General features: G+C 42.8%; 7 protein-coding genes and 1 long non-coding RNA gene across 17 annotated transcripts; 6 read left to right on the top strand and 2 right to left on the bottom strand.

Annotated features, from left to right (window-relative positions):
• Positions 1–2,676: 2,676 nt before the first annotated feature.
• On the bottom strand, positions 2,677–10,057 carry HMGN1 (high mobility group nucleosome binding domain 1). The gene is made up of 6 exons (XM_068155269.1): positions 9,900–10,057; positions 9,400–9,432; positions 9,258–9,287; positions 9,080–9,130; positions 5,997–6,128; positions 2,677–3,553 (listed from the first exon to the last, which is right to left on the bottom strand). The coding sequence occupies exons 1-6, from the start codon at positions 9,912–9,914 to the stop codon at positions 3,506–3,508; spliced, it is 309 nt and encodes a 102-aa protein (XP_068011370.1). The 5' UTR covers positions 9,915–10,057; the 3' UTR covers positions 2,677–3,505.
• A 294-nt stretch (positions 10,058–10,351) lies between these two features.
• GET1 (guided entry of tail-anchored proteins factor 1) lies at positions 10,352–18,527 on the top strand. Of its 2 annotated transcripts, none has more exons than XM_068155267.1 (5): positions 10,352–10,609; positions 12,678–12,843; positions 14,269–14,336; positions 15,178–15,292; positions 16,930–18,527. In XM_068155267.1, the coding sequence occupies exons 1-5, from the start codon at positions 10,520–10,522 to the stop codon at positions 17,001–17,003; spliced, it is 513 nt and encodes a 170-aa protein (XP_068011368.1). In that variant the 5' UTR covers positions 10,352–10,519; the 3' UTR covers positions 17,004–18,527. The 2 variants fall into 2 exon arrangements, with proteins under 2 accessions (XP_068011368.1, XP_068011369.1); XM_068155268.1 differs by lacking the exon at positions 10,352–10,609 and adding an exon at positions 10,710–10,728.
• Positions 18,519–43,994, bottom strand: LCA5L (lebercilin LCA5 like). Its single transcript, XM_068155264.1, is given in 6 exon segments — positions 18,519–19,539; positions 22,643–22,752; positions 26,648–26,741; positions 29,905–30,042; positions 31,545–32,063; positions 43,914–43,994. Coding segments are annotated over 6 exon segments (894 nt in total). The 5' UTR covers positions 43,929–43,994; the 3' UTR covers positions 18,519–19,521.
• On the top strand, positions 19,269–40,161 carry LOC137449588 (uncharacterized). 2 transcript variants are annotated; one of them, XR_010989425.1, is made up of 3 exons: positions 19,269–19,597; positions 21,002–21,079; positions 39,268–40,161. It is a non-coding gene; the product is annotated as an uncharacterized lncRNA (long non-coding RNA). The 2 variants fall into 2 exon arrangements; XR_010989426.1 differs by lacking the exon at positions 39,268–40,161 and adding an exon at positions 23,888–24,321.
• Positions 43,995–46,550: 2,556 nt separating the features above from the next.
• SH3BGR (SH3 domain binding glutamate rich protein) lies at positions 46,551–80,564 on the top strand. The gene is made up of 7 exons (XM_068155266.1): positions 46,551–46,791; positions 55,166–55,351; positions 63,600–63,680; positions 70,626–70,739; positions 77,141–77,170; positions 79,105–79,281; positions 80,050–80,564. Exons 1-6 carry the CDS (start codon positions 46,747–46,749, stop codon positions 79,237–79,239), a joined length of 591 nt encoding a protein of 196 aa, XP_068011367.1. The 5' UTR covers positions 46,551–46,746; the 3' UTR covers positions 79,240–79,281; positions 80,050–80,564.
• A 20,790-nt stretch (positions 80,565–101,354) lies between these two features.
• Positions 101,355–122,545, top strand: B3GALT5 (beta-1,3-galactosyltransferase 5). Of its 4 annotated transcripts, none has more exons than XM_068155261.1 (5): positions 101,355–101,561; positions 108,067–108,217; positions 117,111–117,192; positions 118,527–118,700; positions 119,136–122,545. In XM_068155261.1, the coding sequence occupies exons 4-5, from the start codon at positions 118,608–118,610 to the stop codon at positions 120,090–120,092; spliced, it is 1,050 nt and encodes a 349-aa protein (XP_068011362.1). In that variant the 5' UTR covers positions 101,355–101,561; positions 108,067–108,217; positions 117,111–117,192; positions 118,527–118,607; the 3' UTR covers positions 120,093–122,545. The 4 variants fall into 4 exon arrangements, with proteins under 4 accessions (XP_068011362.1, XP_068011363.1, XP_068011361.1 ...); XM_068155260.1 differs by lacking the exon at positions 101,355–101,561 and adding an exon at positions 101,744–101,842; XM_068155262.1 differs by lacking the exon at positions 108,067–108,217.
• Positions 122,546–138,639: 16,094 nt separating this feature from the next.
• Positions 138,640–175,828, top strand: IGSF5 (immunoglobulin superfamily member 5). Of its 5 annotated transcripts, none has more exons than XM_068155259.1 (9): positions 138,640–139,191; positions 140,839–141,041; positions 151,065–151,352; positions 152,485–152,793; positions 159,128–159,259; positions 159,735–159,759; positions 162,771–162,883; positions 164,725–164,801; positions 175,104–175,828. In XM_068155259.1, the coding sequence occupies exons 2-9, from the start codon at positions 140,984–140,986 to the stop codon at positions 175,170–175,172; spliced, it is 1,071 nt and encodes a 356-aa protein (XP_068011360.1). In that variant the 5' UTR covers positions 138,640–139,191; positions 140,839–140,983; the 3' UTR covers positions 175,173–175,828. The 5 variants fall into 5 exon arrangements, with proteins under 5 accessions (XP_068011360.1, XP_068011358.1, XP_068011357.1 ...); XM_068155257.1 differs by having other exon boundaries at positions 138,641–139,069; positions 140,905–141,041; positions 151,065–151,385; XM_068155256.1 differs by having other exon boundaries at positions 138,641–139,069; positions 151,065–151,385.
• A 24,644-nt stretch (positions 175,829–200,472) lies between these two features.
• Positions 200,473–257,899, top strand: PCP4 (Purkinje cell protein 4). Its single transcript, XM_068155253.1, has 3 exons — positions 200,473–200,580; positions 222,364–222,415; positions 257,063–257,899. The coding sequence occupies exons 1-3, from the start codon at positions 200,572–200,574 to the stop codon at positions 257,188–257,190; spliced, it is 189 nt and encodes a 62-aa protein (XP_068011354.1). The 5' UTR covers positions 200,473–200,571; the 3' UTR covers positions 257,191–257,899.
• Positions 257,900–272,320: the final 14,421 nt, after the last annotated feature.

Raw genomic sequence — 272,320 nt, 5'->3', positions numbered from 1 at the left:
CATTTTATGACAAAGAGCTTTTGTACCCCTCAGATACAAGCTTAGCAGCAGGCACTTTCCCCAGACCCATCCCTGAAGGCAGACTGCTGCTTCCTGCCCTTCAGCACCTCCTGCCTGGTTAATGCCGCTTTTCAGGTCAGGTAGAAGAAACAAACAGGTATCCTGTCCCTTAAAAACCACTGTAAGAGATTTGTGAGTTTATGTTTCCTCTATTGTCATAAGCTTCAGCTGCATCATTCCTGAAGGCCACCTGTGTTCCTGTAGATTTCACTGCCAAACAAACCAGCACTCATTAGCTACGCGCAGATGCACTTTAGCATCCTGGAGATGTTGATGTTTTGAAGAGCTGTGATGACAGTTGATGCTACAAAATTAATTCCACAAAGCTGCAGCATGAACTTGTATGAAACAGCACTCTCTTAGGCAGGACCACCACCAGCAGCATACAAATATGAATGAGTTAACTTCAGAGAAACATGCTTTGTTCTCTTCATATTTTGAAATTGTTATGTGTGCATTCCTGCAGTGCTGTATACAAATCTCTATTAGCTGTTACTCCATTCCTTAGCTGAGCAGAGCAAATATATCTGGTGTTGTACAGGTAAGAATGATTTTTCTCTATCATGCCCATGGAAATTCTTGTCAATCAAGTTTAAATGCCCTCCACTCCAGTTCTGCACAGGTGGAATTAACATCTAGTGCAAATACACATAATTCCCCATTTTCCCAGCAGACAAACTGGTAGGGTTTTTATGGTTACATGTCACCATTTCATGCTTTGTGGAGAAAGGCAATGTATACAGCAGAATCAATCAAAATTCACAGCTGATTCACCTACTTATTAAAATAGGCATAAGCCTCTTTCGTCCTTCCCTTCAAGCGTGCTGTGTCCTGCTCAAAGCTGATCTAGGGCTCCTGATGCAACTACTGCTGTCCTTTCCTTCTTCCAGCATGAAAATTCCTGTCCTATAAGAGAAGTTGCCACTGATTTACCCTTACTGAGTCCTTTCAATTCTGTAATAAGTAACTCTTTGTCCCCAACAGTAAATATTAGGGAGCAGTTACCGGAAAATAAACAGTGGATAATATTAAGAGATGATGTTGAAAGTCAACAGGATCTCAATACTGGAGACTCAAAACACACAGAATATGGGCAATCAATAAAATGAGGTACGAAGGGCTATTTTGGGCTATTTACCTGCAAGTTTATTAGTCATTTAACTGGTGGCTTTGACTTGCTAAACCCAGAAAGAATGTCATGTAGCTAATGTCACACTGCTACCAAGTTAAACCAATAAATAAGGTAACTAGAAGGGATTTGGGGGGGAACAGCAGGGGCTTAGAAAAAGTGGTACACATTTACAGCTTTGGAATATCCAAGAACTTGAAGCCAAAGCTGTTGTCAAAGACAGATGTGCTGTGCTGGGAATGTTGCTGTGGTGGAAATAGACCAGAAGCTTACTGTGCTCCAGTGTTGGAGGACATCCTACAGTAAGCTAAATATTTCTTAATTATTGAAGAAGTAAAAATAGTAAAAGGCTTTCTCAAATGAAAGCATTGTTTAAGAAAATGAGAGGTGAAACTGAAGTGTTAAAAGTAACTATGACAATTTCCAAAACACACCAGAAACATACAGGAAGTAGACACTGTACTTGCAGGTGTTACTTAAGATCATCAACAAGTTCTCAGTGAAGTAGGAAAAAAAACAAATGTTACTTTTTGGTCTTGAGTCCTCCCACACCAAGGTTGACAGCTGACTGGCATCAAATAAACTGGTAAGATAAAACCATGCTACTACCTGCTGCAATTCAGCAAAATTGCATGAAATGGAAAAACAGCCAACAAGCCAAAACAATGCTGCACTCTGGGAGAGATGAAGTAATGCTGTAATAGATGTAAGTGTTTGTTTTAAGCTTAAGTAATATACACTTAACATGCCTCACTTCTGATGAAAGGCTGTTAAAACAAGATTGATTTAATTTTCACAAATATAGCAAGGAAGAACAGGACAGGTTTGTGCTACATGAGTTATCTCTGTGCACAAGTATGTCTGTAAATGTGCACCCTGCATCTGCATCTGGTCACAGCATGGTGAGCTCATCTTACAGTTGCTCATCATCAGCAACAGCCAAGTTTGCTGCTGCTTCTCTCCCTGTTCCTGCCCAGGCTGTTCCACAGCCCATCCTCTATAGGTTCCATTGCACAGGCTGAGCTACCTGGGCAGATTCACAGCGTAGGTTCATCCCTCCCCAGACATCTGAAGCTTCATTGATTTTAAGACAGCATTTGGGAAAATTCCAGTAAGGTTCCAACGTAACAGCAACACCATCTGATCAGTTACCATTGAAGAGGACTGCTTTGTGCATCTTCTTTAAAGCACTTCTTTACACAGGAGTCTACATATGCAGACTCTTAGGTAAAAAGATGAGAACACCTGATGCTTACTGATTATTGACTTTCCTGTTGTTAAGGTAACAAGAAGCAGCACTAGGCTGCTTCTTTCAAACTGCAAGTCCAGATTAAGACTGCAACTAGTTTTCTACTTGCTACTCACTCCCTGCATTACCACCTATCTCTGGCTAAGCACATTTTTAACAATGTTATGAACATGTTTAAGAATCAAGAACTACACCACTGCAAGTTGTCATACTCAATGCAGAAGCTACAGAAACAGCCTTTCATAATCAAGATTTATTTGGTGATCACAGACACTATGAACAATTTTACAGTTGCTTTTATTCACTTTTTTTAATCTAAAAACTGTAATTCTAGGGTTTTTTTTCTGAGACCATTTCAAATATTTTTAATTTCATTTTTATAGACAAGCTGTCCTTTAAAATTGGACGTGAAGTTCCAGTGTCTCAAATACTGACAGAATAAGTTACGCCTGCCAAGCAGAAACTCTTACTTAGTCAGTATTTAGACTGGAAACTTTCAGTCTATCTTTTTTGCATCACAGCTACAAAGTTGTTGGAAAAAATAAAGCTGCAACTACCAAAATTAACTTTTAGTCACAGATATAGGTCACTCAGCAACAAATCCAACACTAGGGAGCAGTTTTATTAGATAAGCATTTCTACTGATGGTACAACCATAGATAAATAACCACAATGTTAAGACATTCTCAACACATCATTGTGAATTCCAAAGTCAAATCTGCATTATGCTTAATTTAATAGGATACAAAAACTGTCCCTCACAGTCTGTGGAATCAGAAGCCTAGTCAAGGCTTCACAGCCATCCTCTCCTTAATGTAACATGCCATTAATTTCTGGTTTCATAGAAAACAGACAACCAGTACATGATTTTACCACTTAAAAAAAGCATTTACACTTATCTAAATATGTAAAAAAATGGGTTGAGTTGCGACTCTCTCCTTCTTAAAAATGTGTTTTCTAGAACTACTAAAAAACTTGCATTTACAAAATAGTTGATAAAAATATTCCTCTGAATTGTACAAGAAGAAAGGTATAAGGACCACCAATTAAAGACTTAGTACCAGATGTTACTCAGACTTTGCTTCTTTCTCTACTGCTGCATCAGATGCTGGGGTCTGAAAAGAAGACAAAAATCAGAACACTTCAGTGCAGGAAGTTTCTAAGCGACTCAGCTTCTTAGTTTGTAGTACTTTTAATGCACAAGTTAGCTAACCTGATACACACAACAACTAGGACTTGTTTCTACATACTGTGCTTTACAGTCTTAATAAACTGGTGTCATAATCTGCTTGTTTCTCTTGGATACTGACTATGCTGTCTTGAAAAGGCTTCTATCTCCTCAGATGCTTCAGCATGAATTTCGGAATGTTGCTGTTGTTACTACTCAATACACACTGCAGAAGATTCTGTTTTTAACAAAGCCCATTTCAATAATTACTGTCTTTGCGACAGGAAAAGGCGAGTTGCTAAGCTGAGACCTCTGCATACAGGGTGTTTAGGAAAGCCACGAATAGATACACTGCATGCATTTAAATTTCAGTGCAGCACTGTTAATATACTCTGAAATCCTGTCATGTTTTAAGGTAAGGAAGATTTCAAAACAGTATTGCATTAAACATAACTTTGTAAAAACACATTCAATGAAGCTGAACTGTAGACCAGCTGTTTTCAAGACAAGTCTCTCTATGCTGTGCCTCAACTTCCCAACAAGTTCATACAAACTTCATTGATTAAAATTGCAACTCCATTCAGATCAGAAAATGTAGATTATTAAAATGTAATGTAGATTAAAAAAATGATTGTAACAGGTATGAACATAAGAATTGTATTTCATTATTCCAAACGTTTTGCAGCATCACCAGCAGGATAGATAGTTTAATCACAGCAGTACCTGCAAAGGAACCTAACATCCCTTCTAGTCTTTACTGCCACCTGGGGGAAGCTTTTGAAGGATGAAGCATGGAAGCTATTTCCATTCCCATTCTCTTTGACTACTACCAGACGTCTTCACTGGCCTGTCACCAGGTAGGTCGTGGATTAACAACAGCACTGGTGATGCTATTGTCCTGACTGAAATACAGTAACGTCCAACAGGGCAGACTATACACCTCTGCCTCTTCTAGACTTAGGTGTTCTATTAAACCTGCAGCTTTGGCTGATGAGACCTGCAAGTCATTATCTGTTCCTTGTAAATTTACATCATCTCTACACTAGTGTACTGAACAGACTCCAGTTGAGAAATACTGCCACATTTAACTTGTGCTGGTATTGCTGAAGTACTACATGCACAAATTAAAAGACCAAATTATACAATAGCAACACAGAGCCAGAGCTACACAGAATGCTAAGCAAGGTAAAGGATTCCTAGAACTTTTTCACAAAGAGCACATTGTAAGCTTGCAAATGAACACCTGCTATCCCAAAGTAAGCTGTTTTGTGCATCAAAAGTATCATTCTGTACCTTCCTCCTGCACCAAAATCCATAATTTTCCTAAAACTAAAATACTCCTTTCCTCTAGTTGGAAGACCTATCTCCATACTGATAGATCAGTGCAACAGAATTCAGACACACCTTTTCCTATCTTTAAAAACCCCCTAATTCTCAATCCAAGTAGACAGGAAGCATGAATTATTTCAATTTAAAAAAATCACCTAAGTGATCTGCAAACTCCACTGAACTAATTCAAATGAGATAAGCAATATTGCAGAAACCAGAGACTAATTCTAAGCCTGTTACCACCTCAAAACTTGTGTTTTGTCCAGCTGTTAACGGTTGCCTTAATTAAGAGGCACTGCTTCTCTCCCTGCAGGTCTTGTCCTAAATTTAAAACTGAATTATGTCCACATTCCAGAAAAAGAGTACAGTGTGGAGTTAAGGTGATTAGTGACTCAAAAATCCCCAGCAACGTGGCCATTTTAACACAGTATTACAGCCATGACTGATCTGGCACGTTCGTTTCTTCAGCAACGACATCCATCTTGCACTCTCTTCCATCCCTGAACCAACTTCTTCCTTCTACCTGCAGTGTCTGTATCTGTGACTTCTATAAATGTTATCTCAGCTTTGGTTAAATCATTTCAACTTTGGCTTTTCAGTGAAAACTGCTCCAGTCCCAGGAAAAATAATACTGCACTTGTCAAAAAACTTTCCTATCATGAAGTAACCTCTCTGCCAGCAACAGTAAACTAAAATCCAGACCAAAGCTCCAAAGACAGACCCCCTTGATCCTCCCAACCCTCCTAGCGCAATATCCCCTCCACGCACTTTGTGTGGATTATTTAGACAAGATCACAAAGAAAACAGCCCTGTGCTGAAGGACATTATCCTGTGTCACAGCTTTGATAAAAGTCTCACCTTTTTCCTTATTTCAGAACTGTTATTGCATCAGTTCAACTGGTTTTGGGGCAACTTGAATTTTCCAGGTAGTTACTAATGTTTCAATAGCTTACATCTTTCTTTTGGCAGAAATAGATTCTAGTCTAAGAACTGTGTACATTTGTGATACAGTACAGTGAGTTATTTAGCTCCTTTGCACCAGAGAATACAGACAACTTTACCTCCTCAGTTTTAGCTTCCCCATTTTCTGCAGGCAAGTTGTCCTTTGTCTGTTCTTGGTTTGTCTCTTCTGTCTGTTTTCCTTTAGGCCCCTTTCTCCCTTTTGATGGAGCTTTCTTGTCCTCAGATTTATCCTACAATGAAGTACATTTCCAGTAAGTAAATTCCTGTGACCTACTAGATAAACTCTAAAAGTAAGGAAAACAACACAAACCCAAGACTTGCTGAACAGCAAGAACTGCTATCAACCACCAGTGAGCCAATACATAGTTCAGCTGCCAACAAAGTTTTCCGAACTATTATATAAATGAGCAATTAGTTTCAGATAGCCAGTAAAATGAGAACCAAACTGCAATGAGAAGGTAATAGGTTCCAGTGGTCAGACAGAACAATTTGTAATGCATGTTTCAACTTAGCGGGGCATAAAAAATAGCAATGAAGTCCTTTCACTTTGTAAATACAAAGAACTTCAAGCCGTCTTTTTCCTCTTAGTAATACTGATAGGTGGGGAATTCAGTACCCTAACCTAAATAAATACATCACAGAAAAGTATCATTTTCAGTGCTCCTTTGTATCTCAGTCACATGCTCTGTACCTACAATTGTTTTTAAATAGGTATGGAATAAGTATTTTTTCATGAGCTGCTTTCATAAACATTCAATACATCCTTCCAGACATTCCTTACAGCAACTAAACACTAAAAAGTCTGCCTGTCCTCCAGCTGATCCCACTACTTACAAAAATAGTACTATCAATTCAGAATTACATAAATGCCTTGGTTTTGGCATCCTCTGTCAGACATTATGATACTAACAAAAATATTCAATAAATGACAAACACTTTTTCTCAGCAGGTACAATGTAAACAGCAAGAGAACACAATGCATTTGCAACATACACCTCTAAGCAGAGGACCACTGCACTGACCTACCTTAAAATGCATCTGATCTCATTAAAAATCATGTATGTATTTCATAAACATGTTCTTCAAATTGTGTCCTGATTTGTAGTCTCTGATCTAAAACTTACTCAAAGAAATAAAGTTCCCATTTTTGCCTATCTTAGGTATTGTAGACGTGTATCTAGAAATCTTTTGGTTACAAGTACCATCCATAGTATCTTCACTCTGAGCTTTCTTCCTTAGAAAAACCATGTTGCTCCTTACTTCACACATGCAACTTTTTAATAGCTATCCGAATACATTTCCTGGTTTGCATGAATGCTCACATGAACAGTGTCTTCATGAAAGTATGCTTTTGTCACCCAACTGCAACTATGAAGCAAAATTTCTAAGTGTTTTAGACCACTGGATACAAACACAGTAAGTCACCTTGCTCACACAAGAAAAGCAAGATTCGAAAATGAAATGAATAGCATTTTAAAACCCCCAATGCTGTACCATATCGTGTCATGTAACTAAATAACCAATGTGCACAAACTTCACAGCTTCTTTGCTCTTACTCTAGAATAAAACAGTTTTTCACCCCTCAAAAGTACAGAGTAAATAGTTGAAGCATGCTAATGGGAAAAAAATAATCCTTTTTCTTATAAAGGCTAAACTCTATAAGACATGTTCAGGTAACAGAGTTTCACAACACGTAGACTTCTGTGTTCTGATTGTCGACAACTTATTTTTCTTCATGAATATTTATCTTTTAAAACCCCACTGAGTGACTCCATAACAAACAAACTCCTCCCAAACAGAAATAACACTGTCAGACAAGTTTAAAAAGTTACAAACCCCATCCTTTGGTGCATCAAATACAGAAAAAACACTGGCATGTAAAAGTGAAATATTTCTGCAACCTACCTAAAGAAAGTCCAGAGAATGGTAAAATGAGACAATACTGAAGCTGGAGAAGTACAATGCAATCAGAGCAAAAGGCATTTTTACATTAACAATGAGAAATGAGAAACAAAATATTGTAGCGACAGTGTAAGTTTTAGAACAGAGAGGACTAAAAGTAAAACAAGTCACATGCTTATTTGAATTACCAAATAGCAGTAGCAATTAAAAAAACCCCAACTGGTCACATATTCACATTACAGCCTTATGCAAGACTCAATATTCTAAGATGATGCTTCTTTGTGATGTACTTGGTCCACAGGACTATGCTCCTAGCTGTGCAATGTCAAAATGTTTCTTTCTATAAGTAAAGCAGTTTTAGGAAGCAAGACTGCATCATGTGTGTCAGTCAGCATCAATCAGCATCATGAAGAATTAGATGGATCAAAGACACTACAAAAAGAGAATCACAACTGAAATAGAATTGCAAAGTTTCCACAAATTGCGTAGGTTTACAGCTCTGAGAACGAGAATGCACTGATATTGAAAACCATTTGAATGGAAGTGCATTACTGGTAAATAACTGTTTAGTTAGATTAATAAAACGGAAACATCAAAAAATCTGTGAAGTTCTAGACTAGTGTATTTATAGTGCTCTTAATCTAGCATTAAGAAGTTTATAAGCAAAAAGGAACACTTAAAAATACATATACCAGCAAGTCAACAGGTACACAGCCCCTTTTGTTTCTCCCAAGAAACAAAGACTTTTACACCTCAATTACTGTCACTGTGAAAGGTATAGTGAAAAACCAAAGACGATACTAAATGCTTACTTATACACAGAAAGACCTGAAAGCTACTCTGCACAAATAGAAACTCAGCCCTTTCTCAATGGCTGTCCAAATTAATTCAAGTTATTTTTTCCTGCCCTAACACACTGCTTTAAGTTATATTGTACCATCTTGGTTACAATGATAAAATACCATCTTACGTACAGCTGCTTCAACGTTCAGGTAGTTCTGGTCAGTACCAAACCACCGTCTAACACCTACGAATCAGCATCCTCACTTCCTACACAATGCTTTGAATGCTTAACAAAGATCTACTCAGCGGTGGAATGCACCTGCAGAAGTATTTACAGTAGGCAGAAGCATCTGAAATGGACACTTCACCTATGCAACAGCTCCTTGAGTAAAACGCTGTGACACCGTGGATTGAATATACAAAATGGGCTGCAAGCAGGCATTTACAAACGAACTCGGCCACCTCGTCTCCCTCCCCTCCTGCCAGTGACTCTCACCTTTGCCGCTGTTTTTTTTTGTTTCGGCTCTGCTTTGGCAGGAGCAGGTTTCTAAGAAAAAAGAACAAGTAACGGAGAGAGATTTAGCCTGGGTAATTCACTTTTTGACGCAGGATGACCCTCCCATCCCTTCCCGCCTCGTTCAGCAGAAGACCCCTCCTCTCACAACTCTACTTACGGCGGACAGTCGCGCCGATCGCCTCTTCGGCTAGACAGGGAAAAGAGAGAGAAACGGCGTCATTGAACGGGCGGGCATGCCAGGATCGGCCAAAGGCGGGCCCCACATGGCCGCCCGCCGCCGCCCTTCCCTTGTCACTTACCTCCTCCGGGGCCTCCCCGTCCGCTACCGTCACCTGCCAACACAAACAGCGCGCGTCAGGCGGCGCAAGCGCCTGGAGTCGCGGCGGGGCGGGAAGGAGGAAGGGCAGACACGTGACGCCGCCGCTCGCCCGTCCCCCCGCCCGCCCCTTCCCGCCGCCGCCGCTGCATTCGGATTTAGAGCCCTGGAGGCGAAGCGTCCGGCGAGACCTCACGGAACCTTCCAGACGACACCGCCGCCGCCTGCCCGTGCCCGCTCCCCCCACCCCCTAGCAGGCTCCCCGTCAGGCAGTACGGAGGTGGTTAACAAAAAGATGCCGGCCCCAGCCAGCCTTCTCGGTCGCCGCACCAGTGTCCGCGGAGCGGCCGCTTCCCTCCGAATTCCAATCCCAGCGCGGTCGACCGCCCTCTTTCCCTCAACCTCCCCTGCAGTGGTGGCGCGGGGCCGCCGCGGGTAGTGCGAGTCCCCATCGGGAGCTCGGCTCTCTCCCATTCGCTTCACCTTTCTCTTCGGCATGGCGAAGTTGTGCAGCGGCGGCTCTCGGCCGCGATCCCAGGTGCTGCGGCGGCTTTTCACCCGACTGCTGCGTACGCTGGGTGCCTCACGGCGAGCGGCTGCCTGCTAGCCAGCCTCACTGCGTAGGATAACCGCCCCCCCCCCCCCCACACCCCCCCTCTCATCCCAGCAGCGCCAGCGGCACCGCAACAGGATCCAGCCGGATTGGAGGGGGGTGGGGGGGTGGTAGTGGGAGGGGGCGATGGCAGGGGGACGCTCCCCGTCCTCCGGCGGCCACCGGCCCCGCCCGCTTGAGGGGCGCCACCGCGAGGCGGGAGCCACCGTCGCCAGCGGCCCCACTGCGCGCGCGCGCACTGGCACTCCCGTCTTGCGCGAGGCGGGATCTCTCACCTAACCACCACCTCCCCCAGCAAGGGGAAGGGGAGGGGGCGGCCTCTTGATTGGTCAGCCGCCGTCACATGGCCGCACCTGTCCCCGGTTTCCCTCACGCGGGCGCCTGCCCGCTCTCCTGTCTCCTCACGCGTGAGGGGTCGCCGCCCCGACGTGGTGCTGCCCGCGCGGGAGTGCCGAAGAGGGACGGGCGAGAGGGGGCGTAGCCGCGCGGCATGGCGGAGAGCGGCGCCTGGCTGCTGGTGCTGAGCTCGGTCTTCCTCTGCAATGCTCTCAAGATACTGCTACCCTCTTGTTCCTCCATTGTAAGTGACGTCACTGCGCCAGACACGCCCCCCTGCCAGCCCGGGGAGGGGGGCGACAGTGGCTGGTAGTGAATCGTGGCAGTGGTCGAGCGCCCTTTGCCATTCTCGCATTTTCCCTGGTAGTTAAGGGCCTGGTCTAGCCCAGCTTTTCATCCCTGGACTCTGAGACAAACTGTGGTGGGCAGGCTGGGCGCTTGGGTGTTTGAGGAGGGGGGGAGGCGGCGAGGCAGGGGGGCCCTTTCGCCGCCCCCAGTGTTTGCAGAGGTGGCGTCACGGCCGCCTGGCAGCTGAGAGATGAGGTGAGGCGGGGCAGTGGAGGTAGAGCGGTGCCGCTTCAGGGGGCTTCCAGGGTCCCGCTGTACCCGTAACGCATCCCGTGCTGTTACTAGCAGGGCCTGTTCCTGCGCCTTGCTTTCGAAGAAAAGCTTGAGAGGCTGAGGGTGGGAAGAACTGGGCATTGTGAAACCCAACAGTGACAGTGGGTGACTCCAGCAGCCTCGATTAAGAGCGTCTGTGATGCAGAGTTCTGAGTAATGAGTTACCAGTGTTCTTGATGATGCTTCTGAGGTTCCTGCACTTGGGGATACTGCAGAAGAATAAAGGAGAGCTCTGCTCAGTCTTCCATGTTTTCAACAGCCACCATCGTTGTTGAGAAGGGAGGTTAGTGGGTACAGAGATTAAGAAGTTGGGCATCAGAGGAGTAAACCTTATATCAGAGTTATTAATCAGGATGCCCACAGCTCTGATGTGAAATGTTTCTGTGGAAACACAGATGACAGAATAATGAAATAGTAAACCCTGTGGCTGCCAAGGAAGCTCACGTGAGAGATGCTACAACGCCTGCCTTCCATCTAAACAACTTCGCTGCCACACAGATCAGTGTGCATTGCTTGATAATGGACAAAAATATTTTAAAATACAAATTACTCTTAGCAATTTGGAAAGGTGAATTCTGTGTGATTGCAGAGAAGTGAAAATCGCTGCTCAGTGTTCTGTGGTTCGTGACAATACTGTAATTTCTTATTGATTGCAGTACTGAGAATATTTGTGGGGGGAAAAAGCTAAAGATCTGCTAAGGAACAGCAAGAAGAAGATGATATATTCTTTGTATTTTTATTTCTGTGGTAGAAGGAATTGATGAACTAAAACACAGGTGGTTCCTCATGAAAGGAAAGAATGAAGGGAAGAAAATGTTTGCTAACACACCTCTTTATGTCTCTGTCAGGAGGAAATAATTGTAGCCAAGAAAACAATAAGTTGTTGTAAGAAAGCCACATTTAAATGCATGCATGAGATGTAAGAAAAATAACTAATGCAAATTTGTGTTGCTGGTTTTGAGGCAGGGCTAAGGTACTATCCTTAGAGGGCTCACCAGCTCTCGGCCAGTGTGGCATTTCATGTGTTTCTTAACAGCCTGGACTAGGTTCTAGAAGAGTGATTCCTGACTGGTGAGTTGTACTTCATTGGTGATGTCTAAAATTGGACCTCAGTGAATAAAACTTTCTGTGTTAGTTTAGACCCCTGCTGAAGCTGCTAGTGCTGGAACTGGCAAAGTACAGGGCCTTGCTGGAACTGGAAAGAGCAGTGATAAGAAGGGGTGTTTCCTTGTTCCTTCCTCTCCTGCACATACCAGGCACTTGTCACCCAAGCAGTGCATGATTAGAACTGCAAGGAGGGAGGACAGCAGATCGACTCAGGATGTGGCAGTAGGCAGCGCTTGGGAGGTTTGAGAGGTCTCAGAAGGCAGCATCACTGGGAGTGAGGAAATGAAAGCAAAAGCAGAGAAGGATAAGGCTGTTAACCATAGTAAGTGAAGCTGACCATCACTGCCCTGCAGGGAGGGTAAAACCCTCTTTGGTTTGCTTCAGTCAGAGTGAGGGTGAAAATTCTTTGACTTTTAGAGCACATTGCAGATGTTAAAGCCAAGGTTTTCATGTGTCTTAATGAAAGGACCTTTTTTAATGGGAGAATTTTGATTATGGAAGCCAGAGATCATACTTCATGCGTATGGAAAATAAAGTCTGTGAGTTTCTGGATAAATAACTGATACTATGTCTTTACTTCTTAGATATCCAGATTGTTACAAAAGGACGCAGAGCAGGAATCCCAAATGAGAGCTGAAATTCAGAATATGAAGCAAGAACTCTCAACCATTAGTATGATGGATGAGTTTGCTAGATATGCCCGCCTGGAAAGAAAGATTAACAAAATGACTGACAAGCTTAAAACTCACGGTAGAGTGCAATCAATGTTTATTCCCTCTTCTGTGTTCTGAAAAACATTTTGTAAGGAGGGCTTTCAATTTTAAGTATATTTCTCCATCAACTGTTTTCCTCTCCCTTTTATCTGCTTTGTGTGTGTGTTTGTTTCTGTCTTTCTTATTAAAACTTTTCTAAGAGCTCAGTTGTACATTGTTCTGCACACACTGATAAGAGAGTGATTTAGATTAAAAAAAAAGAAAAGAAGGAATTTCCTGGGCTTCAGTGTGTAATTATGTATCCTTTCTCAGTGATTCTTATCACTGAATCCTGTTTTTAGTAAGTTGAGGAAGTCTTCTGCTGTGTATCCTTGCTGCAAAAGGATGCATTGCTCGGTTGGGGCTATTTGGTTGGTGTATTACAAAATGCTGGACAGCAAGTTTTGGCCTATAAGGTATCAGATGAGATCTTTTGTGTCATTTTGCTATCTTGTCTGATCTTATGCAGCAGCTTTTGCCATAAAGCTGTAATGCTTTACCTCAATTTGGATTTTATAGTAGTATCTATTGTCTTATGGTAGAAAGTACATGTAAACCTTTGGCACCAATGCTTTTACTCCTGTCTTTGCCCAAACTTACTAACTGATCCTAACAGTATAGGAGACTGCACTCCTTTGTGCACAATGGGTGCATGCTTATAGGCTCCTTGCTTGGAGAATGGGAAATATTTACAATTAGCAGGTTTAGATTGCTTTTAGTAGTATAATTCTTAACCCAATCATTTCAATTGATTGTTTTTAGTAGTGTAATTCTTAACCCAATCGTTTCAACTGATTGTTTTTAGTAGCATAATTCTTAACCCAATAATTTCAATTAAACTGGATTTGTGTAGTTTACTTGGCAACTAATAACATTGTTTTAGGCAACTTAGGCGACTGTTATGTTGGAACATGCGCTGTCCTGACGGCCTTCTTTATATTGTCTGAGGTACGGCGACAAGGAAAACTGGCATGAGAAGTTTTGATACTGAACCTGACCACAATTCGTTCAGTGAAAGAATAGTCTTAACTGCGTCCATAAGTAAGGCAAAAAGTGCATCTGCTAAAGCCATCGTTCTCTCCTTTTAGAAAAGGGAAAAATTTACTTTATGCTTTGTCTAAATCAGTAACCACAGTGACTGTTCTTGTTTGGGAACAGTGCTCTTGATTATGTGTGAAATTTCTGTCTGGGAGATCAGCATTTTGCAAGTTTTCTGAGTAGAGTTCACAAGGCACTGAAGTGATATAACCTAGCACTCTCTTGTAGCAGGGTACTTTCAATATAGCTATGAGTCATTTGAAAAGAGGTTTTTAAATAGTGTAATGTCTTTATTTGAAGGGTGAAATATTAATAAGTGCTTAGTTTTATGTAGGTATAACTCATGAATATAAATAATAGAGGGTATTTTTTTTCTTTTTAACAGTGAAAGCACGCACTGCCCAATTAGCCAAAATAAAGTGGGTTATAAATATTGTATTCTACATCTTACAAGTAAGTAAATATTTAATTGTGAGTACAAATTACTAAACCAAATCCTCAGAAGTGTTACAATTCTCTCCTGCATTTAATGCTTGATGATTAGTCACACAGGTGTTTGACATTCCAATTCTAGTGCATGCCAAACTGAAAGAGATTCTTGAAATAGAAGGGAGAGATGTTGCTGACAAGGTCTGGTAGTTGTGGATGGAAGGAGTTCTGTGTTTCATTTTAGCTCTGTTGCTGGTTTTGAGATGACAAGATAGGAGTTTGTCTTAGCTCTTTAATCAGAGTTTGTTTGTTTCTATATGGCACTAGACCCAAGAATGCTCTGATACATGTAAATACTTTTCACTTATGTTTTCAAAAACAAAATATGCCTTTGCTGAGGATTCAAATCTCCACTTACAGCTGTCACACACTTCCCCATGGTGCCTCATCAGATTGTCTCTGTAGCTCAGACTTGATGCCAAACAATTATCTGTTAATCAGGATGACAGTGGTCAATGTGAAGATGTCCTTAGGCTAATGTTAAAGTGAGTTGGATTCCTAGCAGGCAAAGATTATGACTAAAAACAGTTATCAGAATTTAGCTAATATGTTTTTCCATGCTAGATTGGAACCAGGTCTCAGAAATAAGCAGTATTTTCCAGCATCTCATTGCTGCCTTTTAGCATTGTGTATTCATTTAAGGTCATACTGATTAAAAAATACTGTTGACTTGCTTAAGAACAGTGTAAAATGACAAAGGAACTATTCTCTTTAATTGGAGTTTGTTATTTATTGTTTCAGAGTAGTGATGGCTGTGTGCTTTGATGTGTATTATTATCCAAGCTAATAAAAATTTCTATTCTAGGCTGCTTTGATGATCTCTCTGATTTGGAAGTACTATTCTGAGCCCGTTACAGTGCTTCCAAGCAAATGGCTTGCTCCGCTGGAGCGCTTGGTAGCTTTTCCTACTGGGGTGGCAGGTAAGGACTGAACATGGGAAAAATAGGTTTCCCCAGCCCATGCAGATGCTAACACTGTGGTAATAAAGAGAAAACCTAGTTTAAAAGCACCGCTTCTGTATTTTCCTCCCACCTCATTAGCACAAGGATGAGTTTCAGACGTGGCATTAGCTGTTTCATGGGTATCCCATTCTTGTTTATTTAACTGACCATGAAATGGGCAATTGGTCATTTTTATTTCTTCTCAAACAGGGCAGCTTTGTCTTTATCTGTATGGAACAGACCCTGGTGAAGATTTCAAATCAGAAATCTTTTATCTTAAGGAGTACACTGAAATAGTAGAATTAGTTTTAAAAGTGGGCAAATACTCCATAGGTCTGTATTGCTTAAAGGTGTTTCCTACAAATTGCTAAGATTTTGTAATATTGTAATTTCAGAATGATGTAAGTAGGCTTTTTCTTGGCATTTTGTCTCATCTGCTCCCACCCCTTTTCAGATCACACTTCTGTTGCATTTTTACCTATTTAAATCCTTTCTTGTTTGGGCAGCTTAACTAATTGATGATATTTTGTTATAATATCATATTGCTTATGGTAGAAACAATATCCCAGGCTGTTTGAGTGAAAAGTGAGCTGGCTCTGTGGTAACAGGGCAATGTGGTGTGACAGTCTACTTCCAAGCTAAAATGCTGCTGGTCAATCTTTGTTAGGTTTAAGTCTTAATTGCCTTAGAAGGAATTCCAAAGTATGTTGTTGGAATTGTATGTTGTGTCTTTAATAGCTGTCAGGAGAATGGGTTGTATCCAGCATGCTTCCTGGGCGAGAGAAGAGTCTCTGCTTCTATGCAGAGTAGGAGAATAGTGTTTGGAAGAGGCTTATTTAGGTAGCATTTGAAGGGATTGAAAAAGATTTGTATCCCTGTCTGCCTTCTTTTTTCGTCTTGGCTGATAATCACAGTAAAGTGGTCACTTTAGAGTTCTAGGTGATAAAAAAATGTCCCCACATCACCAAAAATGTAGTTTCTTTTGTGGTGCTATGTAGTCTGCAGTAGGAAAGTGCCAAGTGTTAATGGCCTGGGCACCCCCTCTGTTCCATCACAGCACTACAAATTTCTGTGCTGCTAGTTGAAATGGTAGGACCCTTTCAGCAGCAGTGGCACAAAGCATCTGGGTCCCTAGCAAAGGTCTTTCTTGATATGACTCTGTGGGGAGCAAGGGGAAAAGAGTGAAGTATGGATTTAATACTTTTTAAAAGACTGATCTGAATTTCAGAGGAAACTTGCTTTTTACCTCTCTTAAACCTTGAATTTAGATTCTAACAAAGTATACTGTTACTTGCCAAACCTTTAGTGTCAGCACCTTAGACATTTCCTGTTAGATACATAGCAAATGTTTTTAGCTGTGGGTTCTGTATGCTGTGCTTTAGCTCATACTCATTTATTTGGTACTCTTCCCTGGACAGTCTTCAGATTTTCTTGGTTCTGGTGTAGGGTTAGTTGCCATCCCTTGAATAGAGAGCTTTGTATATAAAAAGATGTTTTGTTCTTGCTCACCTCACAACTTTAAGGGGCTTTTTACACTTGCAAAGTTGTTTTCAGACACACGAGTGCTTCAGAGTTATTGGTGCAATGACTTAAATCGTGTTCTAAATCTCTTTCAGGTGGTGTTGGCATTACATGTTGGCTTGTGGTTTGTAATAAGGTTGTAGCTATCATGCTGCACCCTTTCAGCTGAAGGAAACCCAGTAGTCCAGAGAGTCCTCAACTACGTTTTAATTGTCACTACTTTTCTTTCCCCCCACCCCTCCTTTTTATTAATGTACAGTTGCCTTTCGTGATCTTGGTTACTTCAGTCAGTATTCCTTTGGATTCATTTGCCACTTTGGTGGTCAGTTTTTGAAGAACAGCATTGCTGTTTGTAGAACCTCATTTTGTGTCTATTTTGACAAGGATGAGCACTGATTGAAAGCAAAACTCTGAGACTTTATTGTGACATGTATTTACCACAATCTAGAAGTGTTGGATTTTTATTTTTGAGAGGGAAATACACTGGCATTAGGAATTAATTAGGGAGCTTTGCTGTTTCTTTGCTGTATGATGTTAGTTTCACCCAAAAGTGAGATTATACTTACGGACAAGTGGAGGCAGGTGGTTTGGGTGTCTTAGGGTAAAAAAGATTGAGGCTCCTCCTTGTTATTTTTTTTACACTATAATTGGTGCATTCCTGGTATGTCTTAGATAATGTTGTTATGTACATGGAATCAACTTTTTATCTCTTATGTAAGAAACTCACTCAGTTGCCAAATACAAGACAGCTGGATACTTTTTCCTCCCTGATTTTTAAGATTAATTGAACTCTTGAATTTTTTCCTACTTTTATTGACAACTGACCTTTCCTTTCTTGACATTTTCCTTGCTTCCCAAACTGAGTGAGGATCAATTTCCTTCCATGTTTTGGAAGGAGAGGTCTGGTCAACTTTCTCAAGCTCCATGTTAATAAAAAGAAAGTAGAAGACAGTGATGTTCCTTCAGAGGGCTACATTTCTAAGGGCTTTAGCATACATTAATGACAGTCCAGGGTATTTCAAAACAGCTATGTAAATGTAAATAAGCAAATGAGTGATTTAAATGCCTAAAGTTGAAACAGAATAGTAGCAAGCAGGAGGAGAAGGAGAAAAAACATGGTTTGGAGTAAATGCTGCTTGCTGTGTTTTAGGTACAGGGAGCAGCCACAGTGCTTTGAATTTAAAGGACAGAAATCTTCCTAGTACTGTACCTGTGGAACAGGACAAAGTTGCATTGTCTTCTGTGATCTGCAGCCTTGTGATTGGTGCCCCATCAGGCAAATGGGTGGGTTTATAAAGTTACTATTCCAGATGTCCTTGGGGTTTTTGACATTAGTCTAAACAAATCTCTAGTGGATGCCTTTACCTCTTCTGTTGGGCTTTTACCATTCTTGTTCAGCTTCCAATTCTGCAGTGGAATGCGTCTTTTATTTCGCATCCTTTGCCACCATTCAGCAAGGAAGGGTCTAGGGCCCCTCCATAGGTAGCACTGCATGTAGAAATAATTTCAAAATCCTGGGTATGTAAACACAAAATGTTTTATTTTGTTTTTCAATATTAATTAAAAAAAGGTTTTATATAATGGACCAACATGCAACCCAAAATAGCTGCACTATATGTAATAATAATAATAATATGTTGTAACTGAATGCTATGTGTAATTTTGGTTTTATTCAATAAAGCATTTCAACCCACTTCAGGTTTTCTAACCCATTTTTCAATGTTCATTAGTTTCCCTAAGAAAAAAAACCGAACTCAAGACTAAACTCAAATCAACCACACCCTCCCTTCATGTTCTTGCATGAGGAGATGCTGTTGGAACATAATTTAACATCTTCACAGTGGAGTTTGCTGTTTATCCACACTTAGCTTGGGGACACCAAATATGCAGATTGCTCCAGTCAAAACATTTGGGTGAGACAAAGAAAAAAGGCTTTTGGTCACCTAGCCAGTACCAAAGTACCAACAGGAATGTTGGATTATGTATGAAAGTAGGAATGCTGGATTATGTATGCTTGTTTGCTCTTAGCTTTGGACCAGTAGCAAAGGCACCGTAGAAGTAGTAGTTCATAGAGGAGTGCACAAAGTCATGCTTTGCAACCTGTCCCCTGTACAGCTTAGGCACTAAAAAAAAAACCCACCTTTGAAATTTGAAAAATAGATAAGCCACAAGTAGGTTCAGCTCTCAATGTCTTAATCACCATGAAAAGCTTTTGCAGTATTATGTTTCTGAAGCTGTTTTTGTTTGTAATACACACAACTTTCCTGAACTTCACATCATTTTAAGCAAGCATTTCATCAATTACTGCGAGGAACAAAACATAATCTTTGTACCCTTGCTTACATAACCTTAAATGCAGGGTTTTTTAAAGGCTTTTTGAGAACTGGCTATGCCTGACTTCTCCAAAACAATAGTTTGCTCTTGCACATTCATCTTTGGATGTCAGCTTTGGAAGCTACCAGGCAAACTGCTTTGATAAATTCTAACAGTGGAAAAGAATGAAGCTTTAGAGCTTTATAATGCCAGTGAAAACAATGTAGTAGCAAATTGTTTTTATTATGTGTGACTTCTGGAAGCTGTTTCAGGAGTGAAGAAAATAAATTATTTTCTTTTACTGCATTGTTGGTACTAACCCAATGATGAATCTTACGCAAGTAGGTTCCTCGCTTCAGCTAGCTAAGAAATAATCAGCTCCAAATTTCAAACTGCAGAGAGAATGCAAAAAGCTGAACATTACAACACAAGGACTAACCTGGACAACTGGTAGGTAACAAGTAAAAGAGTCATCATTGTTGAGGCACTTTTGGAAAGCTGCAATGTGTGCACAAACCAGGAACAGGATAATGTTTTGTTGTGACAACTGATTTGACTATGATTTTGGGAAAACAAATCCTCAGTAAGTTTTTATATGCATTTACTAAAGGCAAGACCATTGGGTTTTTTAAAAGAATGTTTTAAATGCTCTGTAATTCTAGAGTAAAACACTGATAACTATCTAAGCTAATTTGTGTATTCTCATGAGGCTATTTGTAACAATTTCATTGGTGTTAGATCCTTTACATTATGAACTAGTAGTAGCCGTGGTTTGAAATTTGGCTTGTGTAATCCCACATCCTTTCACTTCTCTTTCTTCATTTCTTTCATGTTAGAACTTGAATGAGTATCTCTTCAAGCACAGCCTGATCCAAAGAATTCTTTAGTCAGACTTCTTTCAGCAAATGCCGTACGGGTACAGCCTTCCATTTCAGTGGAGCTGTCCTCCTGCCTCGCTTTGGTAACTTTACCAAAAGATGGTTCATATAGCCCAAAGGAGATTTTCACTCTGGAGTCAGCTGTTTTGCTGCAGTCCTGAGCTGCATGTCTGTAGTTGCAGAGACTTCCTTTTCGTGATTTTGGACACAATGTAAAAAGCCTGTGATGCAAATTCTCAGTGGCTTCTAAGAATGTGTATTTTGTCTTCACTCTAATGGGTATTTTGTCTCTTGGGTCTAAAGTCGCACATTTACTCCCTGCTTTCTCCCTGTTATGTAGCTGTTCATCTGGACTTTTTCCTTCTTTTTCATATTTTTCTACTGCATCTTCCTCCTGGTTGTTCTCTTTTACACTGCCCCTTAAAGGAGTTTGTCCATTCCTCACCAAGTTTTTCAGTTCCTGTTTAAGTAAATCTGTTTTTAACTTCTTCCATAAATTTCAAACCAGTGCATTCTCCCATCAGTAGTGTGTCCTCCCATAAGCGCTCTAAAATGAAATACTGTTAAGTTTTAGGAATGCCCTTAAATTGCCTAAGGACATAAAGAGTCATGAAGCATTAATAAGAGCAGGTTCTGCTTCCTTATTTCATGGCTTCAGTTGTTCCTATTGATGGTTATTTCCACCTTAAGCTTCATGACAATTTCATTTACTAACAAATATAACAGGACACAGCAAGATTTAAACAAGATCATCATGCTACTGAATGCAGCTAAATAGCTTTATTTTTACCTTTTTCATGATATTTATTAAATGAATTAGCATGCAAATATAGTCAGTAATGAGTAAATATAGGGCCAGAAAAGTCATGTACAATGCACAGAGAAACTACATGAGATCTGAACTCTAATTGTAATTTTCTTGCTTTTAAATGGAACTTAAAATATGTGTATGACTTTCTTTCCCTTGACAACACAGGTGTTTGTTGCATGGAGCAGAACATACTGTAACTCTCCAGCCTGTAAAAGAATTGACTCCACTCTTTAGTAGAAAAAGGTATGTGTGTACTGAATGCCTGCAGTAAATATATTTGTCTGCTGCAGGGGACAAGTTGTAATAGATCCTATGTTTTGGAGAGACACACAGAATATCTCCAAAATGAGAGAGAGCCCAAGCTTAAGGCAGAAGTATGAAGTTGCAATAACTAAAATAGCTAAATGAGACTTCAATAGCTAAGTCTAAGGCAGTGGGTGAAAGCCAGAAGAGAGCGAGAGCCTGACAGAGAGAGGAGAGCGATTTGCAGGCAGAATCAGAAGACGACCTGTGTTTTCTATCAGTTTAAAAGGGGATTTGAAGACAAATGGTGAGTTGGGTTATCTGGTGGGGTCTGGAACACTGCAGGCTGTAAAGGCGGAGTACAAAACCCAGGAGTTAACACGTTCCAGATTACTAGCTCTGTTACTGATCTCGTAAGTGATGTCAGCAGCCCATTTCACCTCTGTAAATGTGTGACCTTTAGGTCATGTAATGTTTCCCACCATTTCTGAAGTGTTTGGCATGATGGCCTTCAGATCTTAGTTCTTTCTACAAGTCTTAGTATAGTGAATATAACATGAATATTTTTTGAACGAAGTCAGATAGAGGAATAGATGCACTGACTCTTTTCCTATGCTCTATATCATTTCTTCAAAATAAAGATGTCCTCTGCAAGGAACTTTTGTATAAGAATACAGCTGATGGCCAAGATTTACATAAAATCTATTTCCAGTAATCATTGTAATGAGGAGATACTCCCAGCCCTTGAAGAAGCCCTTTTGCTTTCTCAGCAATAGATCCTAGGCCAGAATCTATTTTGACTTCAGCTATGATTAAGATTTACAACCAATAGTTTGAAATCAGTATTTGATTAGTGTAGAATTAAACTATTAAGCACATTTTTACACATAAAGCACCAGGTTTTTACCAGCATGTCCAGGAACTGCTTTTAGAGGTACAGCAGTATGGAGATGCCTTGTAGTGTAGAGTTGCTTTGCTGTCAGTGCACCTCCACCAGCAGCTGGATTTCAGTGACTCTTAATCTGTTGAACCAGTTCCTGTCGGTCAGGTGCCAGCTTGATGGCTGTCAGACCCTCGTAAATGACTGATGCCATCAGTTCACTCAGCTTAGGAAAAGGGTTTTGGAGAAAAATGTTAAAATACACCTCTACCTGCCCTGGTAAATGTTTCTGGCTCTGGTATTTTCTTCATTGATGATTTTTGTGTTCTACAATGGGCATCTGCATCATTTGATTTATCTCTTTGGTTCTTATCTTGTGAAGAGTTTTTCTCCTATAATTGGCAATTTAAGGTAAAAATAATGAAGGAACACTTGCTTAGTGACTTTGAAAAGCACACAGGCAGTGCTATGCTTACAAGAAGATTAGTAATTTCAATTACTATTATATTCTTATTTTGTATCACAAAGTTTGTCCTACATATTTCTGTAATATAATTACATTCACACACAATCCACATTGTAGATGAGGGATTGAGCCATTCAGGCATATCACTGAAATTCACAGAATAACATACAGTTTAGCTGAGAGTTTAAACAAGGGATTGAATACAGATACTTCATACCTTTGCTAGCTGAATTGCACTTCTTTCTGCTTCCCATGTTTGGTGCTGTGACAGCAGTAGTGATCTAAAACTGTGTTTATCTACTTGTACTGATCTGTTTATACTAAGACCTATTGAAAAAGGACAGTAATTTGTAATACAGTAGTTTCTGGAACTATATTGTTGGTATAAACAAAAGATATCTTTGATGACTGATAGTACTGGTATGTGGCCTAGGATTTAAACTTCTTTATTCCCCCCCCTTCCCCCTATATCTTAATGCCCTTTATTAAAGAAATTCTTTGTTCTGCCTGATAAATGCTGAAACTGGAACACAAACATACTTACTTGAACTTTTGCACATTTTATACTTAGGATCATAAAATGGTCTGGGTTGGAAAGGAACTCCAAAGGTCATCTAGCTCAAACCTCTCTGCAGTAAGCAGAGGCATCCTCAAATAGATCTGGTTGTCCAGAGCCCTGCCAAACATCACCTGGAATATCTCCAGGGATGGGGCCTCAACTACCTCCCTGGGCAGCCTGTTCCAGTGTTCCACTACCCTCATGGTAAAGAACTTGTTCCTAACATCTGATTTAAATCTGCTCTTCTCCAGTCTGAAGCCATTGCCCCTTGCCCTATCACTACAGGCTTTTGTAAATAGTTTCTCTCCATCTTTCTTGCAGGCCACCTTCAGGTAGTGGAAGGTCATTATTAGGTCTCCTTAGAGCCTCCTCCAGGCTGAACAACCCTAGCTCTGTCAGCCTGTCCTCGTAGCAGAGGTTCTCCAACCCCCTGATTGTTTTTGTGTCTCTCTGGACCAGCTCCATGTCTTACATCAGTACCTCATTAATACCCCTAAGTTTTAGATATACAAAATTCCTTTCAGCTAGAACATTCAAAGTCAGACAAATATGTTTATGCTCTAGAACCTACATGAGTTTAGTTTGTGTGGTAACATTCTGATGTAAATTTAAGAGATCTGGTGTGAGGCCTCAGTTCCCAGGTTCCTAAGTTTGGATCTTACAGAGTACAATAAAGGGTTTTGCTTTCATGCCCTCTGACTCTGTTACTCACCTGTCCCAAAGTTGAGTGCTTATATAAGGCTTTATGGAACCAGCCTCTTCTGAAGAAATGCTTAACACTGAAATGTCTGTGACCTTTGAAGTGAGATTCCAAGGGAGTGATTGAATGAGACATTTAAAGAAACAGTTGAATGGAGATGAGTTGGGGTAGGTGAGTATATTGTTCTTCTCTTCTATCTTTAGAATAATTATGCTGTGCGTGCAGTAGCTGAGAAAGTTGCTAGCTCAGCAGGAAGAATATGATCAATCTCAAGTCAACATTCAACCTTATTCTCGGGTATGATCTCTGAAGTCAGAGGAAGACTCTCCCTAAAAATGGTGATTTTCAAATATTTGCAGTTCTGTGTTAAAAAGGATGTTAATAAACAATTTGAGTATTACTCTTGAAGAAATAGCTGTGGTGATGGGGAGGGAATTAGCTTTCCCTTTAGAAAGGCAACCATAAGGAAGAGTCTTCAGCTTTTCAACCGAAATCAGCAGAGCATTCTTCAGATTGAGAACTAGGGGGAGCTGTATCTCTAGGTGAGCTGGTGTGATTGTCCCACAGCTGAGCAAACTGCTCTCATTAAAAGCTTATGAAATTAATGGCTTTGCTCAATAAATCACGTTTATTTATGTACATGGAGCTTTCTGATTACCTAAGCAAGTCTACCTGCAGCTGTCAGGAGTGTTCAAAAATGCTGCCTCACACTTCTGTTTTTACTTTCCTGCTGGGTAAAAATGTTGGGGAAACCAGAACAGGCAATAACTCTTGAAGAAATCGTTCTTTCTAAGCCTGTTATAGGAAAAGTGAAGTCGGTAGTGAAAAGGAAAAACAGTTTTCATTAATTCCAGTTCTAGATTTCTAAATCATCATCATGGCAGAGAATGAAACCTTTGCTGGCCAAAAATACCAAAAGATCAGACAAGTTTGCTTGGAACCTTTTCATTACAAAACACCAGGTCTCTCTCCAACTCCTGTATTTGGCTTAAAGAAAAGAAGAACTTAAATAATAAACAGTGCTTTAAGTACTGTAATTTCAATAACAATATTGTAGGAGTCCATAGGTGAGAAAAATACAATTAACAAAACCCCAAACAACAACCCAAACTCACAGCTGGTTATGTGACTTAACTAAAACTGGAATTCAGAATTTCATTTAAAAATCCTGTGTCTGGTTGGGAATTTGTGTTTCTTAATTTTACAGCTTGAATTACCAACCTTTCCCCTGTATGTTTATGATCCTGAGTAAGAGGCAAAAGACTACTTTCAATGTGGGGAAAGTACTTGAAATCTGTTTATTAGTTTCTGGTATGCAACAAAATTATTAGCAAATTTTAGACACCACATCTAAAGCATATGACAATTAGGTGTTTGTAAGAGCTTCAAGAAAACTATGTTATTCAATTTTTTTGGCCCTGATTAATGTAGTGAGCACATGGGTAACATCAAGCTGTGCCAGGGGAGGTTTAGGCTGGAGGTTAGGAAGAAGTTCTACAGAGAGAGTGATTGCCCATTGGAATGGGCTGCCTGGGGAGGTGGTGGAGTCACCATCATTGGAGGTGTTCAGGAGGAGACTTGATGGGGTGCTTGGTGCCATGGCTTAGTTGATTGGGTGGGTTGGATAATGGGTTGGACGTGATGATCTTGGAGGTCTCTTCCAACCTGATTTATTCTATTCTATAACAGTTCTTGGTTTGTATGACTTTGAGCTGATTTTAGCTATTGCTGCCTCTATTCAAGGGGTGGGATCCACTTGTCTGAACACAGGCACTTCCTGCCAGTTGAGATGCCCTCAAGTATTCAAGGTATCACATAAGGCTGACCAATGTTACATAGCACTGATGGGAAACCTGTGTGCTTCTGGAACAACGACTACAGGGCCAGGCAGAACGTGCTATCACATCTCAAATGGCACTGAATGCCTGTAACTAGGCAGCTGAATCTCACACAAGGCAGCTACTCTTGGAATGTTTGCTAGACAGGCTTGCATGTAACAGATATTTCTCTCCAATACTGGTCTGAGCATCCATGTGAAAGAAATGCTCTTTACTAAAGACTTTTTTTCTTCCTTGATAGAATTAACTCACCGTTGTTCTTTTCTATCGTTTTCTTACATTATTCTAAACAGCGTCAATTCAGTAGATGTTGAGTTGAGAGCATATACAGTAACTAGGTTATTACAACCTCTGGTTACCCATTTAAACTTACTTATGCTGAGAAAGGATTACCAAGGATGAAATTTCTTCTCTCAGCAGTATGATCATCAGACTGCACTTTGAAATTCCTAAACCTTGTGTCTGAAAACTTCCCCTCTCATTTCACCCCAGCAAAATACAAATTGCAAGAGCTTCAGTAAAGGATATTGAAACATCTCTGCTATTTTTAAGTTACAGGGTCTACTGACTTTGAAAATGAAAAAAAACAGTTTTTAAAGACCCAATGCATGATTTTTGTTCATATGAAAGCCCTTTGGGAGTCTGTACGAAACTAGGAACTTCCTACAGGAGGGTTGTTTGTGTGGTGCTATGAGTTAGGGGGCCATACTGTGGGAATTCTGAGGTGGCCATTTCTCCAGGTCAAGTCAAACAGAACAGCCTGAACAAAAATCAGTCTGCAAAAGCTTTGTGGACCGAGAACTTCACTTTGTTAAAAAACAAATAGGCAAAGAGCAACAAAGGCAAATAGTAATTTTGATTGGCAGTGCTACTTCAGTGTCACTGTTAGTATACTGAAGCTAAGTATGTTAAACACTACACATGATGAAAATTGGATTAAATACTATCAATAAGTTGAGTATTTGTAGTCATAAAACAGATGAGCAAAGAACCCCAATTACTCTTCTTTAAATGACACGTGACAGAATATTTTTGAGCCTATAAAGTACTATATTGGCTTTTATTTTGGAATATATGTCCCAGTTATAAAACAATGCAACATAATTAAAATGAATGTACACTTACTTTTTTCATGAGGTGCTGAATCACTTTCGTCCTTGGGGACTTTAAACATCCGATTCGCATAGATGTTTTTTACACTAAGTTGCCGATCCTTTTCCTAAGGAGAAACAAACGCCACTGAACGTCTAGAATGTGTTGGGTTACTTTTTACCAATTTAATTTTCTTGTCCTGGGAAAACATTGTCAGTGATCTTCCTTTGTGCCAGGCCATGTGGTAACTTTGTCATTTACATCAATAGGAATCTGTCATTTTCATTTGTGTGCCAAACAAAATTCTCCCTCTTGAAGGCTGAGAGCATATCTGTACACCTGCATGATCGTTTTCATAACACAATGGACAGAATAGAATAACCTTTATTAGAATAAACCAAACCAGGTTGGAAGAGACCTTCAAGATAATCGTGTCCAACCCATCAACCAATCCAACCCACCCAAACAGCTAACCCATGACACCAAGCACCCCATCAAGTCTCCTTCTGAACACCTTCAATGACGGTGACTCCACCACCTCCCCGGGCAACCCATTCCATAGCGCAATCACTCTTTCTGTATAGAACTTCTTCCTAACATCCAACCTGAACCTCCCCTGGCGCAGCCTGAGACTGTGTCCTCTTGTTCTGGTACTGGCTGCCTGGGAGAAGAGACCATCATCCGCCTGTCTACAACCTCCCTTCAGGTAGTTGTAGAGAGTGATAAGGTCACCCCTGTCTCCTCTTCTCCAGGCTAAGCAGCCCCAGCTCCCTCAGCCTCTCCTCATAGGGCTTGTGTTCCAAACCCCTCACCAACTTTGTTGCTCTTCTCTGGACTTGTTCCAGCAAGTCAACCTCCTTCCTAAACTGAGGGGCCCAGAACTGGACACAGTACTCGAGGTGTGGCCTAACCAGTGCAGTGTACAGGGGCAGAATGACCTCCCTGCTCCTGCTGGCCACACTGTTCTTGATGCAGGCCAGGATGCCATTGGCCCTCTTGGCTGCCTGGGCACACTGCAGGCTCATGTTAAGCCTACCATCAACCAGCACCCCCAGGTCCCTCTCTGCCTGGCTGCTCTCCAGCCACTCTGACCCATCAGAAGATGAAGCCTTCTCTAGTGATTCTGTTTCATTTGTTTTTCTGAGGATTTTTTCAGTCTAAGTACTTTTTTACTTTACTTGTATAAAAATGATTTGATTATTTCCTCAGCAGCCTTGGTTACAATGCTCTCGGTTCTGGTTTACAGCCTTGGGAGATGACACAAAGTTCACTTAAGGCACACTTAAAGTTTATTTTATTAGAGCCTTCTGTCTTCACTGAAATCTGTCTTAAACACAGCAAAGGGGTTTCAGTAACACTTTCACCATATCAGGTTTTAGTGTGAAGAATGGGAGCTGCATTTACTCTGGAGGTATGGATTGCCCTGAAAGTGTGCCTGAGTACCCTGAACAAGCCAGATGCCCAAATGTATGAACGTGCAAGAATAAGCTCTGTTCTGGCACAGAAGCTATGTTAATAAGCATGCCTGGTCTTCTTTGAGTTAAAACAATAGAAAGTCTTGTGAATCTAAATATCACATCAAGATAACTGGACACACAGAAAAATGTGTGGAAACACGTGAAACAAATATTTTAGAGAATTGTCAAGGTGAGAATTGTGTTTTAGAATAATTTGTATTTTGGAACAGTTTTATGTTAGTGTTCCTGGGGCTATAATTATTTCCATCTTCCAGATCGGCACATATAGATCAGATTCTTCAAGTTCTCCTCAGGGGACCTTCACAGAAAAATCACAGGAAACATTTTGTTGGAAGAGATCTCAAAGATCGGTAGTCCAACCCTCAAGCTAGCACTGAAGGGCCAACACTAAACTATGTCCCTAAGCACTAGGTCCACACGCTGCTTAAACACCTCCAGGGATGGTGACTCCACCACTCTCTGGGCAGACCATTCCAATGTTTAAGAACTCTCTCTGTGAAGAACTATTTCCTAGTATCCAGACTGAACCTCCCCTGGCACAGCTCGAAACCATTTCCTCTAGTCCTGTTGCTTGACACCAAGAAGAGGCTGCCCCCTCCTTGCTCCAAACTCCTTTCAGGTAGTTGTAGGGAGCGATGAGCTCTCCTTGCAGCCTCCTTTTCTCCAGACCGAACAACCCCAGCTCCCTCAGATGCTCCTTGTAGGCCATGTACTCGAGGCCCTTCACCAGCCTTATTGCCCTTCTCTGGACACGCTCCAGCACCTCAATGTCCTTCTTGTAGTGAGGGGCCCAGAACTGAACATAATGCTTAAGATGTGGCCCCACCAGGCCTCTGATACAGGGCCCAGGAAGTGCACTACACTGATTTGCTTTCCCAACAGCTCACTGGAATTTTGCAGCTGGCAGCCTGGCTGCTGCCAACTCTCAGGAGGAAAGTTTCTACAGCTGCTGCACAAGTAACAGGAACAAACAATGCCCCTGCACAGAAATTCAAATTTCTATGAATCCTCAGGATTTGCCTGTTCTGCCCTTCTCAGTCTCTGGGGAAAATTCCCTTAAAAACATCTTTCACAGACCTTTGTTTCTATTTAGAAAGAGAAAGCCCCTTAGTGCAATGAAAAGAGGGATCAGTCACTTTACACAGAAGTATATTTTAACTGTTACAATCACAGTTTATTAAAAAGCCACAAATGTTTTAATGTTTTCTGGAACATGTACTGTTTTTCTTGTTTACAGCTCATGTGACATACCATTCAGGGCAGTTTTGTTTCTGTTTCTATGGAGTTGTCACTTTTGAGTTTTCTTGTATGTTTGGTTTGCAGGCATTACAGTAAGTGTTAAACTGTACAGATTTGTCCCCCAAACATTTGTATAAAAACCAAGCTGGAATTTAAACAAACTGTGGAAACATTCCCATGAAGTCTTTTTGTTCAACTCCAGTTTTGCAGATTATAATATTTGGCTCATTTTGGTTTGAAAGTTTTTCTGTAAGGGAGCTCATTTGACATGTGAGTAGATGGACATATTGACCTAGATCTATCAGAATGGCAACAAGTTGGTGTGAATTGTTTGCTCAAACTGTGATACATTAATTTCTGTTCTGATTAGTTACTGAACTACCTCAAGCTTTCTACAAAGAGGCCCTACAATAATTTACCATTTGATATGACTTTTATTTTGGTAGACTATAGATTCAACTAGGAAATAAAAATTCCATTACTAAATAATATAAAAGGAGAAAAAGGAATAAGCAACATTAAATACTTGAATTTTTCTCTTAGGAACAGAAACCTATTTAAAAGCTTGAATACCTTGATTTTTTGGTGAAGAGAGTTAATTTCCATTTGCAAGTTCTTTGTAATTATCCCAGCTTCCACAGCTTTTTTGTTCTCATTTGCCAGCTGATGACTTCAGGTGCTATTGTTCAACTTCAGCTGCTTTTCTAAGCTCTTAAAAAAAAAAAGGCATGTTTTACCCTATGGATGTACTCAGTATGAGTGCTGAGAAATTCCTGTTCTTACCAGATTTTAACAAAAGCATGCTAATATAATGACAAGTAAGCTTCTAATGATTGTATTTTATTGCAAACAATACATAAAATTGTGATGAAGTCTCTGAAAAATTATTTTTCAAAAGAGCAAAAACTGGCCTTAAACCTAATTTTACTAAACATACACAGAATTTTCTTTGGCATTCTAACACAAAAACTAAGACTGTACATTACCTCTCTGATGTATTAATGACTACAATCATCTTTGAGATATGTTATGACAACCCTTCTGTTCACACTGAGATCTAGTAACTGCAGCAGCATAAGGCTGCCTAGTGTAAGCTAGGTAATTTATGGAGTACTTTATCAAGTGTTTTGTCATTAGAATCCAGTGCCATGCACTGAAATTATAGTTACTGAAACTGTAAAGTGAGCAGCCATTGCCACATGCTTTCTATAGCTTCTCACTAGATTTATGTAAATAGAATGTTTCCAAAAGGAATCTGAATTCAGCTGTTGACACTAATTTCTTTCATGCAATAAATGCATTTCAGATGTAGCTGTTCAGGTGGTGAAATGCCTCCAAGATTACCTGGCTCTTTATTTAATTGTATGCATAATCTCCCCATAGAAAATAGAAATTAATTCCTGGAGGACAGTGGAAATTTCAGTCTTCCAATTTTGTGTAAAAAATTGTATTCCTGTCTTTCTGTGGAAAGTTCAATATGAGTACAGAAGCATGAGATATTAAAATGAGCTGAATCATCTCCTCTTGAACTCCCACTAGGCATTTACTACAGTTGCATAAAAAACCCAACAGTAGAACCAACGCTAAAATCTAGGACACCTGACTATTGCTTAATTCAGGAGCTGCCCTGTAGCCAGCTGCAGTGAGTGACAGTAATTAGTGAACAGGAGCTGTAGGTATGTCCATAGTGCCCACCAACACCACATGAAAATGACAGTGCTAGTTCTGGATGAGACAGATTTGGTTGTTCAGAGAAGTAGTTCAGCAGCAGCCTAGCGGTCTCCAAGTATGACTAATCCTGTGCTTTGCCAGTATTAATTAGGGTCCATGCTGTTGTGGCCAGAGGGCCCCAGCAAGCCTGACCACCCCATGCAGCTGGCAGGCAGCAGCATAGGCCTTCTGCTGAAGGACACTCTCCAGCTATAGGCAACACTTCTGGCCTAGCAGGGATAAAGCATATGACTTAATTTCTAAAAGATCTTTATTGACAAACCTCATCTACACACACATTTCTGCCAGGTTTAAGATACTGAAAGGAGGTACTCCTACCACTCTTAGTACTTCACATTGAGGTCTGCACTGGGTTAAAAAGAATTTTCAGTGTTACAGGATTGTATCAGGATTCAACAAGAAGCAGCTAAAACCTTTCCACTGTTCTTGCACAGAAACCTCGTCTATTACTGTTTGTGAACACAATGATACACACATATTACCTGTATCCTCCCAGCATTCACTTCCATTTGTTCTGTAAGGACTGATAATCTGTGATGGAGTTCCTCTCTCTCTGCAAGAGTTTTGTCTTCTGAAAGCATACGTAAGTCCTGCAAAGCATCTTTGGCGCTTTGAAGCTCTGCTTCAACTTCTCTGAGCTTCCTGGATGTATTTCTCTCATTCTTCTGAGACGTCCTCAGGTGTTTCCTTAAAGCTGTTGCCTCATTAGAATGACATGCTAAAAGATCCAGCAGGTTACTTTCTGAGTTTTCATAGCTACGTACTGCTTTTGAGTGGCAACACTGAATCTCTTTCAAAATGTGATTTTCTACGCTTGATGCTTCTGATTTCTGTTGTAAATCAAATATTTCATTCTTCAGCTCTTTAATTTTGTAAACTCTTGCTGATGATATTTGCTGAGCTACTACATTTTTTTTCTGGGACATCATACTACTCTGCAGGCTTAATAATGAAGGATTCTGATGTGGTGTCTTCTCAGGTCGCAAGTCTTTTCCCCCATCCTGTGTTCAGACCAAAGTAAACTAGCATTAATAAATAGAAATCATTTGAGACACCAACATGACTCTTTACTGCTCATCCAAGCTACTTAACTGTGGTATAGTTGGCAAAATGCCCAGGACCTCTACTTAGACTTCGGTGCTCAAGTATTTCACAGACAAATCCACTAAAGATTTTCCGTCTCTGTGGCTGCACTGGGGAATAGCTAACTAGGTCTATAGGAGATCAAGGTTCCCTCCTTCCATTCCCTGAAGTCATTTGCATTTGAAACAGCCATCATGTTCACTTTCCATTAATAAAGGTAACTACACAGGTGGTGTCTTCTGAGGCAAACAGCAATAATATTCTGAGAAGTATGTTTCTGTTAACACACTGCTCCAATATCAATGGAAATAAACTTTCTCTCTGTAAATCATGTCGTTTACTAGTGCAGGCATGATCTGGAGAGCCAAATTCAAACCATCTGGAAAGATCCCCAAGAGGGAGGACCTATGCCTTGAATAGGGGTATGATAATAAAAACCCCAACATAGCAATCAGTAGATCTGCAAAACCAAGGTGATCTCAGTAGCACATGGTTATGTTTTTCTGCAGCTAGGATTTGTAACCAGCCTTCTAGAATTTTCAAGTCAGTTTTGAGCTGAACTCCATTTTTAAACATTACACACAGTTTTAGTATAGAAAAGTTATGCTGCTGTGTACAGTACAGCAACTTAAAAAATCTCTGTAGGCTAGCATTCCAAGTGTATTACTGCTGCCTGCCTTCCTTTATGGTCAGCCTTCTGAGTGAATTACTCTCGTTTTCCTTCACCGAAACAGCATTACAATTTTTAAACAGTCCAAGCTGTAAATCTGAGTGTATTCCCATCTTTCAGGCATATATTAAATTTCCCTGTAGCTCTCAAGACATTTCAGGCAGTATTTTGCAGAAGTTTATTATAATAATTTATGGATCACGTAACATTTTATGAATAAAATAGGCAAGGTCCTAACCTGAAAATGCACCAGAGGAAAAGGACAGATCTTTTCAGGGATATCTGTTGAATCTAGGCAGTGTGCTACACACAAACTCTCTGCAGGGGCAGGCCCAAACCAGAACACCCCACTGCAGGTGGGAAGCAACAACAAATCAGCAGTAAGAAAAGTAAAGCAGGACACCCTGAAGACTGCCAGAACACCATGGCCTCACTATGTCCACGACTTAAGCCAGAATACTGGAAAGCTATGGATAAAGTGTTATCTAGGAAGACTGAGGGGCATGGGGCAGTGGCTTCAGTGGGGAAAGGGGCTGTTTCTGCAACAGCAGGAACATCTGTTGCTCACAATCTCCTTGCCTGCTGGCAGCATTCCTGTTCTACATGGCTTCAGCCCAGCTTTGCTTCTGCTGTGACACTCGTGTGCCTGGTGTACAAGGCAACCAGTTAGAGGAAAGCATGAAGAGAGGCAGTTACATGATTCTGACTGTCCTTTGCTCTTTTTCCTGAAACACCTGCTTCACTCCACTCTTTCAGGATACAAACCAAATTGTCTTTGTTCTCACAGCCTTGCTGATAGAGGAGAGCAAAAAAGGGTAAATTGGCAGGATCTCAATCATACAAAGCCATGCAGGGAGAATAGACTTGAATTTGATGTGATAACAAAAGGAAAAGAAAGAAAGAATGTAGTCTGAGGAATCAGAAGGACGAGAGACTGTGATTTGGGCAGGACAGGGTGGATTCTTTACATATGTTTTAAATGAATTAAACCAGGTTGGACTTGATGATCTTTGAGGTTTCTTCCAACCTTGGTGATTCTGTGAAAAAGGACTATCATGGAGGTTCAAATAAACAGAGGAAATTACAGTGGTCAGTTGAGGTCAGGCAGGTTCAAGACCTTCTGCAGTGAGCAAAAGTGACAGGTGCTGTGCAAAAAAATCCCCAGAGGTAAAACCCAGAGCAAATGAAAAGTACTCAAGCATCATACCCATGCATTCACTGTTACACAATCCCACTTGCAGGAAGACCGTCCACAGATGTCGTCACACAAAATGAGAATGACAGCTACATGGCTGTTTTATTCTGTCAGAAAGGAATGAGAAGATGTAAAAGAAATGGGAAAGTACCTTCCTTTAAAATCTGACAAAAATCTATACATGTCTATCCGTGGTGAAAGGGTAGGCTACAATTGTATTCTTGGGAAACTGATCGTTTCAAGTAACCATAAACCAGCAAGAATAAGCACTTAGAATATCAAGCACAGCTAGTAGCCAATAAAGATTCTTCTGCTAAACAAAACTGTAAGATGTGGTTATTCTTTCTGGTATGACTTCTTGACAGCAGCATATAACTTACATAACAGAAGAGAGAATGTGTGGTTCCTCTCTTTGTGTGTGTGTGTGGGGGGTTGTTTATTTGCATCTTGTCGATCTGGTAGACCTAGATGAAATTTTGAAGCTTAGAAGAAAATGGGCATTGGTTTTGGACTCTTTCTTTTTTTTGATGTGGCATGGTGGGATTTCAGAAAGTAGAGGTCTAGATGTGGAAATGTGCAACACAGTAAGATTCTTCACTGTTAACATCTACATAAAGGGAATATATTTGTGCTCTGTGGTAATTTCATTGAAGCACAAAATTAATTTCACATGATACATTGAGACTACGCTGGCCAAAACATGGATTTTTTGTCAAAACTGGCACTTTTGTGGGACACTTTTTGAGTCACTCCCACAGGAAGGGCTCTTTTGGACACATCATGTGATGCATGGTCAAAACAGAAATCTCAGTGCATGTGGGAGAGCCATTTCCAAGTCCTCAGATTAAAACTGAGGAACAAAGACTGCAAAGGTGCTCCCACATCTCAAGTAATTATCCTAATTCTGGGGGTGCCAAGTATTGTGGGATAACATAATAGGGAATGGCTTCATCTAGGGCAAGTTCCACCTGACCAACCCAGTGGCTTTCTATGACAGTATAACCAAATCAGTGGAGAAGTCCAGACTTACTCTGGACTTTTGTAAAACCTTTGGTGCAGACCCTCACAATATCTTTCTCTCTAAACTGGAAAGATGTGGATTTGATGGATGGACTGTTCAGTGGATAAGGAATTGGTTGGATGATTGCCTATAAAGGGTAGTGGTCAACAGCTCTATGTCCAGATGGAGATGGGTGACAAGTGGTGTGCCTCAAGGGTCTGTATTGGGACCAGTGGTGTTCCATATATTCATCAGTGATAATGAGATTGAGTGCACCCTCAGCAAGTTTGCAGATGATACCAAGCTGAGTGGTGTGGTTGATTAGACTGAAGGATCTCATAAGGTTCAATAAGTCAAAGTGTAAGTTCCAGCATCTAGGTTGGGGCAATCCTCAATATCAGTACAGGCTGGGAGATGATGAAATTGAGAGCAGTCCTGCAGGAGAAGACTTAGGAGTACTGGGGAATGAGAAGCTAGACACGAGCCAATAATGCATGCTTGCAGCCCAGAAGACAAATCACATTCTGGGCTGCATCAAAAGAAGTGTGGCCAGTAGATAAAGAGAGGTGATTCTGCCACTCTAATCTGCTCTGGTGAGACCTCACTTGGAGTACTGTGTCAAGCTATTGGACTCCCAGCACAAGAGAAATACAGACCTGCTGGAGTGGGTCCTATATTTCAATATCTGAGGGGGACCTACAGGAAAGCTGGAGGAAGACTGTTTAGAAGGGCTTGTAGTGATAGGACAAGGGGCAATGGTTTTTAAACTGGGGCAGGGTAGATTTAGGTTGAATATTAGGAGTTCTTTACAATGAGAATGGTAATACACTGGAACAGACTGCCCAGCAATGTGGTTGAGGCCCCATTGCTAGAGTCATTCAAGGTCAGATTTGATGTGGTCCTGGACTGCCTGATATAATTGGAGGTGTCTCTGCTCATTGCAGTATTGGGTAAGATGACCTTTGAAGGTCTCTCCCCACAAGATGCAATCTGTGAATCTGCAAATCTCCCTCTCTCTTTTCCTCTTCCTAGAGTTTGAAACATGATTTACTATTTTTCTTCACCAAAAAACTGTTTTCCCTGTCTTCCCCATTACTGAGAAATGCCAAAGGAAGAGAACAGCTATATTTCTCAAGAGACTCTCATTTTGCTACCAGAAAAACAAAGTACTTTTTTTATCATCATGGGGGAAGCTACCTTGTCCCTTTTCCTTCTTTTCCTTTTTATTTTTCCCTGTGTTTTCTTCTCTTCAGTTCCTGTTATTTCTGAATGTTTGCTGCTTCTAGCTGTTTCAGAGCAAGTCACTGACAAAGACCTAAGAATAGTTAGCATAAGAATTTTTGCTTCTATATTTCTTGCTGCATCCCCCACAATCATTACCTGTGCTACAGCTGCTGTTTCTGATACTTCTGTGGTTTGGGAAATCTTTAGTACCCTTGGCTTTTGTGCCATGCTCCCATTTATTATAGCCTCTGTGACCGTTTGAGGCTGCGCCTTTAAGAAAAGGACAGTGCTGGGACACTCTGGCTGAATGTTATGGAATAATAACGAAAACAACCAGATATTCTAAACTAATTTCATTGGTAGATTGGTAGAAAGCAACTTTAAGTTTTAGTGCATGCTAGAATTTTTTCTCAGTTCGCTCCTTTCCCTCTCCTTTCCAGCTTGCCTGCTTCTGGGCTCCTAGCCAGAGCGACCTTGGATAAAGATAAGCACTAATACTGCATGCACTTTCAAGGCCTAACCAAATTTCATCCTTATTAATTACCTTTTTCTCTCTCTAACCCTCTTTGGGAAAAAAGGGAGGTAGGGGGAGAGAGGGGGGTACGGGGGGGAACCCTCCTCTGTCCGGAGGAGGGAATTTCGTTCCTGTATTCTTTTTTTCCCTTGCTGTATATTTCTGTACATATATTGTAAATACTGTGTATATTGTGTATATCTAACCTGCCTTTCCACATTGCTTGTAAAACATAGCATTCCTTCCGCTTCTCTGGCTGAGTTAGCTGTGGTTTTTTCCCTCTTTGTGGGGGAGAGAAAGCTAAAGCCACTAAAATATGGAAGAAACCATCATCTGAGTTCACTGTTGTGTTATGCTGGAAGCCTTGAAAGTTGACCTCCATAACCTATCAGGAATGAGTATGTTTGTGAGTTCTTTACAGTTGGCACAAAAAATACTAAAGAGTATTCAGCTATACTAAATGATGCTAAGAAACACAACATTACCGTTAAAAACCACCAAAAAGTCATTATTCTTTAACCCATTAAGAAAATTGTGTGGTCTTGTAGTAAGTGGACAAGTTTGTTTCCAGAACGAACTGCAATATGACATATACTAGCTTTTACCTCAGAATTTATTATGCTATTGGCATGTATTTCCTAAAGCTTTACAAGGTGCTACAATTTCAAAGTGAATAAATGCCACAATGTGTTTCCTGTAATGTATACATTTTCTCTAATGAAATGGGAAAGAAGTGTAATTGTATTTATGCTCAACACCTACTAAATGCTTTACAATATTAAGTTCAAGCCTCTAGAAACTATTTCTAACTGTATTTTTATAGTATTTTCAGCTTTCCAGTCATGCCATAAAAACATCATTTACTCCTGTTTTTCAGCCATTAGATCACAAACCAGATCACAACATTAGTTTGTGTACCAAAATAGAAAATACACTTAGGCTCCATGTTACATGTAGAGGATATGGCATTGCTTAAAATTACACAACAGTGTCCAGTTTAGACTGAAGTGAAGGTTACTGTAAGCTCTGGGCATGTGGTTTTCAAATCAGAATTGTTTGTGAGAACAAAAAAGCTTGCTAAAAATAAAGCCTCGCAAGGTACTACAAGTGTCTATACACAACTTCAGAAGGAACATAAGGGGAAAATTCAGTGTTTGTTGTTGAGAGCAATTTCTTCACAGCCTACCTGTACTGAACACATTTGTTTGCTTTTGAAAATGGTGCAAGATACTCCTCTCCAGGTCTAAGTACACATATAGCTTGGAAAACAACAATTCTAATGCGCTGTTGCTGTCAGAGCTGTGATTGTCTGATGGGATGATGATGTTACTTTGTTTGATCAGGGTGTAACATTGCTGCTTCCTCTGGAATTCCGTTTTCTCAATAGCCCAATTTTCCAAAAAAGTTAACTCTCCTAATTGTTTGTCTTTTAAAAGCCATATATTTATCATAAAATACAGAAGAAAGCCAACAGGATGATGAGTGGCATTAATAAGGGTATCACAGGCAGGGATAAAGATGTCATTCTCCCACTCAGCACTGGTCAGGCTGCACCTGTGTACTGTGTACAGTTTTGGCCCATGCTACACAAGAAGGATGTGGTTAGGCCGGAAAGATTCCAGAGAAAGGCCACAAGAGTGATCAGAGAACTGTAAGACCTGTCATGTGAAGGAAGGCTGAGAGAACTGGGTTTGTTCAGCCTGTAGAAGAGAAGGCTGAGGGGAGACATAACCATATACAAGTACATAAAGGGCAGCTGTCATGAGCAGGGAGACTTCCATTTTACAATGAGTGTGGCCGGTTGACGTTGCCCCCTTAAGAAAGGGAATATGGTGGACGGAAGTTGGTAAACGGAAAAGAATAATCTAAACTATTTCATTGGTAAAGTGGGAGGAAGCACCTTCTGAACTGGGAGTGAGCTGGGACTATCCTGGGCACTCCGGCACCCTATCTTCAGTCTTGCTTCCGCCTCTCCACGGTGCAGCAGCTCTCTGTCTGTGCTGGGCTTTCTGCCAAGGCTTCGGCCTTGAAGTCCAGATACAGGCCTGTATTAACTCCCTTCCAATTAACACGAACTGCTTCTAACTTTTTTTTCCTCTCTTTTCTTTCTCTTTCTATCCCATTCTGGGGAAAGGGGGGGAGAGAGGGGAGAGCGGAGGTGGGGAACCCCCTCTGCCGAGGGGGGTTACTCTCATTTCTGTGTTACTCTGTTGTATATCTTTGTATATATTGTAGATATTGTAAATTTGTAAATATTCCCCTGCATACCCTACATTGCTTTGTAAATATAGCTCCACTGCCTTGCTAATTCAGCTTGTGAGTTTTTTTTCCTTTCCCTTCAAGTTTCTTTCCCTTTGCCTTACAAGGGGGAAGGGAGGAGGCTTCTTGACCTTACCCTTCCACCCCACCACAAGGAGTCACATGGTAAAGACAAGGGGTAATGGGCACAAGTTGCTAGTGGGGGACATTCAGACTGGATGCCTGTGAGAGTCTAATAAGTTTGTCTCTCTCTATGTGAGTCAACAAAGATAAAGTGATAGCAGAGCCACTGGAAAGAAGGTGGAAAGAATCCTGTCCACCAATCCTGGATGCAAATCAGCTTGTGATTGCATCGTGATAACACGGGACTACAACAATGGACCCAAGGACCCAGCCATCACGCTTTCTGGGCAGGGTGGTTTCCGCCCATCAAGTACCTTGGGCAGGGTGATACGATGGTTTTCACCACCTGTGTAAAGGAATGTGGGAGGACTTGTCCGGATGGAGATGGGGTAGATGGAGATTCCCCCCTCCTCCAGCCAGGGTCTTGCCCAAACACACAGATTTCCTGCCACTGGAATTCCTGAGGGACAATATTTGACTACATACCTAAGGACTAAAAAACTGTATAAAAGACTTGAGCAACTACTGGTTTGTAGAGAGAAACAGAGGAGAGAAACAGAGGAGAAAAACGGGGAGAAAAACGGAGATGAAGGAAAACACAGGAGACGGGCCAGGCCGCTGAGAAGCCGGGACAATGCTGCTCCGGAGAAAAGAAGCTGCCCGGAGGACCACAGCTCCAGCCAAGCCTCAGCATCCTTTCTCTACAGACCCAGGCTGCCCAGAGGAGCCTCAGCACTGTTCCTGTATCAACCCAACATCTCCCCAGAGGACCACAGCTGTTCTCCAGCAAAAGCCTCACCACGGTTTCTCTACAAACCAAACATCTCCTGCAGCACCTTTCCTCCACAGACTTTAACTGTCCTGGGGGGGATGAGGGGTGTGGTAATATAATTCCTTTCCTCTTCTATCTCTCGTCCCTCTTTCTCTCTCTCTTTTCTCCCTTTCCCTTCTTATGTCCACTTTCTCTATTTTCTCCCTCTTCCTTTCTTATGTCCACTTTATTTATGTAATAAATAGTCTAGCTGTTGATACTTTGGCCTCGTTTGTGCCTTTAATTTCACAACACGGGAATATTTAAAAGAACTGTGTCTCCGGACCGAGACATCTAATGTCTCCGGACCTTGACAATGCCAGACAAAACTTTTCCACTATTTGAACTATTGACATTGGAATAAACTCACAAGTGAGGTAGTGGATTTCCTTACATTAGACAGCTTCAAGGCCCAGCTGGACAGGGTGCTGGACCATCTCACTTAGACGATATTCTTACCCTGAAAGGTTGGACTAGATGATCCTTGAGGTCCCTTCCAACCAGGTGTTCTGTGAATCTATGAATGATGACTAATTTTCCATGTCTTTGTGAACATCTGTTACACCTCATTTTTTTTGCCATACTGAAGCTACTGTAGATGAGAGCAGTTTACTTCATAGTCCTGGAAGCATTATTTAAGCACTGTGGTTCTAATAAAAATAATTCTAAGGAATTGATGTCTTGGAACATGGTTCAATCAGTTTCATTTTCTTCATATCACATGAAGACTACCCAGACCATAGGTTTAGAGGTGCAGAATTCTACCCAGCAGTAGGATAATTTGTATATTTGGGGGTGGGTCTAAAAAGGGGCATAGCAATTACATGGAAGACATTTTAAATGAGATTTTAATTGGGATGGATTTTAACAAGTAGCTTTCACTAAAAAAATCAGAAGGTCTTTTTAGAATATTCTAATTCCTTCGGTGCCACTTTGTTTTGTGCTGCCATTTTACTTTAAATGAAATTCAATTAAATTTCTTAAAGGGGAATCACCTAACTCTCAAATAAAATAAAAGAGTTTAATTTAGGGTTGCACAAAATGTTGTAGGTTGAATCAAAACAGTTTAATTGCTCTTCGTTCCTTATATAAGCAACTCTTCTTTGTGGAAGACTGAGGAATGCCCAGGGTCCTACTAAATCTGAGCCAGTGTAATAACCCCTAGGAGATGAGGTAAGGATTAGGCAAAGGAAAGCTTGGCACATAGCTATCTATTTCTTTTTAAATTTGATTTGGTACTGTTAATACTTTCTGTCCAAATTGCATTTAAAATACATTAGTGTCCTGATTTAAACTCATTTGGCAGCTGAGCCCCAGCAATCTGCTGACAACAGAGGGGTTTCTCTCTGCCCTGCCCCTCCCCAGTTACCCTCTGGGTGTGCAAGGAGGAAAAGGACCCAGGAGGCAGAGATGTTGGTTGAGATAAGGACAATTTACTACTCCATTGCATGGACATCAGATTACATGAAAGAAAACAGAGATACCAGAGCATGCAGCAGCAGGGGAATAGACAAAATGCAAACCACCTATGAAACTGAAAAGGGAAAAAGGGACAAGCCCCTGCCTGGAAGCCTGGGGATGGGGTGGAAATATCACATAAAACCTGGAACAGGAAAGTTTACAATCTATAGAACACAATTCCAGTCCCATAAACGCTGGCCAGCCCCTTCTGTCATGCAGTGAGCATGATGTTAGCATGGTGTAGAATAATGATCCAGTTCACACTGTGCCAGTGGGGTGGAGGGTGGGGGGTGTTGCCCTGTCCCTTGTCCCTTCTAGTGGGGCCAGTCAGCTTAAACCAATACATTCTCCACCCCTTATTCTATGTCATCTATGTCATTCTTGGCAGCAACAAACATCATACAACACACATAATTTGTTGTCTGTTCTCACTCAAAGTGAGATCACAGACACACAAAGTGAGATCACACAACAGACTTCTCCATCCTCCCGCATCACCCACCAGGTACACCAGGTCCCTGGGCAAAACCAATCCTGTGGCCGGGTTTGCCTTTACCTGAAGCAGGACTAACCCAGACCTTTCTCCCTAGAATATTCTTCCTGTGTACCAGGAGAAAGCTATCTCACTCTATAACATGTGGGCAGTTTGGATTGGGCAGGGTCAGCTCCATTAGTAGATCCTCTGGAGCTAACTAAGCTTGTGCTAAATGTGTTTTAAAGTTCCTTCTCCCACTGCTCTGAGGATGGTTTTTAGCAGGCTGCTGTAACATTTGACCTTCCCAGCAGCTGTTGTGTGAAAGGGGATGTGATAACACCCACTCAATGCCATGCTCCTGGGCCCAAGTGTCTATAAGGCTGTTTCAAAAATTAGTCCCACTGACTCAACTCTCTGGGGTGCCATGTCACCACCACGGGGCTTATTTTTCAAGGCCCAGGATGGTGTTCCAAGTGGTGGCAGGGGGCACTGAATGTGTTTCCAGCCATCCAGTGGTGGCTTCTATCATTGTAAGCACGTAGTGTTTGCCTTGATGGGTTTGTGGCAGTGGCATGTAATCAATTTGCCAGGCTTCCCCATATTTATATTTTAGCCATCACCCCCTGTACTACAGAGGCTTTACACTCTTGGCCTATTTGACTCACATTCATATGTGCAATAGTGTGGGGTCAGTCAGCTTAAAACAATACAATTAGCTGAAATTAAACTTAAAACTATTGCTTTGTTTTGATGAGAAGTCTGGGCTGAACCTCACCACCCTGCCTCAACAGAAGGTGTTGAGAAGTAAAGAAAATGGAAAAAAGAGAAGACAGAAAGTCAAAAGGCCCTTCAAGAAACAGAGAAATTAAAAGATGTTACTATAGATTTAAATTAAAAAAAAAAAAGCAGTAGCTGAAGGGAGGCAGAAATGAGCAAACAGTAAGAGAGTATATGGGGAAGGATGAGAGGCAGGAACAGAAACAATCAGGGCCAAATCTATCTGTCAAATATTAAAATGTCATTGCAGGCATCCAGAAACTGTAAAACTGTCACAGGGAACAATTAATTGTAATCTGTGTGCAAAACCAAAGTAAGTGAAGAGGGAGAACACTGAATTCCCAGCCCTGCATGGTGCAGTAGCCCACGGCCAAGCCCTGAGCCCCAGGGAAGAAAGCTAGGACCCATGTAGGAGGGTCAAAGGCGTACCTAGACCCCTCAAACCTGTCTCTGGGCTCCTCCACAGGCACCAAATAACTCCCTAGCGTGGTCCACGCAAGCCAGAGTTCCCCCACCACCCTCACAAGTGGTTTGTCAGGGTGCTCTCCCTGGCAGCCCCAGGCCAGGGCCTGATCGGCACCCGCAGGTCCTGGCACTCAGCCCCGCACCCAGCTGACATCACCCATCTCCACCCTCCCTGTCCAGAGCAGGACAGCAGCTCCTCACCAGGGGCACCTCCGGACAGGGGACAACAGAATGGTTTGGGTTAGAAGGGACCTTTCCCTGCAATAACCAGGGACATCGCAGATTACTCCAAGTCCTGCCCAGCCTGATCTTGAACGCTTCCAGGAAGGGGGCATCGACCAATTCTCCAGGCAGCCTGCTCTGGTGTTTAACTACCCGCATGGTACAAAGAATCTGTGAACCTAGTCCAAATCTACCTTTCTTGAGTTTAGAACCATTAACCCTTGTCCTGTCGCAACACGTCCTGCTAAAAAGATTTCCCCATATTTCTCATAGACTCCTCCTAGGTACTGGAAGGATGCAGCAACATCCCCCCAGAGCCTTCTATTCTCCATGCTAAATGACTCCAACAGTTTCAGTTTTTCCTCCTAGGAGATGTGTTCCAGTCCTCTTATCAGTTTTGTTCTCGGCCTCTGGACCTTCTCCAGCAGTCCCTGTCTTGTGCTGAGAGCTCCAGAGATGGATGCAGTGCTCCGGGGCGGGGGGGCCTCACCAGATCCCACCCTCTTCTCTGCCCTTTCAAGACAAATCCCTGTCCCTCCCCATCTCCGTCCTGCCCCGGCTTCACTGCCCACCTCGGCGTGCCCCATCCCGTCCCGGCCTCCCAGGAGTTTTTCCTGCCGCGACCGTCGCCCGCCGCCATTACCGGCCTCAGCCGTTACCGGGCGCGTCGCCGTTGCCGTGGGGACAGGCGGCAGCCGCGGTGCCGTCTGGGAGCTGTAGTCACAGCTTGCACGGCGGCATCATTCTCCCCTCCCCTCCCTTCCCTTCCCCTTCCCCTTCCCTTCCCTCCCTTCCCTCCCTTCCCTTCCCCTCCCCTCCCCTCCCCTCCTCTCCCCTCCCCTCCTCTCCTCTCCACTCCCCTCCCCTCTCCTCCCTTCCCTTCCCTTCCCTTCCCTTCCCTTCCCTTCCCTTCCCTTCCCTTCCCTTCCCTTCCCTTCCCTTCCCTTCCCTTCCCTTCCCTTCCCTTCCCTTCCCTTCCCTTCCCTTCCCTTCCCTTCCCTTCCCTTCCCTTCCCTTCCCTTCCCTTCCCTTCCCTTCCCTTCCCTTCCCCTTCCCTTCCCCTTCCCTTCCCCCACAGCCTGTGTGCATATCTATTGCCACACTCTCATTTCTGTTCCCACCCGGGTACAGAGTTTGGGAGTTTGACAAGGAGGTGTGCAGGCAGCGGGTCCCTCAGCACCATGAGATGCAGTGGAGGCACCTTTTGTCATGATATGTGACATGGTGTGTGCCCTGGGAATGCACAGGCTGAACCAAACAGGCTCCAAACTCATGGTGCAGGTTTAGACAAAACTTTTTTATGCTGAAAAAGGAAATAAAATCTCTTAGGAATGAAAGCAGGAGATGCAGTATTTTTCTTGAAGGCTGGGATCATGCCCTGAAGTCCTCACCTGTCAAGCCTGAGGTAGGCAGAGGCTTTGGGCTGTTTCCTGGTTTTCCCTGTGGAGTTCAGTTGCATTTCAGGTGCGAATTACAACAGCAGAGAGCATTAACTGGCAATTTCATCCCAGCCCTGACTGTGGGTGTTTGCAGTATTAATTATTATTAGTATCACTGTACTTGCAAGGCTTATCAGGATGCTTTCAAGCCAAAGGCCACTGTATCCTCTGTTGGTACTTCTTCACAGCACTAGTAACCAAATAAACTGATCTGGAGCCAGTATGTTCCAAATTAGCCAATCATTTCCACTGACTTTAATAGGGCTATATTTATAAACAAAATTTCTTGAGAAACAAGAATGTGTAATAACTTCCGGCAATAATTTATGGTTTTTGCACTAAGATTTTTTTTCCAGGGGGGTTGTTTGGGGTTTATTATTATTATTATTATTATTATTATTATTATTATTATTATTATCATCATCATCATCATCATCATTATTATCATTATTTAGAATTACTTGTTTTGCAGGAAAATACTCTGGAAATACTTGATTTTATCAGACTTTTCTTTTTGATGGACCTCCTATTGCCTCTCATAGGAAGAAAGAGATGACAGATGATGAGCCACAGTAAGCAGTGAAAATTACCCATACTGTTATTTTTAGGTTTTAGTATGTTTTTTCAGGATCCCTGTTCCATACATGGAATACTGCATTTCCAGGTTCACATAATGGCTTGCACAGACAAGAAAAACTTACTTTGAAGAGCATCTTTACCATTGTGCATCCTGTCCTGTCTAATCAATCTTGGAAGAAAGTATTATATTCCATTTTCAGTATTTTCAGTATTTGACACTGCTCTGTTTGATCTTAACGTTTGAAATGTTTGTAAGTACTTTCTGAAACCTATCCAAGTTTCACTTCTGGCATAGGGTCAGCTTTACTGTCCTTAGGGGCTTGTTGCTCACTTAGAACAGAAACAAACTTGGCCTTTAAAATTTTACAGTAATCTGTTACCATTTAACATTCCTAAAATACTTGTCATGCTCAGAGACCCCGTTAAGCAGGCAGCCACTGAATTATGGCCATCTCTGGAGCACAAGGCAACAACCAGATGGAAAAAGAGCGTCCTGGATAACACAGAAGAATGGGATATTTTTAGCAAATCTTTTGGAGTTCCTTGTACCTTGTGCCTTGGCAATTTTTACTGGTGATGCAAAAAAGCAGGAGAAAAGAATTAAAAAAATAGGTCCTGGATACAAAGAATTGGACAAATCACCCTCCTCAATACGAGAAAATGCTGGCACATTTATTTCAGAGAGGCCCCTGAGCTTTGCAGTGTGGATCATGATCTGAATTCTTTAAAGCTGAGAGTGTTTGTAACTTAGGCATATTTCCATATGGTCTCTGCTATAATTACTTCTGCATCTATGCTCCCCTTGCCCTCTCCTTCCTCCTTCCCCTTTTTTTAATATAAAATTTGCAGCTATGACTCTGGAGCCTCCTTGTAGTAGTCAGGGAGAAGCCACAAGCCCTTTTATGCAGGAGGTAGCTGTGACAGTGCCCATCCAACATTAAACACTACACGACAGCTTTGTGATTGCCCCCAGCACTAAGTTGCCTGTTCTCTGTCCCTTCTCACTTGTCCCTTCCCCCTCTCCCAAATATTTCTCCAGCCCTGTCTCATTGGTGCACTACTCTCCTTTGCCTTTTTTGGACTGGCACCCTGTCAATCTAATGCAATAAGGCCAGGGGCAGGTGCAAACCCCTTGCTATAGCTCCTCTTACTAACCAATCCTTGACTGGCCCCTCGTCCCAAAATACCTAAGAGCCAAGGGAGTGGGAAAGCCTGGGACCCTGGGGAGAGGGAGAGGCCAAAGCTGCTGGATTGCTGGGTAGCGGGGGGGCATCCGTTGAGGACCTGGGTTAGCCCAGGAGCTGTGGAACGCTTGGATTCCTCTTGGAACTCTGGTGACTTGTGGATAGCAGGCGTGCTCTGCTGATTCATTTTCGTTACTGTCAACATGGTGATCAAAGTCTTTGTAGCCACATCTTCAGGGTCTACAGCGGTAGGTGTTTCATTTAACATGCTTCTCTTTCTGCCGGGATCTGTCTAGTCTGTATTCCACATTTTGTTCTTGAAAACTACTCAAGATGTAGAGGATTCCTATTAATACAGACTGGCTTGCATGTGAGGTTTTACTACAGGTATAACCTTTACATATAGATGATCTGTCAGTTAATAGATTTACTTCTGTTTGAAATAGCACATGCAATATATATTCACTGAAGAAGGAAAAAGTGGCTGTTGTATTTGCACAAAAGTTAAGGTGGATTATTTACAGCAGAAATTAATGTATTTGTTTTAAAAAGAGACTTTAAGATGCTGCTTCTGCATCTGCAAAGCAGGAACTCTGTCTAAGAAAGAGCCTGGAGCCAAAGAAAGCTGAAAAAAGCCATGCAGAAAAAAACCTTTTCCCCATCCCCTTCCCTTTCCCTAGGTTTTTTGCTTGTTTCTTTTTCCTTCAGGTTATTTTTGTGTGTGTGTATGTGGGTCTCTTGAAATGCCACACTGATGATTTTTAGCATTGGTATCTACTGCTCTAGCTGTCAGCATAGTATATCAGCTGAAAGGAAGGGCATGTGAATAGTAGGGAGGTTGGAAGTCCGTGGGAGGTGGGAACCGGGAAAGGACTCTTTCCTTTTATATCCAGTTCCCAGATGAGCTCAGATTGCAGTTTTCCTTTGGCAGTCACTCACTCTCAGTGACACAGCTAAACAAACTGGCTAGTGTATGCACATAGCTGTAAGTACATCTCCATCTCTCTGACATCAGGTCTGTGTCTTTAAGAAGCTTTCAGAGTTTAAAGGCTAAAAACCCCATCCCTGTTCATGGGGCCATTGCCTTAAAAAAGAACCAGGGGCATTTGGTAAAATTCAAGTTGGAATATATCTAAGGAAGTTTGCAGCTCTCTCAGCAGCTTGTCTCCCCAGCCTATCACTAAGTCTGACACTCAAATTTTACTGTTGACACTATAGCTTTTCCTTTTCTATAAGAAATCTCAGATGCAACGGTAATTTGTAGTCTAGCAGTTACTGCTCAGTTAGCATTATAAATTGCCGTGTACTGTGCATTGGTGATCTTTTCACTCTATTAAGTCTCCTGTTTTGTCATCTTTGGTTGACCATATATGAGCTGTCCCTTTGCCCCACATGGTTTCATAGGAAAGTTGTGACTGTGACTGCATCCCCAGTGCAGACATTCCATATATGTTTGTTGGGGCCATCATCATCTTGTGTGCCTCGGGCACAAACTCGAAATAGAGGATTTGGGCTGTTCAGCAAGGCAGTTTTGAGAGTGTTTTGATTAAACACCAACATTCAGAGATCATTTATGCAATTAAGACTAAGATTATCATATATTTAGCACTAGCTGATCCCAGATCTTTCCTCTGCTATACACATTCCTTGTTTCTGCTCCAAGCTAGCAGCTCTAACACCTCTTGGAGTGCAGTGAAGGGAGGTGTATGCTACACTGAACACCAAGCAAAATGCAAGCTTTATCTAGTCATTTTGAACTGTTGAGCATTGATACTCTGGCTTATTACTGCCAGGAAAGATAGATAGTATCAGTGAACTGCAATAGGTTTTAAGCTTATTAATGCCATTTCACCTCATATGTTAGTGTCCTGGTTTCACTGGGGCACAGTCATAGGCTAGACTTGGTCTGCAGGCCATTAGCAGTTTTGAGTCAGCTGAGATAGCTGACCTGAATTGGCTCACAGGCATATCCCATATCATAGCTTCAGGTTCAATGTAAAGGGGGAAGTATACTGGGGACAGGGTGAGTCTTCTGCTTCTTGCTCCTTGCTTTCTGGTCTGTTATGACTATGCCATGCCCACTGGGCTGAGTATAGATTCATATACTTCATATTAGTATGGCTCTTTCATGAATTCTGTTTTCATTCCAACCTATGCTTTGTCTTTCCTGATTTCCCTTTCTCTTCTGGGTGATAGAGCAACTGCTGTAGTTTAGCCCCAGATACAAACTAAATGTAGATAGCAGCCCACAAAAGCTGTTGGCGAGATCCCAGACATGCTGGAAGGAAGAATATGGCATCTTATCAGTGAGGTAAGAATGCTAGGAGGCCTGACTGGATGGGCAAGGAGCTACTGGACACACTATTAAAAAGAAACTCTACAGGCAGTGGAGAGAAGGACAGGTAGAACGGGGGGAGATAAGGAAGCTGCCGGAGCAGCAAGAGTCCTGGTTAGGAAAGCCAAAACAGAGTTTGAATTGAATCTAGCCAGGGAGGTTAAAGGGAACACTAAGAACTTCTACAGGTATATGAATGGGAAGAAGAAGCCTAGGGAAGGTGTGGGCCCCCTCAGAAAGGAAACTGGTGACATGGCCACAAGTGAGGAGGAAAAGGCTGAGGTACTCAATAACTTCTTTACCTCAGTCTTCACTGCAAGGGCCTCCAGCCACACTCCTGATGTTATGGAAGACAAAGCCAGGGACGGGGAGGAAGAACTGCCCATGGTAAGTGCAGATCAGGTTGGTGATCACCTGAAGAACCTGAAAGTGTTCAAGTCCATGGGACCCGATGGGATACACCCACAGGTACTGAGAGAACTGGCAGATGAGGTTGCTAAACCCCTTTCTATTATATTTCAAAAGTCATGGCAGCCTGGGGCAGTCCCCACAGACTGGAAAAGGGGAAACATTGCCCCCATCTGCAAAAAGGGTAAGAAGGAGGAACCAGGGAACTCCAGGCCAGTCAGTCTCACCTCTGTGCCTGGAAAGATCGTGGAGCAGATCCTCCTGGAGTCACTACTGGCTCAGAAGAATAGTGAAGAGGTGATCGGGAACAGTCAGCATGGCTTTGTCAAGGGCAAATCCTGGCTGACCAACCTGGTGGCCTTCTATGAGCAGGTGACAAAATTAATAGATGAGGGGCGAGCAACTGATGTCATTTACCTGGACCTCAGCAAAGCCTTCGACACTGTCCCACACCACATCCTGGTCTCCAGGCTGGTGACACATGGGTGTGATGGGTGGACCACTGGATGGATAAGGAACTGGCTTGATGGCTGCACCCACAGAGTGGCTGTCCATGGCTCCATGTCCCAGTGGAGGCCAGTGACAAGCAGAGTCCCTCAGGGATCAGTCCTGGGACCAGGCTTGTTCAACATCTTTGTGGGTGCCATGGACAGTGGCATTGAGTGCACCCTCAGCAAGTTTGCTGATGACACCAAGCTGTGTGGTGCAGCAGACACGCTGGAGGGAAGGGAGGCCATCCAGAGGGACCTGGACAGGCTGGAGAGGTGGGCACAAGCCAACCTCATGAGGTTCAATAAGAGCAAGTGCAGGGTCCTGCATCTGGGTCGAGGCAATCCCAGGCACAAATACAGGCTGGGCAGTGACTGGCTGGAAAGCAGCCCTGAGGAGAGAGACTTGGGGGTGCTGGTGGACAAAAAGCTCAACAGGAGCTCTCAGTGTGCACTTGCAGCCTGCAAAGCCAATCAGATCCTGGGCTGCATCAGGAGAAGTGTGGCCAGCAGGGCAAGGGAGGGTGATTCTCCCCCTCTGCTCAGTTCTGGTGAGACCCCACCTGGAGTACTGCCTCCAGTTCTGGAGCCCCTATTACAAGAGGGATCTGGAGGTGCTGGAAGGTGTCCAGAGAAGGGCCACGAGGATGATCAGAGGGCTGGAGCACCTCTCCTGTGAGGACAGACTGAAGGAGTTGGGGCTGTTCAGTCTGGAGAAGAGAAGGCTCCAAGGTGACCTAATTGTGGCCTTCCAGTATCTGAAGGGGGCCTACAGGAAGGCTGGGGAGGGACTGCTCAGGATCTCAGGTAGTGATAGGACTAGGGGGAATGGAATAAAGCTGGAGGTGGGGAGATTGAGGCTGGAGGTGAGGAGGAAGTTCTTCCCCATGAGAGTGGTGAAGCCCTGGAATGGGCTGTCCAGGGAGGTGGTTGAGGCCCTGTCCCTGGAGGTGTTTAAGCCCAGGCTGGATGAGGCTGTGGCCAGGCTGATCTAGTGTGGGGTGTCCCTGCCCATGGCAGGGGGGTTGGAACTAGATGATCCTTGTGGTCCCTTCCAACCCTGACTGATACTATGATACTATGATACTATGACACTATGATCTTTAGACAGTGATTTGGCTATTTCCTTTTGTCTGGTGTGTTAGGTGTGTCATTGAATCACAGAATGTTAGGGGCTGGAAGGGACCTCGAAAGATCACGTAGTCCAAACCCCTGCCAGAGCGATGATCCCGGTAAGGGGGCTGGACTACTTGATGGGTCTGTGTTGCTGCAGTAATCTTCAGCAAGCAGCTTGTGTTCAGATTACTGATACATAGTTGCGATGCCAAACACAATATTCAGCAGGAGTACTTTTCCATGTGTACTAAAAGGGACAGAAGGTTGTCCTTTCTGTGAGCCTTTAATGAGTTTTGGTAAGTCTAAAAAAATTCATACAAGGAGACACCCAATATAAATCTAAAATCCTATTAAAAGCAATTTTTGTATCATCTTTTCCTGAGAAGAATGAATTTAATCCCTAAAGATCTTCAGCTGGAGGTTTATAAATTGTCCTAGTAGCACTGATGCTCTCTTTGATTTGGCTGATCTTCCACGAATGCATCTTGTTCACTTTGAATTTCAACATAAGATGAACTCATCTTCTTCTACTGTTAATCAACAGAGGATCATTGGTAAAGAACGAGTGATGTTTCTCTCCTATGTGCTGCGCAGTCACACCGCAACTGGCTATCGTGTTAATAAATACTTCTTAGAAGTGAATGCAGTGAACTCTAACATTCTGATGCTTGAATGATATAATTCAATATGTTGCTAGAACAAATTGCATTTTTTTACCTCAGTGACTCAGAAATGTATTTTAAATAACTCCAGCTTTAGCACCTTTCTGCTCCAAATTTAGCTGATATCGAACTATTCATTGGGGCAAGCAGAAGTGGAAACTACTTATCAATAGTGCTAAAAAGTACTAAATGTCTGTCTTGGAAAAAGCAGTAAAAATATATCATTTCATTCCTGGCTGCAGAGGTGTTTAGAAATGGGTAATATCCTGCAAGATTTTAAGGCACCATCTATGAATGATGGGAGAAAAGGGGTTCATGTCTTAAATAGAGGAACTCTTCCAATGTCATGTTTAGGGCCTCTCAAAAATCCTTTTATTCCCAATGGTTTTGGTGGCTTTTCTGCCTTCAAATCTGTAGGTCTCAGAAAGACTGAAGAAAATGTAGACTATCTGAATTACTTCCTCTAAAATACAGGATAGAGGGTTGTCACCTGTGACTGTGAATCTAGCCATATATAAAACCTGAGCTCAGTTCAATTTCAAGTCAAATCAGAGGTTAGAGTGTGAAAAATGGGACTAATTATTAGGAATATGTAGTCTGTGTAGTGTTAGAACCAGAAGATGCAGCAGTTCTGCCTACCAACATTAATGTTCCACTTGTAAGTTGTTAACTATTGTTTGGTTTTCCATAGGCAGTTGGATTGTGCTCTGGATTGTGAGGATATAGGTGATAAAATAATGCATCAGGTGAAAGTAATATTATCTGTAGCTTTTACACTATAGATACATAATATTTAAAACATTTTTTTCCTTATTTTAAGGGACCAGCAACTAGGGATGGTGGACTTTAAGCATTATTGAAAGGGAAAACAATATTGATGCAATAATACCCTGCTCACCACTACTTTCCAGGGAATCTATGCCCAAGTAATCTGAATTCTTCTTATGCCATCAGACACAAGTAAAGCACAAACAAGCTGCTTCGGTCTCATCCATCCTGGGAAAACCTTTGCATGTTCTCTGTGGTGTTATGTCCTGTTTGCTGCTTGCCCAGCTATCTGATGCCAGCCACATCAAAGGCTGTCTTAATGATTTCAGACTTATCATGTGTCCCAAGTCTTTTACTCTGCCTAAACCCTAGTGATCGTAAGCCTTAAGATGTGGTACATCTTCTGCCCAGCTTATTGTCATTATCATAGTAAGAAATGTCTTGTCTTTTCCTTATACAGGTGTAATTGCATGTCACTTTTTATTTTCCCTACATATTAACTTTTCACACAACCCTCTCCTAATTTTTGGTTTCAATCCTGGTTCTGTCTGAGCCTTCTGTGTGTTACATAGCTCAAGCTAAAGAAAAAATGTTTATCCGGGTTTAATTCTAAAAGTTTAAAATGAAACAGGTCAAAAGTTTAATGCTAAAAGCACAGCTACAGCTGTGCTCCTAGGCATAAGCAAGGGAGCACAGAATCTATAGCTCAGTTTCCATTACCTCCTCAGAGGAGATACTAGCTATTCCAGGAGCCTTATCTACTTCAGTGCCTCTGTCCAAAGAGACAAGCTGACACTGAAATTGCAGCTGACAGCACTTGAGGCCACTGGCTTTCGGAGCATGTGGTGAAACTCTTAGTACTGGGTCATGCAAATTTTATTATTTATACAAACACTATCCTGCCACTTGCTCCAGTGAAGTGTCCCTCAAGCAATCCTTTTTGCCTCCTCAATGTGTTCAGCAAATAACTGTGAAGCTAAACAGCCATTAAGAAAATGATGTCTATTCAAAAAGTGAAAAGAGAAATATGAATAAGCACCTTTGAGTGCTTTGAGATCTGTCATCTGTATGGCTTTTGAGCACTTTGGATTAGTGTTTCTATCCAGATTAGTTTGGTCTTGTTTTGTTTTCTTAATCTCACCATAAGCATCATATCACATCACATCACATTGCTGTCATCAAAATCTACAGTGTTTTATGTTTGTTATTTTTTATATGCAAGCATAGCTGTGTAGATAAAGAGATCCTTAAACAAGAAACAGAAATGTTATCCTTAATGATGACAATTCGTTCTTCCAATACAATAGGTTATCCCTCTACTTCAGGTTTTCAGGTTTGTAGATTATAGAAATACATAACCCTTGAAATATTTGTCATATGATTGTCTCAGACTCATTCACACTGGTTTAGTGTCCCTTTAAATTCAATTGTTCAGATGTTTGAATTCTGGAAGGCATGGTTTCAAATCCTATCACTGAATCAAAGAATCACAGAATACATCTGGGTAGAAGAGACCTCAAAGACCATCCAGTCCAATCCTTGACCCAGCACAGAAGGATCAACACTAAAAACTGGTCCCTAAGTACCAGGTCCACACACTGCTTAAACACTTCCAAGGATGGTGATCCACCACTCCCTGTGCAGACCATTCCAATGATTGATAAACCTCTCTGTGAAGAAATATTTCCTTACATCCAGCCTGAACCTCCCCTGGCAAAGCTTGAAAACATTTCCTCTAGTCCTGTCATTTGACACCAAGGAGAAGAGGATGCCCCCTCGCTCCAGCCTCCCTTCAGGTAGTTGTAGAGAGTGATGAGGTCTTCCCTCAGCCTCTTCTTCTCCGGACTGAACAAGCCCAGCTCCCTCAGATGCTCCTTGTTGGTCATGTGCTCCATGTTTTAGACTGGATGTTAGGAAAAATTTCTTTATGGAAAGAGTGGTCAGGCACTGTACCAGGCTGCCCAGGGAGGTGGTGGAGTCCCCATCCCTGGAGGTATTCAAGAAATATGTGGACTTGGCACTTTGGGACATAGTTCAATGGCCATGGTGATGTTAGGCCAATGATTGGATTTGATGATCTTAGAGGTATTTTCCAACCAAAACAATTCTATGATTCTACAGTGAGTAGTGCATCTTGAAAGTAAAGAGATAAGTTGGTTACAAGCTTGATGCCTTGATCTATACAGATCCACATCCTCAATCTATACAGAACTAGCATCAAAGGGAATAAGGGCTATGGTTGATTTTAGGTGGCGTAGAAGCTGTGTATAATATGCTTTATTTGTATATAATATGTTCCTCATTTTCCTGCTAGGACATCATTGTGTAATGTGGGAAATATTCAAACACAGGGTGTACTGGATTTTCATTGTGCTTTCACTCATATTTAATTATGCCTAGCATCAAAGAACAAGGACAGAGAGGAACAAGTGGCTCATGGAAAGCTAAATGTCATATGTAATGAGTAGGAAAAAGGATACTGTTACATGTTGAGGAGAATAGGTGCATTCTCAGACCTGTGCTGACTTCAGGCAGGATTAGTTTAAGTATCTGGATACCATACTCCTAGATCTAGAAACAGAGAAGGAGGCTTCCTGCTGAGCTTTGTTTCTTCAATGGAAGCATCACTACTTCCAGGGAGGAAAGAAAGAAGCTGAGAGGGGGAATTAATGACAGTGCTCTGGGTGCTGGAAACTGTTGAATCTCAGCTTCAAAAGGTTTTGTGGCTACTGGAGTAGTGTATCTAACTTGCCATACTTGCATTAGTTCTGCTTGTAATAGCAATTACTCTCAGAAAAAATTCTTTTGTAAAGAAGGAATTTTGTTTTTCTTCCTTCTTACACAGATCAAAAAGAAGCAGCAAGAAGTAGTGGGCTTTTTAGAAGCCAACAAGATCGACTTTCAGCAAATGGATATAGCAGGTGATGAAGACAACAGGAAATGGATGAGAGAGAATGTCCCGGGTGAAAAAAAGCCTCAAAATGGAATTCCTCTCCCTCCACAGATCTTCAATGAGGAGCGATACTGTGGGGTAAGAACCTGTTTGGAAATTTAAATACCAGCAGGGAGAATTGTTTCACAGAAAGTGACTCTTCTCCTTTACTAAGAAGTGTCAAACAAACTCCTTAAGATGATTTGAGATTCATGTTGAGAGAACATTTCTTAGAAAGCCTTTTTCAGGCCCAGAAAAGGAATGAAACAAAAGGTAATTTCTTTTTAAGAGAAAAATGCTCATGGAGGGAAAACTGACTAGAGAAACTTTGCTTAACAGACTGTATGGCTTGTCTCCTGCAGACCTAGAGCCCATGCAGGACCCAGAGCTCACTGCAAGGCATGGAATTGGCCACCTGTGATGAGCTCTGTATTTTCCTTTCACATTCTCCTACCTCTTGCTGTGTAACTCACTCACGAGTTGTCCCACTGTTGGCGCTCTGACAGCACTCTCACTTTCAGCTCCTGAAGACAAAAGACAATGCTGTCGAGGTGACACAATGGCTTCTTCACACAGTATCTCAGAATGACCAAATGTAGACTATAAGAACAGCTCAGCTGCACTTTCAGGGATAAATGCTCGGTTCTCTGGCTTGCCATATTGAGCTACACAGATTAAGTGGGGGTCATAGCAAGGCTATCTGCTATCTCTAGCTCTGTTGTACTTTCCTGCTTGAACTTTCAGTTAATCTTGCATAGTGATTATTGATATTTTCTTTGTTTGACACTGACTCATCTGGGTGCTCGGAAGCCAAGTAGGTGTCTGAGGCCCCAGCGTCTGTGAACAGGAATATTTTTTCCCCATTATATTATAGAAATAAATAGGAATTACAGTTGACAGGAATAGTTTTAGTATGCCATTTGAATTATTGAAATTATATTGCTTATTCAATAAATGTCCAACTCTACATAACAAAAAATGGCAACACTCATCAGATGCTTTTATATTTTCTTATGTGCATATAACAAGCTATTTCTCTTGAGTTTGTTCAAATCAGAGATAGATAATACTGTATCAGCATGAATATTAGGATAGTGAATCAAAAGACATATCTGAGACAGAGTTTGGTTGTTTGCTTTTTTGTTTTGGTTTGTTGTTTTTTTTTTTCCTCATAGTCTGGATAGAAATACATGGTCTGGAAACTGCTCTGATATGATAGCTGAAACGAACTTGCAAAGTACTCTGAAACGCAGGTCACATAGTGAGCCCAGTTTTAAGTTACGCCACAAATCCAGTGTGAGCTACTGCAAAGGTTGCTTTGAGAGAGAAGGGATTTACATGCCACTAAGTTTTCAGAATTAACTTCAGTGCTCTTAAGGCAAAAGGTGCCAGTATGACTGATGGACTGCAATTGTTTCCTTATTTTCTCATAGGAATCTTAAAAGAGAACTTGGTAGGTCAGAGTTCATGTGCATTTCAACATCCAGTCTGCACCAATGAAAAAAGTATAATTTGATATATCTTACTTTGGATTTTGTGACAGCCAATGCAGCAATAGGTATTTCTGACATTCCCTGGAGAATTGACACAGGGAATTAAAGAGTAATTGCCTTACAAAGTGTTGTGCCTGGTCACCCTTGCCCTTATATGGTAAATATACAGTCTTTGCTCCGTGTCTGACTCTATTTCAGGAAACCAAATTATCTATGTCTTGAAATAAATCTAAGTTAAGAAAGAGACATTTACAAACTAAATCAAATTTACAATTAATCTTAAAGTCTCCAGAATTCTATCTACCTGTCTCTCAAAGCTCATAGCTAACAATCCCAGTGAGTGCACAACAGAGATTCATTTATAGCATCATTATTTCCAGATAAATAAGGTAGTGAGATACTGTGACCGTTTGAGGCTCAAACCCACGACAGATCCATATCAGTACATTAGCCTTACCCTTCTTTTTAGAGGAAGATGCCTTAAGGGAGCTTGCACAGTGATTGTAAAGTGGGATTATGTGGGCTGGTTGAGAACATGGCCAGGGGCTGGCAGACTGGTGCAGAATTCCTCTGTGCCACATGGTCTTCTGTAACATGTCTACAGTATAAAGCTGGGGATTTGCATTTTACTTCCCTGCATAACCTGTGCAGCAGGTCCAGATTTATTGTTTCACACTCTTTAAAGCTTATATGATATATCTTAACTCTTCTCCTGTGTCCTACTTCCTTTGTTCTCAGCCACTTTATTAATAATAGGACTGAGAAATGGGAAGGTTTGTCTTAGCCGTGGACTCTAGTCCAGTATCCTGAATTCATGAATGTCCCATTAAAATACATTGCTCTTGTTGGTGAGGTCTTGAAGAGGCATCAGTCTTGAGGCATCTGAAGAAGCTTTGGATTTTCAGCCTGGGTATACGCAGCCAGATTGTACCCTTTTCCTGGTATGCTAAATCACCCTTTAGCTTAAACTGCTCTAGCCCAATGTATTTGTAAAGGGAAATGGGATGCTCTCTTATCCTCATTTTGCTATACTAAACAAGTCAAGTTCTTTACACTTTTTTTTTTCTTTCTTTTTTTTGGGTGAGATTATTTCTTTTTCTCCTTCCTACTATTTTTTTTTTCTTTCATCATTTCCAGATAGTCCTTTGGTTTGAGATCAATTAGTTACATTTAATTACTGTTTATTCCCCTTTCTGAGATCACTCTTTTCCCCTACTTCCCATCAGCCACCCTGTGTGCCTGGCTCCAATGCACACATGTGCATGTGTATACACATTAGCAGCATACCGGCCTGAGAGCACTGGCCATGGGAGATGAAATTTCAAGGTAAAAGATTTCCTTCCTCACTTTGAGAAAGGAGGATTTAGAGAGAGACATGACAACCTTCAGATATTTGAAGGGCTGCAGCAAAAAGGAATTTATTATTGGTCTGAGTTCAGTACTGACCCTGCTTTGAGCAAGAAGTTGAACTAGATGATCCCCTGAGGTCTTTTCCCTCCTGAATTATCCTGTGATTGTAAGACTTTGTAAAATGCATTCTGTTCCACACTCACTGGATGTGGGACAAGATGTAATGAGCAACAAATGCAGCAAAGAAATTGAAGTCAAACATCAGAAAAAAAACCGTGATTTTCAGGAGACTGTCTCATTATCTCATTAAAGGTCATTACCAATGGACTGGAGAAACACCTGTTAGAATAATGCCTTAGAGAAATGGTCCTTTGGGATCTTCTTTAATCCCCCCTTCTGCTGCTCAGTGACAGCGTAGGGGTGGGGCTAAGGAAAGAGGGGATATTGGGACAGGTGAAGAGGCTTCTTTTTAATGCTGGAATAGACTGACATAACGAGCAAGTAAAGGCAGTCCTGATGCTAATATTCTTTCCTGCTAATACATAAAAGTATCTGCATCTTCTGGCTGACCCTAAAGAGCTGCTTCACTTCCTAACTGATGTTGTAAAATGGAGGTTTCTTATGAATACATTTATGAAAATGCATCAACTGTGAGCAGCATTTCTGTGAGGTCAGAGAAGCTTAAGTCTGTCTTATAAGTGCCTGAATCTTATTTTCCTTGCAGAATTCTTGGTATTGCTACTTGAAGATGCTGATTAGAAATAGATTCATTTTGTATGCCTGGCTATAGCACCAATTTCAAGCATCATTCTAATCCAACAGCATTGGCAGTTATGTTTGTCTTTCTCTTTAGCTGGTTCTTTGCTCATGTCTAGACAGATGTCTGCATCTGTGTCACTTTCTAAATATATTGAGCACTCTGTTGCTCCTGTCTTTGCTTTTGCTTAACAACCCCCCTGGAAAACTGGAAAAGAAATGGAATGTAACCTTCTGGTTTTCTCTGAAAGCTGAAATATCTGCTTTCTCTGTAAACTGGAATATGTATAGTAAAATAACCATGGACATTTTGTTCGAAAAAGAATCTCTGAATTATTAGGTAAGACTTTTATCTGGTACTTCAGACAATTGCTAAACATGCAGAAATTATAGGGACCTCTGGAGGTCTGTAGTCTAGCCTGCTGCTTAAAGCAGGGATCACTTCAAGGATAATTTATACTGCTTGGGACTTTGGCCATGAAGTCACCAAGAAGAGTGTTCCCATGCCCTCTCTGTGTGCTGTGACCTGGTGCCATGCCACTCATGTAGGGAAAAACTTTCCTCTGATGTCCAATTGGAATTTGCTGTTTAACTGTCCAGCATTCCCACAGTGGCCATAGAAAGGACAATAGTGTAAAGTTCACAGTGGTGTGTATGTGTGAGAAACCCATGGAGGTGGGTTTTTTATAAAGAAAACATTTCACTGTGTTTTTCAGAGACTAATTCCAAAGACAAATGACACCACTGCTCTCTGCCTAGACCATTTACTTCTTCCCACAGAGATATGAAATTATTGCTTACCTGAAATAAATTGTTACTGCTCATTTTTCTCACTACCTGCCTTGACAACAGTTTTCTTTGGTCATTCAGTGAATGGAGATGTGAACAAGTTCTCATTAGGAGGGTAAGAGTGCAGATATACAATACAAAACTATGCCTTGATCACTGTAGTCATCATGGCTTTTACTCCATGCTAAATGCATAATAAGCTTGCTCCTCAGTGTAATCTTCCATTTACTACAGGGTGCCACATTTACTGTGGGATTCCACTGTACACTACCCGTTGGCAAGGAGTACCTGATAGGATGGTAGGTTATAACTTCTTCTGATAAGGAGTTCATCTGATCATTCTCGTGTTGTATTTGTGCTCTCAGGTGTGGTTATCCACAAAGCTACGTGTGTCTGGAGATTTCTATTACACTTGCTGTCTGCTGCTTTTCCGCTGGGGAGTAACTAACATGGCATACAAAATATCGAGGCCACTTCATGACCCATCCTTGTCATAGTGTTTTTGTTTTCCAGCCACAGTTTGCTTAGGCTGTTTCTTTGAGTGTGTGGTGTGCAGGAGCACACAAGTTTCCTGAGTTTACAGGGCCCCTCAAAGGCCCATGTCAAATTCCAGCCCTTTGAATTGCAGAAAATGCCTGTATTCCTGTTTGCTTCTAAGTTTGTGGGTTAGATCCCAGATGCTGGCTTTCTTAAACACTTAGGGCAGACCCGGGTGCCACAGTAATGTGAAAAGAGCAAAGAGAGAGTTTGAGAATTGGGTGGTCTGGAGCAGCAGCAGGTATTCTGTTCAGTCAGAGCAAAGTATGCTTTGGGGCTTCTCCCAGACAGGGCAATTGCCAGTGCTTGTATTAGGTCTGTATAAAAGCTAATCTGCCCCTTAGATAAATCAGTGAAATGGGCTGTCATTTATCCTGTCTGTTAAGCTGTGTCACCTCTTCCAAACTGGACTGAAATGTCATTGAGTCCAGTGTTATTGACATGAAGGGAAGGGAAGGGAAGGGAAGGGAAGGGAAGGGAAGGGAAGGGAAGGGAAGGGAAGGGAAGGGAAGGGAAGGGAAGGGAAGGGAAGGGAAGGGAAGGGAAGGGAAGGGAAGGGAAGGGAAGGGAGGGGAGGGGAGGGGAGGGGAGGGGAGGGGAGGGGAGGGGAAGGGAAGGGAAGGGAAGGGAAGGGAAGAGAAGAGAAGAGAAGAGAAGAGAAGAGAAGAGAAGAGAAGAGAAGAGAAGAGAAGAGAAGAGAAGAGAAGAGAAGAGAAGGGAAGGGAAGGGAAGGGAAGAGAAGAGAAGAGAAGAGAAGAGAAGAGAAGAGAAGAGAAGAGAAGAGAAGAGAAGAGAAGAGAAGAGAAGAGAAGAGAAGAGAAGAGAGAAGAGAAGAGAGAAGAGAAGAGAGAAGAGAAGAGAAGAGAAGAGAAGAGAAGAGAAGAGAAGAAGAGAAGAGAAGAGAAGAGAAGAGAAGAGAAGAGAAGAGAAGAGAAGAGAAGAGAGAGAAGAGAAGAGAAGAGAAGAGAAGAGAAGAGAAGAGAAGAGAAGAGAAGAGAAGAGAAGAGAAGAGAAGAGACGAGACGAGACGAGACGAGACCAGGCTGGAAAAGACCTTTGAGATCATCAAGTCCAATCCATCACCTAACACCATGTAATCAACTAAACCATGGCACCAAGTGCCTCATCCAGTCTCTTCTTAAACACCTCCAGTGATGGTGACTCTACCACCTCCCTAGGCAGCACATTCCAATGGTCAATCACTCCTTCTGTGAACAATTTCTTCCTAACATCCAGCCTAAACCTCCCCTGGTGCAGCTTGAGATTGTGTCCTCTTGTTCTGTTGCTGGTTGCCTGGGAGAAGAGACCAACCCCCACCTGGTTACAACCTCCCTTCAGGTAGTTGTAGACAGTATAGACAGCAATAAAGTCTCCTCTGAGCCTCCTCTTCTAAGGCATGCACTCCAGCCTTTCTCTAGGATTACCCTTGGCCAATAATTTATTCTCTGGAAATACTAAACCAGCCTAATAAATCAGCTCAGGTCCTAACCCAGCTTTACAAACAAGTCTCAAAGATGAGTCAGCACCTTGTTATTTACAGACTTCTATTTTTGGAGTTATCTGGGAGGAGAGAGAGGATAATAATATGGTGAAGGCAGTTGTCTGGGACTCTGCAGACATGCATTCAGTACTCTGTCCTACACAGAGCTACTGTGTGATAGTGGGCCAGTCACTCATAGCCAAAGTTTCTGCTGAGATTTGAGATGTTGATTTTTACCTGTGTAAAATGCGAGGCATTAACTTCTCAGTTACAAACTGGTGATAGCAGAGCTTCCTTAGTTGACAGGACCATTGTACAGACAAATATGCTGAAGACCATGAAAATTCCAAATGGTAGGATAGGACCATCCCTCACATCTTTTCAGTCATGTTAGGTCTGAAGACAAAACAGACACTGAATGTGATGATTTAACTATGGACAGTATTGGGCAGGTTATCCATGATAGTGAAACACGCACAGCAATCAAGCTAGGAGCAGGTCCTTCTAAAGCAAACTCATCAGAAGGTGAAATAGATCAATTTGCAGAGGTAAAAGCCATCCAGCTGGCCTTAACCATTGCTGAACAAGAAAAGTGGCCAGCACTGTATCTCTGTACTGACTCATGGATGGCAGCAAATGCTTCGTGAGGGTGGTTAAAAGAGTGGAAATGGTATAGTGCAGAGGTAAACCTATTTGGGCTGCTACCTTGTGGCAAGGCATCGCTACCTAGCTGAGAAACTAGTTGTAAAAGTCAGTCATGTAGATCCCCACACTCCCTCAAGTAAATGCTATGGCCCCAGGAGAGTACCACTGCTCCTGCCAGAAGTGGGTCCTTTGCGAGAAAACGCTGCTGCTGCTCTCTGGACCGGATTAAAGTGTGCTGCTTAGTGCTGGCACTTCCCTGAGGCAACTCGTATTTGGAGCTAAAAGAATTTAGATTATTTTCTTTCCTGCTCTGATACCCCACACAATGATGTCATCAAGGTACTACAGGTGTTCTGGAGCTCCACCTTTTCCAAGTGCAGTATGGATCAGTCCTTTGCAAATACTAGGACTATCTTTCCACTCCTGGGGAAGTTGATTGCAAGTGGACTGCGTACCTCTTCCTCAGCCACTTCTGTGACTTGTCACATGGGATTCCATGAAGTAGCTTTCCACTTTATGTACCTAAAAGTCTGGCTGCTGAGGAGTATCTAAACAACCAGCAAGTGGATCAGGCTGCTATAGTATTCCAAAAAGGATTAGACTTGGAACAGAAAGGTGAACTATTTTTAGCTTGATAGATCCACGGCTCTTCAGGACATCAAGGAAAAGATGCAACACACTGAGGGGCTTATGAACTTCTGTTTACATGTGGACAAGAGATTTTGGCTGTTACATGTATGCCAGAGGGAACAATAGAGTCCTTTGCTAAGTTTGTCTAAAGAAAAGCTGCATTTTCTAACCAGAGTGCCTTTTGTTTTATGACAAACAATTTCCTTTTCATCATTTTGGTTGTGCTATTATGTTGACTATTGACTTTTATTTCCCTTAAAGCTGCCCAGGGGTTTGAGTGCCTATTTTGTGTTCTCACAATAAGGTTTATTTTATCATTTAAATAGGAATGGCTTTGTTTTGGTGTGTACAGCTGGGGCACACTAAAATGAGATGCTTAATTTTATTTGATTCTGACATAGATGTGATATGATTAAAGTGTAAGTCTCTAGAGAGATTTGCCCATTTGTTCATTTTACCAGCCCATGTGAAACTCTCTTTATCTGAGTTTTCTTCCTGGACTTAGATAATGAAGGTGCTTGTACAAATGCACAGTCATTCTCATCAAAATAGAGAGATAGAGAAAGATATTCCTGGGTTAGTTTCTTCATCCTGTACTTTCTGTTTTATTTTTGTTAACAATTCTAAGTCTTTTTTTTTGTTGTTGTTGTTTTTTGTTCCATTTTAGGATTTTGAGTCCTTCTTCTCTGCTAAAGAAGAAAATGTTATTTATTCATTCCTGGGTCTTGCTCCTCCTCCAGGCACAAAGGTATGCAGTGTTGTCCTTTCTTGGGGGCCATATATTTCACTTAATAACAATGAAGATAGATAGTGACCCAGCGTGTCAGATAAGGGGTAGTGATGAGCATTGCATTAGATGGTGTTCTTAAGGGGAAAAAAAAGTGGCTGGTTCAGTAAACACTAAAAAATGCTTCTTACTTCCCTTCTCTCACAGCAGGCTTGTTACCCTGCCTTCAGCTGATTTGTTTTTGTACTCGTTTTTGTTGCTGTTGATACAAAAGAGTATTTTCTCACACCTAGGTTTTAAATAATGCAACATTTCCTGATGCTGTTTATAGGCTGCGTGTCAATTGCCTCTGACTAGATCAAACCTTGAGCAAACAGGGTTTGGACTAGTCACCAAGAGGGGCCAGGGTATGGATCTGTTCCATCCTCTGTGTGTTCTCTTCCTCTATGTACTGTATCTATCTAAGGTAACTTAAAAGTCTCACACCGGACTTCACAAGGTCCCTTTAGCAGCTCTACCCATTGTTCTCTATCTACTGTCTTTTGACAATTGTCAAATAGTATATTTCTGATAAAAGAAAAAAGATGTTTGGTGTTTTGGTTTGTGGGGTTTTTTTCTTCTTCTTTTGGAGGGGTTGCTTGGTTTGTTTTTTGTTTGGTGTGTTGTTTTTTTTTTCTGCTCTTTGTTTGTTCATTTGGGTTATTTTCCCTTCTTTTATCAGAAAGCTAAGTGTTTTATCTTTAACAGAGTCTTCTAATTGGAAATTTTATACCTGAGGGCATTACAGTTATCTTATCCTGAGACCATGTCAGATGATAATCAAATGTGGCAACATGTGGGTGGTTCAACAATAGAAATTAATCAAGAGAGTGTTGAGCTGGAGTAACAAGAGAACTCTGCTCCATTGTGGTGACATGGCTGAAGAACTGCCCTGGAGCATGAGATCTGCTTTCTGGTCCAACTCTTGTGGGTAGTAACTTGGAGTGAAACACTTGGAAAGGACTCTGGTTTTTGTCTTCTGTAAAAGCAGATTGAAAAAAGAGCCTTTGCTAAGTGCCTTGGAAGCTGCAGATGAAGAAATACCCAGGGGAGAGCCACAGTAGCTATAAATGTCTTTGACACTGAATCCCTATGTGATAAGGAGCAAGTGATTTAAACTTCCTGCTTTAGCTGTGCTGTCCTCCACCAAGGGAAATAGAAATTACTTGCCTGCCTCACAAGAGTCTTGTGAGAATTCATTTAATTAACATCCACAAAGCCATGAAAGGCTTAAAGAACTGCAGGTATTACATGTAATAATCATTATAAAAGATATGTGGAAAATCAATGATAAAAAGAAAATTGCATTTTTCCATCTTCCCACTTCATCTATTATCTGCTCCTTCATGCAGGGTGCTGTTAGACAGCATGTCTGTGAAGCAAACTAAGAAGTTTTCAGAATTCATTCACTCACAGCTTCCAGCAGAGGCTGTTACAGTTTCTACCTCATGACAACTTTGTAAATGTTGAAAATAATATGTGCTAGGCACATTAGCGTTGGTACTATTGGTAGCAAGCAGTTGTGGTTCACACTGACTGACTGCTCCGTTGGTGGTGCTGGTAGTGACTGCTTCAGTCCAGAAAGTGGAAATAAGTGAGAAAGCTTTTGAAACAAAAAAATATCCATGTGAAGAGTGGAAGTGTATTTACATTGTCTCCCTCCAAGAATCTCTTTCTGAATTTGAGAGAGGCATACACAAGGGTCTCAGCATGTATTGCAGAGATGTTTCTTCAGCATCTTCACTGCGTGACAGTCTGGCTGTGCTTTGTCATACAAATAGCCTTGCTGCACTGCTTTTGCTTTCCTCTCATTAGGCTGTCAGTTCCACCTTAGCAGTAAGTACAATAGATGACTCATGACATTGATTTTCAGCAGCATGAATCTGGACTAATAAGTCAGATACGGAAGAAATGTTGATTGTGACACATATGACAGTTTCCTACTAATCCTGTCCTAAATAATATTTTTTTTCTAAAATATGATGATAATTTATAAACAAAGCAATCTATAAAGCATGAAAACACGACAGAGCAATCACTAAGCAGCGAGCTTCCTAGTTTTTTACTTCATTGAGACATTGCAATGATTAATGTGAAGCTGGTACATGTTTCATAGTCTTGCCTCAGAAGACTTCCCCCCCGTTTTCCATCCTGCTTTCGTCTTATATTGCACCAGCAGTAGAGAAGCTCTGTAATGACCATCATGCTGTAGTTAAATTCACTGAGATGTCAGCCTACTGAGTGCAAAATGCATGTTTCAGTTCTGCAGATTCTCATTTTTATGTTCCTGGCTTCTCTCTGGATTAAGTGGCTACAATTTCTCACCAGACCTCTTTGTCCAGCATTTACACGGAACCATTGCATCTAGGTGTTGGAGCTTTGATGGTGCCAGAGCCTAGTGTGTAAGATGATCTGCACTTACAGGTTACTCTGATATGTCTAGGACTCACCAAAGTTGTTGTCATGAGGGTGCAGGTTGGCTGAATACACACAGATCCTTCTCAGATCTGCAGCACACATGCAAAGTAGTCTTTACAGATTTATTTAAGTATCCTCTTACTTACACAAAAGCTGTAACTGTTTCAGAAGGAGATAGCACATCAACATCAAAGTTAACCAAACTGGAAAACAGGCTGGGAAGCAGCTCCCTGTGTGGGTGCCTACCCTTCCCTGCAGCCAGCCTTCTCTGGCCTAATCCAGTTAGGTACCACTGTACACAGCCAGTTTCTGTGTCCATCACTGTGTTTCCAGATCTGATACAATGAAGTATTTAGCTGCCTGGATGGCATATAGAAACTTCTGCATGTAAAGGTCAAAGCTCTAAATGCTGTTTGCTTAGATCACTTTGTTTCCTATGTACTACACAACATTTTTATCCTTCAGGAGTGCTAAGTGTTCATAAAACTCAATGACACTGCAGGAAATTACAACATATTTTTGATATTTCAGAATGGGTGAATTAGCTCACATCATCTTCTCTGTCCTGTTGCCTCCTTATCACTAGTTATCATGTTTTCTAAAGCACCATTTACAAAGATGAGTAGCATCATCTTGTGTGCCTAAGTGAGGAAGCAGGCATAGTGTTTGTGTTAATAAGTTCTACAGTCAATTAATATGAAATACATTCTCACTTGAAGGAATAGCTTGTCTGGAATACTTCTAAACATGTTTCATGGCAGGCTAGGATTTAGAGGACCAGCTGTGCTTTATGACTGACTCAAAGATCATTCAAGATAGGATAGATTTCTGAATGATCCTACTTAATCTGGGGTTAGCCACATGAACACCGTGTACCAATAATGTGTGAGTGAACATCTGAGCTACCATAACATGTGAGTGAACATCTGAGCTAGGGTCAGGTGCGTCAGTCTCAGCTGCCCCCAAAGTTAGCTATGTTACTTTTTAAAGCCCCCACCACTTTTAGTCTCAGTCTGAGACTACTTTAAATATTCTTGAGAATGCTCTGAAATACTGGTAGTGTGTGAGCAGCCCATCAAAAGCTCCAGCTCTGCTGCTTGTTTTCTCAAATGACACAGGTGAATTGTTCTGTCAATGAGATGCCTATTATACTAAGATGACAAACAACACACTGTGTTGCTACACCTTCTGAGTATCTTATCAAGGGAATGAATAGCTTTTTATCTTCAAGGACATTCAGTTTTTTTGGAGAACTTTATTAACTGTTCTGGAATATTGCTTCCATTTCCCAGAAATCCAAAGAGCCCTTAGCTTGTAGCAAGATCGTTTAGGTCTGCAAGGGCTCTGTGACCTCAGTGAACTGATTTACTTGATCCGAGGGCTTGTTTCCAAATCTTGTATGTACTTGAATCCTTAATCATAGTATTCATGGCCTTAATTTCCATAATCCTGATATCCCAAAATCTTTAGGTACTTGGGCTTCAGTCTTTTATTTGAAGAAGAATTCTAAGAGTGCTGTGAATTACAAATTGAGAGTATGTGAGTTGCATTCAAATAGAAAATGACCTATCAGCCAATCTGTATAAGTGGTACTACATTTAAAATGAATTAAAAATGAAGTTTTGTGGGGTTTGTTCAGAGAGCTAGGATAATGGTGATATTCCAAACATCACAGCTCTCCATATAATCAACAAGGCTCTGTACACGTGCGTGTGTATGTGCATACATGTGTGTGTGTATGTGCACGCATGTGTGTTCTGGCTGATAAGAAGCTGCTTCTTGAGTTTAGTTCTTTCAGACGCAGTAAGTATATGACTCATCTGAGATAGTTTTATACAATAGGTTCATATGAATTAGAATGCTATCTTCAGTCTTCATGTATTTCATGTTTCTGCCAAAATACACCAAGGACACAGATTTTTAAGTTAAATGCTAATATATACACTGAACATAAATAAATAAATAAATAACCAATGTAGTTTTCATCTGCACTACCCTTTTCATTTCAGGAGCTACTACGAAATTGTTGTCTCTCAGGGAAATTACAATTTGCTTAAGAAAACAATGTACTGACACAGGGGAATTTAAATATGTGTTCATGTTACTACATATTTTAATCTTCCCATTTTTAGTTTTTGTGTGTGTGTGCTGGTGATGTATAAGAGAAATGAAGCCAATATACAGCCTCTGCTGCAATGCCAGCAGCAGCAGAACCCGCAGTTTTATGTGTCTCACTTGAAATGAGACAGCATTGCCAGAAAGTATGTAGTCTTTTCTCCCTTCTCCTTCTCCTGGCTCCTTCTGCTTACTCTGAGCTGCTCATTCCTCTCCTCAAGCATCCCCCACCACGCTGGCAAAAACATACATGCAGCTGTGTCACGGAGTGTGCAGATTGTGTGAGATGGAAATGTTTTTCTCTTTAAAGCTTGATCAGCCTCCTGGCTCCAGTTCATCAGGCAGCCCTGGAAAGTCTTTTGCTGCCAGGAGTGCAGGGGCAGTGCAGTGCTGAGGAGGACTGCAGGGAGGTTGATGCTTGCTGCAGACTGGGATTTTTGACTATTTTTTTTTTCCTCCCTGGAAAGGAAGAACAATTTATGAGCATCTGTGTCTGCTCTCTCTTCACAGCAAGCTCCTTCCATATGAAATGTATTTTCCTCGACTCAGGATAAAATTGACAAAAGGGCACCAAATCTTACTGACAGTGAAGTTTCAGGCATAATAAAAGAGAAAACCCTGCAGAAGTATTTTGCCCCTCTTCACTCTGCTGTGATAACCTGCTTCCAAACATTCCCAACCTCCTTTTCTCTGTTTTTTGTCCCCATCCAGCAGAGCATCTCTGCAGAAGGGCATGTCTTTTACTGTACACCACGTCATGGGACAAAATCCCTAAGTCAGCATTCACCCAAATCTGTTCTGGGACTGAAAAACCAGAGAGCTATGCCAGTGTCATGCTTCTTCAGGTTAAGTGTGCTGCCTTAAGAAATCATATTTGATAAAGAGGACACTCAAGGACTTGTAAAGCTTAATGGACTGGGGATCATGAGTAGGGGCTTTTGTTTAACTGTAGACACAAATGAAATTACAAAAGAGCAGAAAACCCCAAACCAGCCAGGGGGGTAAGTTGTAAGGCCTTGGTCACAGGGATGAAAAATGAACCTGTCTTCTATAAGGGACATGCTTCTCTGCCCATAGCATGTAGGACTTAAGATGGCATAGGACAGGACTCACCCTGAGCCAAATTTTCTCCTGCTGTAGGCAACCACACCAGATAACACCTCTGAGACATGGTCACATTTCTGAGGTCCTTTGTCCCCACTTCTCTACTAGAAAGATCTTACAAAATTTCACACACTTGGTTTGTACTCATCTGCATCTACCTCAGTGTCCTATCCCTCCCTGATGTCTACTCTGATCTATTTTTAGAGAGCCATCATCCCCTCATAGTGTGGCTTTCAATAGATTAATGAAGCTTTTTTGGTCACACTTTCATAAGATAGGCTCTCTACTCCCTCAAATATTTTTGTACCCTCCCTCTGCACCTGTTCCAGTCTGAATGTCTCTTTCTTGATCTTGAGTGACTAAAGTGGTACAGAGCAATCCAGAGGAGGTTTCACCTTGTCCTTATACAATAACATGAATATTCTCTTTCAGCTCCACCAGCTATACCTCACCTATACATCTGAGTGTCACACTTACTACCTCTTTCCCTGAGCCACCACTAGTGGCTCAGTTATTCTATGATTATTGAAATGCATCCATCTTTTTCTTCTTTGATGATCATAAACTAACAAGCTCCCAAAGTGCAGCAGAAACAAGTTTTTAATCTCTGTTCCAGAACTACCTGCCCCAAATAATGTGACTTTGCACTTCATGCATTATTCTATCCCATCTCTGTTGTTCCACTTGAGGCCATACAGGTCTTCTTTTATCTGACACTGTGTGTGGTCCAGTGTGACCTTTCACAGCTACCTAGATGAAGGTACAACAGAACTTAAAGAGCCTTCTAGGAGGTATTTGTTCACAGAGCTGAAATAAATAGTTTTGATAGATTGGGGTGTGAACTAAGGAACAGTTTCCTGATGATTTTAAACAAGAAAGTTGAGAGACTATGTATGAAATCCTTTATTACTTTTTTTTTTTTTGTAGCTTCTTGATGAAATTTAATTGGCATGCAGGATGGTGAAAAAGGCTTTTTTGTCTAAAGCTAGAATGTGCCACCAGGGCAAGCACAAGTTTCTATTCAACTTTCCACAGAAATCTACTGTGCTCTGAAGAGGAAGAAGTGCTGGAATTCATATTTTCCCTTCACAAATCCCATGCCTTTACCAACAGATCAATTTGCCAGCAAGTGTTCCCTTGACAGGAAAATGCCCCAAAAGCTATATTTTCATTTGAGCACTGAAGCAAAATGATGAATATACCTCCTGAAACTGTAATGTCAGAGTTTTATAGAAATGGATTGCTGACAATGTGCCCTGAAGCCAACAATGATTTCTCCTTTGATGCCAGGAAAGTGAGAAGTCTGATGCCACAGATGAAACTGAGGCACATGCAGAAGGCAAGGCAGATGAAGGGGCTCGTGAGGAGGATCAGTCTGCTCAGTCACCAACAGAAGATCAACAGGTATTTTTTACTTTTTCCTTTGGTGATGTGAGAGCTTTACCTGTGCTAAGAGCATGAAACATAAACCCATGTGCCCTCCTAGTGTGCTTCAGGGTGGGAAGATTGTTTGCAGAGTGATTTGGCTAATCCTTTGGATGCATTTTCTTTGACATTGTGAGCCAGCAGGTCCAGGGAGGTGATTCTCCCCCTCTGCTCCACTCTGGTGAGACCCCAGTTGGAGTGCTGCATCCAGTTCTGGAGCCCCTATTACAAGAGGGATCTGGAGGTGCTGGAAGGTGTCCAGAGAAGGGCCACGAGGATGATCAGAGGGCTGGAGCACCTCTCCTATGATGACAGACTGAGAGAGTTGGGTTTATTGAGTCTGGAGAAGAGAGGGCTCCAAGGCTCTTATTGTGGCCTTCCAGTATCTGAAGGGGGCCTACAAGAGAGCTGGTGAGGGACTTTTTAGGGTGTCATGTAGTGATAGGACTAGAGGGAATGGAAGAAAACTAGAAATGGGTAGATTCAGATTGGATGTTAGGAAGAAGTTGTTCCCCATGGGAGTGGTGAGACACTGGAACAGATTGCCCAGGGAGGTGGTGGAAGCCTCACCCCTGGAGGTTTTAAAGGCCAGGCTGGATGTGGCTCTGAGCTACCTGATCTAGTGTGGGGTGTCCCTGCCCATGGCGGGGGGGTTGGAACTAGATGATCCTTGAGGTCCCTTCCAACCCTAACAATTCTGTGATATGAATCATAAATCTGTGAATCTGTGAAATGAATCATAAACTGTGCTCTTAATTTTGAGCAACAGCAGTTGTCTTTATTTAATGTCCTCTTGCCACTTGTTAACATAAGCTTTTTTGTTTGTGTTTGTTTGGTTTTGATTTGGGATTTTTGTGGTTTGCCTTGTTTTGTTTTGTTGTTTTTTTCAATGCTCATTTGGAGCCTCTGCTGGTTTGAGTTTTACCCAGAGACCAGAAGAAAAGGAAAGCCCAAATGGGAACAGATTTAGATTCCCTCCCCTCCTCTTCCCCCAGTAAGGTAAAGCAAATTAGGCAAGAGGAAGGAAAGGTAAAAAAACCATGAAAGAAAGTGGTCTGGAATCAGTTTGGAAGTAAAGAAAGTAATTTTTAAACAATATATATATATATATCTATATATCTATATATCTATCTATCAGTAACAGGGGAGGTTATGAAGGTATAGAGTAAAGGGTAAATAGAAAAATATACAAATCCAGGCCTGGCTGGCATCAGATTCCCTTGATGTAAATGGGTTCAGTTCTTCTGAAAACATGGATGCACTATGGAGAGGAAAAGGCCTGACCATGTGGTGGAGATGCAGGAAGCAGCAGATGACCTCTTGAGCAGACAAGGCAAGGGGAAGAGAAAGAGCTCAACTGTGTCTCTCTTTACACAGGCTTGCTGAACAGCAGGGGGAATGGAATAGACCACCTTTGACTCAGGGGGGAACCCCTCCTCTTGGAGGGGGGGAAACCCCAAGTCTCTGGAAGGGAGAAGATCAAGTCTTTGTCTCCCTGACCAGGTTTTCTTTTGTCCACCTGGGGGCTTGGTTCTTTTCAACCCCCATCAAGGATGGGTGCAACCTAGCACAGAACACACTTACACAAAATAAATTAGGACTAGACATCTGAATTATATCTGGGGAAAAATAAATAACAATGCTGCTGTCAATGGCCAGCATCTGCAGTGCTCATAAAGCTAGTTGCTAACGTTGTTATGTATCAGCACTGACTGCTGCTGTAGCAAGCCAGGTGTGACAGTGGCTTCTCCAGGCCATGCAGAAACGCCAGGGCAGTGGAGAAATGGAGACTGTTCTTATCCTTTCTGCCTACATCATGGTCTGATATTACATGGGCAGATCTCACACTGCAGTGCTAAGGGTTCTTGGAAGAAACCATCTGAGTTCCTTTGATTCTGTTGCATAGTATCCTGCAGTTAGCTGCCATCAGTACAGTATTTGTGGCTGAAAGGTAGCTGGATCCCACAAAATAGGGACCATTCTGTTTTCTGCCAGTGTCTTTCTCAGAGAGGGGTTTATATTACTGAACAGGTTCTAGACCCAGAAGAGACCAAGCAGAAAGGGATCCTGTATCTGGAGATAGGGATTCAGCTGCTTTATTTCTCCTGCTGCTCTGACAGTTTGGCATTTAAGGATGGATTTAATTTGATGTTGCAGTGTCAGGTGACTCTCTTCCCCAAAAGGCCGACCTACTGCTGGATCAAGCACTTACACTTGTCAGTTGGTGTGGGGGTTTGTGTGTGTGTGGTTTGGAGATCAGGTGGTCCCAGTGGAATATCTGTCACAAATGCATCATCTCTTTCATTAAAGGCCAAAACAAAATGTTTTGTTTGGTTGGTTGGGTTTTTTTCATCTAGCTGCAATGCTTTCCAGAGAAAGCATGTCTCTGTAAGCCTTTCCTCATTATCCTTTTTCACAATGACTGACCCAGTCGTTAGTAGGGTGGAAATGCACCCTTTTACACAGCCTCATGCAAGTCTTCAGTACTGCAAGGTCCCATTTAGAATTTTAAAATGGCAATGAGGAGAGACAGTGCTTACTGGGAACTGAAATTTCTCCCTAAATGCTATCCAAGCACTTTTCCTGTCTCTGTGAATTTCTGTTGGCACGTTAGTGCCATCAAATACCTTTTTCCTTGGCTCTGAAGAGAAGCCCAGCATAAAACTGCAGTGCATCCCCTGGTTGAATTTGGTTGCTTGCTACTCTGGCTGGTAGTCTAATGACTTTCAGATGAGAAGAGAATGCTGGAATGTGTCTGCAAATGTGTCATGGAGCTGTACATGAGAGGTTTTGTAATGACATAATGCAGTACCACTCCTATACAACAAGCACCTTGCTCTGTTTCTCACAGAATGGATTAGGAGTAGTAGTATAGCAGAGGAGAGATCACTGGGCAAGGTACTGCGTTTGAAAAGATTGTTCTGTTGAGACCAGGGCATCAATTATGGTTAGTCTTACAAATCGCTCCCTTTCACCTCTCATGAGGTCTTACATAAGGAGGAGGAAGTCTCCCTGAAATCATTCAACTCTGATAACCACTTTCATCACACCAGGTGAATTTTAGCTCCTAAGGGAAGGATAAAAACCCCACTGTTTCTGTTCCTGTCTTACTTGGTTTTGGAGAAGGTGCTCACTACTGCAGGCAGCAAGGCACCAAGAGCACCTACCTGGGATACACAAAACCTGCACCCTGCTCCACCACTTGCTTCCCATAGGATAAATCACTTCAGTGGCATGGCATCTGTCTGCCTTGCTACAGTTTATCCCAGTTGCCACTTCTGCTGGGATATCACAAACCATTCTGTAGAAATACAGTTATTCACTACAGACAGCACAAAGAGGATGAGTTTAGATGAGAAAAATAACTTTGAGGCAGCTACAGTGAGAAGAATTCCTCCTTTGTTTTGGTATGCCATTTTCCCCTTATAAAAGACATCTGGGATAATAATTTCTTACCTGGCCAGGGTTTTATGAATTTAGGTGCATTTAAAGATGGTCAAATTCTCATTGGTGTATCTTCAGGGGATGTAAGGTCCTAAAGGACACATGTAGGATCAATGTACTATTTACAGGATCTCCCTTTCTTCTCTCATTCTTCAGCCCAGCATATCACGTTTGATTCCTTGACCACACTGAAGAGATGTTTTCCTTGTTCTCTCCCTACCCATGTCCTTTTTTCCTTCTATCTTGCTAAGGACTGGTCTCTCTGTACTGAGCTCTGAAAAGGTGACCTTTCTATTGGTGGCCCGCTTTGGTTTGCATCCAAACAGTTGCATCCTTTGAACAGTAGTCAGATTCCTTTTGAGCATCTACTTAATCTTTTGACAAAGCCTCCAATCAAAATGCCATAATTTAAACATCACAGCTTTATGTTCTGCATCTGAATTAACATACCAGTGAGGCTCTAGTGTTGGCATTTTGGTCTTGTTTAGCACTCAGTTTCAAACCAGCTTAAAAACAACTCTCAGCTGTAACCCAGCTGACTTTTCTCTGGTGACAGAGTCTTGGCAAGGTAAAGATAACCTCAGTCTTTGCTAAAGAGCATAAGATAGATTACAAAATAAATAAACTCTGACTCTCTCAATCGTGGAGCTTCATGGAGAGTCCCTGATTCCAGAAGGCTCCTCCAGAACTTCAATAGCAGGAATAGCAGACAATGGTCTATGTGGGTACATGTAGAGGCTGTACCCGCCCCCCCCCCGCCTCCGCATTGCCTTCTGCTGCCCTTGCTGGGAGATGCAGGAGTCCAGAAGCTCCAGATTTTTGTCTCAGGCTGGTATGACCCTGAGAAAACCTGTGTGAGACTGCAACCCTCTGAAAAACAAAACATAAAGTGACCATGCTTCCTTGAAGTCACAGAGAGAAGTGCAAAGTGAGACAGTGAGACTTAGCCTTGGCTTCAGCAGCTCCAGCCACTCATTTGCACAATCACCCAGGAAAGCCTGGAGCAGATGTTGAAATAGAAAGTCCCTTACAGAGATCCAGTAGTAAGTGACAGGAAGAGCTTTCAGCCTGGGTTGCCAAGGGACAGTTGCACTAGGGCAAAAAAGCTGGGGAGGGGTTTGGAGCACAAGCCCTATGAGGAGAGGCTGGGGTTGCCTAGCCTGGAGAAGAGGAGGCTTAGGGGAGACCATATTGCTGTCTACAACTACCTGAAGGGAGGTTGTAGCCAGGTGGGGTTTGTTCTCTTCTCCCAGGCAACCAGCAACAGAACAAGAGGACACAGTCTCAAGCTGTGCCAGGGGAGGTTTAGGCTGGATGTTAGGAAGAAATTCTTCACAGAAAGAGAGATTGGCCTCTGGGATGTGCTGCCCAGGGAGGTGGTGGAGTCACCATCACTGGAAGTGTTTATAAAGAGACTGGATGAGGCACTTCGTGCCGTGGTTTAGTTGATTATATGGCGTTGGGTTGGACTTGATGATCTCAAAGGTCTTTTCCAATGGTTGATTCTGTATTCTATATTCTTTAGATCATGAAAATATTTTTAACCTTAGCCCTGTCGCATACTTTCCTTCCCCAATCACTTCATCAAGCTTAACCTTGACTTCTTCCCAATCTTTTACTTTCATTTTTTTTCTTTCATTTCTAAACCTTATCCTCTAATGAAGAGGGTTGAGGAACCATGTTGGTTGGATAGAGGGTTTTCTTGCTTTGTCTGTCCCTTTGGTTTTGTATTTTTTGGAGGCAAAGACTGTGACCTCCCATGTGTATGGCACAGTGAGGGCTCTGCTGGTCACTAGAGGTGATAGCAATAATCATTTTACAGCTTTTGCTATCTTGTTTTAACTTTAGATTTTAAGTTGTGTCCCAGTACAAATTAGGCTCACTTCAGGGCAGAATTATTTGAGAAATATATTCCAAAATTGTATTATCATGCAAGTCTGTATCCTGTCTCCTCCAGGACATATCTAAACCCTGGCAAGAAATTCTTCATAGAGAAAGTGATTGCCCATTGGAATGGGCTGCCCGGGGAGGTGGTGGAGTCGCCATCACTGGAGGTGTTCAGGAGGAGACTTGATGGGGTGCTTGGTGCCATGGGTTAGCTGTTTAGGTGGTGTTGGATGATAGGTTGGACACAATGATCTTGAAGGTCTCTTCCAACCTGGTTTATTTTGTTCTAAGACAGCTTCCTTCCTTATCTCAACTCACTCATATCAACTGCCAATGCCTTCTGCATGGTACTATTCCATTTGCCCTTCTTCCTTGGGATTTTGGGTAAGATTAGCTCCTCTCTCCAGTAACCATCTTGGTATATAACATTAAATTCTCTTCACTGTACATTCATTTTCCTTCCATTACCCCTTCTCTCTTTTATCTCTCTTCCCTTCATCATTTTATCTCCATCTACAATCTAAAATAAGCTTGTATTATACTTTTTCTCCAGTACTGTTGAGCCAAGGCATCTGTTCCAGCCTACAACATTTAGCAGAATTGCAATTCAGATTCTGACTTATGATATGTAACATTGATCAGACTCTGTATAATTCTGATTTAGTTTTCATTTTTCAGATGAGAGAATTAAAAAGCAAAAGGAAAAAAGACAAACCAAAACTACAAATCAACCAGCAAACCCACCTGAGAAAGCAAACAGAACTCCAGTTTTAATGCTTTTTCTTGTTGATGAAACAGATTTGATTGGAAGTCACTGAGGAAAAGGGATCTGTAATCAATGATTTTGTAGCCCTTTTTCCAACTGAAAGCTTAGCTTAACTGTGTTTTGTGAGTTAATCTGCAGGATGTCATCTCAAAATAAATCCACCAAATTCCACAAGGTTTTCAGAAATTCATTGTTTCATTTCTGATGTGTTTTGCCTCTATGGCCTTTGATATTTTTTCTTTGATCCATCTTTTAAATGTTTTCTTTTGTATCTCCAATGTAGGAAAGCAAGGAAGAACAGGCAGCACCAAAGGTATCGTATTTATGGACATTTCACTTTTGCCTTTTGCTTGCATGCTTTTAATTCCTTTTCAGTCTCATTGCTTCACTCAAAAGCTAGTAAATATTCTGGTATTATATTCTGATAGAGTTATTGGTCTTATTGTAGTCTTATTGTTTGGGAGCAAAGGAAAGCCTTTAATCATTAAATGCTGTAAACAGAAGGGAAATTGTCTGTCACAGATTCTTTAATAAAATTTGCCAAGGACTCCCAAGACAACTACATGCTTGAAGATCACTAACTGACACCAGGCTGGTTGCATTTTCAGTGTTGTGAGTGTGCAAGAGTCATTCTGACAATTTAGGCAGTTCTGACTATAAAGGAAATATTTCCCTTGCCAGAATTTGTAAGACCCAGGAACAAATTCTTGTACAGTTTTTTGCTTTGCCCAGCATTGAAAGTTTATGCTTTCAATATTTCTTCAATGTTTCTAGCAAAACTGATTACTTTAGGCTATTTTCCACTACAAACCTGCAGTTAATAAGAGGACATGTTCACCTCTCCCTGCTTCCAAGCTGCAGAACGTGTCTATATAGATGTATATAGGGACACATGTTCACTGTCAGATAGGCTTTGTGAACCTGGCAGCTAAAATGGAGCTCCTGGACCCATGGACAAAGCATGGGGGCTTCTAGTGAGGTTGAAAAGGACTGTTAAGGTTGGTTGGTGCATCCTGCCACCACTAACTAATGCTTCAAGGAATAAAACCAGCTATTTTTTTCTCTTGAAGGTAATTGACTTGAATTTTGAGCACCAGTTGTTAATAACTGAAAGATTCTGATTGTTTGTGGGCTTGCCTGGCCCTGTTTCAGAGTGCTAATGAAAGACTTTTCCTGGGGGAAGATGCCAAAAGAAGCAATGTTCCTTTGGCACAAGGACTTCTAATCATGCTGACCTGTGTGGTTTTGCAGGGATGAGCTCTTAGTGCAATGTTTTTCCTTAATAACCAATGATTCCGGTTACAAAGAAGCTCATTCCCAAGTGGATGTTTAAACAGGATGTTCCTCTGGAGTCTCACTTGTGACACTTTTGCATGCATTATGTGTCTGAGGGGAAAACCTAAGGCCTATGCTGGTCATGTGCTACCTGCAGTCCTGACTGTCCTGACTGGAAACTATTTCTGTAGTCTTGGATTAGTTGATTATGCCAGGGAGAATCTCCCATAATTTTTGTAGGCTAAGTAGCATTTGAAGGTATGACATTTTGAGATAAAGCTTGTTTATGCACACAGAAGGAGTGCCTTCAAACAGACATTTACTAGAAGAAAAGGAATAGAGAAGCCTGCATTGCAGTTTTCAGTGGCTTTTCAGAGCACTAGACTTTACTATCTCTTAAAAGACAATAAACACAGATTGTTGTCTGTGTTAAATAAAAGCTAGCCTTCAGACAACCATTTATTTGGTTGATTGAAGCAAAGGGCTATTACCTTCAAACTGTGCCATGCTCTCCTATATAAAAGAGAGAAATAAGAGCTTTTGGAACAGAAACAAGGTTGACTTGAAATGACTTTTAGATTATTCAGGAGTCTAGAACCTGTGCCAGGAATCTTGACTTGTTTACTGCTCCAAGAAATCATCTATATGAAAATACTAAGCTTTTTCTCATATTTACACATGCTTCCTATTCCCATTTTGATCTTGAACATCTATTTACAGCTGAAGTATGTACTGTGTTCTAACCTCTCTAAGAAGAGGGCTTTATGTTCCATTGCTTGCCTGTCAGCTCCACAAAGCTAGAGCCCTGGCATGTAAAGATTAAAAGCTCTATACACTACTTGTCTGTTCTATTCTTAAAGCTCACATAATACTGCATTTACTAGGAACATAATGCCTGCAAAATCAGTTCTGCATTTCAAGACTACTTTTCCTTCCATTTCTACATGGTAACTACAACTTTCTGTAAAAAAGGATGAAGAAGAAGTAAAGCAAGAAGAGGGAGAAGAAAACCAAGAAGAAAAGCAAGAAGAGGGAGATGAAAACCAAGAAGAAAAACAAGAAGAGGGAGATGAAAAGCAAGAGGCAGAGGAGCAAGAAGAGTCTTAGTTCACTTCCCTATGACACATTCTTTCTTGAACAGGTTTTCAGGTAAATATTAAGATATCCATCACAGGTGCTGGTGTTCTTAAGGTAACAAAGACTTGACAATTGTGTACATATTGTCATTTGCAGTGATAGTGATGGAAAGAAGGTACCAAAATCATAAAAAGGATTATGCATTTTACATACAATGCCAAGTCAGAACTATTGCCCTTAGTGAGGATGGCTTCCCCCTTTCTGTGGCAGACTGTAAAATTACTCTGATTGCCTTAGAAACAAGGCCAGATATGACTTCAAAATGTCAACACAGGAGAGGCAGAAGTTGTGCTTGCACAGCTGTATAGTATCTAGCATTGTTTAAGTCTATGCAGCACGACTGCACGCTTAATTTTCAGGTTTTCATCTTACTAAAATTATCTCTTCTTCACTACACAGAAATAAAGATCAGTCACCTAGTAGGGAAACACTGTTAGACTATGAGAAAGTTGGAACTTCCAGCAGATTTTCCCTTGGGTGGTGGGACTCCCTTCTGGTTGCAGACACAGAATGTGATATGCTCATTCTAGAACTAGCAGGACTCTCAGCTAACTCTGTTTCTGAGGTAATTACAATAGATTTCACCAACCATATGCTGATGTGGAGACCCAATGCCTCAACAGGACAGAAAATTTGCCCCTTCTTTCACACTGCCTCTCCCAAATCCGGGTACCTGTGTTGCACGGAAATAATTCATCCCAGTGTTGTCCAGTGTTCAGATGTGTAAAAGCACAGAAGGAGTTCTAAGTTCTAATCTCATTTTTCTTATTTTTTGTTTAGGAAGCACAAACTGGAGAATCCCCATCAAAGAAAACTGAATCACTCTCTTAAGCAAACCTTCACTACCTTTCATGCCCATAGACTTAGGAACATAGGAATACAGAGCAGAACCAAGACACTGCTCTGTCCTCCTGTGGCCTTTATATATATTTGGTATTACAATTGCTTGTTAAAAAAAAATAAAGTAAGGGTCTTCTTGTATCTGATGTGATATTTCACTTGATTGTTCTATGTCAGAATAGTATTGTCCATGTCACAGTTTAGATTGTAAGCTCCTCAGGGCTGGAACCATGTCTTCCTCCATGTTTATACATGGCTAAGCACATTGCTGCTATTCAGCAGATCACTGCACTCACACAGGTGATGTATTCAGAGGAAAAGAAATTCAGCTCTGAAAACTGCAAAGAGACTTCAGTCCATATACAAGATATGTGGGCCATTTCTCTCTCAGCTGGCTTTTGAAAATGATTGAGATTTCCATTGTACAGCTGTTTAAATAAACACATTTTCTGTCATCTCTGTTCTTCATCTGCAAAAGCATTAACTGAAGCCCAGCAGGGTGTGATAAGATCTGTAAAGTTTTCTCCATGGTTATGGTTGTAGGTCATGTGAAGACCTTGTCTTATGTTCCTGCTGGTGTTTCTGGTATTGTGTATAAGACCCCAACCACAAAGATACTCAGTTGTCATTGAAGGAAAGAGAGGTCCCAGATGATTCTACTGAAGCCTTATCAGTCTTCAGTGATAAATTCATTTTCACTGGGCCGGGGAGGCAGGGAAAATTAACACAGATTCACAGATTGCATCTGTGGGTTGGGAAAGACTTTCAAAGGTCATCTTGTCCTATCCACCTGCAGTGAGCAGGGACACCTCCAACCAGATCAGGCTACCCAGGGCCACATCAAGTCTGATCTTGGATGTCTCCAGGGACAGGACATCAGCCTCACCCCTGGGCAATCTGTCCAGTATTTTATCATTCTCATTGTGAAGAACTTCCTCCTTATGTCTAACTTAAATCCACCCTGCTGCAGTTTAAAACCATTGCCCCTCATCCTATTGCTAGAAGCTCTTCTAAACAGTCCTTCCCCAGCCTTCATCTAGGTCCCCTTCAGATATTGATATGTAGTCTTCCTGGAGCTCTAACTTGCACCCTCTGCCCCTTGTCCTGTCATTGGACATGACAAAGAATAAGGCACCTGGCTCTGATCTCCTGACACAGCTGTTGCACAGAGTGAAATTAGCAGATCAGTTTAAAAGAGATTTTAAAAAAAACAGGTGGACCAGGAACTTGAGGTATTTGTTGCCACTGGATGTTGTGCAGACTTGGGGTATTTGTTGCCACTGGATGTTGTGCACACTTGAGGTGTTTGTTGCCACTGGATGTTGTGCAGACTTGAGGTATTTGTTGCCACTGGATGTTGTGCACACTTGAGGTGTTTGTTGCCACTGGATGTTGTGCAGACTTGAGGTATTTGTTGCCACTGGATGTTGTGCACACTTGAGGTATTTGTTGCCACTGGATGTTGTGCACACTTGGGGTATTTGTTGCCACTGGATGTTGTGCACACTTGAGGTATTTGTTGCCACTGGATGTTGTGCACACTTGGGGTATTTGTTGCCACTGGATGTTGTGCAGACTGACTGTCAACAAGCCCAAGAAAGTATTGGGCAATGATAGGAACAGGAGGCTCATAAAGTGGATACTACAGCTTTGGGATGTGTCCACCAATATGCCTAATCCAATGAATTGTGGGTATTGAGGACTGGAGGCAGGAGAAACTGAATACAGTGGTCTTGCTATCCCTAAATGGTATTGCCCATTTTTACTTTCAAAGCCTGAGTACCAGGTTAGGTGAGCCGCTGATTTAACCATCTCTTATGTCCCTGCAGATTATTACTCTTCCTGGGTAAAATGCTCTTCATCTTGTCAGCAGCTGAATTGGGGTGCCAGTTTTGAGCAAAAAGATTAGACTGGGACTGTAGTAAACAAAATGAAACAGAACTGTTAATCACCGTGGAAATGTGGTAAATTCAGATCAGTGACCAAGTGTTGTGCAACAGCTGGTGTGCTCCTGGTAGCCTTGACATATCCACAGGCTGCCTGAGTTTCACACAGCTGGTAAACAAGGGACTCCACTCTCCTCCGTGGTGATGTGCAAAGCAAACAGCCTGAGGACAGGCTTTGGCCTTCAAGCACCACACCTTACATATTAGGGTATTGCTTATTAAGGCAGAAATGTGGCAACCCTCTTCTTGAGAGGGTGCAATCTGGAAAGCCAGTCAGGCAGTGTGAGGAATGCTAAGCCTCCTGCACAGGACTGACTCACTTCCCTGGTCCTCAGCTGGTGACTGAGCTGGTTGTGAAAAAGCAAAGGGATACCGGGTCGTCGTACTCACAGTACAGCATTTGTGGTGTGTCCCTTGGGATGATGCTCTCTCGCATGTGCTGATCATCTTTCCTGCCAGATGGAGAGAAGGTTGTGAGTATGCAAAGGATAAACTGAAAGCTGCCTGCTGCTTGGTGATTTTAGCCATAATGTTAATTCTGCTTACATAAGCTTAATACGTTCTGCAGTAATTTAGTGTGACTAGGAAAAGAATTAAGTCTTTTCTGACTACAGCTGAAAGAAAATCAGTGGCACAAATACATGAGCAATTGAGTTAAATGCATTTGGAAGCATACTTGCTGCAATTTTACATCCTTTATATTTTACTGGGAGGAAGCAACTGCAGTTGGTTAACAGGATGTATCCAGCACCCAGCATTTCACATCCTTCAGGAAACTGTGGATGCAAAATCATTCCAGTGCACCCAAGTTAAACACAAACCAGCATGCTGCTCTCTGTGACAGTTGGGTACATAGAGTATTTTCTGTGGATGATTTATGCTAGAAACTTTGGGTATACTGGAACAAGGAAAAATTAGAAAGGCTTCCAGCTATGTCAGAGGATGGTGGTTGTTTGCACTTTAGAATGATTGATTGTCAAGTTTAACAGACTGCTAAGTGCCAAAGAAGCAACCACAAGTACCATCACAAACCAATTAAGTAGATAGGGTGAGCCAAGGTTCTTTTTTTTCTAGGAAAATAAATACTAGAAGATTCATTCTGTTGCTAGTAAAGTAAAGGCTTTTGGTAACAAGTCTAGAAGGCAACCTGGGCCGTTCTGTCTCTTGCATCAAAGCACTTCTAACCCATCCAATTATGTGAGAGGTTTTCCCTTAAGAAGACTCAAAGGGATGTTAAGAGAAATTAAACTCTTCAGTAGTTTTGCCAGTACAGTACTAGCATCCAGTGAGTGTCCCTGGTCACCTTTCTAGCCACCCTATCTGTTTACCTGCTTTCCAAATAGTAAGACTTGTTAACAGTTAATATCAGTGTTAAAAAAAGATGAGACCAGCTTTTGACAACTTCAGAAGGCTGGACATGCTTGACAAACCATCTGGGAAGTCCTCATGTTATGCTGTCCCCTCCTTGGTGCAGCAGAAGGGGAGCCCAGGGCAGGGGCAACCTCCTGGGGCCCATCAGATGGCTAGAGAGCAGCCCAAGAAAGCCTTCCTCCCACCGTGGGCACTAGGTACTGGCAGCTGCTAAGCACACTGCTTTCGGAGTCAGAGTGAAAACTGTCCTATTGCTGCTGTGAACAGTTGCAGATGGCTCTGGTCAGCAGCACTGGGTAGTTTAAGCTGGCTTGATGGTGGCCCAGGCTGGGCACTTGAGACTCATTCTCCTATTTGGACTTGGTTCTCGCACTGCAACTTCATGCTGTCTCTCCTGCAAAATCCACCTTGGAGGGTCATTGTGGCTGGAGAATCTGGGTAAGCACAGGAGGCGACTTCAAGAGAGACACCAGCACACAGTGGAGCCCAGAGCAAACAAAGGCAGGGGTGAGGGCAGATGTCAGTGCCAGAGCACTTGATTCCCAGCTGACTGCCCTTGTGGGGTGATGGCTGTAGAGCTGGTGGTAAAGCACAATGCTTTCTTCTCTGCTGACTTTAAGGACAGGATCATGGACAGATGCCATTTTTCTGTCAGCTCCAATTGCCAGACTTCTGGGGAGATTTATTTTAATTTGTGCTGTTCAAGCTTTACAAAGTTTGAGCAGTAAGGCTGGAAGAGAGTTTACATGGTTTCTCTTAATAGTGCCTTGCTGTGTTGGAGGAGCCTTTGTGTGCAAGCATGTGACAAAATCTGACCCCGAGCATCTAAGCACCACTTCCTGGTGGGGCAGAGCAGAAGCTGGAGGGGAGTGCAGAGCCATAGTGACATGCTGAGCAGGGGTGAAGCCTGCTGCTGCTGGCCTTAGCCTTCAAAATTGCATTGCCCTGATGAAATTAGCAGTCCCAGGACTTGCCAGGCACCACAAAGCACACAAGCTGGCTTTTCTTGCTACCCAGACTGTATTTTCCTTCACTACAGCATGGGAATATTTCTTTTTTCCTTTCTTCCTGTCTTTGTTTGGTTGGTTTTTTGGTTTTTGTTTTATATTTTATTTTGACAAAGATAAGTCCACTTCTGCAATGAGCTCCAAAACCCCTGAACCAAACCAAAACAAAAACCCACAGGTGCATCCTCTTCCAGCATCCCCCTGGCCAGTGAGCTGATAATCCTCCAACCAGCAGCTCCAGCTGATGTGCTGGGCACAGCCAACAGCAGGTAGAAAGTCTGTGTATGGGGATCACAGAATCACAGAATTAACCAGGTTGGAAAAGACCTTTGAGATCATCAAGTCCAACCTATCACCCAACACCATCTGAACAACTAAACCATGGCACCAAGTGCCTCAGCCAGTCGTATTTTAAACACTTCCAGGAATGGTGACTCCACCATGTCCCTGGGCAGCACATTCCAATGGCCAATCACTCTTTCTGTGAAGAATTTCTTCCTAACATCCAACCTGAACTGCAAAATTGTTTAAGAATCATAGAATTGTTGGGGTTGGAGGGGACCTCAAGGATCATCCACTTCCAACCCCCCTGCCATGGGCAGGGACACCCCACACTAGATCAGATTGCCCAGAGCCACATCCAGCCTGGCCTTAAAAACTGCCAGGGATGAGGCTTCTACCACCTTCCTGGGGCAAACTGTTCCAATGCCTCACCACCCTCATGGTGAAGAATTTCTTCCTAACATCCAATCTGAATCTATCCATTTCTATCATTACCTGACACCCTAGAAGTCCTTCACCTGCCCCATTTTCCCCCTTTTTCCCCTCAAATCCCAGAGCACCTGGGCTCTGTTGGAGTGTCCTCCCACCCCAGGTGTGGCCTCTTTGCCCTCACCACCCACTCCCCTATTTAGTTCCCCCCTGGGAAGGCAGAAGCTTAATGCTGAGCCCATCTGGGCTGGAGGATACTCCTCTCATCTCTGGTGAGTGCCCATGGTGCACGCTGGGTGGTGGTGACAACAAAGGCTGAGGGGTCTGGTGGCCCCCCCAGTTAGACAGGAAGGTTGATGATCCCTCCAGTATCATCCACAGGTGCTGGCTGGGCCTCCTTACTGGGGCTGAGCTTTTCTGTGTGGTATCTTGGCTGGTGGGGGTCTTGTCCCCAGGTCTGGGATGAGTGCAAAAATGGTGGTGGTGGTGCAGGAGCTCTTTAGTCATATGGTATTATGCTAATTACACTCTCTTTACCTGGAGGCCCCTTGAGTCTGCTCTCATCATTCAATAAACCTCTGTTTTTGTGTCACATAGACCATTTCTTCCCCTCACTGCTGCTTTTCAGAAAAAAGGAAAGGAGGGAGAAAAGCAGTAAAGCATATCTGGAAAATGCATTCACTTATCAGTCAACTCTGAACAGGAAGCCTTCAGGAAGAGGGGCAGGTTGGAAAGTGAGAATCACTTCTTATGAATCACAAGACAAATTTCATAAAGGACAGACAGGGAAAGACTTCATCTTCCCTATTGTGGTTGTGTTTCATGGTGGTAAATGCAGAGGAAAAAAAAGTTCAAGCTGTCTGGGAAATCTCAGTCACACTTCTCTACAGAAAGAATCACTGAGAAAGGGACATTGGGACAAGTGAATACCCATCCTTCATACAGAATCAACCAGGTTGGAAAAGATCTTTGAAACAATGGAGTCCAACCTATCACCCAACACCATCTGATCAACTAAACCATGGCACCAAGTGCCTCATCCAGTCTCTTCTTAATCACTTGCAGTGATGGCAACTCCACCACCTCCCTGGGCAGCACATTCTAATGGCTAATTACTCCTTCTGTGAAGGATCTCTACCTAACATCCAGCCTAAACCTCCCCTGGTGCAGCTTGAGACTGTGTCCTCTTGTTCTGTTGTGGGCTGCCTGGGAGAAGAGACCAGCCCCCACCTGGCTACAACCTCCCTTCAGGTAGTTGTAGAAGGCAATAAGGTCTCCCCCTGAGCCTCCTTTTCTCCAGGCTAAGCAACCCCAGCTCCCTCAGCCTCTCCTCACAGGGCTGTGCTCCAGACCCCTCCCCAGCTTTGTTGCCCTTCTCTGAACATGTTCCAGCAACTCAACATCTTTCCTAAACTGAGGGGCCCTGAACTGGACACAGTACTCGAGGTGTGGTGTAACTAGTGCTGAGTACAGGGGCAGAATGACTTCCCTGCTCCTGCTGGCCACACTATTCCTGATACAGGCCAGGATGCCATTGACTGTACACTGCTGGCTCATGTTCAGCCTACTGTCAGCCAGTACCCCCAGGCCGCTTTCTGCCTGGTTGCTCTCCAGCCCCTCTGATCCCAGCCTATAGCATGTCATGGGGATCTGGGGTGGCAGCTGGAAAGGGCTGGGCTACTGGTGGTGCTTCTCCTGGGCTTCTCAAAGTGGTGCATTTTACAGCTAACTTAGCAACAGCATCTCGGGTGTGAAATCTTGGCAGTAATTCAGTGATGTTTTCTACCCACTATGGGGTGGAAGGGAAGAAATGCACAGAAAGTGAGAAGGTAAAGTGGAGGCCAAGATCCCCTGTGGGTTAGGAAACCTCTTTTGGTTGCATGTGAACAGCTCCTGACAGGCAACAATGGAGCATGGTGCCCTAGAAGAGTTTTGACTTTCTGTGTGTTCCGGTACTTTTCCATAAGGATTACAGCATTGCTGGATTTTAATGATGTAGCATGCTGCACTAATACTGGCTACATCCAACTGAAATGGGTCTGATACTGGCATCCATGTGCTCCTAATCAGATTTTGATGAAAGCTGGCGGCAGTATAAGAAAATTATATTCAGCTTCTGGCCATCGTCGAGCTGGTTTCAGGGCAGCTGCTGGTGTGGCCCATTGTGAACAAATGCAGGAGATGGAGGAAGTTAGACCTCAGGGGCCCAGATGGATGAAATCTGGATGAGGAGCCACCCAGCTGTGCCAGCTGGAGTGGGGTGGGGGATGTATTGCCCGGTTGTTGCTGAAGGTTAAAAGGATGGCTCCACCTGATGCCTGGCACTGGGGGAGGGGAGCGTGGTGGGGAAGGAGGAGCAGCGCAGACACCTGTAGCACAGGCCTCCAAAGATGAGTCCTGAGGACTGTGTTTAACCAGCGACCCCAGCAGAGTATGTGTGTGCTGATGAAGGCTGGCACTAGTGAGGAGTTGGAGAGCCTTGCCAGCTTAGAGGCAAACGGGACAGTGGCCCAGAAAGAGGCAAAAGATCCTGAAGCACAGAAGCAAGATAAAATTCGGCAATACATAGTATCTGCATTATGTGCTTTGGGGGCAAATAATTTCTGCCACAAGCTAGGAGCCTGCCCTCCTAGGATTGGCACAGGAGAAAGGCTTGTGTGCACTTTGCAGCCATAGGGAGCTGTAATGTGATGCAGCAGGGGCACAGAGAAATGTGAGGAGTAGATGCAGTAAGAAGCTATTTTCAGAAGTGAAGGGAATACCAAGTAATGTTGCAAAGCACTGCCCTGGCATCTCCTTTGGGGCAGGTACTGTGTAATGTTTGAACCCCTGATCAAATAGGAGCAATTCACACTAAGAGATCAGGGAAAGTATCAAGTCTTGCACTGTCCAATTTACAAGAGGAGCCAATGGGACCATGGTTTGGTGTAGCCCAGCAAAATGCCCAAACTTCCAGATTTGGAATTCTCAGAAATGGTGGCTTTTGAGTGTTGGTTTGTACTTGGGAACAGAGAAAGCATAAAGCCAGAGAAGGAGCTTACCCCAGAAAAAGGGGAATTAGTGTCACTTCAGCAGATGCACACTGTGCACCATTCCTACATGTTGTGAGGAACCACCTGAAAAACAAAGCAAGGAGAGCCTATGACTGTATGACGTCCTATGCTGCACACACAGACCAGGCTGCCAGGCATGCTGGAGAACAGTACTGCAGCAAAATCTGGAAACATCTTTCACCTGAAGAGAGGAAGCAGCTGGTGAGCCAGGTTGTGACAGCTCCCCCTCACATTGCTGAGTGGCTTTTCCCTGTAATGACACAGCCAGGACTCCTCAGGACATTGCAAGGAAACTGGGAACTTCCCTTGGGGAACTGGGTTTCACTGGGAGAAATATCCTTCTAGGGATGCTTGTAATGTATTAGAGGTACCTGAAGAGAGTGAATTCAGCCAGTGCTATAGATGCTTGGCAAAGTATTCTCCACCCTTGTTCTCAGCAATGTGTTTTTAACCTGTAGTGATATTTGTGTGACTGTTACTATTCCTAATGTCAGCATCAACATCGTCTCTCAAGTGACTCATGCTGAAAACACAGGTGTTTTGCTATGTGATGTCTTAAGGGTACATGTTGAAGTCCTGTCTGCTCCTATTCAGACATCATGAGAGCCTGGCAGACACTTGATCCCTGTCAACATCAGCAGGTGGGACTCAGAAATGTGCTCTGAGATAATCCCCTGGGAGGTGACAAAGTGTCTTTGGGTTACAGACAGGCCCACCCCATAGTCAACCATGGAGTACATCTGAGTCCTAAAAGCTGGCAGCAGGGCTTACTGACATGCCACAGAGGAAGGTCAGAGACTTCTGAAGGGTGGCCTGTCAGGCTATATTTTTCACTTCCAGATTAGATGGCAAGATGATGGCAGAAACTCATCAACTGTTTCTTTCTTGCCTGGTGCCATCATTTGGTGAGGTGACACCTGGGCAGCAGGTCCTGCTCCAGAAGAAGGTGGTGCAGCTTCAGGGGCAACAGGGACCACGTCCCTTTCTCAGATTCCTTTGCTGACACAGCGAGTCCCTCTGAGTGTAAAGCCATCTTCTGCTCACTTCAAGAAGTCACAGAATGCCTTAGGCTGGAAGGGACACTTGAAGGCCGTCTCATCCAACCCCCACACACTGAGCATGTACATCTTTGACTAGACGAGGCTGTACAGGGCACCATCGAGTTTGACCTTGAATGTCTCCAGGGATGGGGCCTCCACATCTCTGCAAAACCCATTTTAGCATTTCACTATCCTCATTGTGAAGAACATCTTCCTTATGTCCAACCTACATCTACCCTGCTCGAGTTTAAAACTGCTGTCCCTAGTCCTTTCACTACAAGCCCTCCTAAACAGTCCTTCCCCAGCTTTCCTGTAGGTCTCATTCAGATATAGGAATGTATTTATAAGGTCTCCTTGTAGCCTTCTCTTCTCCAGGCTGAACAACCCCCACTATCTCTCTCTTCCTTCACAGGAGAGGTGCTCCAGCCCTCTGATCATCTTTGAACCTTCCTCTTGACCTGCTTCAGCAGGTCTGTGTCCTTCCTGTATTGAGAGTGTTGAGTCAATGGTACCTGCTGTAAACCAAGGTTTTATTCTTATCTTTTTGTTTGTTGTTTTCCTGAGGGGTCATGGGGTGTAATGAAAAGGAAGCCACTCATTCATCAGCTGTTCAAATTAGGCATTGTTGCAGGTGTGTGGATGGAAGGGAGCAGCCTTGGAAGTGCTGGTGCAACACAGCATCAAGAGATGATGTAACAGACAGATGGCTTCTTTCCTGAACATGGACTTGTCCCTTATGTTTGATTATGTCTTTTCCAAGCAAATAGCTTTTGCAGGATGGTACCAGGAGCTTGTGACTGCTTGCTTTCACACAACACTGCCTAAACCTCCAACTGGGATAATGGAAAATCCCATCCTACTGGCTTGCCAGTTAGGTTGCAGCTGAAGATGGCAGGCATCAGAGGGCAAGAGCCCAGCAGAAGAAATTGCCTGCGAACAGTTTACCCAGGGGAGTAGGAAGAGCCTTTTCTCTCCTTACACCAAAAAACCAGCTGCCTTTTATGGACAAAAACAATGACTCCAGCAATTCTTTTCATGAGTAGGCCAAATTCTTTTGTATGAGTCCTGTCCTTTGAAGAAGCCCCCCCAAAAAAAGGGTGGGGGGTGGGGGTGGAAAGCTGGTTTAATAACAACAAAGCTCAATGACCTCCTTAAATCTTGCCTGAAATTTTGCTGAAAGGCACTGTTACTTTCTTTCCTTTGTGTGCAGGGGCTCAAAGACACTGGAACACTGCTGTAAAGGGAACTTCTCACCCCCAAACTGGTGTGGGGTGGATTTTGCCTCCTGGGGCATTTTGAGCCTTTTGTGTGGCCAGAAAAGTGAGGGAAACACTGGGGCATGAGAGTTGCCAAACATAGTCCCACAGTGCTCCTGCAACTCAGCTGCACAAGAAGGCTGTCTGATGGGGATTTGGGGATTCCCTGAGCTCATCCAGAGGACCCGACCTGCCCTGCCTTGATGCCTGCCTGCTGCCTGCCCGTTACCCTCATGTAAATCTTTATCCCCCTGGATGCAAAATGGAACCCAGCATTGCTCAGTTACTGTGTTTATTGTCATTTCAGCCTGCAGGGTAGAGCTGCTGCTCTGTGTTTGTCCTGGTTCCAGTATTTAAAGATAAATTATGTCTGATGTTGGTCTGGTGCCTGTTACTGCGCTCTGATCCCATAAGTTGCTAGGGCTGCCCTGAGCCCTTGTCCTATCTTGATTTGGTGGCTGATTAACATCCTCTGAAAGCTTGCTGCCCAATGCATGATATTTTGGGGCAGGCAAAGGAAACAGGGAAGCACGCAATGTCCTTGTCTTTAACCTCACCTGGATGGGGAGAGACTGAAGCTCCATGGCTGCTGGCAGGGCAGAGAACAAAGGGGCCAGCAGGAGCAGGGAAGTCATTCTGCCCCTGTACTCTGCATTGGTTAGGCCACACCTTGAGTACTGTGTCCAGTTCTGGGCCCCTCAGTTTAAGAAGGACATCGAGACACTTGAATGTGTCCAGAGAAGGGCAACAAGGCTGGGGAGAGGCCTTGAGCACAGCCCTGTGAGGAGAGGCTGAGGGAGCTGGGGTTGTTTAGCCTGGAGAAGAAGAGCCTCAGGGATGACCTTATTGCCCTCTACAACTACCTGAATGGTGGTTGTAGCCGGGAAGGGGTTGGTCTCTTCTCCCAGGCAACCAGCACCAGAACAAGGGGGGACAGTCTCAAGCTGCGCCAGGGGAGGTTTAGGCTGGAGGTGAGGAGAAAGTTCTTCATCGAGCGAGTCGTTCGTTATTGGAATGTGCTGCCCAGGGAGGTGGTGGAGTCACCATCCCTGGAGGTGTTCAAGAGGGGATTGGATGTGGCACTTGGTGCCATGGTCTAGTCATGAGGTCTGTGGTGACAGGTTGGACTCGATGATCCTCGAGGTCTCTTCCAACCTTGGTGATACTGTGATATCTGCTGCTTGTAAAGTCCAGGGCTTTTTAGCTTGGCATTTGAGTGGGGTCTGCTCCGTATCACACTAGGTACCTATTCTATTTAGTACCTCTTAAATACACCCTGGTATGTGTGCCTTTTATCAAAGGCAGGTGCTGAGAGTGCCAGCCTAACATACAAAAATAAGGGCATGCCTTCAGAGAAAGAAGTGTTCCAGTGGCAGGTGAAGGGCAGATTGAGGACACTTGGCTTGAGGGGGTTCAGCACTGCAACTCCTGACAATCCCAGGGGTAGCTGCCTGCCACCATTTGGGAACAAGAAGAGTCTTATCCCCTGCTCCACAGGCTGGGTCTTCATCCATGAGTTCCCTTCCTCACAAGGAACAGAGAGAAACATTTGGAAGCTGTCCATACAGGAGATGTCAAGTCTGAATTAGATATCCAAGATCTTATGGGAAAGATGGACTGCTGGCTGCCAATATTTATTGTCATTTATCTGAAAAACGAACAAAACCCCAAAAGACACCCAAGAAATGAAGATTGAGGGGGATGGGGGGGCAAGGAAAGCCAAACCCAACCTGTAGATTTTTCAAACTATAAATATTTAAAAGGCATTGACAAATCTTTGTGGAGCCAGAAATTTGCTCGGTTTACTGAATCACTGCAAATAATACTGTTGGGTAACAGAAAATAGGGTAGTAGGCAGGGGGGTGGAGGACTGTACTCGCAAACAAAGTTCACCTGAAAAAACAATAATGATTTTCTTTCAGATGCTGATGTGGAAAGGTATTTTGGATTAGTTAGAGGGGTTTTAACCAAGACATATTCACTGAATGGAAGAAAACTTCATGGGATATTTTCTGCTGTGAAAACCACGTTTCACTTTAGGCAATTAATCATTAAACCAAGCAGAAGCACTTCAGAGGGATGATGTTACAAATGCCTTCATTTCTGTTGAGCTTTTAGGAGAACCTTTTTCTGAATTTGCAACCTCTTTGAGGGTAAAATTACATCAGATTTGCCTTGTGTCCCATGTGAGACCAACACCATGCCTCACAACAGCTTAGTTTGTTGTGTTCAGGTAGATTCAGAGCCTTCTGCTTCAGGAAAATAAAAAGCAATGGTGCAAGAGCCCTTCCTGCTGGTGGTGGTGTGCCCCAAATACTTCTTTAAAAATCGTGGGTACAGGCCAGTGCCACAGCCTGCATCAACCATGATGCAAATGTAATCATAGAATTATAGAGCTGTTTTCATTGGAAAAGATTTCTAAGGTTGCCAAGTCCAACCATCAACCTAACACAGCTATGGACGTTAAACCAGATCCCAAAGACCATATCCACAGGTTTCTTGAACACCTCCTGGGACAGTAACTCCACCACCTTCCTGGGCAGCCTGTTCCAATGCCTGGCCACTCTTTCAGGAAAGAAAGTTTCCTTAATATCCAACCTAAACCTCCCCTGGCACAATTTCAGGCCATTGCTGCTCTCACTATCACCTGATACTGAGGAGAAGAGACCAACCCCTACCTCAGTCCTATCTGGTTTACAACCTCATCCCTCCTGCAGAAACAAGACTCAAAGACAGATGCACTACACCAGCCCAGATGCAAGCAGATGGATCATCTGGTCCATATGCCTTCTGGATTTCTGTAATGATGCAGTTCTGTTGCTTTCAGCACCAGCCAAAAAATGGGTGAAAACTCTGAAGACTTAAAGTGAGCTTGGTTACATTTCTGTCGCATTGGTGCAATTCTGCTCACAGGTGTAGTATCATACAAGCTGATGAAATCAGGGTGCCCATCAAAATGGCAATGAGCAACCCCAGGCTTGAGTACTCATCAGAGTGAGCATTTAACAAAGCACCTGAACTTGTCTAAACCTTACATGCCTTTGCTGGTGCTACACAGGACTCCATAGGAGCAAGCAATCACCGCTGAGATATACAGATTCATCTCACCTCCCAGCCTGCTACTGACAGCTGTGTTTGTATGCTGGACCTCCCATTGCTCCTGACTGTGCATCTGCCAGCCTGGGTCCTGCTCAGCTGGGATGCATCCTTCCTGCAGGCATGTGCTGTCACACAGGGAGTTCCATCACCATCCCTTGGTCTGATCCTCACTGACCATGCTGAACTGGATCCTGGACTGAGTGCTCACTGTGAAATTTGGGTAGCTGACTCTGGATCTCTCCTTTGCTGATACTTCAGGGGAAGGCATCCTACAAGCTTTTTAGAAAGGTGCTGGAAGTGTTCTAGGAACTATTCTCCCTCTGAGAAATGCTGGTGTTCCTTTAAATTTGTTTGGTTTTAATTTGGAAGCTTTGATGCACTTAGTTTGAACTCAAATGGCTTGAAACTTTCTTGCTTTGCTCAAAAAAAGCTCTTGCTTTGTGCTAGATCAAAGATACACCCTTTGGACACCTTCCCTTTGGCCAGGGGCTCTCTCACCAGCCCAGAATACAAACATGTTGCTAATAGAGTTTTGAAAAATACACCATATTAAACCTAGCAGCTCAGAGTTACATTTTTCAGAGCCAAAGCTGAGTGAACGGTTTTCTGGCACTCCAACCAAGTACCATGAAAGCCTTCATCTCAGGCTATGCACCAGATAAGAGTGCTCTGATCAGTCAGCACTGAGAAAACTTTGGGAGGCAGGTAAGGCTGGAAGGGAAGGTGTGGAATTTATATTAAAAGTGATTTTCAATCATTATCCCCTGGGAACTACATCCTGGTCTGGGTGGTGTCCTTCCTCCAGGAGGCAAGGAGATGTGAGCTCTGCCTTGGCTCACCTCATCTGTAGCATGTCCCCATGGGGGCATTGCAGATGCTTTCCGTCCAACAAGGGGGTCCAGGCACCTGCTGCCCTGTGCTGTGTCAACAACAAGCATTTCAACAGTTGGGATCCATCCCCCTGACCTGAACAGCTCCTTGGTGACTCCACATCATGACTGCCTCACCACTTAGAAAACAACATGGTGCCAAGAAGGAAGAATAAAGACTAATGTTAGGCATCCAGCCCACATGTCTGCCTTCCTGCAAGGCTCTGGATTTTCCTGCAGAGTGGATATGCTCTGCAAGTTGTCTTTTGGCTACTCTTGCAAGAGGGGAAACAACAAGAGGCTCAGGATGGTACCACTGAGGATGGGGCCAGAAGGCAAGTGGCTAAGCCATACGCCCTACTGCAGGATGAATGCAAACCCATTGTGTCTGCCCCATCCATCCCCTGCCCCAAGTCTGTTCCCCCTAGGGCTGGGGAGCAGAAACCCTTTCCTGAAGGGAAATGAGGTCATGCAAGTTGGGGACAGCATTTATAGTTTTGCAGCTGTTGTGGCCCAGGGTCCTGCACCCACTGGTGTTTTTTGTTTTTCTCTCTTCAAAATGTGGGAGAAGACAAAGAGAGACAAATTCAAAGCCTTTGCATGCTTCCAGTTAACTGTGCAGTGGGCAGGGGCCAACTCCCCCCTTACTTTCCTTATTCCTGCAGGCCAAAGCACTGGAGCATATGATTTGATTATCATCACTGTTGTAAGGCATCAGTTAGTGCCTGCTGTGGGACAGCAGGCACTGGAGGGCTCAGGAGGTCACTGGTTCCTGGGGCAGATGTGATGAACCCGAATTTCTCCACCACTCCAGTCTCTTCTCCATGGTGATCTCCAGAGGCAATGAAGAGGAGGCTGTGCTATGCCTTTTCTGACGGCTCTGGAATTTCACAACCTGTGCTATTTATTTAAATAAGCCGTGTGTCTTAGAGCCTAAACAGTTTGAAGCCCAGCCAAAAGATGCTGTAGCAGGAGGAATGTGGGAAGGTCCAGTGGGTCTTGAGAGCACCAGTAGTAGACTTTTTTTACCAGAGTTACTCTGTTGGACACTGGTCTTATGGTTGAGGAGGGATGTGTAAGTGATGGGAAGAGTTAACACGACCTAAAGCTTGGGAAACAGCCTGGCAAACGGGGGTTGTAATCAGCTCAGATCACTCAGCCTAGCAAGCGGGGCACCGAGGAGTGAGCTGGCTGCTCTATGTAGGTCACCTTTGTAGGCCAAACCTTTGAGCCCTGGCCAGCCGTGAGGCCAGCAGAGATGCAGAGAGCTGGCAGCTGAATTCCACACCTCTGTGACTGGCAGCACTAGGTCCATCCTCAGAAGGCATGGAGGGCTGATCCATATGGAGCCAAGGTTTACCTTGTGCTTATGGAGTGACACAGCTTCAGTGTTTTCAGCAAGAAACCTGGGCAAGTTGGAAAGAGCCTGGGTGAAGTACAGAAGTACAACACTCTGTTAATGAAGGTTCCAGCTAACAAGTTCAGCAGGAAGGAAGCCTCCCATGCTGGCACACCATGGTCATCTTCAGGCAGCCTCGTGTGCAGTGCTGATGCAGAAGATGTGAGGCCCTTGTCTTCACTGCTCACAATTTAAAATGACTGTGGGGAAATTTATTTTTGGGAAGCTTATTCAGAAGAAACTGAAAAGACAGCTCAATGGCTCAATGGCAGTCTGTCTGCTGACAGAGGGACAAAGTAATCCCCTGGGAAGAATGCAAACGCTAGCCAACAAAAGCATAGCAAGAAATAAGGCAAAACACTCTTACAGTTTGGATGGTTAGCTATGCAGCCAGCTTATTAGAAACAAAAGATTTTTGCGTTGCTCACAAGCCAGGAATCAAGCTAACCCAGCCACAGCTGCATTGCTTCCTGCAGGTGCCAGCCGTGACTGGGGCTGTAGGTTTATTCCAGCAGGCACAGGCAGCATCCACCCACCGCACAGTGTCAGATATCTGAAGAAGAAGCAAACCAGACTGTTGCTATGAGCATGTTTCTGCTCCTATCCTTGGGAGACTGCACCATAAGCTGCAGCATCAGCTCTTCTCAGCAGATGGATTGCTCCAGACTCCATTAGTAATTAATCCTGGAAATAATAATGACCGTAATGACAAAAAGATGAGGACAGATAAGAGGTTTTACACAGGATGAAATGAAAGGACACAGCCCATAGGTCTCAGGTCTTGCATTGAACTAGTGCTGCTGGAACTGGATAAGAAGCAAATTTACAGCAGGAGGTGAAGACACTCCTCAACTCACTGAAGTTCTTCTCAGTTTGCAAGGCCTATTTGTAGTTTCTTCCAGAAATAATTAGACTGCAAGAGTCTGGCTTAGCTAGTAAAAAACCATTAGCAATGTACATTAAAGAAAATCAGAAGACTTTACTTTGTACCTCTGAATAAAATTTTATTCACCTATTATTAGCATGTTTTCTGACAAACAAAGGGTGTAAGCTGGTATTAGACCTGCATAAATAAAACTATTATTAAGAGCACTCTGTTTGTGAAGATCATTTAAAGGTTTTAAAGTCCAATTGGTGTGTTTATGCAGTTCCTTTAGCTAAGTTTTTAATGTCTTTTTACTGATTGGCTTCATTCATGTACACAAAGCTAGGGCATGAATGGCAATGGGAGATTTTTATCTTCATATGGGAAACTATTTGTCAAAGAGTTTTTTGCATGACTGATTCATTAGTGGCTTCTTGTTGGGACACAGTGTGCTACAGCTGAGGTTGACTGGCCAGGTGCAGTTTGCTGGGAAGCATACACGGCATGTGAATGAGTGTATAACAGAGTCATATTAGCAGTGTGCAGGCATTCTGGAATAGGAGTATCACTTTCTGTAGACTTTCTTTAAAACACACCTAATACTTCTTGTTTCTGGTGGTCAGTATTAAACTGGTGGTGTATTTTTTTGCTGCAGTGCTGAACTCAACCTTGCCAAGGGAGGAAACAGTCCCCTAGTTCCCTGACCCCCTCCCTGACTAAACCTGACCACATAAGGCTGCCCCCAAGAGCAGCTGTACCCATCAGTGTGCTGCAGAAGTGAATGGAAATGAGAGATGAAGACAGTCAAATTCAGCTTCCTTTGCTCATTAGGTGGTGGTTAAACAAACATGCCCAGATGAATAAAACACTAGTAAGTTTTGTTACAGCTTAAACCTCGCCTGCTGATTCATTTAAGCACAAGAGAGAAGCAGGTAGGGTACGATAAGAAAGAAACACAGGGCACAGGGTGGGTGCAGGTCAGCAGGAAAAATCCTTTTTTGCTCTGAGACACAGCCCCAGAGCATGGAGTGGTACAGGAGTCAGCTGTGGTGAAGAGTACACAACATTGGCTTCCTAGTTATTTTGTTAGCTGCTGATGCTGAGGTGTAGCTAAGCCTTGTCTGCACAAGTTCACAGAATCATCACAGAATGGTAAGAGTTGGAAAGGACCTTTAAAGATCACTGAGTTCAAGCCCCCTGCCAGAGCAGGATCCCCTAAAGCAGATCACATAAGAATTATTGCTGAACTTCATGTGTTTTTATATAATTAAGTAAACACTATTCCCACCTTCCCCCCTAGCAGGGGGATGTTACAGAGATAAAGCTTTGTGTGTAGTGAGGTATCTGGTGTGCTTGGTTTGCCAACAGAGTATGTAGTGTCTGCCAGAGAGATGGGTTTGAATCAGGAGATTTATAATGCTGTAAATCTGAGGGCAGAAAACATTTTGTTACTACACAAGTAGGGGGAAACCACTTTCCTCAGATTAATCTGCACTGCTAGTAATGCATTTTTAGCATAAACTGTGCCCACTGAGGAGGTGATGCTCTTATTTCAACAGAAGTCCTCTTCCTGCCTGAAATAAATCTGTGTACATTCATTGCAGAAAAATCTTAAGAACTTCTATAGGCAGATTTTATTTGATTTCTCATGACAGTGAATACCTTTGAAACTTCCACTGTAGTCAGGTAATAGAGCTGTTCAAACATCCCATACCTATATCAGTACGCAGCCTGTAAATCACTTACACTTTTGAGCTGCAAGTGCTTCTCTGCCTTCTCCTTCAGCTGTCTTATCAGCACACGCGTTCAGAAAAACCCAGAGACAGAGCTCCTGTTCACATCTTTTCATAGCACTACAGAATAAAATGCAGCAAACCTAAATGCAAACAAAGCAATGGCATCTTCTGATGGGTGTTCACAGTCTGACCTTATCTCTTCCTGCCTTACGCTTGAACAAGCTCATATGTGGAAATATTAACTGTCACTTAGGGAGGCCACGTCCAGCCAAAGGTACTTGTCAGGGGAGATGGCAGTACAGAGCCACCAATGCAATCAGTGTCTCAGGCTGCCAGTTCCCCTCAGGAAAGGAAGGACAAAGGAACAGTGCAGATGGGTGTGCTAGGGAGGCTGAGTTTGGAGGATGATTCTTGTTTGGAAGGCATAAATACCCCTTGGTTCAAGCTGAGTGTCCTGCTCTGTGAGCCCCACCTCCTTTTCAGCCAGCTGAGCAGGAAACACACTCTGTTTTTTCAATTTGGTCTAACCTCTTTTGATGACTAAGAGAACAGGAAGATTATAGTTTAAGTATATAATTTTCATTTGAAGTGACAGGTTAAAGCTATGTGCATTTAGATAAGGCTTAGATTATTTTAGTTCAATTACAACACTGATTTAGGCCCTGACTCACTCTTCTGAGGCCTGACTTCATGCAGATTTATGTTGACATAATTTTACTGCTAACAAAATAGAAGCATATGTTTACATTACTCTGCTTTAATGCCTTGCTAGCATAGGGATTGGGTTTACACTTCAAGTGCAATCTTGAATCAGAGGTATAGATCTTGCTGGGTTTTTTTGTTCCCCTGCAGAAAGGCTAGATATATCAGCATTTATTTTTCTTCCTCTTGTGCCCCTCCCAGACATTAACCTGCCTAATCTCAGAGCACAATGTGTGCTTTTCAGTATTCAGTCCTGCCAGAGACCAAATGCCCCCAAGTCTCCCTGAGTTTAATGACAGCTGGGCAGGCTAAGACCTGCAGGGAGGCAACTGCTAAAACTCACATATAGCAAGCTGGGAGCAGTAACCTTCCACTGGCATGGCTGAAGGGAGTGGCAACAGGTTTTCTACAATACAGTGATGCATTCCCACTTCAGCGTGCTCCTTAGCTAGGACTGCCCCAAGGGCAGCTGGTGAGCAGTGCCATGTGCAGCAGCTGTATAGGCGAAGGGTGTGAGCCTCGGCCCTCTTGTGGGTTCCCATTCTCCTTGGGGCAATGTCTCATGACCAGGTGGAGGGTGGGAAATTTGCTTGTAGAAAGCAAATCGTGTGCTCAGTATCTCCTGGACCTTGTAGATTGTGAAAAAAAAAAAAAAACACCCAAACAAAAACCCCCACATTATCAGTCTCCAAAAAGTAAAGGGTTTTTAAGAACTTGGAGCATGAAAGAGAATCATGCATGTAGAGGGAGGCACAAGCATTCTAGGTACCTTAGCTGCTGCTTCCTTTTTGGGGGAAAGTAAAGGTACCTGGGGTTGGTTTTGGTTTTTTTTGCCTTAAAAGGAAAAAAGGGGGGGAAGGAAAGTGCTTTTTGGATCAGTCTGCAGCAAATCTGGAAATGAAACAGAGCCTCTCCTCTTGTATTTCTTGTGCAAAGTTGAAGAAGTAAACACGTTGTTTTGGTTTTTTTTAATAATGTTTGCTTCACTACATCCATCCTTCTCTAGTCTTGGAGTGGAGGGGGAGGAGAAAGGGAGCTGACAGCAGCCTGTGGTGATTGATTTGTCTCTTGTTTTTTATGCTGTGCCAGAACAACCTACTTCGAAAATGACAATGACAAATCAAAGCAAATATTTCTTGCTAGAAATTCAAACTCTCTGCATTCTTAGCTGGTATTTTGCTATTACAGGGGCTGCTTTATCCATAACATTTATTTGGAAGTATTCTTTTCTGCTTGAGACTGCAGGCCTTAGGAGAGAAATCTTTCCCCCCAAAGCCATTTGTTTCAATAATTGTTGATGTATGAAATTGTCATTGTATGAAATTATCATTGATTGCTGTCACCACAGGACAGTTTGCATATATACAGAGGTAAAAATGCTGTGCTTTTCCCTTGCACCAAGAAGCATTGAAAGCGGTCTTGGAAAGGGTTGGGATGTCTCTCCTGAACTCTAACCAGCCCTAAAGCAAAGGCTTGGCTACGCCTTTGGCAGAGTGCTGTCTTGAACCTGAGCCGGTGCCCACACAGCAAAGGGTCAGAGGTTAAACAAACATTGGGGGCTGAGGAGGAGGGTGGTGAAGTGATGAGGCATAGAGTGGAGACTGAGAGCTGGGAGATGGGTGCATCCCTTCTGCTGCTGCCTGGTGGTGGTGGGTAGGGAGGTGTTTGCTCCCCTTTGCCCTTTTTCGACAGATTGCCATTCCTCATCAGGGAACATCTTGTGACTCTGAGGGTGCCTAAGTGCAGCCTTTTGGGCAGAAGGAGGTTTCTGTGCAAATCAAGGCAGTACTGTTCATAATTGAGAGCACAGAGATGAACTTTCCCAGGGTTGGGAAGGGCTGGCTCTGCTCTGACATGATTTCCAGATCGGACTGCATGGCTCCCGTGCCTGGGAAACCATTGCCTCCTCTCTCCCGTCCAAAACATCCAAAATAGAAACATTCACAGACAGCTTCTAACTTTTCCTTCCCTGCCTATGGATCTGTAGCTGTAGAGTCGGTCTGTACCAACGGGCGAAAGGGAGGAAGGCAGGGAAGGATTGAAGTCGGTCTGTTACCTGCCGGAGAGAGGGAGGGATTGAAAGGGTGAGTGAGGGAGGGAAGCAGGGGGGTGGGGGACAAGAGGGAGGGAAGAGGGAGAGAAGGAAAAGGCAGCTGGAGAGCTCCGTTACCGCATCGCTGCCATCTCTCACTTCTGTCTCCGGAGGCGCTGGCGATCATGTGCCGCCCGGCTGGGAATGGCAGGGCGGTGGCGGTGGCAGCGGCAGCGGCAGCGGAGTCTGCATCCGGCACCCCCTGCTAGGATGGGCGTCCCGCCCGCTCGCCGCAGCTCCCGGGCAACATGGCCAGAGCCGCCGCAGGATGCACTGCGGGCACCTGAGGTGACACTCCAGCTGCAGGTATGACCGTGGGCGGGGGGGGGTGGGGGTGGGAGTGTTCCCTTCGCCTACCGGCCGTGCCCTTGGACGCACGTCACCGACTTTCCCAAACTTGCCAACCTCTGCGGCTGGATTAGGAAAGTAAAATTAGGCGGCATGGCAGGGATTATCCTGCTTCGAAGACTGGGATCAAAGTTCGGACTTCCCTGTCTGGGAAAGTCACCCACTTGCGTAGAGCAGTGGGCACCCCACAGCACGTCAGGTTCAGTTTGCGGGCTCCAGACTGCAACACCCATCCTCTGGTAAGAGGGTTAGTAAGGGGAACTGCACTGATTTGATGGTAAGAAGGTAGCAATAAGTAATGTTGTTTACCAGAGGGTTTTTTAACATAGGAAACGTTGGGACAGTCCGTGTACCTGTCCCCTAGGATAATATTCTCCTTGCTGTCCTGCATGTTCGCTGAGGCATTGGATAAAATGCTTAAAAAGAAGATCCATAAAGATAAGCAATTTAAAGCCAGGTAGTTATTTACAAAAGATGTCAGTGTGAGGGCCCCACAGTGGGATTTGTCTTCCTCTTCTTTCTGCCTCAGCCCAGCTAATCATTCAGCATCTGGCACAAGTCTGGAGTGGTGAGGGGAGCCTCAGCGGCTGTTCCTGGGCTATGTCAGCCTGGGGTGGGAGCCGTATGGTGGCCAGGAGCACTATCCTCTAAAAGTAATAGACTGGCTTTTCAAAAGCCCCTTAAATGCAAAGACTTTGTTCTACTGTTGTATTGATAGAGGAATAAAAAAGCTCCTAACACTATAAATCAACTGTGCCAAGATGCAGCATGAGATGAAAGGGCACAGAGCAGCAAGAGCACTGGGCTCATCTACTCTGTGCAAGTACTGCCCCAGCTTAAACCAGAGGAAAAACCTAAACATCTGAAAGGTAGCATCCTGGCAAGTCCTCATCCTCCAGCGATATTGGCACAGCTGAGCAGCACTTTATTTATGAAAGATCTAAGAGTGACATTGGAATGTCTTTATTGGCAATTTTTCCTCATTTCAACACTTTTTTTTTGGGTACAATCTGCATAGCAAACTCTTCTGTGCAATGCTCATTTTCTTATTTCATCTATATTAGTATTTCTTCTGAGCGAGAAGAGCAAGACCATCACACTGCCTGAAGGATCAAAGTGTTTCCTTCCTTCCTTCCTTCCTTCCTTCCTTCCTTCCTTCCTTCCTTCCTTCCTTCCTTCCTTCCTTCCTTCCTTCCTTCCTTCCTTCCTTCCTTCCTTCCTTCCTTCCTTCCTTCCTTCCTTCCTTCCTTCCTTCCTTCCTTCCTTCCTTCCTTCCTTCCTTCCTTCCTTCCTTCCTTCCTTCCTTCCTTCCTTCCTTCCTTCCTTCCTTCCTTCCTTCCTTCCTTCCTTCCTTCCTTCCTTCCTTCCTTCCTTCCTTCCTTCCTTCCTTCCTTCCTTCCTTCCTTCCTTCCTTCCTTCCTTCCTTCCTTCCTTCCTTCCTTCCTTCCTTCCTTCCTTCCTTCCTTCCTTCCTTCCTTCCTTCCTTCCTTCCTCCCTCCCTCCCTCCCTCCCTCCCTCCCTCCCTCCCTCCCTCCCTCCCTCCCTCCCTTCCTTCCTTCCTTCCTTCCTTTGAAATTAAGATGAAAAATCCAATGTGTAGCACTACTTGTAAATGAAGGTGCAATAAATAATTTAAGGGACACCAAAACATACCTCCAATTTTTGAAGAATGGTGCTTCTACAGCCTACAGAGAACCAGGGGTTCTAGCATTTGGGTTCTAGAATTGATGGCAAGAGCTTAAGGAAGAATTTTTCTCATTGTCTTATTTGCTTATGAAGTTAAGAGGGTGGCTGTGAGTTGGACTTTATTCCTATTCAGACTGATGAACCACATGGGGCTTTAGTTACATGGGTTTATGATTGCTCTTATTTATCCCATAGTAGACAATTGCTTATATTTGGTGAGGTCTGGAGTTTGGAATATAGGAAGTGAAACAGTAATTGTCTTGTAACTGCTGGTTCATGAGACAGTCCTTATAAAAGTTAAATATGCTCACTATCATCAGTGATAAATGGAAGGTAGGGGTACTGTAGGATCAGAGTGAGCCTTCCATGATTGGAAGTGAGTCTATTAGCACTGAAGAGGAACCTGGAAAGGGAGATTTGGTAAAGAGCAGGTGAATGGAAGATAGAAAGGGAAGCCTTTTAGGCTGAATGGAAAGGAAAATAAATGTCTACCAAGATGAGAAAAGGTCCTTCTGGGACAACAAACAGGGTGTGCCCCAGAGGCACTGCTGTTCGCCCTGCCTGTGGGAGGATGTCCTTTTGCTGGCTGCTTGCCAGCAAAAAAGGATCCTTTGTGGAAGTGGACTATATCAAAACTGCCCACACATGGTCCTAAAAAGAACAAAAAGCACCTGCTCTGAGGGCTGGACTGCAATGACTGTCCGGGACAGTTTCTCTGTGCTGACAGTCTGAATGCTTAACAGCTCATATTGCAACACCCACTCCGACATCTTTTGCCTTCCTAGGAAAGGGATCTGGCCTGACTTAAGTAGTCAAGCTGACATTTTCTTAGGCTTTTTAGGGCCAGAATTCAAGAGAATTTGGAGGCAGCTTGTAAAAGCAAAATGAGATTTTAAAATAGAAGTAAGCTTTATTGACTTGGCTAAAGTCCCTGGAAATGCATTGCTTTTTGCCTTTTCATATGCAGCACTTCTTTCCTGTGTGACATTACGGGAGCAGCTCCACCTCCTGCCAAAGCTTTTGCTGGTTTTGAGAACATAACTGCATTTCGGTCTGAGGATGCTGTTTGGCTTTCCCAAACAAATGTCACAGACAAGTCCTCATAATTGGGCAGATGAGATCAAGGTGCATTAGGAAATGATTGCCCTTGGGTTTTAACGTTTGTTTTTAGTAAAGAGGAAGATGCAGCTTGTGGTTCAGAAGATCCTTGTGCCAGAAATACCTTCTCTGAGAATATATGCTCTCCATGTTCTTTATTCTACTTTAGGCACCAGCCACCTGAGTAGTCTCAGAGGCAGAACCCAGAGACCAATTCTGGTCTAGCCCTTTGCAGCCATTTTAGTAATGGGAATCTCCACACTTGGGGTGATACTTCCATATCTGAACTAGAAAGACTGTGTTTTAATGTGGATGAGACCTGCAAATGTTTGTTATTTCCTTTTTAACAATAAAGAAGCACTTTTCTAATGGGTGAAAGTTGTTTGCAAAACTCCTCCTGTGACTGTGACACAATGCTGGCATTGTGGTTAACCACCAGCAGACTACCCTCTGCAGGGCACAAAACGTGATTTGGAGGGAAAAATAGTGGAATTTTTCCTTTTGAAGAGATAAGGTTAAAGACTTAAGTGGACCAGATCATTCTTCTTAAGCTGTCATTGTCCTAGCATGATGGGAGTTCTGTGGCCTAGAGGTTTAACTTTAACTCTTACTCAGTTATTGAATTTTAACCAATTTGTGTGTGTGTGTGTGTGTTGGTCATGCTGCTAAAAACAATACAGGTATATGTATATATCTGTTTACGTCTGCATAATGCATATACACATGTAATTTCATTGGGATTAATATAATCTAGAATTTATCATATCACTGTAATAGTCTTTTTTTCCCTGGAGACACTCAAAATGAGGCTTGACAGGGCTCTGGGCAGCCTGGTCTAGTTGAGGAGGCTCCTGCTTACTGCAGAGGGGATTGGACTAGATGACCTTTGGAGGTCTCTTCCAGCCCAGCCTATTCTACAATTCTATGATTCTATGATTCTACTTTACCTGACCCTCATATCAGGATAGGTGAAGCATTACATGGTAGTACTTTTATATCTTTAACGACTACAGAAAAAACCCTTGATAAATAATTCAGGGTAGCTATGCACATGTGTGCATATACAGACATCATTTCATTGGGATTAATATAATCTAGAATTTAACATATCACTGTAATATTCTCTCTTCCCCTCCCCCCCAACTATTAAATTCAAAACTTGATTTGTTTCTGCTCTTTGTTGTTGTTGTTGTTTTTGTTTCAAACTTTTGGGGTTTGTTTCCTTTTGTTAAAACCCAAACTGGTAAATAAAACTATCCAAATCTTCTACAAAGAGGATTCAATTTGCTGTTAAAGTTACATGGTCAATCAGATAAATCAGTATTGGTAACACAATCTCCTCATGTTGAACACAGAAGATTTCACCTCAACATGAGGAGAAACTTTACGGTGAGGGTGATGGAGCACTGGAACAGGCTGCCCAGAGAAGTTGTGGAGTCTCCTTCTCTGGAGACTCAAAATCCACCTGGATGCATTCCTGTGTGGACTACCTTAAGTGATCTTGCTTTGATGGGAGGGGGGTTGGACCTAAGGATCTCTGGAGGTCCTTTCCAACCTGTAAGTACTGTGATACTGTAGGACCATAAATTAGGTACGACAGTAGGATTTGCAAACCAGTAATAATAACGCTCCTTTTCTGTCTGTTGTCTAACTGATCACTTAAGGTTTGGAAATGCAGATTCCTGCCATGGGTCTGTGGTGGTGGGTGAATGGTTCACCTGCTGCCTAGAGTCAGCTCCATTGCTGTAAACACTGTGGTCTTTCTGGAAAGCCAGAGGCTTATTTGAAGCATCGGAAGCACCCACTCCTCAGAGACCCACTCCCCTTGCACATCCATCATGAGAGACTAGGGGCAGCCCAGAGGTCCTTTGGGTGGAGCTGGGAAAGCTAATCCCATTCAGCAGCAGTGTGAAAAAAACAAAGCCAAAACCTTCAAAGACACAAAAACACACAGGGGAAAAAAAAAAAAAAGAGAGGGGAAAAAGAAGAAGGGAAAAAAAAAACCAAAAAAATGCAGAAAGAAGAAAGAAAAACATAAAAGGAAAAGGAGTTAGCTGGAAATGAAGTGCCTAGCAACTCAGTACTCCAAAGATGGAAACTGGCATGTATGAAGCAGAGGAACAATGTCTTGCTTTGTCTTGCTGATAATGAGAGACGATCATGAGAGCAGAGGCTGGTGTGTGCTAACAGGGGGGGAAATGGTTTTTCATAGTCTGGCAGTAGCAGCAGCAGAAAAAGTGTTTGCCTTGTCCTGTAGCCTTCCTGACAAGTCTTGACATTTGGTTTGGGTGGAGACATTGTTAATACATACTGTTGTAAAAGCCTCCTGCTGAAAAGTGGCATTTTAAAGTGCCAGGAATGAGACATTTAACCTCATCACCTTGGTGGCTGTTGATGTGCTGTTCCTTCAGTTGGAAACAGCACCACCTGCTCCAGAGGCTCTAATGGGACACTGTCACTGAACACACAGGGCAGTGCTGCCAGAGGACAAGGTAGAGTCATATGCCTTATTTCAATTAGTGGTTCACCAACACTGTTTTCAGTAGTCCTGCATATGCCCTGAGTGGGTGCTGCTGTTCCTGACAGTCTGGTAGACGTCAGGCAGCATCCTGCTCCTAGAGTAGGGGCACAGGCTAAAGCTTCTGGGCCAGAGGCACCTCATCTTCCCTCCCTGACTTCTGAGCTTGTGCTAAGGGGGAAACCTGACTCCCCACATTTACCTATATAAAGGGTGGGCTGGTCACTGCTCGATTCACTGCCTTGCCAGAGACATCATCTTTGGGCACTTGCATTTAGGGATAGTGCAATGTTTCCTGCTGTTTGACATTTTACTACTCTTGTGTGTTAGTCTCCATGTCCTCCAGAACTTCTGAGAAAACATTTTAGAGGCTTCATTCCAAGGAATATTAAAAGTTAGCAGGTGTTACTAATACTTATTCCCAGGCACATGTTATTTTTGATTATTAGGAAAGTAAAATGGGAGTATCACTGCCAGCTTTAACTGTGCAGTATGTCAGGTCATGATTCCTGTTTACACGCTTACATCATGCCTCTGCTTTTGGGTCTGCCTTGTTGCAGCTGCTTGTGTCTCTGCTTATGAACCAGGGACTCTTGCAGATGCTCAGAAGCTTTTTGTTTGTTTGTGGTTTATGTCATTCCCTAGCTGATGTTTGCAACCTCAATGCAAAGCCAATGCAAATTGCCCGCTGAACTCGGTGTCATGGCTGTATCTTTGCCACAGAAAAGTTAAGAAAACTTTCTTTATTTAAATGGCTGTTTTGAATCTGTTTCTCAGAGGGGCTCTAGACCTACTTACCTCTCTCTGCCTCGGGCCAGATTGCTTTTCCTGATCCATATGCCATATAGTCTTGATCTCTTGGTCCTGTTAAGATAGTTATACTCATTAACAAACCTAAAGGAGATGTCAGATTAATTTTGATGGAATAACTCAGCTTCATCACAGCAGCTACCATGGCCCTGTCACTGAGCAGCATGGAATTACACAAAGGTCAGTGGTATGAACAGAGAGATCCTAAAGCCAATCTGCTTACCATGGTAGAATGCAGGAGGAAGTTCATGCCACTGGTAGAAGTAGGTACTTGCAAAATAGAAGGCTGCAGTTCAATTGATGTGGATTAGAGACCTTGTCTACCTTCTTTTCTTCACATGTTTCTTTCAGGTGTTTCTGAGAGGAGCACTGGGCTGCAGGGTCCTGTAGCCCACACTGCTTGGGTCCCAGACTTTTGTGCAAGCCTCCGTTGGATCTGCTTGGCACCGTGAAACACTGTGCCAGTCAGTTTAAACAAACCATTCTCTAGGACACAAAGGAGGTAATGTTTTGGCAATGTCCTACATAAGATAATTTGCAGTTGGAACAATAGGGGATGGAAAAAAGCTTTGAGGTAATTACAAACTGCAATTTCTGACTCAGATTAGAGAAGAAAATAATGTCATGCAAAAGGATTTTCCTTAAAACTAGAAAGATTTGTTTTGACACAAAAGTACTAGGTGTTGCACAAAATGACCTCTAGAAAAGAGCCTGGTGACTAGTAAGTCTCCATTGTTTCCTGGACCACCTCCTGTAGACTCATTGTTCCCTTCATGTTAACATCTCCGAGGCTGCTTCATGGAGACAGGTACATGGAGACTGGAAATCTCCAATCCCAGACTGTATTGCTTGTCAGATACAGGCAAAAGAGAAAAGATAGTGACAGGCAATTTAGAAACCACTGGCCTTGTCACACCTAACCTATGCTCACAGCTACACTATAGAGCAAGATACTTTAGGTTGGATTGTAATGGCTTTGCTAAAGGCAGTCACAAACATGTTGTCCTCTTAAACCATAACAGAAGCTGTTGTTTTCCACAACATTCTTTATTATACTGGAGTTCTCCCAGGCAGCGAGGAAGACAGAGCATTTGCTTCAGCCAGGAATGCAAACCTGCTGTTTGCAGGTGTGGTGAGGATGATGATGGGGGCTCAGCATCCCAAGGGTAAGGAGCCAGTACCAGCAGTCCAAGGAACTGACCTACCTGTGCTAATATAAAATATTTTTAACTTTCAAAACTTTCCCTATTCACTTGAAAACAAGAAAGAAAGGGATGGGTTCAAATGAAAAATGGCTTCAACAGAGGAAGCTGGAGGTGTCTCTGTCACTCTTTCCCATGGCATTCTTTCAGTAACTGCCAACCTTGCAACATACTGATAAGCTCAGCTCCCCTGGGACACCAAGTCTGTACCTGTGCAAATTCCTTGCTACAGGCTTCCATTGGCCACAGGAGCTTCTGGGGCACCTCTTCCCTTCTTGAGCTGCAAGGGGAAACAAAATTAAAGGCAGGACTATTAGATGTCCTGTGCACTGCCATGTGTTTGCTGAGTTTACCTGGAGAGGAGAATTTGGGAAAACAATGCTATACTGGGGAAAAACTATCGAGAGAGTGAAGCAGGGAAGTGTCAGGATTGTGAAAGGTTTATGATGGTCATGGTCCCATATGGACAGGGAGGCTGAAGATCCTCCACTGTACCTAGCTTGAGGACTTCCAACACTCTGCAGGGCTGCGGGTCGTGATGACAGCTGGGAGAAGCCCCTGGCATGAGGTGCAGCATGTTTTTCTGGATAGCTCCCTTCTACATGCAGCTGGAGAGGCAGAGAGACCTAAAATACCAAATTGGGAACACTCAAGGTGCTACCAGTGAGATCTGGGTCCTTGTGAACACTTCCCCCAATCCCCTCTGCAAATACCTCTATGGTTAATTTTCTATGGGAAAAAAAAGGAGTACCATTCCTATCAATTCCAGATAGGATTGCTTTGGACGATTAAACAAAAGCTAGCTTTTTCCAGATGCCACACTGCCAGAACCAAATGAGACCCTGCTTTGGGAAGTCTGTGCTTTTTATGAGGGCCATTGCCTCCCCACTAATGTGCTGTGAAATGATACATGCACATAGAGTCACAGAGTCATAGAATCAACCAGGTTGGAAAAGACCTCACAGATCATTAAGTCCTACCTGTCACTTAACACCACCTGACAACTAAGCCATGGCATATGTGTAACTCACAAAGTTTATAAAATATGCTTTGCAGTTTACATAGATTTATGAATGTTTTCATTGCCCAGGTGTTGAGGAATGGCTTGAATCTCAGGGACATGGCTCTATGGAACAGCTGCTTGAGCAAAGTTTGTAGGCCGGACTCCATCTTGTTGTTTACTGCTCACAGTGAGCTGATAAGCTGATGCAGCAAGGTCCCCATAGTCTTGTGGCTTTGCTTGCAGCTGTGTTACAAGATAACAGCATGTGAAACACAGTGTATGTGAAACAAAGAACTAGTTAGAGAGGAGCTTGTGAAATCGCAGGTAGACCTAACCCCAAGGAGGCTGGATATTCTAATGTAACCCTGGACTAATAGCCAATGGAATAATGACATCTGTGCATATTTAGCTGAGATGATATATAAGCTATGCCTTTGAACATTAAAGTTGGAGCTTGCTTATCAATCATATTGATTGTCGCGGGTCTTCCCTCGCCGTCTTTGCCGACAAGTGGCTCCCCAAACAGGGGCGTAAAGGGCTAACAGGGACAGAAGACTGTTGGAGACCCTCCAGCTGCTGAGGTGATTCAGCGAGCCCAGAGAAGTGTCAGTTAGGCAGCGATCAATGGGCAGAAGTGTGACTCAATGCTGGCATAGGGAGTTCATACCGTGCATGGGCAGGAATTCTGCTCGCCGTCAGGGTAAGGGCTGCAGGCTCTGGGTTCAAGGCTGCACTAGTAAATCCCCGGGGTATGGAGAGCGAAGTAGCCCTTAACTTATTAAGAAGTTTCCTTGAGAAACGAAAAGTAGAAGATGATTTCTATCACTCATATTGAGTGCTGTCACCACACCGGTGGGTCAAAACGGCAGCCGGCAAGCAGACCAATTAGCGGAGCTTGCGGCATGGAGGAGCCTGGCGGTGATCACGGACAAAGAGGCAGTGCTCTCATCACTGCAATGTTTCTTAGAAAAACGAAAGGCAGACGTATCGTCTAAGATAATTCCTGGGCTTTTGACCCATGCATCTGCTTTAGGGTATTTCCCTAGCGGAGATAGTTATTTTTATGAAACTTCTTGGAGAGAATATGGAAACAAACTGTGGGACTGGGCCATAGATGGTAATAAAACTGCTATCAAGCTGCAGAAGCCATGTCGAGAATGCATAAACTGTATTAAAAAATATAAACTAGAACAGCGGATGGCTGCTGCAGTTACAGCAAATCTGTCACGATGAAATGCAGCGCCAGTTGTATCTGAATTGCGACCGAACGATGAGTTTGAGAAGTATCGACCGGGACCGCCCCCAGTACATCGTACGGCGACCACACCGCGTTTACCAGCCACCACCACTGCTGTTCGCCCCAATCGGAGAAAAAGCCGAAAACAGGCAGTGAAACCTGTGGCTCAGTGTGTTCGATCCCCTTCATCAACATCTTCCTTTAGTGTCGCCAGCAACGGCTCGGATTCTGAAGACGACAACAGCGGCAGCGCGGAATTCAAACAGCGCCGACTTTGCTTTACAGCCCCTCTTAGAAACAGTGGAGCGCTTGGAGGCTCGCGGTTACGGCATTCTTACGACTGCCCCCCTCCTGCGAGCCCCGATGGCCCCCGCGGCTCACACCAGCAGCGCCCCCCGCCCCCCCCCCCCCCCCCCCCCAGTTTCTGGTACGACTCTTGTTGACCACAGCTCTGCTCTAATTTAAAGCAAGAGTGCTAATTTCATCATTTCTGATTGTAATGTCTTCCAGAGATTTGTTGTTTAGAGTTTTCCTAGTAAGCATAATCAAGATCTCAGGTAGTGATAGGACTAGGGGGAATGGAATGAAGCTGGAGGTGGGGAGATTCAGGCTGGAGGTGAGGAGGAGGTTCTTCACCATGAGAGTGGTGAAACCCTGGAATGGGTTGTCCGGGGAGGTGGTCGAGGCCCTGTCCCTGGGGGTGTTTAAGAGCAGGTTGGATGAGGCTCTGTCCAGCCTGATCTAGTGTGGGGTGTCCCTGCCCATGGCAGGGGGGTTGGAACTAGATGATCCTTGTGGTCCCTTCCAACCCTGAATGAAACTATGAAACTATGAATCTATAATGGTAAACATTTGGTATTTAGAGGCACTTAGTACATGGTAATTGCAGTAAGGTATACGTACTTAGTAATGAGTTCAAATTGTAAGATTTTCTTTTGGTTCAAACCTTCTTAGTTGTGTGCCTAGGCATTTCAAAGGAGCTCCTTGTAATATAGTTAAGGTTTGTAGTAAATAGGTATTAATTTTTAAAGGTATTCCTTAGCTAATGTGCAGAATAATCAAGACTATGAGGAAACAGCATTTCCCATGCAGTCGAACATCGATCACAATAATTGTTATGATAATCTGGGATCAAAAACATCAATCAGAAGGATGTACCACAGCACCATGTGAATTAGGACTGAATATTATGGTTGTTTGATTGTTGTGTAATTAGAGAAAATGTTCATATGGGCTTATATGTTATCTCACCAGTTTGCTATAATTTTATACACCTAGAGGGAAAATCAAAATTCATTATAACACAACATGTTATATGTAATTTTAGGTTGAAAACAACAACAAACAAATACAAAAAAGGGGAAAAGAGAGAATACCCCATAGCAAAAAAAGTTTTTCAATGGTGCCAATAAGAGATCAGTATAACTAGGATGAGCAAAACCACATTATTATGTGTAATTTTATATTGGGCAAAGCAATGAAGCTTTTTTGCTCTTGCTGCTTGCCTGCAAGTTTTCTGTCTGTGAAGCTAGAGCCTGGCCAGATCTACCTTTACAGATTAAAGAAATCTTGCTCCTGTTAAACAACTCATGATTTTTGACCATCCTAGAGAAAATAAAGATGCAACATAATCCTAAAGCAGATTGTAAAAGACAGTGCTAAGGATTGCATTTGTGCCTCAATCTCTGTGTGCAATGTGTTCAGGCATAATCAAGTCTTCTCTGTCAATAAGAGGAGTGAAACTTAAAGATCGGAACTATTAAGATCTAAATTCTTTTTTACAATGTCTGTTATCTTTGACCATAATTATGCCAGCTCTGTTAGAACATTTTAACTTGTTCAACTTAAGCTTTGTGCCTTGTATGGGTAACATCAGTCTGTTAGACATGCTGCGCTACAGAACTCTTGCTTTTGCTATATAGCTTAGCTTTAACTTGCTTGCTTCTGTGTATGCAAGTAGTATCTTGTGTAGGATGAGAACAACTCCCATGACCAAATGCCAGTGACGAGCAGTGTGAGCGATCTGGCAGTGTAGGCCTAGAGCCTGACATGGTGGTAGGCCATGCTCACCATAAGTGCAGAAGTGGCTAGCAGTGTAGCAAAACAGTGCTGTGCCTGCAGCATGTAACTAAAGCGGGACACTGGTAGCTATAAACACAGAGAGTTATCTTGGGACAACAGGACATGCACCGTCAGCTACAACCAGCCTCCAATCTCAAGCCAGCCACCCCAGGGAGCCTCAGGCTAGACCTGGATACCGAGGACAGCCGTGTGGAGCCTTGTTATTGGGACGCTCCTCAGCTGGCCTAAAAGGACTATTTGTTTTACCCAGAATTATTGATACAGATTTCACTGGAGAGATTTGTCTAATTGCTATGACAGTTTTTCCACCACTGGTTATTACTGAAGGCAGTCACATTGCACAATTGGTGCCATCATTACAGCTTGCAGAAGCAGCCACAGCAATTTCTCAGAACACAAGAGGAGATGCAGGCTTTGGATCAACAGGAGGAATGGCACTATTGTGTATGCCCATGGATCAACGACCAAAAGCTATCACTATTTTGGACAATGGACATGAACAACATCAGTTAAATGCATTATTAGACACAGGAGCTGATATTACCATCATTGACCACTCAGTCTGGCCTGATAACTGGCCAATTACTCCTATGTTGACAAGTGTGGAAGGTGTGGACGGCACAGCATCAGTCAGCAAAAATCAAGACAAAATTCAAGTGATTATTGATGGCCGTATTTGTGTATCCTTTTTGACCATAATGCAGCTACCTCCTAAGGTGGAAGCATTGATTGGCCGAGACATTCTTACTCAAATTGAAGCATGACTTGTAACCAGTGGCTGTTTTTAACAGCGGTCACTACTTGGGCTTTCCCGATCCGGTTAACCTGATTGACTGATGAACCAGTATGGGTCGAGCAGTGACCGCTAAAGAGAGAAAGCCTGGAAGCAGCTCACCAGTTAGTTTTTGAACAATTGCAACAAGGACACATTAAACCATCTGTTAGCCCATGGAATACTCCCATATTTGTTAATAAGAAAAAAATCTGGCAAGTATCGGTTGCTTCATGACCTTAGAAAAGTTAATGACCAAATGGAAGCCATGGGAGCCTTGCAACCTGGTATGCCAAATCCTGCAATGTTGCCAGCAGGATGGAACTTACTTATCATAGACTTAAAGGACTGCTTTTTCACTATCAATATTCATCCTGATGATATCAAGCGATTTGCTTTTACCTTGCCAGCCTTAAATAGGGAAGCACCTGCTGCACGCTGTGAGCGGGTCGTGCGTCCCCAGGGAATGAAGAACAGCCCCACCTTGTGTCAGCTATTTGTTGATGCAGCCCTGCAACCAGCGCGACAAGCTGGGCCAGAAACATTAATCTATCACTATCTGGATGACATCCTTATTGCACAAGAACAACCATTTACACAACAACAAGAATTGTTCTTAACAGAGCAGCTGAGAAAAAGTTCCCTTGTAATAGCAGCAGAAAAAATACAGCTAACAGCACCTTGGAAATATTTAGGATGGACAATATCAGATTCTGTTATACAGCCACAGAAAATTACTATTCAGAAGGAACTCTGTACCCTTCATGGTGTTCAGAACTTTATGGATGATATTCAGTGGCTTCGTAGGAATTCACAACTGGAAATTTTAAGACCTCTTTTGAAAGGCACTGACCCTGCTACACCAGTCATGCTGACACAAGAACAACAGAAAGCAGTCAGTGACATTGCAGAGTCTACTCTAAAACAATCAGTATCACGGTGAATTTTTGATTTACCTATAGATTTGACTATTTTGGGTGATGGTCTATTTTTGTTTGGTGCACTTACACAGTCTGAAAAGAAAACAGGGGAAAGAGTGTGGGTCTTGGAATAGATATTTGGGCCTTTGCAACCTCGTAATTCAAACCAGACAAAAATGGAATCGTTATCCATGATAATTGAGAAGGGTCGCAAATGAGTGTTACAGGTGACAGGACAGGAGCCAAACACAATCTTTGTACCTATTAGACAGGAAAATTTGAATTGTTTTTTACAACATTCAGTAGAGTTACAAATGAGTCTTTTAGGACTAAGTTGCTTTGTCATCAGTACCCTCTCCTTTAAAATGGGTAGCTAATCAGGAAGGATTGGATATCTGCACCAAAGTGAAGTGAGGATCCATTGATAGATGCACTTACTGTTTTTACAGATGCAGGAAAGAAATCTAGGAGAGCAGCAGTCACATGGCAAGAAGATGGGCAATGGCAGCATGTTCTTCTGGAAGCTGTTCCAGGAGACTCGCTGCAAACACTGGAACTTGCTGCCATAGTTTATGCCTTTAAATGATGGTTACAGATTCCCCTCAATGTAATTTCTGATTCCTTCTATGCAGTAGGGGTAGCACAGAGAATAGAGGAAGCCTTGCTATGAGATACCAACAATCGCAGACTAGGCGAGTTATTTTTACAGCTACAGTTGGCCATTCAGCAGCGAGAAGCTCCCTATGCAGTATTGCATGTTAGAGGTCATCAAGGTACCATGGGATTGGGAGAAGGTAATGATAGAGCTGATAAATTGGTATCTTTGTCAGTACCAATGGATGCCTTTACTAAAGCTCGTGATGTACATGCTACCTTTCATCAGAATGCTAGAGCACGGGGACTTGTGAGAGCCTGCCCACAGTGCAGTCGCCATGCAGGTCTGGGTCTCGGCCTTGTGGCACATTCCCCGGGGTCTCGGCCCGAATGAGGTATGGCAAATGGATGTCACTCGTGGCACGTTTTGGGAGGTTCAAGTATGTCCATATCACCATTGATACCTTTAGCCATTTCATGTGGGCCTCAGCACTAACTGGTGAAAAGGCAATTCATGTGATAAGGCATCTGACACTATGTTTTGCTGTAATGGGAGTCCCTAAGCAGATAAAACGGACAATGGCCCGGCATATGCTGGCCGCTGAGTTAATAGATATTTGCAGTAATGGAGTGTGCAGCACCTCACTGGCATTCCACATTTGCCTACTGGACAAGCTATTGTAGAAAGAGCAAATAAGACATTAAAATGCTATTTGGAGAAGTTTGACAATGTACAAGATCCACAAGAAAAGCTAGGGAGAGTTCTTTTTGTTTTGGACCATTTGTGTATTTTTGGAGAAGCTTGCTTGGTTAGAAAATCATAATCTATTGTTAAAAATGTTAATCCTTTTGATCAATGGCTTCAGTCTTGTTGGTATTGTTTTGCTGGTTTTGCTTGTTTTACGTATTGCACATGGATGTGTTATGCGAAGTGTACATGAGGTAACATCTCGAGCTTTTCTTGTTCAGAAGACAGGGGGGAATTGTTGAGGAATGGCTTGAATCTCAGGGACATGGTTCTATGGAACAGCTGCTTGAACAAAGTGTGTAGGCCGGACTCCATCTTGTTGTTTACTGCTCACAGTGAGCTGATAAGCTGATGCAGCAAGGTCCCCATAGTCTTGTGGCTTTGCTTGCAGCTGTGTTACAAGATAACAGCATGTGAAACACAGTGTATGTGAAGCAAAGAACTAGTTAGAGAGGAGCTTGTGAAATTGCACGTAGACCTAACCCCAAGGAGGCTGGATATTATAATGTAACCCTGGACTAATAGCCAATGGAATAATGACATCTGTGCATATTTAGCTGAGATGATATATAAGCTATGCCTTTGAACATTAAAGTTGCAGCTTGCTTATCAATCATATTGATTGTCGTGGGTCTTCCCTTGCCGTCTTCGCCGACACCCAGGCATGTGTGCATGTTACAACATCTGTATAAGGTACTCTGCTTCATACATGGACTGAAAAAGGAAGTCTGGCTATGGATAGGCAGTATGGTAAACACAGGACAGATCAAACATTGAGAGGCTGCTCTCCCAGCTGTCCAGAATCGGGACCTTTTTAATATTTTTATGTTTTGTTAGGTCTGTTGTCAGTGCTCAAACCTGGAAACAAGCAAGAAGGAAATGGGATCAAGTCACATGAGTTTGATGCTACTGAAATCTGGTAAAATGAATATGTTTTGTTATGGTTTCTTGCTCATGGGTGTTTCTGAAAAGGATTAAATGGGTTTTAATGGAGAGTTGCTCTCAATTAATTTCTCAGTTCAGTGTTTGAAGGACTATTGCATATATGTGTTCTGGCATTCTTGTGACGGAGAAATGTCAGACCCTCAAACAGTCTCATGTGAGCCGGTGTTGTCAGCTTCAAAACATCATCCTTTCCAGAAAACACTACTTTCAGGATATCCACGTGTTTCTTCCCAGTCCACTGATGAATATGAGAACAGATGCAGAGCAGATTTTTGTATAATCTTCTGCCTATGTGTGTGTGTGTATATATATATATGCATGCATATGTATATTCTCACACAATTTCACATATGTATTTAATTAAAACAATTGTTAAGTTAATCACAAGACTACTGTGAGCTTACACATGCAGGAAAAAACCAGCTCTGAGGAATATTCTATTTAATGTTAACTTAAATATAGGTGTCAGAAGAAATGTGAAGTTCTGAAATGTTTTCCAAATTCATTAGTGAATCCTTGCAAAAATACATTTCACTGTGGGAGGAATATCAGCAAACCAGATCTTCATTGCTACTTGTTTCATATTTTTGAGTACCTGAAATTAATGGGGTTATTCTTAGGGGTAAAGTGAGCTGGATCTGGTCCCAGGAACACCTGGCTGGACTTTAAAAACAACTTAAGCCTGCAGTGCAAAATCTTGTTGTTGCTTGGAAAGAGGAATTTAAGCAAAAGAAGGGCACTAGTGTGGTTTTGGGGAGTCTAGGCATAAGACTCCTGGCCAGAGGGAAGAGATCAAATTTCCATGAAGTCTAGAGCTCTGGATACTGTAAACCTGGTTTGCTGTATTACTAAATAGGAAGCCAGATCCAATTCTTTGCTAAGAAAGGGGAAGGGAATACTCTTCTCCCTGGTAAAACTTTCTTCATCCTATTGCTCTAAAGTAGTAGTTGGTGGGCCTGTGGGTTAATGGAATGAGTAACGGAAGCATTATACTCTTCTCACCAGGGTAATTTATGGAGATGTATAACTGTTTTGGCACTGTGACCTTTCTGGATTTGCTTTGATAATTTTTATTTCTCACAAAATTATGTAACCAGATATTCAGTGCATCAATCTATTACAAGGATGAATGACAGTTGTTATTATTGATTTGATCTCTTTCACCTAGAAAGGGGAGGGGGGAGGGTGTACAGACAATCCCTGTCTCACCTCAGCATACTCTAGGGAGTCACCTAAACTCTGCAAAAGGTAAAACATAAAAATAGTCTGACCCACTGTCTTTTGTTGTTTATTTTTTTTTCTGAGCAGCTGACCCAACATCCAAAACATGACTCATGGCCCCTCCAACAAAAAGACTGGGAGCAGTTTCTGGGTCAGTGCAATGCAAAGATGAAGATGGGAGGAACCTGGCTATGTCTGCCAGCTGGACAGCACTTGCTGGCTCTGGGATACAGGCACTTTTCAAACAAATGGATAAACAAGGTATTTTTAAGAAGCTGCTGTTGCTGTTTGTGACTATCATTGGACAAGGACACATATCTGCTGCTGCTCCATTCTCTGGCTTGTGAGAGCCCTTGCACATCTACATTGTGGCTCACAAGATGCTGAAAATGGGCAGGTCTGATGCATCCACCAGGGTAACCTGCTATCAGTGGACATGCTTGTGTGGATTTCTGAGCATATTCTGGATTGTAGGGTACAAAAGCATGAGCATGAATTTGAATGCCACCAAAACATCTTGTGGAAATGATACTAAAAGAAATATGTGTGGAAAAATATCTTGAAATGGGTAGGCTTTCAATTAGAGATGACCTGGATTTAAACACCTTAAGCAGAGAGTTTGGTATACAGCACTGTAAGGCACTAGATTTTTAATGTATTTATTTTTAATACATTGTTCCCTCTTATTTCTTTCAGATGAACTTCACAAAATCCAAGATGTTTGTTTGCGTTGTAGCATTCGGCTGTGCTAGCTTTGTGGTTTTTTACACCAATTTGACCAAACTCTATATATTTGGTGTAAACAGGCAAGAGGACATATTTCCCATAGAGACTTTTAGGAGAATCAGAGGAAATTTCTTGGAGCTCCCAGATATAGATTGCCACAAGAACCCACCTTTCCTTGTCCTACTTGTGGCATCCTCATGCCACCACTTTGATGCCAGGATGGCAATCCGGCACACCTGGGGGAAGGAAAGAACGATCACTGGCCAGCGCTTGGTGACGTATTTCCTCCTGGGAAGCACTGTGAATTCCAGCCAGCAGGCAGATATTGCTGCTGAAAGCCAAAAGTACCGAGACATTATTCAAAAGAATTTTACTGACACATATTACAATTTGACTTTGAAGACCATGATGGGAATGGAATGGATTCACAGATTTTGTAACCAGTCCAGCTTTGTGATGAAAACTGACACAGATGTGTTTGTCAATGTTTTTTACCTCACTGAGCTTCTTCTGAGGAAAAAAAGGACCACTAGATTCTTCACAGGCTTTTTAAAACTGCATGAGCATCCCATACGTAAAAGAGGGAGCAAGTGGTACGTGAGTAGAGAAGAATACCCAGGAAAGACCTACCCACCATTTTGTTCTGGGACTGGCTATGTTTTATCCACTGATGTTGCTAGTCAGATCCATCATGTTTCAGAGAATGTTCCGTTCATTAAACTGGAGGATGTATTCATAGGACTGTGCCTTGACAAATTAAAAATCGGGCTGGAAGAGCTTCATTCAAAGCAGACTTTTTTTCCAGAAAGGATTAGGTTCTCTGTTTCTCGCTTCAAGAAAATCGTGACATGCCACGAAGTAGAACCCTCTGAGCAGCTGAGATACTGGAATCACTTGGTGACAGAAAATAATGGAGGAATGCTTTAGCACCTTCCCTGCTTAAATTACCAAACTTAAATGTAATGCATTTCATAGTTTCATAGTTTCATTCAGGGTTGGAAGGGACCACAAGGATCATCTAGTTCCAGCCCCCCTGCCATGGGCAGGGACACCCCACACCAGATCAGGCTGGCCAGAGCCTCATCCAGCCTGCTTTTAAACACCTCCAGGGACGGGGCCTCGACCACCTCCCTGGACAACCCATTCCAGGGTCCCACCACTCTCATGGTGAAGAACCTCCTCCTCACATCTAGCCTGAATCTCCCCACCTCCAGCTTCATTCCATTCCCCCTAGTCCTATCACTACCTGAGATTCTGAGAAGTCCTTCCCCAGCCTTCCTGTAGGCCCCCTTCTGGGCTGCTCTTAACTCCAGCAAAACTCCCAACAAAAGAGTTCTTTAAGGGTTATTTTAATCTCCATTTCTGCCCAAGGATATGTAAACCTCTTTCTCTTGCAGCCACTCCCACCTCTTTGTATCCCTTCTCTACAGGAGTTGCAATTATTTATTTTTGTTTTCTGAAAGATGCAGGCCCACAAACCTGTCCTCCAAATCTTTCTGCTGCAGGACTGAAAAAATTTCTGCAGTGCCAAACTAAAATTCAAAGTACTTCCATTCAGAGAACAAAATCTGCATTCTCTTCCTGGTCCCACTTAATAAATTACTGCATTTGCACCCATCTGTGCAGGCACTTAAGAGAAGGTGTTTGTAGCTGTCAGGATGTTCCCCTTCTGGCACAGGGAACTGCAGTTCTGCCCTCACAGCCCTCTCTGTGTGGGCAGAACTGCATACTGGCACTGGAGAATAAATCTTACGAAGAGCAACGGAAGGAGCTGGGGCTGTTTAGTTTGAAAAAGAGGAGGCTGAGGGGAGACCTCATTGCTCTCTACAACTATCTGAAAGGACATTGTAGAGAGGCTGGCGGGAGTTTCTTCTCCCAGGTAATTAGTGATAAAACAACAGGGAACAGCCTCAAGCTGTGACTGCATAGGTTTAGACTGGACATTAGGAAAAATGTTTTCACAGAGAGTGGTCAGGCATTGGGATGGGCTGCCCAGGGAGTTGGTTGAGTTACCAACCCTGGATGTGTATAAAGGTTGTTTGGATGTGGTGCTTGGGGATCTGGTTGTAGAGTAGGGTTATCAGTTGGACTTGGTAATCCTGAGGGTCTTTTCCAACCTGAATGTTTCTGTGATTTGGACTACATAATTTTTTTATTTGTAAAGATGGAAGAGTTTGCCCATGCACTGCTCTTGGGACAACCTTGGGTGCTGCAGGTCCCCTAGTGAGAATGTGAAAGGCTGCTGTGCATGTTTCCCTCTATGTGCCTCCTGCTGAAAGTGGTAAATGGTAGCGCTGGATCCATGCTCTGTGAAGAGTGCCCTGGTCTTTCTGTTAAACTAGACCCCAGAGTGTGCATTTGTGTCTCACTTTGCTTTGTTTGCCCAGGCTAAACTAGAGTCACTTACAGTGAGATAAACAGTACAATCGATTTAGACATTTTTCTCCCCTATGAGGAACTGGGTGTGTGAAGCAGAACACTGGAGGATTTTACTGTTTTAAAGAAGACATGGTTGGAAAAGGTGTCCAAGTAATCATTCAGGCTGGCGACCTCATTTCTAATTCATTACCAAACATGGACTCTTAAAATCATGAGGATGTTTGTAGGTTGCAGAGAGATGGAACTGAGACTATAGTAAAGGCTGTGAAAAATGCATTTGGGCTATGGGAAGGAAAAAAGGAATTCACAAAATCATGCCTTGTGCAACACTCCTATTTGATTTACTTGCAGGCAAAGAAAAGGTCAGTTTTGCCAGCAAAGAATCATTGGATGCCTGCACTAGGTGTGAAATATATTTTTCAGTGTGCAGCAAAACTGGGGCTGTTGCCTAATGGAAGAGGAGCCAGGAACTGAGGGAATCTGATAGGGCTCAGCCCCACACACCCATGCAAGGGAGCAGGACAGACCCACAGATGGTGGCAAGCTCATTTGACTCCTAATCATAAGGCAGTATCATGGTGATATGGTAGGTCTGAGGTCAAGCCCTAGTAATGACTGGTGGGGGTCAGGATCAAGCCCAGTGAGAGCAACCAGAGCCGGACACTGTCCTGGGATAGCAGGGTAGGGCCTTGGGGATGGGAACATATGCTGAATGTGGTAAAAAGCACGGAAGGGAGACAGGGAAAGTGATTTTATTACTTTGAGGTTATTTATTATTTCTTTCTTTCTAGTGAAGTTTGTGAGGACTATTACAGTATCACAGTCTCACAGTATCACAGTCTCACAGTATCACTTAGGTTGGAAAGGACCTCGAGGATCATCGAGTCCAACCTATCAACACAGACCTCATGACTAGACCATGGCACCAAGTGCCACGTCCAATCTCCTCTTGAACGCCTCCAGGGACGATGACTCCACCACCTCCCTGGGCAACCCGTTCCAATGACAAATGACTCGCTTGGTGAAGAACTTCCTCCTCACCTCGAGTCTAAACCTCCCCTGGTGCAGCTTGAGACTGTGTCCCCTTGTTCTGGTGCTGGGTGCCTGGGAGAAGAGACCAACCCCCTCCTGGCTCCAACCACCCTTCAGGTAGTTGTAGAGGGCAATGAGGTCACCCCCGAGCCTCCTCTTCTCCAGGCTAAACAATCCCAGCTCCCTCAGTCTCTCCTCACAGGGCTGTGCTCAAGGCCTCTCCCCAGCCTTGTTGCCCTTCTCTGGACACGTTCAAGTGTCTCAATATCCTTCTTAAACTGAGGGGCCCAGAACTGGACAAAGTACTCAAGGTGTGGCCTAGCCAATGCAGAGTACAGGGCACAATGACCTCCCTGCTCCTGCTGGCCACACCATTCCTAATGCAGGCCAGGATGCCATTGGCCCTCCTGGCCACCTGGGCACACTGTTGGCTCATATTCAGGTGGCTGTCAATCAGCACACCCAGGTCCCTCTCTGTTTGGGAGATCTCCAGCCACTCCGACCCCAAAATTCAAGTGTCTCTTTTTACATGCCGTATGAGGAGAGGCTGAGAGCCGTGGGGCTTTTTAGTCTAGAGAAAAGAAGACTGAGAGGGGATTTAAAAATGTTTATGAATATCTGAGGGCTGGGTGTCAAGAGGGAGGGGACAGGCTCTTCTCTGTTGCACTCTGTGATAGGACAAGGGGTAAGCCACTCTCCATCATTTTTCAGCAGTCCTGGCTCACTGGAGGGGTCCCAGAGGACTGGAAGCTGGCCAACGTGGTGCCCATCCACAAGAAGGGCTGGTTGGATGAGCCAGGGAATTATAGGCCTGTCAGCCTGACCTCAGTGCCAGGCAAGATCACGGAACAGGTCATCCTGAGTGCAATCACACAGCACTTACAGGATGGCCAAGGGATCAGGCCCAGCCAGCATGGATTTAGGAAGGGCAGGTCCTGCCTGACCAACCTGATCTCCTTCTATGATCAGGTGACTGCCTGGTGGATGTGGGGAGGCCTGTGGATGTAGTCTACCTGGACCTCAGCAAGGCCTTTGACACTGTCCCCCATAGCAAACTGCTGGCTAAGCTGTCAGCCCATGGCTTGGATGGGAGCACACTGCGATGGGTTAGGAACTGGCTGGAGGCTGAGCCCAGAGAGTGGTGGTGAATGGTGCCACAGCCAGCTGGCAGCCAGGCACCAGTGGTGTGCCCCAAGGATCAGTGCTGTGCTCTTTAACATCTTTATTGATGATCTGGATGAGGACATTGAGTCCATCATCAGTAAATTTGCTGATGACACCAAGCTGGGGGCAGGAGTTGATCTGCTGGAGGGCAGAGAGGCTCTGCAGAGGGACCTTGACAGGCTGGACAGATGGGCAGAGTCCAAGGGCAGGAGATTGAACACATCCAAGTTCTGCACATTGGCCACAACAACCCCATGCGGTGCTATAGGGTGGGGTGAGAGTGGCTGGAGAGCAGCCAGGCAGAGAGGGACCTGGGGTTACTGGTTGATGGCAGGCTGAACATGAGCCTGCAGTGTGCCCAGGCAGCCAAGAGAGCAAATGGCATCCTGGCCTGCATCAAGAACAGTGCAGCCAGCAGGAGCAGGGAGGTCATTCTGCCCCTGTACACTGCACTGGTTAGGCCACACCTTGAGTCCTGTGTCCAGTTCTGGGCCCCTCAGTTTAGGAAGGAGGTTGACTTGCTGGAACGAGTCCAGAGAAAGGCAATGAAGTTGGTGAGGGGTTTGGAACACAGCCCTGTGAGGAGAGGCTGAGGGAGCTGGGGCTGCTTAGCCTGGAGAGGAGGAGACTCAGGGGTGACCTTATTACTCTCTACAACTACCTGAAGGGTGGTTGGAGCCAGGTGGGGGTTGGTCTCTTCTCCCAGGTAGCCAGTACCAGAACAAGAGGACACAGTCTCAGGCTGCACCAGGGGAGGTTCAGGTTGGATGTTAGGAAGAAGTTCTATACAAAGAGAGTGATTGCCCATTGGAATGTGCTGCCTGGGGAGGTGGTGGAGTCACCATCACTGGAGGTGCTCAGGAGGAGACTTGATGGGGTGCTTGGTGCCATGGGTTAGTTGTTTAGGTGGGTTGGATTGGTTGATGGGTTGGACGCGATGATCTTGAAGGTCTCTTCCAACCTGGTTTATTATTCTATTATTCTATTATTCTATTATTCTGTAATGGATATAAACTACAGCACAGGAGGTTCCACCTCAATGTGAGGAGGAACTTCTTCACTGCGAGGGTCACAGAGCACTGGAACAGGCTCCCCAGAGGGGTTGTGGATTCTCCTTCTCTGGAGGCTTTCAAGACCCATCTGGATGTGTTCCTGTGCAACATGTGCTTGATTCTAGGGCCCTGTTCTGGCAGAAGGGGTTGGACTTGATGATCTTTGAAGGTCCCTTCCAACTCCTAACATCCTGTGATCTTATGACTTGCCTATGTCTGAAAAGCAGGATAAATATTTTCAGTGGGAACACGCCTGTTCCTGAAAAATCTTTAACAATGGTAATAATGTACTATTTATTTACTTCTGATGAAGTGCAACCTGAGCTTATGCAGTTATTTTTGAGAACTGATGATGAAAGAAATAAATTTGTATTTGTTTGGTAGAAGAATAATCTTTATTTCATATTTCCAACTCAGAAAATGGCTGCATGCATGGTGTTTGAAGTCATATGGCTATCCAGGTGGTTGGGTGGATGACTGCAGAGATGTTTGCCTTTCTCTAGTGCACACCTTGTGCCAGGGGGTGGCTAGCTCTTGCTCTTTCTCGAACAGCATCTTGCCACCTCCCATCCCAACTGTGCAGGGGTATGTGCCCTTGGACTCAAAGCTCTGATGTAGCACATCCACTTTTGCCACTGCCCTCAGGAGGTCTGATGGCCAGACTGCAAGCCTAGCAGCAGCATTTTAATCACCATTCTTTCCATGTAACCTACAGAAATATCTTTTGGCCATTCAATGCTGTTTTGTTCATGGTACAAGCTGGCTACTTTATGGAATTTATGGAAAAACATTGTGCCTCTCCTTGTTTTCAGTGAAATAATCCTGCAGGGCCTTGGGCCTCACTTCTACCTCTGTGCCTGGTGCCAAACTTAACACAGCTGGCAGGACCAGTGCAGCCATGCAGTCCCAGGGAGCCTGTCTCAGCAGAATAGCTATTCATTTATATAATAACACGTTGACTTGTTCACCTCCCCTAGGTGTTGAGATCCCGGTGCTGGCACCTGGCCCCTGGGATGGTGCAGCTGCTGGTATTCTGTCAGGCCAAGTTCATGACCAAAGGGTTAAGTCTCCCATTAGGAGACAGTGTTTTGGGTTGCTTCCTTGAATGATGGCTGCTTGGGAGTGGCATTAAAATGTCTTACCTGAGCAGTTTGTGGCTTTGTATCAACCTTTTAAAAGTTACCCTTGCAGGCCAAGTTCTGCTAGATATCTAGACTGTGGCTTTTGTTTTATTTCAGGAGTGCTAATGATTACCTGAATATAGCTACTAACTGGGTAGATAGAGCTATTCTCTGTTAATCACTTTTGCAGTTGCTACCACCTTATTTTTGGGGCTAAATTCATAGCTACCATGCCACTGGGAATAAGGTCCTTGGGTATATTTTAAGAAACTATCTCCTTCTGGATACTGTTTCCAGGGAGTACATGTGCAGTTCTGAGTGACCTGTACAAGATGCTTCTCTTCATTGCTACATTTGAAATATTTTGTCCCCACTAAACATATGTTGTCAAGCATCTACTGGCCTGCCTATCTGAAGGATTTGGCTGTGCACTGCTAAATCTCTGGTGAGGAGCAAATGAGGACAGGCTGAAATGTTCTGGATTCGGATAGCCGGTTCTCATCCTTTTTACAAATGATCTTCCCAAGTGAATGCTTTATGTGGCTGCACATGATTTTCCTCAGTATCTGATTTTCTCTGGGCTTGCATAAATTACAGATTCAAAGGTTGCATCAGATTGGAATGGACCCTCAAAGATTATCTTGTCCTGCCCCCTGGTAGTGAGCAGGGACACCTCCCACTAGATCAGGCTGCCCAGAAATTGATTTAGTAATTCTTTCCACTCAATAGGCTGTTGTGAATAAAAATATAGGAGGCAAATAATGAATTACTTCAAATATAAGGTTATCTTGCTGGAAAAGGTGATTAGAAAACAAAAAAATAGATGACTGCCTGCAAGGCAAATTCATTTATCTAAACAAAGCCACTGTGGTAGTTAGTTCATATGTATCAGCAAAACAACACCAGCTTTTGCAATTCAGGCCTTTGGATCATGACTTTTAACACAATCTGAACAGTATTAGTGGCCTTTTGCCAGAGTATGTGTGTTTTCCTAGGAAAGGCCATCACAAAAAACCCAGACCTGTAACTAGAACTGCAAACACAGTACTGCTGTATATTTTTGAAAGGTCTTGTAAGCTAATGAAAGAATTTAGGCAATTTTGGGCCAGTTTACCTATATATATGTAGCATACTATGCTAACTTTCATGCTTTCTGGGTCAGATGTACATTAAATCAGTTTTATGAATAGTTTTGAAATATTACTCCAAGGAGTTACTCCATTGCTTCTCATTTAGCAGGAATGGTGATAAAAGTCAACGGAGCTGACAGTGTCTTCGTGTTGGTTAGAGTTATGCATTTCAGCATGCTCTATTTCTTCCAACACAGGATCAGTTTTTGAATACAGGAAAATGAAGTCATTTTTTCACAACTCAAACTCATCAACTAGCATATTTTTAGTTTAAGTGAGGATTTTCAAAAGTGTCCATGATAGACTTGGTCACACTTCTCATCTGATTCAGCGTTTCTGAGGAGGTATAACCCTTGCAGGCACTTTTGAGAACACAGACTAGATTTTTTTGTCATGAAATATTTGCCTTACAAAAAAGCTGAGCAGAGCACAAGGGCTAATGGATCTGACAGGAATGCTGCTCTTCTTGGATTCGTGTGGGTTACTGTATAATTCTAATCTCCAATGTGTGACAACATTTGCATTATTTGCATAGAACATGAGAATGTTTGGCTAACTATTCACTGTATGATATTTTAGTAAAGTATTTTGTTACTGCAGTTTTGCAGGTTTGCTTCTCTTTTTGGGTTGTGAATGTATTAACACTTTGGGATATAAATGTCAAAATGAATAGAATCATACAACCATAGAATTGCTTATGTTGGAAAATACCTTTATGATCATTGAGACCAACCACTAGTCCAACACTGTCAAGTCCACCACCAAACCATATCCCAAAGCACCACTTCCTTGGGCAGCCTGATCCAAGGCTGGACAACTTTTTCAGTGAAGAAAGTTTTCCTAATATCTTATCTAAAGCTCCCTTGCTGCAGCTTGAGGCCATTTACTCTCCTTCTACCACTTGCTACTTGTGAAGAAAGATCATTCTGCACTTTGCTACAACCTCCTTTCAGGCAGTTGTAGAGAATGATAAAGTCTCCTAGCAGCCTCTTTTTTTTTTAAGGCTAAACAACCCCTGTTCCCTCATCTGATTCTCATAAAACTTCTTTTCCAGACCCTTCTCTGGACACATTCCAGAACCTTAATGTTGTTCTTTTAGCACAAGGCCCAACACCGAACACATCATTTCAGGCGTGGCCTCACCAGTGCCATGTACATGGGGACAATCCCTTCTCTAGTCCTGCTGGCCACACTGTTCCTGATGCAAGCCAGGATGCTGTTGGCCTTCTTGTCCATCTGAGCACACTGCTAGTTCACATTCAGCCAGCTGTCAACCAACATTCCCTGGTCCTTTTCTGCTAGGCAGCTTTCCAGCCACTCTTCCCCAAGCCTGTAACATAGCATGGGGTCACTGTCACCTGGCTCTTGGCCTTGTTGATTCTGAATCTGTTGAATATTCCCTCCTCTAAAATGCCTTAGCATATACATCCAAAAATGACTGTTGGTCTCTATTTCCTAAGGCAAATATGTAATTCCCATAAAAGAGAAAGAGATAGAGAACAGAAGTACTTTCCCAAGCATTAAACATGCAATTCTGACACACATCAGCCCCTCCTGTCATTAATGGTCTACATGTGGTACACTTTTAAGTCAAAAGCACCTTAAAACAAACCTTATAAACAATCTGTTTTTCTAAATGACAGAGTGGCAAGTGCAAGATTGCTAAAACTATAGTGAGGGAAATGACAAAAGACAATTTTAACTATAATTGATACCTTTTGGAAGATCAAGACCAACCTGAAGCTGTTTTGCTTGTGTCACCACAGCCAGTACTGTTTGACTGTGGCTAACTGGCATGGTCTTTGGGACCTGGAAGCACAGCACTGTTCTCCTATCATTCAAAAGGAAAAAGTCAAACAACTGAAGGCCATCAGATTGTTTGCCAAACACAAGCAGTTATGAACTAAAACTGTAACTATGAAAGGTCTCCCTTACTCTCTTCTTTTGTTTTATCTTTTTCCTCACTTACCTTTTTGATGTATTTGACTTGTTTGTTTGCAGCTTTTGCAGCTGGACACAAATGCAGTAGTTCATTCCACTAATGTATTTGCATGTCTACAAATCTCACACTGGGTAGAGGAAAGCATCTGAGTCGCAGGACTGAGATATGTGCAGTAAGTACATATGAGATCTAGACTGAAACAAACTTTGCACATCTTCTGATTGAGCAAATAGAGATTTTTTTTTTCAGAGCCTAGTAATACAACGGGTTTAAGAATATCCTTCTAAAAAGTTCACTTAAATACAATTTTACTGACAAACATACTTGGACGATTTCAAAGGCTGACAAATAGCCTTGCTGTTGCCTTACGTTCCACAACTTGAAACATGCATTCTTTTTGTGGGAATAAAACCCCACACCCCTTCTTGGATTTTCTCCAACTGCACCAAGTACACAGCATCCCTTGCATTCATCATCTAACCTGGCCTCATTTAATTGATGATTTTGGGTGGAGGGATAGAGGCCCATAGGATCAGCTTCCTATTCCTTCATCAAAAAATGCACTCAGAAATCACAGCCCCCCTTACACTTACAAACTGTCAGCATACAGCTGTAGGCACAGAATGTCATACATTAGTTATGTGGTGTGATTTACACCTCCAGCTTGTAGATCTTCAAGGCAGCTCTATTCCCTTCATGTTTAATTTAATTGTCAATGCTGGAACAGCAGTTCGAAGTAAATGTTTAACTCCAGTACATAAAGGGATCTGCAGCTTTTACATGTGCTTCTGCTAGTAAAGGTTCAGTGAGGGAATTAAAGAGAAGAGTGAGCTGAGCTGTGAGGCTGGAGTGGGAGTGAGACACAATGTATGTGAGTGATGTAGCTTGCTCCTGCCAGGTGTGAGGAGGCAGCAGAATAGCAGCACTTGTTGCTGGAGCTTGGTGTTGAGGGTGAGAGTGTGTGATGAACCTCCCTGACCTCTGTGCTCACCTATCCCCCCTCAGCCCACTTTAGAAGGTCCCATCCCTTTATGCTGAGGCCAAGCCCTACACACCTTGCAGATGTAACTCAAGTGGCAAGAGGTTTGCTGCTGGAGGCCATGGTAACTGCATGGCACTGCCTTTTCCAACTTTACTGAAGAGACTGCTGTGTATGATAGGGGAGAGGAGAGGACAGGAACTCTTACTTTATAATCATGTAAGTCTTTACTATATTCTTGACATCTTTCAGTACTCCTCAGTTCTTCTCAGGGAATCTTATTTTCTATACAAGTATTGGAAAGGAAATGGACAGATATCAAAACAAAGCTTACTGCTTCTCTATAAGAGAAAGCCAAAATAGAGCAGTGATCGTGAGCACTTCCATTACTCTGTCACATAAAGATGTATCTGAAACCATCTCTGCAGGGACTTACACTCTCTTACAGCAAAAGGGCAGCTTTCAGATACAGACTATGTATTGCAGATACAGTGCATAGAAGACATTTATTTCTAACAAAATATCCCCTGCCATTTCTATTTGGTGATCTTAACTGAATGCCCAAAGGAAGCAGTAAGACTAGGGGGAATGGAGCAAAAATAGAAATGGGTAGATTCAGATTGGATGTTAGGAAGAAGCTCTTCACCATGAGGGTGGTGAAACAGTGGAACAGGCTGCCCAGGCAGGGTAGAAGCCTCATCCCTAGAGGTTTTAAGGCCAGGCTGGATGGGGTTCTGAGCAACCTGATCTAGTAACAGATGTCCCTGCCCAAGGCAGGGGGGTTGGAACTAGATGATCCTTGAGGTCCCTTCCAACTCTGACAATTCTATGATTCTATGCATATAATGAAAATGCAAAAAATAGACAGTTCTTCCAAAACAATGCCTACTTCCTACAGTGACAATCTGCTCTCTCACCATTGCAGTGTCAAGGTTGGGTCACCCCTGCAGGTTACTTAGGGAACATTCATTAATATTCTGTTTTCAGAGATGTTAAGTATTAATGATTCTCATAACTGGCAACCTTGTAAAATCAGCAGGAAAGAAATAAAAGGAGTATAATTCCATACTCCCATGGTTGTTTTCCTGGTATTATCAGGGAAGTCCTGTGGGCTCTGGAGCTCCAGTCATTATGCTTGTTTACACATATCACTGTCAAGGTTTGTGGACTGTTCATCTGACATGTCCAGAGCTGGATGTATGATGCACTGGCTGCTAGGTGTGGAGTGCACCGGTTTCAAAGGAGCCCTGGATAGATTTGCACTTTGCTTGAACTCCTTGGAGAATATGGCTGTGCATATAAAGCTCAGGAGGGAGCCTAAAATCATGACCTTAAGCAGTAATGAAAAATGTAATTGTGATTATAATGAGTTCAGGGATTGATCTTTACATTTTCTTGGCACACTATTCTACACTGAAAAGTTCCTTAGAATAAACTGAGTGATTAACAGAGCAATTAAGCGAACTGTTTGGACTAGAGACAAAACATTTCTAAAGCCTAATGAAAATGTTGCCAAGGGAACTGATGTTGTAAAATGCACTAAAAATTTCCTCCTCAGATGTATACTCCTCCTAATAGCACCAAAGCTGGATCTTCTTTCTTTTTGTGATAAACTTTCTTATTTACTTATTGTTGCCTGGTCTCCATGACGAATGCCTTCATCTGCGTTCCCTGAATTATGACATTTTCATTTTACCAGCTACAATTCATCACCAATTTCAGTGCTGGGGAGGAGGCATGCACCTGCCAAAGGGGAAACATGGAATGCAGCTCAGGAATCCTGGCAAGAAAGCACTGGAGAACTACATTCCAGTTGTGCAGATTTATTAATGCCACATAAAACCTGCAAAGATATTCATGCAAATGAAGTGTTTAATCCTGTGGTCTCATGTGTCTGAAGGTCTGAAAGAAGGTTTTATCCGAAGCTTTCCCCATTAAGGGCCCACAGCAATTCTTCACAGACTTATGGCTCTTTATAATAACCAGCAAGGGAACACTAAACAAAAAACTCTGAACTAAAAAAATATTTGTGTTGTGAGGCTTTGGAGGATTTACCCAGGCCTTGATTTATGGTAGAATCAGTTCATGAATCTTTAGGTCAAGACAAAAGTAGCCTGCATTCCTAGGAAGGAAATAAAACAGGATTCCTCAGATCAACATGAAACATTCCCTGTTGGTGGGATTGGTCTCATCTAATTTTTGCAGGCTAAAGCAGCATGTCCAGTTTAACCCAGTCTTTCAGACTACTCTGTAGCCAAAATAATGAGGCAGGCCTAACCACAGAATGAGGTGGTTGGGGCCCATCCGTGGAGATCATAGTATCATAGTATCAGTCAGGGTTGGAAGGGACCACAAGGATCATCCAGTTCCAACCCCCCTGCCATGGGCAGGGACACCCCACACTAGATCAGGCTGGACAGAGCCTCATCCAGCCTGGCCTTAAACACCTTCAGGGATGGGGCCCCAACCACCTCCCTGGACAACCCATTCCAGGGCTTCACCACTCTCATGGGGAAGAACTTCCTCCTCCCCTCCAGCCTGAATCTCCCCACCTCCAGCTTCATTCCATTCCCCCTAGTCCTATCACTGCCTGAGACCCTGAGCAGTCCCTCCCCAGCCTTCTTGTAGCCCCCTTCAGATACTGGAAGGCCACAATGAGGTCACCTCAGAGCCTTCTCTTCTGCAGACTGAACAGCCCCAACTCCTTCAGTCTGTCCTCACAGGAGAGGTGCTCCAGCCCTCTGATCATCCTTGTGGCCCTTCTCTGGACACCTTCCAGCACCTCCAGATCCCTCTTGTAATAGGGGCTCCAGAATTGGACACAGTACTCCAGGTGGGGTCTCACCAGAGCTGAGCATAGGGGGAGAATCACCTCCTTGACCTGCTGGCCACACTTCTCCTGATGCAGCCCAGGATCTGATTGGCTTTGCGGGCTGCAAGTGCACACTGAGAGCTCCTGTTGAGCTTCTTGTCCACCAGCACCCCCAAGGCTCTCTCCTCAGGGCTGCTTTCCAGCCAGTCCCTGCCCAGCCTGGATTTGTGCCTGGGATTGCCTCCACCCAGATGCAGGACCCTGCACTTGGTCTTGTTGAACCTCATGAGGTTGGCTTGTGCCCACCTCTCCAGCCTGTCCAGGTCCCTCTGGATGGCCTCCCTTCCCTCCAGCGTGTCTGCTGCACCACACAGCTTGGTGTCATCAGCAAACTTGCTGAGGGTGCACTCAATGCCACTGTCCATGGCACCCACAAAGATGTTGAACAAGACAGGTCCCAGGACTGATCCCTGAGGGACTCTGCTTGTCCCTGGCCTCCACTGGGACATGGAGCCACTGACAGCCACTCTTTGGGTGTGGCCATCAAGCCAGTTCCTTATCCATCTAGTGGTCACCCATCAAACCCATGTGTCACCAGCTTGGAGACCAGGATGTGGTGCGGGACAGTGTCGAAGGCTTTGCTCAGGGCCAGGTAAACGACATCAGTTGCTCTCCCCTCAGCTATTAATTTTGTCACCTGCTCATAGAAGGCCACCAGGTTGGTCAGGCAGGATTTGCCCTTGGCAAAGCCATGCTGACTGTTCCCAATCACCTCTTCACTTTTCTTCTGAGCCAGTAGTGACTCCAGGAGGATCTGCTCCATGATCTTTCCAGGCACAGAGGTGAGATATTCAAAGTGAGGCTCGATAGGGCTCTGGGCAGCCTGGTCTAGTTGAGCATGCTCCTGCTTACTGCAGAGGGGTTTGGACTAGATGACCTTTGGAGGTCTCTTCCAGCCCAGCCCATTTTATGATTCTACGATTCTATTTTGCCTGCTTTAGACCCTCATATCAGGATAGGTGAAGCATTACCTGGTAGTACTTTTATATCTTTAATGACTAAATAATATTATATATATATATATATATATATATATATATATATAAATATATATACAATAATATAATAAATAGTTTAGGGTATATATCTGTGTCTTAGCTGACTAGCAGTGTCTCAGAAGGGGGTCTTGCAATGTTGTGTATGGTTACTGGCATTCATAAGGACTGTGACTCCTCTTGGAAGTGCCCCCACAGCCCCACTTTGTACCATATCAGCAATTCAATGGGGATGTCACAGGATACTGCCAGTATTTTTCAGATAATTAGTGTATCTGGCCAGTAATTCTTTTGTGTTCACTGAGCAAGCCATTTTTTACAAATTGAAATATCTTTTAAAATATGGAGACAAACATCATACTACTGCTTGTGCAATGGAGGGACATTCAGACTATTCTAATTTTCCACATAAATACATATGTGGTAGAAAGCAAGGATTCTAGGTTGCAGAGTCTTCACTGTGCTTGATGTTGTACCCAGAAATGGGTCTCAGGAGTTCTCACACCCTACAAAGTAGACACATGGTAGGAAAAAGTGCATCTCAACATTCTTACATGTAATACATGTAATATCCTCTTGTACATGTAATAGAAAGAGGAACTAGCATGGCCTTGTTACTTCTAGAGATTTTCTTCTGGTGCATATGGCTCCTGATTAAGGAAAAACATGAAATTAAGATTTAAGACAGGGATGAGTCTTCAGTGTATTAAGAGAATAATGAAAAGATTTTAAAAGTTAAAGCCTGTCAGCTACTGTATAGCTAAGAGTAGTAAAATCAGTTTTGAATTAGAAATACACCTTTTAGAGCACCAAATATTTTTGTCAAACAGTAGAGGAAAGGTGTAAGACTACACAGAGAGAAGGGGAAAAAAGGAGGCAGGGTTGGAAAAGTTATGGTTTATCCTCTCTTTGGCCTGATTGGCTACTAGAGATAAGCATCCTGTAGGCATCAGGATAGAGATAGCTAATCCAGTCACTAAATCACCATGTTTCCCACCTTAGCTTTTTCTACTTCTCAATTTCCCTATTCTTTACTTGAGAAAAAACATGCATTTTTAATAGACAGCTATTTCTCAAAATCTTTACAACGTTCACCCCTTTTCCAAGCCATTTTCCACGACTAAAGGAAATGTCTTGTTTCTAGCACTGACCTCAAATCAAGTGTAATGTAATATTTAAGTGCCTCTTCTCTGTTATTTTAATGCTTGCTTCCTCTGGTTATATTTTCTTTAACTTGACAAAATAAGCTAAGGTACAGCATGAAAGTGTGGCTGGTGATTTCCCCCACTGTGTTCTCGATCATTAGAAGTAATTTACAAATTAAGATGTCTAAATGTTCTTCATTTTCCATCATGAAAATCTGACCAATTCTCCTGGGAGAAACAGAAAGGAAATTCACACTTATGGTAATGACTGAAGGCTTCCCTAAGCGACTCTCAAAAGTCCATTTCACTTGGAGCTCTTCACATGGCTTTGCACAGCAAGCTGTACAGACATATGTTTCAAACTAATACACCCCAGAACTAAGAATGTTGAGGGTTGCTCCAGCAGATTATACAATTTACACACCATACAGAAGAAATGTGCAATAAAGAGTTTGGAAGGGGGGCGGGGGGGGGGGGGGGCAAGGGGGAGGGGATTAATGGAATAAGTCCTCCTACACACAGTCAAAGAAAATGGAATAATTGGAAAGAAGTGTCTAAAGATACTGAAGTGGGAGGCAGGAACCTGCATGGTATGCAGGCTGATGATTCACAAAATGACTTTCCATTTGCATCAGACTGGCAAACTTAGGACCTGATCTTTTGAGCACTGATGAGCATGGACAGTCTTGCCATGTGTGTGATGTTCCCAGCAGCTGGGGACTCGGACACGTTGTTATGCTAAGCAGTGTCTTATCCCACGCACATCCCAACCAGCTCCAATAGTTGTATTCATCACAATATCACAGTTCTTTAGGAGGGTCAAAGTATGGACAGAACAAACAAGGGCAGTGAGAAATAATTAATAAAATATTAATACATGGGTTGGTTACCTAAGCAGCCCCAGGAAAACAAAAGACATTTGAATCCAGTCACTGTGCACCAGATTTGCCCAGGAGGATTTCAGCTGATGAAGCCAAGCCAGTAAGTGTGTGGGTGGAGGTGACACTCTCCTGATGACTCCCACTGGGGTTAGGTCCAGAGCAAGATGCAAACACAATGGATGCTTTGCACCACAATGCACCCAGGTTCCGCTGTGGACTTCAACCAGTTCTCTCTACATTCAGGGGATAGGGATGAAATGCCTCTGATGGGGACCAGCAGAGTGGTGCATGCATATGTAAATGTGCATACATGTGTAAGGACACAGCTAATCTCCAGACCATGGCAGACCTCAGTGTGGTAAAGAGATAGCTAATCAGCTAGTGTTACAACAACAACTGTAGCACAGGTGCAGCAATCTTTATAAGATTGAGACATCCAGCAAGAAGCAGCACAAAGTACAAAGCACAAAGTCAGGTGCAACAACCTTGCTGGATAGGCTGCAGTGGCATCACCTAAGTGACAGTGGGTAGACTTGAGTGACATGAACACCAGAGGGTAGATTTACATTAAATATAAGGAAATTCTTCACTGTGAGGGTGGTGAGGCACTGTAACAGGTTGCCCAGAGACATTAGAGATGCCCCCTCCCTGGCAGTGTTCAAAGTCAGGTTAGATGGGACTTCAACCAACCTGGTCTAGTGGAAGGTGCCCCACACATGGCAGGGCTGGGTTGGAACTAGATGATCTTTAAGGTCCCTTCTAACCCAAACAATTACATAGTTTTACAAAATACAATCCAATAATGCTCTCTCACCACAAACATGGCAAACTATGTACTGGGTCACATTCAGAGAAGTGTTGCCAGCAAACTCTAATAAACTATTATTCTTTTGTACTGGACACATCTGTAAATCTGTGAGGTTTTGTGACCCTCAGTTCAACGAGGATGCAGAGAAGTAGAGAGGGTCCAGTGGCACGGCATCTAGTGGACAACAGTCTACAGCACAGCATCAGCGAGAAAACTGGGGAAGCAAGGCTTTATTCAGGCAGAGAAGAGGTTGAGGGTTGATTGAGCTTCTATCTACCCGATGAGTAATTACAAAGACAGAGCCACTCTTCTCAGCAGTGCCAAATGATACTTTTGTAAGAGTTTTAAACCCAACCACTATGCTTTCCAAAATGTTTTTACAAAGCATTATCTTTATTAAATCAAACAGGAGACCCAGTAAGTCTATTTTAACTTTCTGCACTTTTCCTACTTTGACAACCAAAGATGGAATCTGCTTATTAGATGTGTTCCCTTTCCTTCCTCTAGCTTTATTTGGATGAAAATCAAGCTATAGGTATTTCAAGAATACCGTTATGAAAGTAGGTTGCTGCTGGAACAAGAGTGTGATATTTTAAACTTTAAAAAAAGTAATGCTTGTAAAAGCAAGGAAGCAAAACAGCACCAGTATCTGGTCAAAAAGACCCCAACAAACTAAACCCAACAACTAAAATATAACTTCCTGCAAGTTTCACAGCTTAGGTTTTTTTGTGTTGGTGATACTCTAATACAGCACAGTTAAATTTTGTTAATGTTGGAAACTGATCAAAATTCCCTAAACAGACGGTTTCTTTTCCTTTTGATGGACCCAACCTTTTCATTTTGAGTCAGTGTGGCATTAATTTCTACTTACTAGAGCCACTACTATGCTTATTAGGAAATATCGTTCAGGAAAGACATGATGTCCCTTCTTGATGATTCAAGCTTTCCAGCAGATGGACTGGTCATAAAAACCTCCCAATGTGTCACGTCAGTTCAGCTCACCCATCATATGATGGCGCAATGCGAATGATGTTCAGCTTTAGAGCAAGATGAAGGCTGCAGCCACTGAAAGAGCATCTCTCCTAAAGCAGCATAATTGCCGAAGTGGCAGTTTTGACTGAACAAAAAAAGTTCAGTTTTGACTGAACAAACTAACACAAAATATTTCAGAATTAAATTGAACTGTTTTAACATCCCTCCCCACCCCTTTTTTTTTGGAGTACAAAAAAATTCCCAAAATAAAAACTGAAAGTAGGAAAGAAGTAAGAAAATATAAAAGGGAAAAAACCCCAAAACACCACCATCACTTGGGGCCTGTGTTTTCTAAAGAGCAATTAATTTCTTTGCATCAGCTACTTATGAAGTAGCACCTCCCAGTAAAGGTTCATTTTGCTGGGGCCGCTTAGCAGCCCCCTGGGGATCCCACACTCTACCCACGGCCCAGTGTCAGCTCCCCGGGGTACCAGTTCCTGCCCCAGCAATGCCGCAGCCTGCCCCATCCCTATGCCTGGCCCTGCTCCCTGAACGGGCTCCTTGGTGCCAAGTCATGGCTTTATCTCTAGCCCTATCCCTGTCCCAAACTCCTTCAGTTCCTGACTGGACCTAGCCTGGCTCGGTCTCACTCCCTCCCCCTGCCAGGGCCTGCCGATGGAATCTGACCCCCCCAGCTATGGGTACCAGCACCCGTTGGCGAGGGCACAGCCAGTGTGAAGTCCACAGCCGAGCGTCCTGCTCTCTGCCACGTTGCCTGCAGCGCCGCAATGGCGGGACGAGCTCCAGCCGGATCCGCAGCACTGAGGCGCTCACTTGCACCTTAAAGATCCCTTCCAACCCAATGCATTCTATGAAAATAAATCCCGCGTCCCACCCCCGCGTCCTGCCGCTGCGCCCCGCGTCCCACTCCCACCCCCGCACCCCGCCGCTGCGCCCTGCGCGCCGCGTCCCACCCCCGGCCGGGCGGTGCGGCCCTTCCGCGCCGAGACGTCCCGCGTTTCGGGTTGGGACAGCGTGAAGTTTGCTCCCGCGTCGGTGTGTCATCAGTGTGCCCGACTTCCTCCTGCAGCACCGGTTAAATATTAACACAGCGACACACTCACTGGGGCGGGGGGAAGGCGAGAGGCAAGCTTTGCTTCACCTGTCGCGGGGGACAATGTCAGGGCAGACGCCTGCCCTGGGATCCGGCGGCTGAGAGGCGGCAGAGATCCGTGCTCTTTCCCCGCAGCCCCTCAGCCAGCCGCCCTGCCACCTCAGGGAGATTTCCCCCGGCTGAGGAGGCGAGAGCTGGCCTGAGGCTCCTCGCCCGGGACGCTGCCGGCCTCCTCCTACGTCCCCGGGCCGGAGCGTGCTAGCAGGGCTCGTCGTCAAAGGGAAAGCGGTTGGAGACGCTCCCAGGGAAGCAATCCAGGTAACATCTCCGGAGACATTATTCGCTTCCCAGCAGGAGGAAGTGGCAGCTGAAAGATAATTCGACCCTTTTCCCGACTCCTGGCACAATGGGGAAGCCAGCTCTGGGCCGGCAGCAGTGAGGTGAGCACTCCTGCTGTGCTTCCTGGTCCTCAGGGTGGGTGTCTCCTGCATCACGGGGTGCCAAAACATCTGTGCCCCCCTCTGTGCTGTGCTGGATCCCGATGGTACTCCTTTAGAGAGGTTTTATCAATATTACCCCCTTGCCATTGACATGAATGCAGGAGGGAGCAGGCTCAGAGCCATACATGGCAATGCTGGTGATAGAGCCACCCTGTGCACCTGTGGAGAAGGTAAACAGCAGTTCAGGCTAAACCCTAGATGTTTAATTCATCATTGGCCAAAATACCCTATTTCATCTGGGGTTTGGGTAATATTTATTGTCTCTTTGAAAGTCCATTTCTAAATGAAGTAAGCTGAAATATAGATACCTCCATTTCTCTTCTCACTTTACTTCACCCTAAGTTATTTACTGGTTTTGACCAGAAATTTGGCATAAGATTCTAGCAAATCGACTCTTCTGCATAAAATTTTGTTAAGCAGAGTTTGTTTTGGTGCAATGTGATTTGTAAGTGGATGTATGTAGACTGCTGCCTAGGTTGACAGGGTCTTTTCCAAGTGTGTAGAACCTGCATGAGATCACAACTTCCTGGAGAAGGACATAGCACGGCCTTTAGAATTTGTTTCCTAGTGCTTCACTTGGGCTATTTCACTTCATATGACAGATAATACTAACTGTATATGCTGAGAGCTACTGGAGTGCCAGAACAAGGAGAAATCCCCCTGAACTTTATATGGTAACTTTCCTGCCTCAGCTGCTCTGCACACAAAATATGGAAGTGAGAAAAAACCCACCAGAACCTTCCAAAAAGTGATACTGTTATCTGTGCATTGCACAGAGCTGCCACAAAGAACACTCCTGAAATCAAAAACTCTTTCCTGACAAGAAATTTGGGCTACCCACAAAGCCACATCCTCTGGCCTGTGTCCCTTTCATGAAGGCAAGCTTCAATTTCACAGCTGAAAAGTTTGTAAACCAAACAGCATAAGTCAAAATCTCTCCCACATATTTTGAGGGGGAGGAGAATAATATCACACAAGTGAATCACACTGGAAAAGCAGAAAATGCAGAAGGTGATTGTTCACACCCAAGCTCTGTATCTTATCACTGACCATGATGAAGAGCTGGTGGTGTTTTCTTGCAGGGTGTAGGAGACACTCCTGTTCAGAGAAAATTCTGGGGATGTAGTAATGCACGCCAAAAAGCTTTCAAACTTTCTGGGTGTTGCGGTGCATTGGGCTATATTTCCGCTTCCTCTCATGAAGGCTGCCTCGTGCTGGAGCATCAGGTTTCTGAGAGGGTTTAACGACCCCTCCAAGTGGAGGTCTGTGCCTCTTGGACCCCAGGGTAGAGGCTAGTACCGTGCTCAGTTCCCCTGCATGACAACAAGTGATGGAGCACAGGATTCCCTATTGTGTCCAGGCCCTGCCAGTGGTATGGATGGCACGTGCACAATGCACACACAATTGTGGGCCACTTAGAGAATTATTTTTCCCAGGTACTCATGATTAATTATGCAGGTCTGTAGGGGGAGGTTTCTCTGCTGTAGAAAGCTCCTTTACTTACTTTGGAACAGTTGTTTTGAAAAAGATACCAATCTCCTTCCAAACTCTCCCTCATTGAATCTTCTCCCCTTGTTTGTAATACAGGTCTCATAAAGTAACATTTTATCACAGAACACAAAGCATCAGCTCCTTACCAAGTTTCTTTCTAAGTTCTGTCCTTCAGCTTCTTCTCAAGTATGAAGTGACTGCTGGTGGCTTTCTGCCTTAGGGACCAAGAGAGAATGCTCCAATGGGGAGGTTCCAGAAATTCATTTTACTTCCTCTCTTCTTTACTGCCTTGCTACCAGGTAAGACACATTCATAACCTGTGAAATGAGTCACTGTGGACAAAATGTGTGAATTAATTTTCAAGATATGCCAATGAGAGCTACTGATGATATCAGACTGCACAGCCAGTCCCAGAAGGGGATTATTTAAACTGTTTGAACTAGTTAAATTTGCATTTCAAGCCTGAATGATCTGATGGCTGGAGTGAGCATGGATGGGGTGGGGAGGAGGTGGGGAGGCTGCCCTGTCTCACTTCCAATGAGCAAGGGTGTCTGCTTATTTCTACTTCTCCTTGCATTCATCTTCCTGCTGTCTGTTTTGGACTGTTTTTGAGGGGGCATCTGTAGAGAATTCACTACTGGTGCTGATTTTGCTTCCAGAAATATGTGCAAATTGTAATTCTTATAGTTTGCCTCCAATTTGCATTTCACATGCCTGAATTTCAAAGTGAATTCAGATAAAAGGTATCTTGGTGGCAGAGCTTTAAAGCAAATGTGAATATAAAATGACTAGTTGGGTTAACAGAGACAAGGCTGACTTTTATTTTTTTTTAATTATAAAGCAAGTGGAGTTTTAACAGGCTCTGATAGAAGGGAGCTGCAGTGAGATGAGAGGAAGGGTATTATCATGCCTTAATAACTGATGAAAGGAAACAGAATGCAGGGACAAATGTTAAGGTTTGAGCTTTCTGAGCAGAGTGGTGCTCTGAGTGAAGCTTCATGGGGATGTGTGGTATTCAATAAGCTCTTAACCTAGTGAAGAGGAGCGAACTGTGAGGTGGCAGACTTTGCAGGTGGTGCAGAACTACTTAGGGCAGCCAAATCCAAAAAGAGACTAGAAAGATTTGCCAGAAAATGTCGTGATGCCAAGTAAGTAATAAAGGAACAGAAAACAGTAAATGCAAACTATCACTTAACTGCATATGTCTAGTGGGGAAAGGAGTACATAATATTACATAGAATAAATCAGGTTGGAAGAGACCTTCAAGATCATTGTGTCCAACCCATCAACCAATCCAACCCACCTAAACAACTAACCCATGGCACCAAGCACCCCATCAGGTCTCCTACTGAAAACCTCCAATGATGGTGACTCCACCACCATATCTTGGATAAAAAATAAATACATTCACAGCTTAGTGTCTTCAGCAAAGGAAATGCAGTGAAACCTGGCATTGATATAAAACTGGGGAAAGCCTGTGTCTTGACTGTTGGCTGTTTTGTTTTGTTAGCCCTTCCATTTCAAAAAGTACACATTAAGTCTGAGAAAGGTATAAGAGGCCTTCATTAGATTGGGATATTTTTCTGCTTGCAAAAAAAGAAGAAATAGTAAAAATTGATTAAAATTGATCATCTGGAGGTGAATGGTGGAATGGTTATTCACAATGGTTATAACAAGAAGAACTAGTGGCAACCAGTAAAACTATCAGGGAAAAAAAAAAGGCAAATCAATTTAAAACAAACCAAAGAATGCACTTTCTCTCACAATATAAAATAGAATAGAATTAACCAGGTTGGAAGAGACCTTTGAGGTCATTGAGTCCAACCTATCATCCAACACTGTCTAGTCAACTAAACCATGGCACCAAGCACCCCATCCAGTCTCTTCCTAAACACCTCCAGTGATGGTGACTCCATCACCTCCCTGGGCAGCACATTCCACACACTCTTTCTGTGAAGAGCTTCTTCCTAACATCCAGCCTAAACCTCCCTTGGCACAGCTTGAGACTGTGTCCCCTTGTTCTGGTGCTGGTGAAGGCTCAGAGTCACTGGATATGGGAGATAACCAAATTGCTGAAAAAAGCTAGAAACAACTACCATGGTGTGTAGTTGTCCTATGGCAGCAACAGCATTGCAGGTCACAGGACTGACACGCAGTGTAGGGTCTTAGCCTGCTGCCAGGGTATAGGTGGTGGTGCTGTGGTGCTCCCAGCCTGGGGACCATCACCATTGCAGACAAGCAGAAAACAGGGGAGTGGTCCAGTAGCAGAGCCAGGACCAGCTGCAAGGGACAACTGTCAAACAGAGATGGGAAGACACATGTAGCGGTTGTGGATGGGTTTGTGTGCATGTGGGTGGAGAAATGTGTTGTTGAATGCCACCAGACTGGTATTACTTGACAGAAACATCCTATAAGCATTTTAAAAGTCTTGTTAACATAAGCAAATAATCTAGTCCTACTTTGTAGGCTTTGATAAGCTCTAACCTGTTTTGGTTTTCAAAAAGCTTAGCTGCAGGGCTGTTAGTTTTTGAAGTAATCTTGAGATGTGCTAAGGAAACATTTTGCCAAATCTAACTCAATCTATTGCAGAGCTGTTGCTGGAGCAGTGGACTACTGATGGGGCAGGGAAGGTAGAAGATCAGGTGGGATGAGCAAAAGACTAAAGAAAGAATGAAAAGGAAACACAGTGGAAGGGAAAAAACCCTTTAGAAATTCTAACAGATACAGCAAAGAAGGAAGGGAGGAATACAGACACTAGATGCAAAAACAAGAGTAAAAGGCAGTGTTTATGGAGGTGGAGAGGGGGAGATTGTTTTGAAATGTGATAATGGTGCTGATAATGGGGTGTTTAGGAGGAGACTTGATGGGGTGCTTGGTGCCATGGTTTAGTTGATTAGGTGGTGTTGGATGACAGGTTGGGCACGATGATCTTGAAGGTCTCTTCCAACCTGGTTTATTCTGATATTCTAAAGGAATCGTTGTGACAAAAGGGTAATAAGTTCATCCTGTCCTTCACTGTGAGATGCCCAAATAGGAAAGAGGAAAGAGAGTCAGAAGAGGAGAGGAGAGTAGAAAAGGCAGTAGCTACATCTCAATGTCCTCATTGCTGAAACCTTCAGCATGAAAAAGTTGTCCTTCAAAGTTATCCCAGACACAGAATTGAAAACATTGGTGATGAAGGGCAAGGGCAGTTATTCAGCACAGGAGGTTCCCTCAGTGCAGGTGAATGAGATGAATTTTTGTTTCTTCAAACCTGCTGTGATGTGACAGTGACTTTGAGTGACAGATGCAGAAATAAACAGCTCATAAAGGACTTGGTGTATACTCTGCATTCTGTTAAGAAGGACTGAACAATTGAAATTGAGTAAAGTCTTATCAAAGCAAACTTCAAGCGAACTTTCAGGACTGGTGCTTCCTTTGTAAGCATTTAGTGATATGCCTCAAGGAAGGTGTCCCAAGTCAGCTTTGTTCTTCAACAGCCAAGGTGTAATACAATATCATGAACACAACCTGTAACATTTCCCCATTGCAAAGATGATCTGTGCCAGGGTGGGATTTCTTACAGCTGTTTAGAGCTGAACATATAATTCCTGTAGAGTGCAATGACAGTCTAGCCTGAGACCTTAATTTGTCTAAAACCAACCACCTGCAAGATATTTTTAAAGCAGTATGTAAATCAAATTAACACTAAAATTTTCTTCTTAATGCAAGAAGCAGGGTCCAGCAAAAGAACTTATAACACTACCTTGAGGCACTGGGAACTGAATCTAGTTCCCATTTCTGTCATGAATGTCTTCTTTGACCTTACACAAGTAACTTTATCAGCATTTGTACATGGACTGGACAATGGCACACACTGTTGGTTCAAGACTCCACGTGCTACTGCAGGATCAAAAAGAAAAGATAAAAAGTTTAAACCACCAACAGTGTTTTGGCAGCAGGTGAAGAGGGCTTATGAAACTCCTTTTCCTTTGTCTAGAGGACAAATTTTATGGTTGGCTGAGAGAGCTGGGGTTGTTTAGTCTGAAGAAAAGGAGGCTCAGGGGAGACCTTATTGCTCCCTACAACTACCTGGAAGGAGGTTGTAGGCTGGCCTCAGCTCCACCAAGGGATGTTTGGATTGGATATTAGGAAGAATTTCTTCACTGAAAGGCTTATCAGGCAGTGGAATGGCTTGCCCAGGGAGGTGATGGAGTCTCCTCCATTCCTGGAGGTATTTGTAGAGTCTTGTAGATGTGGTGCTTAAGGATATGGTTTAGTGAAGGACTTGTCAGTGTTAGGCTAATGATTTGACTCAGTGATCTTGAAGGTCTTTTTCAATCTAGGTAATTCTGTGAATTGTGATGGGGTTATAGTGAAATCTAAATGGAGGCAAGGCTGAGCTATGTCCCACTCCTGAGTCCTCCTGCTACCCACAGAATCCCCCAAAAGTGCATATGGACCTGTTCCCTAACTCAGAGAAGTCAATGAAAGATCATCTCTTGCTCCAGAAGATTGGTTGGTGGAAGAATATGTAGATCCAATCATGCCTATAGACTGATAAAAAATGATTCTATTATATTAGGTTAGATAAATGAAGGACTAACTCATACCTACCTGCCTAAATTGTCCTGACTGTATGAAGAAAACAAAACCAGTATTAGGCAGGTTTTTTAGAGCTCTTGCTCACTGACTGTTCATGTTTAGGATAAATTTCAAGACTATATGGAACTTACAGACATGATCTCATAGCAAATGATTAATTAACAGCTAGCACTGAAAGTACTTGCACTGAAAGTCACATCACTTACTCAGAGGCATTGCAAACCATGTCTCCTTAAAAAAGCAAAGTGTTTGCAGATCTGGAAATAAATTGCAAATGCACAGAGATGAGTTTGCATTAAGAAGATCAGTGTGAAGAAATACTGCAGCTCTTGTTGCATGAACAACTAAATGTATTTTGGTGTTAATGCTAAGGAATTTTGTTCATGACTCTGTTGTCATGGCAACTGCTTATGTCCACTTCAACAAGGCAGGAAAACTTCAAACAAAGTGTTAAAATCAAAAAACTCAGTAGTGAATGTGTTATAGACATAATAGGTGTAGGGGGAGTAATACTGTAAAGGCTGGCTACAATATGATTCAAGGAAAAAAAAGGCAAATTCAGATACATGTGAGCTTAGGATGGTGTCTCAACTCTGTTAATAGCAGCTATGAATAGAAGTCATGACAGCTGGATGTTGAATATGAGGGAAGAGGGCTATATTATGTGACAGCCTCACTGGAATGCCCTTCATCAGTGCATGTTCAGAAGAATCATAGAATTATTAGGTTTGGAAGGGACCTTAAGGATCATCTAGTTGCAACCCCCCTGCCATGAGTAGGAACACCTCACACTAGATCAGGTTGCCCAGAGCCACATCCAGCCTGGCCTTAAAAACCTCTAGGGATGGGGCCTCCACCACCTCCCTGGGCAATCTGTTCCAGTGTCTCACCACCCTCATGGTGAAGAATTTCTTCCTAACATCCAATCTGAATCTACCCATTTCTATTTTTGTTCCAGTCCCCCCAGTCCTATCATTACCTGACACCCTAAAAAGTTCCTCCCCAGCTTTCTTGTAGGCCCCCTTCAGATACTGGAAAGCCACAATTAGGTCTCCTCAGGGCCTTCTCTACTCCAGACTGAATAGTCCCAACTCCCTCAGTCTGTCCTCATAGAAGAGGAGCTCCAGCCTCATGGCTCATCCTCCTGGCCCTTCTCTGGACACCTTCCAGCACCTCCAGATCCTTCCTGTAATAGGGGCTCCAGAACTGGACACAGTACTCCAGGTGAGGTCTCACCAGAGCAGAGTAGAGGGGGAGAATCACCTCCCTTGACCTTGGCTATGTTTCTTTTGATGCAGCCTGGGATGTGATTGGCTTTCTGTGCTATAAGTGCACACTAGTGAGTCATATTGAGCTTCTTGTCCATCAGCACCTCCAGGTCCTTTTCTTCAGGGCTGCTCTGAAGCCAGTCACTGCCCAGCCTATATCACTACTTGGGATTGCCCTGACCCAGATGCAGGACCCTGCACTTGGTCCTGTTGAAGCTCATGAGGTTGTCATGGGCCCACCTCTCCAGCCTGTCAGGGTCCCTCTGGATGGCCTCCCTTCCCTCCAGCCTGTCTGCTGCACCACACAGCTTGGTGTCATCAGCAAACTTGCTGAGGGTGCACTCAATGCCACTGTCTATGTTGCCAACAAAGATGTTAAACAAGAAAACCCATAGCTGTGTCAATGATGTCGTTCACAGACATGTGACCAATTTCTAACATTCAGAAAGTGACAGACAGAAAATAGAGGAAATAACACTGAAGCATTTTGTTAACTATTTGTAAACCAGTGTATTAAGGCATACATGCAGATTTGACTGCTGAGTTTATCTTCAAGCTGTTTCATGTTCTAGAGCATTTCAGGTTGCCTTTACAAGCCTGAAGAGAGCTTTGAATAAATGTTACTGGAAAGAAATAGACATTTAAATCAAACAGAAATGTGTTTTATTTTATCTTACCTGGCTTTATCAACTAGCAGTGAAAGTGAAGTTTGCTTTTCATTTAACATTTTATTCCTCACACATATATGTACTATGGAGAATGAGGTGCATGGCAGAGGTAACATAACCAAGGAAGGTGGAACATTTTTGTAAAGGTTTTTGTAAACATCAGAAAACTCAGAGTCAACCATGCAAAGAACCAACCAGGGAGAGCTAAGTTTGTGTAATCCTGCAAAACAAAGTCTGAAAAGGCTCTTGTCTGTAAATACATGTGGTGAGTGGGAGGGAAGAGAAGAGCTATTTATATTAAGGAACAATTCTTGGCATGAACCTAGTTAGATGCATGCTACCTAGGACTGAATGTGAGCTGGGAACTAGAAAATAACGTTGTCCTTGGAGCAGTAAAATTACGGACTCTATGCGCTCCATGCATTGGCTAAGGCTCTGCTTGCAACCTTGTAACCGAGATAGGGCTCCAGTTCCTTTATACAATTATCAAACGTCTCTTCTGTGTGAAACAATGCAGCATGTTCTTCCCTCCTCACACCAGCTATTGACTGAAAGAAAAATTAATTTTAAAGTAAATTATAATTAATCCATTAATGAACAAACTACCTGAAATCACAGTATCACAGTATCACAGTATCACTTAGGTTGGAAAGGACCTCGAGGATCATCGAGTCCAACCTATCAACACAGACCCCATGACTAGACCATGGCACCAAGTGCCACATCCAATCTCCCCTTGAACGCCTCCAGGGTCAATGACTCCACCACCTCCCTGGGCAACCCGTTCCAATGATGAATGACTCGCTCGGTGAAGAACTTCCTCCTCACCTCCAGTCTAAACCTCCCCTGGTGCAGCTTGAGACTGTGTCCCCTTGTTCTGGTGCTGGTTGCCTGGGAGAAGAGACCAACCCCTTCCTGGCTACAACCACCTTTCAAGTAGATGTAGAGGGCAATGAGGTCACCCCTGAGCCTCCTTTTCTCCAGGCTAAACAATCCCAGCTCCCTCAGCCTCTCCTCACAGGGCTGTGCTCAAGGCCTATCCCCAGCCTTGTTGCCCTTCTCTGGACACGTTCAAGTGTTTCGATGTCCTTCTTAAACTGAGGGGCCCAGAGCTGGACACAGTACTCAAGGCGTGGCCTAACCAAAGCAGAGTACAGGGGCACAATGACCTCCCTGGTCCTGCTGGCCACACTATTCCTAATGCAGGCCAGGATGCCATTGGCCCTCCTGGCCACCTGGGCACACTGTTGGCTCATATTCAGGCGGCTGTCAATCAGCACCCCCAGGTCCCTCTCTGTTTGGCAGCTCTCAGCCACTCCGACCCCAGCCTGTAGCTCTGCACGGGGTTGCTGTGGCCAAAGTGCAGCCCCTGGCACTTGGACTTGTTGAATGCCATCCCATTGGACTCTGCCCATCTGTCCAGTCGGTCGAGGTCCCTCTGCAGAGCCTTTCTACCCTCTAACTGACTAACATCTGCCCCTAACTTGGTGTCATCTGCAAACTTGCTGATGACTGACTCTACCCCTTCATCCAGATCATCGATGAAGATGTTGAAGAGGACAGGGCCCAGCACTGATCCCTGGGGGACACCACTGGTGACTGGCCTCCAGCTGGATGTGGCACCGTTCACTACCACTCTCTGGGCCCAGCCCTCCAGCCAGTTCCTAACCCAGCACAGAGTGTAATGGTCCAATCCACGGGCTGACAGCTTAGTCAGCAGTTTGCTGTGGGGGACGGTGCCAAAGGCCTTGCTGAAGTCCAGGCAGACCACATCCACAGGCCTCCCCACATCCACCAGACAGTCACCTGATCATAGAAAGAGATCAGGTTGGAGAGGCAGGACCTGCCCTTCCTAAATCCATGTACCAAACCTGGTTTGACTGGAACCTTTAAAAAGAATGTCATTGTTCTGAATATTCTTAGCAAGGAAGTAATGGCCATTGCAGACTTTCTTCCTCCTGGGAGATAATTGAACACTTATTCTCAGGCCAAATTTGCAAGCACAGGGCTTTAATTAGACTGCTATGGATTGTAGCATCCAGTCTCTGTAATTATGCAGACTACAGCCTGAATTGCTAGGGGTACCACTGTCAGTCCTAATGCTTCCTAAGAATGGATGTTTCCCAGAGAGTGATGAAAAACTCACCACTGAGGTAGATCTTGTGAACTCTCTATCTTTGATGATGCTCAACACTTGACTTGACAAGGCCCTGTGCAAGCCCCAACTTTTCAATGCCTCCATCAAAGAGCAACTCTGTCACAGTGAGGTGCAGGTGAGCACTAGGCCAAACGGGAGCAGACCTGAGCTGAAAGGCAGGTGCAGAGATGTTATCAACCGTGGGGGATGAGGAGGAGCTGTGTCCCAGGCAGTCCTCTGAGATGAACACTAGTAACAGCAGGGCCTGGAATGGCAACCCTCTCTCCTCCTCCACTCCACCTGTAGCCAGCTAGGCTGTGGGTGTCAGTGACTTAGGAAGGTGCGTGGCTTATGAGAGCATGCCGTTTTGGGGTCCACAATAGAGGAAAAACATTGCTAAGCTGCTCTCTGAAGCCCTGTTTCCTAAGACACCAACCAAATAATCTGGGACATTCTTACAGTGTGAAGGTTTGCCCCTTATGAAGAGTAGGGTATACAATGTTCTTTTTTTGAACAATGCTTTAAGATTTGACCACCCTCAGAATTGCACCATATCCCCTGGCTATTTCAGGGACTGAAGTCACAGCTGCTCCTTTGATAAAGAGGGTCTCTGCTTTTGTCCTTCCCTCATGGCCTGCTTGGTAGAAGTGAGTGCTTCTCCCTTCTCATGCACAGGGGATCTGCCATCTGCCTGGGCAACAGCTGCACCCTCATTCCTCTGAGGGCAACAGGTGGCCCTAGGTCTTTTGAGGAGGAAAGGAAAACAAAGTGCCTTCATGAAGAAAGGAGTGTTCAGTTCTGAAAAATAGTAGCCAAAATTCGTGCTACCTTTTAATGAATGAAAACTCATTAATTACAGCAGTTCTTGTTAATGGAAAACTGAGAGTGTAGGTATGTGATGCATGAAAGAGAAAGAAAGGAAGAGACAGATGAATAAAGGAAAGAACATGGAACGATATTCAGTGGGGCTGCAAAAAATCATTGTCAGTCTGTGGTATGGGAAAGGGACTTGTTCCATACTCCTTTATTTGTTTAAAATTTAGAGAACTGAACATATTTTCCTTTTTAAAAGGAACTTTTAAAACTTTTTACTTTTTCTGTCAGCAAAAGGCTAAGTCAGTGTTTTAGTGACTCACTGGAGAGATGCAGGTTGCTTTTGGAGTGGGAGGAAGAGAGACAAAAATTCAAATGGATCCTTAAAGAAAACAATTTAAATTAGAGCTGAACAATTAGACTGTACATCTACATTCCTGAACTGGCTGAGACCTTTTATTCTGTACAAACATGTACTTTTTAGGTTTGTGATGAGTGGCTTGGGTTTGCATTATAGTAAGGTAGCATTTGACTACTGTTTACTGCTGTGGAATTAACATTACTCAGTTGCAAATTCAATTCATCATACATACCTTTAGCTACTTACTGACTAGAATCTTTTCCTGGAAGTGTTGGGTACTGATGGTTGTTGGAGGTGAAGTGCCAGCTCAGCTTAATCAACAGCCTCTCCTGACATGTGACCAAGTGCTTAATACTGTGGTGCTCTTAGTGAGTAAGACTAAGCCAGGACACCTGGCTTTTTAACCTTAAATTGCTGGCAGTAAAAATTAAGTCAAATGCCTTTAGTGGTGGTATGAGAATTTACAGGCTGTATTTTTTTCTTCCTTACAGGTCTTGGCTTTTGTTACTCTATTATACAGGGCCCTACTAACGCAACAGTCCTTGCTGGTTCAGAAGCTCGGTTTAATTGCACTGTGTCATTAGACTGGGTAATTCTCATTTGGCTGTCCAATGGGAGTCCTGTCCTCACTGTCACCAGTGCTCAAGGAGCTATTGGATCATCAGACCGCTTTACCTCTCAAAATTATACCAGTAGCAATGGGGTTACCTTGGAGTTGATCATCCACAACACCCAGCTGAGTGACTCTGGAAAAATTGAATGTAATATCCAGCAATTTGGTGAGAGCAGATTTGCATTTCTTTCTGTTCAAGGTGTGTATAAGCCACCAACACAGTGCTAACTTACTATACTGCTCTTAAAGGAATCCTCTGTTGAATTGCTCAAATTATCCCTGTGAAAGGAGCACTTGCTCTCATTTACTATCCTTTGTCTCCTGTCCTCCTTGTCTTAGTTTTACTGTCGAAGCAGGTTTCAGAGTCACTTTCAGAGTGCCATTAACAAAGGTTATAATTGCCCTTGTTTTTTCCTGTTAAATCTCTTCTACTTTATTCAATAGCATTAAAGTGCTCACCAGCAGTCAGCCAAAAATGATCTTTTGGTTAACACCAATATGGATTAACTCTGTATACATCTTTGTACATGACCTTTCTGCTGTCTTTCTGACTCAGGAATTAATTTCTATCCAGCTTGTCTGGGTTTTATTTAATAGAAGTAGTGTAGGAGCATTGTAGTGTAGAAGTAAAGACTTTGAGACACAAGATGATATTTTTTGTAAGATTGCTGCTACAAGCAGAAACAAAAAGCTCCTATGTGTGAAGCCACTGTATATGAGATCTCTTCCTCCTCTCTGAAGCATGGACAGTGAGAGAGTGCTTCCAGTAAAGTAAGATCTAACCACCAGAAACTATCCAGGTGCTTCATGCAACAAGAACAGCTCACCATCTACCTCTAAACCTTTCCTGGTAAAACCTGAGCATAGTCAACACTTGGAAATGCCCTGATTTCATTAGATTGGCCTTCAGCTGGAAATATATATCAGGGTGGCTAAAAACTATAATTTTCTGGCTTTTATTGGAAAGGTACTGAAGGTTGAGACTTGTGCTTTAGACATACTGGGCAATGCATCCATGAAGTCACAGTATCATAGTATCATAGTATCATAGAATCATTCAGGGTTGGAAGGGACCACAAGGATCATGTAGTTCCAACCCCCCTGCCATGGGCAGGGACACCCCACACTAGATCATGTTTATATCATGCATATGGTGTATGTGTTAATAATGATTGACTTTTACTTTGTATCTCAAGATATAACTATTTCTGGGTAGCAAGATAAGATATAAAACAATCAGCAGGAAAGCAATTCATCCAAATATACTGAAGGAACAAAACATCTTTTCCCTCCTACAGTTAATGGATCTTTATTCATCAAAAATAGCACCTTAACAGTAAAAGAGAACCAAACAGTTGAAATTGTTTGTGAAGCCTTAGGATGGGCTCCAGTTCCAGACATTACCTGGATGACAAATGACTCTTTCATTGATAAGTCAAGCTATGTTACTCAGGAAAGTCAAGGATCTAATGGCCTCCACAATGCTCTGAGCATCCTAACTTTGACTCCAATGGACACTGAGATTTTGACTTGTTTAGCTGACATAGAAGCACTCCCTAACCCTCAGAATGCAACTGTAGCTGTTATTTTTGACAGCTCTGCTATAGGTAAGTGAATGTTTGCTGTACTTCACCTATGCTGTAATGCCTGTATTGTATACTCAGAACTGTGCTTTTGGTTTTGTTTTGCTTTGTTTTATTTTGAAAATTAAATACTGTGAGATAGGCAAAGGTGATAGAATTAAGGCTCCTTAGTCACAACCTGATACATAGGTAGAGTAAAATTCATATCTTCAAGAAGGCTAGTAACAAAACTCAGAAGTCCAGCCTAAGACTGAATGAGACAAATGAAGAAGTGTATCTGCTACTGACTCCTACTATGCATTCACTGCTAAGAAAACCTGCCTTTGCTCCATGACCAAGTAGTGAACTTGGGTCTTAAATATCCTTCATTAGGGCTTGCCTGCTATATTAACATAATTTGTTAGACCTCATTTACTCCAAGCCAAACCCCCAGGGGAAATTGTTCTCCATAATACTCAGTACTCAGTTTTACCACTGACTTGGAAACTCCCCATGAAATTTACTCCCAGTTTCTGCACACAACCCAGAAAAGACTAGATGTGGTGAAGCATGCAGACAAGGGAGACAATTCCAAACTATCCAATTCCAAACTAGTCTCTGTTGGGATTAGCCAAGTGTCTCAAACATCAGGAAAAGAAGTCTCAAGGCAAACTAAACTTGAAGCACTAATTGCATAGCCGGGAGCTGAGATGACTGGATATGGATACACTGCCTACTGTGGTGACATAGTCCACCATACAGTGACATCTCTTGTATTTGCCTTGTCCTGTGGCATGGGAAATGCATAGATTATATGAAGGTGGGGTTTTTTTGCAATCAGTCTATGCATCCCCAGTTGTGTTCTGGACAGAGTAGGGCCTCCTGTCTATGCTTTGCTTTATGATGTGGTGAGCATCATGACTTCTAAAATCATGCTGACATCTTCTCTTGATCAACTGATTCTTCCTCAAAAATGAGTGAACATGGCACATACAAAGACATTCTTATAGTGAACTGATGAAGGTTTTGGTGTAGAAGTTTTAACATATAAACAACTGAGGACATTGAGTAACCATGCCTTTTATTTTAAGGACCAGTCATTATTAGCAAGCCTTTTTCAGAAGTACTTAGTTTCTAATGCCATTGAGAAAGGTCATTTCACCACTCTTACTATGATTTTCTTGTAGTCACATTGATCCTAATTACTGACTAAGCAAAATAGAACAATCCTGGGGAAATGAATAAATCCCTCTGCCTACTCATTTGCAAAGCACTGAGGTATCCACCCTTGGTTTCCATAGCTACTCACTGTAAATCAGAAGAGGAGAAAAACAGATGCCATGAAATACAATTAGTGTGAAATCAGTAATTGTATAGGACCATCATTCTTTTCCCTTTGGAAAAATCATTGTAGTAGGCACTCAAAATTCATCAGGGTATGAGGACAGGAAGTCTTTAAATTATTAGGATGAAATAAAACCATGGCATTTATGGAAGAGGAACATAGATGATGCATATATCATATCTGAAATCCCAGAGCTTGTCTGACTTTGCATATATAGACTCAGAATTAGTTAGCTCTTGTTAGGAAAGAATATGACTAGTTTCAAACATCTAAGGAGTCCTTCCACAAACTATTGCAATATCAATTGTAGCTTTCACTTAAATGCTTGAGGAATCCAATTCCTCCATGTTTCTCAGAAGCAATACCTCTCCATTTACAAGGTCTGTAACCAAGAATCAGCCCTGGGAGGTCAGGGAATGCCCTACCATCTTGCCCTTCTAGATCAGTCAGACATTTCTATACAAGGTAATGCATTTTTATGTCACTCACTCCTCCTCTGGAGTTATGTCACTCATGGTGGCATTTGACCAAGACCCAATGGAGCTGTGTTATCCCAGCAGATGGATTCACAGAGCTGATTTTAGAAAATGAGGCTTGTGGTGGAGGACCTTAGCTGGGCCCAGGCTCTCACTGGTTTCAGGGAGCCTGCAGAAGATGAAGATCTGCCATAAGCCATAATCTGCCATAAGCCTGACCTTTTGCTTTTTAAGTTAGCCAGGGAGCTCCAGAGTGTCCAAGAAGCAATGTGCAGCTTTTTCCTATCTCTCATTTCTCCTTCATCACCAGCATGTGCCAGAGAAAATACCCTTTTCTGTAGATAAGCCCAAGTAAAGTTTTGGGCAGCTTTGGGAGGAGCCCAAGTTCCAGATACCAGCAAAGGATGGGCTCTGTAGAATGAGGAAGTGGCTCTGTCCACACTGAACACCTCATCTATCTTAGTGTGGATTTACTAATGAGACTAAAAGAAGTTTAATGTCCTCATGCCTTAGTGCCTCTCTCCTGTACCCCTACTTGTGTCCTGAGCTCCTGCATTTATACCTGCTAGTCCCAACTCCAGTTTCTTTCTGGATACTCCAAAGCTGGTGAGAAGCTAAAATGCTAAGTCGCCTAAGCGTTTGTGTTGTATCCTGTCCTCCCCACTTCAGCTCCATAGATCTTTTGACATGTAACCTGAACCTGACAGGTAGCAAAATACCTTGGTGTGGCAGCCTGCCCAGAGGTATGGGCTAGCACAGGTGTGTTTAGCTACTCCTTTCCCCTATAGCTAAATAGCTCTCTTTCTTATTTTAGGCATCTTGAAATCCCTGTGCCATGCTTCATGCTGTACTTCTAGATAAAAATATTATCAATAAGTTTATTGGGAATTGCAATCACAACTGGTCACAGGTTACCTACTAGTTTGCAGGGTACTGACTGCTGATGTCTTTAACAGTCAGAAGAAATGGAAAATGTGCTGACTGAGCTTTAGGATTATAGAAGACTGGAACAAATTGCTTAATTGTAACAGAGGTTCATGCTTTGTAGTATCATAGTACCATAGTATCAGTCAGGGTTGGAAGGGACCACAAGGATCATCTAGTTCCAACCCCCCTGCCATGGGCAGGGACACCCCACACTACATCAGGCTGCCCAGAGCCTCATCCAGCCTGGTCTTAAACACCTCCAGGGACGGGGCCTCAACCACCTCCCTGGACAACCCATTCCAGGGCTTCACCACTCTCATGGGGAAGAACTTCCTCCTCCCCTCCAGCCTGAATCTTCCCACCTCCAGCTTCATTCCATTCCCCCTAGTCCTATCACTACCTGAGATCCTGAGCAGTCCCTCCCCAGCCTTCCTGTAGCCCCCTTCAGATACTGGAAGGCCACAATTAGGTCACCTTGGAGCCTTCTCTTCTCCAGACTGAACAGCCCCAACTCCTTCAGTCTGTCCTCACAGGAGAGGTGCTCCAGCCCTCTGATCATCCTCGTGGCCCTTCTCTGGACACCTTCCAGCACCTCCAGATCCCTCTTGTAATAGGGGCTCCAGAACTGGAGGCAGTACTCCAGGTGGGGTCTCACCAGGGCTGAGTAGAGGGGGAGGATCACCTCCTTGACCTGCTGGCCACACTTCTCCTGATGCAGCCCAGGATCTGATTGGCTTTGCGGGCTGAGATCTCCTGTTGAGCTTTTTGTCCACCAGCACCCCCAAGTCTCTCTCCTCAGGGCTACTTTCCAGCCAGTCCCTGCCCAGCCTGGATTTGTGCCTGGGATTGCCTCGACCCAGATGCAGGACCCTGCACTTGCTCTTATTGAACTTCATGAGGTTGGCTTGTGCCCACCTCTCCAGCCTGTCCAGGTCCCTCTGGATGGCCTCCCTTCCCTCCAGCCTGTCTGCTGCACCACACAGCTTGGTGTCATCAGCAAACTTGCTGAGGGTGCACTCAATGCCACTGTCCATGGCACCCACAAAGATGTTGAACAGGACAGGTCCCAGGACTGATCCCTGAGGGACTCTGCTTGTCCCTGGCCTCCACTGGGACATGGAGCCGTTGACAGCCACTCTTTGGGTGCGGCCATCAAGCCAGTTCCTTATCCTTATCTAGTGGTCCACCCATCACACCCATGTGTCACCAGCCTGGAGACCAGGATGTGGTGTGGGACAGTGTCGAAGGCTTTGCTCAGGTCCAGGTAAATGACATCAGTTGCTTGCCCCTCATCTATTGATGTTGTCACCTTGTCATAGAAGGCCACCAGGTTGGTCAGGCAGGATTTGCCGTTGGCAAAGCCATGCTGACTGTTCCCAATCACCTCTTCACTATTCTGAGTCAGTCGTGACTCCAGGAGGATCTGCTCCATGATCTTTCCAGGCACAGAGGTGAGACTGACTGGCCTGGAGTTCCCTGGTTCCTCCTTCTTACCCTTTTTGCAGATGGGGGCAATGTTTCCCCTTTTCCAGTCTGTGGGGACTGCCCCAGGCTGCCATGACTTTTGAAATATAATAGAGAGGGGTTTAGCAACCTCCTCTGCCAGTTCTCTCAGTACCCGTGGGTGTACCCCGTTGGGTCCCATGGACTTGAACACTTTCAGGTTCTTCAGCTGATCACGAACCTGATCTGCACTTACAACGGGCAGTTCTTCCTCCCTGTCCCTGGCATTGTCTTCCATAACATCAGGAGTGTGGCTAGAGGCCCTTGCAGTGAAGACTGAGGTAAAGAAGTTATTGAGTACCTCAGCCTTTTCCTCCTCACTTGTGACCATGTCACCAGTTTCCTTTCTGAGGGGGCCCACACCTTCCCTAGGCTTCTTCTTCCCATTCATATACCTGTAGAAGTTCTTAGTGTTCCCTTTAACCTCCCTGGCTAGATTCAATTCAAACTCTGCTTTGGCTTTCCTAACCAGGACTCTTGCTGCTCAGGCAGCTTCCTTATATACCCCCTGTTCTAGCTGTCCTTCCCTCCTTGTAGGAGGCTCCAGTCCTGTATCTTTGAAATCTGAAATCTCCAAATCCAGGCAAATTAGTTGATGGAAAGGAATTACTTCTTTAGTCTCTGCTGTGAGTAAGACATCAGATACTCTGGTCCACACATCAGTGGCATAGCCTTGACACTGCACAGCTAACAGTCACCTACATTGCTGTGGTACCTTTTCCAGAGGCTGTCAGTTGAATGTGGCTGTGAAGTTGTTTAATGGGACATCTAATGAGGAAATGACAATCACAGCCCAGTGCAACAGAGTGGGTTATGTCAAGTTTGGATGTGTCTCACCTGTAATTTGGACTGGAACTTTGTTTGTATATGTCTGCCAAAATTACTTTGGGATTGCTTTTCAAAGGGCAGCCAAATTAGAGATGTGTCTGAAATACTTGATCAAAACCACAGGGCAGGGTGATGTGACTGAAATGACATCTTCCTTGTGCTTCCAGCTGTTTTATAAACAGGGTGTTTATAAAATCCTGGGCATGGAGGAGTTCTGTAGGAAAGCTGTTTGGTCATAGCAACTGATTTCAGCAAGATACTCAATTGTTTTGAAATCACCTCATTTAACTCTGTAGATTTCAACAAAGACAAAGGAATAAGGCTGTTGGTAGTGAAGATGGGTTGGCTGCATATTCCCAAACAAACTCTTCACAGGTTTTGCTCTTCACTGTTCTTTAAGTGGACAACAGATGTCCTACCAAGTATATCCCCAAATCAATCACCTGGTGAAATCAGTGAGAGAAATCCCCAAATGAGATTTGTCAGATCTACAGTTTAGAGATCCCCATCTGTACTAGTCACCTAAGACTATGGCTGTGATCTGTAGGGAGAAATGAGCACTTCTTCAGAGCTGTTAATCTTATCCAAAGAGACACATGCACATTTGGCCAAAGCGTACCCAAAAGTATCTATTTTCTCCCCAGTGAAAAGAGCAGTTATGCAAGACACTTAATATTTCTGCTATAGAAATCTAAATCGAATCTTCACTCCTCTCCTCAACCCCAAATCTCTCCAAAGGAGGCCTAGCATATCTACAAAATAAAGTTTAGGTTGGAAGAATGCAGTCCTGTGCTTTATGGAAGAGAAGTAAGCTGTAGGAGAACTTTCAACTGCAGTAAAGAATTTGCATTTGCAAACATTTTAAGTGCTTGGACATCATCCATAAATACAGAGTCCATCACTCAGAAAACACAGATCCTTGTTAAATCATCAACAAGCAGTTACTAGCTTCTCACAGAAAATATGAATGCTACAAAAAGGATGTTTGGGGGCTCTGATACTCTAAAGGATGTGGCACTTGGTGCCATGGTTTAGTAGTCGCGAGATCTTGGGTGACAGGTTGGGCTTGATGATCTTTGAGGTCTCTTCCAACCTTATTGATTCTGATTCTATTGGGCTGCCCAGGGAGGTGGTGGAGTCACCATCCCTGGAGGTGTTCAAGAGGGGATTGGACGTGGCACTTGGTGCCATGGTTTAGTAATCCTGAGGTCTTGCATGACAGGTTGGGCTTTATGATCTTTGAGGTCTCTTCCAACCTTATTGATTCTGTGATTCTATGGTTCTTTGTTTAATTTAACAGAAAATGCTTACAGTGAAGACAACAAAAACACATGGGTGGTTGTGGTTGCAGTTGTGCTTTCATTTCTTGGTGTCGTTCTTCTGATAGTTATCGTTGCAGTCATCGTACGCTACTGCTGTCTAAAGAAGAAAGGTAAGTGGACCTGCACAGTTGCCCTGTGCATGAAAAACTATGCTGTTAGATAAAAATCTGCCAGTTGTGTTAGCTTTGGTGCTGTGCAAACGCCTGTAAGCAGCATCATGAGCAGGCAGATCCTGCTCTTACCTATGACCCTGTTAGTAATTGTTAGTAATTGGTGTTAGCCATTTGCAGGCCTACAAGGGGATCATGTTTTTCATGAGTATGTTAACTCTCGATGATACTTAGTTCCTATGCTGAAGTTCTTTGTTGAAGCATTCCTTCAGAGCTATGTGTCTAATTTCTGATTTCTGTGTAGCAGCTCCACAGGGATGTTGCATAGTTTTGTAAGCAGGGAGGAGAGGTGCCCCTGTGGTAGCTTTAGCACAGTGCATGCTCCAAAAGGAGCTCTTTTACTAAGTCTTATTTTAGTTTCCTACATTTTGAACACACTCTTTGTTTCCCCTCCCCTTTCTTTCCCCTTTCTCAGGATCTGCTTATCAAGATGAAATAAGGTAAGCTGGATGAGGTATGACAATTTTTCCTTCTAATTTTGGACTGCTGCAGGATGGTGAGAAAGAGGTATCAATTTCCATGCTCGACCGCCCAGCTTGGGTGCAGCTCTGCTGTGTGAACTTGACTGGATAGACAGCAGGGGAAGCATGAGCAGCCTGGGGAAGTGGATTGACCGCCTTAAGGGCAAAAAGTGAGAGGCACAGCACACAGCAGGTTGTGAGCTCTGCAATAATCAAAATCCTGCAAACCCAGCCTCCCCGAGTCATCAGGCACAGGCACTGCAAACTGAACATGCTCTCCTACGGAAGCTGATGGGCAAAACAAATGGTTAACAAAAAATGGCAATGCTCCGAGGTGCCCCGGGGGCAGGCCGGGGAAGGAGCCCAGCCCTGGCTGCCCGAAAGCTTGCCTGATGGCGGTTTGCCCGCACCGCCACAGGGGGGCGCTGCGAGCCCGGCGGCGCGGCGGAGGCTGCGGCGGGAGCGGGGTTCGGGGACGCAAGGTGGGGGTGGGTGGGTAGAGGGGGGGCGGAGAGGTGTGTATGTCCCCGGGTCTTGCTGCAAGCTACCGAGGTGGGGTTGCCAGGCTAATTAGCCGGTGTCCCTGGCGCTTCTAAAGTTCGTTCGCGTTAGACTGATAACAAACAAATACATAAATAAATAAAGCTGCCCCGATGATGACTGTCAAGGCTTAATCGAGTGATTGCCTGATGCACTTGAGCACAAAGCTATTGGTACTTTATTTCCCTGAGATGGAAAGCCTTAGAAATGATGCGCTGATGATTATCAGCAGTAAGATCCTATGTACTGGCGCCAGTGCGGCTGTGACAGCAACGTCAGTGGGGTTATTTGGAGCTGTTTTTTCTAAGCTTCTAGGGAGCATTGTAAATGCATACTCTGCCTGTGCTTCTGCTGCTTTCAACTCCCTACCTCGTTTCAAAGCATTAGAACAGGTTGCCTGGCACTTCAGTAACACCTACCTTCATTAATGGCCTCTTGTGAAGGTATCTTGTGAAAGTCTGTTGTTAGATTTCCATTTATAGAGCACTTTGTTGCTACAAAATTAGGTAAACAATACTTTCTCCCAAGGAAATGATGCTAATTATGCTATGCCATGCCACTAAACTTCAGCATGGTTTCTTAGTTTCTGATGCTAAATAATAATTTTCCCAAGTGCATTCATAGTGGTAGGACAGAATTACATTTGCAGGGAATGGGAGGCCAAAACCAGGTACAACTTGCATGTCAGATTTCAGATCCAAAGCGTTTTTTTGCTTGGATTCTGACTTGGCTCTGCCAAAAGCCTTCTGCCAGGGTCAACTTTGCTAAGGCAAAAATCAGCTGAACATGCAGGGTGTGCCTGGGTTCATGTCCTTCACAGAGCCCTACCGTGCTGATGCAGGCCTGCACAGTGCTTTCTGAAGACCTGAACAGGTCCATGATTTTCTCCTATATCTCTGAATCTGGTCTGGACAATTACAATTCTGTTTTCATGGCAGCATGTGTGTTTTTAGATGTCAGTACAGTAAAGTTCCTCTTTTCCCATTCACTTCAAACATCAGTTGTGGTACTAGCTTTATAAACATTGGTCACACTTTGAAATTTAAGCCATCACTTAAGCAGATACTTAAGCACTAGGATGAGTCCAGTCTGTATGGCTCAGCTTGGACTCAGAAACCAGCAGTGCCAGTTCTACAGAGTTATGGCTTGTGTGAACTGTGACACCGAAATCACAGGAATTATTTACAATCACATGCAGATTTTGTAGGATCATTGCCTTTTCCTTCTTTTTTTTGGGGGGAGCCTACCTGCTGTGAAAAGAAAGGCTAGATTCTGGAAGCTGTTTTGTAGGAGTAGAAATGAAATGGTGAGACTAAAGATACATTCTTCCAATTCCCACACTTATTTTCAGCTTGGCTGCCTATCTTTCTGTACCAGGCTCACTTTGTTTTGTAGCTGCTTTTGATTTGGCTACTACACTTCATTTGTTGAGATCTAAGGATCAGATAAAACAGACAGTAGAGTATCATGTAACATGTGGAGGTGGTATTCCTAAACAATTTATGTTGTCTTCTAGCAACCATGACAGCCTTCTTAGTGGTATTTAACATGTTTATCTCATGAAAAAGCCACGCAGTCATAGCCAGCTTGTCAGATTCATCTGTCCATCAGTAATGCTCATCTGAAGCTCTATGGGCCTCTAAAGTGACTCCTACTAAACATAAAAAAGTAAATGCAGCAGTTTCCACAAATAATTGCTAGCAGAATATTTTCCCCTTCCCCCACAAATCCCTGAGGCATTGTAATCCTGCCATCACGCTGTACTTGCCATACCAGAAAGCCAGGCAAAGGTAGGCCTGACACTGTCTGTCCGTGGGAGATAGACACAGACAGTAGCAGCATTTCTTCTAGTGTAAGAGTTTTGGGTGGAAAGACACTTTTCTCTCTGTGCAGCTATTCAGGGCACATTCTGGGCTGTGTAACTTTAACCAAGGAGGTTCTGTCAACTCCCCACTGTGGCTGTGCTCACTTGTAAAGTGCATTTCGAAGTGAAAGATTAACAGATGAGTACAGATGAGTCGCCTGGGAGCTTTCTGTGGTCGTGTGAGATAATATGCTCTGGTTTTGCAATTGAAAGGCATTGAAATCACAAAAATGTTGAACTGTCATAAGTGACATAGCTGGTGTTCCATTACTGGGCCACTGGATGTCCTGAAATTCAGAACTAGGGATTAATTTCCTGCAAAACCTATGATCTGGAACAGTCTTCACTCTGAAGATTGCTCATTTTGTTTTCCTACTTCCTGATAATGCAACTGATGGAAACTTTCTGAATGGAAAATATTCACAGGTAATATTTGTATGGGGCAAGATTTGTACCAGCTCGTTACTTGGAAGGCCCCAATGTGTTTTGCACATACGTTTTCAGAAGTAAAATGCAATGTTTTCCTCTGTAGCCAAGAGTTCTCATATCACAATGGAGTTCTAATGGCAGCTCTTCATGTTTCTAGGAAAGTTTCAGCTAAGGAGAAAAAAGCTGGTGATTTGGAAAACAGGCAAAGGCATGGTAGTGAAAATCAGGGATACATCCCAGAGGAGCGGTGGGACACAGAACAAACCCCAGGTGAGTGTCAGCTGGTGAATCACATACTGTCATTCTGCTTCTCAGCATAAGTATTCTGGATAGCATGATAAGCACTTACATTACAAGATTTCCCAGTATGTTGTGAAGGACTTGTGCTTGGCCTGAACCTCTTCAGAGTATTTTGGATTTTCTCCTCCTTCAAAAGTATTGAGAAACCATCAAAATTCTTTGCAGTGGATTTGTTATTTTAAATGACTTTGCTCTTCAAAATACCATCTGGAGCCAGAGGTGGGATTACTGGATTCTCATTTGATAGTCAGTTTTGGCAGTATTTTACAGCTGGTCCATCACTACCACCACCAAAAATGGACAAACTTCCCCCCTTCTCTCCCCCCAAAAAAGGGGAAAGGAAAAAAGATAGTGAGTGAACTATGATTTTACTGTTAAATGACTAAGGCATTATAAATGCTAGTCCTTAAGCACAAAGACTCTTTAAAAGCCAATGTAAATCTTCACCAAGTCATTACCCACCACTTGCATTTATCACCACATTATTATCAAAACGTTTAGTCAAACACTTAATGACACAAATTATTGTGCAGAGTCTGTAATCCAGGCATACAAATAAATTGTGAAGAATTAAAGTGCAGTGGGAAGATTTCAAGAGCATGTGGTGTTGCAAAATGTAGCAGTTATGAAAAAAATAAAGCACATCTAAGTAAACCTGGGCAAATGGGGTCCCAGATGTGCTCTCTTCATGTTTGTTAGTATGGTAGGTTGGCCTTGTCTGGCCACCACGTGCTCAATGACTCCCTCTTCTCAACAAGATGGGAAGAAAATGATATGGAAAAGCTTGTGGGTAAAGGTAGTGAGGGGGAGATCACTCACCAATTACTGTCACAAGCAAAGCAGACTCCACTTGGAGAAGACTAATTTAATTTATTCCCAATTAATTACAGAGTAGGATAATGAGAAAGAAAACCAAAACTGAAACCACCTCCCCCACTCTCACTTCTTCCAGGGCTCAACTTCCCTTCTAGCTCATCTACCTCCTTCCCACAGAGAGAAGGAATAGGAATGGGGACTGCAGTCAGTCCATAACACATCTCTGCTGCTTATTCCTTCTCACATTCTTCCCCTGCATCCTGCAGGATGCAGTCCTTCTCCCATGTAGGTCCTTCCTATGGGCTGCAGTTCTTCAGAAACTATTTCATGGATCCTCTTCACAGGGTGCAATCCTTCAGGAATGAAGTGCTCCAGTGTGGCTGCACCATGAGGTCACAGTTCCTACCAGAAAACCTGCTTCTGCAGGGTCTTTTCTGTACAGGGCCACAGCTTTTGCCAGGAGCCTGCTCCAGTCTACAGCTTCCCTCAGAGCACATCCACCTCCTCTATGGGCTGCAGGTGGATATCTGCTTCACTGTTAATGTCAATGGACTGCAGAGGCACAGCCTGCCTCACCATAGTCTTCGCTGTGGGCTGCAGGGAAATCTCTGCTCTGGCACCTGGAGCACATCCTTACCTCCTTTCTTCACTGATTTTGGTGTCTGCAGGGCTGTTTCTCTCGGTCCTAGATCATGTTTTGCAGCACTTTTTACCCTTTCTTAAACGTGTTACCTGTTGTTGCTGGGCTCAGCTTTGGCCAGCAGCAGGACTGTTGTGGAGCCAGTAACTGCCTCTGTCCAACATGGGAGCAGCTCCTGTTATCTTCTCACAGAGTTCACTCCAGCAAGCTCCCCTGTGCTGCAAAAACCTTACTATGCTAGCCCAAATGTTAGCTAGAATTTGACTCAGAAGTATTAGCTGTACTCCTGTGTGGCTTTGTGGTTCATGCCATGGTGGACACTGAACAATGGTAATCTTGTATATTTTTGTTACAGGAATTGCCTCTCTTCCCCCAATGTCTTCAAAGTTCACTGTTCCTGCTGCAAATTTATATACCAGTTCTGTACCAAAGGTAATTGTAGTGCTGATATATTGATAATTATTTATTTACTTGTTTGTTTTTCACACAGTGTGTATTATACTATCTCCCAATATAGATTTTTGGGTGGAGGTAGGTATTTATAGGTCAATTACAGCTCTGCCTGGGTAAGTGGCATGTCTTTTCAAGATTCCCTAACGTTTGATTTGTCCTGGGTGTTAGCCTCAGCTTTAGACTGATTTTTAGGTGAGATGGGAAGTGAGGGAGAAACAACAGCCCCTGATATTTGGAAGAAATGCCTGATAAAGCTTTTGTCACATGTGTTTCACTCAGCTCTGTGCTGCATCTTCCTCCTCATTTCCCAGGCTAAAGCTATGAAGTCACAGACTTTCCTCTCTTAGAATTACAGAGTATCTCCAGTTGGAAGGGACTTGTAAGGATGACTGAGTCCAACTCCCTGCTCCTTGCAGGACTAGCTAGACTAAGAGAGATATCAGCAAGTTTGCTGATATGAAACCTGGAGGGTTGGCTCATACACCTGAAGGCTGTGTGGCCCTTCAGTGAGATCTGGACAGACTGGAGAACTGGGCAAAGTGGAACCTAATGAAGATCAACAAGGATAACTGTAGAGTCCTGCATTTGGGGGGGAAATAACACCGTGTGCACATTGAGGGTTAATCTGCTGGATAACAGCTCCATGGAGTCCTCATAAGCTATCCATGGGACATGAGTGTGCCCTTGAGGCCAAGAAGGCCAATGGTATCCTGAGGTGCATTAAGAAGAGTATGTCTATCAGGTCAAAGGAGGTTCTTCTCCCCGCTCTGCTCTGCCCTGGTGAGACCATATCTGGAGTACTGTCTCCAGTTCTGGGGTCCCTGGTTTAAGAGAGACAGCAAAATACTAGAGACAGTCCAATGGAGAGTCATGAGGACAGTGAAGGGACTGGAATATCTGCTTCAGGAGGAAAGACTAAGAGACCTGGGACTGTTTAGCTTGGAGAAGAGAAGTCTGAGAGGGGATCTTACTAATGTTTACAAATATCGGAAGGGTGGGTGTCAGCAAGAAGGAGCCAGTCTCTTTTCAGTGGTGCCCTGTGACAGGGTGATGGTCAATGGGTGCAAACTGGAACCAGGAAGTTTCACCTTGATGTGAGGAAAAACTTCTTTACTCTGAGGGTGACAGAGCACTGGAACAGGCTGCCTGGAGAGGTTGTGGTGTCTCCTTCTGTAGAGACTTTCAAAACACACCTGGCCACATTCCTCTTTGGCCTGATTTAGGTCATCCTGTTTTGGCAGGGAGTTTGGACTAGATGATCTCCAGGGGTCCCTTCAAAACCCCACTCTTCTATGATTACATGATCCAAATGCTTCTTGAACTCCAACAGGCATTCAGACAGTAGCTACTCTTTCCTTTCTATTGCTTTTTATATCTTTTCCAAACATCAACTAGACCCTTCTGCAGGCCAGCATGATGGATAGACCTGGCTGGGACAGATTTCCCATAGGTAAAGCCAATTGTCACCTCATCATTCCTGGAATTAAAAACTATCCTCCTTTCTCTCCACATGCCCACTTACTACCATCAATTGATTCTCTCAGCCTTGCCAGACAGAGTAACTCTAGCTTGGCTTTTGAGACTTCACCTCTCTGCATATTACATGTTAAACCATTATAGTGTGGAGATTTCCTTTGCTCTGGGCAGCTGTTAATATAGTTGCCTTTGCCAAAGTGGAGGTCTGCAATGGTTTTTTTATTCTCCCCTGTTGCCATAATGAAGGAGATGGAAGCATTGCTGATGAGAGTTGAGGTTCCTCTGCAAATAAACTCCAGTGCAGATACAGTAAATAATTACTTGATTGTGTCTTGGCAGTAACTGATGGAAGGGAAAGCACACAGCTGACACCCTGTCTGCCCCAGAGCTTTGCCTGCTTCCCTTCTGGTTAACATGTAAGGAAAGAGAGCTCAGCCTTTGTTCCTCTACTTGTTCTGTTCTCAGCAGCCTCCATTCTGAAGGGTGCTCCTAATCTTTGTTAGCTTCTAGCCCCACAGTAATGTGGGTCTTAATTTATGCCATGTATTTGTAAAATGCATTTAGCACCTCCATGGTAGTTTTTGCCAATATTCCCTTGGGAATGTGGCAGTGATGTGGTACCAAGTTCTCTCCTCAATGCAGTGATCACTCACTTGTTTTTGAAGAGCTCTTTCAACATGTACAACGCAGAGATCTGTCTTGGGGATGATGTTGCATATAAATCATAGCAGAGCGTGTCTAGTTCCTTTGGCACACAATAAAATTTAGGAAGCCCTCAATCAGTGATTAAAACTGATCAAAATAATAACAGTAAAAACAATAGCAATGATCCTGATGTATTTGTGGCTGGTAGTTACATTTGACATTAATTACTTGTCAAACAAGAAACTGTTAAAGCAAAGCTGAAAAGTGTGTGTAGAACAGCTGAGGGTTGAGTGTGGATCTACAACCCTGAGCAACAGTTTCAGACAGTTTTTGATATGCTTATGAACAGGGTTATAAAGCACTGACTAGGTGCAAAAGGTGTGTGGTGCATTGCAGTCTGTTCTGAGAAGCAAAAGAGCTTGTGCTGAGGAACCCGTCGTCACCCTATATACATTTCAGGGGGAGATGATGACTTCACTGTTCTGTAACTTTGCAAGTGATGTGGTGCTCACTGATGATGGATGTGCACTGGTTGTGCACTGGGAGGATGTTAAGCCATTTGGTGTTATCTAAAAGTTGCCCTGTTGGGGTGCTCTCAGACAGTCCCACAGTGAGAACAATTGTGTTGTGAGTGGGGACCGTCAAGAGGTTGAGCTCACAAGCACTGGATTCATGCTTCTGATTCAAATTGAAACATGAGTGTAGGTGCAGCCCTCCATGTCAAATGCTAGATTAGATATCCTAGGAGGTCTCTTGCAGCCAGTGGCTAAGGCAACATAGAAATCCATCACAGGCACACATCATAAAGGCAAACCATTTCTGTTTTAACCAGTTGTCCCTGGACAGTAGTTGGTACAAGTCTGTTATGGTGGCTTCTAGCTGCATCAGTAAATCTGCAGGTGAAAATTACTTATAACTGGATGTAAATGGTTCATTCTCTGGATGCTGGAGGAATACTTAGCAATCTAAAAATGGTTTGTAAAGACAAACTATTTCTCAGCCTGAATAGGGCTTCTGATTATATAGTGATGGCCCCATCTTGCAGGAGCTGATGAAGGTTGGTGAAGATTTGCCTTAAATTGTGGATTTGCAGTATGTGATTGAAATTTGTGGCATTAGACACAAACATAGTAAAACATTTCCCAGATTAAAGTAATCATAACAATTACTTTCTTTTATCTTCATAACCTTTCCTCCTAACTGTGTAGTAGAGATCTGCTGACAAAAAGTGTAACTGGATGCATTCCAAAGAAGTTCAATCACCACTGTTGCAAATATATCACATCAGGAACATTGTGGTGCTCTATCCTTATATTTTGTGTCAAGAAGGCAAACCATTTAACTCTTTGCTGATTAGTGCTGAGTCAAACAGTTTCTTCAGAAACTACCTGGCTTCCTGCTACTGCATTTTCTAAGCACAGAAAGTTGTGTTTCTCAGTTGGCTTTCCCTGCCTGCATACCAGAAACATTCCCAAAGATTCTTCATCTTTATTTTTCTGGACTCCTTAATGAGAAATAGGGGATAAATAAACTAAAAAAAAAGGAGAAAGAGAAGGTATCCAGAGAATTTTTAACATAGTGAAGGAGGTCATAAATGGGTGGACTCCAGCAAATTGCCTCTCTCTCCCTGGATGGTCAAGAGCAAATGTTCTTGCAGTGATTCTATGGGGGTCAAGAAGAAAGAGTGAAGAACCCAAGTCTTCCTTCAGGAGCAGGGTGGGGAAGGAATAATGAGCTCATCTACTATGGAAAGAGCCATGGACACTAAACACCCAAAGCTTTGCATCTCCACTGCTGCAGGGTGAAATGAGTTGTGATTTCTGTTGTTGGCTTCCTTGTCCCCTGACAAGATCAGGATTAAGCAAGACTAGTAATCAGGTCTATATGGGCAGCGTTTGAATGGAGAGGTTTAAATCAAAAGAAGCTCACGGGTGTGAGCATGAGATGAAAAGCAGGGCAGGTACAGTGACTTTTCAAGTCAGTGCTGAACAGAGGCAGTTGTACCTGCTGCACATCCTGTTCCTCCCACTCCCAGGAGAAAACTTGATGGTGAGTTTCAGCACAGGTCGGAGGCATGTGTTAGTCTCCGTGTCTCTGAGAATATCACCTTCAAATTTGATCCCTTCTGTTCCACATGTAAAGCTTGCAATTTTAAATTATTTGAGAGGGAAAATGAGAAATAACAGGTGTTATTTCCTCACAAGTCCTTGCCTATGGACCCAACCAGGCACAAAGCCTGAAATATCTGGTGGGCCATGCTGTAAAAGGCGGTAATAAAAAATCACTTAGGGCATTCAAACTCTCTGCATCAGAAACTAATGCAAAACATTCACAGCAGATAAATGTTATCTGACAATTTCACCAATCAATTCACACCATGAACAAAAGATTTGGCAAGTCATCTTAGGGAAAAGTAATACCTCAGTGAAGGAGAAAGGGGGGGGAGGGGAGGGGAAGGGGGGAAATGGTGTGTGAGACATTTAAAAAATGATGAATATTGAACTAAATTATTGAACTGAAGTAAAAATGGCCAGCCACAGGAAGGGGAGGCCAGGAGCATCAGTCAGGGGTGCTGGAAGGTCTTAATTCTGATTACATTAGCTGAGAAAAGGTCAGATGGAGACTAGAGTTACAGGCTTCTGTTTAATTGCATATTTTGTTACTGTCAGCAATGGAAGGAGAATAATTCTTTCTCCTAGTTCCAGTGCTGAGCTGCAGGCCAAAGGGGTGTCAGGGACCAAGGTTCCATCTGAGGGACTGTTTTTCAGACCTGTTGTGCAGAACTCCTTCCAAAAATGCAAGTGCAATGGAGGAGAATCCTTTACCTTGGCTCTAGCAGATCTTGGGGGCAGTCCCACAGGCAGTTTAGCCTGAACAATAGCCATAGAACCAGTTTTACCATGTCCAGAGTACTGCTTCCAAGGAACCACATTTATTCAAGTCCCACTGGTACAAAAGGAGCTCCAAGGACTCATCATCTTGCAGGACTGGACAGTGGCCTACACTAACTTCCTAATTAGCCCATTTAATACACCATAAATGTCTCCATGATAAATCAAAAGACCATTTCACAGGAGAGTATGAGTGGGCCTTTTCTAGTGGGCCAGATTTGTCCCTGATATAATTCAGCTGACTTCAACACAGCTACAGGAGGCTTGAGCTTGCCACCGTAGCCACACTCCTCCTCTCCAATCCAGAGTGAGTCGTGGCTCTGCTAATGGGGAAGGATCTATTTTTCTTCTTAACTACTCCAAATGGCACTCTATAAACTGGAAATATCATTTAGTTGTGGTTGTGGTTTTATACTGGGAAGGAAATGAATGATGGATTGTAGCTCCGTTTATTGCACCATATATAACTGCTCTGACTCTGAGGATTGTTCAAAAAGAAAAATTAAGCTATCAAAATCAAATTAAAAGGTCAATAAAATAGAAATATAAATCCATGACAGGAAATAATTCCACCCATAGTGATGAAATGTACTATAGACTGTGTCATGTTGTGATATTCATTGGTTGGCATAGCTCGCTCAAGAGAGTAATAAATATTGATGATACAGATACGGAAAAGGAACATGCAATTTTTAGGATAATTTTTCCAAGTGTCTGTGGTAGAAAGGGAGGAGTGTAGCTATGTGGGTGGGATTAACCCAAGAAGAAATGAGATGGAGTTTCCAGACTATTGATGGACAGGGAAATGTGCTGAAGGTACAAACAGTTGACAGGATGGAACCGGTTTGCTATTTGAAGCAATAGTGTATCCAAATTCTGAGAGTACCCAGAAGTTTTTGGCTGGTGTTTTCCTGTAAATAAAATGAATTTGGATTGAGACTAAAAACTGAGGGCAATGAGAAAAATAACCTTCTGTATCAGAAAGCTGTGCCTCCCTGATTTTTTATTCTAAGAGCCAAATATGTGATGCATATGGACACATTTGGAAGTACTCCTACCACATTAATTTCAGCAATTTGTTCTAATGCATTTAGACTTGGATTTTTTTTTGGCTGGCTAATAGCAGGCAAAGCCTTCAGTTTATCACATATTTCCACAGCATCAGTGTCTGAGGAGCTGCCATCTGTCAAATCAATTTAAAGCTCAGAGCCCTGTTTCATAATGCCAGATGTGTTTGCCTCATCCATATCACTATGTCATATGGGTTGCAGAAATGACTACAACATGCTTGTAATAGCAGAAGTCCTTCTTTCATTAATTGAAGATCAGTATTCAAAACATCATTGAAGGATTCAAGCCTGAAATCAGCAGATACACATACTCATTCTACCTTCTGATTCATCCATGTATTGCTAGCTCTCTTTTTTGTCTGACTGGAAGAGATGGTAAGATTTGAGCATCTGTTTCCCCATCCAAACCAAGAAACTATGCCAAGATTTCCCCAGTATTACAGTTCCTTTGTACTAATCCCTATAAAATGATACCCAGGAGAGTTGATAAGTCAACAGGCAGGCTTTGAAGCCTGTGACTGTCAAATATCCATGGTTAACTGAATGCCAAGCTGACAATACACAGGAATTCAAAAATATGTGAAAGAAATGCTCCGTACTGATAGAGGAGACCACCTTAGAACCTTGCTCTGTAGTGTTGAGCTGAGCAGAAACCACTAGAGCTGTCTTTTTTTAATTTTTACCTTAGTGTATAGGATGTGAAAAATAATGAAACAAATATTTTACTCAGGACTGTTAGAACACTGAATTAATCTGAAGAAGAAACAACTTTGAAGTCATAAAATCATAAAGTGATTTGGGTTGGAAGATACCTCCAAAGGTCATGTAGTCCAACCCCCCTGCAGTGAGCAGGGACATCCTCCATCAGATCAGGTTGCTCAGAGTCCTGTTGAGCCTGACCTTTAATATTTCCAGGGATGGGACCTCAACTACCTTCCTGGGCAACCTGTTCCAGTTGCCCTCTTCCACCACCCTCATGGTAAAGAACTTCCTCCAAACATCCAACTGAAATCTACTCTTCTCTGTTTCAAACCATTGTCCCTTGTCCTGTCACTGCAGGACTTTGTAAACAGTCTCTTTCCAACCTTCTTGTAGGTCCCCTTCAAGTATTGGAAGTCTGCTATTGGGTCTCCCAGAGTCTTCTCCAGGCTGAACAACCCTAGCTCCCTCAGCCTGTCCTTGTAGGAGAGGTGTTGATCATTTTCGTGGCCATCCTCTGGACCTGCTCCTTCATCAAATCAAAACTAGACAGAGATTTTAGCAGCTGTAATGCATCAGGGTCTGAATATGAAATGATTGCTGTGGTCCTGCTGTTGTAGGAGATCTTCTGTAGCATCAGAAAATGAGTTTTAGGTCACTGATCAGCAGCCAGCAGCCTCCATTTTAGTGAAGTTGTATCCAGTGAACTGCAACTTCCGTGAAGCTGTGCTCCTTCAGAGAAAGCTCCACAGAAAATGGGCCAGTACACAGCATGAGCTGACTGTAATTCATGGAATTATTCATTAATTAATATGAGAGCACAGTGAGAATACAAGATAAGTAGCCCAGAGCATTTGCTTTAAAGCAAATAAGCATGAAAGATGCAGCAGGGCAGAGGTGAAGCTTCGTAGGCACATTCCCAGCCCCAAGAGCATACTTGCAGGTTGGCTCCTCTTTTGGTGATGAGGAGAAGTGGCACGGCAAAGCAGGGTCCAGATGTCTCGTTCTTGCAGATGAGATTTTTAAAGACAAGAGGCACGCTTGGGTTACACTGTTCCCAGTGCTGTTAGGGAAAAATAGGACAGTCTAGATTCAGCTGGTGCAAGTCCTCTGACTCCCTCCCATTCAAAACCCCATGCAAATCAAAATCTGCTGTAATGTTGCCTTCTAACAGCTATAAACACTGTCTCTTTCAACAACATTATTTGACAAACTTTCTGATTAATGTCCTTTTTTTTTTGTTTCTTTAAGAAACCTGGATGCAGTGCAGTAGTTTTGTGCAACAAGTTCTGGGAAATATTCCTACCTTAGTATTTTGCTAAACGTGGGATTCAGACAATGACCTGTTTCAGGAGCTCTCAGAGGCAGTGCTCAATGAGGTGCTCTTGTACCCCCTTCTGAAATGTTCTAATTACTTAGTGTAGTAACTCACTCACTGCATTTGAACACTATAGTATTTGGGAATTACTTGCTTTCCACAAAAATGATGCTTGCCTTCAGCTTTTTTTCAGAATTGTTATTTCCCTTCTACAGCATCACAGAATGTTAGGGGTTGGAAGGGGCCTCAAAAAATCATCTAGTCCAGCCCTCCCTACCAGAGCAGGACTGCCTAGAGTAGGTCACACAGGAACAGGGTAGAGAGTTTCTCAAAACCTCTGTCTTAATGAGAAAGTTTGCCATAACATATCTGCAATTGAACATTCAGGAAATGACGAATAACTGTTCTGCCATAAATGAAGCAAATCTCATTGTATATTAATGGCCAGGGTAAGGCAGACCTGAGGAAACTTCTGATGTGCCGTGGAGATGACTGAATCATAGAATCATAGAATCAGTCAGGGTTGGAAGGGAGCACAAGGATCATCTAGTTCCAACCCCCCTGCCATGGCAGGAACATCAGGCTGTCTCTTCTCTGTTGAGCACCCATAAGGGCTTTGGGCTGAACTGCAAGAAATTAAGTGCAGCAGAGAGTTCTTGGGAAAAGTCTCTTGAGCAGAGACAGGCAATCCTGTTACTTCCCAGAGCACTGCTCCTCTCTGCAGGAATAAACAGTAAAGAAGGGTAAATTTAGAAAACAGCAGCATGTTCTGGCAATAAAAAAAGGATCGGGGCGGGGGGAGGGTAGGGGATGTGGGGAAAGAGAGTTGTGTTTAAAACAGAAGGCAGCTGTCTTATGAAATGTTTCTAGGATAGTTATATTTATCCCATGGTTTTCCTTGAGGTGCTGGGACTCATAAAATACCAGAGACACGTTGTCCACATTTGTTTTCTAACTTTTTCGTCTATGGCTTATTCAATGATGCATATGTTCCAAATGCATTGTTTAAGGTGTTTTAATACTGGCAGACTACCAAGGTGATACAGACTGTACATGATTAATGCTCCAGAAGTAAACCTTAAGAAGATTGGTCAATAGTTAGGAACCAGCTTGATAAAAAATACTTGATAAAAAAATTCACTGGGAAGAACAGTGAAATTTCCATTCGTTTCCAAGGGCTTGAGATGAGGTGAGGAAGTGGAGAGGAACAGTAGCCCACACACAGCTTCTGCTTGGAAACAGATGAAACCAACACTGGGGCTGTCCACAGCAAACTGTGACTGCTGTGTTTCATTTAGGAAGCTTATGTGAAGTTAGATATTTACAACTTTGGAAGCTCTTTTCCTTCCTTAAAGCTAATTTTTAATTATCTGTGTGATGTCTCACTACTACATTTAAATATCTGAAGTGTCTGTTGCTTGGATGCATTTCAGAATGATTTTTTCTCTGTCTTTTCCTCTGCAATGAGGTTTTCTGAAGGCACATACGTAATTAGGACTGGAAATCCGCTGCACTGACTTCAACCAAGGATAGGGGTTTTGAAACTGCTAGGCCTTTGCCCTGAACTGATTCTGCTGGGATCAGTTTGAAAACAGGCTGCTGGTGGTGGAAATGGAATCATGCCAGTCATGGGAACTTTAAAAAAAGCCTGCCTTGAATACATACTGGAACATTAAGAGCAGTCTTCCAGATACATGAAATGTTGGCCTGCTGGTTATTGCAGGAATCTCTAGTGTATTCGGAAAGCAATTTCGGATGTTAAGTTTCTCTTACAGCTTAATGGGTTGTTTCTTTAAGAGAATCGGAGGAGAAACACCTGACAATGTTTTGCTTAAAAGAATCCAGGCTGCAGAGTCCACAAGAAGTTCTCAGACAGCATAAGACTAGTTAATGAATTCCCAGAACTACCCTCAGTGTATTGCATGTGAAACTTGCTTTCACAGAATTGTCAGGGTTGGAAGGGACCTCAAAGATCATCTAGTTCCAACCCTCCTGCCATGGGCAGGGACACCTTATGCTAGTTTTCTTTTCATCCTTTCCATTGTATTTAGGCTTTAAATGAGTTGCTGATGATAGATTTCATTTTGGTATAAATTTTGGGGTGAGGTTTCAGCAGGTAGCATCCTGAGAACTGCTTTTCTTGGACATTTTTAATTCTAGAACTGCTTTTACTCTCCCCTAGGTGCGACCTCAAAGACGTACTGAGTACCTGCTCAGCCCAAAGAAGATTAGAAATGTGACACTTGTTTAGGATGAGCTTCTCCAGGAAGTGTCTCCATCAGTTGCACTTTATGCTGTTGGATGGCTTCCTGCAACAGAGAAAGGTTAACTCTGGCTCTCTCACATTAAGCTACAAGTTACTTTTCCTTTTTCTCCTCATGTAATGAAATAAAATTGCAACCTTTATAATGTGACATAGGATATCTCAGCGAAATAATGGACATAAATTACAGCCTTAACTTCAGAGACAATTAATTTTATGGGACGCTGCAAGAACAAGGATCCGTGCTTTGGGTACCAAGGAAATCGGAAAAACTTCTATGTTAGGTTATCCACTGCAAGATCAAGGATTGGAACTGCAAGAGTTTTATTAGTTCAGAAGAACTCATCAATAATAATACTGGTTAATACCATAGCTACTACTTTTAATGTACTTTATGTACTGCAGAGGATCATTTGGAGCTTATAGATCAACACAATTTTCCCATTTCTGTTCTGTAATAAAACGAAGAGAAGTTTACCTGAGGGCTGTTAAAAAATGTCTAACAAAACTGTGTTTGCACCAGGAATGAATTTGTTTCAGTATATTATTAAATACGTGTCGAATATTTCTCTGAAATCAAGTTTTAAATAAAAGCCATTCAGCCATGTGCCAGCAATAAATAAAGCAATCAATCAATCAATCAATCCTGTTTTAACTAAAATGCAAAAATCTTAAATTGAAAAATGTGGATTTGAAATTCTTGACTTGTAAGAGTTGATGCTTGAATGCTTTATGTCTCTGTTCTACTTGTGGGCTGAGTTTGGCAGTCCAGCGACTGCAAGCAGTGGCGGCTAGTATTCATGTTGGACCTTGTTGTTTCATCAGGGCTAGAGCTGATAGCAACCGTGAGAAATGAACTTTATCTCGGCAACCTTCTTAGTAGAGCAGATCTGGCACATGAACCCTATATGTGCCTTCCCAATCTAATAACTGATTTCTAGCTGAGAAGTTGTGTCAGGTTACACCCATCCCTGGAGGGGCTGAAAAGAACCTAGCTTCCAGGTGGACAAAGAAACCTAATCCAGGGCAGAGAGACTTGGTACCCCTTCCAGGGAGAAGAGGTCCCCAGGTCAAGGTCTATCTATTCCACTCCCCCTTGCTGGTCAGCAAGGCTATTTAAGTGGAACCATCTTCCTGTCTTTTCCTTATGCTCCTGCTCCTCCCCTGCTGCTCCAGCTGCTCCTCCTGCTACCAGGTGGTGAGGCCTGGTTTTGTATATGTTTTTTTTCATTTAACCTTTTTCCTTACACCTTTGTAACTTTCCCTTTTACTCAAATACTTAACCTATTTTTACTTCCAAATCAATTCCAGACTGTTTTCTTTTGTGATTTTACCTTTCTTTTCTCCTGCCTAATTTGCTTTTACCCTACTGGGGAAAAAGGGAGAGTGGAGGCAAATCTAAATCTGTTCTATTTGGGCTTTTGGACTCCAGGAAAGCTTAAACCACAGCACAAGTTTTGTCTGAAAGTTTGTATTTCATAATAAAAAGTTCAGGCTTACCATTTTTTTACAAAAAAGGCCAACTTCTTCCAGAAAAACAAGTTATTTTCAGTGTACTTGTCTTTCTACCCACGCAAACCATTTTGAATTATTCAGTGCTTTGCATGTTAATCTTCTGTATGAACCAACACAGGTGCTCTTTGCTGAAGCAGCAGCTCTATAGAATTGGGCTCAGTGATGATCTGTGCAGCAAAAATAAGAAATTGGAAATTTTTGCAGGAAAAAGAAGCTGGTTTGCATGTTTAGCATTTGGCATCTCATTACATTGTGAGAGATTTTGCACTGCTAGTTGCATTATCAGTCTGTCAGAACAAGTGGGGAGACTCAATTCATGATGTGTTTCACATTCTGACCATCTACATGCTTTGAAATATTTTCTCATTGAATGAAATTGTACCAAGAGCACGGTATGTAAACATCTGCCTCATTCTGATACAAGCATTGCTAGTCATTCTACCAGTAATAGAACTGAGATTCATTTAATGAAAGTGGGAGCTGGTAGGTCTGAAAGGAACATGCTTAGTTACACAAGGCATATTGAGACCTCTTAGCACAGGATGTTGCAGGAACTGGAAGTTTTGGTGGTAGAGGAGTCACTGTCCCTGGAGGTGTTCAAAAAAGGATTGGAGCCATGCTTTAGCTGTCATGAGGTGCTGGGTGGTAGGTTGGACTTGATGATCTCTGAGGTCTTTTCCAACCTTGTTGATTCTATGATTCTCTGATTCTACTGCTGACATCTGTAGCAGGGGAGAATCAATTGGAGTTTGATTAGAAATAGCCAGCTGCCAAGGGCTGACCGGGAATGCTTAGTGGGAGCCCAGAAGCTCCCAGGTGTATGATAAAGGTAGGGATAGTATGTGTCTGTAGGCCCCTTCGTTTATGAAACTGAGGGGGGATAGGAATATGTTGACATCCTGGATGATGGCGAAAGACCTTCAAGCTCTCGACCGCTAATAGATCTGAGGGAGATGAAGATGAGGAAGGCTAGTGCTGAGCAGGGTGTGTGTGACCCCCTGAGCAGGCTGTGTGCATGAGCAGTAGGGTGAGGAGTTACATAGCATGATTGCAAAACACAGGTGGGGCTTTCTCTCCAAGACCCAGCCTCCTGTGATGCCCTGGCCCAGTGTCACAGGATGCGGGACCCTTAAAACACCTGATGACCACTCCTGGGGAGTGGCTGCTTCTCCAATCCAACAAGACAAGACTTGGTCTTGCAGGGACACCTGCCTGGATGGGAGACGGTCAGCTCTGCCACTTTGTGATCTTTGGTGCCGCTGTGTTTCTTATAGGGTGCTTAGGGTGAGTTAGCTGCACTCTGCTTTTGGGATTGGGCTCTGCTTTGGGGTTTCATGGGTAACACATGGGGTTGTGCTTTGGTTTGGGGTTTGTGCCTTGCAGCGCTGTAGCGTAGCCTCATCTTCCCTTTGTGTTAAATAAAGCCATGCCTATTGGCACCTGTGGCACATGTAATTGATTAATTCCTCACCAAAACGAGCTCACTGGAACAAGGCTTGTAATTACTGCTGTAGCTTAGTGCAACCCAAACCCAAACAAAAATCCACTTCATTAGAGGACTCGCTGTTGCATGAGAGAAATAGGCTGAGGGTAACACCAGCCTGTGCCTTGGGGGTTAAAATCACAGATCTTTGGCTTTTGGTGTGTATGCATGGTTAACAAGCCTTCAGGTTGTCAAAAATTAACTCTGCAGTACAAAAATGAAAGCTATATGGAGGCAATAGTTTCCCAGCAGAAAATATTGATTCACTGGAGTGTATTTTGAAAAGGAATCAAAATGCACTCTGTTTATCTCAAAGCCCTTAATTTCAAGCTTAGCTTCAGTATTATTTGGTATCCTATTAAATCAGCCAACCCAGAACTGAAGAAAACCATTTCTGCAATTAATCTATATCCTCTCACATTAATCAAGAACACCGTTGTGTTGAGGCCATGGGCAAGAGGACACATGCTCTGCATCCAAGATAGACTCCTGTGTCAGCAATATGGTACATTCCATGCTGGGGGTACCTACTGGGATTTCCACTTTGTGCTACCTGGTGCATGAGTTTCTTCAGAGGACACCAGTAGTGTTTCACTGCACCTCCAGTATTGCTATTGAATGAGTGGGATCCCTAATCAGGGAGCCTTCTGGGAGCACCCTTCCCTGCTGGGAGCCCCAAGGTCAGGCTCTAGGGGAGCGCAGCCAGGTCACCATTCAGCTGTACATCTTGCCTGGGAGCTGGAAAGTGCTCCATCATGCTGTGCTTATCTTGGAGACAACATGGCCAGTGGACAGCATACAGCAGCATTTGGAATTACACCCTGCTGATTGCATGTCCCACTGACTCAAACCAGCAAAGGGTTTTCACACAAATAGATGCCACAGCCATGGAAATATGCACAATAACCTAACTCTGGAGCTGTTTTCCTTCCTGCCAGCTACAAGAATGCATCCCACACAGCTATGGTATACTCTTAATAACATTATCATGAGGTTAAAAATTCCTGTGGTGTCCTTGAAATTTATAGTTTGGGACATCTGTATACTTCCAGATTTGTTTTCTTCAGGCGCGTTATATAGGCTGTATATCATCTTCAGTACTAGCTGTTACTTAAGTTTGCAAATAGAGCTTCACAAACAACAATACATAAAACAGAGAGACAAATTTTAGCACACAGGGAATATAAAATATGCAGGAATTTTCAGAAGACACACAGTAGACAAAAAATACTGAATTCCAGGCACTTTATGGAGACACCAGTCTTTTGTGTGCATGCATGTTGACTTAAGAGACAGTAATCTAGAAGCAGCTAGGTTTTTTTGCTGCTCAGAGGGTGTGCATAGTTTGATAGTATAAAACCCTTCCTCATTTTCTTACAGAATGTTCTGATCTGAATTGTATACAGGTATATGCAAGAACCTACAGTAAGGTTTCCTAAACTTATGTCACCATTTTTTGTATTCCACAGAAAAAAAAAATCAGGCCACCTTTAATACAAACCCACTTAAAAATAGCGTTGACTTCATGTGGAGATTTCTTTTTACAACAAAAAAAACACCTCAGGCTTGTGTGGGCTGAGCAGAATCAATAAATGAACTCCTGCTGAAGGGTGCTCACAATATTGACTTGACATTTGGCTTCTTACTGATTTGATTTAATAGAACCTCTACTTTTCATATTTATTGGGTAGAATAATATAATAAGTGGTGCTGCTAAACTAAACCACACCATTCTCAAGTATTTGGTCTTCCCAGCAACAGGGATGGCAGTTTTTTTGGTTACTGACTTCACTATCTCTTTCCTCAAAAGGATCCTACATGAGGCAGGAGGATCACAACTTCGTACAAGCTCCCACAGCAGAAGCTCCTGTAAGGTCAGAAGACAGTCCTCTCAGAGTGTTGCAGATAACTCATTACCCTTTCCTCTCCACCCAAATAGACATTGCCCATATGAAGTGGGGCTCACTCCCTCCCTAAATGTCTCTAAATCCCAAGCTCACATTCTCAGAAATACAATAAAGTTCATCCGGTGGCCTCATGGTAACTGTGTGGTTGAAACGATCAGTGTGCGCCAAAATGGTCCCCTAAGGTCAAGCTATAATAAAAAACTCTATTATATCTGTCAACAGGGGAACATTTCTCCCCACATACCTTTGGCACCTTAATACCTCTTTGCAGAACAACCTCCAAAACCCCTTCTAAAGATGAGGCTGAGAATTGAAATTCATAAAGTCACTTGATATGGAGGAGCACGCTCTCAGTAGATGTGACTTTTATGATTAGACTCTCCTCCTACTCACCATGATAGACTCTTGTTCCCCAGGCTATAAACTACCTGTCTCTTGTTCCCCCTAGGTGACAAGCAGCTTCACTTAACTAACTTTCTGTCTCTCATTTTCCTCCCTCTTTACCATCCTTTCTTCTCCACAGCTACCAAATATCTTTCCTTTAAACAAAGGCCTAATTGATACATACCTAATTAACATGGGAGCATTTGTTCTCATCTTGTATTTAGCTCTGAAAATTGCAGCTTCTATTTCAGAACTGAAAAAGGGCTTGCATACCTAAAAGTTTGCTTAGTAATTCCCACAGTATCAGCTGATCCAATAATCCATACTACCTCTACCTGCAAACTTTCTCCAGTCTATGCAGACACACGGATGGCTGCATATTTCCATTACCCCTCTACCAGAACTTCAGGAGAGGACTGTGCAAATCTCAACTGACCTTCCTGAATTACTGTTTGTTAAAAACAGGGAAAAGACAGAGAAACCAAGCTGGGTCCACACTAATGTGTCTGCATGAAAGTCTCTCAGCCAGTGGAAAACATAGGCCTGTCGTTGTGAAGGTGGGATTTGGCAGAAGCACTCTGCATTGCTCGGCTCTGGATGAGCTGTACTCTCTGTACTTCGAAAGGTGCAGGATGGTAACAAGTCCTTTACTTTCTGCTAGAAATCATGGATTATTTATGCTAGATCAGCACAGATAGTTATTGAAATGAAAATGGATATTTGCTGGCTCAGATGAGTACTGTAATAGGCTATTCCTTTTCAGCTCAGAGAATTAGCATCTGGGAGCTTCCAGTGTCATTTGGCATTAGGTCTCAGTGCAGAACTCACGTCACACAGATGTTGTTTATATTGTTTATTTTCTACTGTGGTATGATCATTCCCTCAAATGAAGTTTATACCCAAATGTTTTGTTTGTTTGTGGGTTTTTGTTTGTGTTTGTTTTGTTTTGTTTTGTTTTTTTGGGGGGGATTTTGGTTGGTTTTTTTTTGTGTTGGGTTTTTTGTTGTTTGTTTTTTAATCATATTCCAGAAAAAAGGCTCTGTTTGCTTTTGTTTGGGGGAAAGAATGCCAAAATCCAGGAAAAACAATACTGAGATGTTTTTATTGCAGAGACCAAGCAGATCCATCTCAGCTCTGCCTATGATTCATTAGTTTCTCATCACAAAAAGCCCAAGGGCTGCTCTAACCTTGCATCAGCCCATCTCTGCCATTTACCCTTTTAATCCCAGTCAGATACTGATGCTGCGGTCTCAACTCCCCACACTTGGACCCTATGTTCGTGTACCCTGGATCTCTCTGCTGCAAACACCACTGTTGCTCTACCCATTTTAGATATACTGTGAATGGATGAAGGAAACTCATGGCTGGCAGTCCTTCAGAGATGGTGGCAGACTACTTTTCTTTCACAATGGAGTAAGAATTCACAGGTGCTGTGAACTGCCAGATGCTGGGACTGTTTCACACCAATCTTTGGAGACCCTACTGTCTTTCCAAAGGACAGGCAATGAATACCCCATGATGAGGCAATATATGTATTTGATTTTACTACAAACCCCCACAATTTGTTTAGGTTTGTCTCAGCACTTCTCTTGCATGTTGCAGCATGTATGCAGAAACCAGTAATCTACACAATTGCTGGTCCATACCAAAACAGTAGCGAGCCAGCAATTCCTGCTTGAAAATAAGCCTTATGTACTCTGGATTGCATTATCTTTCAGTATGAAGCAGTTAGATGCACTCAAGACATGCAAAACAGAGACTGTTCTTTCAAAATGAAAAAAAATTAAGCAGCCATTTTTTGGTGAAGCTCTGAGTATTGGACATTTGCATGGCTGCTCTCTGATCCTTTAAAGACATTCTCATTAAGATCTGCGTTATGAGCCAAGCCATTCGATGCTGCCTGTGAGGAGGCAGTACCTCAGCCTGAGCTAAGGGTTTAAATCTCATCACTTCTTCATAGTCTCCATTTGCGAAATAAACAACTCATAGAGGACAAAGAAAGATGCAGTGTCTATGCTGAGCCATTGCAATTCATTGGGGAGCCATCTGAGCTGGCAGAGGAACAGCTGCATTCCCCTACTCCTTTTATCCATTGCCAGAGCAGGGAACAAACACAGAAAAGTGACAAGTATGGGATTGCTGATCACCAGAAGCCCTCACTCCCCCCTCACCCCTGCCTGGGTAGTGGGAAAGCATGCCACCCCCTGAGCCAAACAGAGCAATATACTTTGAAGAATAGCTGTAACTGCAAAACAAGTTAAAGTAACATTCACTCCCCCCCTCCCCCCAGTGTCCCCCCCAAAAAATTATATATATGATGGTTAATTCATGGATTCTATCATACCAGGGCTGTAACTGACTTGTGCAATGCTTTTAAGCATGAGGCAAGGTTTTACCATGGCACTGTGCTCCTGTGGCATGGTGGCACAGTGTTCTGGTAACAAAACATCACCTGAGTATGACCTATGGAAATATCAGCAAATATGAACATAAGATCTTTTCCCTCAAGAACCTGAAAAGAATTGTGACATCTTATGTTGTACTGTGCAAGCAAATTAGAGGGAATTCTGTAACTATGTATTAAATCAAAAGTTCAGGATTCTGTTTCCTTTGTTCATGTAAAATCTTTGCTGGTTTCAGAGACATAAGTCTATTTTTAAAATGGAAAGACCTTTCTTACTGAGTAGGATTTCCCAGAGTTACAAATAAACTTATTTCTTCCAAGGCTTCCGTACTGCACATTATTTTTCCAATGTATAAAGATTATCTGTCTGTATTACATGTATTGACAAGATGCATATATTTATGAGGATGGAACATAGGGGCAAGCTCAAGGGCTTCTTCAGCTCTGGTATAGGAAGTATGGATTAGAGGCAGATGAATAACACTTTTCCACATCTGCTAGAAGATGTTGAAGGTGACCCTGCCTATTGCAGGAGGGCTGCAGTAGAAGACCTTGAAAAGACCCCTTCAACTGAAATAATTCTATGGCTCTATTCTATGACTGGAAGGTGCCAGGGCTGGAAAGTGTGAGGTAAAAGAATAGGCTGTGGTAGCCTGATCTGAGCTGATAGCTGATAGCTGGGGTCTTGAGAGATCTGATGAAATCCATTGGCTTTCAAATGCAATTTTAACAGCATTCATAAGAAGCTTGTCAGGGTCCTGAGTATGTCAACATCCTCCATAGTCATCTATTTTTTCTGTAATCCTCCTCTGCAGCCTCTTCCACAGCTCTAAGAGTTTAGCTGCATGTGTTTGAGGTCTGCTCTAATATGGTGATGATGTGCAACCTTCCACTTCTGTGAAAAATCAGCTAATCTGTGAGGAAGAACAGTGAGAAGCCTTATCTGGGGCTTCTCCTTGTGCAATCTGTGCTCCCTGGGTTGGGAGTTCACTTAACCACCTAGCAGGCAGGCACAAGTCCTTGGACCCTGCGGGCCCTGCCCCAGCCGCAGAGGCTGGATGGATCTTGAACTTGCCCCTGTGGACCTGTGTGGTCACTTGGGCTTTTGGCTGACATGGTGACAGTCATTGCAGCTGCTCTGCTTTTTTTTTTTAACCCATGCGTCCCTTGGGGCTGTGCCCCTTGCTTTGAGGACCCAGTCCCTGACTGCCTTACTGTCCCTGCAATTTGCAATGTGCAGTTTGCAGTGTGCAATTTTCAAATGGAGCAGCCCCATACTGTTGTTCCTGACCCCCATCTGCTGCACGTCCCTTCCTCAGCTGTGTGGAATCATAGAATCATAGAATGGTAGGGGCTGAAAGGCACATCCACAAGTCATCAACTCCAACTCCCATGCCAAAGCAGTATCACCTAGGGCAGGTCACACAGGAATGCATCCAGTCAGGTCTTCAAAGTCCCTAAAGAAGGCAACTCCACAACCTCTCTGGGCAGCCTGTTCCAGTACTCCATCACCCTTACAGTAAAGAAGTTTTTCCTCATAGAATCAATAAGGTTGGAAAATACCTCAAATATCAAGTCCAACCTGTCACCTAAGACCTCATGACCACTAAACCATGGCACTCAGCTCTGGTGAGACCCCACCTGGAGTACTGTGTCCAGTTCTGGAGCCCCTATTACAAGAGGGATCTGGAGGTGCTGGAAGGTGTCCAGAGAAGGGCCAGGAGGATGATCAGAGGGCTGGAGCACCTCTCCTGTGAGGACAGACTGAAGGAGTTGGGGCTGTTCAGTCTGGAGAAAAGAAGGCTCTGAGGTGACCTAATTGTGGCCTTCCAGTATCTGAAGGGGGCTACAGGAAGGCTGGGGAGGGACTGCTCAGGATCTCAGGCAGTGATAGGACTAGGGGGAATGGAATGAAGCTGGAGGTGGGGAGATTCAGGCTAGATGTGAGGAGGAAGTTCTTCACCATGAGAGTGGTGAAGCCCTGGAATGTGTTGTCCAGGGAGGTGGTTTGGGCCCTGTCCCTGGAGGTGTTTAAGCCCAGGCTGGATGAGGCTCTGGCCAGGCTGATCTAGTGTGGGGTGTCCCTGCCCATGGCAGGGGGGTTGGAACTAGATGATCCTTGTGGTCCCTTCCAACTCTGACTGATACTATGCTACTATGTCCAATCCCCTCTTGAACACCTCCAGGGATGGTGACTCTACCACCTCCCGGTTGTGGTAGAGCTTCCTGTGTTCTAGTTTGTATCCATTGCCCCTCACCCTATCACAGAACACCACTGAGAAGAGACTAGCACCCTCTTCTTGATGCATGGAAGTTCTCACTCTCCTGGTAAACAGCTGTAGGGGTTCCTCAGGCTGAAGGAAAGATTATTTCGAGGGTAGAGTTAAAAGCTGTTTTTGCAGACACCACAAACTAAGTGGTTAGTTCACCTTTTGTAGTTTCCCACTGATTACTCATTACAGCAAGGAGCCCTCATCCACCTGTTCAGCAACAGAGTTACTTCCAGATTTAAGTGCAATCCCACCATGAAGCAGTAAGGCACAGCAGCACCCTCAGGTGCTCCAGATGCAGGGGGTCTTTTTGTGGCAACCACAGCACTACTGCTACCCTGCATCACTCCCAGGACACAAGTGGGAGCATCTTTTTCTCAAAGAGCAAAGCCTGGAAGCCATTGGGTGTGCCACAAAGCATGGGAGCACAAATCATCTCCCACGTGGTTGCACAGGGAAGAGGAATACAAGCCATTTATCCTTATCAGGGTGTCCTCCCTGAGAAACCTCTGTGTATCAGTACAGAAAGGTCAGAGCCAGTCACTCCTGTCGCACTGTGGTACTGCCCCTAGCCAGATTCCTAAAGAAAATTGCTTTTGTGTCCAGAAACCTTTTCAGAGCAACTGCTTTCCTGTTGAGTAGCCGTGACAAAGTGCTCTCTGAACTATGCTTATCCAAGCTGTGCTACTGCGAACAACATTTTATTTCCCTCCATAAAAGCTTCTTTTTCACATTCCATGCAGATGCTTCTTTTCTCCCCCTCCATCCTCAGTTTGTTGTCACCTCTCATAGCTTTACTTATTTAATCAGGAATCCAAATGCCTCAGAGCAGGTGCCTTGACTCCTCAGCTGGATGTGAAGTTCTGTGAGCAGCCACATGGCACTGCAGAAATAATAAAGAAGGAAATCTATATCCCTTTACCCTCCGTGGCCAGACTGCTGACAAATTTTGTCCTGCATTGCAGATGTGATTCAATTATTGCAGTGAACCTAATCAGAAATAATTAATGAAGACTTTCTAATGCATATTGGGAAGATCATCCACCAAACCAGGGAGATTTTCTTTCTTCTCTTGCTATGTTGCTGCACTCAGCAGCTTCATAGCTAATAAGTTACAAAGCCCTAGCTTCCTTAATTTCAGCTGCTAATCCCTTTTGATAGGGCAGAGGTAGATAGAATTAATGTCAGATGACCGTGAAGTCATTGATGGTGCTCTGAAATGGAAACTGTAAGAAGAGCCACGAGCTAGGGTTACCAATGTTACATTACTTTCTGTGTAACTCCTTTGCTTGTGTTTGTTACTTTTGCAGCTGGATGAGATTTGTAGCAGACACCTACGTCCTTTGTGCCCTTCATAGCTGCTTAATGATAAAAGTTCACAGTGGGCAAGTGAGTGGCAGCATCTCTCATTTTCTGTGTGATTATCTTCCAGGGAAGCACTGCCTTCAGACACACTCGTGGGTTATTGACCAATTTAATTCAACCAAATAGGCTGTAATTGCAACAATTTGCATGTTAAGTGCGAGTCCGTCACTATGCTGTTTTTCCTAATGCAGGTGCACAGTGCAGAGTATGTGGTTCATGCTGCCTGAGTTGATGTTATGCTGGAGACCTCATAGGTAAGAGACCTCATAGGTAAGAGCTCACTGAACTCAGTTTGCTATTTGCTGTGCTTTCTGCTTCACAGACATAGTTATAAAATGAATATAATCGCTAGCAGAGGGCTGGGTTTTTTATTTGTTTGGGTTTTTTTTTTCCCTGTCAAGGAGCAAGAGAATTTTATGAAGGCTTAAAGATCTTACTAAAGGTCACCTCACACAATCAACAATGTAAGTAATCAATCTATTATTACGCCTTCAGTTTCATTATCCAATTAACAATTCCTTCCCCTGGGTCAGAATTGGAATTTCAGTGTGCAGACCATGGTGGTTCTCAATAGCCAAGTACATTTTTTAATGTGCTTTATGGCCAAGATAATTTATACTGCAAAAACTCCAAAGGACATAATGGTTACTTTGTTCTCTAGGCATCAGTCATGTCCTCCTTTAAATTAGAAATGTGTATAATGGAACAAAAGGAATAAACTTCTAATATGGAAATGGACTGGAGTTGGGATGTTTATGTGCTTCACATCTTTTTGCATGATATTAATTGAAACTAGCAAGAAAGAGATTTTGGCACTGTTCTTGGTCACATTCCAAAATAGTTCCCCCCTCTTTTGCAGCGGTGAGGAAGGAAAATAGGAACAGGGAGGGAAAGGCACATTTCAGCAGTCAAAAGCAAAAAGAAGCTGACTCTTCTATCTTCTCTGCTGTTGTAAACCAAACCTCATTCATTTGAAATGAGTTTGTTTAAAAGCACTACATTGAAGATCCTCTACAGTGTCTGAGGCAAGCTACTGATCTATTCTGCTAACAGCTCTCCCAAGAGTCCAATCATGCATTACTTGTTTTCCACTTTTATACTAATCATAATTACCATTTTTCACTGAATCCATATACTGCTGATATATGGTGCATAGGTTAGCAATAGCATTCTGCCACTGCTTTTTAATACTGATTTTAAATGTGGTCTAAGCAGATTAAGTAGCAAACTGTTTAGAGACACAGTACTGAGAGTGTAATTAACCATCCTGCTTAATGAGGTATTAGTGTGCATCACCCAAGAGTTTGAGGATATGTATACAATATGCTTTCACCTACTTCTCAGTCCTTGCTCTGATCAGTGCCTCACCAAACTGAGCTCTCAAAAATAAAGAACAGAAAGTCCCACTAGGAAGTATAGATCACAGGATCACAAGATGTTAGGGGCTGGAAGGGACCTTCAAAGATCATCAAGTCCAACACCCCTGCCAGAGCAGAACCATAGAATCTAGTACAGGTCACACAGGAATGCATCCAGATGGGTCTCGAAAGTCCCCAGAGAAGAAGACTCCACAACCTCTCCAGGGAGCCTTTTCCAGTGCTCTGGGACCCTTACAGTAAAGAAGTTCTTCCTCATGTTGAGGTGGAACTTCCCGTGCTGTAGTTCATATCCATTGCCACTTGTCTATCACAGGGCACAAGATTCAGAATTCATGAAAGATCCTGAGTCACCCATGCAGGCTAGTGCAGGACTGGCAGGGTTTTGCTCCCACAGCGAGGTAGCAGAGTTCCAGCATCAGTAAGCCCTTGCCCTCATATCCTGGGTCTGAAGGTTTCCTGCCTCTCAGAAAGCTGAGTGTACTTCAAAGCCCAAGAAGTGCTGTGGAGTCTGGAGATGCACCACTAAGAAGCACATACAAGGAGGGATTGGCACAGCTGTGTTCTGATGCAACTCCACAACCAAGTAACTGCATAGGCTGGTTCTCCACTCAAAGAATGACTTGTGACTGGGCGGCAGTGGGACCCCTGGCAGTGTGTATTAAGAGTGCTGAGATATTTGTGCAAATAAAAAAAATGTGCTAGAGATAGGAAGTACCCTGAGTTTATTGCACACACACAAGCCCTCTTAACTCATCTGAAATTTGCATAAGAATATTTTCATATATCTAATTCCATGCCACCTGGCAACATAACAATGCATTACTGACAAAGCTAATGTGCACGCATAAACAAGTGAAAAAAATCCAGGCTCTAGGTCAGAATCTCTTGCACATGGTGTCCAGGAGTTTAGATGGAATAGTTGCACTGTGTATCCTTACAAGGGCTGTATTTAATATCTGTTCCTGTGGCAACATAAAGATCTCGGTGATGCTGGCTCTGCACTGAGCTGGGGATCCAGACTACCTCCGGAAGTGCCTTTTGACCTATATTATTCTTTGATTCTGTGACTTTGTTTGAAACATAAAATGTGGTAAATAAATGCTCATCAAAATGGCAGCATCCTCTGTAAAAGTTGCTAGCAAGTTTTGGCTTTTCCTGGATAAGAGATGTGTTATTTAATATCCTTCCCTTCCTCAATATCAGGTGAACTCATCTGTTTGCAGTTGTATAACATCATTAAAGTTTCAGCTTCTGTAACTTTAAATACAAAGAGATGATAAACTAAATATTTAAGAGGACCTGGGATTAGATTCCACTGACCTTCACAAACACCTTTGAGTAATTTATAGAAATGAATCTACTCACTATTAATGAAAACAAAATACCTGAAAAAAATGTAAATCCAGGAGTACTACTGATTTTTACAGTTGAGATCAGAGCTAGTTAGGCATTAGGGCCATAGCCAATGCTCCATCCTGCTGCCAAGACCACTGTAGTGCCTGAATTGCTTCTAATTGACTCAGAATGATTTTCTTTCTGGTCATTTGAAGGGAGTATGTTCTGGACTTCTGCTTTGGTCAAATCGTAGTGTATCATGGTAAAAGCTAATAGCCTTGTTGTGCTAGAGCTGCACAGGGACAAACAAAGTACACAAGAAACCATGAAATGTAACCGCACTTCTTCTCTAGTCCTAAGTGACGTGATGCAGCTATTTTTATTTCTGTGCAGCAGCAAGTCTTAAACAAGCTACATGTGATCTAGCCTGCATTTTAAAGAGGGAAGATGAAAAAATTGTAGAAGCTGCACAGTGTGAGACACACAGCCTGTGAGGTTGGAGTTGGAGGATCCCACAGCTTGGACTTGTTCTCACTTTTCTCCATTGCTATCCGTAGAAGATTTGCATCTTTTAGAGGCCCCAGCCTTTAGGGGTATATTCACAATATTTAACAGATAGCTTTGGGTGCTTTCCTTGCCCTCAGCTAACTAGAAAGTTAAGGGTGAGGGAAGAGGAGAAAGAGAGAGAGAGAGAGATGTTCTGCTGGGACACAAATCAGGATGGTCAGTTATGTCCTGAAATTCCCTCAGGGAAAACTTGTCCTTTCACAGTTTGCAGAGAGATCCCCAAGAGCCTAGTACTTCCCAGCTCACCTTCTGACGATGCTTTGGAAATATCATCAAGGAAAGCACTGTGATGAATAAAATGGCATTCCAGAGAGTCAGGAAAAAGAACCATTTCTCTTTTGTGTTCATGAATCTATTTTAGAGTTATGTTGACCTGTTACATGAACCTTTACCCAGTAACACCTCAATTAAACATACTGGGTCAGAGAGAGAGAGCACTTTGTAGCAAGGATAGAATGTGGATGGGGCCCTCAGAAAAAGTCATCACCATTACACTGAAATGTCACCATTAGCCCGTAGGAAGTAGCTACACAAGCTGTAACTATTGCTAACACAGACAAATGTGGAAGGAAACAGAAATAAGCATTTATTTCTGTGAAATAAGAGGTGCTTTCAGCAAGGAGGTCATCCATTCCTGTCACCTGAAAGCTGCTTCCATCGCTATTTTATAATTTCTTAGCATAAAAAAATGCAAAACAAAAATTCCATTTAAACAAGAGTCAGCCGGATTAGCTGTACCTAGTCTTCAGTTTAGGCCTTTAGATGCTGAACACGTATAGCTGTTTTTACCTCACATACTTTATGTCTCCTTTCCTTTCCATGCCTCATATTCCTCTTGGTAAAACTAGCCATTGCTAAAAGAGATTTAACTCAGTGGCACAGAACAGACTGTGTTAAAGTGCCTGGTTTTTGGTCTCTGGGCATGCCCATCATTAAGTGGGTATTTCTTGAAGTCAGCACACTCTGTCTTGGTCTGCTGTTGCAATTCACAGCTCAGAAATTAAAAAGTGCTGATCTCAAAGTTCTCTTTGACTAGCTCAGTTTCTGAATGTAAGTAAATTAAGTAAATACCTTTACCTTGGTAAGTGGAAGAGATCCCATTTTGTGAATAAACTAAGTGTAGAGAATAAGCCTACAAGGGACCTTTTGAAGCGTCAAGTCCATATTGTGCTTCCCACCTCCAGTCAGTGTTGTGTATAATGATAACTCTAAGCAGCTCCATTTGAAAAATCAGATAATGTAAAGGTCAAAAGGCCTGAGAAGCTGAGGTTGAGAACTCCAAAGCTTCAGATATAAATCCATAAATATATTTTAAAGAGGATATCTAACAATAGACACAAATTCCCCTTCTGGCTGACCTTCCTCTGTGTGAGTCCTAGCATTGATAAGGGTTTCCTTCTCCAGCTAACTGCTTGGTCTTTATTCATGCCCTAACCTGGTCTACCTGGCAACAGCAGAGGCAGGCTTCTGCCATCTCAGAAAGTGAAGAAACCCAACATGCATTTGCATGAGGCAGGAGCAGAGCTGAAGTACATTCACATTGGTGTCCTCATTTCGGCAGCGGCTAATTATGAAACACTTGCCCTAGTGACTTTACCTTCCTTTTACTGGAATATGTTATGTGTAATTGCTATCAATATAGTATTGGAAAAGGTTTCTGGGATAAATGTATATATCTGGCAAAATTTGTGAGTGCTGTGACATAAAGATCAGAGGTTGTTTTGAAGTCTCTGCTTTGTCTAAAGATGAAAAGCAAACACAACAGAAGCTCTTTTGAACTTCAGCATTAGGCTGTTATAGAAACAAAGAACAAAATATTCTGGCAGCTCCAGCAGACACAGCAGCACTGCTGGGTGATGGCCAGTGGAAGGGGTTTCATGGCACTACCCTTCATTTATGGTCAAGCCATCTTTCTTCAGCTGGAGTAGGAGAGAAGACAGTGATCCTTGAGTTCCATGCAGAGTTTAATACTATCAGCCAGTTTATCTTTGCAATATACTTCAGCCCCTTCTGGAAGCTGGGAGCCTTCTAGATCCATTCTCTGAGCTGATTAAGGATCTAGGGAATAAACAATGGGAAAAAGGCTCCCTGGCCCCTTTGCAACAGCAATAGTCAATGAGACTCTTCTAGAAGTCTTACTTTGTCCTGATATATGCAGCATTTACGTACACAGGTGCACATTCAGTACCTAATGCTTTCAGCTTGCACTGTAAAGAAATTCTTTATTTCACCCAAGATCACAGAATCACAGAATGTTAGGGGTTGGAAGGGACCTCTAAAGATCTTGACCAACCCTCCTGCCAGAGCAGGATCACCTAGAGCAAGTCACGCAGGAATGCATCCAGGCAGGTTTTGAACGTCTCCAGTGAAGGAGATTCTGCAAGCTCTCTGGGCAGCCTGGTCCAGTGTTCTGGACCTCACAGTGAAAATATTTTCCCTTCTGTTTACATAGAATGCCCTATGCTCCAGCTTGCACCCATTGCCTCTTGTCCTGTCACTGGACATCACTGAGAAGAGCCGGGCTCTGTCCTCTCGACACTTGCCCTTCACATATTTATAAACATTAATGAGTCTGTTCTTCTCCAAGTTGAAGATATTCAGGTCCCTTGGCCTTTCCTCATAAGGGAGATGCCCCACTCCCTTCATCATCTTTGTGGCTCTGTGTTGGACTCTTTTGAGCAGTTCCAAGTCCTTCTTGAACTGAGGGGCCTGGAGTTGGACACAATATTCCAGATGTGGCCTTGCCAGGACAGAATAGAAGGGGACCTATTAACCACACCCCTTCTAATACACCCCAGGATGCCACTGAGAATTTTGTGCAGAGTCTGTTTTTTCCTTTATTGTTTATTCTAAAGGGCACAGAAAGAGATGCTGAGCACAGAGACTTTGGCCTTAACCTTAATTGCCCCAAAGTCACTGAAGGAAAGTAAGAGAAGGAGTATACTTTGAACTTCCTTATCTCTCCACACTGCATGTTATAATTGTTGTGGATCTTTTTAATCACAGCAACTCCTTTGTCTGTAGAGAGATTGAAAATCGTTAACTGATAATTATTATGTCTTTTTACCTTTTAATTAAATGTTAACTGCCATAGGTAAGTGCCAACTAACATCTGAATGTTACACATTTTCACATCCTCTGGCTTCTGCAAAACAGAGCAAATCAAAGGGTCAAAATGCACAACTTACTTAGGCATTGAAAGGTTTAGGGCTTTTGGCTTCAACTCAGAATGACTTTCTTCACTCCAAAATTAAGGACACATCTGTGAATTACAGCCTTCAAAATTCTTTGGACAGACTAAAGAATTGGCACTTACACATGAGTTTCTTTCTTTCTTTTTAGGATAAAAGATGACTCACACTGTACAGTGTCATGCCATGCAACTCTCCCAAGAAAAGACTCAGTTACTCAGTTTTTTCAGTTTCTGTTTGATATTTTTGTGACACTGACAGTGATAAGATTACGTTTGAACCATTGACTCATTCCTCTCGCATAGGAACAAAGGTCGGATTCTAATAAAGGCCTTGAAGACCCGATCTTCAAAGGTATTTTATTGCTCAACTACCCACAGCCATTAGCTTCTTAATTAAAAGGTAAAAAGACATCCTAATGGGAGTTAAGTCTCTGGAAGCTGTCTTTTTCCTACATTTTAGACTTTTCAGTTGGGCAAATTAGCTGATGTATATGATATGAGCAGTCACACAACACGCAACGTCTAGGGCTGTGCTTGTTAAATCTATTACTATCAAGGAGCAAACCAAAGCCTATACTTACAGCATATTCTCTGTAATTAAGGTCATGTTCCAGATCTTCTTCTATTTTCCAGTATTCAAAGGCACATATCTTTCTGCAACAAGACTTTTGCATTTGAAATTGACATAATTGATTTCAGCTGCAAAATGGACTTTTGTTTTTTTTTTAGAAAGTTTGTTCAGAATTGTTCTTTCTCTTTAAAAATTCATAAAAAACCAGCAAGAGGTATAGGTTTCATTTCAGTGTACTGACCTCAAGTGCTAGGAACTTTCTGGTTTTGCAGTAATAGTTAAAATTCAAATATATTCTACCAGAGTGGCTCTGTTCTGATGAAATGTGGAACACCTTTCAAGGCACAGACCTATTTTCTGATTTTTATCTTTTTAGGGCTTGGTTTGATCTGATCAAATTTTGACAGAAGAATATAGCAACCTGAGCTGTCATCTTCCTCTTCACTCTGTATTACCTCCAGAGCAATTCTTCAGCCATCTGTACTCCCAATAGAACCACTTCACTTACTAGACACCTTCAGTGGTGGGATCTAAAGTGAAGCCAGACTGTGCAGTTTTGTGTCATTGCCAGTTACAAAGACTGAGCAAACAATTAGCTCTTCAGTTAAATATAGGCAACACATGGTTCACCAATAATGCATTGGTCAGTCTGGCAGAGAAGAGCTGTCCTCTGTCCCTTGCACAGGTGAAACTCCTTGGAAGCCTGTGAGCTTTTCTGCTTCAGAATCCACCTCAGATATTCTCCTCTCTGCCGAGTCTTTCAGGTAAGTGGGAGTAAAAGGCAATGAAATTGCAGTCATATGCCAGCAGACAAGATTGAACACATACTGAGCACAGACATGATGAATAAAAAGGTGGTATTTTAATAGTCAATTTTCAGACTATAACATCTCTTGAAAGTAGATTAGCTTAGAATAATTTCTGTATTTAGAAGTGTCACTGCTTAGCTGTGCACTTCAGTAAAAGCTGAGCTTTGGAGCACCTTTAAGTGAGGCTAGAAAGGCTACCAGCAAAGGGGTGCCTCAAAACTAAAACTTGATGTCATCAGACAGCATAAAGGTTATCTTTATTCTAAGATCCTCCTGAAAACCTGAAGCTGCTGATGCATTTCCAGAATAGAATAGAACCTAAGATATGTTAAACTGTGCTGGCTCAGACATGTCAGAACTCAGGTTGTACACAAGATTAGGACACATTGGTATGTCTGTGTTTATTCAAGAGTTACTAAGTCTGGTAGGTCCACGCTGAAAAGTAGAAGAGGCACATAACTTATCAGCCTACAGTTTATGTCTGGATGGCTTTGGTTCACTGTGGAAATTTTCTCCAGGGTATGAAAAGCAAACCTGGGAGTAGAGAACAAGATTTGTTTGAAGAGAGGGAGAGAGAACAGATGCACCCTTGTGGGTCAAGGGCTTTCACTGGGGAGGGGGGAGTACCATGCTCACTCAGGAAACTATCTGAAGGTGACTTACGCATCTTATGCTGTAACTGCATGCTGCAGTATATGCAACATGTCCTCAGAGCAGAGAGTCATTGCGTGGAGGGCACTGCCATCAGCAATGGCATCATCGCTTTAGAAGAAGTGACCACACTTGTTGCTGTATTTGAAAAGAGTAGCACCTGACTATGAAATAAAATTTAACATGGGACCCTGAGAGGGGAGGGATTTGCACATTCCTCCACTTCTTCCATTAGCTAATATGGGCAGTTCATTCCTCAAAATGCTAGTTTGCATCAATCCTGGCCACTGGACTTGAGGCGTATTCTGCAGCGGGTGGACACTGCAGGGGGGAAACAAGGCTGAGTGCCACTAGATGCGGCTCAGTGTGCTCTCTGGTGTGTCTTTCTTGAAGGCTGTCAACACCTCAAAACAGGTCAGGAAATAAAAGCATTGTGTGTTCCCCTCATGAATCTAGTGCAAAGAGCCTTCTATGCTAGCATGCTTCTCTGTGCTCAGTGGAGGACAGCCTGGATTCTCACCACGAGATTTTTTGCCAAAACCCCATTTATTTCAAGAGTGAGACCAAGGGGACTCCTATCAGTGGCACTGGGAACTGAAAAGATTTTTGTTTCTGTGGTCTGTATCGGCGTGTAACTGTGAGCCTTTTGTTCAGAAATACCCGTTTAATAATTTGTGTTAGCATTGTGCCTGGTGCCCATCAGCTGATGGACCAAAGGCATTCCTGTCAGAATATGAATACTAATGCAATGTGCTTGCAATTACTTTTCACTGGGAAGTTTTGTAACAGAGAACAAAAGCTTCTTCAAGGGCTGAACTTCATCATATTTACTTTGGGTCTTTGCACTGCGCTGATACTCCTGAAGCTGCAGAACAAATTGCTGTTGATGCAATTAATGTCATGTTTATTGCCCACCCAATTAATGTAAAATTGTAAGAAATGCCAGATGCTGGTTGGGGAATATCACCATCATAAGGGGGGAGCAGACCAAAGATAGTATTTGAAATGAGATATTTCCCTCCTTTTTTTTTTTTTTTTTTTTTTTTCTTTAAATCATTATTAATCTGAAGAAGCATAAAAAAAGAAAAAAGAGAGGAAAAAAAGAAACAAAGAGTCCCTGCAGCATTATGATCCCCAGCTGTCAATGGCAGGGCTCATACATAACATATACCTAAAAATCATACATCTGTGCGTTTGGTGAGATGATTCCTCTCCAACCACTTTATGCTGTGAACTGATTTTTAAAAGGAACTGTGCATATCTGCAAACATGACACTATCTCAGCTTAAAAAAGATCAAATACTAGTCAAATAATGTCACAAACTGCAAATATGCCACTGTTTAACACAGCAAATGAAAGTTCTCCTCCTGCTAATGGATCAACACTGCATGGGTTCACGTAACGATTTGCACCCCTCTATTCCCCTGTAAGACTGGGATCCCAGATGTCCTCACTGAAAATCAAGACCCTGGAAGTCTTGCTGCCTGGTTCAGAGTAGTAATCACATCTGTGACTGAGAACTGTACTGGATCATACCTTTTCAGGAGGCAGCAAGCTTCTCCAGAGCAAGGGCAAATCACATTTTAGCATGTTATTCCTGCCCAGAAACCAGGGCAGCAAGTTTCCAATCTAATACAATATAACATGTTTATCAGTTCAAGTAAATAGATAAGAATGGATTCACAAACATGCAGGTCAGGTCTTGCCAACCTGGGAAATCAAGTGAAATAAATGGCAGCACTCTTCCTTCTTCTTCAGAGACAATTTGCCTCCTTCTCCAGCTGAGGACTTAAGTGCTCATCTGCAACTTGTACCCTCAACAACTTCTGCTTTCCTAGCAACCTGAAGGAAGCAGGAGGCAAGCCACTCATCTACCACCCTCCTGCTATCAACCTTCACCCCAGTTTGTGTCACTCCTATATTCACAGCTCTGTGCAGGCCCTGGTAAAAAATCTCTCTACATTTTATCAGCCCAGTTTAAGTACTGAAAGGCCACAATAAGATTTCCACTGAGCCTTCTCTTCTTCAGGCTGAACATCCCCAGTTCTCTTAATCTTTTTTCATAGGAGAGGTGCTCCAGCCCTCTGACTATTTTCATGTCCCTCCTCTGGACCCAATCCATCAGGTCCATGTCTTTCCTGTGCTGGGATCCTACAGCTGGATGCAGTACTCGAGGTGGGTTCTCACCAGAGCAGAGTAAAGCAGCAGAATCACCTCCCTTGACCTGCTGGTCGTGCTTGTTTTCATACAGCCCAGGATCCAACTGGCTTTCTGGACTGTGAGCACACGTTGCTGCCTTGTTCTTCAGTCACCAATACCTCCAAGTCCTTCTCCACAGGGCTGCTCTCAATTCATTCACTACCCAGTATGCACTGATACTGGAGGTTGCACTTGCACTCAGCCTTGTTGAAATCTCTGAAAATCATATGGACCAGTGAACTCCTCAAGCTTGTCAACATCCCTCTGAATGACAGACCTTCCCTCTAGTGAATCAGCTGTACCACTCAACTCCCTGTCATCTGCCATCTTGCAGAGAGTGCCCTCAATCCCAGTGTCATTGATGAAGCTGTAAATAGTGTTAGTCTCTCTCTCAGTGCAGACTCTTGAAAGACACCACTTGTTACTGACTTCCACTTGGACACAGAGCCATTTACTGTAACTCGTTGGAGGTGACTCTTCAGGAAGTTCCTTTTCCATCCAACATTCCACCTGTCAAATCCATATTTTTCTAATTTAGCAGCAATAATGTTGTGAGTGACTGTATTGAAGGCCTTACAGAAGCCTTATAGATGACCTCTATATCTCTTCCCTTGCACACTGATGCAACCATTCGCAGGATCACAGGATCATAGGATGTTAGGGGTTGGAAAGGACTTTAAAAGATCATTGAGTCCATCCCCCCCCTGCCAGAGCAGGACCATAGAATCTAGCACAGGTCACACAGGAATGCATCCAGATGGGTCTCGAAAGTCCCCAGAGAAGGAATCCACAACCCCTCTGGGGAGCCTGTTCCAGTACTCTGTGACCTTCACAGTGAAGAAGTTCCTCCTCACATTGAGGTGGAACCTCCTGTGCTGTAGTTTGCCTCTGTTGCCCCTTGTCCTATCACAGGGTGCAATGGAGAAGAGCCTGTCCTCTCCCTCTTGACACCCAGCCCTCAGATATTTATAAACACTTATTAAATTCCCTCTCAGTTGTCTCTTCTCCAGGCCAAAAAGCCCCAGGACTCTCAGCCTTTCCTCATAAGGTAGTGCTCCAGACCCTTAATCATCCTGGTAGCCCTCCACTGGACCCTCTCCAGTAGATCCCTGTCCTTTCTGAACTCGGGAGCCCAAAACTGGATGCAATATTCCAGGAGCGGCCTCAACAGGGCAGAGTAGAGGGGAAGAACCTCTCTCAATCTGCTGGACACACTCCTCTTAATGCACCCCAGGACACCATTAGCCTTCTTGGCCACAAGGGCACATTGCTGACCCATGGGTAACTTGCTGTCTTTCTGGACTCCCAGGTCCTTCTCCACAGGGCTGCTCTGTAGCAGATCACCTCCTACCCTTTACTGGCGCAGTTTATCATTCCTTCCCAGATGAAGGACTCTGCACTTATGCTTGTTGAACCTCATAAGGTTTCTCTTTGCCCAGCTCTCCAGTCTGACCAAGTCAATCTTAGAAGGTGACTAGATTATTGAGGCACAATTTGCCCTTGGTGATGCCATGCTGGGTGCCATCACCTCTATGTCATTCAAATGGTTTGATGTCTTTGAGAAGGATTTGCTCCATGATCTTAGCAGGTGCATAAATGAGACTGCTCATTAGTTTCCAGGGTCGTCCTTTTTTAGCTTTTATCAAAATGGGTGTGATGTTTCCCTTTTCCCAGTCACCGGGACATGACTGCCATGAATGTTCAAATACAATGAAGAGTGGCTTGACAACTACATCAGGCAATTGTCTCAGGATTGTTGGCATGCATCGTGTCAGGTGCCAGAAACATGACATGCTCAGGTTCTCCAGATGATCTTGAACCTGAGAGTCACTTTTCAGGAGGGACTTCATTCACCCAGTCCCTGCCTTGAGGTTCAGGGATTTGACAGAAGTGGGAAGAGAGATTACCACCAAAGAATGAAAAAAAAATAAATCTTGAGTAGCTCAGACTTCTCCATGTTTGCTGTCACCAAGGACTCTCTTACCAGGAGGGTAAATTTTCTTTTGTCTTCCTTTTCTGAAAGGCCATGCTACTATTCTTTGCATCCCTTGCCAAATCCAGCTCCAGATATGCCTTAGCTTTCCTAATCCCATCCCTACACATCTGGACAGTGTCCAGAAACACAACCTTGGTTCCACTGCCGGTGTAGCCTCCTTCTCATCCTCAGGTGGATAAGCCCAGCCCACTCCTGCTGATGGGTGGTATGTGAAGGTGAAGCTGCAGTACCTATGCCTCTGCAACTCAAAGGGGAAAGGGGGTTTCTAGAAAGGTCTAGCAAATTATATTTCAGTGTCTCTATGGAGTCTGACCCTGGACATACACTTTGATGGAAAGTAGAGACTACTGCAAGGCAGTATCTGGTTGTGGAAAGGTTTGGCAAAGGTCTCTCCAAAATAACATGCTAACTCTTTTATCAATTTGAGGAAAATTCTAGAGGGTTAAATGCATTCCCAGAGAAAATTTGATCTATATTTCTGCACAGATATATGAGTCAGAGCATCTTAATGTGTATTGCCAAGTATAGTAATTATGCTCCATCAAAAGATGTATGCTGGAGGATAACAGCACACTTTCCAAAGTTTTGTTTTAGTTAGTGGTTCAGGGTAAAAAAAAATATCAAAAAGGATTATTTTCCATACATCTGCAAAACCAGCTAAGTAATGAGATGCTATAGCTATTTCAACAGAAATGGAAGTGAGACTCACATGGTGACTTCCTGAGCTCCTCGAGAATAAGGAGCAAAATCAGGTGGTAGGAGAGCCCTGACACCTTTGGCTGTTGAATCCGATTTGTATATATTAATTTGCATTTTCAGGCTACCTCCAGTGCATACTATTTAAAGGGCTGCTCCCGCCCGAATTGGGCTGCCGAGCCCATCTCCAGCTCTTAAACTGCCTCCTTAGGTGATGGTCTACTTCCTCTGCAGGGATGCTCCAGGACCCCTCCCCAGAGGGAAGCTCCGGGCGTTTGGGGAGAGCAGCAGTGCCGGTACATGTAACCACCGTCTTCGGAAGACGAGCTTGCAGTGGGGCTTCTGCCTTAGGATTTCCACCCTGGCCTCTCGGCCCGGGAGGGGGAAGAGGAGGCAGGTTCCAGGCGGGGCGGGACAGGGACCCTGGGGAGCCGCCGGGTACCCGCTGCCGCCCGTCATCTGCCGCCGCTGCCGCCAGGGGGCGCCGCACCCTCTCGGATCGGGGCGCTCGGGGGTTCGGCGCGGGCGCGGCTCTCATTGGCTGGCGCGGGCCAGGCTGGGCTCGGGGCGCCGCTTCTTAACGGGCGGCGCGGGACAGCGGGAGCGCTGTGCCGGGCGGGCTGCTGCGAGCCGGGCTGCCGCGAGCCGGGCTGCCGCGCGACATGAGCGAGGTGAGCGGCGCCGGGGCGGGCAGCGGGCACCGGGGCGGGCAGCGGGCACCGGGGCGGACAGCGGGCGTGGGGCGGACAGCGGGGGCCGGCGCTCGGAATGTCACCACCTAACTGAATTGTGGACAGCACCTGGCGCTCCACGTAGCCTTCGCTTTTGGAAAGGCAGCTGGGGAGGGTCGGATGCCGCCAGGGCTGGGAACCTGGCGTGCCTCTGCTGTGCCTTCCTCTGGAGCTGGCAGACCTGAGAGCTGTCTCCTCGATGTGTGGGCAGTGTGACAGACACCGTTTCTGTGTCTGCCTTCTGATGAACAGATCTCCTAAGCGTGTGCGCTTCAAAGCGCAAACCGAGGAACTATTTTGCCCTTTGAAGCACCATGTGCACCAGCGGGGAAGTGTTTGTTGAAAAATAAAGATGTTTGTAGTGATTTCCTACGCAGAAAGAAAGGATCGGTAAGTTGCATGAAAGTTATCTGTGAGAGCTCATGGGGAAAAAAAAAAAGAAGCCCTGTTTGTAGTTAGATGTTGAAATAGACTTTATAAATAGTGTCCTGGGAAGGACTACAGTTAAGGAAAAAATGTAAATAGTGCTAAACATTTAAGGATCACTTGTACCCTTGTAAATATGTAAATAAGTAAGCTGAAATTTTTCACTGGTTTTTTTTTTTTTTTTTCCAGTGGAAAAGTTCTCTGGGACCAACAATTATTTTTGTCACCAGTGTTGTCAGTTATGATGAGCGCTTGATAGTGTAGTCAGTCAAATGCTGCGCAGGTTCAGTGGGCAGATCCTACAGTCTCCAGTGCAAATCTTTTCTTTGGGAATCGGTGGAGATACGTGTAACTGTGCCTAACCCAGCACCTATTTTTGGAGCCTATTTCCTGTTACAAAAGACCTGCTGCTCCATTAACGAATGGATATTCCTTTCTTAGCACCAAAAGTCAAATTCTGAGGAACACCAAGTAAGTTTTGACTAGCTGTTGTGCAGGTGTACACTCAACTGTAATTTTCAGATTAGGTGCAAACCTGAGGCAAAACCCAGGTAGGAACATGGTTACTAGTTTAGAGATTTATAAGGAGAAGCTTACATCTTAGTTTGCAGGTCAGGCCAAGTGGGGAAAGTAGTGGAAATCTTCATTGTGCTTTTCGGCTGCTTGCAGAGATCAGGCAGTCCAGGTGTAATGCACCAGCCCCTTCCTGACATCCTCTTGGCCGCTGCCTGTATATCAAAGAGGTAGAGTTTGTTTTGCAGTCACTGTCTTTCTGCTAATCAGGCTAGCTGAAGTGCTCTGTGAGATGCACAATGCTACTCTCAATGATACACTCCTTAAAGATAGCATGCAAGGAAAAAAATACTCTAGTGATGGGTGATACCATTGTACTTACAGTAACTGTGCAAGGTACCTTTTTGTTACAGCCCTGTGGGGGGTTCTATTTGCTTGGTAATTAGCCCTTCATATTTGAATTGGATTGCTTGCCTTTTGGATTTTTAAAAGTCCCAATAAACACCGAGATCATCCCTAACGCCAGTGTAGTGGTTTTCTATTCATAATACAATTACTTGTGCCTCAACAGAGCAGAGTGTTCCTAGCATGCCTGCAGAGCTGGAAGCTGTCTCTCTGGCGCAGCATTAAGCCTGCATGTGTGACACTTAGCACTGCACTCGGTGTCTTCAGTGCTACTGTCACTGTCATTCAGCTGAGAGAGTTTGTCACTCACAGCTGCAATGAAGAAAAGCTTCCTTGCTGTGACTTGCCTGCCAGCTATTACTCAAGAGAGGATTCTTTTTCCAAAATGCAGATAGAAGCAACTGGACCACCCCAAACCACCTCACTGCAAAAGACTGTTGTTAAAAAAATAAAAGAGGCAAAAAAGATTAGCAGAGAGCAAGCTCCTTAGACATCTCTTTGCTGTGTTTGGATGGTGGTCTTGGTGGATTTTACTCCTAATGCTGTAACTGAAAAATATTTTCTTTATTCTAATCTGCCTGAAAATCTGAGGACAGGGTGATTGAAAAGAGGCTCTGCTAGATCCATAGAAAGATTATCCCAAATAGCGTGGTGTTGGGGGAGATGGGAAGGTTTTTTCACTTGATGCTAACAATTGTCAGGATTTGAGGGGAGCTTGAAGTACAGCTGCAGAAATCTCTGAAGAGAGCTTTCATATCTCTCAAGTTTTTTGCTGAGATTTTTGCATGGATCCTTATTTTAGTGCCTCAAGCAAAAATAAGCTATTTCCTGTTTATGGGCAGTAATTACCAGTCTCTTGGTGGAGAAATCTGAACAGGAAGCAGCCATTCATCTGACTGTAGTACTTTTCTAGCAGATAACTTATTTTTTTCAGGAAGGATTAAGAACTTTTCTACAGAAAACCCCTTTACTTCTTCCTATGCAATATTTGTCTGAAACTGTGTTTTAAGATGCTCTGTCTGCTGGGCAGAATTCTGGCCCTGTAACAGGTTACAGGGAACTTGAGGTGTAAGAGTTCACCTAGTAGCATTGTGAAACATGGTGACTGCTTTCTTGCTGCTTGGTTTTAGTGGCAGATAGATCATTTAGCTGTATGGGGAACTTCTCAGGAATGTCACTATATATGCATATGCATCTATATATATGCATTTAAAATGCATTTGGAAGTGTTGACATAGCTTTGAGCATCTGTCCTATATAAAATAATTGAGGAGCCAAATCCTAGAATCACTAAGGCTGGGAAAAAACATTGAGTGCAACCATGACCCAACTACCATGCCACTAAAACATGTCCCTGACGTGCCACATCTACACACTTCTCGAACACCTCCAGGGATGGTGAATCCCATCTCCCTGGGCAGCCTGTTCCAACACCTCACCACTCTTTCAGTAAAGAATTTTTTCCTAGTGTCTAATGTAAACCTCCCCTGGCACAGCTTAAACTGATTTCCTCTTGTCCAATTGCTAGTTACCTGGGAGAAGAGACCATACCAGCCTCACTACAACTTATTTCAGGTAGCTGTAGAGAGCAGTAAGATGTCCCCTTAGCCTTTTCTTCTCCAGACTAAACAACCCCAGCTCCCTCAGCCACTCCTTGTATGACATGCACTCTAAACCCCTCACCAGCCTCATTGCTCTTCTCTGAACATGCTCCAGGACCTCAGTGTCTTTCCTATAATGTGACACCCAGAACCCAATACAGTATTCCAGCCGTGGCCTCACCAGGGCTGAGTAGAGGGGCACAATCGCTTCCCTACTCCTGATGGACACTGTTCTTGATACAGGGCAGGATGTTTCCTGGGCATCTGAGCACACTGCTGCCTCATGTTCAGCTGGCCATCCACCAGCTCCCACAGATCCTTTTCCTCCTGGCTGCTTTCCAGCCACTCTTCTCCAAGCCTGTAGCATTGCTGGGGGTTGTTGTGACCAAGGTGCAGAACATGGCACTTGGGCTTGTTAAACCTCATTTTGCTGACCTCAGCCCATCAATTTAACCTGTCCAGGTCTCTCTGCAGTGCCTTCCTACCCTCGAGCAGATCGACACACCCACTCAATTCAGTGTTGTCTGCAAACTTGCTGGTGGTACCTTCAATCTCCTCATCCTAGTCATTGATAAAGATGTTAAACGAACATCCCCAAGACTGAGTAATGGGAGATACTGCTTTTGACTGGCCACCAGCTGGATTTAACTCCATTTATCACGACTCTTTGGGCCTGGCCAGTTTTTAATCCAGCAGAGATTCTTTAAGTCTGTAAGCATTTTCTGTAATTTAATGAGCGTAGGCAGATGAGCCATGCTGGAAAATACCAGCTACTGTTAGTGAGCACCCATGAGATGTAGCCTTTCTTCCACTAAACATCACTGGTTATGTATGACAAACTGGGGGAAGTAATCTTGGGCCAGGGACTCATAGTCCAGTGTCAAATCTCTATTCACAGCCAGTGGTTTTACCAATGAGCTTCTAGACTCCAAACTTGATTCACCACAGGGAATCCTGTAATCTTATCAGTCATTTCACTATCTGATCTGTTGAAAATGATATCTGATCATGGTGACAGTATGCTGTCAGCACAAAGGTTCACAAGAAGCATTTTGTCATGCAAACATTTTTGTATTTTTCACTGTCATGCTGTCATCTCCTGTTGAATGATTCTGGTTGTCATCAGGAATTGAGTATGGACATGGGAAGGAGTGCACTGAAATAATACGGTGTTGCAGTCTTTTAGGAAGAAGTTCTATACAGAAAGAGTGATTGCGCTATGGAATGGGTTGCCCGGGGAGGTGGTGGAGTCGCCGTCATTGAAGGTGTTCAGGAGGAGACTTGATGGGGTGCTTGGTGCCATGGGTTAGCTGTTTGGGTGGGTTGGATTGGTTGATGGGTTGGACACGATGATCTTGAAGGTCTCTTCCAACCTGGTTTGGTTTGGTTTATTCTAATGGTGCTGATCCAGTGGTTCAGAGGTGAAGTACCTGTGTAAGGCGTCAGAGCTTAAAATAGCATTAGCAGAGACTACCTTGTTGTATGGGCTTATTCCCTGTTGACATTGAAGCATTAGGGTGGGATTGCTGGTGCAGGGGAGGAGTTCAGCTTTAGTATGTGTTATTTAAGTGTCTGCCTTTGAGAGAGCCATTCAGGAAATCTACCCAGTTTGTTCACATGCCTGAGACACCTGTGGTTTAAGAGAAGAACTTGCATTGGAAGAGCTTTACACGATGTGAAATGATTGCCAGGGTGCTGATGTGCACCAACAAAAGCAAGGCTTTAGCCAGCAGCTTTTATATATTAGAGGAACAGCTACTGTAGCAAGCAAGAATACTCTAGCTTTCCTTTTACACTGGGTGCCAAACCACCAGGCACATGACATTCATAGACTTGATCTCTGCATAAATGTAGGAGGTTTTGGTCATGCTTTGGATACGAAGAACACCAGGTCTTGTTTCTTCCCTGAGCAACAGTAAGCTCTTTCCTTATGTTGCCTTGGGGTCCTTGAATCCTGCAGCAACTTATATGTTGTGTCTGCCTTGAAAAGGATCATGAAGAGTTCTTGTGTGACATGAGATAGGCGTGTGTGGAGCATTCATGGGGGATGAGCTGCTGTGTCAGGGTCATGCTCATCCACACAGCTGCCCCCTGCAGCCTCAATTACTGAACCTTTGCGTTGGTGATCGGATCGTTTTCAGTGGGAGAAACCCAGGCAGCCAATTTAACCAAGACTGAGCCTTCACTGGAAAGGTGACATGGCCTAACACTGGGGTCAAAGACATTTCTTGTGAAATCTGATCTTCACCAGCCCTTGGATCAGGGATCCATGTGAGGAACATGCTAATCACCAAAGGAGTTTCTCTATGGCAGGTAAAACACATGGACTAGTGATTTAGACATGCCCCTGATCTCCAGGTTGAGGTAGAACCTGGAATGTGCCTCTGTGACTCTGGACAAGTGTCATCAGGAGGCTATTGGAGAAGGAGAGGGACATGGCTAAGTTTGAAACGTTGGGCATACGTGGAGGCTTCTGCCTGAAACTGTAGCTGCTTTGGGTAGTTAAATGGGAAAACTGGTGTTTGGGGTTTGTTTTGTTTTTTCATGGTTTTCTGTCCTGAATTTAGTTGAATCTATTTCACTGAAATGGTATTTAGGACCTTAGAACCAGATGTACTTAAACACTGAAGATTGTATACTAATAATCCCAATAGCACTAAATCAAAGAGCTGCTGTTTGTAGAGAGGAAATATGCTGTGTTAGTTCCTGTCCTCCTGCATGGTGCCTGCAGTTCAAGGGGGTGTCTGAACCAGCCAGTCATCTTAGGGGGGGCTTCTGGTTATATTTTTCAGATACTGCCATGACCCCCCGTTGTTTACTACTGGATTCACTGATGTTATACCCACAATAGGTATGAAGCTGTATAGATCTAAGAGGAGCAAGAACATGGCAGAGTGGAGGAGGAAATTCTGCAGCTGTTACATGATGGGGGTGGGACAAATAAGGCACATGAACTCAGTTTTTAATTTTAACTCACATCTGCTTATTAGCTGGGTGGCAAATTGCAGCTCAGAAGAAGAGGAAGAAGGGAGAACAATAAGTTTTAGATCTGTCACTTTGCCTATTCCTTCCATCAGTGTGGTTTCAGTGGGATCAGGCATTTCCTAAAATAGCACTTAGAACTGAGGTTGGAAATCGATCTTAATTTGGTGAAACTGGCAGATGCACTGTTTAGGAACAAGAGCACTGGTTTTCTTGCAGGGTATAGAATGCCAAGAGATTTAAACAACGTAGCACTTTAGTAAAGGACAGTTAGCTTTAGTAGCGCATTTCCCGGTAGTAGTGTCACGCTCTCCTGCAAAACAGCAACTCAAATCAAAATCTCCTGTGTTTGTGAAACAGGAAAACTCTGAACTTCATGCTTCTGTACTTGATCATAGATCAAGTACAGGTTGCATAGATCAATTGCAGGTTGCAATTAGTTTCTAGTCCAGTAACCCTAAAATTGTATGTGTTGGTAAGTTTATAACAGTCATCTTCCAACAGTTTCTACATTCTACTAGAACATGCTGTTGCTGAAATGTGGTGGATAGTAGCAGTTGACTTCAACAGGAACAATTGTAGCCTTTAAAGTAAAGGTTGCTGGGCGTGCGTTTGATTCAAATAAGCTATTTGATTTCCGGGCTGCCGCTCGCTGTTGTCTGACTTGCCTTCTTTAGAGATGACTTGGAAAATGTGCTTCTGTGTTTACGTGTTTTATTTCTTCTCTGTAACTTTGCTACAGCAGGACATTTAATAGAATGGTCTGCCCTGGGTATGCAAATCATGAGACACCCACTTCTTGGATGAAGATGACTTGGAGAAGGTGGCTGTATCATCAGAGGAAAGCTATGCCTTTCTTCACCCTGTCAGTTGCAACAAAGTCTTAAATTCACTGACACAGGCAATACTTTCTTCTCTGTAAGGCATAGGATCTTCTAATAAAGATGAATAACATACATTCTTCCTCTAAGGAAAGATGGCACTTCAATTGTTTGGACATGGGGTTTCTAAATAAAGACAGAGTAGATAAGTAGAAACTAGGTCAAATCATGACTAACAAAAGCTAACAAAAATCCTTTCCCCCTTTCTTCCTCTGCCTTTAATCAAGAAAATGAGTCTTTATTTCTCTTATGTAAAGAGGTAGAAGAAACAGACTACATAGGCTACCTTTCCCTTAGTAGGAAAACAAATGTCAATCTGATGGAATAAACCTATTATCAATGACCTGGGTTTTGAGGTCACAGTTTATCCCTACTCTCCATGTCTTCTCTCTCTGAGATCAGGCTATTCTACTTATAGTAAAATTGGGCCACTGTCATGTAGGCCAGGTGTTTGGCTGGTGCTATTTCATCTGAGGAGTTCATATCAAGTGGATAGAACCTTGTTTATGCACTAGCATGGAATTTGGAGGAAGAAGTGCAATTTTAGTTAGAGATGAGATGAAAATTCCCTGCTTCTATGCCTTGAATATTAGTTATGGCTGAACTGTTTTCCCTATTAAAGAGACATTACAGACATTTGATGTTCTTCCGTTATCACCTTAGCATACAGTGCATGAAGCATGACTTTGGCCAGTGGTTCAGCTGATACAGTGAATACTGTAATACTGTACAAAATAATGATAGAGAGATCTTCCTTGTTAGAGCTGAAAGTAAGAAACAAAAAGTAAAACAAAGCAAACCCATTCCCTTCCCCTCCCACCCCAACCCCCAAATAACTGTGAAAAGTGGTGTCTTTCTGACATAGGAGACTTCAAAGATTCATGGGCTGAGACAGTAAGCTGATAAGAAGGGTGGTACCAGGTATGAGGGCTTCAGAATTTAGTTTTTAATGTGTGGAGAGACAGAGCTGCAACTATGGTAAAATGTGTGCAAGTGTATATTTAATATATTTCACACAGAATCACTATGGTTGTAAAAGACCTTCAAGATCAGCAAATGCAGAGCCACTACTACACCATATCCTACAGCACCAATTTAACAGAGTATTAGTGTCCAAACGCCTGACAACGGTCTGAGCTATTCTGTCATCAACCTTATTTGCTGCTCTTTGTCAAGTTTGATTCTAGTTGTGCTGCCAGATAGTGCCAGCAGAACCAAAGAAACCTGAACCAACAGTTCATAATGACTTAGACTTGGAAGGGGCATGCACTGCTGTGCATTTGTGCAGAGGAGAAGGGGTGTGCTGGATCATCCTAAAAATGAAGAAGAGGGGAGACCCGTAGGGATCCTGTCTAGCTGTACACACTGGTGTAGATATATTTATAGGCATCTTAGGTGCACTCTTTCTGGTAATGATGGAGGGCAGTTCAGAAATGCCAAAGCTAGCAAAGACAAGGGCTATCCTGGGCAACAGGACAACTGCATGTTATACTAAAGCTTGTTAAGCTGGACAAGAGTTAGCAGGATCTTCAGGAGTGAATCGGTGAGACAGCTGGAACAGTCCTGTCAAGTCGCATCTCCACTAGGAATTAGTAGGACTGCACATGAAAAGCAATTTTTCACAGAAGATGCCTTAGTTTTTGTAGGGAGAAAGGCTTTTAAAGAAATTGTGGATCTGCACGTCTTCAAAATCACTGAGCAGAGTGATGGAAAGCAGTCAATACCCATGGTTGATCGGCATCTCAGTGTCCTCTGTGACCTACAAAATAAGACTTCCTACCCAGTAGATACCACTGGTCCGGGTGCCTAGCTGTCAATGTGCCTTGGTGATGCTTTGTTCTTTATGAATTTAACACTAGAGGAATTACCAGACAGTGGTAGTTGACAGCATTCTGATTGCAGGAGAAGATACATTTCAAGGAAAAGGCTAAGATGATCATGATAACTCCTAAACTGGTGCAAATGTGTAACTATGCAGAGGAGGCAAAAGTTAATAGATCTGAGGACATCTCTGATTTCAGGAGGGTTTTAGTGATATTAGACATTTTCCTAGTGACACTCAATGCATGAAGAAGGGAGACCAGTGATTATTGAGAATATTTTCATAAACATTATAATATCTTCCACTAGAAAGTTTGGCTTTACTGAATTTGTGTTTCTGATGCAGACTTAATCAACTGATCCATCACTGATGGGTGCCACTATGCATATACCTCCTGCACTTTTACATCTCTGCTAAGAAGCTGTGTGTGTTTCAGTAAAGGCCTCAACAAGCAGTAGGGTGAGGTTGGGTTGATGAGATGAAAGAGTGCCCTTTTTGACTAGGGGGTGAGAGAATTTGCCTTCGAATGTCCAAGGTGGAATCCTCTTTAAAAGGGACCAAACAAGGTGAGTGCAAGACTTCATCAGAGAGATGCAACATAATCTGGTGAAGGTGAGAAACCTGTCTGAGATGAACCAGGTGCAGAGACAGAAAGATAATTTTCATGACAATCACAAGTACCTCTTTCACTTGAATTCTAGGGATTTTCATTCTCTAGCTTTAATGTTTCAAGCAAAGAGATTCCTGCTGTCACCATTTTGCTTGTAGAAAACATCCTTTTAAATCCCCAAGATTAAGTAATTTTTGTTTTAAGATGATAATACTCTAGATGTTGACCATTTTAGGCATGCAATTTTAACACAAATCTCAATACTCTGAGAAATGCCTTTTATTTGAAGAGGGAGTATGTGGTATTGTGGAATGACATTTGAATGACATTGAAATCTGTTTCCTTGAATTCCAAACATGTGTTAGTGAAATGTGAGGTAAAGGGAGACAGAAGATAGGACTGCTAAAAATTTAAAACGTTAACCTCATGGGATGGAAGAAGAAGACCATAGTAGGCATGAGGAGGTGGCTAGACAGGCAGCTTTGTGAAGATGACATGGGGGAAAAATAGCTGTTTCATACATATTGCTACTCCACTCAGATCTGACACACACACAGCACCAGAAAAAGAGCAAACATATTGTTGGCTTGGCACACTTTAAAACGCATGTGACAGCACACATGTGCCTCAGTTTAAGCAGGGCAGCTAAATGCCTAAGGCAGGCCAACTTCATGCCAATTTTAATTTGCCAGTCAGATTTGGCTAGCTATTGCTTCTTCCTTCAACATATTTTGCAGGCACCGCTGGACAACACTAACACTGAAGCCAAGATGAAAGAAGTCAGATTGCAGGAGATCCTGTCCGTTTCACAGGGCTTTTGTTCTGAGCACTGCTTTGAATGTGCTCTCATTAAAAGTTTGGTGAATTTCCATCATGAAACTGGACTTATGGGATGGATCTGTAGATGCAGAAACATTGGTAGCAAAGTATCTGGAGAAGAGAAGGCTCTGTGGAGACCTTGTAGTGTCCTTCCAGTACCTGAAAAATGCCTGCAATAAATCTGGGAAGGGACTTTTTTACGAGGGCTTGTAGTGATATGAATGAGAGGGAATAGTTTGAAGCTTGAGAACAGGAGATTAGATATTAGAAAGAAATTACAGTAAGGGTGGTGAGACACTAACACAGGTTGCTCAGGGAGATAATGGATGCCCCTTCCCTGGAGGTGCTTGAGGCCAGGTTGCATGAGGCCTTGAGCACCCTGGTCTAGTGGAAGGCGTCCCTGCCCATGAAATTAGATGATCTTCAAGGTCCCTTCCAACCCAAACCATTCTATGAACCTATGAATCTAGCATTCATGTTGGAAACTGCAAAAAAAAAGAAAAGTGCAAATTGTCTGAATTCTAGTAACATCTCTTGAGGTCATGCCATGAAAGCCTTTAATAGCTGTGTGTGACTGCAGTGTGTCAGGCAGCACACATCTGGATCCAAGTGAATGTTATCTGCTTTCTGCATGAAACATCTAAGGAAACTATTTTCTGTCTAGTTACAGGATGTCAGAATAGGAACATGATGAATGCCCTGAATGTTTTCTGAAGGAGTACATTAAAGTCCTTTTTAATGGCATTGCATGATGATTTCCCATGTTCGTGAGTGAATAAGGTGAAAATGTCTAGTTGGGTAATGCTTTTCTTTCACTTTAGATGCAAGTGCAGAATGGAGTCTGCTTCATAATGGGAGACTGCAGACAGAAATGTCTGACTACTTGGAGTGGAGAAAGTTGCAGGTTTTCATTGAACTTGAATTGCAGAGCACAGTCCTCTGGAGAAAATGTTGGGAACTGCTGGGGAGGTTTCACTGAATCTAACCTTGTTTTTGCTGGACTCAAATCCATGGCTAGTGCACTACAGGACCTGTACAGCATTCACTTTTAGGGTGGGTCCCCTGGTGGGTCTGTCCTGGGGCTGGGGATCCTGGGAACTACCCACAACTGCTCAGTGAAAGTTGGCTTCTTATTCTCTCTGCTACTATTAGCAATGAAACTGATAGCAGCATCAATTTCACTGAGCAGCTACAGGGTCCTGGGAGCTTCTGATTTGTGGAAATACCTGTTTTTTTGCCAGTGACCTGGATTTTCTTCTGCTTGCTGTAGGTAAGCTTATTTGATTTCTGTCCCTGATTCCTGGCAACCAAGGTGACCTTGTGCATCACCCTGTCCATTTTCCTTTTAAGTACAGCAGGGGTGTTTCTAATAGCTTGCCTGTAGTTCAGACGCACAGTGCCAAGACACCTTTGCCTTGAACTGCATCACACATTGAACAAAGCATCTCCCCCAAAGTCTCAGTGGGTTGTTTTTGATACAATGTGGGACAAATCTTTTGTCAAATGAGGTCCAATTTCAAGGCAGCTTCAGCAGCCAGTTCAGGGTTGCCTTCCCTGAATCTCCTGATGGCACAGAGACAGCAATAACAGGTTTAGATCATCTCTGTGCAGCTCCTGGGCAGGGTGTGTTGCCAAGGCTGCAACACGCACTCGGTCCAGTGATTTCCCTGCTGCTGGAATAGCCCTAAAGAAGTTACTGTCATAACTGCAGATGGCTGGAGGGCTGCTCAGAGTTGCTCTCTGTGACTAGACTGGCTGCCCCAGGGTTTCAGTAGAGTGAATGATGCATAAACATCATTGCCACTTCCCCTTGTCTGGAAATTCAGAAGGCTTTACCCTAGGGTAAAGGCACTCTTTGCACAGCAACTTGAAACCGCCATAATTAATACCTTTTAAAAACCTGGCTTGCCAGTTACTAGTGCAGGGTAACAGACTGTAATAACATCTGTTTACCTCTGAAATATGTAGGGAAATAGGAATAAAGTGAGAGCAAAAATGTTAATGGTACAACTGGAAATAAAACCAAATGCCAACAGAAAAAGCACTAGAAATTTTCTGGTCTAGGAAGAAGCAGCCTGCTTTAATAATGATAGCCAATATGATCAGATATGAAGCAATTTGTCAGTGCAGACTTGCTATTAATAACTTGGGCTGTCCCTTGAAGACAGCCTCTAACTCAATTACAGCTGGATTTGTAGCTCAGCAAATTAAATTACCCTAAATGTCAGAAAGCTTTGGAAAAATGAAATACAAAGTAAATATTTGTTAGCAAAAAGCCTCATTCATAATCACTTGTTATGCCTAGGCATGGACCTTGACCCTTTAATTGTCATAGAGCATTCTCCCTATCTGGGAATGCTAATATTAAAGGATACCCAAAATCTGAATCTTAATGCTTTTTCCTGATTCCCAGGGTTCTTGTTTGCTCAAAATTGGGTGCCACAGTCAGTTGCAATTAATTGTCTGTATTATCTGCATCAGTGGCCAAGGCTGATAATTCAGGCTGCATGGTTGTACCACAATTTGCTCTGTTGCAGAGCCAAGACTGCAACATCATAAGGAGATGCAGCATGCTATGTTTCATGGCAGGAAGTGCTGACATGCTCCGCCTTTTCAGTTCCCAGAACAAAATGGCCATGTCCCCTCCCCAGGGTATCATTTGCTTGTTCCATTGCCCTGGTAAAACTGTGGATCAGACATCAACTACTTTACTGAAATGATCAGCAGATCATTTTATCTGGATCATTTCAATGGTTGTTTTCAACACAGCTCTGCTGAAGGATTATTTTTAGCTTGAATAATTTTAGTGTTCCTATTTTCTGTATGACCTTGCAAACAATTGTATCCAAACAAACCAGGCCTTGGAGATGGGAAGGTGTGGCTGGATTGGGCTAGACTGGGAAGCAGGAGTTCTGAAGGCATATTTCCTGTCCAAAAATGTCCTTTCTGGAGCTGTAGTGCCAGGTCTGATGCTAGCGATAGATAAGAAATAATAGGAGAAAAGAAAGAGGCCACCCTAACCTCAATCATTTTTCATGTATGCCATCTAGATTAATCAATTTTTATGTAACTCCCATATTCCTTGTGGTTCACCTTGATGTTTCTTCTTTATCTGTTTTCAGTGTAATTAGGATGACTGTATCACCCATGTCCAAAAAAGAGCTGAGGTAATTTTTTTGGCAACTTGTGTGAGAAGGCTTGTTCTGTAGCTGATTTTATCCTCTTTGTCCTTTGCTAAACAAAGCCTAACACGCAGTTCAGAGAACCTCCACACTGAGGTTCCAACTGTACTTGTGTGAGTAATTGTGCTGAATTGAAGATGACTACTTGCTCACATATGAGTTACCCCTGTAAATAAGCCTTGCAGGATCAAATCCTTCATTTCCTGCAGTAAAGAAGGATTACTTCTCATGGCCGGCACGGTAATTAACAGGATTTGGGAAACACATTCTTGCAGCTGCTTTCAAAATTAACTTCAAAGATTCCATTAATCCCTGCCTCAGAAAAAAAATAATATTGTGATTACAATGTCTTTGGAGAAATAGCTGCTTAATAATGTTTTAATTCAAAATATGTTAATAACCTATATATTAAACAAGCTACTGTTTGTGCATGTGGTGATGGTGTGCATACTCTGTTCAGAACATTACATTGAATCTGAATACAAAATCAGCAGGTTCTCACTGTGTTGATTTATAAATTGCAGCCCAGCATTGGCAAAAGTGGGGCATAGTGAAAGTTCTTTTTTGTGTGCTATTAACATATTGAAAAACATCACTAAGTGGGTTTTGATATTCCAGGCAGTGATTCTCTGCCCATTTTCATCAGGTGTCTCTTTACGTAACCTGAAATTGTGCTGTGTGCTGAAGCTCTGTGTACACTCAGAAATGCCTGTTCTGAGGACTTGCCTCAAGCAAAAAGCTCTATCTGGACAAAAGTGAACAAAAGACACCTTAAATTGAGGCAAGTGCCTTAAATCTGTAAGCAATCTAGTGATGAAGGCACTCTGCCCATTGGGTGTAATGTATAGACTTGTTTTACATGGACAGTGACCACATCGCAGATGAAATAACCCAGGAGCAGGGACTGCAACCTTGTCTTTTGACTACTCCAAGAAGCCCCAGCTTCAAGGTCACTTCTTCAGTTCTCATTGATTTTTTTTTTTTTTTTGGTGTGTGTGTGTCTGGTTATTCAGTGAATCAGCAGGAGGACTAAGACCTTCTACCAGCACGTCTCCTTGTGCTGTCTTGTGTATTCACCCTGAGTGAATGGAACCTAATCCTTTCTGCCCTCTTCCCTTGGGAAATGCAACACCCAGTACACCAGCAGTCAGCCTGGAAATCTGCTTTTTCCTATGGGGTGCAGCTTAAATGGACAGCTGTAGCTTGACTGTAGTGCCTGTCTTCTGTATTTGAAAGTAGTTCTTGAGACTTAATTTGCAGTGGTGTAAATGACTGTCAAAGATTCAAGGATAGGAATGTTTTGTCCTTTATAGAAAGATGACAGGAAATTGCAAGAGCTTGTATCTTGTCCAGATCATTGCAACAGCAAAAGAGCCAGGCACTTTTCAACAGAGTCTAGAAGGAAAATAATCTGTAGTTATCCACACCCTTGTTAATTTCTGACAACCATTACTGTGGGTTCTGGGATGACGGTGTGCATAGTCATGTGCCTTCAGTGACTACAAGTCATAGCAAACTAGTGCTGGCCACTGTGCCTACTGCAGTTTGAATACCATCATTTGATTTCAGCCCACCTGTGGAGTTCTAACTTATTGAAATAGCTAAAGGAGTGCCTTAATAAACTTAGGGAAATTCAAGAGCTAGTCAAGTGGAACACTGTTTGACCTATGAGGATAATTACAGGAATTGTCAGAGTGCCAGGGATTGTTTGGTTTTGACAGCCAGTATTGAAAGATGGATTCTGGCACTCATACTCTGACACTGTTATGCTGACCTGGCAATGTAAGACAGACAGAAAACTGTTTGCAGAAAATTGCTGTTATGTGCTGCATAGGTGAGAGTAGAGGCCATATGTTAATGAGCCGAGATCCTAGGGAGAAAGCAGCCAGGCAAAAGTGGTAGTCTCCAGAAAGCTGCTTCTATGAGTCATGTAAGCTTGATCACAACCAGGAGCAGACTCCTGTGTACTGAAGTACATGTTACTAGATATCATTCCTTTCAGTCAGTTGCCCAGAAAATGTGATCAGTGATACCTAACAAGCATGTGTAAGCGGTGATGCTGAGACAGGTTGTCCAGAGAAGTTGTGAATACTCCCACTCTGGAAATGTTCCAGGCCAGAGTGGATGGGCCTTTGAGCAACTTAATATCACAGTATCACAGAATAACTAAGGTTGGAAGAGACCTCGAGGATCATCAAGTCCAACCTATCAACACAGACCTCATGACTAGACCATGGCACCAAGTGCCACATCCAATCCCCTCTTGAACGCCTCCAGGGACGGTGACTCCACCACCTCCACAGGCAGCACATTCCAATGACGAATGACTCGCTCGGTGAAGAACTTTCTCCTGACCTCCAGTCTAAACCTCCCCTGGCACAGCTTGAGACTGTGTCCCCTTGTTCTGGTGCTGGTTGCCTGGGAGAAGAGGCCAACCCCTTCCTGGCTACAACCACCCTTCAGGTAGTTGTAGAGGGCAATGAGGTCACCCCTGAGCCTCCTCTTCTCCAGGCTAAACAACCCCAGCTCCCTCAGCCTCTCCTCACAGGGCTGTGCTCAAGGCCTCTCCCCAGCCTTGTTGCCCTTCTCTGGACACGTTCAAGTGTCTCGATGTCCTTCTTAAACTGAGGGGCCCAGAACTGGACACAGGACTCAAGGTGCAGCCTAATCTAGTGGAAGGTGCCCCAGCCCATGGCAGGAGGTATGTGACTAGATGATCTTTAAGGTCCCTTCTAACACAAACCATTCTAGCCTATGCTAAGACAGAACATGAATATTTTTCCTCATTGTTCAGACAAAATACTGCCCAGATGTTCTGTACGTGATTCAATTACCTTAAATGTGGGCTTTGAAGGATGCTTGGAAGGACATCCAGTACCCTGTCTATTAAAAATGTGGGGGGGAAAATGGAGGAACTTGTAAAGGAGGCACAAGCAGACCAGTGAGGAGAGCTTACTTATGTACCTTGGGGTTGGACTTGATGATCTCTGGAGGTCCCTTCCAACCTCTAATGTACTGTGATACCTTTGAATGTAATTTTCATTACTACATTCAACCTTCTCTCTAGGATTTGTCAGTTCCACCTGCAGATGTCCTTCAGGTGATTTGCTGTAACTGATGTGAATGAATCTATAGGTAACAGAAGTTGGTTTGAGATGTGCCATCTGGCTGTATCACAGAGCAGTTTTATAATAGGAAAAAGCAAGTGAAATGGCAGAATTTGTGCAGGGCTCTCCAGCTACAGGCTTTCCCTCCCAGCTGTTCATCTTTGTGCTTTTTAATATATAGTTCCAAAAAATACTGTGGTGTTAAACTTCCAGTCCCATTACTTAGAGGCCAAGTATTCCCTGAATTCCCAGTGAACAGAATATTTTTTGTTGTTGTGGGTTTTTTTGTTTGTTTGGTCTGGTTCTGGTTTTTAAAAAATGTTTTTTTTTTTATATTTTTAGTTGTTTAATTAAATACTTTAAAAAATATTGTAATAATTACTTTTATTTTTTTAATCAAATATGTACTGTCTTGTGGTTAAGAGTAATGTTGCTCACTCTTAAATGTGTGAAACACTGACTGCTAAGTCAAGATGTGACATTAGAGAGAGGTTGTCAAACAGTCAAACAAATCTCTGGTAAAGAAGAGTTTAACCTAATTACTCTGAAATCTTGAATTCTACAGAGTGTATTCACTCATCCCAGATCATAGCTGCTTGAATCTTGCCTGTACTTAAATATTGTATCTTCATTTACTTTCTGACATCCAGATAGTGTACTTTGCTAGTGTGAAAGAAAAGCAATTACAGAATTCCCATCGATTTCAGTTGGCTCAGGATATCACCTCATCACGTCATTATTTTCAAGTGGCACACAGGCACCATGTATCGATCCTTTGGGCAGTAGCTAATGTTTCCCTCAATGCCCAGTGCTTGTTTTTCAGGTAAATGCATTATCTTTCCGTGTTGTGTGGTAGTTGTTTTTTTTTCCAATAGCAAATTTATACCTGATGTTAAAAAGCATGGAAAACTCTGTGCTTAGAATCAGAGAGTTGGTTTAGCATGTCTGGGCAGGAGACTGGGCAGTGTACATCCCACGTTTCAGTCTTCTGTCCTGTGGGTATTTTTTTAATCCTGATTTCTCTAATTCTTTAGTTTATAGGAGGTGTACTTGTTAAGTGTGGATGATGAGCATTCCTCAAAATTCTACTTGCAGGGAACTAGAAAAAAAAATGTGCTCTGAACCCTCAGGCAGTAATGGTTATATAATAAGTATGCTTTGGGATTTGCCTATAATCTAATGAGCCTCAGTTGAAGCTTTCTTCTGTAGTTTAAAACTCTCAATATCTTCAAAGATCAATACTGAATAAAGGTCAGCTTGTAAGAACTTTATGCTGTTCCTGGATGAAATTAAGCCTAATTGTCCTAATTCGAGGAGCTATGCAAGAAGTACTTAGTCCTGAGAAACAGCAAGTAGAAATATCTGTATCTCATGATTCTGCTGTTGCCTAGGAAGCTTTCTTTGGAAAGTCCTTGAGCAGATATTTACAGTGACCTTTTTATCTGCAGAAGAGTTATTAACTTTATAAATTTCTAAAATGTGGTTTTTCAATATATATTTTTTTAAGGCCCAAGCATTTGAACTATTTAAGGCAGAAGGCTATGAAAAGTAAGGCACTTGTCAAATACTTCAGTTTGATTCAATTTCTATCTTTCACAGAGGAAAACTTTGTATGGAGAACAGAGAGTAGTGGAGAATAAAGGCTTGCTTGGCACACAGCTGGCAGACTGACAGCCATTTTTGTGCTGTATTGTAGCAACATGTATGTTCTTCTGCCGTTTGTTAGGGACGGACCTGATAGCAAACCAACACACAGATTTCAGCGCTGTTCCTCTTGTCGCTACGTACAGAACATCCTAATTACATTTCATGTGTGTCAATGAAATTATTAATTCTTTTTGTCCTGAGTCAAGTCTACACTGACTCTGCTGTTCACTTTACAAAAACTTCCCACTGTTTTTATTCTCTTAATTTTACTCTTGGGTGCTCTTTCATTCTTCAGCGTAGAAAGATACACCTTTGAAAATCTGCAGCCACGCTGCTTTACGGGGGTGCAGCCTACTGCACCTGGTTGGCCCTGCACTGAGATGAAGCAGCAGAATAATGTTATTACCACAAGGGCCCATTTGTCAGATTTTTCTGTCAGTTTCATGTCCCTGATTTTGGGTTTCCTGTAGCTCATTGAAAAACAAACAACCCCTTTGCCCCCAGAAATTCTGTAATCAACACCTGGCTATGCTCCCAAACACTGAAGTGCTAATTGGAAGCAAAGCTGAAAAGGTCAGGCTATTTCAAGACAAGAACAGAATGTAAGATTAAAAGCAAAAATTAAGCTTGAGGGTGCAGGAGGGTTTAGAAGAATGAGTAGAAAAGCTGCTGCAGTAATTTAACATTCTTCTGGAAAAGTCCTCTAGGCTGCCAATTCACTTTTGACCTTAGTTTGTACACCTAGGGGATTAATTTAGTGGAGTTTTTCATATTGCATTAACTAGCTGATACGTGCAGCACTGAGAATTTAACAGGAAAGTAAACCTGTTCTCCTCTTACTGGGATTTTCAGCATATGACAGTAGTCCTTTTTCCTTCTTCTTCTGACAAATTGGGAGTGACTTTGATTTTTTGGAGATGTTTTTAATGATGTGCCTTTGATGTTCTCTAAAACCAGTGAGTTAAAAATTGATATAGCCTCAAGTGGTCACAAACTATGCTTCCTCCTACGCAACATGGCAACAAAACTGTTTATCCTGTTTTACTGTATAATCATTATGGTTTGCACTCATGTTCATTTTGTCTATGATGTTTCTTCTTCAATGCCTAGTGGAGAGTTTATTCAATACTGTTGTACTGCTTGCCTTAGAAAATGCTGAGGAATTTGAGAAGCAATCTTTGAATGAAGGAAGCAGGCTACAAGTTATAGGAAATAGAAAGCATCAGACTGCTTTTATCTTCTAAAATAGAGCAAACACTTTCGACTTTCTGCTTAAAAACAAATCCCAGAAATTAATATTGTTTCTCTTATATTTAATCTACTTCAATTTGTTTTATAGCTTTTGGAGTGTTTTCATCCATTGCTACTGGATGGGGCGCTTGGTGCCATGGTTTAGTTGATTAGATAATGTCAGATGATAGGTTGGAATCAATGATCTCAAAGTTCTTTTCCAACCTGGTTAAGTCTGTTCTATTCTATTCTACTTGAAAATACCCCTTGTGACTCCTGATGTGCACTGCTCTTGTATTCTGAAGGACATTAAAAAGCAAAGCTTTGTTTTGCAGCCTGTGGTAGCAGTGTGAGAGGTGAATGACAAAAGCAAGAAGCTCTAGCATCTCAAAAATGTTTTAGAACTTAGGTCCATCAAATGTATTGAAATAAAAGGCTGAAGGCCTTGCAGATGGATGACCACATTGTATATGGGTTTTCATAAGTTTCAGTGCCTTGCTAATGAGAATCTTATTTTCACTTTCAAATCCATTGCACTCACTTGGAAGATAGCACAGTGCTTATAGATCAAAATATGTATGTAACCGAAGGAAAGACTATCAAAAGCTCACCTGGCAGACTTCCAGGCTTCATTCTATGCATGTCCAATGGTCACCAATCAAATGTAAGGTTATTGAATACTTAAACTGATTTCAGACTTGTAGAAAAAGATCTTGACCTCATGTGTATGCAAGTCTTCATTGACCAAAGCCAAGTTTTGATTTGTTTTCTTTTACAACTTTCCTATCTCCCTGAGGGGGCACCCTGAGACATGAAACAAATGTGTGAATCGATATTCTAGCATTCCATCAACAGCAGACCAAACTTGACAGGTATAGTCTAGGGAGGAAAGAGAAGATTTCATAAAGGCTAAGTAGCACAGCGTGAAACACCCAGGAAATAAGACAACTTGGAAAAGCTTTTAAAAATAGGAGATTTAAAAAGCAATATACTTTTGATTTTATAGACTGGAAAAGATCAGTATTTTGGCTTTTTTTGGAGGTCCCAATAAATTAGCACTAAAATCTATTTTCAAAAGTGCATTGAAATATGGAGATATTAATCAAACTTCACAAAAGGTTTATCTTTAGCAGAACTGGTCACTGAATAGATTTAATTCATTTCTGGCTGTTGGTAACTTCTGCTTTTGTAAAAAAAATATTCCTCCCTTCAGAATCTCTTTCTTTGTTATTGGCCAAGTTTTCTCTCCTGTCTTAGCCTTGAGGCTCCAGGGAGAAACAAATATATTTTCATCATATGGGGAGACTGTAGCTGTTGTTAGAGGCTCAGTTGCTTTTGCTAGGGATAGCCTATCTCATTGTACAGGAGATGAGATACAGCCAGTAGAGCAGAGTTATATGCACTGAAGTCTATCACGGAGAAGAAAAGAAGCACCATCACTGGCATGGGAGTGCTTGCTAGATCATAGTAGCTCTTCTGCATTCTTCTGAAGGGTCTGAAGACCTTTGTTTTCCTCTCTGGTTTCTATAATAAGAGCTAAAAGTACATATGTAGATTTTGTATTTACATCATGATTAGCTCCACATAGACAGAATACCCTGAAAATACCACTGCTGTGCTGATAGAAACCAGAGTAGTAGAGAAGATTTTAACCAGATATTCAAGAGTAAATACATTTAGACAAATACACCTGCATGAATTTTTATAAGAGAATCGATATTTTGGTACAAATCATTTTATTAGCAGTGCTGTTTACTGATGCGTGGGAATATGGTGCTGCTGATGGCTGAATGCAGCTGGATTTATTCACTCAGTTTAATACTCCTAGTTTTTAACATGTAGACTCTAAAGGATGAATTCTTTAGCCTGTCTCAGTACTACACACAATTGTGTTTTTGCATAAGATATGCCAGTTTTGCCATTCTTGCTGAAGTATCGTAATTCCACCTGTGGTATGCTTTCTGTGGAAATGCACCATAATTTTCATAGAGCAAACATTTGTAAGCTAGAAAGCTGCCTAGCAGTATAACTGCAGTAATGCAGCCCTGCCACTGTGAACATTTAGTTGGACTGTTTGGTGTTTGCCACACATTACTTTGCAGGGTGACTTAAATCTGGGAAAGTCACATGTGGCCAAAGTGGAAAGGTGAGTTTTCTGTTGAAAGTCAGCTCGGAAGAGTCATGGAAATGGAGACAGCGGGGACTTGAAGGGGTATTCTGCTGTAGCTCATACCCTTGCTCTGCTGGAAACTTGATTACACATCCCATCACTAATATGATAATTATATTCAGTTGCACACATAGTTATACATCTACCCAAATGGCTAAAAAGCATTTCTGTTCTGACTGGTTGTGTTTCAGAGGCACATTGCAAAAGGGTGAATGACTGTTCAAGGTATGAAGGAAAGATCAGGCTGTAACTGCTAGTAATTCCAGGAGAAAAAAGGCATATTCAAGTTCATTCTAACCAATTGTTTTGTTTTTATTTTCCCTAATAGAGACAAGGAGCCGGAGCTACAAATGGAAAAGACAAGACACCTGGTGAGAATGGTAAGGGTAGACTGTGTTTCTTGATGAAGATTATTGAGTCAAGTTGAGCCAAATTATCTTCCTGGAATGACAGATGACAGATAGCAACCTTCTATTAAAGTAGAGACTGGATTGTGAGCCTGTACTATGGTAAACCAACTGACACTAGAAAAAGATAGTGTTAGGTATATGTGATAAGGACACCCAAAGACTAGGTTAAGCAGCTGCAATGTAAATGGAGATGCACAAGAATAGACAAATTGCACAGGACTTGCTCAAAACCACAGTTTCTATGGTCTGATTCATCTCACCTAATATTAGGCCCATAAATAAAATACCAAAGTTAGAAACCACTTGCATGGAGCTTGTTTGAATGTTGCTGGAGATAGGTTATGGACAGAGCAGCTCACATGGAAGGACTTTGTTGGATAGGCTTTTACATGAGCAAAGCTGGGCTCATGCTCCATTGCTTTAAGGGATGAGTCATTGTATTTCTCAGACTTTACCAAAGATGCTGGCAGGAACCAATTTCTGCCCCTAAAGTAGCTCAAACAATTCTAATTGGAAAAGAAAGTCAGACTGAATTTTTTGAGAAAACAGCTGTTACTTTTTAACTGAAACATCATTATATTTCCTATAGGAAGTAAAAATGCTTTATATACAAATAATAACTTTATTAAGATACAGCTACCATCAGAAGCATTTTTTTTTTCAAGGAAAACATCTTGATTTGCTTTGTTTTCTGCCCAGCTGAATATGAGGCAGCATCGGTTTGTAGACACTCATGAACAGGATTAAAATTGAGTTATATAAATATGCTGTCTGCTTCTGTTTGGTCACCAAGTTCTAATTAACGTAATAAAATCCCATCTACTGAAAAGCAGGGAGAAGTTTGCCCTCTGAAAACCCAACGGTTTTTCTGAGATGGGATATCTGAGCAATTATTTTGGATGCACATTTTGATCTTTACGATTTGGCCTGAACAGAATTATAGGGCCCTTGGAGGAAACACATCCTAATACATTCGGAGACTTCTTTATGCTTAGTTTTCCTGTTATGGTGAGGTGACTTTCCCATAAGTGCTGTTTGCATAAACTTACAGTAAATGAAATCTCTAGATGGTGTTCCCAATATGATAGAACACAAATTAGACTGGGGAAAAAGAAATAAATATTTTGGCTTGTTAGAGTGTCTTGAATTAGTGGGAACAAATGTACCCTGACAGCGAGGCCATTTGCATTCTCAAGTTAACAGGAAAGGAAAGCAAGCGAAATTATGTCAGCCATTCAGGCAGCATGGGGAGCATGTTTTTCTCTGTACTGTTTTGAGTATGTTATGAACTGGGCTCATTTGCCTTGAATTTCTTCCCAAGTAAAATGGTCCTCTTGTCAAGTTTAGCTTAGATTTACTGATCTTGCAGCCTCTTTAAAGCAATTTCTTTTTTTCTCAAAGGGAATTTTAAGTGGAAAGGGCTGCATCATTAAATCACATACGATTCCAGCTGTAGCACGGCTTTAGGTGCAATATAAACAGATGGATGTGCAGTTAATCCTAGACAAATAGATACCAATTATTTTTTGTAATGAAATTATAACCCAAACCTGTCACCTATGTAAAATAGAGCAGCAGCAGGGGAGATGGAATAGAGTCCTCTGATCTCCTTGATCCACATGCTTGCATGAAAACAAAGCAGAATCAGAACATTGAACCTGAGATTGAATTCTAAATCAAAGAAGCAGAAATGTATAACTCTTTGTTCTTATTAGCTCTCTGTAGCTAGAACTCAAGCAGAAGTGATTTCTTCCTCTGAAAACTGGGGTGTGCTGGAAACCTACATAATATAAATCCTCCATTATGTTTTTTTGACCAGAAGTCTGCAGTATGTCCACATCTTCAATTTCTGTTGTGGCTGTTATCAGCTATTTGTTTCCCTGTCAAAAGGCAACTTCCCCTTTTTGTAAAGGGGGGAGGAGAGAGAAATGTTCATCTTGTTAAAAAAAAAAAACAGAGGAAACAATTTGCCTCATGAAAATGTTTACAAAGGCCAACCGGTCTGGTCACTGTCTTTGTTCTTGATTACAGGATCAAGAAAAGATGCTGAAAAGTAGCCCTAATAACAAATGAAGATGCTCAGCTGTTTTCAGAGGTTTTGATTCACACAGTAGAGATACCATTATGGGGCAAGATTTGTTCAAGTATTGCTTGCATTTTGGGCCTACCTCTGGGCTGCCCCAAAACTGGAGAAAATACTACTGACCACAGCAATTAGCACTCTCTCTCATTAATGACATGTATGGCATTGCTTTCACTAAAGCATTTGGGGAAATTAAATCTCTGAAGATTCCTTTTATAGTAGTGATAGCTTTGGTAGACACTTATGAATGCATGTACTTATTTGACCTTCGTTAGTTAGCAACATTATGTCCTTAGTTGTATTTAGTTCCTAACACCACTGTGCTGGTCTCTTTTGGCTGATCTCCTTTCTAGTGGAGGATTTGATCACACACAAAATGCAGGTGCAGTCCCAATGTCTGCTGAACTTGCACTGTCTCATTCTAGCAGCTTTGTTTGAGCCAATTGTCTCAGGGGATGAGCAATGGGAAAGGCTGAGATTCAGAAAAGCCAGTAGTTTGAAGAAGTGATGTGCCATAGGACAAGAGTTTGTGATAATGGGAGAGGAAAATTCCACACACAAACTGTACTGGTTGTCATGTTGATGAATGGATTGTTGTAGCTATGTGCAGCCTTCATTCATCAGCAATTACCTTTCTTCAACTGTCTTCTTGAACAGTCTTCCAGACTGCTTGCTGGTAACTTGTGGTAGACAAAGAGCCTTTTTCTTCCAGAATACAGGCCACTAGCAGGCAGGACTCCTCTCCACAATTTTTCATAAAATACTTACCACCATATCTTCTTGGATTTATCTAACCACAAGTGTAGTAATTCTTTATGCTTTTCCAGTATTATAAGTACTGAGTCACTCATGCTGGAGTAACTTTTACTCAGAGTTTTGCTGTTAAGCTTCAATGGCCTCAGTAGATGCTGGTCAAGCCCTAGGTGACATTTGTCCATCTTGACCTTTTAAACAAGTGGTAGCTTGTTCTTTTACAGGTTATGATCAAAACCAGATAGTGATTAATGTCTTCCTAAAAGAGTTACTATTCACAGGATCACAAGATGTTAGGGGTTGGAAGGGACCTTCAAAGATCATTGAGTCCAACCCCCCTGCCAGAGCAGGACCATAGAATCTAGCACAGTTCTCACAGGAACACATCCAGATGGGTCTTGAAAGCCTCCAGAGAAGGAGAATCCACAATCCCTCTGGGGAGTCTGTTCCAGTGTTCTGTGACCCTCACAGTGAAGAAGTTTCTCCTCATGTTGAGGTGGAAACTTCTGTATTGTAGTTTATATCCATTACCCCTTGTCCCATAACAGGGTGCAACAGAGAAGAGCCTGTCCCCTCCTTCTTGACACCCAGCCCTCAGATATTTATAAACATTGATGAAATCCCCTCTCAGTCTTCTCCAGACTAAAAAGCCCCAGGGTTCTCAGCCTCTCCTCATAGGGCACATGCTCCAGTCCCTTATTCATCCTGGTAGCTCTCTGTTGGACTCTCTTGAGTAGATCCCTGTTCCTCTTGAACTGGGGAGCCCAAAACTGGATGCCATATTCCAGGCGTGACCTCACCAGGGCAAAGCAGAGGGGGAGGAGTACCTCCCTCAATCTGCTGGACATAGTCCATTTTTTTCTATCTTCAAATTTAGAATCACTCATTTTCCTGATACATACTGAAAATATGCGAGGCATGTGGTTAATTCATATTTGTTAATTTTCTTGGAATACTCCATTTTTCATTCAGCAAGATGAATATCTACAATAAGAATATATATATTTTTTCCATGTGATGAATTCTATGACTTCCTGGATCTGAGTAAAATGAAAATGATTAGGTTTTGCATGAACTTCCATGTCATGGTGGGTTAGGTCTACACAGTCAGTTGTACTGAAAAAGTGAAGCTCTTTTCAGTTTCTACTCATTCTCAAGCACTTATACTGTCAGTGTACGACCTCTGCTTTGCGTGGTCAGAAACCTATACAAGAATAAACGCTCTGTATTTCCTGCTTTCCATGCAGTATATAAGAGGATGCCTTTACATAACAATAAATGAACAGAGTTAATAAAAGTAAATTCTTGTGCATCTAAAATGGAGTCATCTCCACTTACATCTGAATGCTTACAGAAAGCATCAACAGTAATGGTAAAGAATTGTGAAATAATCATGCATGGTAGAAGAGAGATCTTCTGCTAAGCTTTCCTCAGGACATGCATGCTGCACACACTAAGCACAGTCCATTCACGCACTTCATTTACTCAAGGAATGTGGGAAATTCTGCACTCTGTGCACATTGCTCTCAGGAATAAAGAATCTTGGTAGGTCCAACAGAGTGAATAATCATCTTCATAGTTATTTATGCAGAGTGCTTTGCTTAATACAGCTATAATTCCTGGCTAGAGGCCAGGATCATTATTGCAGTATGGTCTAATATAAATAGCTGTTTAAGAACTCAAAATTAATTTTCCACTAATATTCTCCAATGACTATGTAAAAATGCACTGGTTTTGGGAACAGCCCTACAACTAAACTCACATGTAGGGAAAAAAGGGAGGGAGCACAAGGCTAGTTTGTATAAATATCCAAAGGATCTCATGGAACATGGTTTACTCTGTATGGGTCTAGAAGTCACATTTCTTTAGTTCCAGGAAAGGACAGTAACTGAGCTGTAGCATTGCAATGCTTTATGCGCTTCCCTCCCCGCCCCCCCATATTGCTTGAATGGCAAAAGATGAACTGGGTCTTGCAAGAAAGAAAGTACTGAATCAATGTAAAAAACCTCCCAAACCTTTCAGAATACTTCCCTCTGATATTTTACCCCCACAGCACTAGTCAGAAGTTAGAATGTGGAGTATTGTATGAAACTGAGTTTTCCTGGATATTAGAAGGAGGAAAATCACCTTGCCTTCTTGTCACTATGGTGGTCTCCTAAAATTCTCTTGTCCCTTGAAAGTGGAGCTTCATGGATATATCTCCCAGTCTGTCACACAGTCTTCTTTTCAATTCTTTCAGTTTATAGTACAGACTTGGGCCCTGCATATCTTGTACAACCTAGCTGGTACTAGAGGGGATTTAGGAAGTGAGATGAGAATTACTTGCCGTATCTTATCCCCTATCTCTTAAATTAGGAAGTCTGTGCCTCAGCAGCATTCCTAGTTTTATATGAAGCCATCACAGGTTTATATGCAGCCATCACAGGTTTATATGCAACCATCAAATAATATAACACCTTCACAAACCCTAAATATCAAAGTGTTTGAACCCTCAGCATAGTTACATAAGTTGTGTTTGATTGTGTAAAGATCACTCAGGCTGAGGAAGGTGTAAAAATCCTGTGTGACTGCAGCACCATGATCTGTAGATGAGAGTGTTTCAGATGAGAGGAGAAGAATTCAAAGTAAACAGTTCTAGATGAATCCCATCTCAAGACATAGCTAGGCATGGCAAAACCACTGTAGGCAACTTTATCTGCTAAGTTTCATTTCAGGCACTTTCTTGGGGACAGCTACATGTTAAGGTTACCCAGAATTAAACCAAATAGATAGCTCTTAGGTCCTTGCCTGGTCTCTCTCTCTTCTTTTGCCCAGACTGCTCTGTTTATCAAGGTCTCTGTTCATCCCTTCAGGCAGCCAACATGTCTCAGCTAAAGACAGATCCAGCCTTTAATAACAAGGCTTTCAGATTGTTCACAGATCTTCCCAAGAGAGGATGCTGAAAAGAAGGGAGGGGAATTATACATGAACTTAATTTCCTCTCCTAGGTGAATTTCCATTTCTGGATGCCAGGGATAACTATAAGTCCTCTCAAGAGGAATACTGTGTGCTTATTTATGTGGAGCAGTGATGACAGTGAAGGATTGTTCACAAGACTTTTCATTTCAGCTACTTTTGATGTTTGTCTAGCAACAAAAACTTCTAAGGAGAAAAAAAAAAGTGTGTTTGAGATAAAGTAGACACCTTCTGTACTGAAACTTCACCTGCCCCCACATGTGTCTGTACATGTGCAGTGGCCATCTGGTTTCATGGAGAGGCCACTATGGTGGAATTTAGAACAATGAACATACTTAATCCGAACTTAAATAATACTTAAGTAATACTTGTAAAGCAGCAGATGCTGCTCTTATTCTTCTGTTATCTGATGGATCTGATTTGATACTGTGCATTACTGCTGGTATTGTGCATTACTTCAGCTGGCAATGAAAGTTTTTATTTTAAAATATTCTGGCAGAAGCATTTAAAAATAAAAACAAACCAAGAAACATTGCATTCAGTTTCTTCAATTAGCAGAGCCAGCAGTGCTCAGGTGGTCTGGCCAGTGTCTTGCCGTTGGAATTCTCTGCAAGTTTTCATTTTGTGTATTGTTTATAATTACACTCATGACTACCAAGTAAGTCTGTCTACTGACACAAAAAATACAGCATTATGCACATGAAGGGCGTGTGTTGCTACATAATGTTAATTATGCAGCTTTTTCTCACATTGTTTTAGATTTCTTCCTTCCTAGGATTGCACTGGAAAGGAAAACAATGGTTTCCTATCCGACAGAAGAGTAGCAAGGGAGCAAATTAAATGCAGAAGTCTCACAGGAGGGAAAAACAAAGCAGAAGGCAACAACTGTAGAGGAACATTTTCACCTTTTTAAACTCACTTTTTAAGGTGAGTTTAAAATTTCATATTTTTACTTCTCTTTTCCTTTAGAGGAAAAGATCCCAGCTAGCTGGTATCTTTGAGATGGAAAAACCCTTACATTTAATGTTCCTGCTACAGATTAATCTGTCTAGGTACTTATATGGTCCTCAGCACCACAGTAACTGGGTGTCTTCCAAGTATTTAAAAATAGAGATAACAATAACAATGTTTGCTCCAGTCCATCTTTTTCTTTCCAGCTTGCTATGAGAATAACTTGATTAGTTTATGGGATCTTTGTTTTGCACATGCTGCCTGCATGCAACTTGGGAAGCTTCTGTGCCCTGCTTACATGTGATGCTCTCAAGCTGATTTCACTCAAAAATTCAGCTGAATTTCTAAAAATGGGAGAAGTGCACACATTATAGAAGTATGTTTGCTTGTATACTACTGTACCTTTGCAGGAGGTAGAAATTAGAACGGCAGTGTTCCTGCAGTATTAGAAGGATCCCAAGGAAATCACTGTGAGTTGCAGCTCTATTACATGGTGTGCATCTCCTTGAATGCTTGCTGTGTTGTCAGTCAAACCGGGTTTGGTGGTAGCATAGAGAAGCAGTGAAATTATTTGCCTGGAAGAACAGAGTCTGTAAAACTCAAGGTAGAAAGAACACTGTTTAAGTCTGAGACCCAAGCCTATTCAGGATACCCACAATGATCTTCATGTGCTCCTTTGTCCTTGAGGTTTTTGGGGTTTTATTTGTATTTCCATTGAGTGCAGTCTCAAACTCTGTTTGGCCTTTCTGATTTCTAGTTTTTGCCCTTAGCTGACAGCTACTACTTGTAATTGTTAGTGTGCTCCTTGACTATGCAGCAGGGAGAATGAGACTTTTTTCCATGACTGGCGTGTAGCTTCCACTAGTTTGCTTCCAGAAATGTGCATTCATTTTAAACTGTTGTTATCAATACTCTGAGAAGAGGGATGCTTAGTTCTGCTTTGCTGCTGGCAGGAACCTAAATGAAGGGCAAAGGTCAAGCCAATCTCTTGATAACCCTAGTAAAAGTTACTTCTGAAATAAATCTGTCCCTACATCATCAAGGATCTTTTGGGGCTGTGTCAAGACTAGAGTCAATGGCATTATGTAAGCTTGCGTATTTAACCTGGAACTCCATGGAGCTGGGCTGACTTGCACAAGTTGTAGATCTATCTATCTGTGTTCTCAGAAACTAACAACAGATGATTAAAAGGCTACAAGAGGTGGGTATAGCTCAGCTGCATGTTTATTTATTTATTTATTTATTTGAGGTGACAAATGAAGGAGGAACCCAATCAATGCACGATAGTGGTTAACAGGATGTTGTCGAAACGTCACTTTTTTGACTGTACGTGCTCTCTGCCTGCCTTCATACACTGGACTGCTTTTTAATTCTGTTTTTCTTTTCCAGAAAAGATTTGCAAATGAAATCAAGATGATTTTCTGCTTAAAAGCGTTCTGTGTATGTTAGTAATTTGGTAAATGAATAATAATTTTTTTCTTAAAGTTTTTAAGATTTTAATTTATAGCACACAGCTGCCTTAATACACTTAGCTCGATGCTCCAAAATTAGCCTGCAATTTGGTGTTATCAACCTCCCTTGTGTAAGCAGGCACCAGAATTTAGAACAGCGGGAGTGTTGCAGACTTGATTAAAATTTAGTCCTTAGCTGAACTAGTGACAAGAACAGAGAGAGGTTAAGACTGCAAAAAGAAAGCTGCAGCATGAACCAGCTCAAAATTGCGCCTTCAGACTCAGTGCTCAGAGTGGGTTTCAGAAGCCTTGTGTAAAGTGTCTGGGCTGCCTGTACAATGTAAGAGAAGCGTATCTCAAAGGGGGACTTCAGCCCATATAGGCGGATGATGGTCTCTTCTCCCAGGCACCCAGTACAAGAACAAGAGGACACAGTCTCAGGCTGCGCCAGGGGAGGTTCAGGTTGGATATTAGGAAGAAGTTCTATACAGAGAGAATGATTGCCCATTGGAATGGGCTGCCCAGGGAGGTGGTGGAGTCGCCTCATTGGAGGTGTTCAGGAGGAGACTTGATGGGGTGCTTGGTGCCATGGGTTAGCTGTTTGGGTGGGTTGGATTGGTTGATGGGTTGGACACGATGATCTTGAAGGTCTCTTACAACCTGGTTTGGTTTATTCTAAATTCTAAATAAATATGGTTGGAAAAGACCTCCGAGATCATCAAGTCCAACCTGTGTGTCCTACCCATGTGTGTCTTGGGTTCCTACGTTGAACAGGAGCTGTTAATAGTAGACTCTATCCCTCTTTGCAGATTAGGAGTGCAATTCCTCCTGCCTGGCTGTATCAGTGTAAGCTGTCATGAGAGATCTAAAGCTCCATTTATTATCGACAGAGAAAAGTGGATTCTTTTGTGACATGATGCTTATCAGATTGAGCTTCTCTGGATAGCCTTATGTTTATAGATCCTAAACTGATTTAAGTATGAAACATCTGATTTCCTCAGATCTATCAAGGATGAGGAACTTCTGGGTAATACAAGAATGAAAGTCTGTAATTTCTATCTTTGGAGTTAAATGAATGCTCTAACAAGGTGTTTTAGAATGTTGGGTTTGGGCCTGGGTTTTTAATTTCTCTTTAATCCCATCTCAAACATCTCCATCCTTATTTAGTACTGTCTCATGTCAGCTTTTCCAGATGTTTTCTCTATGGAAACAGGGATGTGAAAACACAGAAATGTTTCCCAGCTTGAAATCTTTGTTAGCTAGGATACTGGCTGAGATGAAAACATTTACTTTCATCTGAGCACACTTTTTCCTCAGACCACAATGGGTTACAAATAGGAAGGCCTAAGAAAAATACATTTTTTTTTCCAAGGAAGAATTCTGAAGGAAAGGAGAAATTTAAGTAACACTGGGTCTGGCAAAGGCATATCAAGAGTCTGGAAAATGAGGCAGGGTGCCCTGGCAGCTCCTGGGAGATATTGTGCAGTCCAGAGAATGGAAGTACTCTCTCAGCACTTTTCTAGGGTCTCACAATAATATAATTTAATCATGGTTGATGAATGAGTACTCTAACTCTGTTTTGAGTATGTCATATTTCATTCTAACTTATACCTAAAAGCCCCTGAGACTGCTGGTTGACTCTAGGTGAAGAAAGTATTAATTATTTGGTAGGTTTTAGTGAAACATTGGCACTCCACAGCGACCAATTTAGTAGCTCCTCTAAAAGCTGCCAATAAAAAATGGACATGTACAAATGTGTTCATTAGCACAAACTAATTAAAATCCAGGCTAATAGCCAGAAAAGGAATACATTATTACAGGATTTTGGAATTCATTATGTCTGCACTAATCCAACAGTAACTATCCTGGATCTGCAGCTTCTAATCTAAGTTACAGATCTCGCAGTGATAGCCAGACAGCTGAGAATTGGCCTCTTGGATTACCAATGGCCACTTTACTCTCAGCTATTTCTGCTTTCATAGGTTCACCAGAAGTGCTCTTTTCTTGGAATGTGTTGCAACAGCTCTCTTTCAAACGCAACATGTAGGACAGAGTCTTTCAGTTATATATCCTTTAGTTCTATTGTAGAGGGGTGATACATTATCTTCCAATGCATTGTGACTTGAGCAGTTTGTAGTTTGAAGCTTAGATTAGACTTTACTTTTGTAGTTGGTTGGGGTTTTTCTAAAGGACTTAATCTTTTTGCCTGCTTTATTAAGACTCTTTAGCTAAACAGTGCTGCAGTATTGCATGTCAATGATTTTGCTGGTAACTTTCTGTTTCAATGTTCATAAGACAATTTAAAATAAAATTCTACATTATAAAATAATTTAATTCTCATTAAAATTGGTAACACCTTAAGAATTTCAGGTCCCTATGGACATTGCAGAGAGTTTCTGACCCAAGTGTCTGACAGGAATCAAGAATCAGCTATGGAGAAGATTCTAGGCTGGATTCTCTGGTTTGTGGCAGATGTAGTGCAGCTGAACAGAAGGGTAGGATGGGAGAGATTACTAATGAATCTTGAGCATTTATTTTTCGACTTTAGACTGATTTCACCAAGTTGAGTGTTATGAGGTGTGGTACATTCAAGGAAAGAGGCATATGTAGTAATACAAGGCTTTCAGTTATGTTTGGGTTCTGTCTTGGGGTATGCCACTCTCCATCATTTATCACCAGTCCTGGCTCACTGAAGAGGTCCCAGATGACTGGAAGCTGGCCAATGTGATGCCCATCCACAGGAAAGGCTGGATGGAGTAACCTGGGAACTACAGGCCTGTCAGCCTGACCTCAGTGCCAGGAAAGATTATGGAACAGATCATCCTGGGGGCAATCACAGCATACCTGCAGGATGGCCAAGGGATCAGGCCCAGCCAGCATGGATTTAGGAGAGGCAGGTCCTGCCTCACCAACCTGATCTCCTTCTATGATTTGGTGACCGCCTGGTGGATGTGGCCAAGGCTGTGGATGTGGTCTACTTGGACTTCAGCAAGGCCTTTGACACCATCCCCCACAGCAAACTCCTGGCCAAGCTTTCAGCCCATGGCTTGGACAGCAGCATTCTGTGCTGGGTTAGGAACTGGCTGGAGGGCTGAGCCCAGAGAGTGGTGGTGAATGGTGCCACATCCAGCTGGAGGCCAGTCACTGGTGGTGTGCCCCAGGGACCAGTGCTGGGCCCCATCCTCTTTAATATCTTCATTGATGATCTGGATGAGGGCATTGAGTCCATCATCAGTAAATTTGCAGATGACACCAAGTTGGGAGCAGGTGTTGATTGGTTAGAGGGTAGGAGAGCTCTGCAGAAGGAGCTTGACAGGCTGGACAGATGGGCGGAGTCCAACAGGATGGCATTCAACAAGTCCACGTGCCAGGTGCTGCACTTTGGCCACAGCAACCCCATGCAGTGCTGCAGGCTGGGGCCAGGGTGGTTGGAGAGCAGCCAGACAGCAAGAGACTTTGGGGTACTGGTTGATGGTAGGCTGAACATAAGCCAGCAGTGTGCCCAGGTGGCCAAGAAGGCCAATGGCATCCTGACCTGCAGAAATAGTGTGGCTAGCAGGAGCAGGGAAGTCGTTGTGTCCCTGTACGCAGCCCTGGTTAGGCCACACCTTGAGTACTGTGTCCAGTTCTGGTCTCCACAATTTAAGAAGGACATTGAGACTCTTGAACATGTCCCAGAGAAGGGCAACAAGGCTGGGGAGAGGCCTTGAGCATAGCCCTACAAGGAGAGGCTGAGGGAGCTGGGGTTGTTTAGCCTGGAGAAGAGGAGGCTCAGGGGAGACCTTATTGCTGTCTACAACTACCTGAAAGGAGGTTGTAGGCAGGTGGGGGTTTGTCTCTTCTCCCTGGCAACCAGCACAGGAACAACAGGACACACTCTTAAGATGTGCCAGGGAAAGTTTAGCCTCAAGGTGAGGAGAAAGTTCTTCACAGAAAGAGTAATTTGCCACTGGAATGTGCTGCCCAGGGAGGTGGTGGAGTCACCATCCCTGGAGGGGTTCAAAAGAGGATTGGACGTGGCACTTGAGGTCTGCTTCTGGGAGTCAAAAGGACACATCTGCCTAGGAAAGCTGGGAAAAAAGCATTCCTGGCTTCTTTCAGTCAAGAAAATAAGAGGACAAATGGAAGACGTGGGTTTGGACCTTTTTTGTCAATGTGTCATGGATGCTGTCAGCGAAGGACATAGACACAAGCTTTGCCAATCAATCGTGAGTCATCACCATCAGCACCACTTTGTTTCATTTCAGACAAACTTAAGCCTTTGGTGTAAATTTGTTTCTCTATCAAGTCCAGGAGAATGAATGAGCTCTGCTGTACTCCAGTGGAAAGAAAGCTGGAGAGTAAAGTTCCATAAACAATACTGCGTATGTTTAGCACACTGGCAAACAGGCCTGTGTCCAGGTGCAAGATTTGGAGCTGTTTTGCTCATGTCCAGGGAGTTCAATGGAAATCTTTGAAACCGTGGCCATATGCCAGAGAAAATGGTCACAACCTTATTTTAAGTATTTATGTTTTCTTAATGAGTGACCACATAAAATCAAGAGACTGAGTCATACTATGCAGTCCTTCAGAGTTCTCAGAAAAAACCACACCACCAAGCCCAAACATTCCATTGTGGAAGAGCTCAAAAAGAAACTGTAGTTTTTGGCTATTCCCTTCATTCCTCCCACGCCACAGGCGGACCTTGAAACAATGCAATCTAGAGGCTGTCCTCAGATGCAGCAGAATTAGCATAGATTTTTGGTCTTTATTCATCATTTTAAGAAGATTACTGCTGCAACATTATCATTTCTCTATTAAATGGGCTGGCTGAGGTCCAGAGTGAGTTGAAATTGGAATACTTCCCCCCACCCCCCCTTTTATTTTTTGTTGGTTTGCAGTAGAAGATGCTGCACACAAAATCAGTGAAGAAAGCCACAGAGAGGGAAGGTGCTGGTTTGTAATTTCTCCCCTGTATATCTGCTTGTGTGAGCTCCTAACTCCTACTCCATTTGATTCTAAGTTTCAGTTTTAATGAACCTAAATATAAGCACACCCACAACTGCCATTATTTTTGGAGTGGATACTATGCAAGATCACTAAGAAGTTTTTGAGTGTTTCCTCTAAAAAGTATATATAGATCCACATTTGCTTGAAACTTTAACTACCATAGATCTGACCTTAGCTTCAAGGTTCACATGACTCTTAGGGCATCACGTTAATTTCCTATGCCTGTAAATAGTTTATGCCAGGATTACATGGTATCACAAAGTATATTTAGGGGCAGATCTCCTGACTGAACCTATAGAAACTAGCATCTAATTAACCTTAGCTGAGAGAGAAAGAGGTACTTCTGTTCTGCTGTGTTGGTGAGGTTTCTGGCCTAGCAGCAAGAGGCTGAATATAGATTCCACTTCTGTTAATTACAGCTTAGCATTTCAGTGTATTTGCTGAGATATTGAGTGATCCAGCCTAGAGATGCGACTCTCCTCTTCCAGTGCCTGGGATGCCTTTTGTTGTTGTAAGTGATGCTGTCAGAAAGTGACAAAACATTTGATAAGCTTGACCAAGCATGCCAGAACACAAAACGAAATTCAAAGCAGACTTTCAATTCAGGCAGTTCAAAACCAGCATTCTACTGCCCCAGTGGCTTGCTTCAGGAGAAAGTCTGATCTATGTTGGTTAAAAAAATAAGTAAAATTGCTCTGGTTCATGCTAGTCAGAGGAGGTTGCAGAGAGAAGCAGCAGAAAACTGAGGCTCAGTTGGTGCAGGTTGCCGTAGCTATTCTGGTAGCAATTTCTGCTGGTGTATGCAAGCCCCAGGAGGCATTCAGTATAGCTTTTAACTAGTCATTGTCTTGTATCAGTAAATAGTTTTTTGCCCCTGAGGCCCATTATTCTCACAGTGTACTCTTGAGGGCTGGGTGAAGCATAGGATACTCTGGTGTGATTCCAAGCTACTGATGCTCTCTCCTAGGCAGGTCAGGCTGTTACAATGGGTTGAGTCACTTGTTCTTTACTTTCTTGCAATCTTCATAAAAGCTGAAGTTTTTCGTCTTTTCCATGAGCAGTTTATTCTCTGGATTGTTTTTACAGAATCATTAAGGTCATCAAGTTCAATCATCAACCCAACACCTCCACACCCACTAAATTGTGTCACGATGTTCCATGTCTATGCATTTTTCGAATGCCTTCAGGGATGGTGACTTTCTCGCTGTCTCCCTCATGGTGTGTTTCTGTCTCACTCCTCATGCTTTCTCTTTCTCTAGAGAATTCAGCACAGCTAGATCACGAGCTACTTCTCCCTTTAACTGCCTAATATTCCCTCCTTATTTTGCTAGGCAAACCTGTATTCCAGGTCTTATTAACAATATATACTCACCAAAAGAAGGTTACTGACTAATGCTATAACTTGAAGTCATGCTAGACCCTAACCCAAAGTCTTTAGTTTCTTTCCAGTTTCACAAAATGTTTACTGTTTCCCAGATTTGATTTAAGCAAGGGCCAGGTGAGTAGACAGCAAAGAGGCATCTGGAAGAAGAGCACCACATTTAAGAAACAAAGCAGGCTTCAAAATGGAGGTATTGGAAACAAGAAGGCTTTTGATTGTTCTCTCTGTGTGCCTTATTATCTTGAGAAGGAAGGAACAAATATTGAATTTCTAGAGCAAAAGAGAAGACAAATATTTAATTGGTTCTGTTTACATTCAGGTCTAAAATTTGAGCATTGAAAAAGATGAGGTGGGTTTTATTGTGATGGGTACTATTTCTGTGGTGTGTGGTATACTGCATCCTGCACATGCCCAAACACTTGCCATGTCAGTTAGGAATTTAATGCCTAACCTACATCCTTCATTGCAATAACCCTGCTTGTGTTTTCTGACAGAGAGGAAATGCATGCAATTTCTAGTCCTTCTTGTAGATGCTAAACTTGTAAGCTTATGGGACGTGTAATCCTCAGAAATAGGGGAAGTGGGTCTATACAGATTAGTGAACTGTGGGCTAGAATAATGACCTGAGGTTGGTCAGCCATGTGTGTCAGCTAAGATGCTGTTTCTGATCAGATTTGTCAACAATCTGACAGGTAAGTAAATCCAAACAGAGCTTAAAGTGCTTGTAAAATCTTAAATTCCCACAGGGTAAAATGTTTTCTAGAGAAGTTTTAAATGAGTAGCAGAGTTAAGTGCTAGAGAAATGCTCGAATACAGAATGTATAAGAGCTTTGATTAATTTTTGTCTTCAGTGTAATCATCTTAAGTGACTCAACTGCTTGGTTGGTTTTTTTTTTGGTGGGGTTTTTTTTGGTGGTGGTGGTGTTTTGGTGGTGTGTGGGGTTTTATGTTTTTATCCTTTTTTTTTTTTTCCTTCCTTGAAGTTAAAAGATTAAAACTTAGAAAAACCTGAAAACATCATCGCAGGAAGATTTACATTCCTTGGTGGGTTTTTTTGGACCCCTTTGAAGATTTCCCAGCTATTCATAACTTTTAATTTAGTTTACATTCTTTTACTCCTATTATATACACTTATTTTGTTTATTATAATGTGGACTGGTGGCAAGGCCAACTAACAAAGCTGTTGAACTCTGCTGGTTAAAAGCTCCCTTTTCAGTTGTGCACAGCCTTGCCAAAATCCAATTGCCTAGTCTGAAATTTGTCATGTTGATTGCTTGCCTCAAGCAGAATTATTTTGGAAGAGTTCAGCAGAGTCATTCCAGCTGTTTCCAAAAATGAAGTCTGAACAAAATCTAGCATGGCTAGCAATTAAAAACAATTTCTAGTGGCCTTTTCGCTGTTTTGAGCCTTTGTCATTTTAAACAGAAACATAAGATTTGCCATCCAGGATGTGACTTTTCTGTGTTCAAAACTGGCCAAGTTATAAATGTTTAGAAAGAGAAATCTTATGCTTGCATGTGTTCAGTGAAGCAGTTAATTTATTGTTTTAAATGAAAACCAAACGTCACCAAGCCAAACAGTAAGCATTAAACAAACCAACAACATCTTTGCAAACCTTAAGGAAAATAGAGTTTTCTTTAATTGCTGCTACATACTTCTCTAAGGTATGCTTTGGCCAGGGACTGAAATTAAAAGCTTAACAGTGCCCATTCTGTGTTCCCAAGAAACTGTGACTGCTTAGGAGGAAATGTACCTCTTTCCTTGGAGCCAGATGGTCACAGAAGCTGGAGCAGGGAGGTTAAAGGGTAGAATGACAAAGGAGTTCAGTAAGTCTCATCAATAAACTACAACTCTAGAGTATTAAGGAGGGTTTGGTACTTCTGAATGGAAACTTGGACCGCAAGGGTGCAATATAACTTGGGATGGGAAAAGGAGAGGATACCAGTATCCAACTTGTGTGGGATGGGGCTGAGGTAGAATTCTGAGGTTAGGGGATGCCCTGGTAGTTTTGGGGACTAGAACTAGCCAAATAAAGAGCTAGCATTGTTGAGGGCACTAGGAACCATGATAAGAATCTAAACTGTCAAAGAGGAGGGACTAGCTCTGAGTTTATACAGATGAAGTGGAACAGAAATAGCTACCACATCTGAAGGCATCAACAAGCAATGAGGTCCCTGAGCCTGCAGCTTATACCAAGGCTGAGGGAGCTGGGGCTGCTTAACCTGGAGAAGAGGAGGCTCAGGGGAGACCTTATTACTCTCTACAACTACCTGAAGGGTGGTTGTAGACAGGCGGAGGTTGGTCTCTTCTCCCAGGCAGCCAGCACCAGAACAAGAGGACACAGTCTCAGGCTGCACCAGGGGAGGTTTAGGCTGGATGTTAGGAAGAAGTTCTATACAGAGAGAGTGATTGCCCATTGGAATGGGCTGCCCAAGGAGGTGGTGGGGTCACCATCATTGGAGGTGTTCAGGAGGAGTCTTGATGGGGTGCTTGGTGCCATGGTTTAGTTGATTAGGTGGGTTGGATTGGTTGGTGGGTTGGATTGGTTGATGGGTTGGACATGACGCTCTTGAAGGTCTTTACCAACCTGGTCTATTCTATTCTATTCTATTCTATTCTATTCTATTCTATTCTATTCTATTCTATTCTATTCTATTCTATTCTATTCTTCCTTTCCGGTCAGCAGTATGAAACCCACCGGCAATATATGCAGCTCATCCCATTTCCAGCTGATTCAGGTAGAGGACAGCAGCCTTCTACCACTATCATTTACCTCATTAAAAGAAGAGGTCTGTGTGGTGGATCTAACAGTTCCGAGCAGCCATGCTGAGGACAATGTGGGTGTCTGTATGTTGTAGCAGAAAATATTATTATTTTTGTTCTTTAAATCCGGGAAATGCAGCATGGTCCTAAGACTGAAAGCTGCAATGTCAAGACTTTGAAACAGGATTTTCCGGACTTCTGGAACATCAGCTGAATTAATTGCATGATGGTACCAGTGTTGTTGGTCATTTGCTATTTTTTGCAACTTAACTATTTTAAGGTAGCTTGTGTGTATGTTATAAACATACAACTGAAGCAGGAGGGAAACCTTTATTCTCTAATCTCAGATTTTCATGTCAAATAGTCATGTCATGTCTATTTCATGTCTATACCTGGCACTGGGTTTAGTAACTCTAACTGCAGTTGCAGCACTTCTCTAAATCAATGCCCACTCTTCCCCATAAAATCGGTTTTAAATAGCCGTTGTTGAAAGGCATCAGGGGAAAACTTAGTGCAGTGAAAACAAAGAATGAATAGGAACCCTTCTGTTCTTCCAGACAACCTCACATCATTAAAGCTTGTGTATTTCTTTTGGTTTAAGATATATTTGTGGGTTTTGTATTTAAGGTGTTTTGTGTTTAACAGCTGGCCGCTCCAGCACCTTCTGAGTTTCAGGGAGATGCAAATCTCTAAGGATACCAAACATTTACCATAAAGCTGTAGGAAAAAAATTATTTTTGAGCCTTGCTGAGATTTACTGTGTTGGGGGTGTGTGTGTGGTTTGGTTGGTGTTTGTTTTGTTGTGGGTTGTGGTTTGGTGTTTTGGTTTGGGTTGGGTTTTTGTTGTAATTGTGCTTGAGATGAAGGATCAACACCCACTCCTAATCCTTTTATTTAAAAATCCCCAAACCCAACCCAGCCAGGCAAAACCACCCCCACCAAAACCAAACAATTAAAATTAGAAAACAGGCAAGAAAAATGACAGAAACCCCCAAATGACAACAAAACCCCAACCAAACCAAATTAAACCAAAAGAAAAGAACCCAACCAAAACAAAGAATCCCCAAACTACTGAAAAACCCCAAACCACCAAACACCACGTCCCCCAAACCAAACAGGAAAACGACCAACAAGTGAATGAACATGTGTAGTGACTACCTGACAAAAATCCCTGCCCAGCTTAGTGCCATTTCTCTCTCTTTCATTGCAACTGTAAGCTCTTCACATCTGGGGGGACGACTAGGCAGTTACTGGGAAAGGTGTTGTACACGAATGACCATTGCTTTCTCACTCTCTTATTCCTCCATCTTGAGGCCATTTATGCAGTAAAGGTGATTGGGGTTGCACTAAGGGTATTTTAGAAGGGGTAGCTGTATATGAACTCTGAGGTGGTGCTGCTGGACCAGGATGAGCGGGGAAAAAAGCGGGGATGGTCCCTTTTGGAGAAGGAGGAGGCAGGCAATGCTCCAACTTGCTCCAGGTGACTAAAGTGATTTGTTACAGCTCAGAGGGATGGAATTCAGCTTGGGTGGTGGGCTAGTGTGGTATGTCATAGCCACCACTTTCAAATGCACTGCATTTCAAGCTTGTACAACCTTTCTTTGTGTCCTTGGTGTACTGTGTGGGTTTGCTGAGTGTACCATCTGTCAGGATAATGAGACCATTTTCCTTTCCCTGCTCCATAACCTTGTGATACAGAAAAAGAGCTAGGAATACGGCCCCACCTTCTCCTTTCACTGGGACTTGATTGGAAACCCATGGTTGCTTTTACCAACATTTGATAAAAAAGCTTAAAAAAAAAATGTGGCTGCTTCTTCTTGTTACACACCGGGGAACAAGCCCACTGCAACCCAGCCTTAATGACCTCCATTTTAGTCAGATGCTTGTCAGAACATATAACTGCAATTTCATAGGACAACAGCCCCTCTGCTTTTTATCTGAAATAGCATCAAGTTCAAAAGAGGACGTTGCTGAGTCAGTGACTGGGACCTAGAAGGTTTGGAATTTTATTTCTTTATGAGATGGGAAAAGGAAACAAAAAATAATAAAAAGAAGTAGGATTTGAAGTACTGCCTACTGGCTTTGGTGTCTGACCTTCCTCATTAATTTCTGCTACTTTGAAAAGGCTTGGAAAATTACATTACCCTATACCATCAGTCGTCACTCAATAAATACAGACACTAAAGTCACGGATGAAAAATCCCACAGAGCTTTGGTATTGACTGGTTAGAATTCCAGCCTTTAGCCTCACAATACAGTAACCGTCTATTAGTAATGAACAAGCTGCTGAGAAGGACAATTTGCCCTTCTGGATTCATTCCCCACTCTTTCAGAGAATCTATTCATTGCGGGTTTTTACTCCCTTATGCTAAGCAGTAAACTGTCCTATGTTCCACTAAGATCTTTTCTGTTACTCTTGAGAGGAAATTGTGAAAGAATGGAGCTCGTCTTCTGTCTCAGGGCAAATAGTCCTATTTACCTTAGCATCAGTTTCTATAGTAGGGGAGGGGAAAGGAAAAAAGACAAGGATGTGTGAAGGGTTTATAGTTCTTCCATTAAGATCCAATGAAGCAGTAAGTTGGGTGTTTTGGCATTTAAGGAACGTGGGTTTATACTTGTCCTGTGACATCAGAATTCTATATTAAGTGCATATCAGCTAAAATTTCAGTGCAGAAGCCATTCCTCCTCCTTAGCCATAGGTGCTGCACAGGACCTAGGAAGGAGAGGGAACGTGTATTGGAGCAGTACTGGGAGATAGTCACTATGGTTTCCTATGCACTTCATGCAGACTATAATCCCATGTCAGTGAGGGACTTCCTTGTCTTGGATCAGCAGTGAGAAAGATGCCTAGAAACCATTAAAACATGGCTAGCTATTATTTTCAAAGGTATTTGTCTTCTCTGTGTACATCTGGTACCCGGTACCAGATCTGACCAAGGTACATGTGACTCTCTCTTTTCATTTTTTCTTGATGTAGTCTCAGTCCTGCCTTCAACTAGTGGCTGCCTTTAACACATGCTAGTGCAGCAAGGTTCCTTTGAACATCTCCACTCCTTGGCTGAATGGCAGCAGCTGTCACTTGCCTCATTATTAGCTAAATAGCAGAGCAGAGATTTGATGTTTGCAGTACCTTGAAAGTTCAATTATAGTTCTCACAGCAACTGTCATTTGGCTGCTTCTTCATAGAAGCAGCATTTGATGTTGCTTGTCGTGGTGTTAACTGTAATCCCTTATTAGGGAAATGTAAAGTCTTACTGACATGTGCTTAAAAAATCCATGAGGCTTTTGGGCATGAAATAGTCACTCCATAGCATGCAGATACACATACACAGACAAAAAATATAAATCATTATCCTTGAAATAAGTTGAAAGGATAGCAAGAGGTGCTGATACAGGTTTTTGTCTGTTCAAGTATATATTTATAACAAGAGAAATGTATGCAGAATGTTCTGTCAGCTCCTGAGGGAACATGAGAAGATCCAGATTGGCTGCACAACTGGCAGCTTCACTGGCAATCTCAGCAGAGGGAACAACTGTTCGTTTTGACCTGCTATTGAGGGTGAGCTGTTCTCTTCTTGCTAGCAATGGGGTACAAGTATGCAGATGGAGTAGTGTGAGAAGGCATGCCACTCTTTATTTACCTTCCTTCCTGGAGCACATTAAATTTCTTGGCTGCTACAGTGTAGTACCTTTCATAAGGGATAAATAATTTATTTGATAAGAAGGAATTTCATATGAAATAGCAAAGAAGTGTGTTCATGTGAAATTCTCTGATGTGTAGTTCAGGCACCACTCAGGCTCAGGGAGTGATATTCATTTGGTTAAATATAGATACCTACAGGTGAACCAGTCACCCTGAGCTCCTTTAATAGAGAACTAGCCAGTACAGAAAGTGGATTCAAGGATGAGATCCTTGTTATCCTAAAATGTCTGCCTAACATAGGTCAGATGAATGCTCCCCAGGCTGCACCAGGGGAGGTTTAGGCTGGATGTTAGGAAGAAGTTCTATACAGAGAGAGTGATTGCCCATTGGAATGGGCTGCCCGGGGAGGTGGTGAAGTCACCATCATTGGAGGTGTTCAGGAGGAGACTTGATGGGGTGCTTGGTGCCATGGGTTAGTTGTTTAGGTGGTGTTGGATTGGTTGATGGGTTGGACGTGATGATCTTAAGGGTCTCTTCCAACCTGGTTTATTCTATTCAACCCTTGGAGTGCCTATTTTTTCCCCCATTGGTTTCTTTCTAAAGTGAAGTGCTGCAGGGCTCTGATGTAAAACACTTGCAAGGTTGTTTCTTTGTTGCTAGGTTTTTGTGGTGGTTTTTGTTTTGTTTTGGGGTTTTGTGTGTGTGTGTTTGTTTGTGGATTTTGTTTGTGTTTGGTTTTTTGCCCTTTTTTGTTGTTCTTTTGTGGTCATTTGGTTTAGTTTTTTGTTTTGTTTTGGGGTTTTTTTTCTTTATGGTTGGACTTGGTTGTACTAAATGTCTTTTCCAACCTAAAGTGATTATATGATTCTAAGTTAGGTGAATTCTTCTCAGAAATTTATTTAGAATCCAGTTTTTAAATGTTTGGCCTAATGAGCTTCAGTACAATATGTAACATGGATTTCCAAATGACTGTTGGGCAAGACAGCCTGGAATGGCAACACCCTGCAGCGTATATTTCCTTATGCTCTTCCAAAGCTGTATTGCCATAGTGCTATTTCAGTGCTATCATGCATTCTCCTGAAGTGCTCTGCTCTTCCTAAGTTAAGCAAACCAGCCTGCAGGGGAAATAAACATATAATATGGCTTTTTGTGTTCAGTGGAGACATGGTAAACTCAAATTAATGACTGTGTTCAGATTGCAGCCCAAGCAAAAGAAAACAATGGAAATTTCCCAGAACCCTTCTGTCACAGAATTTCTTCATTTTCTGGTTGAAAACTACAGCTGAGTAACTGCTTCCAAGAGTCAGAGATGTTAAAATTCTGTACCTTTCATGAGGTAATTTCACTCTACACAACATTCATCAAGACTGCTGGCCAGACAGCAGCAATCCAGCACTGTATTTGGTTGCACTTGTGGGTGCCAGGGCAGATGTTACAAAAATAATTGGTGCAGGAGCATGTAAGATCTACCAGCAGGCCAAGTCTCATAATAAATTGATGTCTGTCAGAGTATGCTAGTATTTGTTCAAACTGTGGCTGAGCTACCTTGGAGCTGCTCCAGAAGCCTAGGTTTGATAGCCATTGTGTCTCTGGGGCTGTACTGATGGGATGTGCTTTGTCTTACAGAAGGGTGTCAAACTGTCTTTTGCCAAATGCACTCCTAGAAGAACCTCTTAGAGCACAATTGTTCAGCTCAACCTTTGGGCTGAATCAGGTACCCTGTGGCAATTTTGTTCAGTTTCTAAAGGGCTCCAGATACTTTCTTTGGGAATTTTAACCATAGAAGCTTCACTTCTGTTTGCAAGACTTTAAGAATGGCCCAGCTACCTCCACAAGAGCCCCCACGCTGACATGTAGTACAAGATGTTAAAAAACCATTTTGAAGCAGTGTCTTTTTCATTGTGGTGTTCTGCCCAAGTTATTACCCTGTTACCAGCACAGAGCAATACCCATGCTCGTGCAAATAAAAGCTGCAGTGTTTGGACATATTTTATTTCTTGCATTTAATCTGTGCAGTATAAGAAATACACTTACAGATAATGTTATTTACAAGGTGTTTTTTGATTCCCTTTCATAAGGCATAGAAGATATTAAAATGTCTGCACTCAAAGCTCAATTCTTCTACTGTTCACTGCTGACTGTGTGGTTAAATGCCTTGCAATTTACAGCTGCTGATGGATCTTTACAAGAGGAGAATATTTTCTCACTGTGACTTTCCAAGCTCTCATGTAATAGATTTTATTAATGTTACTGTGAAAACTTAAAATAAGTCTCTCATTAGCTGCTAGCAAAGATCTGTCAGTATACAATGACACCTAGAAACTGCCCTTATTTTCTACTTTGAAGATGAACAGGGCAAAATGTCACTCTTTCTTCATTTTGTATCTGAAGAGAAACACTTTCTGACTCCATACTACGCTTCTTTTGATTGACTCCTCTCCTTTTTTCTGATTGACAGGTTTTCCCTGTAACCTATGCCATCTTCCCTAGCTCATCTCACTTTGGCTGTGCATGAATTTGAACCCTCTTTTCTGCTACTTCTGTGTGGCATGTTGTGATCACTGACATTTCTTGGAGCTTATTCCCTTGCTACTCTTATAAACTGCAAAGGAAGGGTGCGGGGAGAAGCATCCCTGAAAAGTGAAGCCATTGTGCAGCACAAGGGAGGCAGTACCGTGTTGGAAGACCAACATCTCTCTTTCACATTTTCCTTGCAAGAGCTCAGGCACTATTGGTCATCACAAAATTGCTGGCAAGTGCCAATGGGTAGTGATTCAACCACCTCCTCGAGACTATTCCAGTGTTAGAAGAATTTTCACTGAGTTATCAATTAGTATCCAAACCTCCTCTGGTGCAATGTGGGATGATTTCCTCTCATCTCACTTTTTACTAGGAAAAAGAGAGTAACACCCATTGTGCTACAACCTCTTTTTATGTAGTTACAGAGAACAATGAGGTCTCCCATCAGACTCCTTTTCTCCAGACTAAAGAACCCCAGTTCTCTCTGCCACTCTTCAGAAGGCCTGTTCTCTGGACTCTTCACCAGCTTTGTTGTTATTCTCTGTACCTGCTACAGCACATCAATGTCTTTCTTCTATGAGGGGCACAAAACTGAAGACAGCAATCAAGATGTAGCCTCACCAGTGCCAAGTACAGGGGGCAATCACTTCCCTACTCCTGCTGTCCACACTATTCCTTTTACAGGCCAGCATGCTATTGGGCTTTCTGCCCCCCTGGGCAGATTTCTGGCACATATTCAGACAGCCATCATTCAACACCCCCAGGTCCTTCTCAGCCAAGCAACTCTCTAGCTACTCAATGTTGCATGAAGTTGCTGTGGCCCAAGTGCAGCACATGACCTTACTGAATCTCATAATGCAAACCTTGATCCATCTATCCAGTCTGTCCAGATCTCTCTCTGGAGTCTTACTACCCTCCAGCAGATTGGCACTATCTCCAAGTTTAGTATTATCTGCAGATTTAGTGAGGAAGCACTCAATCCCCTCATCCAGATCATTGATAAAGACATTGAAGACATCTAGCCTTGAGGAACTCCACTTGTGACTAGCCACCAATTGGATTTAATTCCATTCACTGCTACTCTTGGGCCAATCAGTCTTTTATCCAGCCAAGTGTCTACTCATCAAAGTCACGATCAGACAGTTTCTTCAAGAGGACGCTGTGGGAAGTGGTGTCTAAGGCTTTACTAAAGTCCAGGTAAACAACATCCACTAAGTGGGTCACCTTGTCATAAACAGAGATCAGGTTGTCAGGCAGGACCTGCCCTGCTTGAATCAATAGGGCAAAACTTCTTTTCCCTCAAAAATGCAGGTTGTTCTCATTCCCTTTGCCTGTGAGGTAGGGTCCTGGCCATCATATATGGCCACAGTACCCAGGCAGTGTCTGGCAGAGGACTATCTGTGACAATCTCACCCATGCCATGTCTCACTTATGTCTAGTAGGCATGAGGTCTTGGGTAACAGGTTGGGCTTGATGATCTCTGAGGTCTTTTCCAACCTTGTTGATTCTATGATTCTATGCCAGTGGCTATGCTGACTACTATTACAAGTCCTAGAAAAGCTGTGTATGGTGCCTGAGCCATACTGTGGCCTTGGGTAGTATGTTGTTGTACCCACAGGCTAGGAGGCAGCCTTAAGGAAGTTCTCTTGTTTTAAATTTCATTGCTGAAGACACTTTTGCAAAGGTCATAGTACTGAGGGGTGATGGATGGGGTAGAATTTATTGTTCTGCATTTGTAAACACACTAGGGTTCCCAGCTATGACTTGGAGTGCCTGAATGCTACCATAATAGGAAAGTAACTGATCATTATTAACCAAGCATTTGGCTAGCAAGGCAAGAGGTTGCTCCTTGCACTGCTGAAATGCAGCTCTTTCTGCAGTCAGATAGTAAAGCTGTTTAAAGGCACAGCATGTATTGAGAAAGTGAGAACTGCAAATTGCACAGGAAATCAAAACATATCCTAACAATTTCCATTTAAAACTTGGCTGAGGCATTGGGAATTGCATGCATACAGCTGAAGAGGCTCCCATAACTTGAACTGAATTTGTGAGGATGATCATGGCACTCTCTCCTGAAGGAAAGGACTTAGAAGTGTATTATCCCTGCAGGTGGGGCATTGTTCTGCAGGGACAGAGCAACCTGGCTGTGCTAGGAATTGAACCCCAGCACCATTTTCTTTAGCTCCCAAAGGATTCTCTTTAATTAAAAAAAAGAAGTGCTAGACTGCCAGTCAGTCTAGCACCCCTCAGGTGCAGTTTTAGCTAGTGCAAGATGAGATTATACAGCTGATGGCTATTTCAGTTTGCTGTGTTCCTTGTTAAACTTCCATAAAGTTTGATACCCACATAAGGATGTGAATTATGGCCTCCTTCTTGCCCAGAATGCCTCGTGGATCCCAATTAACACTTCTGTGCCTATCTATGCATCAGTTACACATTGGTAAGCCATTTTAAAAGTCTGTAAGTGATAGACTATTTTGGAATTGAAGAATGATTGCTTAAATATTAACATTTAAAGGAAAACAATATTAATTTCTATTAATTGTTGAGCAAAACCAACAGTTGTAGTTGCCTGTGAGTTAGTTGCAAATACAACTTTTTGTCAACTGAATTTTGTTAGTATTCCTTTCAGCTTCATTATATGTTATCCCAATGTACATAATTTTGTGCTAGTTGGTTTATCTTGTGTCAGAAACAGTATTGCTGCATTATTACAACTACAAAAAAAAAAGAGAAGAGAAAGATTAATTAGACACTTCAAAAGCCTCATGCTGAAATAACATGTCAAGAATCATACAAGAATGACTACAGTAAAGCTGCTACAGTAAAAGTAACTTCTCATATTTGAGATAACAACAGTGAATTACAAAATAAAGGTCAGTTTGAAGAAGAAAGGCTTCTGGTTGCCAAATGAACTAATCTTCTTTATACCAAATTGCAATGTACAGTTTAATAGAGTCATAGAATGGTCAGGATTGGCAGGGACCTCCAAAAGTCATCTAGTCTAAGCCCCAATGGGAAGATATTAGTTCTTTTCTGGCTTACTTTGAGTGGCATTAAGGCACTGGTTGGTGCAGTTCAGATACAAATGTTACAATTAATCTGATCACCAATGACAACATTTATTTGCCCTAACACTGTGCTTTTGAAGTTACAGGATACTGCTGAGCTCCAGGGTTTGCCTTTCAATCTCAGAGGTAGTTGCTGTGTGGACATTACAGTTCTCCAGTACCTAGCACCTTCAAATAACTGACCATGGAAAATGAACACCTTCTATAAACCCATAACCTTCCTCACCTTTGACTGATACCCAAACAGAGCAGGCAGCCTTTGAGTTTGAAAGGTGGTCTTTGAACGAAGAAACAATAACAAATGTAATGATGTAGTCCTTGTCTCAAAATGACTGTTTCTGCCTGCAACATTTAGGCCTTTTGCAGATGGCCACTAAATTGAAAGCTATCCAGCAATACCACAAGAACCAATGGCTTTAAATTGCTCTATCAGTTTAGGACAGTAAGAACAAATTTCATGGAGTTTTGTGTTGTGACATCAGGAACACTAGCTCTGGAGGCAGACAGAGCTAACAGAGATGCCAATAATATCCTGACGTAGTGAGATCATTCTAGACAATGGGAAATTTCCACCACACCAGCAGTATCATGGAGGTCTGTTTCTCAACATTCTTAGGTACCATGCCAAAGAACTTTTATTAGCCCACTGTGCTGTAACAGGCTTCTAATGCAAATAATTCTATTTAGATCATTCCAGGTGCTGAGGCAGAGTCTTCACAGCAGCCTGCCTCCCCAGATCACAGCTGCAAGCCATACATACCAAGATAGTGAGGTTGCAAAACCAGTGCAATGCTCAGTGCTCTGGGAGCTGTTTGTTATTGATACCATAGAAAGCAAGAAGCCGTAGTAGCTGAGCTGATGATCTCAGAGATGCTTCTACCTGGCATTTTATTCAGGAAAAAGGTAAATTAAAAAAATCTAAGAAATACATGAAAGAAGGCAAGATCAAATTAAGGGTCTCTTCTGCAGGCCAATACTGCCTGCTTTGCTTTTCTTGGGTTGGCTAATGTCTGCTCCCTCAACACTGCCATTTTTAAGCTGCCTTATAAAATGAGTCTACTGGAGAGAAAGAGGGTGACCAAAACAAAGGCTTAGAGTCTGCCTGCTGGGTAATGTGGTCCTGGCACTGACTGAAGAATGTTTATTCAGAAGTAGACTGTTTCCTTTCTCTAGCCATGAAGTCAGTTTTGGTGTTATTTTCTCTCATCTTCCTCAGAATCAAAAGGCTAGATTGACTACCAGAAGACAATGCCCTGCCTCTTCTTCACTTCTCAATTAAATACCAAAAGGGAACAGAGGCCATAACAATTCTAGGCTTTCAAACTGATCCCTGTAAGGAGTTAAATTTGGCCTCCATACATCTAGACACTCATGTGCTTTCTTTAGTTGGCTGGTTGCTTTGTGGAGTCTAGTCAGATAAAATGATTCTTTCCATCACATAAAGATAAAGATAATGCTCCATGTGAACGTCAACATCCATGAGATTCCTGCCCATATTGGTCCTCTTTAATTAGAGCCTGTTCTGCCTCATTGGGCCAACTGATGTAATAGCTTGGGATCAGAGTAGCATAAAGATTGTCACAGCTTGAATAATCTTTTGAGCCGTGGGAGGTAATGATCCTGGCCAAAGCAAAATGCTGCTTCCAGCATGTTATGGGGCACTGTGATTCTGTCCCACACTTCATTTAGTCTTCTTCCAAATGCTGCAGTTTAGCCCCTGAAAAAATGCAGTATTTTTATGAGTATATTCCATCTTCAATATGGTCTCATAATTCCTGTTGGATGTGGGTTGGGTGAGCAGAGGAGAGTGGAGGATAGCACTTAAGACATGAAATGCCAGTTAGAGGCTCCTGCCCATGACAGTTTTTCATGCTGAGTGGTTTTCCAGAAGGTGACAAGCAATCTTTATTTCATCTAGAGGATGGAGAAATTCTGAGAATGTGAAGTGAATCTTTTTTTCCCTTAAGTCCCTTCCATCAGCTTTTTCCCCTCCCATGAGCACTTTTAGGAAATACTAGGCTGTTTAGCCCATGTTCAAAGGTCACAAAAGACTGCTTTAGGCTTTTGGCCCATGTGGAATATGCAGCGTTTTCTTTTTCTGATGTTGTCACAATTCATTATACTTTATAGATGAAAAATAAATGAAAGAAATAGCTGTAGGCATATTTGTGAACAATTACACTTGCACCACATTACTTGAGACTTTGCTGGGCAGGTTTACGTGTAAGATTTGATTGTTTTCCTTGTTACGGGCAGGTTCATTATCCATCCAGTGTTTGCAATGGATTATGAGGCACTGTAGCAGGTTACGGAGACAGCATGCTAATGATTCCTCTGGAAATGGAATAAATAGATCTTTCTCAATTGCAGCAATGTGAAACAAGGTCTCAGAACGTTAGATTTGTAAAACAGCTAATTAGATGCTGTTTCAGACTCTCCTACTGGGATGACTACTGCATATACTGAAGTAAAATCTGCACTCAGCAAGTTGTCTCAGTCTTTAGTCCTGCAAAGCAGTCTGTAGCGCAAAACTGCTGCTGGGGCATGGAGTGCTTCTAATGATCGTTGAACTCACCAAGCAGTTGATGTTGTGATCCAAGGATTTTCCTTAACTGACACATGGCCATGGCCAGCCCATGTTGAATACATGATTTTGAAAAACTGATCAGATTTTTATTATGGCCTACCCATGAGTGTTGGCATGGGATTGCTCTGTCCACTTCCTCTGATCCAAACTCAGCAGGGACCAGGGACATGCACTGACTCTCTTGGCTTGCATATCCAGAAGAAACGTGGGAGTCACTATCTAGCTGAGGGAATTTGGACTATACATGAAGAAATCTTTAAGGGAAAACCCTGAAACAGCTCAGTGTGATAAGAAAGGTTAGGGGTTTTAATTTTTTTGTGGTGCTAATGAAACCAAGTATTCTCAGAATGTGGAAAGTGAAGGCCAGTGTTTATCAAACCTTTTTGATTCCTGAGACCCTCAAAATTACAAGCAGCTTGTGCACTGAAGTCTACTGACAACAGCCTTGTTCTTCCTAGTTTCCTCATGCGGGTCCATGGTAGTCCATGGATCCTTAGATATCCATGTGAAAGAAGAGCATTGAAACAGGCTGCCCAGAGAGGTTCTGGAGTCTCCTTCTCAGGAGACTTTCAAAATCTGCCTAAACATATTCTTGTGCAGCTTGACCTAGGTGAATGTGCTTTAGCAGGAGGTTTGGACTGCATGATCCTCAGGGGTTACTCCCAACCCTCACCATTCTGTAAAATCTGTACTTAGTCTAGAAAGTGAAGATATCAATAAAAATGTGTGTGTATGACTGAGGATGGGGAGGGAATCCAGATCTACTTGTACTGGTGTATAAAGGTAGCTTGGAAAAAAGATGGCTTGTTACCAGACAGAATGGTTGGCTCTTACAACTAGGAATGAAAGAAGCAAGTCCAAGAGTGAAGCCCGTGCAAATGCTATCCCACTCTCTGGGCTGTTGAGAGTAAAAGTTTCCTGGGTTTTCAGACTGCTTTAAAGCTTGTAATCTCTTGTGAAAGGAAAGCTAAGAGAGGGACACAACGAATGAAAGAGGAACATTTCTATGGGCTGCTTTCAATTCTCTGTATGAATTTAATTATTTCAGCATTCAAACTTAGTAGCCTTATGGGGGTGTTTAAGAGCAGGCTGGATGAGGCTCTGTCCAGCCTGATCTAGTGTGGGGTGTCCCTGCCCATGGCAGGGGGGTTGGAACTAGATGATCCTTGTGGTCCCTTCCAACCCTGAATGAAACTATGAAACTATGAACAACTAGTGACAAGTAAAAGCTGGTGTGGCACAGGCATGTATAGTATGAAGCGTGCAAACAAGCTTTCAGTCACTCATATTGATGTATTGAAGTCATCTCTACTTTGTGCAAGCCCTGAGCCCAGGCTGACTTTTCACTCTAACTAAGTGGGTCAACTCTTAATTCATAAAATCATACAGTCATAGAATGGCATGGGTTGGAAGGATGATTAAAGATCACCTAGTTCCAGCTCTGTTTCTATGTGGGGTTGGAACTGGTGCTCTTAACTCTAAGTAGCCAGTAAAATAAAAGCAGAGCAGTTAGTGGGGTGTGATATATTTTATATCAGTAAGGCTGCTTTTAGTAAAGCAGCTCAAGGTAAAAGTTGAAATCTTTTTTATTTAGCATAGACAAAGCCAGAGAAGGTGCACTGCTTAATTACCTCTCCAGACTGGCAATCCATCTGTTAAAGTACAGAAGGAGAAATATAGGCATAGGGAGAAAGAAAACACAAGAATGTCATATACATTATATATAGATGATATACATGGTGTTTTATAGTGTACATCATATGTATATGTGTAATTATTATATTTCTGTACCATTTGTAACCTGGAAGGAATTTGTTCATTACCCACAGAAATGTCTTGTCCCTTTTGAACATTTCTCATTTAGAATAGAATAGAATAGAATAGAATAGAATAGACTGATAGATCTTAAGATATGGTAAATTATTGTAGAGGTTCAGATATGATAAATTGTTGTAGTACAATTGATTGTAAGGCAGTGATGCCAATTCATATCATCAAAGATTAACTGGCCTAGAAATTCAGATGTAACTTTATGCTAAATGCTGGGTTTTCTTAAGTCTATAAAATCTTAATGTTTAGGATTGCTGAGTCACTACTGCAAGGTAACATGCTGCTGAGACTTGGCTGTAATAGAAATGAGTTGTAAAAGCCAGATTTCATCAAGAGAGAGGAAACCAATTGTGTCTACTCATCCATCCATCTGCCTTTCCCTACTGACATTTCCAAAGGACAAGTAATTTATATACTGTGAAGTTAACATTGATGCTATTAAGACTGACAGCTGTGCCTAGTGAGTGTCTAGGAAGGAACTTAAAACTCGGAATGTTACAACAAAAATAGGGATGGATTATCAAGCAGTGAGAAGACACTAGTCTCATCAGTTTCAAAGCTCATTAAATGATTGTTACCTTACAATAAATATTTCTCCATAGGAAATAAGATTATTTTTACTGTAGTGATATTATTTTTATTAGAACAGGTTAACAGGACCCTATCAATAGGGGAGAGATTCTGACATATGGACAAGTAAAACAGTTTTTATGTTCTTGTTCCTGCTAGAGTTAGCTAATATGGCTATTGATTCTTTTTAGTCAAAGATGTCATTGGAAAGTGTATATGTACATGTTCTGCCTGAAAATGTGTAGTTTTTTACAGGGTGATTTAAAGTCCTTTTTACATTTTTTCCTTTCATATACAGTGTTGTGATTTCTTGTCTTAGTTCCCTTCACCCCATAAATAACAAATAAAAACCAGACCCCCAAATACGAACAAATTTTCACTAAGTTATTGTGCAAATGATAATTCCTTTAGGAATTTGATTTAAAAAATAATCTCCATTTCTCTGCTGCATGCACAGCAATGTGGAGAAGATCATAGTATCATAGTAGCATAGTATCAGTCAGGGTTGGAAGGGACCACAAGGATCATCTAGTTCCAACCCCCCTGCCATGGGCAGGGACACCCCACACTACATCAGGCTGGACAGAGCCTCATCCAGCCTGGTCTTAAACACCTCCAGGGATGGGGCCCCAACCACCTCCCTGGACAACACATTCCAGGGCTTCACCACTCTCATGGGGAAGAACTTCCTCCTCACATCCAGCCTGAATCTCCTCACCTCCAGCTTCATTCCATTCCCCCTAGTCCTATCACTACCTGAGATCCTGAGAAGTCCCTCCCCAGCCTTCCTGTAGGCCCCTTCAGATACTGGAAGGCCACAATTAGGTCACCTTGGAGCCTTCTCTTCTCCAGACTGAACAGCCCCAACTCCTTCAGTCTGTCCTCACAGGAGAGGTGCTCCAGCCCTCTGATCATCCTTGTGGCCCTTCTCTGGACACCTTCCAGCACCTCCACATCCCTCTTGTAATAGGGGCTCCAGAACTGGAGGCAGTACTCCAGGTGGGGTCTCACCAGAGCAGAGTAGAGGGGGAGGATCACCTCCCTTGCCCTGCTGGCCACACTTCTCCTGCTGCAGCCCAGGATCTGATTGGCTTTGCAGGCTGCAAGTGCACATTGAGAGCTCCTGTTGAGCTTTTTGTCCACCAGCACCCCCAAGTCTCTCTCCTCAGGGCTGCTTTCCAGCCAGTCCCTGCCCAGCCTGGATTTGTGCCTGGGATTGCCTCGACCCAGATGCAGGACCCTGATGCTGCCTGGCACTAGGAAGATTTTCTCAAAGTGTTGTTGTGTTGTAGTAATTACTTTAGGAACTGGTACAGAAATTCCTCTTTCTTTAAGAAGCCACTCTATAGTTGCAGTATATAACATAGCTTCAAGTTTTCTCCTTGGCTGTGTCAACAACTTATTAACATGAGGAAGTGACTTCAGACCTTCACCTCTCTTTCCCTGTGAAAAAATAAGGCAATAATTGTATTTCTGTAGTTAAAGCAGTTTTGTTGCTTGAGTAGTTACAGAAACTGTGCAGGTTCTTGCATTTAGTTGCTGTGGAAGTGTGATGCAGTATTAGCAGGACTCATTTTCTTCCATAAAATCTGTGTTTTGATGACCTAATTTTCATTATACTATATAATCAAAGTTTTGGTAAGCTCTCAAGCTATTGTTCCCCTCCAGACATTTTCTTTCTTCTTGCATTTTCATCTTTCTATTAAATGTTCTTCTAAGTATAACAAAATATTAAGTGAGCATTTCTTTTAAATTAACATAGGTGCAATTACTTAGTCGTTGCAGTTGAAATAAAATCAGTATGGAGTATGCCAAAATCTTTCCTTTAATTATTTGCCCAGTTTAGAGTGGATTTTGGTCACTGAAAAATGGACAGAAAAATTGAGTTCTGAATAATAACAAGAAGCAAAGGCAAGGAATACTGCAATGGTAGCCCTGTTTTCTAGTGAGAAGAAGATACTGTGAAGGGGTTATGTTTCTTTTAATTTGAATAATATATTGAAAGTATTTCCTGTGTTCTGTATTAACAGTGTTTGGGGATGAGCATCCTGGAAGTGTTAATCATCATAATACAAAGCAAAGTGACTAAAAATTGATGAATTTCCATAGCTGCTTTTAAGTTGAGCTATCTGCAGATTTCTGGCATCACATTCACTGCAGTCCTAGGATGCAGTTATTTAAGTGGGTTTAACAAGTTTATAGAGAAGACAAATTCAGCGGTAAGATGACAGTAGTGGAGTGAATGTGTGTTCTCACTTCATTAGTCTGGGCAGATCAGGGTTACCTTCACATCAAGGACAGGAGTTTTCTCAGGGCTGCATTTCTAACACATAGGTAGATGAAGGGAAATTAGCAAAGTCAGCTGGGTTGTTCACATGGAAGCCAGTCGTAGTTGAACGAAAGTCTTAGGACTGCAAATAAAGGAAGGCAAAGAGCCAAGGATTGAGGCTGAAAGGCAAAAGCAGGGCTTGGAGTAAAGAGAGGGAAGCTGCACTGTAGCAGAGAGATTGAACATAAATGATTCAAAGAGAAAGAGTGGTATGTGTTGAAAGGGATGAGGCAGGAAACAAGTGAAAGGAATGGAAATTTGCCTTAGGATGCATTTTCTTTTCCTGTAATGCAGGAGGTGTGATAAGAGCAGGGGTTTAATCCCCACTTTAAAATATTTTAAGATGCATAGTTTTAGAGTAAATATGGGGATTCGAGTAACTTCCACTTGAGGGTGGCACAAGAGGCTCCCTCTGCCCCTCAGTGTTAGCTTCCCACAAGAAGATGACTTGATCAGACATCAGGGTGATGTTCTGTGACTGCTGAGCACCATTTGGATATCACTTTTTGGTGCCTAGCTACCAACAGATCACTGCAGACTGCTGTTGGGAGAGGGTGGGTAATTTGATCAGCTGTGTTTGCTGAAACCGGTCCAAATTTTGCCTCTGAATACAATCCCTATCATCACAGCTGTATCTGTGAAGGAGAGAGGCAATGGGTTTTTCACCTCTGCTGTCCAGTGGTTATCATGGTTTGAAAAAAAGCTGTTGATGTTTTGTTTTCATTTCTTTTCTTTGAGCAGATGGGCAGAAGAAGGTTCAAGAAGAATTTGACATAGACATGGATGCGCCAGAGACAGAGCGGGCGGCTGTGGCAATACAGTCCCAGTTCAGAAAATTCCAGAAGAAAAAAGCGGGGTCCCAGTCTTAGTAGCTACCTCACAGCTTAAAATGAAGTAATCCTAAAATGATTTATCCAGAAAATCAGAATTAACACAAAGATGCATGTACAGAAATTATTGATATTTAAAACCCCATTGGCAGATAACAAACCGTGAGCTTATGTGTGCAACCTGATCCCAGATGTTTCACACCCATTATCCTCTGTAACTCACCATTTTACTCGATGTTGTAATAAAAAGTTAGGGTGAAGTAATTAAAGTGTCTGCCTTCATCTGTCTTTTCATATTAATCCGTCAGCCACAGCATTACAAATGAACCCAGCGCAGATGCCTGTTTTCCTCTTCACGTAAAGCCTGGAGACAGAGGCGCACCGTATGTTACGAGATGTTTGCTGAGGGATGAGAGCAGGCATCTCAGCCCTGCTTACCTCATTTGGAGAATTCCAGCTGCCAGCCAAATGTGACAATAAAATTGCTGTCTCGTAACGAGCTGAAAGTAAAAAAGTTGCAGACAGAAGGTGGCATGAGGGGAAGAGGTGTAGGAAGCAGTGAGCAGTTTATTTTTGTCCTGTGATTATGCCAATAAGGTGGCTTAAGTGGGGAAATTCTCCCTGTCCTTCCCCTTTGCATGATAACGGTCAGAATTACCCAGCTTGGACCATGTTGACTGTTATGGAAATATAATAATAAATCAGACACAAAATAAAATAAAAAAAATAAAAAAATCCAGAAACCTTTTGCAAGTGTTTGGTTTTCTGTTTGGGGTTTTTTTGTTTGATTATTTGCAAAATAGAAACCAACCCTCTAACCTCTCTTTTTGATGCACTCTCTACCTAATCAGTAACTATTTCTATTCCATCTCTCTCTTTTCATATTATTTACAGTATTTGATGAATAAATCAAAGCAGGCTCCCTGTCTCCATTTGCACTATTCTGTATTCAACTTCATAAGAGCTCCTTACATTATAGAATAGGATAGGATAGGATAGGATAGGATAGGATAGGATAGGATAGGATAGGATAGGATAGGATAGGATAGGATAAACCAGTTTGGTAAAGACCTTCAAGATCATTGAGTCCAACCTATCACCCAACACCATCTAATCAACTAAACCATGGCATCACGTGCCCCATCCAGTGTCTTCCTAAACACCTCCAGTGATGGTGACTCCACCACCTCCCTGGGCAGGCCATTCCAAGGGCCAATCTCTCTTTCTGTGAAATACTTCTTCCTAACATCCAGCCTAAACCTCCCCTGGCACAGCTTGAGACTGTTATCACTCTACTAGCCCAGTTTTTGGTTAAAAAGAAACATCCACAACAATGTCTGTCTTAAACTGGGAAGTATTTCTATTTGGTCCCTCTTGTCAAATAGCAACAGCTGAATTTCAGGCTGGATCTGAGTAATGTAACTTGCCGGGTTTCAGACCTGATTAGGAATTGGCTGCCCATATAGATCACAAGGAAGATTCAGAAAAGGTTTATACAAGTACCTTGTACTCAGAAAAGGGAGCTATGAGTTTATGCAAGTGGAACATGCAATGCACAGAGATATGCAAAAAAATCTCATCCCTTTCTTGGCTTCATCAGCAGATTTGGAGGTCCCAATAAACATCTTTGTCTTTAGGGAAATCAGAGACAGAAGTGTTTTCTGAAGGACTGATATTTGCAGGGTTTTTCCAGGAAGGCAGCTTGAGCCTCACCTTTGGCTGTGAGGGGCAGACTGTCTGAGTGGTGACAACCTCCCTGCCTTCAGGTGTGAGAGATTCAAGTATAATTCCCAGATCTGCCTAGAAGCATGAATTTATTTCTCTTCCACCTTCTGCAGGAGTATTTTGGTCACCAGGGCAAAAGCCACATATGTATCATTAGTCCCCTCATACACACCAAGAGGTGTGACCAAAGGGTAGGAATAGAGGGAAAGGAAGGACATCATGCTTGTGGCAGTCAGTTCCCATGTGAGCCCACCATAGCAGCAATGCTGTAGGCTGCCTGAATGACAAGCTGCAAGACTTCAAAGGAAGGTCCTCAGCCTTATGCAGGTTAAAGCACTTGTGATGCTGGACAATAAGAGGAGCCTAAAGTTGATGGTGAATGATAGGAGCTCTGGGACCATGCTGGTTAGGAGGAGCTTTTACAGATGTTAAGTGGAAGCCTTATAGATTCTTCAGGTGGTGTTAGAAGGCAAGTGAAGAAACAATGTGTGAGGTATTTAATAAGCACAGCAAGACTGGGTGGGAATGGTTAGGGCTTTACAGATCTTAGTTTGGCCATAAACATCTAAATACTGGCCAAACCTTGCCTTAGGCACCTCTGTCTGGGTCAGATTCTGGCTCTGTGCACAACTTACACATCACCTGCAAAGTCAGAATTTTCCAAGCTGCAGCTCAGTGCTTTCACTCTGGGAGAGTATTCTAGTGGCACTGTTCTCTGCATTTAGGAATTTCACAAATAAACCTCAAATAAAACTGCTGCTGTGCTAAAAGAGGGGTTTGTGGAGGCCACAGATTCCCCACTTTCACAGAGACTGATCATCATATAATAATCCCCTTAGCATAATAATTTAAACAATGTAATGGGTTTGGATTTTGTTGTTGCCATTTTATTTAGATCTGTAATAAAGGACTGCATTTGTGTTCTGCATTCATCTGACATAGCACGAACTTTGTAATGGCTACTTAATTAAGTAAAAACTATGGGCAAGCACTAGCATTTTATATTTGATCTGACACTCCTTGGACTTAAATTTCCTACACAACAGGAATAATCATATGGTTGGGACACAGAGATACAGATTACATTATTGAAGCACACTAACAAGGGCTGTTAGTAAATGAATGATGGCTCTTTCAATAGCAGGGCTATACTTTAATGTGAAGTTCAGAGTGCATCTTACAAATACAGTCTTAATATACAGTGAAACATAATGAGGAAATAGTGAACTGGCATAAAATATGGATTAATTGTGGCTGCCCTGTCAGGCAATTTCCTTTTCATGAAAATGCATTTGCATCACAGATTCAGTTCATGTTCCCAGGAATGGAGAGCTTTCTTGCTTTTCATTGATCCTTTGTCCATATCCAAGAGGGCAGTTTTTCATTTCCTTTCTTACCACTAATTCATATTTTTCAAAGACCTGTCTGGATATTGCTGAGGTGAGGAAAGCAGTTTGATTCCACCAGGAGCTTCACTAAAATGGGCGAAAGAGGACACTGAAACATTCCAGGTATTATATGGGTTTTTAACTTCCAGACACTCACTGAGCTGTGTAGTTAACTGACACTACCTAGCTGAGAGTAACTAAGTCATGGAAAGCAAAATTTAAATTAGGTGGATATCTGCTGATAAACTAAGTTCCCATAGGTAACATGAAAGATTATTCAGAGCAGTAGGTTTTGCAGGAAACAGTGTTATCACTCCCACAACACACACCCCCACACCCTCCCCAGACACATCAATACTGCTTCTGATCCAAATTACTGTCAGATTGTCCCAAAAGACAATAACCTACAGTTGAATGATCAGAACAATTGCCTGAGCCTTAGAAATCCTTTGCTCACGTTGTTGCAGAAGTAAACAGCAAAGGAGACTATTAGAACTAAAGAAATGCCATCAGAGAGCAAAAGAATGCCCAAGAAAGGCAAGCCAAAGCCAGCCTGTGGCTTCCTGAAGGTACAGAGGGTTTTGTTTTGGGTTTTTTTGTTTGTTTGTGTTTGGGTTTTTGTGGTTTGGGGTTTTGTTTGTTTGTTTGTTTTAAAGACTCCTCAGCCAGCCAGCTGGAGAATTGTGGGAGTGTCGGGGAGAAGAGATCTAGAAATGAACCTTACATTAATAGTCAGCACAGAGGCTCCCACAACAGGGGTCTTTTTTGTAATACATCAACCCACCATTAAACTGAAATGTCTGTAAGAAGAGAGTTTGGAGTACCATGGCAAAATTAGTAACCACAGATTGCCAGGTCCTGGATTTTCAAGGAATTTTGGCAGGCCTCTTGTGAATGCTTCTTAGAGAAGTTAAGGGTCTGGGAACAAATGGTGAGTTCTTTTGCAGAAAAACAACTAGACAGGAGCTGGAAGGGTGAGATGTCATGTCTGGTTCTCACTGGACTGGGGTGTCACCAGTGGGACTCCAACAGCATCTATCTATCACCTGCAAAGTGAGATGAAGAAAGGTGAGGTGACAAATTGTTATATCAGTGTCTTCTACATAAAATTCCCAATCTTTCCTCCTTATTTTTATAGAAGGCTCCCTGAGACAAGAGGAGAGGAAGGTCATGTCAGGGCTGTAAGGACACTGACAGGCCTGAATATTATACCCCATTCCTGAGGCTTCTCCACTGTGTGTGGCTATCAGTTCCTGCCTCAGTGACACAGCCACAGAGCCAGTCTCCTGTTGTCCACAGCTCTGCCCTGCAGAGGTCCAGCACCCAGCCTGTGTCCTGGCCTTGGCCCATCACAAGGGAGGCATCTGATTTACAGGACTGGAGATGCCCGGGGTCTCCTTTGCTGTCCTACTCCTGGCTGGAGATCCCACAGTACTGGCCCCAGGGAGATGCCAGCCCCACTGTACCCTGCAGTCTCTCTGTGTACATTAGATGTCTGTCCCTCCATATATGCTAGTGTCCCTTCCAGGGAGGAGAGAAGAATTTAAATAGATTTTTGTCATATATATGAAGGTCAGAGGCCCCATGGAAACAAGTGACATTTCCCTCCCACGGCTGGTGTGCCTTCAGTCACTTGAGTTGCAAAACACAGCTCAATGCCATGTTTGAGCCCAAGAAACTGGGAGGATACTCCAAACAGGTCCAGAACAGGTGCAGCAGGGTCCCTCCTGGATTCCTTCTGGCAGAGTATGACCAGCTGGCTGCTTACTGAAACGGGTGTCATCTGCTTCAGCTCCAGCACACCTCATTTTGCAGCCTGCTTGAAATTGCTCCAAAGCACATTGGCCAAACACATTAGCCAAAATATGTTAGTGAAAGCATCTGCTGGACTATGCACCGGAGGCAGATGGGTGGAAGGAAGTTCTTTGGGCAAAAAGGGAATGCAGCTGGGAAATGAGAAAGGAGAAAACTGCTGAAACTTGCTGAGCCATCTGCAGGTGATTTCTCGTTGGCTCTTTAAATTCCTTGCATCTGGTCTCTTTCAGGGCTTATGCCTCAAATGAGCACAGGCTTTCTGGTGAGAAACTGGCCACTACCAGAAGGTGTTTATGCAGCCTGGTGAATCCTGCCTGTCAGATGGTGCTTTCCAAATGCTGGTCCAAAAGCCAGTGGATCCTGAGAAACTGCACAGCAGAGTGGGAGTATCCCACAAGAGAGGGCAAGCATTGTCAATGGCCAAGATTCCTGCTCCTCCACCTCAAAAGAACAGCTCAAGCGTGTAATGGTTTCTCCTTCATGAAAACCAGACCTTGAGGGGATGTGGAAGAGGGAGGACATGATACTCACCCAGGCAGCATAACAGCCTGTTTGGGACATGGCTGTGATGCACATCAAACCCTTGGTGGGGTTGTTGTTTGATGTGGGTGTAAATCAGAGGCCTCTGCATGTAAGAGACCACTGAGGTGTCCTCTGCTATCCTCAGTCCTTACCTGCCAGATTCCCTTTTAAACCTGGCAGCTGACTATGGAAACTTCCAAAATAAAGCCTCAGTGTTTCAGCTGAATCACCACTGAAGGATGTTTGAGCTATGTTGCTGTATGTTTTCTCTTCTCTGTGCTTTTGGCAAGGAAAAGATTCCTAAGGTGTCTCCTGAGCAGCAGTTCGCAGTGAGATGCAAAAGATGCTCACGCTCTGGTGTCATCTCAGTATCATACTTGTATGGCAGTGCAGAAACACATTGCTGACCATTTGCAACTCACCACAGTGTTGGTCTGATCCTAAATATCTTTATATGTGGTTATCAGAAACCTCAGGTCATGGGACAGGCTTGGCTAACCCATTCATTATTTACTTGCAATACCTAGGGGTACAACAAACCTCCATTTTTTTATTAGAGTTTAACCAAAATATTCTTTTTTTCCCCCCAATATCACCTCTATACACATGTTCAAAGCCTGATGGGAAAAAAAATAGGAGAGTGTATTATTGATATGATTAAATGAATAGTTAGACATGTATCTCTGTTAAGCATTCAGCAAAAATCATTCATTTACTTGTGTTGATTTATACAATCAAGACAATCTTCACATTGAAAAGATCTAGAAGCTTACCCTAAAAAGAGAAGTCATGCCAGTTTTAGTCCAGTCTAGTCATGAAGGGGTTATTTAGCTAAACTCTTAAATTGAGGCAGTGATTTTTAAATTTTTTTTTAATCCCTAAACTCTCCCTGACAGATGGTCTCCTGCCTTTTAGTATCTCTAGTGATAGTAAGGCTCAAACCTTCCTTGGCAGCTCATTCCATGGCTGAACTTTTCTTAAAGCTATAAAGGTTGGTTTGTACTTAACCTAAATCCTCTCTCTTGCCATTCAGATTAATTTGTTCCAGACCAGTTATAGTCAGTTTCTCTACCCTTATCTCAGAGCTTTCCTTTTCCAATGCTTTCAGAATTTCTAGTTAATTCCCTTTGAACTCTGCCAATTTATCTGTATTCCTGCAATGAAATGCACCTACCCAAATGAAACAACCAGCGCCAAGCACAGCAGCATAATTATCTTGACTATTTGACAAGTGATGCTCCCCTTACCACAAATTGAAGTAGTAGGTTTTTTTTGGCATCTTTTTGGTGGCAGCATTATTTTGTTGTCTTATAGTCAGAACATCATTTTACAAGAATATAGAGCCTCTCGGCACTCTTCCTGTCTAGACAGGATTTTCTCCTTTCCTACAAGACACTATATAGTCTGTAAAACACCTTTCTTAATTTTATAGTTCCACTGCACCTCTGCAATACCAAAACACTATAGAAATCCAGCTAAATATCTTCATCCTTCTCGGGCCTTCAATTCAGGCAGGAATTGTAATTGGTTCAGACTTTTTTTCTGTGCTTTCCTCTTTTCTATTATTAAAGTATAATGGTCAGGTGCAGAGCTTTCAATGATCTCTAAATCAACCTTTTGTGGAAGCTCAGAAAAGGTTTCAGTGACTTCCTATTATATTCTCAAAAGTTGTCTTGCTTTTACTTCTGATGACTAATTACTTGATAAGAAAAGTATGAATATACATATCTAAATATAGCTCTTGAAATAAGCCTGAGGACTCTTGCCCCTTCTCAGTGTGTTGTGATTTAACGCTCTTTCACAAAGGCCAAACTGATACTATTACTCATTCAGCAGTGGTTTCCACCATAAATATTTCCACTGAAGTCTTCAGAACTAATGTGCCAGAGAGAGGGTGTGTGAGGGGATGATCTGTTGCCCTCATCAAGTACACAAAGTATAGTGACTTTCTGTACTTGGTTTGCGGCTTTTTGGCAAAATGATATCACTGTTTTCTGTAACCACTCTCATGTCCTCTTGGGAGACAGCTCCACATTTGATACAGTGAATTACATGGAAAAACAACCACAAGATGGTGGCAATGATTAATAATAATAATAGCAACAACAAGAAGTGCAGAAAGGGGGAAACTGACACACCTGCAGAAGACAGACATCACACACAAACATTAAAACAGTTCAGGTACAGACAGAAGCTACAGTGACAGATTTCTTTGCATGGCTTGAACATAACTATGGTGCCCCTCCTGGTGTAGCCAAACTCAGCTGCTGTGATGCCAGGAAATGGTTCATCTTGGCAGCAGGAATCTTGCTGTTTGAGTCCCTGCCTTGCCCAGGGCTGATGCAGTCCCATTTTTCCCACTTGTGCACAGATGATGTAATGTTGCCTGCAAGCCAGATGTGGGAAATATGTCTGGTGCTCCCACCTAAATATCTTACGAAGGTACATGTCTCCCCCTTCTAGAAATATGATTCTTTGCTTCTTTTAAATCTCTGATTATCAGGAAATTACTCAAAACTCTGCCCAGTCCAGCACAGCCTTGAGGCCAGGCTTGCTTGCATGGTGTAGTGGTTTAGCACAAAGTCTAAAACCGCCTGCTCCCTCAATACAAAAGTGATGGGAGGAGTGACACACAAAAATCAGGGCTGAGATAAAGAGATAAGAGTTTAATGTAACATAAGATATCATAAGCACAATGTGTAACTACCTTAGCTAATAATCTAATTAATCTAATAATACAATATGTGATTACCTTAGCTTAGCCTATTTGCAAAAGAAGTTCAGTGAAATACACAGGGAAAAGAACCCAGCGTACAACAGGAAACCAAACCCAACAGCTACCCGACTCCTACTCTTTCTGCTGTCATGCCTGCAGAAAAAAGACCACACCCAAGAAACCAGAACCCAAAAGCAGCAACTGGAACAGGAAGGCTCCCATGTTGCAATCTGAACTTCAAGCCCCAGAATACTTTGCTCCAGTTAGCACTTTCATTTGTGAGGCTGGCGTGACTGCGGCATGGTAGGAATAATGGCAGCAGATTCAACTCAATCCATGACACATGGTAATTTGCCAAAACACTAAGCAGGGCAAAAATAAGCACCAGCATTAGATCTTTTAGTTGATCATCCACAGAGCTGTGGAGCCAACACACTCCCTCAAAGCCTAGAGCAGTATCAGTTGTAGGCACCACATGTTTGGCCCTGGCAACTGCAGAAGAGGACAAAGTGGTGGGGAATGGTAGTAAAGCTAGAAAACAGGGCTGAGTGAAAGTGATTGCACTAGTGAGAAAGGAAGGATTATGGGAAAGGTGAAGAGGACACAGGTAATGACAGTGCATTAAGGAGGAGGCATAGGGTGTAGGTAGAGAATTACAGCAGGAAAGGTGGGTGGAGGGGGAACAGTGTCGAGGAAGGAAGGTGATTGTCTGACGTTGAAGAGAGGAGCATTTAATTTCCCACTCACTCTTTTGTTGATAGAATGAATTACTTAGATATTTGTTATTCGGTTATGTAAAACTAAACAGCATAGTGTTGTCTTTAGGGGATACCTGGGCAACACTGCAAGCACTGAGGCATTGTAATGTGTTCGAGTTACGCAAGGCAATTGGCAAGCGTTTAGGGATCACAGCTGTGCTGTGTAAAATCTGTCTTAAAGTTAAAAATAAAATTCTCAGTATTTGATCAGTCATCCTGTAGTTTGCCCTCTAGACTTTCCCCTGACATATGGTACCTACAGCCCCTGGAGAACACCCAAAACATCACTTACATCTAGGGCTTAAAAAGTGTATTGAGAGGCATCACATTTGGAGAAATTAAAATCATTGTTCAGAGGAAAAGCAATTTTATTCCACTAGAATTATTCTGCCATCGATATTCCCCTGATCACAGAAGCTTTTTCTTTACAAAGGATAAGTAAAGGCAATCAATTGTTTTTATTTGGAAGATGGCTAAACCACAGTTTGGACTTAGGTAAACACAGGAGTAATTTTCTACTCTGCATTAGCTCGCATCTCAGTGGACATTAGACTTGTGTTTATTGAAAGACAGGTTATTGCCTGGGACATTGGGATTTCAGTAGAATGGAACAAGAACTCCAGTTTATTGACATCTGCTGCCTAGCAAAAAGATGGATGATTAGCTCCTCTATTTCTGCTCTATTTCAGTATTGCATTGCAGATGCACACAAGGGAAAAGCATGCATTTCATGTTCTATATACTTTCATAGCAAATAAGTAAATGGTCATTTCATAGTTACAGAAGCACTTGCCATTAATCTAAGTTTTTATTGGCATTAAAGAGCTACCTACGTTTGCTCTGTTCTTGCACATGTACTTGAGTTAGTGCCCATCATCTGAATTAAAAGTCCATTATCTTGATTCTGTGCTGCACATTGAAATTGCAATCCTTCAAGCTTTGTAGTCAGTAAGACTAATTTAAATAAGTAGTTTTCAACAGTATTTATAGCTTATAGCTTCCAAAGCTTCAAGGTTAGGAATAGCAAAAAAGGGAGAAAGGAAAAGAAAAAAGAGTGAAGGAAATTCTGAAAGTATCCAGTGAGAAGGGGAATTCTCTTGATGTAATTTTTTTTCCTGCATAGAAACAGACAATTCTCCTTTGAGGAAACAAACACAAAATGATAAATGTCCCTTTTTCATCTGCACAGCATTCCTTCAGTGCCAATGCACAGTCAGAGCTCTGGCTCAAATGTACGCTGGCAAAGTGCAGCTGCTACACAGAAAAGCAGGCATTGGAGAACAGCCCTGGGTGCACCAGCTCGACTTACACTTTGCTTCTGCCCTTGAATCTTGTTTGCATCTTATGCCACCCCACTGGCCGTCAGCCCAGTGGTGCAGAGCAGGGGGATGGGCTGCAGGGCTGCAGTAAAAGTGACAATGTGCTGCATCAAGGTGAGATAAAACTCCTGGATCTGCTTTCCCACTGCTGGTACTGAAAGCTATCACCTTAAAATTTATCACTCTGTGTCTGTCTGAGAGTGTCATAAAACTCAGCCTCCCCACAGTGTGCTATTGCTGGTGGAAGCCTCATGCCTGCAGGCATGGTTGGGCAGTCCATGGGCAGCTTTGGTTCCCACACAAGATGAAGATGGTCAGAGGGCTGGAGGCCCTCTCCTATGAAGACAGGCTGGGAGAGTTGGGACTGGTCAGCCTGGAGAAGAGAAGGCTTCAGGAAGACCCTGTAGAAGCATTTCAATACTTGAAGGGAACCTACAGGTAGGCTGGGGAGGGACCGTTTAGAAGGGCCTGTAGTGATAGGACTAGGGGAAAAGGTTTTAAACCAGAGCAGGGTAGATTTAAGTTGGACATTAGGAGGAAATTCCTCACAGTGAGAGTAGTAAAATGCTGGAACAGGTTTTCAAGAGATGTGGTGGAGGCCCAACCCCTTGAGACAATGAAGTTCAAGCTTGCTGGGGCCCTGAGCAAGCTGATGAAGTTAAAGTCATCCCTGCACGCTGCAAGGGAGAGTGAGACAAGATGACCTCTGAGATTTCCTTCCAATCCAGTGCATTGTAAGACCTAAGTGATAACAAAACAGGTCACAAAGTAAGTGTGTGTGAGGCAAGAGATTGCTTCATTCAAAATTACATTAATCAGAAAACCTTGGAGACATCACCCAGTCAGTCCCCTCTGCACATTCATTACTTCAGAGTATCAACCTGCTCACCAGTTCTGGAGTGTCGTTCTAACTGCCTTGGAAACAGATGACAATATGTAGGTGATAGATCTAAGACATGTAAAACACCACTGAACAGTGTTTTGCATCTCAGGAATGCAAAACCACATGGCCAAGAGAGAGACATTTACAAAGAAAGTCAATTTCTCAGCTGCTGCAGAGTCTTTCAGGTAATGCCTTAGAAATGGTGGCAGGAACAGGCACACACTTGCATTGCTTTTTATTTATCCTAGCAACCGAATTTCACTCTGTTTTCTTCCTGCTTCTTGCTAAAAACAACCCCAGATAAATAGCTTTTCTGTTGATACACTACAGAAAAGGCTTGACATTATTATTATTTTCAGACAACAGGTTGGAGCCTCTGGAGCTGAGGCAAATCAGCTTTTAAAGGTTACTTTTGTTTGCACACTTTAGGCTGTGTTATTCCCTCTTGTAAATCTATTTTCATGTGCTCTGTCAGCAGTGGCATTCTTCAGGTGAGATGATTAGTCAAGGCCAGCTAATTCCCTTTGCTTTTGTCTTCACTGACATAAACTAACTTGTTGATTTCCACTGGAAAATGTCTGATCTGTTGGCACTTAAGGATACTTGTATTAGTGAACTTGGGAATTAAGTATTATAAAGGCTACTTTCCAGTCTGTTAATGTCTGAAAAAGCAACAATTTTTGTTTTCTTCTTACAACATAAGTCAAATTATAATAAAAGCAAGACTTGCCAAGCTTATGTAAAGCTTCAGACTGTATTTTTGTGCCTTATTAAGTTTACTGAAGTCTCAGGGGATGAAGTTTGCAGTAGCAAGTACCATTTAAAGTCATTGGCACTTATGCACTTTAATCTCCTGTGTTCTTTTGCAAATCTCTCACAGACTGTGTAAACGTGCTATATTCAACTGCAGCAGTTCCATGATGGATGAAGCTTCTGCCAAGCAGGGAGGTTTAGCACAGCCTCTCTTCAGAGTGCCTTTCACTGTTATTAACAAGCTCTCACCTAAAGCAAAAAAAAATCTGACTTAATTTGCACCAACTCCCTCTTATTATCCATCCATTTATAAACATAGCTGCAGTGACATCTGATTGTTTTTTGATATGTCTGTTGCATTAAAAAATGAAAACAAACAAATTCTGTCTTCTCGTTATATATCTGAATCTATTAGCAGCTGTGCAGTATTTGCCTGCCAGAAGAGTTTAGAGAAAGAACCAGTCTTACGGAACAAGTATTTTCCTCACTGCCATTTGAATTAACCTCAAACCTGCTCTGTGTCTTGAAAGCTCAGAGCAGTGGTGCCTGCAATTCCTAACAAGTAAAAAGGTCCTGCAAAAGTATGGCTACTACAGACATCTTTCTGGGACTGCAAAGTGCAAGATGAATGTCAGGTGTCTGCAGTCATCAGGGAAAGAGTGCAGCAGCCTGATAATCTTTGTGCCTGTGAATGTACTCCTGTGAGTTCCTTGCTGCCAGTATTTGAAATGGCTGAGCTTGATGAGGAAAGATACCCTTCCCATCTTCTGCCATTACCTGGGACATCTGCTTAGTTGAGTCCAGCTTAAAAGTTGTACACTGGGGGAACAGGACCTTTTTCTGCTGCTGCAATTTGCTTTTCAGTAGGTCAAACCACCTGACCCATTGACTGTTTAGGTCCTGCTGCAGGTGACAGTGGCTGCAGTAAGGTGCCTTCCAACACAGCCTTGGAAGAATCCATCTCCTTTCTACAATGTGGTGGGTTGAAATTGCCCCTCAACATAAAACTGCTAAATTAGCTCAGTTGAAAGCAAATGAAGCTGTATTTACGAGCAGAACTACAACCTAAAGTACGGAGTGCAGCGAATATGTACAAAAATAAACAATATTTACATATATGTACAATTTATAAACAATACAACCCCACACCCCCCTGGACAGAACAAGGGGGTTACCAACAGTTTCCCCATCCCTGCTCCCTTCTCTCCCCCTGTACACAGAAGAAGAGAAGAAAGGAGAGCAAAGAGTCACTTGTTAGCCACAACAAAGCAATGCAGCCAAGGTCAGCAAAGCCAGAAGAAACCAGAGCTAGTATCTGCCAGAGCGAAGGAAGCTTTTCAGCTTTTCAAAAAGAGAAAGTCAGTTTATACAAACTAACTTTGTTAGCAGTCAGAGCAATGGGATTATTTAGACCTTATCATAATTTTCCTTTTTACACCCAGTAGTAATTTATTTACATTCTGCTACTTTCTGATTAAGCTATGTGGAAAATTTTCCTAGGCACAGCCTAGAACTACCATATACAACAGGAAGATCACCTTGGTTTGGTTCAATGTAAAGAGCTCCTGCCTGAGGTAGAGAGGAGTTTATCCCATTTCCAGATGGAGTTGATCCAATCCATTGCTCCTTCATTATTTATATAGATTCTACATTTGACACATCAGTGCTTACGTTAGAAATGCTTATGTGATACCAAATGTAAACAGTTAATAGGCTGGAAAGTTATCGTTAATGGAGACTTGGAAACACATCTAATAAGTCCCTCAACAGCAGAGACCAGGCATTGGAGGTGGATTACTTGCAAACTAGCTTTCACCAAACTTGGAAAAAATGAGAAATTATTAAATGATATTGAAGACATCACTTTTAATAAGGACATGAAGCTTTTGTTATGTAACCCAGGATATTTATGACTTCACTTCATAGCAATTTAAGGATTCTCACTCTACAGTGAAAACTCAGTTGGAAATCATCAGTGAGAATATTAGCATTTGTGTAGAATTTTTTTTTCCCCTCTAATATGAAAAGAAAGGAAAAGAGCTCATTGCTTCAGCCTGACACTGCATTTCTCTGATTAACTAGGACCAAATATTTTAGGGGAAATCTGTTTCTTGCCCACATACAATCAACCACACTAATTGACTGAAGAGAGATTTCTCTCTGAATACCCTGTTCAGCAGAATAACTGTTGTTTTCCCACTCAGGGCAACATGAGAGGCTCTCCATTCAGCTGAAGATTTAGAAGAGTGTGTGCATCTCTGATACCTACCTAGGTAACAGCTGCATTGCCAAAGTAAGAAGAATATCTTAGTTTCTGGAGTCAAAAGGGTTCTTTCTTCCTTTCTTTTCTTTCTTTCTTTCTTTCTTTCTTTCTATTTTCTTTCTTTTCTTTCTTTCTTTCTTTCTTTCTTTCTTTTTCTTTTCTATCTTTCTTTCTTTCTTTCTTTCTTTCTTTCTTTCTTTCTTTCTTTCTTTCTTTCTTTCTTTCTTTCTTTCTTTCTTTCTTTCTTTTCTTTCTTCTTTCTTTCTTTCTTTTCTTTCTTTCTTTCTTTTCTTTCTTTCTTTCTTTCTTTCTTTCTTTCTTTCTTTCTATTCTTTTTTCTTTCTTTCTTTTTTCTTTTTCTTTTTTCTTTCTATCTTTCTTTTTCTATTCTTTTATTTCTTTCTTTTCTTTTTCTTTCTATTTCTTTCTTTTTTCTTTCTTTCTTTCTTTCTTTCTTTCTTTTTTTCTTCTTTCTTTCTTTCTTTCTTTTCTTTTCTTTCTTTCTTTTTCTTTTTCTTTCTTTCTTTCTTTCTTTCTTTCTTTCTTTTTCTTTCTTTCTTTCTCTCTCTTTTCTTTCTTTCTTTTTCTTTCTTTCTCTTTCTTTCTTTTCTTTCTCTCTTTCTTTCTTTCTTCTTTCTTTCTTTCTTTCTTTCTTTCTTTCTTTTTTCTTTCTTTCTTTCTTTCTTTCTTTCTTCTTTCTTTCTTTCTTTCTTTCTTTCTTTCTTCTCTTTCTTTCTTTCTTTCTTTCTTTCTTCTTTCTTTCTTTTCTCTTTCTTCTTTCTTTCTTTCTTTCTCTTTCTTTTCTTTCTTTCTTCTCTTTCTTTCTTTTCTTTCTTTCTTTTTCTTTCTTTCTTTCTTTTCTTTTCTTTCTTTCTTTCTCTCTTTCTTTCTTTCTTCTTTCTTTCTTTCTTTCTTTCTTTCTTTCTTTTTCTTTCTTTTCTCTTTCTTTTCTTTCTTCTTTCTTTCTTTCTCTCGTTCTTTCTTTTCTCTCTTTCTTTCTTTCTTTTCCTTTTCTTTCTTCTTTCCT

Source organism: Melanerpes formicivorus, unplaced genomic scaffold (genome assembly GCF_026170545.1).
Source record: "Melanerpes formicivorus ecotype bairdi unplaced genomic scaffold, bMelFor1.0.p_v2 SCAF_30, whole genome shotgun sequence".
NCBI classification, from domain to species: Eukaryota; Metazoa; Chordata; class Aves; order Piciformes; family Picidae; genus Melanerpes; species Melanerpes formicivorus.
Note: the sequence above shows the minus strand (reverse complement) of the source record. Positions and strands in the feature narration are given on the sequence as shown.

Bases quoted from the DNA above. Each gene is read 5' to 3' on its own strand.
- GET1 (XM_068155267.1), top strand. From the start codon at position 10,520: ATGGCGGAGAGCGGCGCCTGGCTGCTGGTGCTGAGCTCGGTCTTCCTC. The intron at 10,610-12,677 runs GTAAGTGACGTC...TTTACTTCTTAG, and splicing joins TACCCTCTTGTTCCTCCATT to ATATCCAGATTGTTACAAAA. The intron at 14,337-15,177 runs GTAAGTAAATAT...TTTCTATTCTAG, and splicing joins TTGTATTCTACATCTTACAA to GCTGCTTTGATGATCTCTCT.
- HMGN1 (XM_068155269.1), bottom strand. The intron at 9,131-9,257 runs GTAAGTAGAGTT...CTTTTTTCTTAG, and splicing joins GATCGGCGCGACTGTCCGCC to AAACCTGCTCCTGCCAAAGC. The intron at 3,554-5,996 runs GTAAAGTTGTCT...TCTTCTTTTCAG, and splicing joins GGGAAGCTAAAACTGAGGAG to ACCCCAGCATCTGATGCAGC.
- PCP4 (XM_068155253.1), top strand. The intron at 222,416-257,062 runs GTAAGGGTAGAC...TTCTTTGAGCAG, and splicing joins CAAGACACCTGGTGAGAATG to ATGGGCAGAAGAAGGTTCAA.
- IGSF5 (XM_068155257.1), top strand. From the start codon at position 140,984: ATGGGGAGGTTCCAGAAATTCATTTTACTTCCTCTCTTCTTTACTGCC. The intron at 141,042-151,064 runs GTAAGACACATT...TCTTCCTTACAG, and splicing joins CTTTACTGCCTTGCTACCAG to GTCTTGGCTTTTGTTACTCT. The intron at 162,884-164,724 runs GTGAGTGTCAGC...TTTTTGTTACAG, and splicing joins GGACACAGAACAAACCCCAG to GAATTGCCTCTCTTCCCCCA.
- B3GALT5 (XM_068155262.1), top strand. From the start codon at position 118,608: ATGAAGATGGGAGGAACCTGGCTATGTCTGCCAGCTGGACAGCACTTG. The intron at 118,701-119,135 runs GTATTTTTAAGA...TATTTCTTTCAG, and splicing joins CAAACAAATGGATAAACAAG to ATGAACTTCACAAAATCCAA.
- SH3BGR (XM_068155266.1), top strand. From the start codon at position 46,747: ATGGTGATCAAAGTCTTTGTAGCCACATCTTCAGGGTCTACAGCG. The intron at 55,352-63,599 runs GTAAGAACCTGT...GTTCCATTTTAG, and splicing joins ATGAGGAGCGATACTGTGGG to GATTTTGAGTCCTTCTTCTC. The intron at 70,740-77,140 runs GTATTTTTTACT...TCTCCAATGTAG, and splicing joins CACCAACAGAAGATCAACAG to GAAAGCAAGGAAGAACAGGC.